Genomic DNA, 282,870 nt, shown 5'->3' on the forward strand with positions numbered 1-282,870 from the left:
CAAACCAAACCATTAACTACGACATAACCAAAGACAACGAACAGCACACCCTACCAGTCACGGATGCTGACAATCAACAAACCAAACCATTAACTACGACATAACCAAAGACAACGAACAGCACACCCTACCCAGTCACGGGATGCTGACAATCAACAAACCAAACCATTAACTACGACATAACCAAAGACAACGAACAGCACACCCTACCCAGTCACGGATGCTGACAATCAACAAACCAAACCATTAACTACGACATAACCAAAGACAACGAACAGCACACCCTACCCAGTCACGGGATGCTGACAATCAACAAACCAAACCATTAACTACGACATAACCAAAGACAACGAACAGCACACCCTACCCAGTCACGGAATGCTGACAATCAACAAACCAAACCATTAACTACGACATAACCAAAGACAACGAACAGCACACCCTACCCAGTCACGGAATGCTGACAATCAACAAACCAAACCATTAACTACGACATAACCAAAGACAACGAACAGCACACCCTACCCAGTCACGGAATGCTGACAATCAACAAACCAAACCATTAACTACGACATAACCAAAGACAACGAACAGCACACCCTACCCAGTCACGGAATGCTGACAATCAACAAACCAAACCATTAACTACGACATAACCAAAGACAACGAACAGCACACCCTACCCAGTCACGGAATGCTGACAATCAACAAACCAAACATTAACTACGACATAACCAAAGACAACGAACAGCACACCCTACCCAGTCACGGAATGCTGACAATCAACAAACCAAACCATTAACTACGACATAACCAAAGACAACGAACAGCACACCCTACCCAGTCACGGAATGCTGACAATCAACAAACCAAACCATTAACTACGACATAACCAAAGACAACGAACAGCACACCCTACCCAGTCACGGAATGCTGACAATCAACAAACCAAAGCATTAACTACGACATAACCAAAGACAACGAACAGCACACCCTACCCAGTCACGGAATGCTGACAATCAACAAACCAAACCATTAACTACGACATAACCAAAGACAACAAACAGCACACCCTACCCAGTCACGGGATGCTGACAATCAACAAACCAAGCATTAACTACGACATAACCAAAGACAACGAACAGCACACCCTACCCCAGTCACGGGATGCTGACAATCAACAAACCAAACCATTAACTACGACATAACCAAAGACAACGAACAGCACACCCTACCCAGTCACGGAATGCTGACAATCAACAAACCAAACCATTAACTACGACATAACCAAAGACAACGAACAGCACACCCTACCCAGTCACGGGGATGCTGACAATCAACAAACCAAACCATTAACTACGACATAACCAAAGACAACGAACAGCACACCCTACCCAGTCACGGAATGCTGACAATCAACAAACCAAACCATTAACTACGACATAACCAAAGACAACGAACAGCACACACCTACCCAGTCACGGGAATGCTGACAATCAACAAACCAAACCATTAACTACGACATAACCAAAGACAACGAACAGCACACCCTACCCAGTCACGGGATGCTGACAATCAACAAACCAAACCATTAACTACGACATAACCAAAGACAACGAACAGCACACCCTACCCAGTCACGGGATGCTGACAATCAACAAACCAAACCATTAACTACGACATAACCAAAGACAACGAACAGCACACCCTACCCAGTCACGGAATGCTGACAATCAACAAACCAAACCATTAACTACGACATAACCAAAGACAACGAACAGCACACCCTACCCAGTCACGGGATGCTGACAATCAACAAACCAAACCATTAACTACGACATAACCAAAGACAACGAACAGCACACCCTACCCAGTCACGGGATGCTGACAATCAACAAACCAAAGCGTTAACTACGACATAACCAAAGACAACGAACAGCACACCCTACCCAGTCACGGAATGCTGACAATCAACAAACCAAAGCATTAACTACGACATAACCAAAGACAACGAACAGCACACCCTACCCAGTCACGGAATGCTGACAATCAACAAACCAAACCATTAACTACGACATAACCAAAGACAACGAACAGCACACCCTACCCAGTCACGGAATGCTGACAATCAACAAACCAAACCATTAACTACGACATAACCAAAGACAACGAACAGCACACCCTACCCAGTCACGGGATGTGCTGGCAATCAACAAACCAAACCATTAACTACGACATAACCAAAGACAACGAACAGCACACCCTACCCAGTCACGGGATGCTGACAATCAACAAACCAAAGCATTAACTACGACATAACCAAAGACAACGAACAGCACACCCTACCCAGTCACGGAATGCTGACAATCAACAAACAAAGCATTAACTACGACATAACCAAAGACAACGAACAGCACACCCTACCCAGTCACGGGATGCTGACAATCAACAAACCAAAGCATTAACTACGACATAACCAAAGACAACGAACAGCACACCCTACCCAGTCACGGAATGCTGACAATCAACAAACCAAAGCATTAACTACGACATAACCAAAGACAACGAACAGCACACCCTACCCAGTCACGGAATGCTGACAATCAACAAACCAAAGCATTAACTACGACATAACCAAAGACAACGAACAGCACACCCTACCCAGTCACGGAATGCTGACAATCAACAAACCAAAGCATTAACTACGACATAACCAAAGACAACGAACAGCACACCCTACCCAGTCACGGAATGCTGACAATCAACAAACCAAACCATTAACTACGACATAACCAAAGACAACGAACAGCACACCCTACCCAGTCACGGAATGCTGACAATCAACAAACCAAACCATTAACTACGACATAACCAAAGACAACGAACAGCACACCCTACCCAGTCACGGAATGCTGACAATCAACAAACCAAACCATTAACTACGACATAACCAAAGACAACGAACAGCACACCCTACCCAGTCACGGAATGCTGACAATCAACAAACCAAACCATTAACTACGACATAACCAAAGACAACGAACAGCACACCCTACCCAGTCACGGAATGCTGACAATCAACAAACCAAACCATTAACTACGACATAACCAAAGACAACGAACAGCACACCCTACCCAGTCACGGGATGCTGACAATCAACAAACCAAACCATTAACTACGACATAACCAAAGACAACGAACAGCACACCCTACCCAGTCACGGAATGCTGACAATCAACAAACCAAACCATTAACTACGACATAACCAAAGACAACGAACAGCACACCCTACCCAGTCACGGGATGCTGACAATCAACAAACCAAACCATTAACTACGACATAACCAAAGACAACGAACAGCACACCCCTACCCAGTCACGGGAATGCTGACAATCAACAAACCAAACCATTAACTACGACATAACCAAAGACAACGAACAGCACACCCTACCCAGTCACGGGATGCTGACAATCAACAAACCAAACCATTAACTACGACATAACCAAAGACAACGAACAGCACACCCTACCCAGTCACGGAATGCTGACAATCAACAAACCAAACCATTAACTACGACATAACCAAAGACAACGAACAGCACACCCTACCCAGTCACGGGATGCTGACAATCAACAAACCAAACCATTAACTACGACATAACCAAAGACAACGAACAGCACACCCTACCCAGTCACGGAATGCTGACAATCAACAAACCAAACCATTAACTACGACATAACCAAAGACAACGAACAGCACACCCTACCCAGTCACGGAATGCTGACAATCAACAAACCAAACCATTAACTACGACATAACCAAAGACAACGAACAGCACACCCTACCCAGTCACGGGATGCTGACAATCAACAAACCAAACCATTAACTACGACATAACCAAAGACAACAAACAGCACACCCTACCCAGTCACGGGATGCTGACAATCAACAAACCAAACCATTAACTACGACATAACCAAAGACAACGAACAGCACACCCTACCCAGTCACGGGATGCTGACAATCAACAAACCAAACCATTAACTACGACATAACCAAAGACAACGAACAGCACACCCTACCCAGTCACGGAATGCTGACAATCAACAAACCAAACCATTAACTACGACATAACCAAAGACAACGAACAGCACACCCTACCCAGTCACGGAATGCTGACAATCAACAAACCAAACCATTAACTACGACATAACCAAAGACAACGAACAGCACACCCTACCCAGTCACGGAATGCTGACAATCAACAAACCAAACCATTAACTACGACATAACCAAAGACAACGAACAGCACACCCTACCCAGTCACGGAATGCTGACAATCAACAAACCAAACCATTAACTACGACATAACCAAAGACAACGAACAGCACACCCTACCCAGTCACGGAATGCTGACAATCAACAAACCAAAGCATTAACTACGACATAACCAAAGACAACGAACAGCACACCCTACCCAGTCACGGAATGCTGACAATCAACAAACCAAAGCATTAACTACGACATAACCAAAGACAACGAACAGCACACCCTACCCAGTCACGGAATGCTGACAATCAACAAACCAAACCATTAACTACGACATAACCAAAGACAACGAACAGCACACCCTACCCAGTCACGGGATGCTGACAATCAACAAACCAAAGCATTAACTACGACATAACCAAAGACAACGAACAGCACACCCTACCCAGTCACGGAATGCTGACAATCAACAAACAAACCATTAACTACGACATAACCAAAGACAACGAACAGCACACCCTACCCAGTCACGGGATGCTGACAATCAACAAACCAAACCATTAACTACGACATAACCAAAGACAACGAACAGCACACCCTACCAGTCACGGAATGCTGACAATCATCAAACCAAACCATTAACTACGACATAACCAAAGACAACGAACAGCACACCCTACCCAGTCACGGGATGCTGACAATCAACAAACAAACCATTAACTACGACATAACCAAAGACAACGAACAGCACACCCTACCCAGTCACGGAATGCTGACAATCAACAAACCAAACCATTAACTACGACATAACCAAAGACAACGAACAGCACACCCTACCCAGTCACGGGATGCTGACAATCAACAAACCAAACCATTAACTACGACATAACCAAAGACAACGAACAGCACACCCTACCCAGTCACGGAATGCTGACAATCAACAAACCAAACCATTAACTACGACATAACCAAAGACAACGAACAGCACACCCTACCCAGTCACGGAATGCTGACAATCAACAAACCAAAGCATTAACTACGACATAACCAAAGACAACGAACAGCACACCCTACCCAGTCACGGGATGCTGACAATCAACAAACCAAAGCATTAACTACGACATAACCAAAGACAACGAACAGCACACCCTACCCAGTCACGGAATGCTGACAATCAACAAACCAAAGCATTAACTACGACATAACCAAAGACAACGAACAGCACACCCTACCCAGTCACGGAATGCTGACAATCAACAAACCAAACCATTAACTACGACATAACCAAAGACAACGAACAGCACACCCTACCCAGTCACGGGATGCTGACAATCAACAAACCAAACCATTAACTACGACATAACCAAAGACAACGAACAGCACACCCTACCCAGTCACGGGATGCTGACAATCAACAAACCAAACCATTAACTACGACATAACCAAAGACAACGAACAGCACACCCTACCCAGTCACGGAATGCTGACAATCAACAAACCAAACCATTAACTACGACATAACCAAAGACAACGAACAGCACACCCTACCCAGTCACGGGATGCTGACAATCAACAAACCAAACCATTAACTACGACATAACCAAAGACAACGAACAGCACACCCTACCCAGTCACGGAATGCTGACAATCAACAAACCAAACCATTAACTACGACATAACCAAAGACAACGAACAGCACACCCTACCCAGTCACGGGATGCTGACAATCAACAAACCAAAGCATTAACTACGACATAACCAAAGACAACGAACAGCACACCCTACCCAGTCACGGGATGCTGACAATCAACAAACCAAACCATTAACTACGACATAACCAAAGACAACGAACAGCACACCCTACCCAGTCACGGGATGCTGACAATCAACAAACCAAACCATTAACTACGACATAACCAAAGACAACGAACAGCACACCCTACCAGTCACGGATGCTGACAATCAACAAACCAAACCATTAACTACGACATAACCAAAGACAACGAACAGCACACCCTACCAGTCACGGGATGCTGACAATCAACAAACCAAACCATTAACTACGACATAACCAAAGACAACGAACAGCACACCCTACCCAGTCACGGGATGCTGACAATCAACAAACCAAACCATTAACTACGACATAACCAAAGACAACGAACAGCACACCCTACCAGTCACGGAATGCTGACAATCAACAAACCAAACCATTAACTACGACATAACCAAAGACAACGAACAGCACAACCCTACCCAGTCACGGGATGCTGACAATCAACAAACCAAACCATTAACTACGACATAACCAAAGACAACGAACAGCACACCCTACCCAGTCACGGGATGCTGACAATCAACAAACCAAACATTAACTACGACATAACCAAAGACAACGAACAGCACACCCTACCCAGTCACGGATGCTGACAATCAACAAACCAAACCATTAACTACGACATAACCAAAGACAACGAACAGCACACCCTACCCAGTCACGGAATGCTGACAATCAACAAACCAAAGCATTAACTACGACATAACCAAAGACAACGAACAGCACACCCTACCCAGTCACGGGATGCTGACAATCAACAAACCAAACCATTAACTACGACATAACCAAAGACAACGAACAGCACACCCTACCAGTCACGGAATGCTGACAATCAACAAACCAAACCATTAACTACGACATAACCAAAGACAACGAACAGCACACCCTACCCAGTCACGGGATGCTGACAATCAACAAACCAAAGCATTAACTACGACATAACCAAAGACAACGAACAGCACACCCTACCAGTCACGGGATGCTGACAATCAACAAACCAAACCATTAACTACGACATAACCAAAGACAACGAACAGCACACCCTACCCAGTCACGGGATGCTGACAATCAACAAACCAAACCATTAACTACGACATAACCAAAGACAACGAACAGCACACCCTACCCAGTCACGGAATGCTGACAATCAACAAACCAAACCATTAACTACGACATAACCAAAGACAACGAACAGCACACCCTACCCAGTCACGGAATGCTGACAATCAACAAACCAAAGCATTAACTACGACATAACCAAAGACAACGAACAGCACACCCTACCCAGTCACGGGATGCTGACAATCAACAAACCAAACCATTAACTACGACATAACCAAAGACAACGAACAGCACACCCTACCCAGTCACGGGATGCTGACAATCAACAAACCAAACCATTAAATACGACATAACCAAAGACAACAAACAGCACACCCTACCCAGTCACGGGATGCTGACAATCAACAAACCAACCCATTAACTACGACATAACCAAAGACAACGAACAGCACACCCTACCCAGTCACGGGATGCTGACAATCAACAAACCAAACCATTAACTACGACATAACCAAAGACAACGAACAGCACACCCTACCCAGTCACGGGAATGCTGACAATCAACAAACCAAACCATTAACTACGACATAACCAAAGACAACGAACAGCACACCCTACCCAGTCACGGGATGCTGACAATCAACAAACCAAACCATTAACTACGACATAACCAAAGACAACGAACAGCACACCCTACCAGTCACGGAATGCTGACAATCAACAAACCAAACCATTAACTACGACATAACCAAAGACAACGAACAGCACACCCTACCCAGTCACGGGATGCTGACAATCAACAAACCACGCGTTAACTACGACATAACCAAAGACAACGAACAGCACACCCTACCCAGTCACGGATGCTGACAATCATCAACAAACCACATTAACTACGACATAACCAAGAACAACGACATAACCAAAGAACAACGAACAGCACACCCTACCCAGTCACGGGAATGCTGACAATCAACAAACCACAGCATTAACTACGACATAACCAAAGACAACGAACAGCACACCCTACCAGTCACGGAATGCTGACAATCAACAAACCAAAGCATTAACTACGACATAACCAAAGACAACGAACAGCACACCCTACCCAGTCACGGAATGCTGACAATCAACAAACCAACCCATTAACTACGACATAACCAAAGACAACGAACAGCACACCCTACCCAGTCACGGAATGCTGACAATCAACAAACCAAAGCATTAACTACGACATAACCAAAGACAACGAACAGCACACCCTACCAGTCACGGGATGCTGACAATCAACAAACCAAACCATTAACTACGACATAACCAAAGACAACGAACAGCACACCCTACCCAGTCACGGAATGCTGACAATCAACAAACCAAACCATTAACTACGACATAACCAAAGACAACGAACAGCACACCCTACCAGTCACGGAATGCTGACAATCAACAAACCAAACCATTAACTACGACATAACCAAAGACAACGAACAGCACACCCTACCCAGTCACGGGATGCTGACAATCAACAAACCAAAGCATTAACTACGACATAACCAAAGACAACGAACAGCACACCCTACCAGTCACGGGATGCTGACAATCAACAAACCAAAGCATTAACTACGACATAACCAAAGACACCGAACAGCACACCCTACCCAGTCACGGGATGCTGACAATCAACAAACCAAACCATTAACTACGACATAACCAAAGACAACGAACAGCACACCCTACCCAGTCACGGGATGCTGACAATCAACAAACCACAGCATTAACTGCGACATAAAAGATAGACATGAATCAATTCCTTTCTCAGTACTGTTAATAAGGTCTCACTTTCCATTTAACTTCTGTCATTTTAAATTATTATAAAATGACAGAAGTTTAATGGAAAGTGAGACCTTATTCACAGTACGGAGAAAGGAAAGGGGAAAAAGAAACATGCACCAAATGACATCAATGTTAACCTTTTTTTTATTAGATATAGTTGTCGTATATAAATATAAATTCGGTTCTTGTTTTATTAAATCATGTTCTGAAGTATTACCAGGGGTATGTGTTGATCTAATGGATACAAAAAGATATACTTCTTGCGAGATGGCTACTATTTTAGACTTAGGTTCGAGCTAAACGGTCACCCGATATAACTGTACTCATAATCTTACTATTAATCTTACTATAGTAAAAGTGGTTGACCGAACACACTAAACGTTTCAGTCATAATAGAACTCCCTTTTCTGTTTCGAAGTATATGCACAAGTCAAGAACTAGCACTGACCGGAATCAAATTAGTGACAAATGTCCACTTAACAAGTGTGGTGTTCTATGGTGTCAATCATGTGAATTGTGGTAGTCAGATTCCTTTATGACAGCTTGGTGAGTGTGATGTGATCAATCTATCGCTCAGATATCTAACACTGATATATGCATTAGCAACAATCATTCCGAGCAGGTAGCGGACGCAAAACCGAATGAAAAGTCGTTACTCTGTGACAGGATAATTTAAAACTGACAAAATGACCATACTAGAGTGTTCAAGCCTTCAGCAGTTTCCCCGGAGGCCTCCAAAGTGCAAATGCCGTAGTTCTAAATGGCTACGCCAGCATCGAATTCTGTCCATGATTGAATTGTACGGATCGGTATATTGTAGGAATGCTGTGCATGTTTGACTTTTTGGACCTGATAAGGATTATTAATCCGAAACCATTACTGACAAATAGACACGAAAAATCGAAGGCCAGGGGTTTACCAAAGAATTGTCCTTAGCTTTTCCTGCCTTCGTGTTGATTACATGGAGCAATAAAATCGATTTCACTGTGGAACAATAACAAAGTTGGAATATCGCCATGGTAAAAATATGTCAACTTGGCGTTTTATTGGTCAAAATACCATCAAAGTCGGTGACAGCCAAATCTTTCACCACACACTAACATTGAAAAAGTCATGTTTCGTTTATAAAAAAAAAACCTGATGTAAAACGGCGAGAATGAAATATATTTCAGGTTCCATATTCGCACTAAGCAGTAGCTTGTGGTAGATGATATATCAGAAAGAGAGTGATGCTGTAAAAATACTTAATCCTTCACAGATAACATTTTGAGAAAAATAAATAAATAAATAAATAAAATGGGATATAATAAAAAAACGCTTTTACGAAAGAAAGTAGTATTATACTATACATGAAAAATACCATAATATTTGGTTATATATCATGTTGATTGACCATCCTAGACTTCGCCCATGTCTGGATGGCTGCTCATCAGTAGATTTATAGCTGACGTGGATATCCACTCTGTATTTCAAGGTTTCCTGGTCTTAAGCAGTGGTCTACACTGATGATTTATTTCCCCAATGAGACGAGTCAGATCAGATAATAACAAAATTATGGATGGTTATGTCACTAGACGGATTCGCCGTGTCGAAAATGAAACATGTGCTATTCTGGACAATACATCAATCATTCTTTAGCGCTCTATAAGTTGACTTTTTACCGCAAGTATTTAAATATAAATCAATTTTTGTATCGATTGATATATTAGCCTGCTTGTCAGAGCACTAGAAAATGCATGTTATCTTCGTTATAACCGGGATCAAAAATGCATTTTTTCAATCAAGACATGTCATATTTAATAGGAAAAATGGTAAAATATATATCAAATTCCTCATAATGCTGATATTAATCTTAGTAATTCGAATTAAACGCCGACAGAGCATAAATGATATTCATCATTCGAACAATAATTTGTGTTTAATCGTGTATATATATGCCTAATTAACACAAAAAATAATATAAAATAATTTATTTTGCCTTTGGTGCATGCGCAATCAGTACTTCATTTCATATAGAATATAGTGCCACGGAATTTTTTCGGGATGCAATTATTTATTTTTCATATTTTTAACTTGAAGGAAAATTAGAAGCTCAAACTTTTCAATGGTGGTAATGGTGTAAAATAAGTAACTTTTGTAATAGAAGAAAAATACTAAATCGTCTGCTCCTGTTTTTGATAGTGAAAAAATACCATTTGTCAGCGGTGGATCATAATGCTGATATTAATCTTAGTAATTCGAATTAAACAGATAAGAAGACGAGAGAGTAATGAAAAGTATATGGAATAAATGTACCGGTAAAAATAACATAAATAAGAACTGTTTCTTTTTGTTTTTATATCGTGTAGAATAAATATAGGGAAATATGACATGTCTCTAGTTTTACTGACATAAATGATTTGCGTTTATTTATATGTATATAATTTGAAGTTTTGTTTCAAAGTTATGTATATGCCGTTCATGCTGCGATGAATGCATTTGTGCTTTAGAAATCTACCATTATATGTATAAAGCAGCAACTCCTGCTTACTTTAAAGTTTTATCCTATTGAGTCATACCTCCGCAGATGTAGATCAAGAAACCTCGACCTGTCTAGGTACACTGTGGTGAACAATCAACTCAAGTTCAAATGAGGAGCGATGTCAAGGACAAGGATAGAGGAGACACAAGGTCGAAACTTTAGCAGCACCATTTCCTTCTTGACTGGTGGGTACAATTTTAATTCTGATTACCATTTTCCACTATCTTTAAATGGTTACGGAATTGCAGCAAACATAATATAAAAAGTTACCAAGAAACTAAAAAAGGAAATTTATTAAGATATGATTTCTAATAATTTGCAGGTCTACGGTAACGGCCAGACATAAGACAGTTAACGTCTTTCAGTTGGCATTCATAGTCAATATGAATGTCAACTGGACAGAGGCAAATTCCATGAAGCGAGCTGGATTTGCCTTCCGCCAGTTGGCATTCATATTAGCTATGAATGCCAACCGAAAGACGTTTAATGATTATATTTACATTTGGTTATAATTTAATGTTGAAATACTAAGTGATTTTGCATCAATAATGAATTAATCATTCGTTATTGTAAAGGATGGAACAGTCATTTGAACAGCGGTAATCGCTGGAACGACAATTTTGACGTCACAATGATAATGACGCCATAATTAGCGATTGAAGGTCATAGTTTATATTACTGCCAACTGCGCTTAGTAAGATTACATAGTGGACTACAATGGAAATGTACATATAAAAAATATGATTGTGTTTGACAGGAAGAAAATAGATTTACATCACATAATGAACCTGTGTTTCTAAAGATGGCAATAGGCTATAGAAAGATGATTGCTTATCGATGTTTGTCGCTGTAAAATATTTTAAAAGTACAATAGTTAATTATGATGGAATGCAGCTATAAGTGTATTGATCGCTGGTTCTGATAGTGAAGACAGCAGAAGGACTGTCGCTCGTCTCTTACAGAGCAGCTGCAGGGCTTCTTCTAATCTTGTAATTACAAACCCACTAATCATGTTTGATACATTATATCGAATAGTCATACTGTTGGAGCATTATCCGATCGAGCGTAGCATGTGTATATACAAAATGTATTACCGCCTGACACATGCTCTTCTAGTACAGTATGTAGAAACATCATGTCATTGAGTTTAGCGTCCGCACCTTAATACAGGTTCTGAGATAATTTTCAATAAATAACGTCCAGTTCATCATCGATATTCCAGGGCTTCTGGGTTATCTCATAGTTAAACTAAAGGCTGCTCAGGAGACAAAATATGAACTAATCACAGGCCTGCAAAGACTTCCTTTGAAGACTAGAGATAGCGCGACAGCCAACTTCAAAGCCACTAAGTCAACCAAAGTGTACCGTTATTGGTTCTTCAAAGGACGAAATCATTTGCTATGTTCTGTTTATCTCCAGTTTTACTACAGGATAGTCCAGGGGTGGATATAACATCAGTAATAGCAACCCCCTGGAGTATCGTGGATGCGTCCAGTTAAAACTTGACACATAAAGTTGGATAGCATTTTAAAGGTTATTTCCCGCCATACCCTTTATAGTCTGGCCTACAGTTTCGTCTTAGGTCTGGCGACTACCTTAGATGACGTCCCATTCTGATACGTGCTCTCTGAAATAAGCACATTATATCTTCACTGTTGATTACTCTTCATTGTTCCCAAGATAGTAGCCGGCCATGATCTGGTCTAATGTCAGTCAGTCACAGCGCTACAGATTAATGAGTCGTGTCACCAGTTATATATACACCATCAATTCATTAGAGGTATCGACTTTCTTATCGTTGGAAACAGAAACGAAATGGTACAGTAGTTATGTTCCGATAATAACACTTTAAAAGTAGATATTTTGTATTGAGCACGAGCTACGATGATAGGGGAAGAGTGACCAAAAGTGTCTGGGCGAATAGGAAACTTGATTATCTCTCACAACCAGAGAGGAAAATCATTTGTATTCTCGTCATTATAATGCTGAATGTACACAACAAATGTAACAGCTCGCAAAACCAGTTCAGTGACAGTAGTTCAATCACCTGGAGATGAAGCGCAATGGGGTAACGGTAAACAACATAATTATACAGTCTCTTATTTATCATAATTAGTTATGGAACAGAAAAGCGAAATACTAAAGAAAATTCAGTTAACACCATTGACATAATAACATTATCACAATTATGATTGATCAATGGATTAACAGTTTCCAATGCCTAGCCGTCATTGTGTTTTACTGACCCAAGAATCTAAGTCTATGTCCAAATGAGTGATGCTAATGATTATCGGAGTTCTAGTGAACGATATTCAGTATCCAAGGATTCAATGTCCAGTTTGCAGACTGCCTGGAACAACATTTTGATCATAAACGTTTTTGTGCGTTTTTAGAGTTGATATTGTATCTGATAACTAAGGGCAACGTTGACACAGTGGTGAAGCAGTCTAACATTCAATAACTTAATAAATTTCTACCTGAATTTTGATCCTATTCAAGTTTTGCTGAATATCTTTTCATAATGCATAATGAGAATATATTCAGTACAATTTGCTTTTAAAAAATAATATGTTGAGTACAAAATATTTTATAGACAGACAGACAGGTAATTCCAGTTTGTTAATCGCTAGCTATCGTTCATCCTACTATTTAATGCTGGTAAAATATCAAATATTAGACAAAATAAACGTGTACAAACATCCTCGAGCATGAGAAGATAAACAATATAGACCAAACGTTCCTTGATAGAAACGGGCTCTGTTTATCAACATTATGGCTAGGTTACTTTAATCCATATCACATGCTTTGCCCTTCAACATTTGTAAATCAGGTTGAATGGACGATGTGAGAAAAAGCAGTTCATATATACGATTGTAGCGGGATTGGACTGAGTCGATCATCGGTGACCAGGTAGCGCAGTCGGTAGAGCACTCGGCTAGTGTTTGGAGGGTCCCGGGTTCGAATCCCGGTCTGGCCGCTACATTTTCTCCCCTTCTGTTACAGAATTGGCGCCCAACTAAATAACCCATGGTGGTGGTGTTTGGAAGGGTCTCGTATTTCTTAGCGCAGTCGGTAGAGCACTCGGCTAGTGTTTGGAGGGTCCCGGGTTCGAATCCCGGTCTGGCCGCTACATTGTCTCCTCTTCTGTTACACGATAATTGTATGTTTTATCTGTCTAGTTAGTAAGCTGTTAACTGGCAGGATCATTTCATAAATGAACTAGGTTCTAGGTGCAGAAAAGCTGGGATACCCAGACAAAATCTAACATGTTTTTGTCAAACAATTCTATATGACTGTCTGACAATTACTCACTGTGGGTTTAGCACTAGGAGCATAGAGATGAAAGGGTAGTGGTTAGATGTCAGAAATTACTCTCAGTCACTGCCACCACTAACTTATGAAAAATATATTTTGCTGTTGAGACGGCTTAGTTGTAATCTATCGCTGTTTTTGACAGTCTGTTGTGCTCTTGATTTCATGATTCGTCAGTGGTTTTCCAGACATCACCTGATCCAATCTCTCTAAAAGCCAATTTGCATTTGTTTACCTGGCGATGAATGTGTATCATTTTCTCCTATCTATTGCAGACACCGATTTCCGGGGGAATAGCGTCTGTCGTTAACACCGAGCTTTGAAATAATGCTGACATCGAAATGAGTTCGAATCAAATCACTATACATTACGGTTATTATCAGGAATTAGAGACCGATATGGTAGATACCTTCATACAAAATGTAACTAATTACACAACATCTGTCGTTAACACCGAGCTTTGAAAAAAGCAATGCTTCCAAACGAGACGAAACATTCTTTTGCTATAAATATCAGCTCAGGTAATCATAGCTTAAGCAAAGCGTCCCCACACCTCATTTCAGTGGAATATCAGTGTCTAAAAATTTATGGGTGTGAATGTCTATGTTTGAAATGATATAAATAATTATTTGAATACTTACAAATAATTTTTAAAATACAAAAGTTTTGAATTATTTGTAATTTTTGGAAATGTGGAGATATTTGTTGGTAGTTTAATACTCATTATAAATTGCGACTGCCTGTCTTTAGAAACGCAAGGGACGGTTTCAGAAACGAATGTTGAAAAAAACACCTAATTTTTTTTAAAAATCTCAAATGTACAATTATTAACTTGCATTGTCAGCTTTAATGTATTTATTTTCAGGATACGGTATTTTAAATGCATCTTGGATCTATCGCATTATTAAAAACATATTTCCTAATCAAGTGTGTTAGCCATGGCTAACAGTATTTGGTTCTGACCATGAACAACGTCGTGATGTACGGATCGTACAACTTCATACATTTATTGACGGAATCTCGCACGGTGTCTTGTAACGGCCCATATTGTGTGACGAATTAGCTTCACAAATTTACATAATTACGTTCACGCGTCAAATTTTATTACGAGAAAAGGCGAACGGAGAGGAGAGCTTGTCACGCCGTTATACCACATGTTTCCTGTGAAGCTGTAACAAAGTGGGTTGATTAGCTTATTGACCACAAACTTCAGTGTTTTCACAAAGACAAAGACACACTGGTCGTGTTCAAGCTGATCTGGTATTTCTTATTCCTATTATCTAAGTTATTGTAATATTTTTCAGGGGCGTAGCTAGAGTCTTTTACATGTGCAAGCCCAGGCGAGGTGTCTGGGGGCCGCCTAGGCCCCCAGCGGGTGCAGGGCAGCGCCCTGGTTAGGGGGTTCAGGGGGGCGAAGCCCCCGACGGAAAATCGTTTTAAGGAAATATTTAGCACCGAAAATGATATTTGATAATGCCTGGTATTGCTAAACTATATTTATTAAAATCAAAGGTATAGGACTGTTTTCTACCTGTACCTGATAATTATGTGTTAATGTTTAGTACTTAAAAAGTATATGAAAATCTCATGATAAGTCCTGCATGTATCTTGAGTGACTCTAATGGGATTTGATGATAGATTGACGGAACTTTCTTACGTTATGGAATTTGTTCATGTGTAAAAATCGAATTATACATATATATGTGAAAAAATGAATGAATATAAATACAGCGCCTCATATTATAAGGCATACAAGTCGCACTGATAGAAAAATACAGTATTTTGTCTTCTTAAAGTCTTTCTTGACGGGAAGTTTTAATTCTCTATACAATGTATCGCTCCAACAAGAGTATGTGTCAGTAGATTGTGCATTTACTAAATAGAATCTTTTCCGCTAAGCCAATCTTGCCGCTAAGCCTGCCTATATCATAAGTTTTTTTGTCTAATACATAGACTTTATATTTGGCAAAAATAAATAAAAAGCCTAATAATAATATAAGCAGGTTTTAGCGGACTATCTAAGTAGAATCTACTCTGTGTCACTATAATTTGCGAGGTGTCACTTTCGATATTTCATCTGTCGTCCTTTGACTTTGCGTGTCTTTCGTTTTAATATTGAACAAGCCATCTTGTGTCTTAGAAGATTCATATTAACGCATAACGTATATTTCAGTATTATTAATTTTAGATAAATCATCTACGTAAACGTTTAGGTTATTTTACTTTGATTTTAATTTACATTCAAGACTTTGACGGATCTACATAGATGTTTTAACTTTACAAGACAATGAGTAACCCATACTAGGATTTTTTATGTGCAAGCCCGGGCTTTTTTTTAAAGAGCAAGCTACGCCCCTGTTTTTACTGGCTGGCGACCGATTATCGTGAAGAATATTCGTGATGTGGAATAGTGCGGCATACCAAATGCGATTTTTAAACAGTTTTCGTTTAGACAGATGACGCATATCAAAATTAGACCATTACATGTGTAGGTTGATTTTGTTTTCTTGTTTCGTCATTTTCAAAATTAATCATCACCACAAGTCATTTTAGTATCTTAATATTTATTCAAAATACTAAACGTTTTAAGAAAATAAAGTTAGTCGTTAAATAGAATGTAAATTGGCGGCCTCTTCATTCTCCCCGTAATCATAATGTTACGATATGACTAGTCGCAAAGAAGACGCATTTTCTCTCATTTAAGTAGTTATGTAATATATTGATATTCATTTCAGTTTATTATTATGGGTTCAGTATTTGAATTATACTTAGATAATATGTTTTTAAACTGAAATGTGTAATCCGACATAAAGTAAAATGTTTATAGAAAAAAAAAGAAGAAAAAGTACCTCCTCCTAACGACAATGAGTCGCCAGCTAATATAAAAGGTGAAGAACACAGGAGTTTGAGCAATGACACATGGTTATTCTGTTTATAAATGTTATACGATCGATACACTTATATGACCGGACACATCTTGTTCCTTTGCGAAGTTCACACTTATTCATTCATTATTATGGTATATAGAGTGTTTTACATTTGAATTTGTTATTTACCATGTTTTGTAATTCGTGCGGTGTCGTATATACTTATGTTCTTGTGAAGTTTTTTGATAAAATTTCATATGATTCGTGCAATTTCTCTGCTGTCCTTTTGGAATTGTACGACCTATACGCGTGGTCCAAGATTAGCAAGATAGAAGGGAGCTAACTCGCTTTCACATATTTATTGATTATATACAGAGTTGTTGCCAACACATGTTGGCCTGTGGTGTTCATTTCAAATAAACTGGATTGTATATGCGCATATATAAATAATAAACCCGAAGGCATAGTGCATGGAACAAAATATTCTAGGATAAACGAAGATAAACATTTCAAGCACAAAACAGGTATCTGTTCCAGCTGATAACATCTTCTAAAAGGCGAATTCTATATAAAGTGAGTTTAAATATTGAAGTCCTTATTCAATATATAACTACAATTTTCCATGAAGAGGTTGATGGGTACGTTGACATATATTCACTACTCCCTTCGCATTGTACACAAAGTTCGCCTTTTCTGAGTAACGTTTCACCCTTTTCTTATATCACATTTTAGACTGATTTATTTCCGCGGTAGCCGAGTGGTAAAGAGTTCCAACAAATTACCACGAGCCCTCCATGTCCATCCACTAAGAAGCAATATACGTCCTTAAATTACCCCGTCTTTTAACATGACTTAAATCTAATATACAAAGTAACTAAGATTAATATATTTTCTTTGAACTGTCATCCAAAAGATGTTAAATGATGTCCTGGGATATACAATGTTAGCTGTGTTCATACATAATTGGCTCGCTCTGTTGATATTGCGAAATATAGTTGGTCTTCTTGAATGACTTAAGTAATTTGTTTCAATAATATAGCGCTAAAAAGTATGAACCAAACGACTAAAACTTCCTAAATGACGGGAATTTGACGAATGCATTGCCTTCTTGGTAATACAAAGATTAGCAAAATCTTATCCATCAAGGAGTTTTAACGTCGCGTGGACAAAAAATTTGGAGTTTAGGGAGGTAATTCATATAGTGAACTAGTAATGTGTTCTGGCAAATGGCATGCTTAGACGGAGGACGTTTAGCACCATTATGAAACAATAGACTGGTTGTTAACTCATGCTTCATGCTATGATTGTATAAGGTAGTTAATAATTTCTACATAACTCCGTCTATTTCTAGGATTTGTTTTACCAAGCTCGGCGTCCTTGTTTTTATCAACGCAGTGGTCAACAGCACGGAGTTGTTACTAACATGGAGCTGGCATATTTGGTGATCGGGATTTTTTCATTTGGTAATTATGAGAGCAACGAACACCAATTGAACAATGTCAAATTGAATGAATCGTGTTATAGGAATGTGTTGCATGGATTCCTTGTGAAGAGGCTGGAATTTCAATCAGGAATCACCCTATTGCACTCAGCATCCACTTCTCCTATAGCAAGCCAATAACATCAATGACTGAATAAAAAAGCTGATTGTCTCTCTTCTCTGTAATATCACGTGAAATTGATTTACTACGAAATATTTATTTCTACTCAGGATTGTTGATTATTACACTGTGAAGTCAAATATAGAATATAGATATATAAATATAGAACGTGGTTTTACAGAAATTTCAAAAAAGGGACTAAGACAACAGTCGTGCGTCACTCAAGAGTAAGCGTTGTCTATTTCAGCGACGTCACCCGGCATATTCTTATACATATGTATCATATAGACGTCGAGTACAGGATAAAAAGGATATGCTAAAGTGTATACTGTATATGCAGGGATGTAATAACCACGCAATGGAAAGATACCAATTGAAACCACAAATAAAAATCAGATAAAATCTAAAGTATTTGCTGTCTTTTTTATTTCGCTTCAATACACGAGAATCTTATTTCAATCTCTGACTGATGTAAACATATAGATTCGGTCGGTAATTTGAAAAGAAATTGAACTTAAACTTTAATTTACCAACCAAACTCACGATAAATGTCAATAATCCATTACCCTAGCTGTGACAGTATTTGATCATGAATAATAATGATATGATATCGAAATGCTACCAGCGACCTTTCACCATTTTCGGTTAATGATGTAGACAGTATCAATTTAGTATGATAGCAAGAAGTTCGTCAGATAATTTACGTTTAAACGTTTGTAATCATAAAATCTGACATTAAGTGTAATACAATTAGAGCTGAATCCGTAACATGTAATTACGATAATGGGCACATGAATTATTAACATTAAATTGAAAATGACATTGCTGTGGTGATGTACAAAGTATTAGATATTGACAATATATCGTGTAGGACAAACCGACTATGACAATAAACGATTTTAACAAGGAAATGTAGTGTTGATATCATTTCAATCTAGCTAACACTTAAGCACGTATTGTAAAATACATAAAATAGAAATTTCAATGATGATGTTTTATTTTAAAATTAATGACCATAAAAGTCTCGATAGCGATACACATGATAATGTAAACATTGAACCATGATATCTTGACGACAAAAGGATAGTGACATATATATTGAATATCAGAACAATTAGCAACGACTAAATGAAAAGTCATACTTTTTGTATGTTAAGGGCATTCAATCAGTTAACCGGATCCAGCGAAAAATAAACAATCAAGTCGGATAATTCACGAAGCTTTTATCATGTCAATAATTAATATTCCTTTAATGCATGCCATCGTGTATGTATCCCTCGGCCCTACTTTATTTTAATAATCTGTTAAGGAATTAAAAGTGTGGAACGAACCATCCTTCAAAAATGAATTGACATAGTGCATATTACTGATACATACAACAAGTGTTCAGCTTATCGGCCGTGACCTACAGTGTATTAACTGATGTCGCGACTCAGTAGCTACTGTGATAGGTGAGCGACGTCCCTTGCCTAACTACCCTAACCATATACGACTTGGTTACACGATTAGTTTTGATATCTTCCAAGAAACAACTAGGATTTCAAAATATAGGTACAAGCTTGGACATTTATTAATAAGACACATAAATGAAAATTCACAAATTGAGCAATATTTCACCATCTCCACAAGATTCTATTCCAGCTATTCATAAACTTCTTTAAAGTTATATTGCATGTTAATTCACTGTAAGATATATATCACTTACACATTTGATATTTGAACATTAACATGTAACTTGATGATTTAGCTCCCCAAAATCGTATGTCAGCTATAAGAGAGCCAAAATCTAGGGATCATATATTCTTGGTTTTTAATTAAGCGCCTTCAATCATTCCCATGTTAAGTGACTTCGTGTATGGTCGGTTTCCGAATCGTATCACGTAACAGACGTTTGACACGACCTGCAATTGGTGAGCCAGATAACTAGCGTAAGCGCACATGTGTTTGTTTACGTTTTCCTTTTGGCTAATATGAGCAAAATCATGCTGGTATATGTACACATAATGAGTATTTGAAACATCTTATTCACACATTGCCGTAAAATATTGTGTGTATCAAATATTGTAATGTGCGAGCATTATTTTCTTTGTAGATCCAGTCTGCTGAGGTCGACCGAAAGTTTTGTTTATGACATATTGTTGACATTTTCACCTGGTTTTACTTCGGGATTGTCGTGACAACGTTCGGAAGAGTTCGGAATGATTCGACATCTTTCGAGCCTATTTTACACGTGTACACGTTTAAAAGATTACATGTATTTACTTTTTACAATAAAAATACTTCCAAAGCTGAAACTTTATAAAATGTGGTAAAATTAGAAAGTTCAGACAGACCGACAAAAATATATATAATACTTAAACATTTTTCACTACGACAAAAAGAGCGAAAGCGACAAACCATACAGCTTAAATATAATCTAGACTTCGCTTCAATAAATAAATCTAACCAAATAACAACTTGCTAACATAACAGTAACAGTAACAGATGCATCTATAGAAAGTTTTCCAGCTTCGCAGTACTAAATAAATTCCTAAAATTAACATGAGTAATCCCATAAATCCATCCCCAAATATATAAATATATGTAACATGATACATAAATATTACAAGCTCAGAAACTGAGAAAATCACCTCATTGTCCATCGCTACACACCAACAACAACAAACACAACCGACCTCGGACACAGACGACGCAGACTGACTGGTTTAACTGGAAATGACTGGATCATTCGCTTGGTAATCTCTAACCAACATTAATAATCATATAAAACTTTGTTTATCAACTAAAACATCAATACACGTAATATAGCTCTTATAACTTACTTCCCTTTACATCACACGCTCAAAACATCGTCTGCAACAATCGGAAGTACTAATAATACAAAATACGAAACTAAGCTATCGGCTAGCTCTGCAGCTGTCCTAACAACAATGGCTACGCCCAGTAGCAGGAACTTATGTTTCATTACATCGATTTCTTGACATTTTTACACAATAAACATACCTCGTAAGTAATTAATTATCAAAATCAATAATCTTTTTTTATTTTGCTTTTGTTCCTTTTGCTTTTCTTGTTTTAAATAAAGTAATAGTTATCTAGAGTCAATAAAGAAGAAGAAATCAAGACAATGAGTTGCAAGAAAGCTGCAGTACCCCGCACTTAAAAAGTATAATACCAACTGGTGATCAGTATATATATATGGCTATATTCAGTGTCCACCAGGTCCTCTCCTACAACTTAACCAATTAATTATGTGAACATAGAGTTAAACTTGCATGTAATGAAATTGTTGGATCAGGTTAAAACGACATAATAAAGCCAACTTTATAAATGCAAACGCTCACCATGAGATATGTAGATAGCTATCTACATGAAAATTGAAAAAAAACCCATTTAACCGTATATATTTGCATTCTGAATGTTTCGTCACTATATGAAGCAACCAACTGACGAAAACAAACATTTGCCCATGAAAACACTATGAATACACTATGAATACAACGATTCTCGTGCATCGATCAGCTGATTTCAAACATTACGCCAGCTTAATATCAATTACAACATAGTCCCCACAATATGTTAAAGAATTTGTGCATCATTTTTTTTATAATACGTCAGGATATTGCTTTGGATGAATGAAACATCAAGTCCAACTCAACGGATCGCCAAGCTTTAAGCGCTATCGGATGGTTTTGGTCGTGATTACGGGTATTGTCGACTACGGTTCAGAGCTAGGCGGTCACGTGGTCTTGTGATGTCACAGTAGTCCGCGTAGTAACACTATCTTTTTACGAGTAAAGTCACAAAAAATAAGCATGACTATATCTAGAATTCGTGTTTTTATTTCAAACTTCTGCCATAATGATGCAAACACGGTGGGTATTTGAGTAAAAATAAAACGTGGACGGTTGCCAGTTATGTTATATTGGAGCAAGGATTTATAAGTTTCTCATATACATGTACGTCCTTGATTGGAGTAACAGTACCGAACTTACACCGGAATAATATGTATATCTATATTGCTGCCTTTGAAACTTTATCCATAACGTTAACTAAAAAGTAGAAATACATCAATGATATTTCTGATATATGTTTCTAAATAATAATATAAGTTCAGTTATAAATTCTTTATTTCAAAATTATACTAAATCCTTAAAATTATATATTCATTGCCGATCTTTTTTTTAATATCATACCGATGTTTGAATAGTATGATACACTGTATATGAACATTTATCGTATATTCCAAAAAGTAACCACATAACTTTTTGGAATATACGACACAATATGGCGACTAGGAAAATTTTAAAGCGCTCCACGGATATGTAGATAGCTTCTGCTATTCATTGCCGCTATGACAATTAGAAAAATACGTTCAATCCCTATATCGTCATTGTACCCAAATTGATACCAATACATCCATATTTCTATAATATGACATTTGTTACTTGGTGTGTTTCACTTTTTTTCTGTTTTGTTTTAATATAAACTTTATTTTATTCATTCAATTATAAGTCATATAATACAAAAACAATCAAATAAATATAACATGAAATGGATTCAGAAACAAGTGTTTACACTTATATCAATCCGTCTCCATAGAGATGAAAAGGGGAAAAGAAAAAAGAGAGACTGCCAATGTCATTGTTCACTTTAAAAAATACAACTGTGAAACATAAAATTCATAAAATGAATCATAAAATCAATCGAATCTCTTGGAGCCGATAATGAAATCAGAGAATTTTAGTCTATGTTTAATCATTGTTGCCAAAAAGTAATAGTTCTGTTGTAATAGGATGATTTAGGACAGCAATGCAACGATTACGAATATCGGAAAAAAAGCCTACAATGTAATAAAAAATATTCGTTATTATCATCAACTTGTCAGTAGGAGCAAAGCGGACTGTATAGTAGATTCCTACGGAAAAAAAAAACTTAAGTGAACTGCACTCCATCCTCAGTCTCGCATGGTGAATCTGACCCAATCTAATGCCGATAAGATAATATGGCGGGACTTGGATTTTTTTGTGCGTTTAAATGAGTTTGAAGTTTTGTTATTGAGGGATTGATTTTGATTTCATCAGGAAGTGCATTCCAAAGAATTATTACAGACAGCAGAAAGGATTTCATGAAAAGGCTTGTGCGACAGGAAGGTGGACGGAAGTTATTACCTAATCTAGTATTATGATCATGAATATTGTTGTTGCGCTGAGGAAGTATTCCTTGAAGATACTGTGGAAGGAGGCCATGAACTATTTTATGAAAGTGTATTATCTTGTGATATTTCGTCTTTCCTCTAGGGGAAGCCAGTCTGTCTCGAGATATAGTTTTACCCTACTACATGTAGTAAGTCTAGTTCCACCAGTAACTATCCGTGCTGCTTCTAATTGGAGATCTTCTAACATATCTGATTGAGTTATGGTAAGGTTGTCCCATATTATTATGTCGCCATATTAAAAAAATGGACTAATCAGAGAAAAATACAGAGACTGAAGGGATGCACGATCTAAAGTGAACTTTAATTTACGTAACATGTTTAGTTTGGATGAAATTTTCGATTTGAGGAAAATGTGTACTGTCCACCCACCATTTCCCTAAAGAAATAAACCAAGATGTTGATGTGAGGTAACAGCAGTACGTAAGGTATTATTCTAATAAAGGAGGATGAAGCGGGATATTATTCTTTTTAGATATTAATAAGGTTTCAGTTTTTGGATTGAATTTAACCAACCACTTAGTTTACCATTCATGATTTTTTCTTAGATCGTGATTCAGAATATCTGCAGTATTTCCAATTGTATCAACAACGACGTATAATGAGGTACCGTCTGCAAATAACTTTATATTAGCTCTTATGTCTTCCACAATATCATTTATGAATACCAAAAACAAAAGAATTGAACTAGGGTACTCCGGCTTTTACGTTTGACCAATTAGAAAACTTACTATTAATTACTACTCTTTGTTTACGATGAAGAAGATCATTGTTGAACCAATTAAGAAGAGACCCCCTTATGTTTTGTTTTGAAGCAGTGCATACAAATTTTATATTGATTCATTGTTTTTGTTATTGTAGAGCTTCATTTTTACTGTTAGAAAGATTAATAGCATATGTGGAAACTTTATCACATGATGTGTACCAAATATTGATACATAGCAGAAAAAAGGATAAATGTAAGAAAAATAAATATATATGGATTTTTGTGATTTTACTATATAAAGGGGATGTAGTAGCTTTTGTTTTACTGAATTATACTGAATACGGTAACACTTTAATGTAGAAATTGTACAAGTGTTTTCAAAACAGTACCTGTGGTAATTCAGTATCCCCGTAAGACCACGTATTGGCTTATGTCATATTTCAATGATTTAAATTAAAGGTAGGTTTTGCCCGACCAAATCAATACTTTTTTTTGTAAAACCCGATAAACGGAAGAAAACATGAAAAAAATATCAAAAATACATCAATTTAATTTCTTAATGCATATGAGATTGAATAAATGTGTCTTGAATACAAAATTAAAGGAAATCCTTGATTTAATTACGATGTCAGGCTGACAGAATAGTATGCAAATGAAGCTGCGATGGATTGTGTTGTCGAAGTTTTGTGAATGCGCGTTGTTTCGCATTAAAGTAAACAAAATGATTGAACGAAAGCGCGTGAGAAAAAATGTATCTGAAATGGCAACAAAGAGGAGGACATTATAATGGAATCGGTAGCACCCTAGGATATCTCTAGGGAATTAAATTCATAGATGGCATGTTTCAAGCAGAACTTGCCCGGATTCTGTTTGGACTCGTGTTGCACGTGGTGAGTTAAATATCAACACATATGCCAGCGCGCATACAGCGGTAGACTAACTAAATATATAGATTTTATGTACTAAGCTAGCGAGCGAGCGTATGTAAGTAACTTGAAGTGTTATAGATTGTATGATATGTATAGACAATCCATCGCACTTAGATTTGCTGCTTTTTTTCTTTCTTTTTTTACAAAACATACCGTAGCAACACTGTCACTTCTATCTGACATTTTGTTGCACGCTTCCGTTTGTTGATGCGGCCTCGATTTGGAAAAAATACGTCATGTTTTATGTAAAGCTTGATTTTGTTCTATTTTTAGAGGAGTATTTTCCTGGTCAAGCTAGGCAAATGACCACCCATATTGTTTGCTGTATGTGTCGAAAACGATCTGAAGATTATATTTATGTACAGGATAAATTTCATTTCCGTAGTCTTTATATTTCATTTGGCGTAACCTACCTTTAATTTTTCTGTGGCATTCATCTAAGCCTATATTGTTCCAATATGTTATATATATCAAAAAAACATTATCATTTTTTAATGATTGTAACAAAAATATTAATGTAAGAATTACAAGATACTAGTAACAGTTTCGCAAAAGTTAATATGGGGAAATAACGCTATGCAAAGAGCAATTTGCACTTGATTAAATAAAAAAAAAAATAAAATTCAACTATATTTTTTTCTATTTCTTTTGAGTATTTATATCTTAATTTTGAATATTTAATAAAAAAATGTCTTTGAGAAAGCCTTATGCGTAGAAAAAACACGATTATAGTACAACTAATGTTTGTCGCACGGCCACATTTCTAGGAATTCACACGTTTCCGACTTAATTAGACAATTCAAAGTTATGTTTCAGAGAAAATAGCAGAAATAGTTGCATAAAACAAAGCGTAATTATCAGTAAATGATGCATCTTTGGTGTCATCACTGAAAAATGAGACAAACTTTAATAAAAAATAATGTTTAAGCTATTTTCTCTATTAGGGTTTCAATTTGGGTACAATATCAATTTGGGTATAATGGCCTTAACGCTGCTCTTATGAAATATAAATGAAGTCATTGTTAGCTACTTTTAACGAGTGACAGACAAGAGGTTTTATGAGAACTTAACATCTAGGAATAGAACATCTATAATTGGTATACGAAATTTATAACCTATCCCCAGGGAAATCAGGAATGTGAGACAATATGGTATTCCGATGGTATCAAAGAGGATACACATGTAACAAGCAGTTCGCTAAACAGAATCTCAATGAAATCTTTAGGCGTGTTAGGCTTAACTTGTCAATGGGTGCAGCCACATTAAAAACTCGTGTATAATTCGTTTTGTCTAGATATGCCTGATTGCTTTCATGTATTACTTAAATTAATTTTTGACGCCACCTTTGGATCGTAGAGGCACAATTGATAATGTGTTGAAACGTCAATACTTGAATTGTGTGATTAGATTATTAAAATGATCGCTGTTTATTTATGGACTACTGTTTGTGTTAGGTGTTGGGTATATCCACTAAGTAATTCATACTTACTACATTGGAAAAGTCCACATGAATGGTTATAAAATGAGAATATTTGAATATTTGAATTCGAACAAAATCATAGTAAGGCAACAGTTACCAAAAGTTTACAATAACTTTTTTGTCTCAATTGTAATTTCTTCTAATTTTTTCTACAGGAACCAAAGTGTTGTAATAGAAGGAACAAATCGTAGTGTTTCAAAAAAACCCATTGTTTTCAATTATAATGTTTTGGTAGAAGAAACCATAGTGTGGTGTAATAGAAGGAAGTAACGTGTTGTAACAGAAGGAAGAATAATGCTGTAGTAGAAAGAAACATAGTGCTGGATTAGAAGGAAGCATAGTGCTGGATTAGAAGGAAGCATAGTGCTGGATTAGAAGGAAGCATAGTGCTGGATTAGAAAGAAGCATAGTGCTGGATTAGAAAGAAGCATAGTGCTGGATTAGAAAGAAGCATAGTGCTGGATTAGAAGGAAGCATAGTGCTGGATTAGAAAGAAGCATAGTGCTGGATTAGAAGGAAGCATAGTGCTCGAGTAGAATTAAGCATAGTGTTGAATTTGAAGGAAGCATAGTGCTGGATTAGAAGGAAGCTTAGTGTTGTAATAAAAGGAAGGATAGTTTTGTAATAGAAGGAAGCGTATCGTTGTAGTAAAATGAAGTGCTGGATTAGAAGGAAGCATAATGCTGAAGCATAGTGTTTTAAGGCTTGGAAACATAGTTTTGTAATAGAAGGACACAGCGTTGTAATAGAAGAAAACATAGTGTTGTTATAGAAGGAAGCATAGTGATTTGATAGGAAGGAAACAGATTTGTAATAGAAGAAAACATATTGTTGTGATAGAAGGAAGGATAATGTTTTAATAGAAGGAAGCTTAGTGTTGTAATAGAAGGAAGCATAGTGCTGGATTAGAAGGAAGCTTAGTGTTGTAATAAAAGGAAGTATAATGTTGTAATAGAAGGAAGCGTATCGTTGTATTAAAATGAAGCATAGTGCTGGATTATAAGGAAACAGTGTATTTAAGAAGGACGCATAGTGGTTTAAGGGAAGACGCACAGGAAAATAATTTTAATAGAAGGAAGTATAGTGTTTTAATAGATGGAAGCATTTCTTGTAAAAGAAGGAAGCATAGTGCTGGATTAGAAGGAAGCATAGCGCTAGAGCATAGTGTTTTGAGACAAGGAAACATAGTTGTATAATAGAAGGAAGCAGTGTTATAATAGAAGGAAACATAGTGTTGTAATAGAAGGAAACAAAGCGTATTGATATAAGGAAACAAAGTGTTTTAATAGAAGGAAGCATAGTGTTTTGATAGAAGAAAATATAGTATTTTAATAGAATGAAGCTAGTGTTTTAATAGAGGGAAGCGAAGTATTTTAATAGAAGGAATCATAGTGTTGTAATAGAAGGAAGCATAAGGAAACATAGTATTTTAATAGAAGGAAGCATAGTGTTTTTATAGAAGGAAGCATAGTGTTTTTATAGAAGGAAGCATAGTGTTTTAATAGAAAAAAATTGATTTAATTGCAAAACCTATAATTTTTCAATAGAAGGAACATAAGAGCTGTAATAGTATCTATTATTATGTAACCTAAGAGTGAGAAACCTCGATACATTCGGTATATAAGCATTGTTTGACACATGACTGGATGTTCTCCACCTCTGTTAATTGGTTGCTGGAGGTGATCATATAGACACAAATAACATGACACACTAGAGACAAATATATATTTCATATCCTATAAGAAACCTTGGTGGTAGACTGGTGTCTACTCTATTTAGTCGATTTATGAACACAAACATTATATATTGATATTTTTTCTAAAAATATACTAACACATGAGTGAATTTATGAACTAGAGTAAAAAACGGGTAGATCATGACAGCGTCGGAGGCAATATACAACAATAGAACCATTATGAATATTAAAACAGTAATGTCTTCAAGTTATATGATCCTTGGCCTAATAGATTAAGCTTTAGTTTGGCGCAGTATCGGAAGAAAATAAAGCTTTGTATGAAGTTGACAAATATGAATTAAAATGTCAATGATACCATTTAAATGATGAGTTACAAATACATTTGTCTATGTCACTCTAATGGATGAGGGCGACTTTACAATATCTATGACCAGCATACCTTCAGATTATGAAATGTTCTTTCACTTGTGCTCTTACATTGATATAACCTTTCTATTCCATTCTATCTACCCGAGGGTAGACATTCAACATTAATAGTTATTGCACGTGTAGTTCTCAATACAATATTTTGAAGTTTCTATATGATATGATTACCCTGGGGTGCTATGGCAACAGGCAATAAGTGTGCTTCTATAAATCTCTATCTACAATTTACTTCTTAAGGTTTGTAATTGGTTAAAGTTTGAAATTCCTATATTCTAACTGAATGATTACACAATGAATGGTTCTTCACTTTTATGATTATGAAGTCATCGATATGTTTGATACCGGTGTGACGTAGTACTCATATCATCTGTAATATGTAATTTAATATGATTATGATTATATGAACATTTCATCGCATTGTACCAAATGACCGAAACAGTGGTATTACTAACAATGTAAGTACGTCACACCGGTATCAAACACATCGTTACCACGTGTTATATTATTATTACAGACGATGTGAGTACTACTCCCACCGGTACAATGTATCAAAGATACCGTTACCACGTGACCTTATATTATTACAGACAATGAGAGTACTACGTCACACCGATATCAAACATATCGTTACCACCAGTATCAAACGTATCTGCTCTTATCTATCATTTAAAGCACATTGCCAAGTGCTCTTCAACAATGTTGGCGAGATTTTATTATGCTTTTTGTATCTATCAATACATGTTTTCAACTGTTATATTGTTATCATTAATTACAAAAATAGCGTGAATTGTTGAGTAACCGGTGTAACGAGGGTCCATTTTTCAACGTTTCACCGGACCGGACATCCCTTTAGCTGTAACACATGTGTACCATAAAGGTTCATCTCAATATAGATTATACATTGACAAAGTAAATAATGAATAATAAGTTTTTTTGTAACTTTTTGTGAGTGCGAAATAATTTCTATACCCAATAATCTCAATTTGTGTTACCTGTTTCTACAGTAATTCAATTCTCTATAAGTCATTTTAGATAAACAATATTTGCCGACATATTCAAATAAGAATAAGCCTGTACAAACAATTCTCACTATCCGAAAATACATATGTATTTTTATGTACGTAAATAATAAAATGTTCGCTGTCGAACTTTACGCTGACAGGTTCACGTCAATATGCCTTCAACTTGCAGCCGAATAAGTATCAATTGTCGAACCCGAGAGTTACATTTACCATAGCTATCCTAATAACAAAATGTAACACTGATCAAAGGACAATTATGAATTTTGAATTTACGAATTGGAAGACGTGTAAGATTCTGGCATGGTTTCAACAGAGTAAAACATATTCATATTTATAGCTATCAGAACGTTTATGCAATAGCCTGGGGTTGAATAACACGTCGTATTGTGGTAGAAAATACCTTTTATAGTTTGGCTGTAACGGATTACAAAGAATGCACCTCAAGGGCTCCGTATTTTATCTCGAAATGTCTTGTCACAGAATTACCGAGTTATAGTACATCATTGATAGTCAGGTCACACATACTCCACTTATTACCACTAACACTCTGCATTAGAATATGAACATCCGAACATTCTGATAGAGTATTACACCGGCACTCTATGTCACACTGCGTTCTCATACCAGTGGTAGTGTTTGATACAAGACTGCAGAATGTTATCTCCGAGTCCATATCACAGCTGACATCATAAGTAGGTCCAGAGGTACCAACCTAAGCAGAAATGGTGTAGGAAAAGTAAATATCCATGATACAGTCATAATCTCTTAATTTTGAGATGATTTGGAGGACACAAATCAACAAACCTTATTTTTTTTTTATAAAAGTTTATACAAATGAATGAACACTTGACAATGCTCGCAATCTACCATGAAATCTTTTTTAAATGGTCCATTTATTGACAAGAAACAAAGCGGAAACAAATGTTTGTAACACTTTCATGTTAGACATAACATACCTGAAGGCTTTTCTGGCCAACTCGAGCGCATTCGATGTTTTCTCCTGTTATGCTGATGATAAAGTTTTTTGATGCCACACCAAAGAAGATGAGTTGAGTAATTCTCAGCCAAAACAAAGAAGGGGAATCCTGGGGTAAGGGCAGGTCAAAACACGTGTCTAGATCCTGGTCCAAGGCATACGATATCTTCCGCAGTAACGTGTTGCTGTTGTCTTTTACAAATTTCATATAATAGGTCACTGTTAGAAATAATGACATAAATTTATTACCAAATTTACAGAATAACACAGCCAATAAGAAAACATATGTTCATGTGTTGGTAAAAACTTATATCCTTTTCTATTTCAACATCATTGAAATTGCGACATGGATGGGGTTTCCTATAACAAATCAGGAATCTTTATGCATTACAAATGTACCTGCAAAGTATCATTTTGACCATCATTCGATATAAGCCCACAATGTTTAGTGCATTTTCGGATGCATGTGTAAAAAAAGTTTTGATTTGGTAGGAACCACCAGTCAACTAATAATCAGATGCTTCAGCAGGTGATCCAATGGCGTTTTGCTTCATTTGGGAGATCAGTAAGCGATGTAAACAATAAATGCGTTCTCGAAATATGGGTAGATACTACCGCACAAGTAGACGTGAATAGTATACTATACAGACATACTTACACTCCACCCAGTCAGTGGTCACATTACATATCGCCGTACAAGGGGTCGGTGTGGAGAAATAAAAGTGGGAAATCACTTTGGGTGGGTTAATTTTGAAAGTATTGCTTCCGACTGCCCACTGCATATACAAATCAAAATTGGTAGAATAATACAATGCTGTTTGATAATTGTTTATTAGATTTGTTCTTACCTGAAAATTAACCTTCCTTCAAAAACATTTTACGCATGTAAATATTTTTTTACCACAGTAGAGAAAAAAAATCCTCAATCATAAACAGAAACACTTCCTACAAGTGTAGCATTAGAATGTGCCAGAATTCAAAAATGTAAGATAAAAACAAGAAACAAAGCCTACATTACCTCAACTTTCTCCTTATGGTAGAATGAACCGTTTTGACTATAATGATACCACAAGTTCCTTGGGTCGACACTAGCTATTTTCACAATCGCCATCAGGACTATGAAGTCAGGATAGTACTCCTGAAAATACGTCTAACGTTATCATTTATCCCTCTTGCTTTAGTTATTTCTTAATTTTTGTCAAGTAGAGAAATAAATAGCATGATATTAATGCAAAGATGATATTTTCTTTTACAACCAAATATGTATGTGGAGAAAGTCCACCATACAGAAACATTACAAAACACCTATTTATTTTACATAGATAAATCTTAAAAATAAAAAAATACTACATGTACTGACTGACTTCCAGTGAGTAAAGAAAATCATCATTAGTTTTGTATTATATATACATGTACGATTTGCCATGAAATACAGAAATGATTATCGTCTGGATTTACTGATTGCTTACGATTAATGGCTTTTGTAACGGTAATTCTCCTGTCCAGATAGTTTTGTTATTACTGAGGAGTCTGGCTACGAGCGGCATAGTGGAATCATTAATGTGCATGCTCTGGTCGATATATGTCGCCGTCATGTGCATGGTGACGTAATTCACGGTGAGCTTGTCAGATGTCGCAAAGTATATATTTGACAAGGGTGATAAGTCTACATACGCCTTTACAATCATTCCGTTGGTGTCTCTATATTGGAATAGAAAGTGATAGTATAAGCATGTATCTTCAAGTCATTGTTGTTTTCAATTAAGACAGATAATTACAGTTCCACGTGTTGATCACGTCTAGAACCATGATCAATATAAAGAACAAATTATCAACGATCCCACTACCTATCTATCAATCAATAATGCATTCATTTACTACTTTCCTAACTCACTCAATATCTGATCTCTCCTTAACTCAAACCCACCTTAAATCAACTAACTTAATCTATCCAACGCACAAACGCACGGATATTCACACGAATGCACTCACTCAAACCCACCCTTTTATCCATACCTAATTGTTGTCGTGTTGGATCTACCGACGATGTTTCGTCCTTTAAAAACTATTCCAAAGTTACACAGTTCAAATGACTGTCCCGTTGTGCCCGATACCATTGGTACTTCAGCAATAAGTCGGCCGTAGCGACGATTAAAATTAGTATGTAGGATGAAATCTACGTCACTGCTATGTGTGATAGACTTGCACTGATTGTAGAGCAGGATATTCAATGGCAGTCTTCCGTTACGATCCGGCACCTAAATCAACCAAAGATAGCACAATGATATTAAAGAAAAAATAATGCACCCCTTTATAAACGAATACCAATTTGCTATATCAACATCATTATCTATGATACATTGATGCGTCCTTAGCAAATGAGTTTTCAATGTCAACATAAGCGTTCATGCGATGTGCATAAGATGATATTTGAGGTCTAAAAGACCATCTGTACGAGCCAATGTCGACATTACATACACATCAGAGTATGCTGTAATAAAAAAAACCTGAACGATGTTGCTAACCTTCTACAATATCACAGACAGTTATTCTGATGACAGATGGATTTGAACATTGACAATAGCTATGATGTCAACCAGCATGTTCGTTAACCTTGTTTGGAGTATGCACTGGATACGAGAAAACATGCATATATATTAAAGAATGTGTTTCCTCTTAATAGTTATTCCTTGGTATAGTATTTATCAATACTTTGACAATACTTCTAGATTAAGCCCAGTGCGAGTTAAACCGAGTGAATGTTAAGCAAGTAAGACTTAATCTCTTTGAGAATTAAGTCCACTAAAAGTGAAGCATTTTAAGAGTTATGTCCACTCGTCGGTACGTACTGTGAAGATTTCTTGGTCTGAGATGTTAAAATAGAATTTAAATGACTGAGGTGACCCCAGGCCCGGATAGCTGACAGTAGCGGTCAGCTCGTGTGACGATCCTGCGGCCACCACATCAGGAGCAGCAAATACACTAATGCTGTATCCGTATATACCCGCAGTGACATCATCCTTCAACCCTATATTAGCCACAGTCAGACTCAGACCCGTTCCTTTTGTATATTTGGATCTAGCGACGCAGGGTAAGTTCGATCCAGCGGCCCCTACTTCTACGCCTGCTACAAACAACCCACTGCCACCATCTCCAGAATGTAACTTTGTGGAAGTGTCCACCGCATAAGTACCGACTGACTGACTTGGCACATACCAGGTTAACTTTACTGAACCTGTCGCACTCTTCGCTAACAGTGAGCGAGACTGAGTTGTCGTTACATTAATTGCAGCATTCTGAAATATATTTTGAATATAATATTAGACAAAAGCATGTCAATGTCATTCTAGCAACAAAATAAGTCGTATGTCAATATATATGTTATATGTATATCTATCAAGAAAAAAGTACGTGTCCATGTACAGTTGAATATATAAAAATAAAACTATACGACCTTCCTCTAGTACTATCGCCATTTCATGATGGCTCTTCAGGAATGTTTATAATATTCCTGAAGAGTCATCATGAAATGGCGAAAGTACTAGAGGAAGGTCGTATAGTTTTATTTGTTTTATATCGGAACTATTCAACATATTTAGATGTCAATATCACATTCACTAAATACAAAATGTCGGAATGTTGTAATAACAAAAGAAATACAATTCAAAACACTTTAATATTAATATTATATAAATATATAGATGTCAATATCACATTTACTAAATACAAAATGTCGGAATGTTGTAATAACAAAAGAAATACAATTCAAAACACTTTAAAAAGGCAAGATTATCTTAAAACTATAAATCAAACATATGTAAATTTTTTATACTTTGAGGTTTTTTTTTCAATTGAATTGCTTCTTCTGAATTTTATCAAGATAACTAGGAACTAGGTACGTCATTACTTTATGTGAAGATATCATAATGTTTCTGCAGAATTTATGACGTTAATATTAGAAAAAACTGACACAATAACAAAGGCCTGCTACCAAGAGAACATAACATCGTCAGAAGTAAGCATAGGATAATCAATGTGATGGAAGTGTTGTAAAGAAACAGTTTTCTTTCAGAACATTGTGTACTTATACAAATGAACATAATACCTACAGCTGTATCCATAGTTATGTGATGATTTTCTCAAATGTGGTTCAATGTCACAGGAATGTCGGAAGTGTTTATTTTACTGGCTTGATCAAAAGTGTATAGTCATTATATCTAATATAAGGATTACTGTTGATTCGTGAATTGGTGTGTAGGTAGTATATTTTGACAAAATATGCGAGGAAATTACACATATCAGTAATAGAAAAAGAGATCGGCAAGATTCGGTACATATTTCGGTTACCAACTAACCATACCATTAAGTTTATAAGTGTCTATAGCAGGCAGCTGTAAATTAGATCACGAAATATTTACTAATATCGGTAAATACTTACAGGAGCCTGGCCGACTATACTGAAGTTCTTTGTTGAAACTATTGCCACAGAGTCTACCTCCATGACTATACTGAAATCATAGCTATCCTTGATGGCTGCCGACGCCTTAATATATAGTTTAACTTCATAGTCGATCGCATTAGAAAGGGATGTCGCTGTGCTATTGTAATAACCTGTAGCATGAAAACATAAATATAATTATATACTACAATATGACAAAATGAAAGCATTTGTCATCTTGATAAAAGCAATAAGTTCTAATTATTAAAAAGGATTTAGTCATTATGTAGAGCGATATATATTTTTTCTTGAAAGTTAGAATAGATAAATACTGTTCAACTTGAGTTACCTGTAAACCGTATATTGCGCACTTCAAAAATTATTATTGCTTTTTTTTTTTTTATAAAACCTCAATAAATATATATAAATAATCACGTTTAGAAGATATAACTAAAGCATTACCTTTATTTGGTAAGAAACCGTAATCTACAGTAATCGAATCTAGTCCGCCGTAACATGCCGGTGGCCGGCCGTCTCCGAGAACGGTTGATGATACAATATCTACGTAGTGTTCGCCAACAGATTGTAGTCGTACCGAGGCGATTGATAAAGTTTTGTCGCCACTACTCATCTGTAGTCGGTAAGACGATAGCGGACTATATAACACCATCTGTAGTTGGAAGTTGAAAAAGGTTCTCGCTGAAACGTTAACATGGTCTGGGATGTCTGTAGATAAGTCGGATCCCATGGTGGCATTCTGTGATATTAGAGTCCATAACAGTACGAACTTCAGCATGTATCTTTTTTATGGTGTGAAAGGTATTAACTATTATTCAAGATAGAAATCAGTCCTATTAGTGATAATGATATACTTTAAGTATTTTGAAAATTGATTACAAATCTGAAGTCAAAATGTGTCGTTTTATTCAATTAATCCTATTGGCACTATAAAAACTGGTCTCATTCTTACCCCCACCGTGCATGCCTTTGACTGAAAGACCATAACGGTACCAACAATGTATGATTTGATCACATCTTGGATAATATTGAAATGTCTGCTAACCTTACTGCACAATTCTGATATTTCTCAACTGTTATACATTAAATGAAAACACAAGGGGTCGTCTGATCTGATAAAAGAATATTAACAAGTAAATACTATTAAGAATATGCTAGATTCCATGGAGTACCTTTAGGGTGATAATAACAAAAATCAGAGAGAATCATCTACAGTATTCGACCTGCACCTCTGATAATCCAGAAGAAGACATTTGTAATTTGTTTTCCAAAGTGGACATGTTAGTGTGTTAAAGCATTTTCACCAATCGCAATACCGGTATCTACTTGTTGATTTTGAAGACACTAATATGGACTCTGTTTGGTACAGTAGAACACCATAGAAAATGTTTAACTTACATGAAGTGGTAGTAGAATAAGTGTTAAAAAAACTTCCATGGAAACATCGTTTGAAACGAATGTTGCGGTCACGTCCCGTGTGGATCCATTAGAGACCCCTGTCACATCAGCCATCAAGTAGTCTACAGTTAGTTTCAGTAAGCAGTAAGAACATGGGTCGTCAGTGACAGGGCTTTCTGTAGTTGAAGGAGGATTTGTCGTGTCCGTTGTAAAGAAAGCCGATTGGTTATTGGAATCCGTTTTTAAAGTAGCTGATTGGTTATTTGCGTCCGTTGTTAAGGTAGCTGATTGGTTATTGGAGTCCGATGTTAAAGTAGCTGATTGGTTGTTTGCGTCCGACGTAAAGGTAGCTGATTGGTTATTTGCGTCCGTTGTTAAGGTAGCTGATTGGTTATTGGAGTCCGATGTTAAAGTAGCTGATTGGTTGTTTGCGTCCGACGTAAAGGTAGCTGATTGGTTATTTGCGTCCGTTGTTATGGTAGCTGATTGGTTATTGAAGTCCGATGTTAAAGTAGCTGATTGGTTGTTTGCGTCCGACGTAAAGGTAGCTGATTGGTTGTTTGCGTCCGACGTAAAGGTAGCTGATTGGTTGTTTGCGTCCGACGTAAAGGTAGCTGATTGGTTGCTAGAGTCTGTTGTATACGTCAGGTTCCTAAAAGCTGTTGTGGCTGATGTGGTTGTGAAGGGGTCCGTAGTATATTGTGAGTCTGAAGAATGCGTGAAATTTTCCGAGACCGTTGTGACATTGGAATGTATATCAACACCAGAGGTTGCCATAGTAACATTGGTCGTGGAATACATTGTAGAGGCGACTGTTGTTGAGACTAAATTTTGTAATTGAAGTGTACCATTACACTCAACGTCACCAAAACTGTATGCACCACTTCTGCTAAAATTCTGGAGCTAAACCAAGAAAAGAGTTACATGTATGTAGGTATTATCTACTTATGAAACAGATAAGTTGTACGTTAAATCGTCGTGTAGTATTCCATTTCTGCAATGAAATACAACACAAACCACTGTAAACCTAGATTATATAAAACTGAAAACACATAGATTATACATAAGTAAAATGTTTATATATGGGATTTTTATCATTCGCTTTGCTTCCTTTAATGTTTTATCACGATATCTATGTTGATCATGTCATTACGTATCATAACTCAGCAAAATTGATGACATTACTCTCAGGAATAAAATGACGTAGCGGCAAATGTGTGCTATCAAAATGCATAGCTGTTGACAACTTATTGGCAATGTCTGGTATTGTTAATTGTTACAAATTTAAAGTTTACACATGTGTACAGCCTCATGCTCACTCACCAGTCCAGCTCGTTCTGTCATAAATGGTATGTAGATCCCATTGGTCATCGTGATGGAATCATCCTGATACTCTAAGTGGACAGCTGATATGATCACGGACATATCAGAAGGTGTAGCGACAAGTAACGACGCTTCCGGTGTCAGTCCGCGTGGAATATATATATAATGGACAACAGTCTTTAATTTTCCAGGATGTATATTCATGTTGTCCTCTTCAGTACAAAAGATGTATTGTTTACAGGCCGACATCTCCTCTGTTAAGCAGTTTTCAGAGCTGAATGCTAGATACCCTATGAAAATAGACAATGACGATTCTTAGAATAACACAATCTTTCATGCTCTTTGGGGTGTGACAGGAAAACACGAGCCGGAGGGTAAGATATTTTGTCAAACACGTGACTTTTTCGAGTGTTTGTCAGCTTAAGAATCTTATCCCTAGTGTTGAGATCTCCTCTCTCGCCTCAAAGATGACGAATGATTCTTTTTCAACTTTTCCTGTGCACCACTTTGTTTCTCAACTAATGATTTGTCAGCAATACAAACAAGGATGACGTGACCGGATTGTCGTCGCCGCCGTCGTCGTTGAAACGCCGTTGTATTGCTGTTATAATATCATGCTTCTGTTATCGCAACGTTATGATACCGTTGTTGCGACGTCATGGTACTGTTGTCGTGACGTCATACAATCGTTGAAAACGTGCATAGATCGCGTGTAGCTTGTCTTTATCCTGGGATAAGTTTAATAGAATATTTCACTCCTTTGTGGTGAGACAGGAGAATCTCAACCCAAGGGATAAGATTCTGACTGAAGTTGTCAAACAAGAGGTTTTGCTGAATGTTTGACAGCTTCAGAATCTTATCCCTTCAGAGATCTTATCTTCTGTCAAATCCCAAAGAGGGTGAATAATTCTCTTACCCTATCTGAATACGTGCAAAGATCTCGTGTAGCTTGTCTTTACCCTGGGTTGAAAAAAATCTCTTGAATGACGAAACAGCTGTATTGAGACCATAACATAACTCACGAGTCCTAGTGAGACGAAATAGCTGTATTGAGGCTATAACATCACTCACGAGTCCTAGTAAGACGAAACAGCTGTATTGGGGCCCTAAAATCACCCGCGACTTTTAGTAAGTCCTTTATTCTATCGCTAATAGAAGTACGACAAAATTGTATGGTTCTCATCGGCGAGTTTTGAAATGGCAGTCAGCTCTCCAGAACAGAGTAGTTATTTTGTAAATTAACATATATCGTACGTTTCTAAATTCTAAAACAACTGTTATTCCTATTTAAATTATTCTGTCATCAGATTTTAACCTCTTTGAATACTTTACTCAATTGGATCAGATAGTATTTAATCATGTCCTAGATTATATGGTTAAGCAATCCCTACGTGAAATACTATACTATAATACGTTTACCTTAGTAAAGTTACTGAATGACTCCCTTTTAGACACTTAACTACAATTTTGCATTTTAATGTGTTATTTGTCTGATATTGGTAGTTTTTCTTATATCTTATTTATCATACAGTTTTTGTTGTCCTTCTAGAGCTCGCTAGGATTCCATACAGCTGTTCAATCTTTAAGACAATATCTAATGATTAATAATAATAAATGATAATATTCTAACAATAGCTTGTTCGTCCTTGGTTGGCTACATAATTTTATAGCATATCACTTTTGCTTATTATAACATTCATATTCCTACTCATGATGCCACGCATCTAATGAATAATTAACCTTGTTGAACAGGATATGATAATCAAGACTGATGCGTAAACAATACTCACAGCAGACAAAGATTATGTCTGTTGATCTAATACCTCATAGATAGCAGTCTGCATTATAATTAGACGATTTGGTAAATCATTGAACTTTTAATTGTTCATATTAAATTTACTTGTATGATATACATTATTATGAATCGCTGAATACTAATTACCATGGTTTGTATGAAAATCAAGAATTTCAAATCCGAAAATAGCCAGCTGTATTGTATTTTCTAATTTTGTATTTTCTAATATTCTAATTTCGAACTCGTTCCATTTCAATCATTAACACTTTTAATGCATCCAAGATTCATTGAACGTTAAAAGATTATCGTTTAATCAAGGACCAACCGATTACTTAAAACTAACCCTTAATTGAAATCCACTCAACTAAGGATATTAGTCTACAGGTTTGTACAAATCATAAGAAATAAATGAACGAATGGATGAAAACACACAACAGGTGAAAATTGACTTTTGTGCACTCTAACTAAAATATCAGCAAATTCACCTTAAAGTTATTTATGCTATAATTTTTATACTAACGAGTCAGGAAGAGATTTTCCTATGTTATGCACCATCAAAGATTATCAAAGTTTGGAGAATTATAACACTAACAATGCATAGGTTTTTATCTTATACAGACAAATAAGAGCTGAAAATTAATTAAAACAATTACGTCTCCAGTGCAGTAAAATGAGTACATAGGTCAGATCATGGAGCAAAGTTGTGGTCTACAATTCCAATTCACATTTTTGTTGTGTGCTTAGTAATTGTTTGAAGTAAGTTGTTTCTTCTGATAACGAATCAAGATATTTGATTTTGATTATCCCTTTAATTATTATATGTTTCATGTTTCAAGAAATGACAACCTCAACTAAAATCATATTGACATCGACATGTGTATTCGTATCAGGAAGATGCATAAAAGATGACAACAATCAAATGTATAGAAAGTGGAGAAATAAAGAAATGTTAAAGAAAACAGTTTGAAGTGAACCTTAACATAGATGCTACATAAACTAAACTAGTGTAGTGAAAACTGGCTATGTGATATGATAGTAAACTAATGCTGTATAAATGTGGTATCAACATTTACACAAATGAAAGAAATATGTGGTCTGGAGTAAGTTCATGTCAAGCATCCAAAACTTATTTTAGGTGAATTTTCAATTTTTCAAATTAAAACATCTTGTCTTACCTATTACCATTGTTTCATTTATTCTCCTGTTGACAAAATTGTCCATTTTTATTGGAATTTGACAATGTACAAAAATCAAAATTGCTTAAATAGGAAAAAAAATCTCTAAGGTCACGCTGCGATAGCTAATTTGACATGTGGTTGTCATACATTTCCAAGCAATATATATTTAGATTAAATCTACGTTTGATAATTGAACAGGAAGCTCTCATCCTACAGTAAAACCAGGACACATGACTATCATTAACTGATGACTTTTACGTCTCATTACTTCGAACATATTTATTCAAAAAATATATAATAACCCTTACGTACAAAACTATGAACTGTTAGGTCTTTTTTAAGAATTGAGCTAAACTATACTAATCTTATAAGACATTATGTACTTTATTGTTAATGAGAGTAACAAGAGATAGTAGTATATTATGTACAATGCTGAAGTCATAGTAAAGTGTAACAAGAGATAGTAGTATATTATTTACTATGCTGAAGTCATAGTAAAGTGTAACAAAAGATAGTAGCATATTATTTACTATGCTGAAGTCATAGTAAAGTGTAACAAGAGATAGTAGTATATTATTTACTATGCTGAAGTCATAGTAAAGTGTAACAAGAGATAGTAGTATATTATTTACTATGCTGAAGTCATAGTAAAGTGTAACAAGAGATTTAGATAGTAGTATCTTATTTACATGCTGCAGTCATAGTAAAGTGTAACAAGAGATAGTAGTATATTATTTACTATGCTGAAGTCATAGAACAGTGTAACAAGAGATAGTAGTATATTATTTACTATTCTGAAATTATAGTAAATTGTAACAAAAGATAGTAGTATATTATTTACTATGCTGAAGTCATAGTAAAGTGTAACAAGAGATAATAGTATAATTATTTACTATGCTGAAGTCATAGTAAAATGTAACAAGAGATTTAGATAGTAGTATATTATTTACTATTCTGAAATTATAGTAAATTGTAACAAGAGATAGTAGTATATTTTTACTATCTGAAGTCATAGTAAATGTAGTAGTATTATTATTTACTATGCTGAAGTCATAGTAAATGTAACAAGAGTAGTAGTATATTATTTACTATGCTGAAGTCATAGTAAAGTGTAACAAGATAGATAGTAGTATATTATTTACTATGCTGAAGTCATAGTAAAGTGTAACAAGAGATAGTAGTATATTATTTACTATGCTGAAGTCATAATAAAGTGTAACAAGAGATAGTAGTATATTATTTACTATGCTGAAGTCATAATAAAGTGTAACAAGAGATAGTAGTATATTATTTACTATGCTGAAGTCATAGTAAAGTGTAACAAGAGATAGTAGTATATTATTTACTATGCTGAAGTCATAGTAAAGTGTAACAAGAGATAGTAGTGTATTATGTACTATGCTGAAGTCATAGTAAAGTGTTTTACTTTTTGTATGAAAGGTCGGTAAGATTTTAGCTTAACGCTAAACCATCTAAGAAATATGACGACACGTCAAACGTTAGGAAGGAGAACCCAAAGATACGAATTTTGATCAACCTAACCAACAAAACATTGTTCTATCTTATTTTATTTCGATTTTTTTATATTATTTGCGTCCTCAAACAAAATTCCAAAATTCAAAGCCACATTATTATACTGTAATACGCTATTTAAACATTTTGTAATTGTAATATTTTATCATAAATGCTGTTAAATTAACAATATAAAAGACGAGTCATTGTCTGAATATATTATCGAAGTTAAATAAAAACTGTTTTTTTTTATCTTTTATCATAATTCAGATAATCATATTATTAAGTCTAGCACCAAATGCTATAAAAATGTATTAATTGAAGATAGGTGTTTTTCAAGATAATCTTATCATTAAGCCGCTATTTGTTTAATGATTTTATGCATTGCTTACCTCTCGTAAACAGAAGACAAGATATTAGTAAAATCCACACACATGACGAAGACATCGTGGGGGTATTTATCGAATCACCACTGTATCCGTCTATATGATTGTATATCTCCGTTATAAGTGTATACTCCCACCACACAGCATCAATTTACCTCAATACAAATTGCAAAGGCCTTTATAACGACATATACCTGTCGCTAATAACGGCTTACTGACTTAATATTTCACGTGTAAGGTATTTTACCTCTAAATTATTCACTCGCACACAAGAAGCTGGCTTCGTTGTTTACCTCCACTTGATCAATTATAGAAGGATATTTCATATGACAAAATACGGTAAGCAGTAAGTATTCTCCGCAGTATGCGAAATGAAATGATGTGTATAATCCTTTAAGTGTTTATGTTTCAAATAAACCAGCCGTGACTAATTTTATTGTCTCCTATCCCTAAAATGATCCGAATGTGGTAGAATAATACATAATAAATGTGCTATTCATTCAAAACAGCCGCAGTATGTCTAGGATTAGTTTATAATCAGTGTATATATCTCAAAATTGGTTCAATTTGCTTCTATTTCATTGTGCACTCACTGGTGAGCTTTTGTTGAATATGATATCTTATCATTACTATGATGGATTTCCATTGGTACATAGACAATCAGTTGTACCTGCTGCATCTCTACATTATTTCGGATATGCGTAAAAGCAGCCAATTTTAACACAAGAAGCGAAGGAAAACTATCTCCAAGATGACCGTAATATCAAAATACGATGGCCGTAATAATATCATAAAATACGATGACCGTAATATGACGTAAAAAATACCGTAGGATGACCGTAATACCCCACAGCGGCCCATAGCGATGTTCACGCCATGATGTATTTATCATCATTCAATACGACAGAGACAACGGAAAATGGTAATTGCGCCAAGAATTATCCATTTGTCCTCTTATCTGTTAAAACAATCATTTGTTATAATGATAATGTCGGATTAAAAGAAATCCGTGTCACTTGCACTCAAATTATCAAATAGAATACTTACAAATACCGCTATATTATCAGTTAGAGTGTATTTTGATTGATTGATATTCCAAATCGTATTTCCATACGTTTAAGTTAATTAAAATATTACATACAAAGTAAACATGTACATTGCATGTATGTACGCGATAACGATACCCAAACTAGTGTCACACAAATTAAACAAATGAAATGTATAGCCACCGAGGAGTTGATAGAATCATTTTTCAAATAAGATCATGCACCTATCAAGGTAAACACACTACTATAGCAACAATTTGAGTTGGTTTGATTAGTTTAACGTCCTATTAACAGCCAGGGTCATTTAAGGACGTGCCAGGTTTGCCAATTTGAGTAGCTCCAGACAAAATACATCACATATATTATCATCTAACTAATGTTCAAATCCACAAAAAAGTGATAAATTGTATAGGCTTAAACAGGGTCTAATATCGATCTTAGGTACACATGAGATTCATGTCAAGTCCCTGTGAAACTACATGTTTTAAGTAGAACCAGGTGATATGCTCGGAAGTTCTTAACATTACAACACACAATGAAGGGCAGTGTGAAAATGCATATTAATTTCATGTAAATGCATATAATTTACATGTATCTACTAATGTAAAGCTTCTTTGTGAAATAAAAGCTATATGTATATGATAGTATAACACATAATATGCACAAAGAGAATTGCATGTACATGTGCAATCTGGAAGCCAGTATATATATATTTTGAACGTACACGTATAATCTTTGACCATACATATGTACATGATTTTGTTTGTTTTATGTTTGATTGATGTAAAATGCTTTGCATATACATAAATATTTATTGTATTATTGGTAATTAAAAAATGATACCTCAGTCGTTCCCTGAGTAACAATTTTTGCTTGGACCTTCATTTTGATACAATAAAATATGTCTAATCATATTTTACTAAATCCAATGTTAATTATTTATACAATAAAGTCTATGAGAATAAACAATGTCATTACATGGACTTTTCTTGATGCTAATGTTTACTGGAATATTTAATGGAAAAGATGATGATTTATTTTAAAATTTTATTCTGGCTATGGGTATGAGATGATCATGATAACTGAGTAAAATATGTAATCCCTATGATGCCATGTTCTCTGTGAAAAGGAAAACTGTTCCAAATGAACAGAATAATAGTAATCAACAATATGCACTTACATTATTTTTATACATTCGTTTATGTATATTCAGATCTACATGTATCAAATTTAAGTCAATATCAGAGTAAAGTTTGAATATATCGGTTTAATAAGATAAAATTGACCGTACGTTATTGAACCATACGTAACTGTTTAGGTTAGCTTGGATAAGTTTTCTTATTTCAGCAAAACTTTCGTATTAAATTACGGTCATCCATAAAATATATCACGGTCATGACTAGTGTATTCTTTGATCTTTATATATTGTTCGGTATGTTTAAATTTCTTGAGAAAATATTAACGTGGTTGTTAATTCAAAACTACGATTAATTTTAATTAGAAAAATCCGTTAAATTCTTTATATGTATTTTCTACTTTGTGTGATCTTCCAATGTTTTAAAAAGCAATGTTGAGGCTATTTTCTCTCCTTCCCATGAGAGGAACATTATTTACTGCATACCTAATTGTTATCTCTTGTCGAGGTCTAACTTGTAGGCCTGAGGCCTCTCTGACCCATCACTTGATTTGTCCTTTCCGGTATTGGCAGCTGAGTTGGGGTGTAGCAACTTGGGGAGAATATATCTTTCTTTCTTTTCCAGACAATGTTTAGTCGGGATTTAAATTGATATAACGTCTCTGATTGGACCAAACTTTCAGGTAGCGAGTTTCAGTTGTTGATAACCTGTTGTGAGAAACTGTTTTTCCTTATATTCAGTCTGAATTGTTGTATTGATAGTTTTTGTTGTGGCCTGTTGTATTGTTTATGTTGATGTTGAATAATTTATCCTTTTGACATTTATCAATATTAGCCAGGATTCTACACACTTCAATGACGTCCGCACTATATCTTCTGTACTCTAGTGATGGTAAGCTAATATCAGTCAGTCGTGTTGTATAATTGTTGCTTCTGATGGATTTTGATTAACCTGGTTGCTCGTCTTTGCACATTTTCTATGGCAACTGTGTCCTTTATAGTGCTCACTGACCATGCCACAGAGGCGTACTATAGGTGCGGTCTAACAAATGCCTTGTACAAGTGGATGAAGATATCATTATTTATGTTTTTATAAAAGTTCTTTTTATCACTCTCAGTATTTTATTGGCTTTTTACTGTATATACTTAAATGAACTTAATTTCAATTTAAATCCATCTGATCTGATGACAGCACGCCTTTTCGAACATCAAAAAACATTACGTTAAAAAATTATGAAAAATTAAGTATTCGTACCTCAAACATACTTCCACTTCCGGTGTCGTGATTTTGTCATGGGGTTATATAGCACAGTAGTCATACAATATAACCACAAGCATTATGGGTGCACTGCAAAATACCACAGTACCTCAAGGATTCAATAACTGTGTTGGTTTTAACGATGTCATTTAAGATGTGTTTCAATTGAAAATCAAATCCATTTGTCAATAAATGACTAAGAAGCTTTTGCGATTACCATAAATAACCCACAACAAACCCAAAAATAAATGCATTAGAATATGTAGTATCTTCTATCTCTGTAGTAAGACAATTGCCTTAAAAGGCGAGGCTCTTAATGTCTAAAACGAACAATATCAAAATAAAAATCATAAAATCCCATTTTCGTTTGCCCCAGGGTTTTATACACAGGTAGCTGAACAATATCCAGTCTGTGAAAATTACAGAGTTGTCTCCCTTGCGGGTAGGTATCCGTTATGACGTATTTATCTTGTAAATAAAAGTCCCGTCGTTTCTGAAAATTATGACTTACACTCGACGCATACATATGACGTCACAATTGATACCTACTCGCAAGGGCAGATAATTCTGTAATATGCAAACATAGAATCGGACATATGAATGACTTACCATATATATAGTATCAACAAGGTGTAAAATCCGTACACCTTTTGGAAACATGATATATTGTGTTCATCGCAACCAAGGTAATGAGTGTTTCACTCAAAGATATATATCATTGATGATGTAGCAGGGTTCAGGAGTAGTACGTTAAACCTGCCTGTATCATTAGGCTTTTTTATTTAGTGGACTAGGTAAGAAGCTGCTTAAAGTTGTATTTCTTGTCATTTTCACCATCCTTCACCATCCCAAACTGTCATAAAACATACATTCTGTGAGTATGGATGCTTATAAAATCCCTAAAATCACCAATATATTATTGACATAGTGTAAATGTCGCATGAAACATCACACGTTTTAAAAGAACTGCCAGTCAACACCATGTTTCAAACTTTCTAGTAATATCGAATCAAAGTACTGAAAGTACTGCTCCGGTAAAATTTCTGGATGATAGGAGTTGATTCGAGTGTTAAAGATTGATAAGTCAATGGTTATATTATCAGTATAACTGCAAATTGGAAAATGATCCAAAGAAGACAGGACTTAAACAAAGGCTGAAAAACTAATACAACTATTTGTTTTTTATTTGGTCGTAATAATTTATCACATTGATTTATTTTCTCACATTTTGTACAGGTCCAGTTAATCTATATACACATAATGCATTTCAGTGCAGAACCTTCAATCAAAGAGGAAGTATTCATGTTGTCAAGTTTATATAAAGAAAAGTTTCAGCATTATGGTGACTTGTAATGTCAAATTAAATTAATTGTTTTTGTGAAAAAAAACTAAACAGGCATATATGTTAAGTGTAGGATCAGAGATTCTTCATCTATCAAGAAAAAACTTACTGGTTATATCATATAAAATCTCACATAATGTTTAAGCAATACCATACACGTATTTGACCTTTAATGACTAATATGAATGACATCAAGGATTTCCTTTTTAACAAAAATGTATCTAGCAAGTTTAAGAACACCATACTATCTATAACTACAAAAATTAATGGTTGTCAGACCGTGTAACATATATAACTAACGTATATTGTCATAAAGGATGACCATCATGCTTCATAACTTCACTAATACTTCTTTGGCAACATATCAGGGAGAGAGAGGGGAAAGAGAGGGAAAGAGAGAAAAAAAATCTGTCAGCTATCAGCCGGTTACTGGTATATACTTTATCAAGTTTCAAGTACATGAATGTATATCTATTAACTATAAAACTAAATAACCTGAGTTAATTAACTAAACGACATGTAAATGGCACGAAGGATAATTCTTGTCAAAAAATGTTAATATTTTTTCTGTATGTCTATCAAGTTTGTAGTACATCACAACATATATCCTAACAAACGGTAACGGCACGAGTTAACTAAATGACAGGTATTGTCATCAGTGTCCTTTTCTAGCGACAATTTGTAAATATCTTCTTACTACACATTATGGAAAGTTGTTCAGCAAAATTAGGAGCAAGGATAGGTCCAAAATTCGGATCACAAATTCACTCAGAAATTTTACTTTGACATGATAATTTACTTTGAAATTTGACTATTGGTTCCAAAGCTGTTTTTATAAGGCTTGGACATGATAATTTACTTTGAAATATGACTATTGGAAGCAAAACTGTTCTTATAAGGCTTGGTTCAAGAAAAACATAATTGTAGTATATGATTTAATGAAGGATAGTGACACGCTTTCTTTTTAATGTTTTGATGAATTGATACAAATCTATCAGATTAGTACTAATTTTGTGGAATATCACGGTTTTATTATCTGCTATAAGAGAACACCTGAATTAAGCTGACTCTGAAATATGTCAAATTTTATTCCTACTAACATTAAATATTTCATATTGATCTGTACAATGTAATGTAAAAATAAAATAACTCCTACCGGGAGGAGAAGATGGTAAGACTTAGTTCAGTCGAATCATTTGAAATGGGTTGATATTTCTAAAATTTCCTTTACAGTAACGAAAATTGTAAGCTTCAGTGTTTTCAATATATATTATAGCAGATTCACTCAGCAATTTTACTTTGACATGATAATCTACTTTGAAAAAAACAATGTGTTACAAACTATATAAATAAATTTACCTAGTACAGAATATTACGTACATGTATTACAATTTCAATTATATTTTAAACACCTCCGAATTTTTTCATTTAATTTGCATGAACCACCAAACGATAAGATTTCGTTATAAAATGACACTTAATAGAACAGCCAACTCTAGATCACTGCTTATTGTTTTGATGTGGTCATGACCAATGTATCACACCTTCACGCTTGGCTGCACACTGCTACAGATACGAAGAGATGTATATATGGGGGTTCACGTGGTTATCTATCCTATAATGTTTGAAATATTATTCTCGAAAACCCATATCCCTACCGCTCCGAATCGCTGTAAATGAAAATGTGTATGAGCAAGGGACGTCAGAAACATTATATAACATGTGTTGAGAATATGTATAACAGTATTTACATTAAAACCTATCTTTAATCTATTAAAACACCCAGTGGTCTGAGTAGAAGTAGTCTTAATAGCGAGGTGGTCTTGATTCTGAGGTGGACCAGGTTTCATCTATGATCAAGAACAGTAACTCTGTATCCTAGCTGACCGGTACGTAATACATGTACTGTATTTTTGTTTCAAAATTGAAATTTTATGAAAAATGTAATATACATGTATATATAAATGTATATTATATATATATTTTTTTATTTTTTTGTTCCATTTTTTGCATATAACACATTTACATATACATGTGACATCAACATAAACTTGACATGCCATATACATTACATTTCTGTAAAAAAAAAACCATAAGAAACATAACATAGCATGCTGAGTATGTAAATGTACATGTGGGAAAAAAACCAGTTTGATATGTTTTGGTTAAGATAAATTTGCAAAGTACTATATTTGATCAATTAGTTTTGTCGGCCATTAGAATCTTAATCATATCATATTTTAATGCATGCGTATCTAATCAAAACCAATAATTTACAAATATTTTTTAAAGTTTGACCAATTAGGAACATATAATGACTATACCATTTATTTCTAGAGCATAAACATATTTTTTCATTAAATAAAGTTAATGGGGTGTGCTTATTTAAATCTTAAACTAAATTTCACTGAGGTAATTGTTGACAATCTAAATGAAAATACTTTTTTCTAAACATTACTTTCTATCATGTTTTAATTATAATACAAATACATATCGTTAGTTTAATCAGAAATTTAGATAGTAATTAAATTATCTATGTCTTTGGTTTAATTATCACATAGATCACCTGAGGTAAATGAGAAACTGTGTTTTAAAATTGGTATTGATCTGTGTAAATTATTATTAGATATTTACGTAAATCGATTTAAATTATCCCGCCATGTGCAATGATTGATCAAATAATAACTTACGATCACAATCGGTAAAGTGTTTGAAAGAATACTGTGCAATAGTCAAGCGTATTTTAACTAATGCAAAACACCGATTGTTAGACATGTTTACCGCAACAAAATAGATGACACATCTATTGAAATGAGATGATTGACGTCCGGTACTTCATAAATGTCTGAAATAAGATCAATATATATCATACATTAAAGAATTTTAATTCCATTGGCGTTACACGTATGAGCAAGAACTGCCTAAATCGTTCGATCTCGCCACCAGAGCTATCGAAAGAACGTTGCATTACTTGTGGTTTCGATCACGTCAGCTGCCAGTCACAAGTATGCAAATGATGGCTATTAACACTCTCCTAGTACAGGTAGATAATCTGATAATTAGGTCGACGGAAACAAAAGACAGACTGATGTACCTGCGGGCAGTTGTTCACGGGTTGCTGCGTGCGGGAAGGTGAGGTGTGAAGTCACATGTGCCTGTGGTCATAATCAAAGGGTCAATTAGTGTTAATTAGTGGTCGTTGGGACTATGAAAACTGGTCGTAAAACGGAATAGCGGTGTGATCGTATTTCTGAAACGACCAATACAAAGAGAAAAAAATCGGGACTGAAAATAAGTAGCCGTAATAGCGGGATGTTCGTAATTTAGTATATATGCTATACATGTTTATGTTTGGAATAAACTTTTGGAAATAAAGACAAAATAAAATAATTTTTTCAAGCATGGTGAAATAACAACAAAAAAAAAAAAATGAAATAAAAAAAAAATAAAATTAAATTGATGTGCCGACGGTAAGGGTTAAACCCGGGCCGTCAGTTTAGAAAGCTCAGGACTTACCACGACATCACTTGTACCTGTAGATTTTTCTGTAAATAACATTTAGTTAATAATGAAATGCAGTTCACTATATTTTCTTATTTTCTTCGCAATCAACTTAAAATGATATTGATGCTGCTGAATAAGTTTATAAAATGATTCTAACCTAGTTTATATTGTATCTGGGTGCAAATTACTACTTTATGTACCACAAATGTGTGGTTATTCAGTTTATTCTTCACAACACCACCCAAGCCGGGGGTGGGGGGGGGGGGTGGGGGGGTGGGGGGTGGGGTTAAAAAGCAGCTAGTTCCGGAATTGCGATCACAATACCTGGTAAAACCAGTTTTACCGGTAAAAACTGAGTTGCATCACGTGATCGACATCGGCGATACGTCCCGTGTAGATCGGAACCTCCCGAGTTGTCTCACGTGGCCAACATCGGCATTACCCCGTCCAGATCGGAGTAGATCGGAATAGTTCGGAGACTTCCGATCTACCTTAAAACTCAATATTTAAACTTAATTGTTTAATAACTTTGCGGATGCACAGTCGGTAGATATGGATAATTTAAAATGTAGAGAGGCCGGAAAAATATATAGAACACTTTAAATACTTTTTCTATGCAAAAAAATACCGCAAATCACAGACCATACAACTTTAGTTATGTTAAGAAGACACATGAGAAAGTCGCATGTTCCATTAACTATTTATACCACAGGAAAATACATCCATGTATGGAGATACATATGTTGATAAATCTGTAGTTAACAGAAAAATAACATAAAGATTGTGAAAAGTCAAATTGTTCTGATGACTAATATTTTTATCTAATACAGTTTTTTTGGAAATAGAAGTTCATACCTTAGTTGAAAATGGAATTAAAGTGGTATGGTGGTGTGCTTGATTTTGAGGTATTATGAATGAAATATAGCTATTTGATATAAATTGTGATTTTACCGGAATTTCACTGTTTTGAAAAAATACACGACAAACTAAAGGAGTTCTTTGCAAATTGGTTGTCTGATAAGTATGAATATTGGCAAAATTGACAAAACCCAAAGTTTCCTCGAAGAAAATAAATGATTACAGTCAACTCATTATTTTTGCTCAAACAGCTGTATATATTACCCATATCCCATTATGTGTTAATATGAAAATATCTAATTTTTATAGTTTTTGACAAATTCAATTCGTCACAGAAAACAATCTAACGACTAACTTTTCTAAAATTTTGCAAATCAAAAGAAAAAAGTTGTTGTTTCTAAAACCGTCATAAAATTAGGGGATCAGTGTGCTTAGTTTTTATTGTCCTGTGGGAAAACTTTGTAATTTTCAGCATTTTTTTTATATTTTTAGCATTTCCTGTTAAAAAATTGAATCACTTTCTCAATGAAATGTGAAAATTAGAAACGAATGGGTTTTTCTTAATTTCACGCTTAAATGCTTATTATTGTGACAAGATGAGATCTTGTGTTTCTGTGTGTGTCCCGTTTAGTGGATATTATTTCGATCTGTATGAATTTCAGAACATCTTTGAATAATTATTAGTTAGAAGATTCAAGGAAACGTAATTCAACCATTGGTAAATATATACCTGCTATTTAATGCATCTAAATCGCCCGCTGTTTAGATAAACCATATGAGCTATCCAGCGAGAGAAAGCGTGATTATTTACAGGAAGTGTAAACCGGAAATGACGTAGTACGCAAGTTGTCGTGTGTGAGTACGTGTTATATGTGGGTAAATTTCCAGTATATTTATGGGATTTTCGTATTGAGAATTGATTGTACAGTCAAATCTGGATCTACTGTACTGACTCTAGAGAATCGTGTTGATGAAAATATTACTATTCAGTGGTTGATTTTATTTTTATTTTTTTTTATTCAGAAGGAATAGAAAATTACTTTTACATATTTTAATGCTGGAGATTGCTGGATTTATTGTAAATTATTGGTAGGAAATATTGTAATATAACCATAAGATAGCTACTGTTTGAATGTGTTGAAAATGGAACAGATCTTTAGGATTTTATTAGAACTATACTGTGTATTGTACTGTTGTATGTATTTCAAACATGTTTAAATTATCTTGCTTTATTTAACTCTTGGTTGTATTTGATTAGTAAACACAGTCTCGGTGACAGTGATTAGTTATTATGAGAATCTTGAAACCTCATACCTATGTAACAGACTGATTTGGGGCCACGGTGGTCGAGTGGTTAAAATGTCCCGACATATTACTACAAGCCCTCTACCTCTTGGTTGCGAGTTCGAATCCAATGTGGGGCAGTTGCAGGTACAGACCTCTGGCGGGTTGTTTTTCTCCGGGCGTGCCAGCTTTCCTCCACCATCAAACCTGGCACGCCCTTAAATGACCCTTGCTGTCTAATGGACGTAAAACCACCACAACAAAAAGAAAACAACTTAATTATCTCCTTTGGTAAGTTGCCATATATGATGATTAATATGTAATGCTGAGGTGTAATTGTATTGTAGTAGTCAATCGGGTTAATTAAAATAACTTGCCTATTCGTTCCCATTACCTTTGTGATATAATCGACGACTGTATATTATTAATAGCGCCAAATGTAATTGTCTTTTGATACGTGCTGCTGTAAAACATCTTATTTGACCGGGAATGACCTTGTATTATTTGATACTGGTAAGAACAATAGAAATAATTCTACTTCACATACCACCGCCATGATGTATTGTTTCTTACTGTGGACACTGCTTCTGATGAACATTACTGTTCACTTGAAAGGTAAGAAATATTACAAATACTTTATTGAACACTACGAATATTTCTGATGAGCCTATGGAGTCTTGTTATTTCCATGACAGCTGCGGAATAATTTTTTTCAGTACAAGATTTACGTCAAATTTCTTTTCAACTTTTACGATTGAAATTGAAACTCATCTGAAATAATCCTGAAATAGTCCCGACTACCGTAAATCCTGCGTGTTACCCGCACCGGAGTATACACCGCGGGAAGCAGAATCAAGCATTTCTATAATTTTGTAAAGTATATTCCAGATAACCCTCACCGGCAGATTGCCCGCGGGTTATACGTCGATGTAGTACTTGGAAGCACAGTACATATGCAGTACATTTGTATGTACTAATTATAGTACACGAGTCTATATGCTATAGTGATTTCATTTCGAAGGGGGTATATTCAAAGACATACAAAACTACCAATATCATATTTTCTGCTTGGAAATAGATTTTAAAGGTAAAAACTTTACAGTGCAAATGAAATTACATTGGCATAATAAGAGGGTAACTTGGGCTATTGTTTTGTATATGTGGTTTTCAAATTTGATTAATAGCTTCCGATTATAGCCCGCATCGGTAGATCTAGGTAGCCCGCATCGGTAGATAGCCCGGGTAGATAGCCCGCATCGGTAGATAGCCCGCAGTAGGCATCTTGTGATATAAAAACTCGTATAGTCTTTGGGTAATACGCAGGAAATTACGGTAAGTGTTGTTATTTTTCGGCACGACCAAAATTTTTAAACATTTTTTTCGAGTTCTTCGGGTATGATAGAGCTGAGATCCTGTATGAATGGAAAGGAACGAAAGATCAATAAGTATATTTTAATGTTTAATAATTGAAAGTATGTAAATGTAAACATATTTTGCTTACCATGCCATCGTCTTTGTTTTACAGGGTATCTAGTATTCAGCTCGGATAACTGTTTAAAAAAGGAGATGTCGAATTGTACAGAATATATCATTTGTACTGAAGAGGACAACATGGATATCTATTCAGGAAAAATAAAAACTGTTGTCCATGACTTATACATTCCACACGGACTTGCACCGGATGCGTCGTTACTTGTCGCTACACCTTCTGATATGTCCGTGATCATATCAGCTGTCCACTTGGAGTATCAGGATGATTCCATCACGATGACCAATAGGACATATATACGGGTTATGGAGGAGGGCCTAAGCATAGTAAGTGAGAATAAAATATTTGTTTCTTGAAAGGTAAGAATGTCTATATTACAAATACTTTATGCTTGTCTACCCGTGGGTAAATTCAAAACATTAACACTACATAATTTTGGATACTTTAGGCAATATCTATAAACCAGCAATTATACCTTAAGGTTCAGATTAAGTTTGAAATATGCTTTCATGAGCATTCTATGGAGTCTTGTAGAGAGAATTGGATTCAGGGCGAGGTCAATACAATATGGACAGTTTGTTATTTCCATGCACAACACAATAATGTTGTGCTGCGGAATAATACACAATTTTTTCAGTCACACGATTTACGTCGTAAATTTCTGTAATATGTAATTTAATATGATTATGATTTTGAACATTTCACTTTCTAAATACGATTGTCAAATAAAATCAAACACCTCGTTGAAATCAATGTTAGTACTAAGTCACATGAGTATAAAAAATTATCACGCGACCTAAAATTATTACAGACGATGTGAGTACTGAGTCACACCGGTATCAAACGTATCTGCTCTTATCTATCATTTAAAGCACATTGCCAAGTGCTCTTCAACAATGTTGGCGAGATTTTATTATGCTTTTTGTATCTATCAATACATGTTTCAACTGTTATATTGTTATCATTAATTACAAAAATAGCGTGCATTGTTGAGTAACCGGTGTAACGAGGGTCCACTTTTCAACGTTTCACTGGCACGGATATCTCTTTAGGTGTAACACATGTGTACCATAAAGGTTCATCTCAATATAGATTATACATTGACAAAGTAAATAATAAGTTTTTTGTAACTTTTTGTGTGTGCGAAATAATTTCTATACCCAATAATCTCAAGTTGTGTTACCTGTTTCTACAGTAATTCGATTCTGTATAAGTCAATTTAGATAAACAGTATTTGCCGACATATTCAAATAAGAATAAGCTTGTACAAACAATTCTCACTATCCGAAAATACATATGTATTTTTATGTACGTAAACAATAAAATGTTCGCTGTCGAACCTCACGCTGACAGGTTCACATCAATATGCCTTCCACTTGCCGCCAAATGTTACATTTACCATAGCTATCCTAATAACAAAATGTAACACTGATCAAAGGACAATTATGAATTTTGAATCGACGAATTGGAAGACGTGTAAGATTCTGGCATGGTTTCAACAGAGTAAAACATATTCATATTTATAACTATCAGAACGTTTATGCAATAGCCTGGGGTTGAATAACACGACGTATTGTGGTAGAAAATACCTTTTATGGTGTGGCTGTAAAGGATTTAAAAAAATGTACCTCAAGGGCTCCGTATTTTATCTCGAAATGTCTTGTCACAGAATTACCAAGTTATGGTACATCATTGATAGTAAGGTCACACATACTCCACTTATTACCACTAACACTCTGCATTAGAATATGAACATCCGAACATTCTGATAGAGTATTACACCGGCACTCTATGTCACACTGCGTTCTCATACCAGTGGTAGTGTTTGATACTAGACTGCAGAATGCTATCTCCGAGTCCATATCACAGCTGACATCATTAGTAGGTCCAGAGGTACCAACCTAAGCAGAAACGGCGTAGAAAAGTAAATATCCATGATACAGTCATAATATCTTAATTTTGAGATGATTTGGAGGACACAAATCAACAAACCTTATTTGTTTTATAAAAGTTTACACAAATGAATGAACACTTGACAATGCTCGCAATCTACCAGGGAAATCTTTTTAAATGGTCCATTTTGTTGACAAGAAACAAAGCGGAAACAAATGTTTGTATCACTTTCATGCTAGACATAACATACCTGAAGGCTTTTCTGGCCAACTCGAGCGCATTCGATGTTTTCTCCTGTTATGCTGATGATAAAGTTTTTTGATGCCACACCAAAGAAGCTGAGTTGAGTAATTCTCAGCCAAAACAAAGAAGGGGAATCCTGGGGTAAGGGCAGGTTAAAACACGTGTCTAGATCCTGGTCCAAGGCATACGATATCTTCCGCAGTAACGTGTTGCTGACGTCTTTTACAAATTTCATATAATAGGTCACTGTTAGAAATAATGACATAAATTCATTACCAAGTTTACAGCATAACACAGCCAGTAAGAAAACATATGTTCATGTGTTGGTAAAAACTTATATCCTTTTCTATTTCAACATCATTGAAATTGCGACATGGATGGGGTTTCCTATAACAAATCAAGAATCTTTATGCATTACAAATGTATCTGCAAAGTATTATTTTGACCATCATTCGATATAAGCCCACAATGTTTAGTGCATTTTCGGATGCATGTGTAAAAAGAGTTTTGATTTGGTAGGAACAACCAGTCAACTAATAATCAGATGCTTCAGCAGGTAATCCAATGGCGTTTTGCTTCATTTGGGCGATCAGTAAGCGATGTAAATAATAAATGCGTTCTCGAAATATGGGTAGAAACTACCGCACAAGTAGACGTGAATAGTATACTATACAGACATACTTACATTCCACCCAGTCAGTTGTCACATTACATATCGCCGTACAGGGGGTCGGTGTGGAGAAATAAAAGTGGGAAATCACTTTGGGTGGGTTAATTTTGAAAGTATTGCTTCCGACTGCCCACTGCATATACAAATTAAAATTGGTAGAATATTACAATGCTGTTTCATAATTGTTTATTAGATTTGTTCTTACCTGAAAATTCACCTTCCTTAAAAAACATTTTACGCATGTAATTTTTTTTACCACAGTAGAGAAAAAAATCCTCAATCATAAACAGAAACACTTCCTACAAGTGTAGCATTAGAATGTGCCAGGATAATAATTGGATGTAATGAGACGATAGAAAATACTTAAGATCTACCCTTTAAAGGTTCATTGTCTGTTGTATTTGACTCTTTGATAGATGTACGTCGGCGGAGGCGGCGTTTGATAGTGAGTAAGTGTCCAACAAATTTTACATTGTGATGCAAAGTGAGCACGTTAAATAAACGAAACGGAATACAAGAATTCAAAAATGTAAGATAAAAACAAGAAACAAAGCCTACATTACCTCAACTTTCTCCTTATGGTAGAATGAACCGTTTTGACTATAATGATACCACAAGTTCCTTGGGTCGACACTAGCTATTTTCACAATCGCCATCAGGACTATGAAGTCAGGATAGTACTCCTGAAAATACGTCTAACGTTATCATTTATCCCTCTTGTTTTTGTTATTTCTTAATTTTTGTCAAGTAGAGAAATAGATAGCATGATAATAATGCAAAGATGATATTTTCTTTTACAACCAAAGATGTCTGTGGAGAAAGTCCACAATACAGAAACATTACAAAACACCTATTTATTTTGCATAGATAAATCTTAGAAATATAAAAAAAAATACTACATGTACTGACTGACTTCCAGTGCGTAAAGAAAATCATCATTAGTTTTGTATTACATATACATGTAGGATTTGCCATGAAATACAGAAACGATTATCTTCTGGATTAACTGATTGCTTACGATTAATGGTTTTTGTAACGGCAATTCTCCTGTCCAAATAGTTTTGTTATTACTGATGAGTCTGGCTACGAGCGGCATAGTAGAATCATTAATGTGCATGCTCTGGTCGATATATGTCGCCGTCATGTGCATGGTGACGTAATTCACGGTGAGCTTGTCAAATGTCGCAAAGTATATATTTGACAAGGGTGCTAAGTCTACATACGCCTTAACAATCATTCCGTTGGTGTTTCTATATTGGAAAAGAAAGTGATATCATAAGCATGTGTCTTCAAGTCATTGTTGTTTTTAATTAAGACATATAATTACAGTTCCACGAGTTGATCACGTCTAGAACCATGATCAATATAAATAAAAAATTATCAGCGATCCTACTACCTATCCATCAATCAATAATGCATTCATTTACTACTTTCCTAACTCACTCAATATCTGATCTCTCCTTAACTCCAACCCACCAACTAACTTAATCTATCCAACGCACAAACGCACGGATATTCACACGAATGCACTCACTCAAACCCACCCTTTTATTCATACCTAATTGTTGTCGTGTTGGATCTCCCGACGATGTTTCGTCCTTTAAAAACTATTCCAAAGTTACACAGTTCAAATGACTGCCCCGTTGTGCCCGATACCATTGGTACTTCAGCAATAAGTCGGCCGTAGCGACGATTAAAACTAGTATGTAGGATGAAATCTACGTCACTGCTATGTGTGATAGACTGGCACTGATCGTAGAGCAGGATATTCAATGGCAGTCTTCCGTTACGATCCGGCACCTAAATCAACCAAAGATAGCACAATGATATTAAAGAAAAAATAATGCACCCCCTTAATAAACGAATACCAATTTGCTATATCAACATTATTATCTATGATACATTGATGCGTCCTTAGCAAATGAGTTTTTAATGTCAATATAAGCGTTCATGCGATGTGCATAAGATGCTATTTGAGGTCTAAAAGACCATCTGTCCGAGCCAATGTCGACATTACATACACATCAGAGTATGCTGTAATAAAAAAAACCTGAACGATGTTGCTAACCTTCTACAATATCACAGACAGTTATTCTGATGACAGATGGATTTGAACATTGACAATAGCTATGATGTCAACCAGCATGTTCGTTAACCTTGTTTGGAGTGTGCACTGGATACGAGAGAACATGCATATATATTAAAGAATGTGTTTCCTCTTAATAGTTATTCCTTGGTATAGTATTTAACAACACTTTGACAATACTTCTAGATTAAGCCCAGTGCGAGTTAAACCGAGTGAATGTTAAGCAAGTAAGACTTAATCTCTTTGAGAATTAAGTCCACTAAAAGTGAAGCATTTTAAGAGCTATGTCCACTCGTCGGTACGTACTGTGAAGATTTCTTGGTCTGAGATGTTAAAATAGAATTTAAATGACTGAGGTGACCCCAGGCCCGGATAGCTGACTGTAGCGGTCAGCTCGTGTGACGATCCTGCGGCCACCACATCAGGAGCAGCAATTACACTAATGCTGTATCCGTATATACCCGCAGTGACATCATCCTTCAACCCTATATTAGCCACAGTCAGACTCAGACCCGTTCCTTTTGTATGTTTGGATCTAGCGACGCAGGGTAAGTTCGATCCAGCGGCCCCTATTTGTACGCCTGCTACAAACAACCCGCTGCCACCATCTCCAGAATGTAACTTTGTGGAAGTGCCCACCGCATAAGTACCGACTGACTGACTTGGCACATACCAGGTTAACTTTACTGAACCTGTCGCACTCTTCGCTAACAGTGAGCGAGACTGAGTTGTCGTTACATTAATTGCAGCATTCTGAAATATATTTTGAATATAATATTATATAAAAGCATGTCAATGTCATTCTATCAGCAAAATAAGTCGTATGTCAATATATATATTATATAAATATATACCATAAAAAGTACGTGTCCATGTACAGTTAAATAGATAAAAAATAAAACTAAACGACCTTCCTCTAGTACTTTCGTCATTTCATGATGGCTCTTCAGGAATATTACTTTCGCCATTTCATGATGGCTCTTCAGGAATATTTATAACATTCCTGAAGAGCCATCATGAAATGGCGAAAGTACTAGAGGAAGGTCTTTGAGTTTTATTTGTTTTAAATCGGAACTATTCATAAGATTTACATGTCAATATCACATATTTGACTAAATACAAAATGCCGGAATGTTGTAATAACAAAAGAAATACAATTCAAAACACTTTAAAAAGACAAGATCATCTTAAAACTATAAATCAAACATATGTAAAATTTTTATACTTTGGATTTTTTTTTCAATTGAATTGCTGAATTTTTATCAAGATAACTTCTCATAAGAACTAGGTACGTCATTACTTTATGTAAAGATATCATAATGTTTCCGCAGAATTTATGACGTTATAATTATAAAAAAAATGACACAATAACAAAGGCCTGCTACCAAGAGAACATAACATCGTCAGAAGTAAGCATAGGATAATCAATGTGATGAAAGTGTTGTAAAGAAACAGTTTTCTTTCATAACATTGTGTACTTATACAAATGAACATAATACCTATCCATAGTTATGTGATGATTTTCTCAAATGTGGTTCAATGTCACAGGAATGTCGGTAGTGTTTATTTTACTGGCTTGATCAAAAGTGTATAGTCATTATATCTAATATAAGGATTACTGTTGATTCGTGAATTGGTGTGTAGGTAGTATATTTTGACAAAATATGCGAGGAAATTATACATATCAGGAATAGAAAAAGAGATCGACAAGGTTCGGCACATATTTCGGTTAACAACTAACCATACCATTAAGTTTATTAGTGTCTATAGCAGGCAGCTGTAAATTAGATCACAAAATATTTACTAATATCGGTAAATACTTACAGGAGCCTGGCCGACTATACTGAAGTTCTTTGTTGAGACTATTGCCACAGAGTCTACCTCCATGACTATACTGAAATCATAGCTATCCTTGATGGCTGCAGACGCCTTAATATATAGTTTAACTTCATAGTCGATCGCATTAGAAAGGGATGCCGCTGTGCTATTGTAATAACCTGTAGCATGAAAACATAAATATAAATATATACAACAACATGACGAAATAAAATCATTTGTCATCTTAATAAAAGTAATAAGTTTTAATTTTTGAAAAAAAGTCATTATGTAGTGCGATAAATATTTTTTCTTGAAAATTAGAATAGATAAATACTATTCAACTTGAGTTACCTGTAAACCGTATATTACGCACTTCAAAAATTATTATTGCTTTATTTTTTTTTGTAAAAACCTCAATAAATATATATACATAATCACGTTTAGCAGATATAAATAAAGCATTACCTTTATTTGGTAAGAAACCGTAATCTACGGTAATCGAATCTAGTCCGCCGTAACATGCTGGTGGCAGGCCGTCTCCGAGAACGGTTGATGATACAATATCTACGTAGTGTTCGCCAACAGATTGTAGTCGTACCGAGGCGATTGATAAAGTCTCGTCGCCACTACTCATCTGTAGTCGGTAAGACGATAAGGGACTATATAACACCATCTGTAGTTGGAAGTTGAAAAAGGTTCCCGCTGAAACGTTAACATGGTCTGGGATGTCTGTAGAGAAGTCGGATCCCATAGTGGCATTCTGTGATATAATAATCCATAACAGTACGAATTTCAGCATGTATCCTTTTTATGGTGTGAAATGTATTAACTATTATTCAAGATAGAAATCAGTCCTATTAGTGATAATGTTATATTCTTTAAAGCCATGTAAAGTATTTTGAAATTTGATCACAAATCTGAAGTCTAAAAGTGCCGTTTTATTTCATTAATCCTAATGGCACTATAAAAACTGGTCTCATTCTTATCCCCACCGTGCATGCCTTTGACTAAAAGACCTAATACATAAACTTGTTTGCTTATCCTACATCCAGATATCGATTGTGATAACATATGTTAATGTAACAAATAACATATTTTCTTAAACCATTTGACTTTATTTCGTTACGCATAACGGTACCAACAATGTATGATTTGATCACATCTTGGATAATATAGATAGGTCTGCTAACCTTACTGCACAATTCTCAACTGTTATAAATTTAATGAAAACACAAGGGGTCGTCTGATCTGATAAAAAGTTAACAAGTAAATACTATTCAGAATATGCTAGATTCCATGGAGTACCTTTAGGGAAATAATAAAAAAAATCAGTGGGAATCATCTACAGTATTCGACCTGCACCTCTGATAATCCAGAAGAAGACATTTGTAATGTGTTTTCCAATGTGGACATGTTAGTATGTTAAAGCATTTTCTCCAATCGCAATTCTGGTATCATATGTTTGACAAGTCTACTTGTTGATTTTGAAGACACTAACGCGGATTCTGTTTGGTACAGTAGAACACCATAGAAATTAAAAATGTTTAACTTACATGAAGTGGTAGTAGAACAAGTGTTAAAAAAACTTCCATGGAAACATCGTTTGAAACGAATGTTGCGGTCACGTCCCGTGTGGATCCATTAGAGATCCCTGTCACATCAGCCATCAAATAGTCTACAGTTAGTTTCAGTAAGCAGTAAGAACATGGGTCGTCAGTAACAGGGCCTTCTGTAGTTGAAGGAGGATTTGTCGTGTCCGTTGTAAAGAAAGCCGATTGGTTATTGGAGTCCGATGTTAAAGTACCTGATTGGTTATTTGCGTCCGTTGTTATGGTAGCTGATTGGTATTGGTTATTGGAGTCCATGTTAAAGTAGCTGATTGGTTATTTGCGTCCGTGTCGTTAATCCGATGTTAAAGTAGTGATTGGTTGTTTGCGTCCGTTGTTAAGGTAGCTGATTGGTTATTTGAGTCCGATGTTAAAGTAGCTGATTGGTTGTTTGCGTCCGACGTAAAGGTAGCTGATTGGTTGTTTGCGTCCGACGTAAAGGTAGCTGATTGGTTGTTTGCGTCCGACGTAAAGGTAGCTGATTGGTTGCTAGAGTCTGTTGTATACGTCAGGTTCCTAAAAGCTGTTGTGGCTGATGTGGTTGTGAAGGGGTCCGTAGTATATTGTGAGTCTGAAGAATGCGTGGAATTTTCCGAGACCGTTGTGACATTGGTCTGTATATCAACACCAGAGGTTGCCATAGTAACATTGGTCGTGGAATATAATGTAGAGGCGACTGTTGTTGAGACCAAATTTTGTAATTGAAGTGTACCATTACACTCAACGTCACCAAAACTGTATGCACCACTTCTGCTAAAATTCTGGAGCTAAACCAAGAAAAGAGTTACATGTATGTATTTATTATCTACTTATGAAACAGATAAGTTGTACGTTAAATCGTCGTGTGGTATTCCATTTCTGCAATGAAATACAACACAAAACACTGTAAACCTAGATTATCTAAAACTGAAAACTGTAGATTATACATAAGTAAAATGTTTATATATGGGATTTTTATCATTGGCTTTGCTTCCTTTGATGTTTTATCACAATATCTATGTTGGTCATGTCACTAGGTATCATAACTCAGCAAAATTGATGACATTACACTCAGGAATAAAATGACGTAGCGATCAAAATGCATAGCTGTTGACAACTTATTGGCAATGTGTGGTATTATTGATTGTTACAAATTATCAAGTTTACACATGTGTACAGCCTCATGCTCACTCACCAGTCCAGCTCGTTCTGCCATAAATGGTATGTAGGTCCCATTGGTCATCGTGATGGAATCATCCTGATACTCTAAGTGGACAGCTGATATGATCACGGACATATCAGAAGGTGTAGCGACAAGTAACGACGCTTCCGGTGTCAGTCCGCGTGGAATATATATATAATGGACAACAGTCTTTAATTTTCCAGGATATATATTCATGTTGTCCTCTTCAGTACAAAAGATATATTGTTTACAGGCCGACATCTCCTCTGTTAAGCAGTTTTCCGAGCTGAATGCTAGATACCCTATAAAAATAGACAATGACGATTCTTAGAATAACACAATCTTTCATGCTCTTTGGGGTGTGACAGGAAAACATCAGCCGGAGGGTAAGATATTTTGTCAAACACGTGACATTTTCGAGTGTTTGACAGCTTAAGAATCTTATCCCTAGTGTTGATATCTCCTCTCTCGCCTCAAAGATGACGAATGATTCTTTTTCTCCTTTTCCTGTGCACCACTTTGTTTCTCAACTAATGATTTGTCAGCAATACAAACAAGGATGACGTGACCGGATTTTCGTCGTCGCCGTTGTATTGCTGTTATAATATCATGCTTCTGTTATCGCAACGTTATGATACCGTTGTTGCGACGTCATGATACTGTTGCCGTGACGTCATACAATCGTTGAGAACGTGCATAGATCGCGTGTAGCTTGTCTTTATCCTGGGATAAGTTTGATAGAATATTTCACTCATTTGTGGTGAGACAGGAGAATCTCAACCTAAGGGATAAGATTCTGACTGGAGTTGTCAAATAAGATGGTTTGCCGAATGTTTGACGTATTCAGATTCTTATCCCTTCAGAGATCTTATCTCCTGTCAAATCCCAAAGAGGGTGAATAATTCTCTTACCCTATGTGAGTACGTGCAAAGATCTCGTGTAGCTTGTCTTTACCCTGGGTTGAAAAAAGCTCTTGAATGACGAAATAGCTGTATTGAGACCATAACATTACTCACGAGTCCTAGTGAGACGAAATAGCTGTATTGAGGCTCTAACATCACTCACGAGTCCTAGTAAGACGAAACAGCTGTATTGGGGCCCTAAAATCAACCGCGACTCCTAGTAAGTGTTTTATTCTATCGCTAAAAGAAGTACCACATAATTGTATGGTTCTCATCGGCGAGTTTTGAAATGGCAGTCAGCTCTCCAGAACAGAGTAGATATTTTGTAAATTAATATATATCGTACGTTTCTAAATTCTAAAACAACTGTTATTCCTATTTAAATTATTCTGTCATCAGATTTTAACCTCTTTGAATACTTTACTCAATTGGATCAGATAGTATTTAATCATGTCCTAGATTATATGGTTAAACAATCCCTACGTGAAATACTATACTATAATACGTTTACCTTAGTAAAGTTACTGAATGACTCCCTTTTAGACACTTAACTACAATTTTGCATTTTAATGTGTTATTTGTCTGATATTGGTAGTTTTTCTTATATCTTATTTATCATACAGTTTTTGTTGTCCTTCTAGAGCTCGCTAGGATTCCATACAGCTGTTCAATCTTTAAGACAATATCTAATGATTAATAATAATAAATGATAATATTCTAACAATAGCTTGTTCGTCCTTGGTTGGCTACATAATTTTATAGCATATCACTTTTGCTTATTATAACATGCATTTTCCTACTCATGATGCCACGTATCTAATGAATAATTAACCTTGTTCAACAGGATATGATAATGAAGACTGATGCGTAAACAATACTCACAGCAGACAAAGATTATGTCTGTTGATCTAATACCTCATAGACAGCCGTCTGCATTATAATTAGACGATTTGGTAAATCATTGAACTTTTAGTTGTTCATATTAAATCTACTTGTATGATATATATTATTATGAATCGCTGAATACTAATTACCATGGTTTGTATGAAAATCAATAATTTCAAATCCGAAAATAGCCAGCTGTATTGTATTTTCTAATTTTGTATTTTTCTAATATTCTAATTTCGAACTCGTTCCATTTCAATCATTAACACTTTTAATGCATCCAAGTTTCCTTGAACGTTAAAAGATTATCGTTTAATCAAGGACCAACCGATTACTTAAAACTAACCCTTAATTGAAATCCACTCAACTAAGGATATTAGTCTACATGTTTGTACAATTATAAGAAATAAATGAACGAATGGATGAAAACACACAACAGGTGAAAATTGACTTTTGTGCGCTCTAACTAAAATATCAGCAAATTCACCTTAAAGTTATATATGCTGTAATTTTTATACTAACGAGTCAGGGAGAGATTTTCCTATGTTATGCACCATCAAAGATTATCAAAGTTTGGAGAATTATAACACTAACAATGCATAGGTTTTTATCTTATACAGACAAATAAGAGCTGAAAATTAATTAAAACAATTACGTCTCCAGTGCAGTAAAATGAGTACATAGGTCAGATCATGGAGCAAAGTTGTGGTCTACAATTCGAATTCACATTTTTGCAGTGTGCTTAGTAATTGTGAAGTTGTTTCTTCTGATAACGAATCAAGATATTTGATTTTGATTATCCCTTTAATTATTATATGTTTCATGTTTCAAGAAATGACAACCTCAACTAAAATCATATTGACATCGACATGTGTATTCGTATCAGGAAGATGCATAAAAGATGACAACAATCAAATGTATAGAAAGTGGAGAAATAAAGAAATGTTAAAGAAAACAGTTTGAAGTGAACCTCAACATAGATGCTACATAAACTAAACTAGTGTAGTGAAAACTGACTATGTGATATGATAGTAAACTAATGCTGTATAAATGTGGTATCAACATTTACACAAACGAAAGAAATATGTGGTCTGGAATAAGTTCATGTCAAGCATCCAAAACTTATTTAGGTGAATTTTCAATTTTTTCAAATTAAATCATCTTGTCTTACCTATTACCATTGTTTCATTTATTCTCCTGTTGACAAAATTGTCCATTTTTATTAGAATTTGACAATGTACAAAAATCAAAATTGCTTAAACAGAAAAAAAGGTCACGCTGCGATAGCTAATTTGACATGTGGTTGTTAAACATTTCCAAGCAATATATATTTTAGATTAAATCTACGTTTGATAATTGAACAGGAAGCTCTCATCCTACAGTAAAACCAGGACACATGACTATCATTAACTGATGACTTTTACGTCTTATTACTTCAAACATATTTATTCAAAAAATATCTAATAACTCTTACGTACAAAACTACGAACTGTAAGGTCTTTTTTAAGAATTGAGCTAAACTATACTAATCTTATAAGATTATTATGTACTATGCTGAAGTCATAGTAAAGTGTAACAAGAGATAGTAGTATATTATTTACTATGCTGAAGTCATAGTAAAGTGTAACAAGAGATATTAGTATATTATTTACTATGCTGAAGTCATAGTAAAGTGTAACAAGAATAGTAGTATATTATTTACTATGCTGAAGTCATAGTAAAGTGTAACAAGAGATATAGTAGTATATTATTTACTATGCTGAAGTCATAGTAAAGTGTAACAAGAGATAGTAGTATATTATTTACTATGCTGAAGTCATAGTAAAGTGTAACAAGAGATAGTAGTATATTATTTACTATGCTGAAGTCATAGTAAAGTGTAACAAGAGATAGTAGTATATTATTTACTATGCTGAAGTCATAGTAAAGTGTAACAAGAGATAGTAGTATATTATTTACTATGCTGAAGTCATAGTAAAGTGTAACACGAGATAGTAGTATATTATTTACTATGCTGAAGTCATAGTAAAGTGTAACAAGAGATATAGTAGTATATTATTTACTATGCTGAAGTCATAGTAAAGTGTAACAAGATAGATAGTAGTATATTATTTACTATGCTGAAGTCATAAGTGTAACAAGAGAAGTAGTAACTGAAGTCATAGAAAGTGTAGATAGATATATATTATTTACTATGCTGAAGTCATAGTAAAGTGTAACAAGAGATTTATATAGTATATATTATTTACTATGCTGAAGTCATAGTAAAGTGTAACAAGAATATAGTAATATATTATTACTATTGAAGTCATAGTAAGTGTAACAAGAGATAGTAGTATATTATTTACTATGCTGAAGTCATAGTAAAGTGTAACAAGAGATAGTAGTAGTATATTATTTACTATGCTGAAGTCATAGTAAAGTGTAACAAGAGATAGTAGTATATTATTTACTATGCTGAAGTCATAGTAAAGTGTAACAAGAGAAGATAGTAGTATATTATTTACTATGCTGAAGTCATAGTAAAGTGTAACAAGAGATAGTAGTATATTATTTACTATGCTGAAGTCATAGTAAAGTGTAAAAAGATAGTAGTATATTATATTTACTATGCTGAAGTCATAGTAAAGTGTAACAAAGAGATAGTAGTATATTATTTACTATGCTGAAGTCATAGTAAAGTGTAACAAGAGATAGTAGTATATTATTTATATGCTGAAGTCATATTACTATGTAACAAGAATGTAATAGATAGTAGTATATTATTTACTATGCTGAAGTCATAGTAAAGTGTAACAAGAGATAGTAGTATAATATTATTTACTATGCTGAAGTCATAGTAAAGTGTAACAAGAGATCTAGATAGTAGTATATTATTTACTATTTTGAAGTCATAGTAAAGTGTAACAAGAGATAGTAGTATATTATTTACTATGCTGAAGTCATAGTAAAGTGTAACAAGAGATAGTAGTATATTATTTACTATGCTGAAGTCATAGTAAAGTGTAACAAGAGATATATATAGTATATTATTTACTATGCTGAAGTCATAGTAAAGTGTAACAAGAGATAGTAGTAGTATTATTATTTACTATGCTGAAGTCATAGTAAAGTGTAACAAGAGAGATAGTATATATTATTTACTATGCTGAAGTCATAGTAAAGTGTAACAAAGATAGTAGTAGTATATTATTTACTATGCTGAAGTCATAGTAAAGTGTAACAAGAGATAGTAGTATATTATTTACTATGCTGAAGTCATAGTAAAGTGTAACAAGATATAGTAGTATATTATTTACTATGCTGAAGTCATAGTAAAGTGTAACAAGAGTAGATAGTAGTATATTATTTACATGCTGAAGTCATAGTAATGTAACAAAAGTAGTATATATTATTTACTATGCTGAAGTCATAGTAAAGTGTAACAAGAATAGTAGTATATTATTTACTATGCTGAAGTCATAGTAAAGTGTAACAGTTAGTAGTAGTATATTATTTACTATGCTGAAGTCATAGTAAAGTGTAACAAAGATAGTAGTATATTATTTACTATGCTGAAGTCATAGTAAAGTGTAACAAGAGATAGTAGTATATTATTTACTATGCTGAAGTCATAGTAAAGTGTAACAAGAGATAGTAGTATATTATTTACTATGCTGAAGTCATAGTAAAGTGTAACAAGAGATATAGTAGATATTATTTACTATGCTGAAGTCATAGTAAATTGTAACAAAAGATAGTAGTATATTATTTACTATGCTGAAGCCATAGTTAAAGTGTAACAAAATAGATAGTAGTATATTATTTACTATGCTGCAGTCATAGTAAATGTAACAAAATATAGTAGTATATTATATTATATTAAGTGAAATCATAGTAATAGTAGGTAACAAGATATCTAGATAGTAGTATATTATTTACTATTATGAAATCATATTTAATTGTAACAAAAGATAGTAGTATATAATTTACTATTATGAAGTCATAGTTAAGTGTTACTTTCTTTTTCTATGAAAGGTCGGTAAGATTTTGGCTTAACGCTAAACTATCTATATATATAGCTAATAAATATGACGATACGTCAAACGTTAGGAGAAACCAAAGATACGAATTTTGAACAACCTAACCAACAAATCATACGCCGTATAACCATGTACACCAGAAAGTCATCTGTAGTTAATAGAACATTGTACTATCTTATTTCATTTCGATTTTTTTTATTATTTGGTCCTCATACAAAAATCCAAAATTCAAAGCCACATCATCATACTGTAATACGCTATTTAACCATTTTGTAATTGTTAATTTTTATCATAAATGTTGTTAAATTAACATTATTAAAGAACAGTCATTGTCTGAATAGGTTATCGAAGTTAAATAGAAACAGTTTTTATCTTTTATCATAATTCAGATTATTATATCATCGCAAGTCTAGCATCAAACTTCGAATGCTATAAAATATATAGATTGATAAAATATGTGCTTTTCAAGATAATCTTATCATTAAGCCGCTATTTGTTTAATAAGTTTATGCATTGCTTACCTCTCGTAAACAGAAGACAAGATATTAGCAAAATCCACACACATGACGAAGACATCGTGGGAGTATTTATCTAATCACCACTGTATCCGTCTATATGATTGTATATCTCCGTTATAAGTGTATACTCCCACCACACAGCATCAATTTACCTCAATACAAATTACAAAGGCCTCCATAACGATATATACCTGTCGATAATAACGGCTTACTGACTTTATATTTCACGCGTAAGGTATTTTACCTCTGAATTATTCACTCGCATACAATACATGTTAGCTGGCTTCGTTGTTTACCTCCATTTGATCAATTATAAGAGGATATTTCATATGACAAAATATGGTAAGCAGTAATTATTCTCTGCAGTATGCGAAATGAAATGATGGGTAAAAGCCTTTAAGTATTTATGTTTCAAATAAACCAGCCGTGACTAATTTTATTGTCTCCTATCGCCAAAATGATCCGAATGTGGTAGAATAATATATAATAAATGTGCTATTCATTCAAAACAGCCGCAGTATGTCAAGGATTAGTTTATAATCAGTGTATATATCTCAAAATTGGTTCAATTTGCTTCTATTTCATTGTGCACTCACTGGTGAGCTTTTGTTGAATATGATATCTTATCATTACTATGATGGATTTCCATTGGTACATAGACAATCAGTTGTACCTGCTGCATCTCTACATTATTTCGGATATGCGTAAAAGCAGCCAATTTTAACACAGGAAGCGAAGGAAAACTATCTCCAAGATGACCGTAATATCAAAATACGATGGCCGTAATATCAAAATACGATGACCGTAATATCAAAACACGATGACCTTAAGATCAAAATACGATGACCGTAATATCAAAATACGATTACCGTAACATCAAAACACGATGACCGTAATATCAAAATACGATTAACGTAACATCAAAACACGATTAACGTAATATTAACATTTTATGACAAATACCGTAGGATGACCGTAATACCCCACAGCGGCCCATAGCGATGTTCATATATTTATCATCATTCAATACGACAGAGACAACGGAAAATGGTAATTGCGCCAAGAATTGTCCATTTGTCCTCTTATCTGTTAAAACAATCATTTGTTATAATGATAATGTCGGATTAAAAGAAATCCGTGTCACTTGCAATCAAATTATCAAATAGAATACTTGCAAATACCGCTATATTATCAGTTAGAGTGTATTTTAATTGATTGATATTCCAAATCGTATTTCCATACGTTTAAGTTAATTAAAATATTACATACAAAGTAAACATGTACATTGCATGTATGTACGCGATAACAATACCCAAACTAGTGTCACGCAAATTAAACAAATGAAATGTATAGCCACCGATGAGTTGAAAGAATCATTTTTCTGGTAAGATCATGCACCTATCATGGTAAACACACTACTATAGCAACAATTTGAGTTGGTTTGATTAGTTTAACGTCCAGGGTCATTTAAGGACGTGCCAGGTTTGCCAATTATCAAATGAGTATATTATCATCTAACTAATGTTCAAATACACAAAAAAGTGATAAATTGTATAGGCTTAAACAGGGTCTAATATCGATGTTAAGTACACATGAGATTCATGTCAAGTCCCTGTGAAACTACATGTTCAAAGTAGATGTAGGTGATATGCTCGGAGGTTCTTAACATTTCAACACACAATGAAGGACAGTGTGAAAATGCATATTAATTTCATGTAAATGCATATAATTTACATGTATCTACTAATGTAAAGTTTCTTTGTGAAATAAAAGCTACATGTATATGATAGTATAGCACATAATATGCACAAAAAGAATTGCATGTACATGTGCAAACAAGTGGAAGCCAGTATATATTTATTTTGAACGTACACGTATAATCTTTGACCATACATATGTACATGATTTTGTTTGTTTTATGTTTGATTGATGTAAAATGCTTTGCATATACATAAATATTTATTGTATTATTGGTAGTTAAAAAATGATACCTTAGTCGTTCCCTGAGTAACAATTTTGCTGGGACCCTTCATTTTGATACAATAAAATATGTCTAATCATGTTTAACTAAATCCAATGTTAATCATTTATACTATAAAGTCTATGAGAATAAACAATGTCATTACATGGACTTTTCTTAATGCTAATGTTTACTGGAATATCTAAGGGAAAAGATGAGGATTTATTTTAAAATTTTATTCTGGCTATGGGTATGAGATGATCATGATAACTGAGTAAAATATGTAATCCCTATGATGCCATGTTCTCTGTGAAAAGGAAAACTGTTCCAAATGAAAGAATAATAGTAATCAACAATATGCACTTTTATACATTTGTTTATGTAGATCAGATCTACATGTATTAAATTTAAGTCAATATCAGAGTAAAGATTGAATATATCGGTTTAATAAGATAGAATTGACCGTGTGTTATTGAAACATACGTAACTGTTTAGGTGAACTTGGATAAGTTTTCTTATTTCAGCACAACTTTCGTATTAAATTACGGTCATCCATAAAATATATCACGGTCAGTCGGTTTTGAAAAAAACGTTAGATATTACGGTCATCTTCACGATATTTTTTAGAGCTTCCTGCGTTAAAATTAGTTGCTTTCACAAATATCCGAAATGATATCCAGATACAGCAGGTACAGATGATTACTGGGTACCAAAAGAATCCCTTAGTACTTATCATACAATAGCAAATTCAGTTAAAGCTGAAGCGAAGCGATTATCTTCTGCATCCATGTGTATGCACAGTGTATTTATCTGCATGACTAGTGTATTCTTTGATCTTTATATATTGTTCGGTATGTTTAAATTTCTTGAGAAAAATATTCACATGGTTGGAAATTCAAAACTACGATTGATTTTCACATTAAAGTAAAGAAAAATTCGTTAAATTATCTATATGTATTTTCTACTTTGTGTGATCTTCGAATGTTTTAAAAAGCAATGTTGAGGCTATTTTCTCTCCTTCCCATGAGAGGAACATTATTTGCTGCATACCTAATTGTTATCTCTTGTTGAGGTCTCACTTGTAGGCCTGAGGCCTCTCTGACCCATCACTTGGTTTGTCCTTTCCGGTATTGGCAGCTGAGTTGGAATGTAGCAACTTAGTGAGAATACATCTTTCTTTCTTTTCCAGGCAGTGTTTAGTCGTATTTTCGTATTGAGAATTGATTGTACAGTCAAATCTGGATCTACTGTACTGACTCTAGAGAATCGTGTTGATGAAAATATTACTATTCAGTGGTTATTTTTTTTTTTTTTTTTTTTTTTTTTTTTATTCAGAAGGAATAGAAAATCACTTTTACATTTTTTAATGCTGGAGATTGCTGGATTTATTGTAAATTATTGGTAGGAAATATTGTAATATAACCATAGGATAGCTACTGTTGGAATGTGTTGAAAATGGAACAGATCTTCAGGATTTTATTAGAACTCTACTGTGTATTGTACTGTTGAATCTCAAACATATTTAAATTATCTTGCTTTATTTAACTCTTGGTCGTATTTGATTAGTAATCACAGTCTCGGTGACAGTGATTAGTTATATTATGAGAATCTTGAAACCTCATACCTATGTAACAGACTTTTTTGGGGCCACGGTGGTCGAGTGGTTAAAATGTCCCGATATATTACTACAAGCCCTCTACCTCTTGGTCGCGAGTTCGAATCCAATGTGGAGCAGTTGCAGGTACAGACCGCTGGCGGGTTGTTTTTCTCCGGGAAGTCCAGCTTTCCTCCACCATCAAACCTGGCACGCCCTTAAATGACCCTTGCTGTCTAATGGACGTAAAACCACCACAACAAAAAGAAAACAACTTAATTATCTCCTTTGGTAAGTTGCCATATATGATGATTAATATGTAATGCTGAGGTGTAATTGTATTGTAGTAGTCAATCGGGTTAATTAAAATAACTTGCCTATTCGTTCCCATTACCTTTGTGATATAATCGACGACTGTATATTATTAATAGCGCCAAATGTAATTGTCTTTTGATACGTGCTGCTGTAAAACATCTTATTTGAACGGGAATGACCTTGTATTAGTTGATACTGGTAAGAACAATAGAAATAATTCTACTTCACATACCACCGCCATGATGTATTGTCTCTTACTGTGGACACTGCTTCTGATGAACATTACTGTTCACTTGAAAGGTAAGAAATATTACAAATACTTTATTGAACACTACGAATATTTCTGATGAGCCTATGGAGTCTTGTTATTTCCATGACAGCTGCGGAATAATTTTTTTCAGTACAAGATTTACGTCAAATTTCTTTTCAACTTTTACGATTGAAATTGAAACTCATCTGAAATAATCCTGAAATAGTCCCGACTACCGTAAATCCTGCGTGTTACCCGCACCGGAGTATAGACCGCGGGAAGCAGAATCAAGCATTTCTATAATTTTGTAAAGTGTATTCCAGATAACCCGCACCGGCAGATTGCCCGCGGGTTATACGTCGATGTAGTACTTGGAAGCACAGTACATATGCAGTACATTTGTATGTACTAATGATAGTACACGAGTCTATATGCTATAGGGATTTCATTTCGAAGGGGGTATAGATTTATTCAAAGACATACAAAATACCAATATCATAATTTCTGCTTGGAAATAGATTTTAAAGGTAAAAACTATACAGTTGAAATGAAATTACATTGGCATAATAAGAGGGTAACTTGGGCTATTGTTTTGTATATGTGGTTTTCAAATTTGATTAATAGCTTCCGATTATAGCCCGCATCGGTAGATCTAGGTAGCCCGCATCGGTAGATAGCCCGGGTAGATAGCCCGCATCGGTAGATAGCCCGCAGTAGGCATCTTGTGATATAAAAACTCGTATAGTCCGTGGGTAATACGCAGGAAATTACGGTAAGTGTTGTTATTTTTCTGCACGACCAAAATTTTTAAACATTTTTTTTTCGAGTTCCTCGGGTATGATAGAGCTGAGATCCTGTATGAATGGAAAGGAACGAAAGATCAAGAAGTATATTTTAATGTTTAATAATTGAAAGTATGTAAATGTAAACATATTTTGCTTACCATGCCATCGTCTTTGTTTTACAGGGTATCTAGTATTCAGCTCGGATAACTGTTTAACAAAGGAGATGTCGAATTGTACAGAATATATCATTTGTACTGAAGAGGACAACATGGATATCTATTCAGGGAAAATAAAAACTGTTGTCCATGACTTATACATTCCACACGGACTTACACCGGATGCGTCGTTACTTGTCGCTACACCTTCTGATATGTCCGTGATCATATCAGCTGTCCACTTGGAGTATCAGGATGATTCCATCACGATGACCAATGGGACATATATACGGGTTATGGAGGAGGGCCTTAACATTGTAAGTAAGAATAAAATATTTGTTTCGTGGTAACCCCTGCGAGACGTTGATGAATAATTCATGAACATTCATGAATAATTCTATGAATATTCCTCAATTGTTCATTCATAAATTCATGAAAGTTCATGAATCTCTTTTATGAATGAAATCATGAACATTTATGAACAACCCATACATGAAAATTCATAAAAAGTTCATGAACGTTCATAAATCTCTTTTATAAATGAAATCATGAACATTAATGAACAACCCATACATGGACATTCATAAACAGTTCATGAATATTTTAGGAATATTCATGAACTTAAAACAATCATGAATGATCATGAATGTTTATTCATTACAATTCATGAGTTATTCATAAACTACAACTCGCAGCAGTATGCACAAACAATTCAAGAATATTCATGGAACTTCATGAATTGAAACAATTTATGAATATTCATGAACTTGAGTCGTGTTCAGAAGTTTATTGAATGCAAGTTTGAGTAAGCGGAATCATGAACTCTACTTGGGTCCAGAATTGAAATTTTCTATCAAACCAATGACCATTCTATTGGGATCAATTCAATATTTGATGAAACAAATTCTTCAGAGGAGTATAACATGAAATCACCAATAGTTTACTGTGTTCATTATATTTTCATAGTGCCACAGATAAGTGCTAGCAAAATATGTTTTCAGTGATACGCAGCAATCAATTTCAAAATACATTCGAAGTAAATTAGTATATGACCAAAATAAGCCTATAGTTTTAAAGCATGATAGTTTATATGGGCAATTTAATTCAATAGCATTTGACAAAATTTCACAAACTAATATCAATGCATAATTACTATAGCAATATCAGTCTGCAACAATTTCATGTTAAAAAGAACTGAAATAAATAAAAACTTACTGAAAAGTGTTCATATGTGCTTAAAGAAATCCAGGAATGGAATTATTCTTTCACTCATGTGCCAAAACTTCCATTTTAAGATGAATATTGTTTCGCCTTCCACACGCCAGCAGATACAGCAGCCATTTTGGATTGTGACTGTTTTGGCGGGAAATGTATATAGAAGTCATTTGACTCATAAGGTCATGTGACAAGTCATATGACTTCAGTGGATATTCTTTAAAATTCTTCAAAATAATGAAATAGTATGTCAAGAATCATTCATTTTCATTCATTTTGAAGAATTTTAATGAATATCAGTCATGAATAAAACTTCATGGAAATTGTAGACCACAACTATTGTTCATAGTGTGACGGTGTGTACTCATTTCACTTCAATTACATATGTAAATCTAATGATTTTTGGCAGTACTGGCAAAAAAATTTCAGCTCTTATTTGTACCTGTAACATTAAAATATAAACATGTAAAGTACAGTAATTCTCAAAATGTTGGTAACTTTTGGTGAAGGATAACATACTAAGTTCGCGTCTTGATTCGTGAGTATGAAAAATACTGCACATATAACTTTAAAGAAAAATTTTCGTATTCTAAAATTATTTGTTAATTTCAGACAAATGGACATCTATGTAACACCCGGTATGTTTCTGAATTTAATGGATCACTGACTATACATTAACACACGTACTCGATTTCACGCTCTGAATAGGGGAACCCCCTACCTATACAAAACATAAGTTTGGGCTGGCTGCGTACAGATACATTTGCGCGTGTTTTTGCGGTGTTTGTTACACCTGTTGCTGGTGCTTTGATGATCAGGCTCTTCGAAAACTAACGATTGCTGAAAGATGGCAAGCAACAGTCGTGGTACAAGATGGTATATCGTACACGTGTATGGAACATTAGGTCTTGGCGAAGGATCCATTGGAGTGACGAAAGCCGTTGTTCACAGTGTCCCACAGACGAAACGGTTCCTGTTTATGCTGCTTTGTGGATTCAGGAAAGTCAATGAGACGAAGGGTTTAGATATTGTACCGGAAACGCGGATGCTACACTACATATTGACAAGTATATGGTCATTTAAACGTGTTCATGAGTTTTTGCGTTGGGTCAAGTTAAGGAATGAAGTACATGAAATGATCTTGTGAAAAAAAAGTCAGTGTTTTGAAAATGTTTTTTTCAGAGCATGGTTTTAAATCCATATAAGACATCCGTGTATTGTATATGCGTTTCCTTTTGATAATGTAAGACATCGTCATAGATATAAAATATAAAATATCATTGCATATCTATATGAATTTCCGTCTTTTTTTGTGCTTTTACATCAATTATAAAATCAGGTCCTTCAAAAAAGTGCTCCTTAGCTTTTGGCCAAGTGTATATATAGAAAGCGCGTTTTCATTCTTTGGCTGAAGCTAGCCACATACAATCAGAATTTTAAAGTGAATAGTCGGGCAAAGAAAACCAGTCTAAATGCGTTCATTGGCCTTCCAAAAGTTCTCACATATTAATACGATGGTCAAGTTCTGCTTATTTTCCAAGTTCTGACCATTAAAGTAAAGAAAAGTTGAAAGCATTGAAAGCGAGGCTTCGTGGAAATGTAACCACGGACATAGTGAGCCGGGAGGACGTTTTAGAATTTCCATACTTTAAATTAATTTCTTCGTACGCAGACAGATTTTGACGAGAGATTTTATTTTTCCATTTCATAAGAAATTATACTGGATACATTCACACCGTTTTTACCGACTTTAGCCATCCTTGCCCGACTGTTCACTTTAATGCTCTTCAATATTGAGGCAAGATCCGCCTAGGGATTGACGGAGATTATTGTACTGAATACCTTGGCTTGCCAAGTCGTATTGTTTTAAACAGGTTGAGTAATTTATTTAATCTAACCTATAAAAACAACAAATTACATCATTTTGACGTCGAATTAAATGTTAAAATAATGAAACTTTAAGAATGGAACTAAAGTGAACATAACACATATAATAATTTGAAAACAATGTGTCCAATTTCAATTTTTCTCTAAAAAAACATTTTGACACACTTATTTTACTGTCATATATATATTCTTTATTATTTGTTTACACCAATCTATGTATGAAGAAATAAAATATTTTCAAATAATACCCCGATCGTTCAATAAAACCTTGTTATATTGCACAGTTCGAAATTATTTTGTACGCTTCCATGGAAACGTTATATTGCACGGTTCGAGATGTTATAATGCATGGCTTTTGGAACACCTCGCCGTTGTTGTATAACCTTGTAGAAAACCTTCGGGGAATCGCGCGAAATGGTGAGCACGTCTTAGGCATTGCTCGCTTTGCTTGACAGTTGGTTTTATCAAATACAGGACGAACACGAAAAATTAGTTGCATTAAGTCTGCATATAGTTCTTAGAATTTAAAAGAATGTAATACGACATGAAAAGTGGAGTTACACCTTGAAGTATGTGGACTAGACGCCAATCTTCAATATGATTTGAAGCTTTTCCGTACGGTACGGTGGTGAAGATTTTGATCTGTGATTTTGGAATTGATTAAAAATAAACACAAAAAACTGGTGATTAATTGGTTATGTAATTAAACAAATATTTCATGGGTTACTGTGCTCTAGTTCATAATATTTACCCCTTGGTGATGGTAATCAAAAAATTTTCTATTGTACTCGGCCTTTGGCCTCATGCAATATAACATTGTTTTGATTACCATCACCTCGAATTAAATACTTTGAACTGGAGTACACTAACCCAGGGAATAATTGTATAATAAAGTATTACCTAAAAATTAACTAAGTGATTGTCGGTATAGTGTTGAGGGTACACGTGGACCGGCACAATTCAAATCTAATATTTCCCCTAAACATTTGATAATTGAAGAAGCTCAAAATCAGAGAAACACCGATTATTGTATCTTATCTATTACAGGTCTATAACTTTAGCAGGCAGGGCACGTACGTTTTCGGGAATATGAGCTGTAACGGAACACGCGTCTTGGTCAATGCTGCGATCACGAGTAGTTCTCTTTCAACTGGTTCACATCCCACAACCTCAGTCAATCCTGCAAGCACGACTAGTCCCCCTTCAACTGGTTCCTACTCCACCACCTCGGCCGATACTTCGATGAACATCAATGAAACAGACACATTGATGATCAATGATCCTTGTACTTTTTGCTGGATGAAATTTGCTGTTGACTACTTGATGGCTGATATTACGGGGGTCTCCGACACGTCCACACGGCCTGTGACAGCTACATTTGTCTCACAAAGCAGCACAATGGAAGTTTCGTCTACACTGGTGTTACGAACGATTAGCGTAAGTACAGATTCCATTATTTGGACATCTGTTGGTAATGATTGATAGTGATATAAGTTATTAAAAGTGTATTAGGGATAGTTTTATACTATGTTTTACGGCACATACTCCTTTCGGATCCTCCTCATACACTTGTAATTCGAATTTTATTACAACCAAACATTAAATTGGTTCATTTCCTGGAAAATAATGATTGTTAAATCATGTCTGTATATCAATCCAGTTCAAGAACAAACCCCACTTGGGTAATATAACCTATATTGATATAACCTATATTAATAAATAATAAATTCACCTATAACATAGAAATTGTACGTTATCATATAAATATCGGAGCATGGGCGTATATATTTTATAAAATAAATGAAATTAACATCACTACCGTCTTAGGGTAGTCTCCTAACCAACGGTCAACAAGCACTAAGTTGACTATGGCATATTCTTGTACGTTACCTGTCTTTGATACGTCACCATTAAAACTATGGAGGATGTAAACTAATGGATTCAAATAGTCTGTCCGGATATAACAGCTCGAACGATCCTGCCACGTACCCTTTACTCATCGTATCTACATACATAGATCCATAACAGACGTTGTTCACTTACTTTCCGTTCAACACTATTCGATGGATAACCTAATGTTATTGCTTAAAGAACTTGCTTATTTTAACTGCACGTGTACATATCTGTTGAAGTTATATGCGTTTTACATATTGCAGAATGCTTCTATGAAGTCAAACTTCTCTACCGATCTTCCAGACACGGTCAACGTTCCAAAGAATAAATTGACACACTTCAAAGTAAAGATGTCACTCCAAAGTCCCTTATCAACATACAAACTGAAGTTAAACACCTCAAGTCCAATACTTATGATAGTGTCTGTCCGCATAACGTTTATAGGCGAACATTACAGAGATATTCTATCCCCATCAATGAGAGAGGAAGCGATGTGTTCCGGGGGATGGCAATCGTACACCGTAGACTTAGGCTACCTACCCAATAAAGGTAAATATACACCTAAGTCTTTGGTAACCTATCCAGTAATGGTAAATATCCACCTAAGACTTTGGTTGCCTACCCATTAAAGGTAAATTTACACCTTAAACTTTGGTTACCTACCCATTAAAGGTAAATATACACCTTAGACTATTGTTACCTACCCGATAAAGGTAAATATACACCTAAGACTTTGGTTGCCTACCCAATAAAGGTAAATATACACCTAAGACTTTGGTTGCCTACACAGTAAAGATAAATATCCACCTAAGACTTTGGTTGCCTACACAGTAAAGGTAAATCTACACCTTAAACTTTGGTTACCTACCCATTAAAGGTAAATATACACCTTAGACTTTTGTTACCTACCCGATAAAGGTAAATATACACCTAAGACTTTGGTTGCCTACCCAATAAAGGTAAATATACACCTAAGACTTTGGTTGCCTACACAGTAAAGGTAAATATACACCTAAGACTTTGGTTGCCTACCCAATAAAGGTAAATATCCACCTAAGACTTTGGTTGCCTACACAGTAAAGGTAAATATACACCTTAGACTTTTGTTACCTACCCGATAAAGGTAAATATACACCTAAGACTTTGGTTGCCTACACAGTAAAGGTAAATATACACCTTAAACTTTGGTTGCCTACCCAATAAAGGTAAATATACACCTTAGACTTTGGTTGCCATGCACAGTAAAGGTAAATATACACCTTAAACTTTGGTTGCCTACCCAATAAAGGTAAATATACACCTAAGACTTTGGTTGCCTACCCAATAAAGGTAAATATACACCTTAAACTCTGGTTACCTACCCGATAAAGGTAAATATACACCTTGGACTCTGGCTACCTACCCGATAAAGGTAAATATACACCTTAGACTCTGGCTACCTACCCGATAAAGGTAAATATACACCTTAGACTCTGGCTACCTACCCAATAAAGGTTAATATACACCTTAGACTTTTGTTGCCTACACAGTAAAGGTAAATATACACCTAAGACTTTGGTTGCCTACACAGTAAAGGTAAATATACACCTTAAACTTTGGTTACCTACCCGATGAAGGTAAATATACACCTTGGACTTTGGTTGCCTACCCAATAAAGGTAAATATACACCTTAGACTTTGGTTGCCTACCCAATAAAGGTAAATATACACCTTAAACTCTGGTTACCTACCCGATAAAGGTAAATATACACCTTGGACTCTGGCTACCTACCCGATAAAGGTAAATATACACCTTAGACTCTGGCTACCTACCCAATAAAGGTTAATATATACCTTAGACTTTGGTTACTTGCCCCATTAAGATAAATATACACTTCAGACTCTAACTTCCTACACAATAAAGGTAAATGAACACCTAAGACTCTGGTTACCTACCCAATAAAGGTATAAAAATACCTTAAATTTTGGCTACCTACCAAACAAAGGTAAATATACACCTTAGACATTGGTTATCTACTCGATAAATATAAACATTTACCTTAAATTCTGGCATCTTACCCAATAAAGGTAAATATACACCGTAGACTTTGGCTACCTACCAAATAAAGTTAAATAAATACCTTAGACTCTGTCTACCTACCCAATAAAGGTAAAGATACATCTTAGACTTTTGTTACCTACCCAATAAAGGTAAATATACACCTTAAACTCTGGCTTTTTACCAAATAAAGGTAAATATATACCTTAGACTTTCGTTACATACCCAATAAAGGTAAATATACACGTTAGACTTTTGTGCCATACCCAATAAAAAAACATACATACACCTTAGACTTTGGCTACCTACCCAGCGCCGTATAAGCAGAATCTACGATATCGAAACGTTTGTTATTACATCTCTATTGTGACAGTATGGACAAATGTCAAATATTTGAAACAATGTCAGTCTTTAACAAAACACAAGAGTATAACCAAATAAGCACAATGAAATAATATTGTAAAGTGATAATCTCAAAATACCCTTGGGCAAGCGAAAGCCGAAGGTGGGTTCTTCTTCAACTGTATTAATAGTAATGCATTTTTTATTTATATAAAGTAACTAGTGAATCCCAAGTCTACCAAAAACGAATTTGCCCTCTGTTTCTAATGCAAATAAATATTAGTTTTAACATTACTATCTTTGTTTGAGCAATATTTCCGACTTTGGGCTTGTTATGCTACTCCCTGAATTAAATTTGATGCAGTGAGGCACTAATCATCCCATGAATGCTTAAATGTACCAAACATTTGTACAGTATATTCATTTAAAAGACCAATTTTCGCGGAGAAGGAAATTCGTTCATTTTGGTCAAAACACGAAAATTAAACTCCCATGAAAAGAACTGATTTCACAGTATTAGAAGATGAGTTTATATCGCTATGTACAGTCTACTGGTTTTAACACAGTATATAATTGTTTGGTTAATGATGCTCATGCAGATGCAATTTATTTACTCTTCCAATAATAACTTCTCCATTTAAATGAAATATATGAATGCTTGCTTTCTATTGTAGGATACGACAACAGTAACTCTTCAGCCGAAGCTGACATAGTAGAATTGGAAATCGTGTTGATGTTGCGACACGATGTCGTGGTAGGGGAGAGATACACTCTTGACTTGGACTTGGAAGTAGATTCACTGGTAGTGACGAATTCTACAAAGTATTTCAACGCGGTCTATGAAGCGCCTGTAAGTGTATAGTGTAGTCCTCTTTCCTTCGACCAAATCCCACACGAAGGAAAACAAAATTGTTTTTAATTTAATATTTGTGTTGAGAAGAATAGTACCCCTATGCTTCATCTCAACACAGACCAGGAGATAGGAGTTTCAGTATTCCAGTTTTCACTGTCGATGTCGTCATTATCTGTCAGGGGTAGGAGAAACATAATCAGACAAAGTTATATGAAATAGATAGGATATATCTCATGTATAATATCTGGGAGGTCAGTGCAATATTCTATTTTTCCCGATAACTCGACCTCAACACTGACCTTTTATCTCATCTTATTTGGATATTACTGATGTGTTGCGATAACACTTTTTCTTTAAAAAGTCATTAAAGCTCAAGTCCATTGCCTAATCCTTAAAAAAATATATTACTTGCAGACAAGTTAAGATTGATATTAAAATTCTTTGAATCATTAGAAATCTTATTTCTTTTCATTATTTTTACACCAGTTTTCTGTTGGCTTTCAGACATTTGTTTATAATAATGAAGTCATACATTAAAAATAATTTAGAACAATATCGTTACTGCTATATTGCTAATTCATTATGTTTCTGTAAATCGTGTAGGAAATCAGTTGTTCCTTGTCATATCAACATCAAAACGCTTTCCTCTCAGTGTTGAGACCCAGTCTATAAACCATTTATTTTACCTCGGCAAACTGTTTATCGAAATAGTCGTCTGGAAACTCCTCTGAAAAAGAGCTTAGACTGTTGACTGATGGTGTCTTCTTCTTTGACTTTATTCCTCCATAAATGAAGAGTTTATACAAAACTTTAAGACAAAGAATTATAAAAAGAAATATGGAAGTGATTACATAGATAACACATATTGGACGTCCTAAAACAGGGCGTTATTACAAGAAAATTGAGAGGGAAATATATAATAAAAGGAAAAAAGATTCAATATATCAACAAGGAAAATTTGGTTAATAAATACAATCTGCAGCTTTCACAGAAAAGCAACAACAATCGTAAGCAAATCTAAAAGAATACCCATCACCCGGTAACTGTTCCAGTTTATAATCAGGTATGTACCCTAAAAGGACACATATAATTTCGTGTCTCTCTTAATATTTAATTTTACGTATAATTCAACAGGATAATTTTTGACAATATTTGTAAAGAATTCATCACGCATATCAAATAGATCCTGATGTTTACAATCAAGTAAGCAATAGGCTAAAGCATCATGAGATATCATATCACATTTTAGCCCATAACAGCTGACAACATGGGCTGAAGAACCACATATTTGCTATTCTATGGCAAATATGAAATTGAAAAGAAAATAAGTGTTTCCAAAGAAACCAAAGAGACGACGGACGAAGTGATCCATGCACACATTTAAATCAACTAAAATCATAACAATTGCTAAGGCGCACACGTCATTTTGATTGTTCTTTCCAATAAATAGCATTTTAAAAACAATTACAAAGACTGTTTTGAAGGGAAAAACGTCTTCCAGAAACATATTCAAGTATTCTTCTAGACCGTACTTAAAATAGTAACCCAGATGTCGTTAATGACATTTTTAGTACTTTTATAAACACCGAGGTGTTTCTAGTACAGCCTTAGAAATAGCTGTTTTACAGCAGCTGAAGATCTCTGTTCGATGTATGCCTTCAAAGATGTAAGACCAAACATACCAAGTGCCATGTCCGATTGAGCTCTTAAAGGAAACACCTGAATGACTTTGGCAGAAAAAATGTTGAAATATTTCAAGCCGCGACCAATCTTTCGAACATATTGAAAACTATAACTAAGAACAAAATACATTGCACGGAACCAATGAGACGATTTATCGAATTGACGATTAAACCTCCATTAAAAACGATAAGCATGTGGTCATTTATAAAAATATTTTTATTAATCACTATTATTAAGACAACACGGATTAACTTTTTTTTAAATTCCAGTTATCATTGGCATTTAGTTGTGCTTTGTACATTTTCGCTACAATCCTAACCAGCTTGGACAACAGGCTTCTTAGAACCGGTTTCGATTAAGCAAATATAGTTCGTCTTATTTCGCAGAAATTTTAAAGCAATTTTACTTGATACGAAAACCGCCTTTTGTCTTTAGTATTAACTTTTGAATGTTTCGTAAATCTGAAACAAGTTGTTTTGACAGGACCATCAAAGCTTTTTTTCTCAATCGATGCTTTTATAGAAGTTTATATATATTGGCTCTTAGTTGAGAAAGGTGGAAAGTATTTCGAAATTTTCATATTTTTTTCGTTTCCATGTGTAATGCCTCATGCAATGTGATGGTTAAAAAGAGAACCAACGAAAGGATCCCTATTTCATATTCAATGGCCGTCACGATCCCCAGAGGTTTTCTTGTGTATATTTTATTTAGTTACGGTAAATCAATTAACATGTTACAAACGAATGAACAAAAAAAAAAAAAAAACAAAAAAACAAAAAAAAACCAAAAAAAAACCAAACAAACAATCAAAACAAACTATAAAGATTATTCTTTTAAAAATAATAAAATGTATAAGGTTTTGTATGTTTCATGATTTTGAAAAAAAAATCTTTCGATATAGTATGGGATAAAGGTCTTTGGAGCAAAATGTTAAAGAGTAGGATAAATGGGAAAAAAATTAACATAATTTTTAACATGTATCAAGGTATTAAGACATAGTGAAAATGTATCTTCCTTTTCATTTAGTCTATATCTCAACGATCAAGAGGAATTTATGGCCCAAAATAACTTTAATGGTCTAAATCATATTAGCACCAAATAACAAACTTATTATTTGAATATCTATTTAAAATTGTTTATTCTACTTTATGCTGACGATACCATGATTTTCTCGGTCTGTCCAGATGATTTGCAATTGCAGTTACATGTTTTTAGATATATATTGTAAACATTGTAAATTGAAAGTTAGAAAAACTAAATGTATGGTGTTAAGTAAAGGACGTAGCGATAACAGAAGTGATTTTTTTTATTAAATATTGAGGTGATAGAGAGTGTGGATTATTTTGCTTATTTAGGTTCGATTTTCAGTCGCACTGGTTCCTTTAATGAAGCAAAAAATATACATAGCATTAAAAAGGTCACAATTGCCATGAACCATGTTATCAAGAAAGGTAGACACCACAGAATATCATTCCAGTGTATATATGATCTGTTCGACAAAATTGTTAAACGAATTTTATTGTATGGTTGTGAAGTATGGGGGTTTATTAATCTCAAATTAATTGAACGTGTACATTTGAAATTTTGTAAATTATCACTTGTATTAAAAGCCAGTACTACTAGTTGTATGGTATACGGGGAGCTGGGTATATATTACCCCACTTGAAATTTCAGTTAACACAAGTTTAATGTTATATTGGTCACAGATGATCCATACTAAAAGTAGTGAATTTTATAGTATTTTATACAGTTTTCTTTGTTAGATTCATCATTTTGAAAATAAGCCAGTTACATATGTATGTTTTGGAAAATCATTACTTAACAAGTGCGAGATGAGTTACTTGTGGAATAATCAATTTATTTTTTATTATATTCCTTTATGGTTCAAATATGTCATCAAAATAAGATTACATGATCAGCACTTACATAACTGGGAGAGTGATGGGAATAACTCCTCTCAATCGATATGTTATAGAATTTTAAAAAACACCACAATTTCGTACAACTAACTATATATTTATTGTTGAAACAGGCTGATGGCAACAGATTGTATATTCTGAAAGAAAATGTTTACATTGTAATAGTCAGCAAATTAATGATGAATTATTTATTAGATTAGAATGTAGTACCTTATCCGCCCAAAGAACTATGTACATTGATCAATATTTTTGGCTACGATCAAATATTATAAATTTTAATGAACTAATAAACTCTACTATCATAAGATACTAAAGATATTATGTACATATGCGTTCTTTAGGATAATTAACAACATCATTTGTTCTTAGCTCACGTTATTCATATAAACAATGACTGTGGCATACTTTTATCGAATACTAATGATTGGATGTAATATTGTAAATATATATTTCTCTATGTATTTATATGAAAAAGATCAATAAAATGAATTTGAATTTGAAGAAAATTACGCATGTCAAAAAATATTCATTACATAACTCGATCCAACCATATTGAGAATTGTATAATTTCAGATAGAGGCTATAAATGTGACTGTCGCTCAGAGTAAACCATTGCTGCCAAAGAGCGGAAAGGGTACCGTGTATATTAACTGGTATGTGCCTCCATTTTCGGGTGGAAAGTACATTATCACCACCTCTTCACAGCGTCATTCGGGAGCTGGCGGTGACGGCCTACATGTAGAAGGGGTCAAGATAGGTAATGTCGGTTCGAACATGCCATGTGTATCAAAGTCACTACACTGGAAATCAAATAATGGTGATTCAAATTTTCAAAACCTCGGATTCAAAGATGGATATGGTGCAAACCGTTTTGGTTTTGTAGTCTACGTCATTGTACTGCCTGATATTGCTGCAGCAGGGTCATCCCACGAACTGACCGTGAACATTATCTACCGGGGGCCCGGGTCTCCTCAGACCTTCAAGCTGTATTATAATGTCACCAATCAGGAAATATTCACGGTAAGTACCATTCATTAGAGTCGTGCCTTGGCGTTGAGCTTTCGTTTTCTGTTTTGCCATTGTTACTTCCTATTAATAGTATTGTCATTTACGAAGTTGCCAGTTTTAGAAAATGGGTGAAATCCCGGAGGAAAACACCGGTCTATGGTCAGTATATGGCAACTTCCTCACATACCTCGAAGTTAAGGGTAAGTGTATGGTGATATGCCAGAATACCTTAAGGTATGTCAACTTATTTTTGTTTTGTGTAATGGGTATATCGAAATTCATGTCTAAATTTACACACAAAAATCGCAAAAATTCAAAATTTTTAATAAAACTTGTTTTTGAAACTAACACTCATAGATACATATATAGAAAAGGAAAAACAATGTAGTACGGGCTTTACTTTTTTAAAATAAAGTCTGAATGAGGAAACGTCTGGATTCGCACATGTATATCACCCTGTTCCCACAATGGGCGCCGCCATATTGTACAGTCCAGCAGCTATAGTTAGGTGGATAGAGCTGGAAACTAAGTGAGATCGGTGCAATGTCACATGGATAGTTCCATACGTTTTCAAAATAAATGTTCTTACACTCAAACTATGTCATTGTTTCAAAAATCAAAGCTTACTTTCATCCTTTTCTTTATTCCAATGCGTGAGCGCTCCATATTCTTTCAGACTACTTTCGGTTTAAAGTCACAGGGAATTACTACGCAGAAAAGCCACCGCTAAATTAAAGAGAAAATTGTATTATAATAATAAATTTAAAATGGCATTTTAAATATATCAAAAATATTTTGTAAAGTAATTTATTTTTTTATTTTCTTTCGTGTCAGTGACCTTTTTATCTCTAAAAATGTTCAACAGGAGAGTAGTTCCAAGATTGATGCTTCCCTCCTTTAATTTCTTCATTCATATGACTTTTGAAGACAAGAATTCATAGCAATACACATTTTAAAGTTTTAAAATAAAATCCTAGTACATTTATTGGCTTTTGAAAATGTTATTTATTGAAAAATTGGTTAAAATTACTTGCCAAAATTATTTTCCTATGTCGTAGGGAAAAACCGTGTTGAGAAATATATAATTTTTTTTTTACTTTTGTACAGCAAGGTTTCAACCAATGTAAAGATATCACTCCACTGAACATATTGAGCTATAAAATAATTACCATTACATCAGAAATGAATAACTTGTGATGTTTTTATTATTGGTCTCAAAATGACAATAACGGGACCTTAACCACACAGTTACATAATCTTATCAAACTATTACCTATAGAAATACAATCAGTGTTTTGGATTTTCTTCAGAAAAGTCGGTAGATATCAATTGAAGTAAAATACAGCGCAATCATTCCGACATTTATATCGAGTTATATGAAAAAATCCACATCTTTTGACTAGATTTCAGGTCAACATGTGTTTTGTTGGACTAGATGATCAAACTGTTTCGTGAACTGTCTTTATGCAAAATATGTTAGGTATCCCCGATTGGCCGTAAAACGGCTTAAAGTGATAAACCACTCGGCTAGAGAGAACTTCTCTTTAGCTCGATTGGTTGATCGCCAGTCTAGTAATCCAGATGTCCCTAGTTCGATCCATGACAGAGACATGCAGTGATTAAATTTATTATAAAATCCATCACCCTAATGCACTCGTCCTTTCAATTAAATTTCAAATAATGTTTATCATGAAAGTGAAATACTACTTTTCCTTGACTGATTTAGGCTCCAGATGGAAACGGAAGGCTACCATTGAATATCTACCTCTACGATCAATGTCGGTCAATCACACACAGCAGTGACATAGTATACATCCTACATACCGAGTTCCACCGTCAGTATGGCCGCCTGATCATTGAATTGCCACTAGCCTCGGACTCGACGAGACAGACCTTTGAACTTTGTAACTTTAGCATCAGAAGAGGTCATAACATAATGGGAAGATTCAACACAACCGTAATAAAGTAAGACACACCTCATTGTAGTCAGTAAGGGGGGAGGGACGCAGGGTGCTTGAAAACGACTGAGCGACATAGGTACCCTTTAGGTACGAGTTATTGTGATAGAGGAGAGGTCGGTATGTGATTGTAATGGAGTCAGTCTTTTCCCCAAAAAGCCCTTAGGCTTATAGGTACATAGCATCAAAGTGCCAAGGCCACTCATAGATGCTGTGAATGAAGAACTCAAACAAAGGAATAAAGAAATTGGTTTTGCATTTAAATATTGAATTTAGTATACTAAGTGTACAGTGTTAAATTAGGGAGTTAAACAAAATATATTTACGGTATATCGTATTTATTTTATGATATTTAAAGTTGATTCAAGAACAATAAGTTGAATAACTCATTTTCCTGAAGTAAATTTTATATCAAATATTTTAAATTATTTCTGAAATAACGATTTCAACACCAATAAAAAACCGGTCAGAATCTGAGTATCATTTTTTTATGATTCTTTATTAATCACTAAAATTATCAATTTTATCAATATCTCTTCAAACATTTAAGAATATTTTCGGAAAAAATCAGAAATACATGTATTACCATTTCCGGGTATGTTTTGGTTCCCTTTCTAAAAAAAATAACATAGGTTGCTTTGACGACTTTTGACTAATAAATCACAGCCAGATACTTTTGCCAAATAAAAGGTACATTATTTCGTTACGTATAACACTCAGATTTATTTTAAATTTACAAGAACGCTAGTCGGTAACATCAAAAAAACTTCATGTATTGCATCGGACTTAAGCAAGTCTTCGAAAGACGCAGTAACTGGATGGCGACATATTATCGTGATTTTTGCTTTGCCGACTTTTGAATAATAATAAATCATGGTCAGATATTTAAGCCAAATAAAAGTTTAAAAAAAAATTATTTGGTTACTTATAACACTCATTTTCTTTTTAAATAATAAGAACGATAACTTCAAGAAAACTAGATGCAATGCATCGGACTTTAGCAAATCTTCGTAAGGCTACCGTATATTACACGACAATATAAGTTCATTTGTCACCTTTAGTTGCTCGTACATATATAAATCTATATCATCATTATATTTTGTAAGTTTATGTTGATAAATTTTGTACTTTTTTCCTTTCAATATAACGCAGTTGTTGATAAACAAAAGGCACAACTCCCAGTGACCTATTAACTTTTACTGCGCAATGATATCACCAGATATAGTTCGTCAATGCAACCACATTAAAAAAAAATCTATAAACGTTATAAGAACTTTCTTTTGCAATTATCTTCCTAACAGTTCATTACATTAGTCTATCAGTAGCATGAATTACGTAAATTTGAAATAGACATACACAATCCAAAATCGACCGAAAGTCTGCCGCGGAGGAAGACATCGAAAAAGGCGTTGTTCGTGATTTTTGGGACCATACATGACGCGTAGGGATACATAAATCATAGAGTCCCAACTGAACACTTAATTCATACCGTCCATAGTGCATATGGATGTACAAATTTAATGTTTGTGGTTTTGAATACTAAGATTCGATTTTTTCATACTATCAAGTAATATGTAAAATGAACAAACAACATTTAATTTTCATCGCGTAGTGATTTTATTGTTTAGATGTGCACAGGCTCGCCGAGCGTACCTAAGAATGATGTTTCACAGCATCAATAATACATACGGTTAGATAAAGATTAATAGAGATAAGAGATGAAGATAATAGAGGAGAAGAGGTTGATATAAGGAAAGGAGCAACCAAACCTTTAATCATTTTCTTTCATAAAACATATTAACCAATCTTAATTTTGATTTTCATATTTGTAAACAGAGCTGCCGATGACATGATTGAGAAAGTGGTTGTTGACATTTCACCTTTAACCAACATCTATTTTGTAACGTATGATGGCATTACCATTAATTACATCACAATGGAGATGACAGTGACTTACATCGACCAAAGTTTACAAACAGAAGCTTCGTCAAATCCCTTCCTGGCTAGACTCATTAGCAACAATAAAACTATCTGGACGGGACAAGTACCAATGCTGAAACCTTCCATCGTGAGTTACCATAGCAATCTGTTATGAACAACATTGCCGAATTAATTTGTTTTTGTTTATATATTACAGAGTAGTTGCTCCTGAGGATAGGTATTTGTTCTTACGAAGTTATGTCATTGTTTTATGTGCTAAAATGATGTTATGCTCACTAACATTCATAAACAATTAATACCGTCCAGAGCAAATACAAATACTAAGCTGCAATGGTTACAATTGAGAATTTCACGTAATATTCTCTTTTTTTTTAAATAGGTCTATCTGATAATCCGCAAAGTATGTTCTGCTTTGCAGAAAGGGAGACAATCACTCATCTCTTGTTGGAGTGTACTGAAGTACAGAATTTTAAAGCTGATTTTGAAAAAAAATCTTGATATTCGTTCGATACCTTTCGCTATTAATAAAGAAACAATGTTTTTTGGAATATTCAACCACATTAGACTATATAACAGCATTGATAATGAAATTTAACTCTTTAATAAACATTACAAAAGTAGACGCTTACAATTTTCACTTAATGTTATGAGATTAGTCGATTCCATTTAAGATTACCATACTGTGCAGAAATATATAGAATATGGAAAAGGTCAGATTTATTTAGAGATATTTAATAATGGAGACAAAATGGTCAATCTTGTCTAAACCTTGGCTTTTAAAAGGGACAATTCGATCAGTTTAACAGTACATTAAAATTTGCGTATATATTAGAAACAAACAAGTTCTAATGGAAATTAGATTAGTTAGTTTTACTGTGCCTGAAAAGCCTACTGTAGTGAAATGTATGTGAAATATTCGAACTCGCTTGTTGTCCGCCGTTACACATTGCAGTCGGATGTCTTGTATGCCGAGCCCTGGCCCTTGCCAGTGTAGTAGAGACTTTTCTGTCTAGAATTACTCAAATCGCTCTTACAGTAGTATGTAATCATATTAGGTGCATGTTCATGTCTATGATTTCATTAACTCATCAGTGCACGTGGTATGGGTACAACATACACCTTATACATGCTTAATCGTATTGATCAACGATTTGGAATTTAAACGATATCAATCAAAATACCTAACGATGTCGTGAAATTTGAAAATATTTCATAATATATGTTTCAAAAGGAATATGAAACAATAAATTTATGTCATAATTTGCTTCGTGGTTATGTAACAGAATTAGCCTCATGGAATTGTCCCTTAAACATTGTTTATTTTTACTGCTACTTTATGATATGAATGTTCAATTATGGTTTTTTTTCATGCATGGATTTGAATAATATAATTTATACATATCTTGTAATTTAGCAAGTTACTATATAAAATTATGTACAAATAGTTAAAAGGGCATTCTGTCCTCCCTCCTTCTCCCCAGCCCTGTCCTTATATCTCTTTCTTCTCAAATCTCCTTCACCATTTTCTTCTCTTCCCTTCACCTCTTCTTCTATACTCTTCTCATCTGCCTTTTTTCCTTTTATCAAAAATAGGTAATGCTTTCTGTTCAAAACAACTTATTTGTGAATGTGAGGATGCATATTTAGGACATTATCTATATTGTTTATGTTTGATTGTTATATACCATTGCCATAAGATGTCTTTGAAAATAAAAGAAATATGAACATATATTATAAAAAGTAAAAACTTTATAACATTCCTTTAGTTTTATATAGAAAGCAGATGATGTACCGATAAAGCTAAAATAATCCGACAAAGTCCTGATTAAATGATGGAATCTGTATTGTTCGTGAATCCTTGAATACTTGAATTTTGTCCTAATAACCCAACGTTAAATTATGGCTCTATACGTAAGTGCAATTGTCATAAAAATGTATTAACAATAAAGTTTTAAAGGCTTTGACGGTTTCTACTTGCTTGTACAAACTATCAAAAATACAATAACTGGGCATTTATATATTTGATACTGTTTGCTTTTCCAGGAATATTATCCCAATTTTATAGTCTTGACGGCGATTGTAAAAATTCCAGACGTCAATCCTCCAAACCTGTGGTTTCACTATAGTCAGAATGGCTCAGACTACCAAACGGAAAAAATTGTAGTAAGCATGCTGGAACTTTTGTTGTTTTGTAATATTATATATAATATCAAATGTTATGTTACGAATACATTCGTACTCTAACATATATAACACCCTACACGAGATATGTCATTGACACGTACTTACCCACGAGAGGTATGCCATTGATACATCCATATCAAAGGAAGGTATGTCATTGACACATCCTCAACCTAGAGGAGGTATGTCATTGACACGACCTTACCCAGGGGAGATATGTCATTGACACATCCTTAACCTAGAGGAGGTATGTCATTGACACGGCTTTACCCAGGGGAGGTATGTCATTGACACATTCTCAAATTAGTGGAGGTATGTCATTGACACGTCGTTACCAAGGGGAGGTATGTCATTGACACATTCTTAACCTAGAGGAGGTATGTCATTGACACGTCCTTAACCTAGAGGAGGTATGTCATGGACACGTCCTTACCCAGGGGAGGTATGATATTGACACGTCCTTACCCAGGGTAGTAATGTTATTGACACATCCTTACCCAAGGGAGGTATGTCATTGACACATCCTTAACCTAGAGGAGGTATGTCAATGACACGTCCTTGCCCAGGGGGAGGTATGTCATTGACACGTACATAGGTACTAACCCAGGGGAAGGTATGTCATTGACACGTTCATACCCAGGGGAGGTATGTTATTGACACATCCTTACTCAGGGGAGGTATGTCATTGACACGTCTTTACCCAGGGGAGGTATGTCATTGACACATCCTTACTCAGGGGAGGTATGTCATTGACACATCCTTACCCAAGGAGAGGTAAGTCATTGACACATCCTTATCCAAAGAATTGTATTTCATTGACACATCATTACCTAGGGGAGGTATGTCGATGACACACGTCCTTGATCAGGGTTGATATTCCATTGACACGTCCATACCCAGGGGAGGTATGTCATTGACACGTCCTTATCCAGGGGAGTTATATCAGTAACACGGACTTACACTTGAGAGTTATGTCAGTAATATGTCCTTACCCAGGGAGGTATGTCAGTGACACATCCGTACCAATGGGGATGCCATTTAAAGACCATTTACCAACATGAACCTGTTCAAAGAGGAGGTTTGTTATAGCATTTTTAGTCCAAAAATGATACATGGTGTCATACTATTTCATTTAATGCTTTAAAACATATCATTGATAAAAAACGTATCTGTTTCCATTGTTTTATTCTAATTATGATACAAAATGTTTTAATGATTTTAAAGGATTTGTTTGACTTATAGAATATTTCCCTACCTAGATGGTGTGACAACAAAATCACAACCCGAGGGGTAATTCATGAACGTCCAATCCGAGGCTTGCCGAGGGCTGGGCATTCAGCAATACCCCAAGGGGTTGTGATTTTGTTGTCACACCCTCATAGGTAGGAAATGATTCTTTTTCTCCCTCATACAAAAGAAATAGAGGAGATAATAGCCCAAAAAGAAGCATTTTCACCGCGAGATGAACATGGTTTCATCGTCTGCACCTCAATATTGATGGCGTCATCGACAATGCATGCCACGGTCACAGCGCATGAAGGTATTTGTCTTCAGGTTCAAAAGGTTAGTGCGCGCAATCTGGCATACTCTAGGGGTTGACAAAGAAATCCCCCACGGTTAAAAACGGTGACAAATCAGTGAATGGTGGGAGAAATTCTCTTCTGTTCCTGACTTGTTTGAAGACAAAGCCTCATTATATATCTTAAATGTTTTTCCAATACGAGATAGTTTTATCATGTTGCTTGAAATGAGTCTTTTTGTGAGAAACAGGCATTGGATGAAGTGGATCGGATGCCAAAGTCTGATAATCCTGCGGTATCTGGTAATGATCGATATGTTAAGGCGAAATTAGAGTAAGAATCTTACAACCTTCGTTGTCACAAAGTTCATGAAGAAGTTCTGCATAAAACTGACTTGGGTACATTCAATACAACTATTTAAAATTAATGTCGACTGATTATCGAAACCATTTTTAATTCAGTGGCCAAGTGGTAGCAATTCTTACGTATTTGACTTCCCACAAGTGATCGCCTACTACTATTTCTCCACCACTCCATGCACATCGATATGTAATATTACTACAGAGTGGCTACCCTGTGAGTATGTTTCTGTGAACTAATGGATTTTTGTGGCGACTGAATATGGTATTTTTAACATACCTTAAAAACATAATATATCTTATTTCGGCGACTTAAATTCGCAATTTTCTTTTTTTGCTTTGATTATTTTGCAAAATTTCGTAAGCTATGAACTACGAAGACGTCGGTTCGTCATGCAACTAAATTAAATGTGTGTATGTTTCAGTAACAGATTATATGAATGTTGTCAAGGATTATAACAACACCATGTTGAAGAGGTTAACATACGCGCTGGACCGGAATATGGACACATGCTTTGTTTTGCCCTCACCTGTGGATTCCCCTCCAGTGTTGTGGCTGAGGATAACACAACTGGGATTTTTTAATGTGATCTCACAAAGATTTGTGGTCAGAATCACAGGGGAAGGTATTGGATGCGGACGAACTGGGCAGAGAACTCTCCAGGTAAGATTAAGCAATATGAATAAGGTAAACTAATTAATTAAACTAATTTAAAGTTATTTGTGCCGTAATTTTCATACTCACGAATCAAGATGAGCTTTTAATATGTTATTCATCACGAAAAATTACCAACTTTTTGAAAATTACAGTGCTTTCAATGCATAGGTTTAAATTTTTCATGTACAAATAAGAGCTGAAAATGATTTTTGGCAGTACTGCCAAAAATCATTTATTTACACCAATAGTGAAGTGAAATGAGTACATACGGTGAGACCATGAAGCCAAATCGTGGTCTACAATTTCATTTCACATTTTTACAATGTTTTTAGTAATTATAAAATGACTTCTGCAGGTATGTTTTCATTTAAACATATTTAAGGCATGAATGCAACAATTTTTCAGTACAAAATTTCTGTGTTATAACTAACGTTTATAAGTCATTTGAAGCCATTTGAATGATTTTTACAGCTTTATTCAGCACTTTTACACTTTAAAAAGGCTAAAAAAAAATTTCTGAAATACATGTAAGATTTCCCTTTTGATATCCATTTAAATTTGTCTTAAATTCTATCAATACAGAAAAAAAACCATTTTAGCTTCTTCGAATTTTATGGAGTCTATCAAATTCCTGCATCAATCCTACAACATGTTATGAAACATTAAAATACCGATTTATTACATAAAAAAAACATTAGAATCACGATTTATAAGATACAGCATTTAAATCACGATTGTTTCGATTAAAACGTTGAAATCACGATTTGTTAAATAAAAACATTTAGGTCACGATTTATTAGATAAAAATATCAAAATCACGATTTATTAGATAATAACATTGAACTCACGATTTATTAGATAGAAACACAAAAATTACGATTTATTAGATAAAACCTTAAAATCACAAATAATTAGATCAAACATTAAAATCACGTTTTTTAGATAAACATGAAAAACACGATTTAAAAAAAACCCATAAAATTAAAACCGCAGAAGGAGAATTTAAAAATGACCTAAATTCTATAAAAAAAAGAACAGATTAAATTTTATTAGCAACTCTTTACATCGGAATGATGGGACAGGGATGCTGCGGATATTCTTTTAGTTAATGTAGAGAACAAAATTTCAGATGCTCAAAGAACATGTATGGATAAAGAAATGAGCGAAGACGAAATATTTAAGATGATCAGTGAAATGAAAAAGAATTAATCCCCGGGTGAAGATGGGACTGTTTCAGAATTTTATCAGATTTACTGGCACATAATTAAAAAGAATTTATTGAACTAGTTTATGAAATATGTAATACAAATAAGTTATCAATATCACAAACATAAGAAATTCTAACGTTATTGTACAAAAAAAGTGAGCGTAAAGATATAAAAAAAATTGGCGACCACTAACGATGCTAAACGTTGACTATAAGATAATTGCAAAAACATTGGCCAACAGAATAAAGAAAGTTCTTCCATATATCATACATCCGGATCAAAAAGGTTTCGTTCATGGAAGAAACATTGCTAACGCGAATAGATTGATACAGGATGTATTTGAATATACTGATTTAGAGAATGAAGAAGGGTCTGTTATCTTTTTAGATCAACAAAAAACTTTCGATAGGGTTGAATGGGGATGGATAGACAAATGTCTCGAGCGATTTAATTTTGGAATAAATTTACGGGGTTGGGTACAAATGTTGTTAGTGGATGCGAAGACCTGTATGACAAATGGTTTTATCTCGGAATGTTTTGGCATTTTAAGATTTGCAAGGCAGGCTTGTCCAATCACACCAATTTTTAAGATTAATAGTTGTATGCACGTTTGGAAAGCGAGAAACCTGTCTATCTTCGGTAAAAATGTTATTATTAAATCACTTATTATATATTTAAGATTGGCCACGAATTAGGCGCTCGTGGAATACCTGATAACAACTTGAAGGAATTAAACACACTCATTTGGAATTTTTTGTGGAATGGGAAGGATATGGTTCCTAGAAAGGTGATGCGTTCTCCAAAGTGTATTGGAGGCATGGATGTTATGGATGTTAGTTTTTTTCACATTGAGTAAACAAATAAGTGTTCCACACTTTTAAGAGCTAGTGATGCAAGAAATATACAGAAACTTTTGAATCAATATTTATTTGGCAATCATATGATTGTCTTTAACAGAAAACCATTTTTCTTTAACTCCTTTTCAAGCAGTGCAATACATGCGATAGGTGATGTATGGGATTCCACACAGAAACAGTTTAAAAGTGATCAAGATATTTATGGGAAACTAAGAGATAAAAGAAACTGCATTTCAGAGTTATCAAGATTGAAGTCTGCAAAACCAATGAAATATTACGAATCTTACGCGAGGAAGATATCTTAAATGAGGAAAAATCTAATATTTTTTCTGGATTCTGAATTAAATATCATTGATCGAAATGATAAAATAATCGAATATAAAAATTTAAAACTCAAATCAGTAAGCATGAATAACGGGAATAATAGACCCGATGTTGAAATAAAATGGGAAAACCTTTATCAAATACAATTTCAATGGAAAGATATCTTGTTAAATTGTTTTAATATATTAACATGTCTTAAGATTAAAGAATTTCAATGGAAATGTATCCACCAACTTTTATATACAGAAAAGAAGATAATGAAATTCGGTAACTCAGATGGAAAATGTCTTTTCAGTAAGTCGAAAACGAAAATATACAACATTTATTCTTCAGTTGTGTTTATACAAAACGTATTTTGGATTATATGGACACCATATTGAAAAACGTTGTACCTGAATATACTTCAGGAACTCTAGATAAAGAAGAAATTGTGATTCTTGGTTATCCTGGTAAAAATAGACTTGCTTTATTAATAAACACTTTTATTTATATCATGAAATGGACAATATGGAAATGCAGAAATGACATTAAACACAACAACAGACTTCCAAACACAGAAATTACAAAAAAACAATTGAGGAAGCAACTTAAAAATGAGCTCTGGCTTTTTTTACAATTCTAAACAGAAAACAGTAGTAACTATTGACATTGTTTCCCAAATATGTGATAATATACCCTAGTAATGAATATTTGAATAAGTATGTCACATGTGTAGCCTGCTACATACACTATGTGCAGTGGACTTTCGTTAGCAGGCTTGCATCTTAAGGAAAGTTTTGTAATAAACTTTGTATAATTATGTCATGTGTAGCCTGCTACATGCACTATGTGCAGTGGACTCTTGTTTTTAGCAGGCATGCATGCTAAAGGAAATTGTGAAATAAATTAACACATTTCAGTGTTATCATGCAGTCATAAAACATTAAAATCACGTTTTTTTTAGATAGAAACATTGAAATCACGACTTATTTGATGAAAACATTGAAATAACGGTTGATTAGAAAAACAACAACATTAAATCACCATTTATTCGATAAACAATCAAAATCATGATTTATTAGATAAAACATTAAAATCACGATTTTTTAAAGATAAAAACATTGAAACCACGATTTATTCGATAAAATATTAAAATCACGATTTTTTTAAATAAAAACATTGAAATCATGATTTATTAGATAAAGACATTAAAATTACGATTTATTAGAAAAAAAACATTAAAATTACGATTAATTAGATAAAAATTAAAATCAAGATTTATAATATAAAACATTAAAATCAAGATTTTTAGATAAAAACATTGAAATCATGATTTAATAAGATAAAAACATCAACAACACGATTTATTAGTCAAGATTTATTGACTAAAATATTAAAATCACAATGATAAAGGTAAGACATTAAAAATCGCGATGATTTAACTAAAACATTGAAAGCCTGATGTGTTAGATAAAAAAATACAATTATAATATATTAGATAACGCCGTCTTTGAATTTCTCTACAGGTTTTTACTTCGGGGCCTGCATACAACACTCAATGCAACATCGACTCTGAAGTGGTGTTTTGTAGCATCTTGTCAAACAATACCATTGGTGTTAGAACTCAGTGTCACATAAAATGTGAATGTGACATGTTGTCACAATGCTCGGATGTTCATGTTGTGATGAAAAGTTTGATCAATGATGACTGGAAAATGTGCGAATTCAGTGTCACTGACGCTTGAAAATCTTGAAAACTCGACGTCATTCTGTTCTTATTTATTACTTGGTCTAATAACTGTTATACAACAATTAGACAGAGAGCAGACAAGAGGAAATGTATACACAGAGTTTTTGTGTGGCAAGTTCTAAATCAGACTATGCTTGTTTTGTTTGGTTTAGTTCCTATAAACTTCAACATGTGATTTACCTGTTCCAGAAAAGTCGGATAACCACGACCGTAGGATTAGCACAAGAAAGCTTGGACAACTCAACACGTGTGGTTGATATTGTAACTGATTTATATTATTGAATCTTGACATTTAAACCCCACTCTGGTGTAAGAGAGATAACTTGCCACTAAATTTTATTCGAGCTGTGGTGTAAGGGAGGGTATGGTGGCATATTTCTGCCATCGAGTTAGTTTAGATCAAACTACGTTAACTCGACTTAACAAGTAGCTATATCGGCAAGTGACTAATTGGATAGTTTTGTCGACCAGTCGAGTTATGAGACATGACATGTTGAGATAGTTATGTCGGTAAGATGAGTTTTAATACGTCAAATCCACATAATTATACTGGAAAGCACTATCGCGACTGACTATCGCGGATCTCGTCGTAATAATGTCAATTTTCCAGGATATAAGTCGACTTTCGATGATACAAGTCACCTTGCCGACATAAATATCTCAACAAGTCATGGTATAACTCGACTTACCGACATAATTACCTCGACAAAGATGCGTTACATAGATCGACCTAAAATACCACTATGGCAGCAATATGCCACCATAGAAGTTACATGTAAATCGTGTGTGATCCTAAAATAATTTATAACCGACACGCTTAAAATGAATGTATGGCTATAACGTACTGATGCTTATTCCCCATCAAGGTTCCTAAATATATCTGTATATAACGACTTATGCTTATAACCAAGTAATTCCGTTGTTCTCCGATGTTCGATATAACCGTGTTTTACTGTATTGCGATAAAGTGAGTTTGTATGGTACATATTGTCTGTATGTTAAATGATGTGACGCGTGGTATAAAATGACTCCGTGTAAACTCTGACATTTGATACGTTTGAATTTGTTTAGTTTTTAACGAATTAAAAATTAAATCAAAATTAACCTGAAGAGATCTCGTGGAGTATAATTTCTCTCGAATTTTCAAATCATGGGAGATATTAACTAAAACCGGTCTTTTTTGAGTCACATAAACATTTAGTTATATTTTCTTCATTTCTGCTTGAAAGAGTGTGCGTATAAAATAACAAATTATTAGTACTGCTTATAAGTAAATATGTTTTAATTTTTGAGTATGTAGCGTTATGTTATTGCCTCATTACATAAATATTTGATATGATTGAACGTTAAAAATTGTAATGGAGTGAATCCTTGACAAGGTAGAGAGGCAAAAGAAACTAGGAAACAACATTTACTGCACACTACCATTTGTAATCGGGTTTTTGTTTTGTACTAAAATGATAAAATAAAATTGTCATTTGGATACTAATTGAAGTTAAATCGTTTATATAGTTCTACATGTTTAATAAATACCAAAATACATATGAAATGAAAGGTTATAGTTTTCTTCAATAATACTTTGGTCACATTGATTGGTCGATATCCGGGGATTGGGGGTAATCGGGAGTACACCACTGGTTTTGGCCACTTTTCCGACATCGGACAACACAGGTTAAATATATATTGCCACATGTCATTTACATAAAAAGGAGGCCGTGCGGTTATCGCACGGCACCTGTTTCGATAGAGAATTTACATCTCTATTTACATCTAATGCTAATCGGCTGATTATCATATGATATCCGGTCGATAACCGGCCTATTCACCGGACATCGTAGGAATATCGCCCGAGTATCTTACGGACAAACGATAGCTATATATAGTTTAACCAGTCCCGGCCGAATGTTGGGCGGTGTGATTGTCGGTTGATTTCCGCTCGGATATCGGACGATACTAAAGGATATGTGAAGGATATGTGTCCGGTTATGAAAATCCACGGGACACCGGAGACAATTTAGTTTCCAGTTATATTTTTCGGGCACTTCCAGGATGCTGCCCAAGAGCCTTGGCCACCGGCCGGCCATATCTGGTGTCTAGCCGCGGCCAAAATATCTACAAATCGTGCCGGGAGTACATCCTAAGCCTAATCGGGTTGTAAATGAGTAGATACGGTCAGATCATGAACCAAAGTTGTGATCTACAATTTTAATTAACATTTTTGCAGTATTTTTGTTAGTAAATGTAAAGTTATTTCTGCTGATATCTAAATATTTGGTTTTGATTATCCTTACATGATACATTCCATGTTTCAAGAAATAACAACTAAAAGTATACTTTAAACAGTGATATCAACATGGGTATTCGTATCAGAAAGATGTACACAAGATAACAACAATAAACTGTATAGAAAATGTTGATACAAATAGGAAATGGTAAATAAAACAAAAACTTTCAAATACTAGTTCTCCAGAGGGAGAATATAATTTTTATATAAACATTAAAAAGAATAAAAGTCCCTTCCACAAATTTTCGGCCTCTTGGCCATCTTCACGTACAAAGAAACACAATAAAAGCTAGATGAAATCCATCTTGAACGTTTTGATATCAGTTTGAAGTGAACCTCATCATAGATTCTACATAAACTAAAACTAGTGTGGTGAAAACAGACTACGTGATGTGATAGTAAACTAATGCTTAATAATGTGATATCAACATCTACACAAATCACATAAATATGTGGTCTGGAATTAGTTCATGTCAAGCACCAAAAACTTATTTAAGGTGAATTTTCAAGCTTTTCAAATGAGGCGTATTCCGAATATATTATCTTGTCTTACCTATTACATTCTCGTGTTGACTATTGTTGTCCTCTTTGATTGGACAATGTACAAAACATAAAATCGGCAAAATAATAAAACACGCTGCAGAGCCAATTCGCTATGTGAATTGTCATAATATCTTCAAGCATTATATATTTAGATGAAAAAAACTTACATTTGATATTGGAACAGTAAATTCTAATCCGATGATTAAAACAAGACACATGGCTATCATTAACTGAATAACTTCGAATACATTTATTCAAACATTCCTGCAATAACTCTTACGTATAAAACTATAAACTTTAGGGTCTTTTAAAATAATTGTGCTCAGCTATAAATATGTTGTAAGACAACATGTATTTATATGTTAACGAGATAGGTAGTATAGTATGAACTATGCTGAAGTTATAGTACGGTGTTAATTTTTATATGAAAAAGGGTTACATTGTTGCTTTAATGCTAGAGTAGTTAATCAATATAAAAAAAACGTGCACTGTGAGGAGAGCGAAACCAAAGATTCGAACTTCGAACAACCTCAACCAATCACACGAACAACCTAAACAACCAATCGCACGAAAAACCTAACTATCCAATCGCACGACCAACCTAACCAACCAATCACACGAACAACCTTATCAACCAATCACACGACCAACCTAACTAACCAATCACATGACCAACCTAACCAACCAATCAAACGACCAATCTAACCAACACCAATCACACGACCAACCTAACCAACCAATCACACGAACAACAAAAACAACCAATCACACGACCAACCTAACCAACCAATCACACGAACAACCTAACCAACCAATCACACGACCAACCTAACCAACCAATCACACGACCAACCTAACCAATCAATCACACGAACAACCAATCACACGAACAACCAACCAACCAATCACACACAACCAACCAACCAATCACACGACCAACCTAACCAACCAATCACACGAACAACCTAACCAACCAATCACACGACCAACCTAACCAACCAATCACACGAACAACCTAACCAACCAATCACACGAACAACCTAACCAACCAATCACACGAACAACCTAACCAACCACACACACGAACAACCTAACAACCAATCACACGACCAACCTAACCAACCAATCACAACAACCTAACCAACCAATCAACGACCAAAAACCAACCAATCACACGAACAACCTAACCAACCAATCACAACGAACAACAACCAACCAATCACACGACCAACCTAACCAACCAATCACACGAACAACTAACCAACCAATCACACGAACAACCTAACCAACCAATCACACGACAACCTAACCAACATCACAAAACCATCCAACAACAACAACCAATCACACGACCAACCTAACCAACCAATCACAAACACACAACACCAACCAATCAATCACACGAACAACCTAACCAACCAATCACACGAACAACCAAACCAACCAATCACACGACCAACCTAACCAACCAATCACACGACCAACCTAACCAACCAATCACACGAACAACCTAACCAACCAATCACACGACCAACCTAACCAACCAATCACACGACCAACCTAACCAACCAATCACACGAACAACCTAACCAACCAATCACACGACCAACCTAACCAACCAATCACACGAACAACCAAACCAACCAATCACACGAACAACCAAACCAACCAATCACACGACCAACCTAACCAACCAATCACACGACCAACCTAACCAACCAATCACACGAACCCAAAACAACACCAATCACACGACCAACCTAACCAACCAACACACACCAACCAAACAACAATCACACGACAACCAAACAACCAATCACACGACCACCTAACCAACCAATCACACGAACAACCAACCAACCAATCACACGACCAACCTAACCAACCAATCACACGACCAACCTAACCAACCAATCACACGACCAACCTAACCAACCAATCACACGACCAACCTAACCAACCAATCACACGACCAACCTAACAACCAATCACACGACCAACCTAACAACCAATCACACGACCAACCTAACACCAACCAATCACACGAACAACCTTAACCAACCAATCACACGACCAACCTAACAACCAATCACACGACCAACCTAACTAACCAATCACACGACCAACCTAACAACCAATCACAGACCAATCAACCAATCACGACACAACCTAACCAACCAACAATCACACGACCAACCTAACCAACCAATCACACGACCAACCTAACCAACCAATCACACGAACCAACCAAACAACCACACACGACCAACCTAACCAACCAATCACACACAACCAACCTAACCAACCAATCACACGAACAACCAACAACCAATCACACGAACAACCAAACCAACCAATCACACGACCAGCCTTATCAACCAATCACACGAACAACCTAACCAACCAATCACACGACCAGCCTAACCAACCAATCACACGAACAACCAAACCAACCAATCACACGACCACCTAATCAACCAATCACACGAACAACCTAACCAACCAATCACACGACCAACCTAACCAACCAATCACACGAACAACCTAACCAACCAATCACACGACAAACCTAACCAACCAATCACACGACCAACCTAACCAACCAATCACACGAACAACAAACCAACCAATCACACACGAACAACCTAACCAACCAATCACACGAACAACAACCAATCACAGACAACCTCCACCAATCACACGAACAACCTAACCAACCAATCACAGAACAACCTAACCAACCAATCACAAACAACCTACCAACCAATCACACGACCAACCTAACCAACCAATCACACGAACAACCTAACCAACCAATCACACGACCAACCTAACCAACCAATCACATGACCAACCTAACCAACCAATCACACGAACAACCTAACCAAACCAATCACACGACCAACCTAACCAACCAATCACACGAACCAACCAAACCAACCAAATCACACGACCAACCTAACCAACCAATCACACGAACAACCTAACCAACCAATCACACGAACAACCTCAACCAATCACACGACCAACCTAACCAAAAACCAATCACACGACAACCTAACCAACCAATCACACGACCAACCTAACCAACCAATCACACGACAAAACCTAACCACCAATCACACGAACAACCTAACCAACCAATCACACGACCAACCTAACCAACCAATCACACGACAACCTAACCAACCAATCACACGAACAACCTAACAACACACGAACAACCTAACCAACCAATCACACGACCAACCTAACAACCAATCACACGACCAACCTACCAACCAATCACACGACAACCTAACCAACCAATCACACGACCAACCTAACCAACCAATCACACGACCAACCTAACCAACCAATCACATGAACAACCTAATCAACCAATCACACGAACAACCTAACCAACCAATCACACGACCAACCTACACAATCAACCAATCACAGACCAACCTAACTAACCAATCACATGACCAACCTAACCAACCAATCACACGAACAACCTTACCAACCAATCACACGAACAACCTAACCAACCAATCACACGACCAGCCTTACCAACCAATCACACGAACAACCAAACCAACCAAACACACACGACCAGCCTATCAACCAATCACACGACAACCTAACCTAACCAACCAAACAACCTCAACAATCCACGACAACCTCATAACCAACCAATCAACACACACAACAACCAAACCAACCAATCACACGACCACCTTATCAACCAATCACACGAACAACCTAACCAACCAATCACACGACCAACCTTATCAACCAATCACACGAACAACCAAACCAACCAATCACACGATCAGCCTTATCAACCAATCACACGAACAACCTAACCAACCAATCACACGACCAGCCTTATCAACCAATCACACGAACAACCAAACCAACCAGTCGCACGCCGTATAACCTGATCCTGCTTAAATTCATCTTAGTAGAACAGTATGTATAATATACTATCTTATTTTATTTTGTAATGATTTTTTTTTCTATTTTCGTCCTCTAAAAAAATTCAAAATTATAAAAGTATCAAATGCTATTTTTGAAACTATGTTATAATTGTAAATTGGTCGTAAATGTTGTATACTTGATCATATGCAAGATGAGTTATTGTCTGAATATGTTATCAAAATAAAATAAAGTTTGTTTTTATCTTTTTTTTTAAATTTACAATATAATATTACCGTAAGTATACATTATACTATTTTATCACATAACCGGCCCGTCCAGCCATGACATTCGGCCATGTCATAAATATCATAAGACACATATGTAATAACTCTATTATAACGTCACATATAGATTTGACCTCATAATATATATATATGACGTCGCATGATTGTTTTAGTAGACGGAAACGTCACATCCGAGCCGGATTTTACTGTTATATATATATAGACGAAATTCAAAGTTTGACTTATTATATTTCCATTAATAAAATAGAATCTTACACTTGTGACTATGTGATGTAAACTTTATCAAACTCGTTAAATAAGTTAATATGCCACTCGCCAAAAGGCTCGTGACATATCAAATGATTGAACTCGTTTGATAAATTCCATATCACATAGTCATCCATGTAAAATCCTCTATATCGTAAGTATATCATCAAACTCCGAATACTATACAAATTATAAATTGATATAAATGGTTTCCTTACAAGATTTTTTTCCATACAACAACTATTTGTTAAGGATTGTATGCATTGGTTACATGTATCTCTCGTAAACAGTAGAAAAGATATTAGCAAAGTCCAGACATGATGAAGACATCGTTGAGTTATTTAACGAATCACAACTGTACTCAGACGTGTCTACATGATTGTGTATCTCTGTTATAAGTGCCCCTCAGTCATACTCCTACCACACAGCATCAATTTACCCCAATACAAATTACGTAGGGTATTTTACCTCTGAATTATTCACGCACATACAATTAGTTGGCTTAGTTGTTTACCTCCATTTGATCACTTGTAAGAGGATTTTTTGAAATGACAAAATAAGATAAGCAGTAATTATTCCCAGCAGTATGCGAAATGAAATGATGGGCATCAGCCAAAAGTATTGATGTATCAAATAAACCAGACGTGACAAATTTTATTGTCCACTATAATCCGGATATGGTAGAATAACACATAATTAAGGTGTTGTTCATTCAAAACATCAGCAGTTTATACAGTTTATATAATTATATATATCGAATTTGGTGTCTGTTTATCTACATGGCCATTGTATCTTTATATATTGTTCGGTATGTTTAAAGGTAGGCTTCGCCTAACCAAATACGTTTTTGTAAAACCCGATAAACGAAAGTAGGCCATGGGCTAGGAGGGTCCCACATGCACCCCCCCCCCAAAACCTCCGAACCAATATTTTTTCTGAACCCTTATGACCTACTGATCACAAATCCAAATGTTAACATTGCATAAGTTGGGATGAACTTCCGGTTATGACGGCATCAAGATGGCCGCCATTTAGAATTTCACTAAAAATTGAAAAATAGTCATAACATTAACATTTTTCAACCGAAGTAGACAAATGAGGTATCAAAATGACCACAATAGAACAACAAATACATATCAGGACCAAAAAATCCAATATATGTAGTGATTTCTACGCAGAAAATGAAAAAATCGGATTTAAAGCTCAAAAATGGTGATTTTTCAGCAATTTTTTGCTATTTTGTTTGACGCAGCAAATTTGTTTCCCAACAACAATCTATTATTTCTAATAAGTTTTTTTACCACTTACCAATCAGTTTCAACAACAACAACAACAAAAACCAATGTTAACATTGTATAGGTTCCGGTTATGACGTCATCAAGATGGCCACCATCTCGAATTTCACTAAAAATGAAGAATAGTCATAACACTAATATTTTTCAATTAAAGTAGGCAAATGTGGTATCAAAATGACCACAATAGAAAGACAAATACATATCAGGACCACATAATCCAAAATGTGTAGTGATTTGTACGGAAGAAATAAAAAATAAGCTTTTAAGCTCAAAAATGGTGATTTTTCAGCAAATTTTTCATAGTTGGCTTGACGCAGCAGAAATGTTTCCCAACAACAAATTATTACTCGTAATCAGTTATATAAACTCCTATCAATCATTAAAAACAAAAACAACAACAAAAATATATAGAAATGCAAAAAAAAAAGAATTATTGTTATACCCTCAATTTTGTAGATGAGCAGCGTCTCAAAAATAACACAACACCTACTGATAGCGTAACAAATGTAACCTAAGCTAAGCCTGTGTTTCCGTTAATATCATTAACAGTTCCCAAAGTTTCAAACATTGAAAATGAGCACATTCATTATTTATTTCCTATGCATAGCATAAGCAAAATGTCAGATGGTTACTAAAATGTCACTAATATGTCTTTACCTGGTTCTCAATGATAACCATTATCATTGTGCATGCTTTCTCGCCTCACTGACCTATCCACTGAAGAGACTCGGCATATCTGGTAGCTGGTACATGCAGTCCAAATCAGAGTACTCGAGATATCAGTATCCAATTCGTCGAAATCCAGATCAACGTCTTCGATGTCGATGAGCTCATGTGACACTGCATTACCAGTGTTGTTCTAGCCTTTTATGACCCATCCATGGCCAGAGTTCATATAAAAAAAACAGGTTCAGGGATGTGGGATCTCTTTCAGATTCTAACATATCGTACGTATATGCTATTTCAGACTTCTCCGGCATAATGGAAATTACACCAGATGCACATTCTTCCAATGGTGAAATTGGTTCTCCTTAGCACATAACTCCATAATTCGTATGAAGTACTATTCATCAATCTTGTGGACCCTCGTGCAACCATAAATGGCACAGGTGATATCATCGAGGTTATTAATGAGGGTATAAATGTTAATTGTTTTTCATTGGTCTGACTTTTGCCACTCTCTTAAAGGTGCTGGTTGTGTCACATCTGGTGTATGCGCAAAGAGACCATTGAAGATTTTCCAGTAAAAAGTTATCTAAAGTGCTTTCCAGACTTGGCAAAGAGTGAAACTTCACTGCAGACCTCATTTATGACCTCAAAGAATCCACCTATCCACCTGTGCCACCTATGGTCACTGAGGTTCACAAGAATGAGGAATTGTGCTTCATACGAATTAAGGAGAACCAACTCAACCCTCCGCAGAATGTTGATCTGGTGTCTTTTCCATCATACCGGGGAAGTCTGGAACATCATATACAATATATGAATCTAGGTGAAACTAGGTTGGAAACAGGAAGAGCTCCCACATTCCTGAAGCCGATGTTTCAGATCTGAACTCTGACCATGGACAGTTGACAAGTTTGAACCACGATGGTAACCCTGTAATGTAATGTCACATCAGGTCACCGAGGTCTGGCGAGAAAGCACGCACAACGAAAATAATTAGCATTAAGAACTAGTGAAAGAAATATGTGACACTGTAGTAACCATCTTATATTTCCTTGCGTTATACACAGGAAATAAACAATTGATGTGCTCATTCTAAAAGACACAATATGTTTCGAAAAGTGTCATGGTATTTACGGAACTTTAATTTGATACCCTATAGCTATTAGTTAGCGTTTTGCTGTAATAATTTAGTTTGAGAGGCTACTAGTCTACAAAATTTCGAACATGAAAATGGATTATTTTGAAGTCCCACTTAGATATTCAGCCAACTTTAAATTCAAATTTGTTAAGATATAAATCGTCAATAGCCAATGTTATATTCAGGAAATTCCAAGACACCAGGAAACTGTAGTGTTAGCGGTTTGGAAAAAAATAACAATCATTTGCCGCATCCGGTGATGTTTTGTAAACCAAATGATGGTATAACAATTCTCTTTTGTATTTCTATATATTCTATCTATATATGAAAAAATGCTAAACAATTACCATTTTTGAGCTTAAAATATTTTTTCCTGCGTTCAAATCACTACATATATTGGATTATTTGGTCCTGACATGTATTTGTTGTTCTATTGTGGTCATTTTGATACCTCATTGTCTACTTCAGTTGAAAAATGTCAATGTTATGACTATTTTTCATTTTTCAGTGAAATTCGAGATGGTGGCCATCTTGATGACGTCATAACCGGAACTTATACGATGTTAACATTGGTTTTGGTTGTTTTTGATATCTCATTTGTACAGAAGAAGGGGACGACATGAATATATATCCAGGAAAAATAAAAACTGTTGTCCATGACTTATACATTCCGCATGGACTTACACCGGAAGCGTCGTTACTTGTCGCTACACCTTCTGTTATGTCCGTGATCATATCAGCTGTCCACTTGGAGTATCAGGATGATTCCATCACGATGACCAATAGGACATATATACGGCTTATGGAGGAGAGCTTAAACATAGTAAGTAAGGATAACACATTCATTTGATGGCATATGTTTAACGTAAACTTCTACAACGAAAAAGAGATTAACCGTTGTATTTTGTATAATATAAAGTAATTGTTTTTGTTTTACGTTCATTACGAATATGATATGTTTCAACGAACTGAACCTGTAATTGTTTCTAAATTGATGTTCAAATGGTTCATATTTCAATTTTTGTACATGAAAAACCACCCTTCGTATGAAGTAATGCGCCTAATAAATAATAGGCCTAAATCTAAATAATTGCTGTTTAAAAAAAGTGCAAATATCAAAGACAGATTTCTTCAATTTTAATTATATTTACACGAACTCTCTTTATGCAATTTACGAGTTTCTTTTTTGACAAGGGTGGAGGGGGAAGGGTTTGCAGGCTCAAGCATTAGGCATATTCTACACATTTGATAGGTTTAGTTATGCTTTGATTGGGTATATCGGATCAATTTCTCTCCTTTTACCGTTTTATTGACCCATTTTTATCGATCGAGTCGAGCAACATAGCGGTACCGAAGTCCGAAGGACAATAAAATGTGCCATGTCCATGTGTGACGTGCGTCGTTATGGCTATATCAGAACGCCTCCGGTACAATCAAATGATGAACCAATTTAATAGACAGATTTCTTAAAGAGTGTTAATTTACCTTTGAATCAGTTGTATATGTCAAGGTTAAAGGCTATATAAATTATCAAAACAATGCCGATCCGGTCCCATCACGTCACGACGACTCTCCATTTTGAATCGAAGCGGGAGACAACCGTATTACACAGTCTAGACATTATCCTCCCGCGGCTTTGGCGGACAAATTTTGCAATAGTTTCTAAATCGATCGTAAAAGTTTTATGTTTCACCTGGATTACGCTGATAAGATTATAGTTTCTAAATAAATGTATTGGAAATTGTAAAATGGCATTGTAGACTCGCGAAACTTTTTAATTAAAAACTTATTAATAATTAAATACGATTGAAGTCAAATATTAGTATTGAATCTTGTTTTGGCAGAAGTGATGAATTGGGTTCCTTCTAAAACAATTTTAACATTAACTCTTCAATCAATGTATTTAAAGAGGAATTAAAGACATCACCCCACGAAATCGACCAAAGTGGAGCAGTTCAATTCATCACCCTATGGAATCGATCGTAGCAAAATTCAATTCTTAAAACACCTTGATATTTTGAGAAAAAAATTATCTGATGTGATATTGCTTCCTTTCTCTTCATTATCAATAGTCTTGAAGAAGGGATGTGGAAACGATTCTCGTAAATAATCTATAACATCTTCACTCCAATGATCATAATCGAATTTGTGAAGCTCAATGGTTACAAAAAATACCATCATACAAATTGACAGCTTTGCTTTTATTCAGTTGATTTTCAACGAAATCGAACCATGATTTTTCAGGATAGAACATTTTAGAGCCATAAAACTAAGATTGTCATTGGCAAGAATGTTATCATAATTATAATAAAGTTAATTCTCTTTTTTAAATTAATTATACATTTTCCTGCTATTATATAACATTGATGCCATTGTGTTTTATCTTGGAATAAATACCAATCCAAATTATATTCAGCATTAATATAAGGTTGATGGTATTATAAATATTGTTGTTTTTTAAATTAAAAAAAAATCATTAATTTATATCTCCAAGCAACAAATGCTCATAAAAATGATTATTTAATTAAAATAAGTATAAATGACGGTCAATCATATATGCTTGAAGAGCTAAGAGATTTGTCATAATCCAAGCGTCTGCTTGAAAACATCAAGTTGTCTCCCTAACCATGAAACTGCATTTATACATTCTTAAGTAACAAAAAAAATGAACTTCTAAGATAGAAAAAAAAACACTTCAAGTTTTAAAGAATAGTTTTCGTATTATGACTTTTTAGTACATGTATTTGTCATTTTTATCATCTGCTAACAGAAATATGTATTGGTTGTTAGGGTATTCTATGGAAATGATGAGTCTTACTGATTAACGTCGTGTTTTTCCTGTCCGCTGCTGACAGACATGGCAAGTGTCAATGGTCACTTTATTTTAGGCATAAAATTCGCCATTGGTTTCAAGGAGAGCATTGTATTGAATCCTCTTAGCTAACGAAATGGCGATTGCATGGGTTGAGTAATATATTTATAATCACACATCAGAACCATAAAAATCATACCAATTCAAGTGAGCATAGAACATAGTGATTTGAAAACAATTTGTCGAATTTCAATCCTTCTTTTGGTCATGCAGAAAACAACATTCTGACACAATTGTCTTACTATTATATATATATATAATCCTACCTAAAAACTTCTAAGTAACTGTCGGCATAGTGTTTAAGTTACCCCATTTCTAGATAAGTCTTTCCCAATAATGCAAAACGTGGAACGGTACTATTCAAGTCTAATATTTAATCTAAAATTTGAGAATTTTGTTAAAAGTTGAAAATCTAGGACACAAACAATATTATGCTTAATTTATTCACTACAGGTTTGTAACTTTAGCAGGCAGGGCACGTACGTTTTCGGGAATATGAGCTGTAACGGAACACGCGTCTTGGTCAATGCTGCGAGCACGAGTAGTTCTCTTTCAACTGGTTCACATCCCATTACGTCAAACAATGCTGCAAGTACAACTACTCCCCCTTCAACTGGTTCCTACTCCACCACCTCGGCCAATACTTCAGCGAACATCAATGAAACAGACTCAGTGATGACGAATTATCCTTGTACGTTTTGCTTGGTAAAACTTGTTGTTGAATACTTGATGGCTAATATAGCAGGGGTCTCCGATACGTCCACAAGGTCTGTGGCCGCAACCTTGGTCTCAGAAAACACAACAATGGAAGTTTCGTCCACACTAGTGTTACGACCGATCATCGTAAGTACAACATCTGTTGGTAATGATTGACCATAAAATAAATAAAGCTATGAACGGTATAATTGGGATTAGTTTCCTATATCGTGTACATTTACATCCTAAAGGTACACTACATCCTCCTTCCTAATGCTCACTCACATTAGGGTACGTCCATATAGATAAAAGTCAGTTCATGAGTGATTATAGTTTATATAATTTTTGTTTTCTCACTGTAATAATAAATTGGGTCATCCCCTGGAAAACTAAGAATCAATTCAATCCAGCATATCATTCCAGCTCAGGGACAAACCCCAGTCGGATGATGATAGTTACTAAGTTATACTATTGTCGATCTCAGTAGGCTTGTGTCTACAACACATGCATCGGTACAGTATCATATAAATATCTGGGTATGGACTGAAATATCTTTGAAATAACGTAACGTCACTACAGTGTAAAGGGAGTTTCCGATCTAACGGTCAACAAGCACCTAATTGACTATGATATAGGCCTATCATTGATATGTCAACTTTAAACAGTGGAATAAGTGAGGTAATGGATAGCTGTCCAGCTCGAATAACCCTGTCACTTACCCTTTACCCGCCTTGCCTACATACATTGATCCTTCATCCCCGTAATTTCCGTCAACTGTCATCACTGTTTAAGACTATTAAATCAAACCCCTTTCATAATTTCTAATTAAGCACCGTCTATGTTTCTCCACTAGCAGATATAATGAATGAAATATTTCCTTTCAACAGTCATATATTACATATTAGTAAACGGGACGGTTTTGTGACAGCAAAATTTATTTGTTTATAACCTTTAACGTTTTATTGAATAAAATGTGACCGGTATCCCTGCTGTCGAAAAAATATTGTGTCGAGGTGTTTGCATTATCTGAGCTAGTTTGACAATATTTAATAGGTTAAGAAGATGCATTGCTTTTATGTCATAATTTCAGCCGATTTTCATCTTGAAGCGGGCGTTTTTTCATTGTTTTTGTGTGCCCGATATCACTTCCGGTGACGTAGGTTGTCCCCATTGACACATAACACACTACTGAACACACCGTTGCATAACTTCATTTTATTGTTTAAAACTGGCTTATTATGGTAACTTAGCGCTTGCACATCTGTTTAAATAATATGTATTTTACACATTGCAGAATGCTTCTATGAATTCAAACTTCTCTACCGATATTGCTGACTCGGTCAACTTTCCAAAGAATAATTTGGCACACTTCAAAGTAAAGATGTCACTCCGAAGTCCGTTATCGACATACAGACTGAAGTTAATCACCTAATACTTATGATAGTGTCTGTTCGCATAACGTTTATTATTATACCTCACTTTCATTTAGAATGTTCTGATTGGATTAAACTTGATCACATGACATTGAATAAGTTAGATGTTTCCCCCGGAATTGGAAGGCGAGGGAAATAACCCCCGAGGGAAATAACTCCCGAGGGAAATAACCCCAGGGAAATAACCCGTTGGAAGCTCCACACGTGACCGGAAGTTGACGTCATCTGCAACGTCAACCAACAATGGCAACGGTGTTGTTTATTTTTTTTTTGTAGCCCAACGAATTTAACAACGTTGTTGTTGGGAAATATCTTCATGGGTTCTTTTAACAGAGATTTCTTTTAATTTTGTTCGGTATAATAAAATAATTATGTCCCTATGTGTCGGGATACATCTAGAATTGTCTCCCTGAAAAGAGTTATTTTCTCTCGGGCTTCGCCCTCGAGAAAATAACTCTTTCCAGGGAGACAATTCTAGATGTATCCCTCCACAGAGGGCCATAATTGTATATTGGCGAACATTACAGAGATATCCTATCCCCATCATTGAGAGAGGAAGCGATGTGTTCCGGGGGATGACAAACGTACACCTTAGACTTAGGCTACCTACCCAATGAAGGTAAATATACACCTTGGACTCTGGTTACCTACCCAATAAAGGTAAATATACACCTTGGACTCTGGTTACCTACCCAATAAAGGTAAATATATATCTAAGACTTTGGTTACCTAAACAATAAAGGTAAATATACACCTTACAATTTGGTTACCTACTCAATAAAGGTAAATATACACCTTAGACTCTGGCTACCTACCTAATAAAAGTAAATATACACCCTAGACTCTGGTGACATACTCTGCCGTTTTAGCAGAATCTATGATATCGAAACGTTTAGTATGTATATCTGTATGGTTACAGTATAACATATGTCAACTGCCATTCTTTATCAAAACACGATGACTATAATCCAACCAAATACAGTAAAATGATACTTTAACAATAAGCATTTCAAATAACTTTTCGGTATCCCAAAGCAGAAAGTTGGTTCATCTATTTTTAATAGATTCATTTTTTATCTTTTAAAATACTAGCGAATCCCATATAAAACGAACACAAATGTGCCCTCTGGTTCTAATGCAAATAAATGATATTAATTTGTTGCATTTTGAACGTTTTTACACTATCAGAAAATAAGATATGATGCATATGATATTTAGAAATAACCATTATATCGCTATGTACAATTTAATGACTTGCAAACATTATCAATTGTTTGGCGGCTGAAGATTAATATAATATACGCATTATCTTTTCTTCTAATAATTACTTGTTTTCTATTTGTTTTTTAAGAATATGACAACAGTGGCTCTTCAGCCGAAGCTGACATAGTAGAATTTGAAATCGTGTTGATGTTGCGATACGATGTCGTGGTAGGGGAGAGATACACTCTTGACTTGGACTTGGAAGTAGATTCACTGGTAGTGACGAATTCTACAAAGTATTTCAACGCGGTCTATGAAGCGCCTGTAAGTGCATAGTGTAGTCCTTTTTCCTTCGAAAGCATGTAAAGTGACCAAATTCAAGCCGAAGGAAAATATGTTATGCACATTAATATTTGTTGTGAGAAGAATATTATTTCTATCCATCACATCAACACAGACCTGGATGTAGGGGTTGAGACAATTTTCATACCGTTACCAATAGTTGCAGCTTCAGTATTCCAGTTTTCACTGTCGATGGTGTCATTTTCTGTTGGTCGTAGGAGAAAATAAATCAGGCAAAGTTATATCAAATAGATAGGATATCTCTCATGGATGATTTCTTAGAGGTGTTATATTTTATTTATTTTTTTCCCGATAACTGGTCTTCAACGCTGACCTTTTATCTTAACTTATTTAGGTATTATTTGACGTACTCATTTATAGCGATAACACTTTATATTTATAGATCATTCAATTCATCCTAACCCTTGTAACAATGTACACACGAACTTATATGCGGACAAGTTTAGCTTGATAATAACTACCTTTGCATTATTGGAAATCTGATCTTATTGTTATTTTTACACCAGTTTGCTGTTGATTTTAAGACATCTGTTTTTAATAACGAAGTCATAAATTGAAAACAAAATTGCTAATTCATTATGTTTTTGAACTAAACAGGTACGTATCAGTTGTCATGCCATATACACAGTCAAAACTCTTCCCCTCTGTGGTGGGACCTATCTTATTAAATGTTTCATTTGACCTTGGCAAACATTTCATCGAAATACCTGTATACTATAGTACTTTGAAAACCGATATAGAAACAACAGATTGAATAAATTGCTATTTTGGGTTTACACAATTATTAATTAATTACTATTATGAAGAAACCACAGTTTGACCTTGCTGGCGATGCGGTGGTGCTGTCACAACCGATATTGCAAGCTTGTTCCATGTCCTTACTGCCTATGGGAAGAATGAGTGTTGGTAAGTCTGCGGTCTTGATGGTGGTTGGACAAAACGATGGTCGTGTCTTCTGCTCCTTATAATTGATGTGGCGGTCAGCACGTAAGGTGTTAGTTAGATGTCTATAAAGCCATGAATGATCTTCTACAACATTACCTGTTGGACCTTGATTCTTAGCTACTGCAAACGTGCCAGTCAAGCGACGTCTGGAACACTGCAGTGTCTGCTGAAGTCATCCATGATGTACCGGGCTGCTTTACGCTGGACCTGTTCTAATTTATCAATATTGGATTGAGTATGCGGGTTCCAGATGACTGATCCATACTCACTGATGGGACGCACTAGGGTGGTATAACAGACAGCCCTCAGCTTTATTGGAATTTTTTCAGGGTCCTCTGCACGAAAGCATTCGTGGAACTGGCTTTCTTACAGATAGCTTCAATATTTTTATTCCAGGAGAGGTTGTTTTGGATGTTGATTATTCAATACTTGGCCGTCCGGACTGTCTGCAAGTCTCGATCATGGATGGAGTAGATTTAGATCAATGAATCCCTCTTCCTGGTTAGCCGGATAGCTTCACATTTCTCTGTGATAAAACTCATTTGCGATATTTTTCTTCCAATCCTGCAGTCTGTCATGGTCTTGTTGAAGTTGGGCAGAGTCGTTACGACTCATGTTAGTTCTGTACAACAAACAGTAATCTGTGAACAGACGAGGAGTAGACGTTATACAAGAAGGTAGGTCGTCGGTGAAGACCAGGAATAGTAATGGCCCGGGGACAGTTCCTTGAGGATCTCCCAATGTTACTGTGGGTGTAGTTGACTGTTGGCCAACAAAAACTACATGTACCTTCTGGGTTCTGTCTGTCAGGAAGCTTCTGATCAAGTTGAACGTGTTTCCAAAGATTACATAGTAGTGGAGTTTAAACAGAAGCCTTTGATGTGAGACTTTCTCGAAAGTCTTCGAGAAGTTTACATGTCATCTTATTTGGGTATTCTTTGTCGATTTGGTCACTTTTGTTTTGTTTCCGCGTGTAATACCCCATGCAAAGTAATAAAGTTATTAAAAAAAGAAAACCATCAAAAATAGTCCTATTTCATATACATGTACTATGAGCGCCATGATCCCCCCGAAATTTCTTGTATATATTTATTTAGGTAACGATAAGTCAAATAACATGTAATAAATGAATGAACAAAATAAACACTCATCAGGTATCAGGTAAGATACGCATGTCAAAACATTTCATTACATAACTCGAGTTAGCCATATTAAGAATGATATAATTTCAGATAGAGGCTATAAATGTGACTGTCGCCTGATATAGCTGTGTCAGGGTCATCCCATAAACTGACCGTGAACATTATCTACCGGGGGCCCGGGTCTCCTCAGACCTCCAAGCTGTATTATAATGTCACCAATTACGAAATATTCACGGTAAGTACCATTCATTAGAGTCGTGCCTTGGCGTTGAGCGTTTTTTATTATTTCTGTTTTGACCTTGTTACTTCCTAATAACATTGTTATCATTTAAGAAGTTGCCAGTGTTAGAAAATGGGTAAAATCCCGGAGGTAAAACCACCGACCTTTGGTCAGTATATGGCAACTGCCGCACGTGAACTTCTACTTCTACACAATTACGTAGAGGGTTAGGCCTAGTGGTGATAAAACACCTTATCCATACGCACACATGGTCTTATCAAATTATTAATCATAGAAAAATTAGTGATATGGACATTATTTAGAAAGGTATGTGGATATTAATTTGCAGAGAAAAAAAAAACCATTTCGACCTATGTATATATCGAGTTACGTGAAATAACCCCCATGTGTATGTAACATTATACATTTGTTGACTGGGTTTGAGGTCAACATGTGTCTATTTTTAACAAAAGGACAAAATTTTTGCCTGATCTATCTTTATACAAGCCGAAATATACCGCGCGGCTAGAGATAACTTCTCTTTAGCTCGATTGATTGAGCGTCAGTCTAGTAATCCAAATGTCCCTAGTTTGATTCCTAGAAGAGACGGTGATTGAATTGAATATAAAATTCATCACCATGGTATACCCGTCCTTTCAACTAAATTTCAAATAATGTTTATTATGAAAGTAAGATACTGTTTTTCCTTGGCTGATTTAGGCGCCGGATGAAAACGGAAGGCTACCATTGAACATCTACCTCTACGATCAATGTCGGTCAATCACACACAGCAGTGACATAGTATACATCCTACATACCGAGTTCCGCCGTCAGTATTGCCGCCTGATCATTGAAGTGCCACTAGCCTCGGACTCGACGGGACAGACCTTTGAACTTTGTAACTTTAGCATCAGAAGAGGTCATAACATAATAGGAAGATTCAACACAACCATAATAAAGTAAGATATACCTCATTGTAGTCAGTGAGGGGGGAGGGACGCAGGGTGGTTGATCAACATCAAGAAGGGGCTATCACTTTGGGCCGTTTTTACAGCCAATCAGTGATAAGCAAAATATTTTACATAAACATACATTAGGGTAAGCTGCATATTGTATGCTGTTCAGAATATCCGATTTTTTTCTGTGCTCATGGTTATTTCAGAGGTCAAAAGTCAAAGAGTAAAAATTCACATTTTCATTGTTTAAGTCCTAATTGATTAGATATGAGAAAAGAGGTACAATATTTGGCAGATTTTGTCTGTTAAAGTTATTTTGCTGTTAATTTCACTGTAGCAATATGTAACTTACACATTTGATATTTAAACATTGACATGTAACTTGATGATTTAGCTCCCCAAAAGCATTTATCGGCCTATAAGAGAGCCTAAATCTAGGAATCATATATTCCTTGTTTTGAATAAAGCGCCTTGAATCACCGCCATGTTCAGTGACTTCGGGTTTTGTCGGATTCCGAATCGTATCACGTGACTGCCGGTCGACATGACTTGCACATGGTGAGCAAGGTGTTTACGTTTCCCTTCTTGCTAATATGAGCAAACCATGCTAGTATTTGTCCACAAATTGAGTATTTGAAACATCCAGTTTACACATTGCTGTAAAATATTGTGTGTATCAAATAATGCAATGTGCGAGCATTATTTTCTTTGTAGATCCAGTCTGCTGAGGTCGACCTCATGTTTTGTTGATGAAAAATTGTTGACATTTTCTCTTGATTTCACAACTCTCGTTTTAATTCAAGATTGTCGCACGATGTCCAGAAGAGTTCGGAATGGTTCGGCATCTTTCGAGCTTATTTTTCACGTGTACACGTTAAAACCATTTTTTTTACTTTTATAATAAAAAATACTTCCAGTGCTGCGACTTTATTAAAAGTAATAAAATTAGAAAGTCTAAAACTCAGACAGACGAAAAAATATGTATAACACTTAAACAGCTATCATTATGACAAAAAGAGCGAAAGTTATAGACCATACAACTTTAATATTGGGTTTGTTAAGTTCAGTTCAGAAAACCGATGAAAAAGTAGTGACAGTGACATAGTTAAGCAATTACATGTATTCTATTTTAGCATTAAAAACTTGAATATTTTTTGCTGAAAATTAAGATTTTGCGCCGATTTGATACCTTGAAATTGATGTTGAGTACTGCAAAAATGATCATGACATGAACTGCTTAAGATGATTACATCATAGGGTCACATTGGCTAGGTCACGTGCATACATTAGGTCATATTCAATGAATGGTATCATCTATCCACTAATCATATGCTGTTTTCCAATGTTTAGAGCACGATTTAAATTATTTTGACTTATTTTACCTGCTTAGTTTCAAGCAATGCCTTCACTGAGGTAGGATGTTAGAATTATGCCTGCTGTCCCACTGCATGAGCGTGAAAGGCGACTAAATTTGGAATTCTAATTTCACGGTTATTGAGATGTAAATATTTAAATTTTTCAACTATTTCAAAGCTTTAAACTAATGTTTAGCACTTGTTTTCTATTTTATCAGATCTACTTTATTACATCCAAACGTCATATTTGCTGGGTGAAAATAGCAAATATGACCTAGATGAAAATAGTTTACATTTTCATTCATTCCACAGCTTTAGAGTGACGTTTAGAGCTTAATTTAAGTTCTATAATGATCTGGTTTTAAGATGGCAGCTTAGGGTCATATGAGCTGGGTGACGGCGATGAATTAGATCATATTAAATGAAAGGTTCTGTAAATTATGTATCTTCTGAATTTTCTATATATAAAGCAAGTGTTTAAGCTATTTAAGTTTTTTTAATAATATAATCTCAAGAATCCAGAAAATGACCCAGCAAATATGACGTTTGGATGTAATTGTCTAAAGTAGATCTGACAAAATTCAAATCAAGTGCTAAATATTACTTTAAAGCTTTGAAATAGTTGAAAAATTGAAATATTTTCATCTCAATAACCGTGAAATTAGGATTCCAAATTTAGTCGCCTTTCACGCTCATGCAGTGGGGAAGCAGGCATAATTCTAATACCCTTACTCAGTGAAGGCGTTGCTTGATATCGAGCTTATAAAACAAGTCTAAATAATTTAAAATTCCTAACATGGGAAAACAGCATATACTTAGTGGACAGATGATACCATTAATTCAATATGACCTAATTCATGCGCGTGACCTAGCCAATGTGACCCTAGGATGCAATCATCTTATATAATAAGCGGGTTATGTCATGATCCTTATGCAGTACTTAACATCAATTTTAAGCTATCGAATCGGCGAAAAATCTTAGGTTTCTGCAAAAATATAGGGTTTTAATGCTGTAATAGAATAAATGCTAAACTAGGTCACTGTGACCTACTTTTTGAACTTTTTATCAGTTTTCTGAACTGAACTTCACAAACCCAATATTTACAGGCAAAATCTGCTATAAATGATCTCTATTCTAGTATTTAATTAATTAGGATTTAAACAATGAAAAATGTGAATTGTCACCATTTGACCTTTGACCTCTGAAATTACCATGAACGCAGAAAAACGGATATTCTGAATAGCATACAGTATGCAGCTGACCCTAATGTATCTTCATGCACATTATTTTGCTTATCACTGAGTGGCCGTAAAACGGCCCAAAGTGATACCCTTTCTCTAATGTTTATGCTTGTAAAACAGAGCTGCCGATGACATGATTGAGAAAGTGGTTGTTGACATTTCACCTTTGAACAACATCTGGTTTATAACGTATGATGGCATTACCATTAATTACATCACAATGGAGATGACAGTGACTTACATCGACCAAAGTATGCAAACAGAAGCTTCGTCAGATCCCTTCCTGGCTAGACTCATTAGCAACAATAAAACTATCTGGACGGGACAAGTAGCAATGCTGAAAACTTCCATCGTGAGTTACCATAACAATCTGTTATGAAATAGAAACAACATTGACGAATTAATCTGTATTTATTAATATATATTGCAGATTTATCTGCTCCTGAGGATAGGTATTAGTTCTTACGTCATTGTTTTGTGTGCTAAAATGATGTTATGCTCAATAACATTCATAAACAATTAATACCTTCCAGAGCAAATATTCTGCAACAAACAGATACAGAATACTTCGTTGCTTTCGTTCAATAACTAAATATACCTCTTTGTTCTTACTATGTTATCTACAATTTCGACAAACACATGAAGCATAAGCACATTAAATATTTCTAAATGAGGATGTAGAAATGCTTTCATAGCTCCTGTCTCTGTAGTGGTGCGACACCTAATCTTATTCCAACGTGTATTGTCGCTGATGTTCGCAACGTACACTCATCTACATCACAACATTTTAAATCTAAGCAGAGAAATGATGATATACTAATTCTATTAAAACTTTAAAAAGACACGTAGAATCATGTACAAAAAATAAAAGGACATTCTGTCCTCCTCCTCCTACCAAGCCCTGTCCTTATATCTCCTTCTTCTCAAATCTCCTTCACCAATTTCTTTTCTTCCCTGCATCTCTTCTTCATTATTCCTTCTCTCATCCGCCTTTTTTTCTTTTATCAAAAATAGGCTATGCTTTCTGTTCAAAACAACGTATTTGTGAATGTGTGGATGCATGTTTAGGACACTATCTATATTGTTAATGTTTAATTATTATATAAAATTGCCATGAAATGTCTTTGAAAATAAAAGAAATACAAAAAGACATTATAAAAAGGAATAATATTTTTTCATTCATTTTGTTCTATATAGAAGGCATAGGATGTACCTATCATGCTAAAATAATTTGACATAACCCTGCTTAAATGATAACCTGTATTGTTTGTGAATCCTTGAATTTTATTTTCACAGGGGGGATGGGTAATGAATACATGAGTTTTATTCTAATAACCCAACTTTATATTATGGCTTTATAATAAAGTACAATTGTCATAAAAAACGTTTTAACTATAAAATTTTAAAGGCTTTGACGGTTTTCCTTGCCTGTACAAACTATCAAAAATACGATAGATGGGCATTTAAATATTTGATTCTGTTTACTTTTCCAGGAGTATTACCAAAAATTTATAGTCTTGACGGCGATTGTTAAGATTCCAGACGTCAATCCTCAAAACCTGTGGTTTCACTATAGTCAGAATGGCTCAAACTACCAAACGGAAAAAATTGTTGTAAGTATGCTGGAATTTCTGTTGTTTAGTACTATATCAACTGTTATGTTACGAATACATTCGTACTCTTACATATATGACAACCTACAATAGATATGCCATTAATACATCCATACCCAGGGGAGGTATGTCAATGAAACGTCCATACCCAGGGGAGGTATGTCAATGAAACGTCCATACCCAGGGGGGTGTCAATGACACGTCCATACCCAGGGGAGGTATGTCAATGACACGTCCAAACCCAGGACAGGTATGTCAATGACACGTCCTTACCCAGGAGATGTATGTCAATGACACGTCCATACCCAGGGGAGGTATGTTAATGACACGTCCTTACCCAGGAGATGTATGTCAATGACACGTCCATACCCAGGAGAGGTATGTCTATGAAGCGTCCATACCCAGGGGAGGTATGTCAATGACGCGTCCTTACCCAGGGAAGTTATGTCAATGACACGTCCATACCCCTGGGAGGTATGTCAATGACACGTCCTCGCCCAAGGGGAGGTATGTCAATGACACGTCCATACCAAGGGAAGGTATGTCAATGACACGTCCATACCCAGGGAAGGTATGTCAATGACACGTCCATACCCAGGGAAGTTATGTCAATGACACCTCCATACCCCTGGGAGGTATGTCAATGAAACGTCCTCGCCCAAGGGGAGGTATGTCAATGACACGTCCATACCAAAGGAAGGTATGTCAATGACACGTCCATACCCAGGGGAGGTTTGTCAATGAAACGTCCATACTCAGGGAAGGTATGTCAATGACACATCCTTACCCAGGGGAGGAATGTCAATGACACGTCCATACCCAGGAGAGGAATGTCAATGATACGTTCATACCCAGGAGAGGTATGTCAATGAAACGTCCTTACCCAGGGAAGGTATGTCAATGACACGTCCATACCCAGGGAAGGTATGTCAATGACACGTCCATACCCAGGGAAGGTATGTCAATGAAACGTCCATACCCAGGGAAGGTATGTCAATGACACCTCCATACCCAGGGAAGTTATGTCAATGACACGTCCATACCAACGGGAGGAATGCAATGACACGTCCATACCCAGGGAAGTTATGTCAATGACACGTCCATACCCCTGGGAGGTATGTCAATGACACGTCCTCGCCCAAGGGGAGGTATGTCAATGACACGTCCATACCAAAGGAAGGTATGTCAATGACACGTCCATACCCAGGGGAGGTTTGTCAATGAAACGTCCATACTCAGGGAAGGTATGTCAATGACACATCCTTACCCAGGGGAGAAATGTCAATGACACGTCCATACCCAGGAGAGGAATGTCAATGATACGTTCATACCCAGGAGAGGTATATCAATGAAACGTCCTTACCCAGGGAAGGTATGTCAATGACACGTCCATACCCAGGGAAGGTATGTCAATGACACGTCCATACCCAGGGAAGGTATGTCAATGAAACGTCCATACCCAGGGAAGGTATGTCAATGACACGTCCATACCCACGGGAGGAATGCAATGACACGTCCATACCCAGGGGAAGTATGTCAATGACACGTCCATACCCTAGGGAGGAATGCAATGACACGTCCATACCCAGGGAAGGTATATCAATGAGACGTCTATACCCAGGGAAGGTATGTCAATGAGACGTCTATACCCAGGGAAGGTATGTCAATGAAACGTCCATACCCAGGGAAGGTATGTCAATGACACGTCCTTACCCAGGGAAGGTATGTCAATGACACGTCCATACCCAGGGGAGGTATGTCAATGACACGTCCATACCCAGGGGAGGTATGTCAATGACACGTCCATACCCAGAAGAGGTATGTCAATGACACGTCTATACCCAGGGGAGGTATGTCATTGAAACGTCCATACCTAGGGAGGTATGTCAATGAAACGTCTAATGTCAATGACACGTCCTTACCAAGGGGAGGTATGTCAATGACACGTCCATACCCAGGGGAGGTATGTCAATGACACGTCCATACCCAGGGGAGGTATGTCAATGACACATCCTTACCCAGGGGAGGTATGTCATTGACACGTCTATACCCGGGGGAGGTATGTCAATGACACGTCCTTAGCCAGGGGAGTTATATCATTGACCCGTCTATACCCAGGGGAGGTATGTCAATGAAATGTCTATACCCAGAGGAAGTATGTCATTGACACGTCTTTACCCAGGGGAGGTATGTCAATGAAACGTCTATACCCAGGGAAGGTATGTCATTGACACGTCTATACCAAGGGGAGGTATGTCAATGAAACGTCCATATCCAGGGAGGTATGTCAATGACACGTCCATACCCAGGGGAGGTTTGTCAATGAAACGTCCATACTCAGGGAAGGTATGTCAATGACACATCCTTACCCAGGGGAGGAATGTCAATGACACGTCCATACCCAGGAGAGGAATGTCAATGAAACGTCTATACCCAGAGGAAGTATGTCATTGACACGTTTTTACCCAGGGGAGGTATGTCAATGAAACGTCTATACCCAGGGAAGGTATGTCATTGACACGTCTATACCAAGGGGAGGTATGTCAATGACACGTCCATACCCAGGGGAGGAATGTCAATGACACGTCCATACCTAGGGGAGGTATGTCAATGAAACGTCCATACACAGGGGAGGTATATCAATGAAACGTCCACACCCAGGGAAGGTATGTCCATGACACGTCCTTACCCAGGGAAGGTATGTCAATGACACGTCCATACTCAGGGGAGGTATGTCAATGACACGTCCATACCCAGGGGAGGTATGTCAATGACACGTCCATACCCAGAAGAGGTATGTCATCAACACGTCTATACCCAGGGGAGGTATGTCATTGAAACGTCCATACCTAGGGAGGTATGTCAATGAAACGTCTAATGTCAATGACACGTCCTTACCAAGGGGAGGTATGTCAATGACACGTCCATACCCAGGGAAGTTATGTCAATGACACCTCCATACCCCTGGGAGGTATGTCAATGACACGTCCTCGCCCAAGGGGAGGTATGTCAATGACACGTCCATACCAAAGGAAGGTATGTCAATGACACGTCCATACCCAGGGGAGGTTTGTCAATGAAACGTCCATACTCAGGGAAGGTATGTCAATGACACATCCTTACCCAGGGGAGGAATGTCAATGACACGTCCATACCCAGGAGAGGAATGTCAATGATACGTTCATACCCAGGGGAGGTATGTCAATGAAACGTCCTTACCCAGGGAAGGTATGTCAATGACACGTCCATACTCAGGGGAGGTATGTCAATGACACGTCCATACCCAGGGGAGGTATGTCAATGACACGTCCATACCCAGAAGAGGTATGTCAATGGCACGTCTATACCCAGGGGAGGTATGTCATTGAAACGTCCATACCTAGGGAGGTATGTCAATGAAACGTCTAATGTCAATGACACGTCCTTACCAAGGGGAGGTATGTCAATGACACGTCCTTACCCAGGGGAGGTATGTCAATGACACGTCCATACCCAGGGGAGGTATGTCAATGACACATCCTTACCCAGGGGAGGTATGTCATTGACGCGTCTATACCCGGGGGAGGTATGTCAATGACACGTCCTTAGCCAGGGGAGGTATATCATTGACCCGTCTATACCCAGGGGAGGTATGTCAATGAAACGTCTATACCCAGAGGAAGTATGTCATAGACACGTCTTTACCCAGGGGAGGTATGTCAATGAAACGTCTATACCCAGGGAAGGTATGTCATTGACACGTCTATTCCAAGGGGAGGTATGTCAATCACACGTCCATACCCAGGGAGGTATGTCAATGACACGTCCATACCCGGAGGAGGTATGTCACTGAAACGTCTATACCCAGGGAAGGTATGTCAATGACACGTCCATACCTAGGGGAGGTATGTCAATGAAACGTCCATACACAGGGGAGGTATATCAATGAAACGTCCATACACAGGGGAGGTATATCAATGAAACGTCCATACCCAGGGGAGGTATATCAATGAAACGTCCATACACAGGGGAGGTATATCAATGAAACGTCCATACACAGGGGAGGTATATCAATGAAACGTCCATACCCAGGGGAGGTATGTCAATGAAACGTCCATACCCAGGGAGGTATGTCAATCACACGTCCATACCCAGGGGAGGTATGTCACTGAAACGTCTATACCCAGGGGAGGTATGTCAATGACACGTCCATACCCAGGGGAGGTATGTCAATGAAACGTCCTTACTCAGGGGAGGTATGTCAGTGTCAAGACCATACCCAGGAGAGGCATGTCAATGACATGTCCATACCCAGGTGAGGTATGTCAAAGAAATGTCCTTACCCAGGGGAGGTATGTCAATCACACGTCTATACCTCCCAGGAGAGGTATGTCAATCACGCGTCCATACCCAGGGGAGGTATTCAAATGATGGGGAGATATGTTATAGACACATCCTTAGCCAGGGAGGGTGTGTCATTGACACGTTCTTACTCAGTGGAGGTATACCAGAAACATGATCTTACCCAGGGGAGGTATGTCAGTGACATATCCGTACCCAGTCGAACATTCGAATGCCATAAGAAGACCAATTACCACCATCGAAATGTCTAAAGAGGAGGGTTGATGGTTGTTTGGTCCCGAAGTGATAGATAGATGTTTTGTTCTAATTATTATACAAAATGTTTTAATGATTTAAAAGGATTTGTGTGACGTTCTTTTCTCTTACTGACTTGTCTGAAGACATTATGTATCTTACATATCTTTCCAATACCGAGATAGTTTTATCAGGTTGCTTGAAATGAGTCTTCGTTGAAGTAACCGGTATTGAATAACAGGGATCGGTCGCCACAGTCTGACAATCCTGCCATATTTGGTAATGATCGATATGTTTAGGCGAAACTAAAGTTAGAATCTGACAACTCTCGTTGTCACAAAGTTCATGAAGAAGTTCTGCCGAAAACTGACTTGGGAAGCATTCAATTCAACTATAAAAAAATAAAGATAGCGATTGCTTATCGTATTCATTTTTAATTCAGTGGCCGAGTGGTAGCAATTCTTACGTATTTGACTTCCCACAAGTGATCACCTACTACTATTTCTCCACCACTTCATGCACATCGATATGTAATATTACTACAGAGTGGCTACCCTGTGAGTATGTTTCTGTATACAAACTGATTTAATTTTGCGTTTTTATGCCATAACACTTTTTATGGTGACTTCAATTAACATTTTCTGAATTAGTAGCATTGCCTTGATTATTATTATTTTCTTTGCTAATTTTAATCTCCCGCAAAATGTATAAAAATATATATCGCACAAAATAGTTTGTTTGTAGTACTAAAATATTCATAAATACCATATTATTTACAAATTACTCCATCTAAAATGTGTCACATTATCAAATGACGAATCTTGTTTGGGACTTATCCAAGCAATCGATATTTATATTTTCTATTAAATATTTTCATAATCTTGTAACTGACATAAACTTTAATTGTTTTATTATTCTTTATTCACTTGATACTACTTCTAATGATATCTTCTAGGAAAACCGATTATGGTAAACAAAACAATGAAGACGTCGGTCCGTCATACATCTAAATTAAATGTGTATGTGTTTCAGTAACAGATTATATGAATGTTGTCAAGGATTATAACAACACTCTGTTGAGGAGGCTAATATACACGTTGGACCGAAATCTGGACACATGCTTTGTTTTAGCTTCACCCATGGATTCCCCTCCAGTGTTGTGGTTGAGGATAACACAACTGGGATTTTTTAATGTGATCTCACAACGATTTGTGGTCAGTATCACAGGGGAAGGTATTGGATGCGGACGAACTGGACAGAGAAGTCTCCAGGTAATGTTAATGGACACAAATGAGGTGTACTAATAAAATGTTTTTTAAATAGGCCCAAAATCTTGCTGAATTAGGATTGCCCTCTTGATAACTATTTCAAATTTGTTTTTTAAGTTCTCTAAATGTAACCTTTCAGCTTCTTCTTCTATCATGCAACAAACATTAAAATCACAATTCATTTAATAAACAATATAAATAACGGTTAATTAGATTAAATATTTAAAAAAAAAAATTTAGATAAAACAATAAAATCGAATGGCTTAGATAAAAAAATAAAATAATCTTTTAAACATTAAAATCAAGATAACGGCGTCTTTGAATTTCTCTACAGGTTTTTACTTCGGGGCCTGCATACAACACTCAATGCAACATCGACTCTGAAGTGGTGTTTTGTAGCATCTTGTCAAACAATACCATTGGTGTTAGAACTCAGTGTCACATACAATGTGAATGTGACATGTTGTCACAATGCTCGGATATTCATGTTGTGATGAAAAGTTTGAACAATGATGACTGGAAAATGTGCGAACTCAGTGTCACTGACGCATGAAAATGTTAAAAACTCGACGTCATTCTGTTTTTATTTATTACTTGGTCTAATAACTGTGTAGATATAATATAAATACGATATGAATACAGCATTAAACAGAATGCACACAAAAGGAAATGAATACAGGGAGTTCTTGTGTGGCAAGTTCTAATACAGGCTTTGACTTTTTTGTTTGGTTAAGTTTCTATTAATTTATGATTTACCTGTACCAGAAAAGTCGGACAACCACGACCGTATGATTTACCTGTACCAGAAAAGTCGGACAACCACGACCGTATGATTAGTACAAGATAAATGAGACAACTCAACACCTGTGGTAAATATTGTAGCTGATTCATATTATTGAATCTTATGATTTAAACCCCACTGTGGTGTAAGGGAGATAACTTGCCACTAAACGAGGTGTAGTGTAAAGGAGGTACAATAGTCTTTGAAATACAAATGCGTTATGATACAGTAAGTCTGTAAAAATGGTGATTTATGTGAATTGTTGGCGTGGTATATAATGACTTAGTATAAGCTTTTACATTTGATACGTTAATATAATAAGATTTGTTAGGCCAAGAGCTAAGAGGGTCCCACATGCACCCCTCCCCCACCACACCTCCGAACCAATATTTATCCGAACCCTAATGACCCACTGATCACAAATCAAAATGTTAACATTGCATAAATTGGGATGAACTTCCGGTTATGACGTCATCAAGTTGGCCGCCATCTCGAATTTGACTTAGAACACTGACATTTTTCAACCAACCTAATTAGACAAATGATGAATTAAAATGACAAGTATAGAACAACAAATACATATCAGGACCACATAAAGCAATATATGTAGTGATTTCTAATAACGATGATATTTTTCAACCGAAGCAGACAAATGAGGTATCAAAATGACCACAGTTTTAGCAATTTTTGTTTATATTTGGCTTGACGCAACAAAAAGTGTTTCCCAACAACTAACTTTTATTCGTAATCAGTTATTTGACCTTTTTATTATTCAGTAAAAACAATAACAACAACAAAAATATATAGAGATGTTTAAGAGAATTATTTTTATGCCACTATTTGGTTTACAAAACATCACCGGGTGCGTATAATTGGCATATGATTGCTATTATTTCCAAACCGCTGACACTAAAGCTTCCTGGTGTTTTAGAATTTCCTGAATATAACATTGGCGATTTATATCTGAATTTGGATTTAAAGTTGGATGAGTATCTTAGTGGGACTCAAAATTCCCTAACATAACCGATTTCATGTTCAAAATTTTGTAAACTAGTAGCATCCCAAAATGAATTATTACAGCACAACGCCAACTAATAGGGTATAAAATTAAAACTTAGATAAGCCAGTGTTTCCGTTTTTATCATGACAGTTTCCGGAAGGTTTTGTGTCTTTTAGAATTAGCACATCCATTTGATTATTTCCTGTATATAACGTAACGGAATGTCAGATGGTTACTACAATAATACATGTTTCTTTCACTGGTTCTCAATTATATTCAATATCATTGTGCGTGCTTTCTCGCCAGAGTGTGGTCTTGATTCCGATGAGCTGATGAGCTGATGTGACATTACATTACCGGTTTACAACCGTGGTTCTAACTTGTCAACCGTCCATGGCCAGAGTTAACATCGGGAACATCGGGTTCATGGATCTGGGAGCTCTTCCTGTGTCCAACCCGGTGATTCACATATCGTTTATGATGTTCAAGGCTTCTCCGGCATGGCGGAAAAGACACCAAATCCATATTCTTCAAACTGCTGAGTTTATTCTCCTAAATTCGTATGACGCACAATTCCTAAATCGTGTGAACCCTTAGCGACCAAAGATGGCACAGGTGAATGCTTTGTGGTTATAGATGAGGTCTGCAGTGAAGTCTCACTCTTTGCCAACAGCATGTTCTATTTAACAGAAAGATCTGGTTACTGACATTCCGCTAAATGGTACGCGACGTTTCGCCAGAACGAACCGGTTCGTCTGTCACATCTTGTTTGAGGGTTCCAAGTTGGAACCAATGTGGCCGCCAGTGAAAGATGTTCAGTTTTGTCCTATTAAAAACACTGCATATATATGCATGTTCTAAATTTACTTAATGGTTTCTCCGCACTGCTGGCTCCTGTTTACTAAACCCAGCAAATGTAATTTTATATGTTTTGCAGAAATTGCTACTGAACTTATCATATGTTACATTCGGAGACAATGAGTTTTCATCAGCAAACATAACGAAAATGACTGAGTAAATATTAGCATTAAAATATGAAGCATAACACATTCAATAGCATTTATTTATTACTTGTATAATACCATGTTGTTGTACGCCATGTTGGATTTTGCGTACTGGAACGTGAATGTACCATTTAACGAACCCGTTCCAAGTTGGCAAATCCGGAACGTTCCTCTAAATGGAACACGCGGCAGGTTTGGAAACACTATAGAAAAGCTTTTATGGATAGTCTTCAATGGGTCCCCCCATACACCAGATGTGACACAACCAGCACCTTTAAGGGAATGGGAAAACTCTCCAGAAAACTCAATAGTTCGTTGCAAGTGCTTTTCAGGCTTGGCGAAGAGTAAAACATTTAATATTAACAACCTCGAGTATAACCTTTGCCACCAATGGTCGCACGAGTGTTCACAAGGTTTTTGAATGGTGTTTTAAACGAATTATGGAGCTGTATGCTAGGGATAACCAATTCCACCATTCGAATAATGTGGATCTGGTGTAATTTCTATTATGCCGGGGGAAGTTTGAAACAGCATATACGATATGTTATAATCTGGAAGAGCTCCCATATCCGTGAACCAGTTGTTCCTGATATGAAATCTGCCCATGGATGGGTCATGAAAGATGACAGACTAGAACCACACTGGTAATGTACTGTCACATCAACTCGCCGATATCGAAAACGATACTCTGGCTTTCGACGATTTGGAAATTGATATATCGATTACACTGTTTCGAACTGCATGTACCAGCTACCAGACATGCCGAGTCACTTCAGTGGATAGAGCAGTGAGAGGAGAAAGCACGCACAATGGTGATACTTATCATTGATAATCTTTGAAAGAAGCACGAGACACTATAGTGACCATCTGACATTCTGCTTATGCTATTCATAGGAAATAAACAATGGATGTACTCATTTTCAAAGACACTAAAGTTTTAGAAACTATTAATGATATTAACGGAAACACAGGGTTAGGTTACATATGTTACGCTATCAGTAGGTGTTGTGCTATAATAATTATTTTTGAGACGCTGCAAGTCTACATAATTTCAAGCATGAAAATGGATTATGTTATGAAATTTTAAAGTTAAGAAACTGTGACTTGTCCCACCTAGATATTCTGTCAACATTTCATTCATTTTATCTTCTTATAAATCGCCAATAGTCAATGTTCTATCTAAAGACATCATAATACATCACGAAACTGTAGTGTCAGAGGTTTGGAGTTCGAAAAATAATAATCATATGCCCAGTATACAAACCAGGTGATATTTTGGTACCAAATGATGGTATATCAATAATTCTCTCTTTTTTATTTGATTATTTGATCCTGATGTGTTTTTGTTGTTCTATTATGGTCATTTTGGAACCTATACATCGATTGAAAAATTTCACATTTTACTCAAATTCGAGATGGCGGCCATCTTGATGACGTTATCACCGGAAGTTCAACGCAACTTATGCAATGTTTACGTTTTGATTTGCGATCAGTGGGTCATAAGGGTTCAGAAAAACATTGGTTCGGAGGTTTTGGGGAGAACGAATGTGGGACCCTCCTAGCCCATGGCCTATGTATCTGTGTTGGTTAAGTACCAGTCATCGTCACTGGAAATCATTTAAGAATTTGTTTAATTTTTAACGAAATAAAAATTACATTTGAGTCAACTTGAATTGATCAAATGTTTGATCTTATCATTTCATTTCTCGTAGAGTTGAAATTATATGCTTTCTCTCGAATATCCAAATTATGAAAGATATTAACAAAAACGAGTCATTTCTTGTGCCATAAAAACGTGTAGTGATATTTTCTTCACTTCTGCTTGAAAAGGTGTGCATATAAAATCACAATTAGAATTGATTTGTACTGCTCATAAGCAGATAATATATGTTTTAATGTTTGATGATGAAGCGCTATGTTATTAATTCAGACATTGGCTCAAATGTAAAATATTGAGAAGCATTAAAGCAAGGAAACAACCGTTTACTGCACACTTCTATTTGTAATCCAAATTTGATGTTACTAACATAATATGAAATTGTCACATTTGAAATAATTTGCTTTGTCATTTTTGTCGGTGATGTTTTCGAGATGAACGTAAGTACTTTAAGTGATTTGATTTTAAAGAACGATGATAGTAGTGTGAAGTGAGTAACTTTTGTTACTGAAGAAACCTAATATCTCGTCTGGTCCATTTAAATAGATACAAAATTACAATTTGTTGCAAAAATTACAAAAGGTGTAACACGTTTTATATTATTCAAACACTTTATTTGTAAATACAATATACATGCTTATTATCGACTTACGTGTCGCAATGTATATTTTCTGACGTTTGTCTCAAAAAAATCTTTGAAGATCAGTGTCAATTGATTTGCAATGTCAGTGTTGTCTGATAAGAAAATGTATCTAAAATTAGAACTGGTTCAACCCGGACACTGTTCATGTATCACGCTATTGCCACCAGCAAACACTTATATACCGACACACGAATGTCTAATTAAAAATGACTTCTTTCTTTATGTCGAATTCAGGAAAGCGCAACGAATATTTAATTATTCTTATGTAAAATACCTCTCGATTTATCATGCGTTGTTTATTCACACAAGTTCTAGTAATTATCTCTAAATTTATCCTGCGTTGTATATTGTTAGTTCACACATATTCCAGTATACATCTCTAGATTTATCATACGTTGTTTATTTTAAGTTCACACAAGTTCTAGTAAGTAAACATCTCTTAATCTATCCTGTGTTGTTTATTGTAATTTCACACATATTCCAGTATACATCTCTAGATTTATCACGCACTGTTCATTATAAGTTCACACATGTTCCAGTAAACAACTTTAGATTTATCCTGCGTTGTTTTTTGTAAGTTCACACATAATCCAGTAAACATCTCTAGATTTATTATGCGTTGTTCATTGTAAGTCCACAAATAATCCAGTAAACATCTCTAGATTTATGATGCGTTGCTCATTGAAAGTTCACACATGTTCCAGTAATCATTGTCCACACTCTGCATGAGTATATGAACGTCCGTACATTCTGAAAGCGTGGTACATGTGCATTGTATGGTGCATTGGGTCTTGGTAGCCACTATAGTATTTGACACAAGCTCGCAAAACACCATGTCTGACTTTATACTACATTTAGAGTTGTGGGTAGGCCCTGATGTTCCTATCTGAAAACGAAATTTGAAATCATGTATATGAGAAATGTTTAACAAATGATATTCAATTCTCTTAGTATATTAAGATGATACTGACGGAGTAGAAAGACGAAAAATGTTTCTAATTGATCAGAATGACAACAAAAGAAAGCTCGAGATTTTACATGGCTTTTAACACTGCCCAAACTAGGGATCGAACTCGGGACATCTGCCACACTACTAGTCGAACGCTTACGTAATCGAGCTATTTAAAGCTATATAAGAGAAAGTATTCACCAGGGATGCAGATATAGGCATGTAAATTATAGTCTCGAGCGTATAATCTCAGCTTGTAGATTTTTACTATTTTGTCTAAAGCATGTGATGTTCATGTTTTACCTGCAGACTTTTCTGTCCTACACGTCCACAATCGATACCTTGCCCTGTGATGTTGACCACAAACTTCAGACTTGTCACGCCGAACAGACTCAGTTTTGTAATTCTCAGCCACAGCATAGAAGGTGAATTCCCGGGTAATGGTAAATCCAAGCACGTATCCAAATCTTGGTCTAAAGCATAAGGTATTCTCCTCAACAATGAATTGTCCTTGTCCTTTACAACCGTCAAGTAATGGCTTACTGAAACAGGAAGAATTTAGCTTGATTCTTCTTTGATTCTAAAATGGCACACCGAAACCATTCTTGGAAATGAGACCTGTCGATATTAATGCTCTCAATAGATATGACATTTTATGGATATATAAACCTTTAAACTGACTAGGCTCTCCCGATCTTTGTATTCTGATTAATAATTTCGCCTTTTTGAGACGTATGAAACCTATTGATTCGTGAACTTATTAACGATATGTAGTACTTACAAGGTAGAAACACAGCGGTAAGACACGCCCGAACGCAGGCATCGGCGACGAAGTAAAAGTGGTTGATGACCAAAGGAAATCCAAAATCATGTCATTAGCAGTCCACTGAATCAACAAAATCATGTCTATAAGCAGTCCACTGAATCAACAAAACCGGGTCTATTAGCAGTCCACTGAATCAACTAAATCATATCTATTAGCAGTCCACTGAATAAACAAAACCATGTCTATTAGCAGTCCACTGAATCAACAAAATCATGTCTATTAGCAGTCCACTGGATAAACAAAATCATGTCTATTAGCAGTCCACTGGATAAACAAAATCATGTCTATTAGCAGGCCACTGAATCAACAAAATCTTGTCTATTAGCAGTCCACTGGATAAACAAAATCATGTCTATTTGCGGCCCACTGAATAAACAAAATCATATCTATTAGCAGTCCACTGGATAAACAAATGTATATTAGCAGTCCACTTAATAAATAAAATCAGGTCTATTAGCAGTCCACTTGATAAACAACATCACGTCTATTACCAGTCCACTGGATAAACAAAATCATGTCTATTTTCAGTCCACTGGATAAACAGTACATCATGTACATGTATGTTAGTGTCCCACTAAATCAACATAATTTTAAGTAAATAGATATTTTATAGCGTTAAGTATAATCTTACTATGACGCTTTTTGCACCAGAATACCTGCACTATATATACAATATACTAGGATTGCGCTCAATGTATTTTGTATATGTTTTATATCGCCAATTATATTGATGATTACGTCAATTCAGCGTTGCACTATCTAATTAGTGTTATGCTTCTAATTGATGACTGCAATAATCCAGAAAATAAAAAGGATTAAAAATAACCTAATGCGGTTATTTATCACTGATTAATTGCTTCTGAACGAAAACGGTACTACAAATGAATATTCGATAATGATAATAGTGCAGATGTCACTGCTGCTTTGTTACTTACCTCCGAAGTACTTACCGTCAGTTCAAGTTTTTTCTCTATTTTGTATCAACCTCAAATACGGACATTCACAATATGATGTCAAGAGTACTCAACACATGTAAAAAAAGAGATGATATGTAGAAAAATCAGACTTACCTGTAATGCTTTCCTGTAGAAATAAGTACCATTTATACTGTAGTAGATCAAATTTGTCTGTGAAACAGTAGTGGTGGTCTCAACAGCTGTCACCACAATAAAATCTTCATAATATTTCTGAAAAATATTCCACAGAAAAAAAGATGTCCTTTTAATATATATGTGAATATTCGCTTTGCACTAGAACATTTGGAATCATCATCGATTCTCCGTTTAGAGAAAATGCCAATTACTTACGATTGATCGTTCAAGCAAAACAAATACAACGATTTAGATATACCGAAACAATGTGGTCAAGCACAATTAGTCCCACCTTCGGGTAATTGTCACGTCATATTTTGAGGTGAATTGGCGTCACAATTCTTGTAAGGTGGGGCTAATCGACGGTAAATTGCATTTTATCAACGTTGTATTGGTACAGCTTCTCAAAACCGTATTGACATCATGTCTAGATATACTTACTATTGCCGGTTTCTCCAAATCGATATGCGTGCTCCCTATAACGTTACCATTGCTTGTCATATGTATGTAGAACGGTTGTGTCTCACCAGTCATACCCATGGAAGTGTTCACGAACGCCACAGCCATATATACAAACACGTAATCTATGCCTCCAGTATCGTGGACATTGCTATCATCGAGATGAAGATTTTCCAATGATGAAAAGGTTATGATTACTCTTTCAATAGTCTCGTTATCTCCCCTATAGTTTAAAAGAAAATTAAAGAATTATAAAAAAAATGCAAATATTCAATCATTTGTCTTCGTTTTATTATTTAAACCATTGTAATCTTGAAGGCTGAACATATAGGAGAGAAATTTCGAAAAACAATAATTATCATTTAAATAAATCATCCATATTATAGTGAAATGTATCAATGTGCTAACGGGAATTTCTACTGTGATACAACGTCCCTATTACAAACCCAGACCATAGGATGAACGACAGGTAGAACAGAATAATGACTTAAAAACCCACCGTGAATCCTAACGTTGTTATCATGTTATGTCAATTGTGTAAACTATTTATCTTTTATAGTTTCATTTTGTAATATCGCTCCTTACCTGATAATCGTTGTGTTGGTCCTGACAAAAATATTATATCCTACTGTCACTTCACTTACAGCACAGATAGCGAATATTTCTCCCGAAGATAATATCAACTCGAAACTGCCGTAACTGGATCCTAAGGTAGTCTTTAATTCGTACCTAAACGTTTGTACGTGTGTTACAGAGCATGAACGCAAGAAGCCGCTCGATATCGGAGATGTCTACAACATAAATTAACAATTTCAGTATTAAACCCATGCAAGCTAGTATCAAATCGTCGGACTATGAGCTTCAAAATTAATGAGCACAAATATCGGATACTGTTAGTAGCGTAATTAGGAAGTGCTGATCATGTACAAACCAGGACGTGAATACTAAGTTCCTCACTAATGTTGGACACATTTTTTCATTCGGGGGGGTGGATAAACATATCGAGTTGCCATGCGCTTGCAGAAAAAAAGTAAAATTTCCCAAACAAACTTTGTAGATGACGTACACATGTAGATGACAGATTCCGAAATTAGCCTATCACTCACTGAATTCGAGAAAAAATAACACAAATGGACTCGTTTGAACAGGAGTTAAACTCCGATAATTTCGACGATTTAGCGATGTATTTAAACAAGAGATCTCAGAGGGATCTAAGCGCCCACCAAAGAATGATCTATGTCTTACAATGGAAAGAGGGAAACTCAAGATGGTTACCTGTGGCTATCTTGTTCACAGATCGGTACCAAAATTCAATATGCACGCACAACTAATGTGCTAGAGGAACCTGCACATGAAATTCGAGACAGATCCCTTTAGTACTTTCTGAGATATAGCAGTAACAATCTTCAATTATCAAAATCCAAGAATGCAACATGTCGGCCATCTGAGTGCCCGATCGGTCCCAAAATGCAATATGCACAACTAGGGACCTAGGGGAACCTGCACATGTAATTTGAGGCTGATCCCTCAGTACTTTCCATGAAATAGTGGTAACAAACTCAATTATCAAAATCCAAGATAGCGGCCTGTATGTCATCTTGTTCACCGATCGGTCCTAACATGCAATATGCACAACTAGGGCCCAAGGGGAACCTGCAAATGAAATTTGAAACAGCTCCCTTCAGTACTTTTGAGAACTAGCGGGAACAAACTTCAACTACCAAAATTCAAGATGGGGCCTGTCGGCCTGAAAGATCCCTTCAGTACTTTCTTTAAAATAATGTATTTAGGCTGTTCAAAATGTAAATGATAATCTATTTGCCGGATTTTCGGTCTATTTAAGCTCATCAGCATCAGCTTCTAGGCCACCTTGAATTCTCTTTTTTGAATTATATATCTTGGTTGTGCATATTAAGGGCTATTGGACTTGACTATGTCACTTGTAAATGGGTATATGCAGAATATCTGAAAGAAGACTTTTAACTTAAGTATTCCAATTATTAGCACAACATATGTCTGAAATCAAGTAAAGAACACAATGGTGTTGTCAAAAAATATCTATTCCAATTTAATTTCAAACTTAATTAAAATCAAATTCCAGAAGTGTACGAAATAAGACACCACTATATGTTATGGTCTAAAATATCAATAATTACATGTATCCTATCATATCTTCAATCTATGCGTATTTACCTTTAGAATATGATGATAACACCATATACTAAAATAACAGACCTAAACTTGAGCCGAATATCGGTCAAAAAAACCTTCACGAGGCAGACATGTTGTTTCCATAAGAATAGTTCGTATGAGGCCATTTAGGGTAAGTTGCGTGATGAAATTATAACAAATAATAATAATCCTACTTACTTTGATTTGTAAAAAAAAAAGTAGGCAAACTGGAAATGGCTGCCCAATATATCATCACAAAAGTAATATTATGTGTTATCGGTAAACTCATATCGGGTTGACATTTGATGCTAAAATAATGTCAAGTATAAATAGATAAAGCACGGCAAATAAACATATTGCTGTGATTAGTCGTTTTATTGGACATTTCCTTTCGAAGACTATGCCGTGGCTTAGTATTTTTAATGACATAAACGGCAAGATGGCGAGAGGAAAGTGAAAGTAAAAAGCATGCCGACGACAGACACGTAATTGTGAATGCCGTCATGTGTTGATTGCAAGGTATTTACGTTATTTGTTATCGGGAAAATGTCATCTTTTGAGATGGCAAAAGATTTGTTCGAGATAGGCATAGTTTCTGTTGTATTAGGTTTTTACTTCCAGCCACGTGGTCCGTCCCACATTGCTTGTATGGTCAGCAAATGTGTCCAAAAATCAAACTAACTTGTAGCTTGCATAGGCGAAAAAGTAAACAAAACTCGGTAAACACATGTAACCACAATAACACTGAACATATATGGAAGGGTTTTTATTTACAAATATGCATTATCATGATGAGTTTCAAACAGTTACAGCGACAAAAGTTAGAATTTTGTTGTTACAAAGTTATTGTTTTCATAAATGTCGAGTTTCAACGTTTATATATGTATTTTAAACGAAGTGAGGAAAATATTAGAACATTCCGTGCAGTTAATAGCTTGTTTGACAAATTACGTTTCAACACCTCCAAAATGGCGATAGTGTCGTCCAATAGCCCCTAAAAATATTAACAGTCCATCTATAAAATTATTTGCACATTTATAGCCATATATTACGGGTATGTAATGTACAATATATATTGTCACATTGTCACTTGTGCCGGATTAATAAACTCGAGTTAGCTTATTATTATTATATTGGAGCACTGGTTACTTCATTTCTACCTTCAGTTGCTACATCATACTTATATATATACATCGTGTAATTGCACTTACTATGCTATTGAGTTTGGTAAATTGGCGTCAGTATTTATCATGGATACGAATCTCCAATCTTTGAGGAGTTATCTTCGCACCGTTTATATTGTATTTTCCATATTCCAAAGATACTTACTGTATATATCTGGTAATTTAAAAAAATATACTACTACATTTATATTCTGGACGTATAGAAATACAATTTTGTTCATGTATATCATGGAGAGATCGTATTTTAGCTGTAAATTTGTGTAGGGCTTATTTTAGTAAGAAAACATGCCAAATTATTTAAATTGTCATTTAGATGTTTTTCAAAATAAAATTTCAACACAAGTGAATAGAAATCCGAATAAAGCCCGTCCACAAATATCCACGTATATCATCGTATTCGATGCACTCGACTGGGTACATATACACGTGACATAGCTGTCCTAAACGAGTGACAACTACATGTACCAAGGACACACACGTGTCGATGTACATGAAAAAATTGTGTATATTGAAATGTTTTATTAGCTCGTATTGGACATATTTTGGTATCTACATTATAGCTGGCAACACAATTATGTATTACTTCATTGAAACCTTGTCAGGTGAGTGCAGTGTTTATTTTCAATGTGACATTATTATTTGCAATATCAGAGCATGTTTATCTGAGACCAGGTATGTTTAGAATGACGTACGTGTGTCAAGTGTCGTGCTTTTTATAGGAGGTTGGCCAGTGAAGGTTACTAAGCAGCGCAAAAGAAAAATGGCTGCCACTTCCTTATATACGGCTCTGTTATAACTGGGGGATATCTCAAAAACAATTTTCTAAAAAAAAATGATTATATATATATTTATAAAAAATTTAAATGCATGTTTTTTTTAACTAACATCGTCAGGATTAAGTATTAGCTTTTAATGAAGATTAATAAACATTTGTGGAACCACAGTCTATGTATGTGGAAAAATGAGTGTCAAACGTTAAAACAGTTGAACTGCTCACCGTTTACTCGAAACTACCTTCGCTCATGGACGCACTTGTTTTGTGTACCATCGGCCGGTTGTCGAACATAAACGTGTACATGTAAAGGTTATTGCATGGCTTTCGAGTAATAAGGAATTTATTACTTCCGAGCGAAGCGAGGGGGTAATAAGTCCCAAGTGATGAGAAACCATGCAATAACTGACTTACTGCATGCTTCTTAACCTCGAACAAAAAGATAGACTGATTGAAAAATTACACATTTTTCCATCCCTATACCCCAACTCTCCCATTGTTCTCTGTTTTGATTTACCTGTAATTATGCTTGTGGACACATTTCAGTATTAGAGGTTCTTAACTCAATCACATTTTTCCATCCCTATACCCCCACTCTCCCATTGTTCTCTGTTTTGATTTACCTGTAATTATGCTTGTGAACACATTTCAGTATTAGAGGTTCTTAACTCAATCTTATATATCAGTTTGTCATTGTCCGTCGTAAGAAGCACAAGGAGTTTTGCCTTGTGCGGAGAAAAAATTTTTGACTCTGCAAAATGCTGCATCAAATTGTTCTATGGAGATGTGTACCGTATGAAACAATAGGATTTTTATCAAGCTCTGTTCAGCGATTGCAAGAAAAATAAGTAAATGAATAAAAGAAATTGTCAAAAACTTTAAATATAAGTATTTTTTCTTAAAATTAATTCAATCTGCGCTTTTCAAATGCATCATTTGTTGATATAAAGGTTCATGAGGATTCAGTCCCATTTATGGTCAAGTAATCCTGATTGGCCATGAAAGTAGGTTGTTGTGGAGTCAACTGTGGTATCAAGTTATTTATTGGCCACACTTTTCCTTTGTGAGAGTTTGGAAGTATGCAGTAATACCTCTTAATGATAATGAACAATGGGAGAGTGGGGTATAGGGATGGAAAGGTGTGTATTTTTTCAATCAACCTGTCTCTTTGTTCGAGGTTAAGAAGTATGCAGTAAGTCAGTTATTGCATGATTTCTCGTCACTCGGGACTTATAACCCCCTCGCTTCGCTCGGGAGTAATAAATCACTTATTACTCGAAAGCCATGCAATAACCTTTACTCACTGCATACTTCTAACCTCTCACAAAGGAAAAGTGTAGCCAATAAATGTCTTACCACAGTTGAGTCCACAATAACCATTTTTCATGGCCAATCAGGATTACTTGACCATGAATGGGGATATTTCCCCCATTCATGGCCAATCAGGGTTATTACATGACCATGAAAGGGCTGGACATGTGTGCAGTCAACCATGGTAACAAATGCTGTAAAAGAGGGGAGATAATCATTACTCAACTTGTTCTAATGATTAAATAAATCAATAGACTTACTAACCAATGCTGACAAGATTTTTTTTTTAAATACAATGCAATACGAAAATCACATTTATCTAAATGTACACCAAAAAGCTCCATTACTTATTATTTCTATTAATTATTATATGATAGCAACTTCGTATTGTAAGGAAAAGTTTAGCTCCTCATGAACCTTTATATCAACAAATGATATATATGCGTTTTATCAATTGAAAGCAGAGATAGAATTAATTTCAAATAAAATTTACTTATATTTAAAGTTTTCGACAATTTCTTTTTTCATTTACTTATTTTTCTTGCAATCGCTGAACAGAGTTTGATAATAATCCAATTGTTTCATACTGCACATATCTCATAAAACCATTTTGATGCAGCATTTTGCAAAATCAAAGTTTTTATCTCTACACATGACAAATCTCCCTGTGCTCCTTACGATGGAAAATTACAAACTGATGTTTTCACATTGAGCAAAGAACCTCTAATACTGAAAAGTGCTCACAAGAATAATAGGTACAGGTAAATCAAAACAGAGAACAATGGGAGAGTGGGGGTATAGGGATAGAAAGGTGTGTTGTTTCAATCAACCTGTTTTTGTTCGAGGTTAAGAAGCATGCAGTAAGTCAGTTATTGCATGATTTTTTGTCACTCGGGACTTATTACTCGAAAGCCGTGCAATAACATTTACTTTTTATGTATGGGAATCAACCCGTTATATTTTAAGAATTCTTTACTTATTGATTATTAATGTAACTATCCCCATTAGAAAGACACCAAGTGAAGTACGTTTCATAAGCAATCCTAATGTTCATCTTAGCAGAGTTTTGTGAAAGCATATTGGGATTTTAAAAATGAGGAAATAGTTGATTTGTGGATATGTTGGGTGGTATACACGTGAGACTTGTTTACATTATAGTCAGCGTACCTGTACTATGGAATTTGGACAAACCGGTCCGACTTTACATTGACATGAATTCGACATTCTTTGACACCTGCACTGCATGCTTCGCGAGTTCCTACACTTAACTACGTCACTTCCGTAGCTTTGCTTTCTTCTGAACTCTCCAATATGTTCCGGAGAGAGGCCGAAAAGTGTCCATTATGTGGAAGAATGGATTGACTGAGGTGCGAAGCACCGAGTTCAATCCATTCCCTCACATAATGGACACTTTTGAGGCTTCTCTCTAACTTAAAACATACACAGTTTGACAAGTTTTCATTTTCGGGTACCTGTCCATGCTTTTCATACCTTGCATGCGTTCATGCATAGCATGTACAGGTATCCTCAGTACTCTTTCTTACTTATTGGACAGTTTGTGAACTGTCTACTAATTATATAACTGCCCATGCTTTTCTTACTTTGCGTGCGTTCATGCATAGCATGTACAGGTAAGCAATATCAGTTTCAATAAAAAATGTTGTCAGACGAAGAGGATATGTTTTTGACTCAGTCCACATTGTTCTTGATTTAGAAGTAGCAACTTCGCTGAGGAAAACACAATGCCTAATTTCAATGTAAAATCAGATATTATCTCCGATATAAGTGATGAAGAAGAAATGTAGAAAGTTACGTAAGAAGTTGAAGAAAATACAAGATTTACAAAGCCATTAAAGGAATCAGTTTTAGACAACTTGATGAAAATGAAACTTTCAAAGAAAACAGGATAAATCAAGATGGGCCCTTAACGTCTTCGCAACCTGGCAAACAGAAAAAGAAAAGGCAGCTTCTGTAAACAAAGATATGCAAAATTTCAAAGGAAACATACTGGATATGTCCAATGAGTCTCTAAATAAAGCCTTGGAGTTATTCGTAGCTGAAGTGAGAAACAAAAATGGTATGGAATATAGACCTAATACACTATATGAACTAGTTACTGCTTTGCATCAGCTTCCTGTCACAAAGTTTCAAGATTTACAGGGAGCTTAATATTACAACCAAGGATATGTGTCTAACATTGAAATTCTGAAGGGATTCTGTGTATAAGAATATGGATTATACTGAGGTTATGACATATACAAATATGGGTTGTTCCTTCATATTAAATTGTTGAATTCATTTTTGTGTTGGGTATTTTTATTCCATCCACTGCTATGTCTCTTGTCACTAACTGTGCATTATGTGACCTAAACTATCCAATAAGTTGTTACTTATTGGACAGTTCAGTTCACTTAATGGATAGTTAGTGATTATCACAGTACTTTCATTCAGATATTGGACTAACTACACAAAGGATGATATCACAACTATGTTTTAATTATAAGATCATTACATTACTGGATGTCTGTGCGAGCGGACCACCTAGAGCACCTTCCATATATAGCAATCTTATCCCATCAAGGACAATCTTTCGCATTCGTGGTCGGTGAATTCGATTGGATGTTTGTCTTGTCTATTGTAGGTCTTTAATTTAAACGATGACAATTGACAGAAATAAACACCAAAAGAGACACAAAGTGAAAAACAACACATTCGAAAACATTCAAAAGAAACAAAATGAATTAAATCTATCTAGTTAAGAATTTTATTTACGAAAGCTTAGAATATTCAAGTATTGAAAATTAGAGTATATATTAGAGTCTAAAATATATTATGAATTACTTACTTTGTCCGTTTAGTGCTACATATATATAAACAGAACTATATTCATAAACTTCAATATTTGATCAAATAGTCGAGTAGAATTCGACATTTATGTCAGTGTAAAATACGTACCATATACCTTTCGTTGTCGGAAATGTTGAAATAGAAGTTAAAATACTGTGCTGACTTGGGCCCATCGTAAATGATGCCAACTGATAGTTCAAAACTGGAATTCTCTTCGACTCTGTCGGACACGGCTACTACCAAAACGTTAAAGTTGAAAGAGTCTTGGATGTCATCATTGTATGCGATATTGACTATCTGTACAGCACCTGATTCGCCTTTCCAATGTAATGTCTTGTTTATACACGGTATGTTATCTCCACCACCGCCGCCTCGTATCCCCAATACCACCAGTCCATTGTCGACACCCTCTCCGGAATATAGACGTATCGACGTACTGATTTTGAAAGTTTTCATCAATAACTTTGGAACATGAAGGGTCATCATTGCAGTACCTTTTCCATTTTTAGATAATATCTGGCCACTTTGATTCGTGGTGATAACGATATTCTGTAGCTGAAACATCACAGTACACCATATGGATGTTTAAAAGACATCTCATTGACTTTGGAAATAAAAAAGCGTATTCTTTTTATGTCCACATACAGAAAAAAGATCATTCAAACAATATGAAAACACGCTTTTCTTTGGCCAGTCACAGATGACAGTATAAAATATCACCTAACTGCTGCGTATCTACAATAATTTTATTGTTTCAAGGTGTTCGTAAATCGCTTCGTAATCCCGCATTATCTGAATCTGTAATTTAAAAAAGGGTACACACAGTACATGTTTCTGTCCTATTTTGTTCACAAGTTTTAGTGAACCGTCGCGACTGTACAGAATGTAAGCAAACTCTCTTTTCATATTCAACCTATTTGGGATCAGACACTTCTGATTAATCATGCAAATATAAGACCCAAGCAGGCTTGTGATTGTTCAGGTTTTTTCTCCTGAACTGGTTTTAGTCTTACATTGACATCGATGATAATAGTGGATCGAGTAGTAATGATCATAATTACCAATTACAAAACAAAAATATGATGCTCTAACCAAGTCAATTATCTAGACACTAACACAATGGAGTTTCTTAGATATACTAATGAGAAAAACCTCATTGACAAATCAATTTTTTAAGTAATTTTAATATTTTATAATCTGTTCAGGTGTCAAGAGACAAAAATATAACGTCGATACTTACAGAGATTTCACTGACTGCCGTGAAATTTTGTGTAGCCCTCATAGAACCCACTTGGTTTTCCAGTAAGAAGATATTGAGGCCGAACAATTCTCCCTCAGGTGCACTTTGTGCCAGCATTAAACTAACTTCTACGTCAATGGTATTGGCCAAATCCTCACCAGATGTTCCTTCAGTGAATTTATAAAGGCCGTGCATACATTAACATATCGTCAATTGTAATCAGCTCAAGGTTGTTGGGTTGATTTGATTTAAGTTTACGTATAATGAAGTGTATGAAGTGTGTGGGTGTTTTAGGAGGCTGCAGTATGTTCGTATATGCTCGAATATGTTGCCAGGGACACAAAACAAGCTCATTCCACCCGATCATATTGTACTGACAATGGACAAATCAGTCGTCCCACTCCCATTATGCTAAACACTTATTAAATAATTTATAATCATGCATTGGCACTGCATGTACAATTATAACGCTCTGTGGTTAAGTTGTCTAGACATATAACCATAAGCCTTTGAGTGTGCAAATCCCATGTTGGGTAGTTGCCTAGTACTGGTTGCTGAGACGATTGCTTTTCTACGAATACTCCGGCTTTTTTCCACCACCTCAACCTAACACTTCCTCAAACGACATAGGCTGTTAATAGGACGTTCCATCAATCAAAACCAAAATCAATTCAAAAGTGTAGTCGGTAATGCTTGGTTCACACTATTACCGGCAACCACGGCAGCTACAGGGAACATAGTGTAAACCTAGCATAACACTCATCCAAGAGACAAGACGTGAGAAAAGTATTTCACTTTATTTTCGGTAAGTCTTTGTGTAGGACAGACAATTAGGAATCGTTCAGAGCCTACGTATGCATGTATATCAACCAGCTAAATGCTCATGACATGGAATCTCATTTAAACGAAAATAGTTCGCGAGTGACAATTACTCAAAACATTTTTTTCACTTTTAATCAATTTGCGCTTAATGTTCTGATTTAATCATAGTTTTGATTTAATCATAGTTCATTGCGATATTTCATATACAATGGCACTGGGCACAAGATTTCCAACTTATATGAAGCTTTAATATGTTATATATATGACATCTTATATGAATTTAAAAGATAAATCATATACACATGCAGTACATTCCCTTTTGAAGTGTTTTAAAGTTAAATATTACAGACTTATCTACCTTTTGGGGATATGTCTAATAATACTGTGACGTCATTATTTCATAAAGGAAACTTGCTTCGTTTTCTCTAAAAAAAAGATGTTAAACAGATAAATTCACAATCAATAGCTTCCCGCAAGGCCAGATAACTCTTTAATTTCCAATAAGGAATTGATGACAATGATAAAATACGATATTAAAAGCAGTGGTTAAGCAGTCTTACCTTTACTTGGTAGGTAGCCGAAGTCTAAAATTACAAATTGATCACCCCCATGACATAGAGTACTACTGGAGTTCAATTCAGTTTTTGTAGATAAAATGTCTTTGTAATTCTCTCCAGCTCTAAGACCTCTAGCTGAAGCTATTCTGAGCAGTGGATCATAGCTAGCCAACTCCAGTAGATAGGAGGATAGAGGGTTTGGTAGCATCAACTCAACAACAAGCCGTTTTATACTGTTCACGGGGAATTCCTGATCATGAGCAAGGATGGAAAACGATGATTCCAATGAAGTAATCTGTAATTAGAGATTTATAAACAAAAGTCTTAAAAGAGAAATATTTTTTTTTGTAAACCAAAATAAAAAATGAAAAGAATGTCGATGGTATAGAATAAACGTCGGCAAATGCAGAAATAAGTTTGAATTCAGGAATAAACGTGATGCGGAAAATGATATCAATGTCCAGTTACATGAACATTCCTTAACTTGAAATTCCCCTTCGCAAAGCATAACTAACAGAAGTTAAGAAAACATATTTTAAAAGTTACGGAACCGTTTACGTTAAGGGATTCCTTAAGTTTAAGGAAGGTTCATGAAACTGGGTACAGATTTGAATTGTCGCAAAACAGCATATGCACATGCATGTATATCATAGTTACATGGAATTGTACATCCCCGGTCCCAAGTGATCGTCGCACTGTCGCTTACTTGTTGATATTGTGACGAACACCTGTAACCGAGGATAGGAAATGCACAACTATCGAAATTAGGCCGTGAGCTAGGAGAGTCCCACATGCACCGCGAACCAATATTTTTTCTGAACCCTTATGATGACCCGTTGATCACAAATAAAAATGTTAATATTGGATATGCGGGGAAGAATTTCCGGTTATGACGTCATAAAGCTGATCGCCATCTCGAATTTCACTACAAAATAGTCATAACATAGACATTTTCCCGCCGGATTGGACAAATATTTATCAAAATGACCACACAATAACAAATACATTTCTATATTACAGGACCAAATAATCTATTATATGTAGAGATTTACATGTAGTGAATGAAAAAAATCGGATTCTGAGCTAAAAAATCGTTGTTTTTTTTCTATTTTTTTATTTGACCTGACACAGCAAAAAGGTTTCAAAACAGGGAACTATTATTCCGATTCTTACCTTGAATCAGTCAGCACAAAACGAAAAATAAACACTTCTTTTCTTTCACTTTTTCACAGAGATAAACTAAAAAAGAAGTCTAAAAAGTCTATTTTTGTATTTTTATATTTATTTCTGGTAATGGCAAGAACAATATTTTCTCTAAGACTTACGTGTATAGGGAATAACACGAGAGATGAGGAGATCATCAGCGACTCGTCTTCTGTCACAAGTGTTGCAGTTACGTCACGAGTGGCGTTGTTTTGGATTCCTGTTACATCTGCCATCAGGTAATCAACAGATATCGTCACTAAACAGTGGGCACAGGCTTTGTCAGTGGCATTTGAAGCTACACCATCACACGGCACATTACCGAAATAGAAGACACCTTCATTGCTAAACTGGGCAACCTTTGATAAAGTCGAAATAAACATATTTTCAGAATGAAAGGCAAGGCGATGACAGGTTACATGTCTTTTTTTATCTCATATGTATGCATGTTTCACAATGGAAAAATAATGTAATAAATTCGATAGAATTTGATTATCGTTATGTTCACACACCCCTTATTGGCATCTCATTGGTAAATTCCCACATCTAACGATTCCGATTGGCTTTCAACTATAACTTTGGCCTTTAAATTGCATTTAAAATAGGTAATATTTTACGTAAAGTATAAACAGAACATAATAAATATTCTGTATTTGAGTACGTACTATGTTTATGGCGGACAGATATGATGATGCGATATGTGGCGTTTACCTTCCCTGAATATGACGCAAAATAATATGACGTAACTAATATATGGGATAAACAGGTTCTCCAACCCGTGACTGTTGTCAATCTGATTTCTCGTTAGGTTTATAAACATAATAAGAAACAGTCACACGTTGGGGAACCTAATTTTATGTAATATTAAGCATAACCATATTCAAATGGTCTGTATATTTTGGTTTTAATGTTTTAATATATATATAATTTATGAACATTTTTCTGATTGTTTATTGGCACGGCGATTAAAAAAATGATCACTTTTGAGTATGACACAAAGAAAAACTGTCCTGTTTTATAAAGGATCTAGAAAATTAGGATAGAAGTATAATCATAACGTTTATCACAACATGTATCGCCTATTCATTTTCAAAGCATTACTTTACAAGTTAATGCTTGATTACACCATCACGTGTTGACATAATACGGATCTGAAACTAAACTAAGAACAATACCATAAAAACTGACGTTGATCTTGATACTTCAGTGTAGTAATGAAACCATGCATTTAAGACAAATCGACGTACATATCTTTCAGATTTCGTCCAGCACATGTCGACTTTGAAATCTATCAAAATGTCATTAGTATAATGCAACTTGCTGGCATTATAAACCAAAACAAGTCCCCATTCAAGTAAGTACCTTACTTATCGCGGATGCTTCATACAGGACACAACTACAAGACATTAGGAGTTGAGTCCATGAACTTTCCATATTTCTATTAAATGCTTTGATGGTTAATTACTTACAGGTCCAACTTTCGTCATAATCGGCTGGTAGTTTCCTGTGGTGACTGCTATCATATTGGCATCTAAATGTGTGACAGACATATCTCTAGGTGTGGTGAGGAGCACCGACGTGTTCCCGATAAGTCCTTGTAAAACGTAGAACTCGTACAGTAGAGTTTTCACCATCCCAGGATGTAAAGCCATATCAACATCACCGGTACATATCTTGAACTGGGAACAATACGCGGTACCGTTTACTACACAATGGGTAGAACCCATAACCCTGTCCACTGTAAGGAAATTAAAAACATTTATATCCACGATCTGTGTTGAATACAGTTGAATTAATTGTCATATGTCCTGGGGATAATGGCATACCTGGTTGGACAGGTCTCCTTAAAGCTGACAATGCAAGTTAAACAGTTTTTAATTGAGTTTTAAAAAAAATATCAGCTTAAACAGTTTTTAATTGAGTTTTAAAAAAAATATCAGCTCACATGTATATCAAGAATCCTTTATGAGACAACCCCCTATCGAGGTCAGCCATTTTTGTTTTTCGCTCTGTCTGTATGCGGTTCACCGGATAGCGCGTGAATCGACACACGTCGGCTCAGTTTATACACGTACATGCACACACATTTCAGTGGACAGGCATAACGACAGTAAGAAAATCTGACTGCATTTTCCACGTTCATAATGAAATATTGGTATGTTAATATATCATTTCGTGTTTGAAATTGTGTTTTCCATGTCGAAAATTTATTTAAGAATATATTGGTATTAAATATAAACATATTAATCCATGTTTGACGGAATACTTTTGTAGAGGCAGGTGTACCTCTTCCAATTGAGCCATTGGTTCCCTTGTCCTTTTATAGTATATAGTACACATATATACACAGCAGACTTTCTCACAACCTACGTTACAAGTCCCTGTGGTAACACACCTAGCAGTTGTCCACTGTGTATCACTTAATGTTACGTAAAGAAAACACTTACCTATTAAGGTATTTAACCTATTAACAACAAGGGCGATGGAATACTGACAGAACAATAAATTAGCTTCAGTGTTAGGCAACATATTATAAACCTAAAATCACTGGAAGTTATTATGAAACCGAAAGTGAACTAAAGATAACGTAGCATAGCAGACACAATAATCGGAATAAGGGGGATATAGGAGCTATTAAATTTACTCTTGTCATTGCAAAAAAAAAACTAAATTCTGGATATCCACGTCAAAATCTACGTTGTGCTACCCATGAGAATAATAATTATGGGTCGTACACTTCATATGGCGACAAACAACATATCGTTAAGTATCGGTGCAATGGAGTCCGCCATGATGGATTCGGAACAGCCGATAACCCAATGTTAGTGAACTTCAAATTTATCGTAATCGGTACACATTATGAAACTGAAAATCGGCATCAACATAATTCGGATATAAGAAAAAAAGTGCCAGATTGGGGATCACATGTCATCAAATTAGAATGTGCAAACCATGTATGCAAGTGTCTTCGCTCAAATCTAAAAAAACTTGATGTCAAACCTTTTCATAAAGGGAACGGAAAGCTCTCTAAAGCCACCAGGATAAGGATTGTGCCATCTGTGAGATGTGCCATCAGAATGCGCTCATCAATGGAAGATAAATAAAAGGCTGAGATGTTGCTTCGCAATGATATCATCAATGTAGTGCACCATGTGTATGGAAACCATTCCAATTGCAGTTCTGACTTTTGTAAAGCCAAGACAGCTGATCATCTAAATTCCATTGATCCACTACCATCAGATGATAAATGTAACACAGACCTCCTTGAGGAGCAAGCCAGTCAGTGGACAAAAGGAGCATCCATAAAGGAGCAGGAAAATTCCCGCCTCAGCTACTTTTTAAAACAAGATCTGAAACAGTGCGATAATCTTTTGACAGATGTATCTATTCTATTAGGTAGGGTAGCTGAAAAAAGTGTGCATTCGCTAGGAAAGTTTACGACCAACTTAGCAGAATGCTGGATGCATGTAAGGACCAAGTTCGATGGGGGTAAAATCTTCAACTTGTTAAATAGAGATGGCTGGCACACCAGGTGTTATGAAGGTAGTTTAAGTTAGTAAAGAAAAAACCTAGTAGTACTCTTCGCAGATGGAGCAGAAAAAGAAGTATCAGTAGAACTAATTCATCAAAGGCAGCACGCAAAGAATATGGGCCAGAGGCAACGGATGTTGACCTTGATTTAACCGCAGAGGAGCTCCATATATAACAAGAAAAGTTTTTGTCACAACATATCGACATATGTGATGCTATGTTCAAAGAAATTGACACAGAGACCAGATACCAATCCAAGTCCACCATATGGGTAAAGGAGCGAAAGATGCGTTTAATATCATCACACTTTAGACAGGTCGTGAAACAAAATTCTTCAATTAATATACAGCCATTAGTTCGACAAATACTTTACTCAAAATTCCACGGCAATACACATACCAACATAGGCTTGAGTGAGGAAAAAGGAAACTATGACCGAATATCTTAGGCACCAAGATGAGAACATCGTAATTAAAAAATCTGGCCTTGTCATTGAGTCTACTTACAAATTTCTTACCTGCAGTCCAGATGGTATAGTCATGGAAAATAACAACAAAATTGAACTTATCGAAATTAAAAATCTCCTTTACAACAAACCTCTTGATCTGACTACAGCTGCCAAGTTAAATCATTCCGCTAATTTGTGTTTACAATTTCACTCCGGCTCCCAAACATTAACATTGAAACGAAATCATGTATTTTATTACCAATGTCAGGGGCTACTTTACATCTGCAAACTCCCATAGTTAGATTTTATTGTACGAACACAACATCTATACCAGTTACATGTAGAAGGAATTGCTATAGACAAGGTGTTGTGGGAGAACTGGATGTTACCCAAGTTGGAGGCATTTTATACTAAAGCCATGCTGCCTGAGTTGGCTTCTCCACGCAAAAATAAAACTCAAGGGATACGTGAACCTGGTACATGAGTAGGCGAAGTAGTTACTAAGTGGTCTTCGGATTGGAAACCATGTTTAATAAGTGAATATGAATGTTGAAGAATTTATTGTCGTTTGTTTGTTAATGTACATGTATTATGTGTATCTTTCATAGAAAAATGCATGTTATTCCTGTCACCAATACACACCGTATTTGACCCAATAAGCGCCTAAGTCCCTATCAGCACCCCTTCCCTTTTTGATGTCTCATTTACATAATTTAAAAATCTCGGGTACTTTTTGGGTCGAATACGGTAATTCAAATTTTAGTTGAAGGAAAAAGGTGGGTCAATTCGCTTATTTTTAACGTCACCATTGCAGTATATGCCAGAACTCTCTGCTCCAAACAAAAGGTAAACAGAAATCCAACAGAAAGACTGAGAATTCAGATTGTATCTCCGAGGTCAGTGATGACAGGCTAATTGTAACATAAAAAGGTAAGTATTCAATAGGATTGTAGTAAAAGACCATGAAAAGATTTCATTTTCAATTTAAATGGGTTTTTTTTTACAAAAAGTTGGAACCTCGCATTCTTTGTCCGAGTATGGAAAGTAATACAATGAAGTTTTTTCTCATTTACAGAAACAGATGCAAACAGACAAAGTTTGTTGGCAGATCTATTTCTCACCAATGGATAGTCGATGAACAAGGTACAACCAGCTGGTACAAAGGGTCTGTGTTGTCACTTGTAAAGGTAACAAAATCTTGATTTATTTAATTATTTATTTTTGTAAGAAGAAATTAATGTTTTCTGACAAGTTAAAAAGTATACATTTGAGATTAAAAAAAAATGTAAATTTGTTTTTCAATATTTTTTTTTTTTTCAAAATTTGTTTCTGAGACAACCCCTTGCGTTTCTAAGGACGGGCAGTCGCCATTTTGTTTTAACTCTGCTTGGATATATCACCGGGTACCGACCCCTATATAAAGCGCGTGAAACACACACACGTGACGCGTGCCCTGAAACGATATATATATATACCGTGACGACACGTAAAACTCTTCACTTCACACACTAGTCCGCTAAACCTGCCTATATTATTAGGTTTGGTGTTTTTTTTTTTGCCTAATATATAGTCAGCTCGCGGTACCTCTTAAAAATGTGAAATCGTAGGCTAAATTTGGCCTACGCTACGTCAGCGGCATATTTCTAATATATCGTCCACGCAATGCCCGGAAAACGTACACATACCTATATATTGGGATCTTATGTACTCCACTGTCCCCATGGTACATCCCATTTATGAAATTAAACAACTCTGCACAATGAAATACTTCCGAGACCCTTCTATTTCACACATTTGTAATAGCCGCCGTATACGCATTTAGTAGAGCAAACGACAGCCAATCAACTTCGCTTCCGGTTTTATTTTTAAAAAAACCACGTGTAGTTGGCAGATAAATAAAATGCTAGCCAGTTAGAGTTTTATAGTGAAATTATGGTCGACATACACGACATGATGTCAAGTATTAAAATTGAACACGACTACTGCTGGTGTACATGTAGCATATACACGGTAGAATTTTGTTTTTGAACTATATATAGATCTATACAGTTAAATTAAAAGTAATGAATGAATTCATACCTTCTTTCCACGTGCGAGATGCATTCTGATTAAAACGTAAACAAACTCGGATATTCTGATAGCAGATAACATTGTCAAACTAAAAATAAACAATGCACTCACCTGACAAGGTTTCATTGAAGTAATATTGTAAGCTAGATCCCAATATATGTCAAAAAACGAGCTAATAAAACACTGCAATATACGTTAAATATTACACGCACATGTACACGTGTGTGCCTTCCGTAGTTTATATATGGAAGCGTCACTTGTTCGGGACTGGTGGTCACGTGCACGTGGTCAGTTGAGTACATCGGGTATGTGGACGGATTATTATTAGGATTTCTATTCATTTGTGTGGAAAGTTAAATTTGTGAAACATCTAAATGACAGCTTAAAAGAGTTGACGTTTGCTTGATAAAACAAGCCATATGCATATTTACAGGTAAGGGGTTTTGTTTATGTATTAGTAGGTGATACACAGTGGACAATTTCTAGGTGTTTATGTACATGACTGAGCGCACGTGTGTCGATTCACGCGTTTTCTATAGGGGTCGGTAGGCGTCACGTATCCAAGCAGAGTTCAAACAAAATGGCGTCTGTCCGTCCATAGAAACGCAAGGGGCTGTCTCAGAAATAAATTTTGAAAAAAAAATCTTCTTTTTCGTTTTAATCTCAAATGTACATTTTGTAACTTGCATTGTCAGCTTTAAGGTATATGGGGTTTGTTTGGCAACAAATTACGTCAACTCTTCTAAGACGAAAATGACCGGACAAAATGGCGTCTGTCCGTCCATAGAAACGCAAGGGGCTGTCTCAGAAATAAATTTTGAAAAAAAAAATCTTTAAAAAAATCTTTTTTTTTCATCTCAAATGTACATTTTGTAACTTGCATTGTCAGCTTTAAGGTATATGGGGTTTGTTTGGCAACAAATTACGTCAACTCTTCTAAGCTGTCATATACATGTTTGCCAAAATAAGATTTCCACATAAGTGAATAGAAATCCAAATGATAAAAAGTCCACATCTCTCCTCGCATATTATCGTAACCGATGTACTCGACTGGCCATATGCACGTACCTGTCCCGAACAAGCAACAACTACCAAGGACACACACGTGTTGGTGTACGTGTAAAACCTAGTGTATATTGAAGTGTTTCATTAATTCGTTTTGGATATATTTTGGGATTTAGCTGACAACACATTCATGTATTATTTCGGTGAACCCTTGTTAGGTGAGTGCAGTATTTATTTTAAGTTTGACATTGTTATTTGCGATATCGGGGCATATGTATCCGAGACAAGCTATGCTTTGAATGTCGCACGTGTGTCAAGTTTCGTGCTCTATATAGAGGGTTGGCACATGAAGGTAACTAAGCAGAGCAAAAAGAAAAATGGCTGCAAATTCCTTGATACGATACTGTCATAACTCGGGAATGTCTCAGAAACAATTTTTGAAAAAAAAATCATTATTCTTTTTTTATAATTTCAAATGCATGTTTTTTAACTTGCATTGTCAGCTTTAATACTACTTAATAGACACCAAACGGTAAATGTATATGATTACTACAGAGTTAGTCGACAACAATAAAGCAAAGAATTATGAATATTAATATCATAAGTAAAATGAATTGACAATATAATTTCAGTACAATATTATTACATATGACAGTGATCTAGCGAAATTTTGTAATCAAGAGTCTCGAATAATATAATAGATCGAAAGTACATAAATGTTCTGTTAAGCACGTTTTCCTTATGAAATATTCCCTAAGGAGTTACGAATGATTCAACCATCTAAATTATAAATATGAATGAGAACATAGGACCTTTCTGGTTTACTACGTGTATTTCCAGTTCCAGAAAGCTATCACTGTCTGTATCAGTGCTGACTACTTACGTCCAACATCTCACAAAGGAAAAAGTGTGTCTTATAAAACCCATGCTACTACATCCGAGTCCATACATAATCCCATTTTATGGTCAATCAGGATTACTTGACTATGAAAGGGGTTGGACATATATATTAAGGTTTTTGCATGGCTTTTGAGTAATAAGGGACTTTTCGTTCGGGTGTAATAAGTCCTGAGTGACGAGAAATCATACAATAACTGAATTACTGCATGCTCCCTTACCTAAAACACAAAGGGGAGTTGTTAGAAACATATTCACCTTTCCATCGCTATACCTCATTCTCCTATTACTGCATGCTTCCAACCTCTCAAAAAGGAAAAGTGTGGCCAATAAATCACTTACAGAAAAAAGACATTGCAATAAGGAAATCCCATTTATTTGAATAAGCATAAAAAATCTTCAAATTATTCATGTTGCAATCGATTAATTAATAATTATCATATGATAGCTAAAAATCAACTTCAAAGTATTGTAAGGAAAAGTTTTAACTCATCAGTAACCTTTACAAGCAAATGACACTTTAGAGTTATACATATGGAATTGATTTTAAATACAATTTACTTACAATTAATGTTTCAAATAATTTCTCTTTTTTTCATTTAATACCTCTTTTTCTTCCAACTATTGTTTAGAGTTTGATAATAACCCAATTGTTTCATACTGTACATGTTCCCTAAAATATTTTTGTTTTAATCTCTGCACATGGCAAAATCCTTGTGTTCCTTGCGATGGATTATGACAAACTGATGTATTAACATTGGTCAAAGAACTCCTTATACTGCAAAGTACTCACAAGCATAATAGGTACAGGTAAATCAAACAGAGAACAATGGGAGGGTCACGGGTATACGGATAGAAGGTTGTGAGTTTTTAATCACCTGTCTTTTTGTTCGAGGTTAGTCAAATTTGGAATGATTTTTCGTCACATCGGACTTATTAACCCTTCACTTCACTCGGGTGTGATAAATTCCTTAATACACTTAAGCCATGCAATAACCTTTATTTGTCTGTCTGATGAACCTTAAAATTAAGCAAGAACCTCTGGTAACGAAAAGTACTCACAAGCAGGTAAATCAGACAATGGGAAAACAATGGGAGAGTGGGGTACAGGATTGGAAAGGTGTGTATTTTTCAATCAACCCGTTTTCTTGTTCGAGGTTAAGAAGCATGCACTAAGCCTGTTATTACATGATTTTGCATTTTCTATACATGTAACACATACAAATATGTCTTCTCTATATAAACCATTGTAAACTTAACCCCTTACCAGGAAAAAATCTTTAGATCCCAGAGCCATGAAATTCACAATTTTTGTACAGGGTCTTGAGACCCTTCAATCTGTGTAGACTATCTGATCCCATTAAGTTTTAGCCTATTTGACCCCTTTTGGACCCCACCGCTCAGGTCTCTAAGTGTCATGCAGTCACGGAATTTTTTTCAATAGGATTCAGAGGTCATCTCATACTGATAATCATGATAATATGTCCTATTACAAATGACCAAATAATGCTCAAAATTATATTTTCTGTATATACACTATATGAAACTTTGAGAAGTCGAAAATGGCAAAAACGCACGACGCACGACGACGGACAAAAGGCGATTGCAATACTGTAGGTATGACCTAAAAAACCTATCATCATTGGCATATTGGTATGTAAATTTATCGCCCATTATTATTATATCAATTTTAAAGTTTATGAATAAACTGAATTCTATAGTGATGCAGAATTCTTTTTACATATCAATTATATCGACGCTTTATACGCCGATATAGCATACTGGATAGAAATACTCTATAACGTAACCAATATCTTTTCCTAAATATATAAACATTCAGTTGTATATAAAACATTATTTGTGAAAGGTATTTTTATATTATATATCATTATAATACTGTAAAATGACTTATTCAGGAAGGTCAACAATAGTACATTATTATTACAAAACTTACCCCAAAAACTTAATACGCATCCTATTAAAAATATCTGCAACAAAGGCGAACCCATCTTCACGTGTCTTGTCCGTTATAGTTATGAACATTGGAATGTGTAATTATACACGGAAGAAGAATGACGTGCCATATGACCTTGAACTAATGCCATGATTCTGTGATATATGGCTACGATAAATCTATAATTAATATCCTAATGACGTTCATTTTTTTTATTTCGTGATTCATCACAGTAATAACATAGTTTTTATTCTAAGTAGATTAATATCGAAATGCCTTATTTATTGAACTAGAACTAGAACGAATCAATAGTAAAGAGTACAACGACAAAACTATTTCCTAATACAAAAATCCATGTTTTTATAAATAATCCAAAGGAATGGCCATATTTTTTTCCGAACTATAGTCCACATTATTGGATAAAACGCGTATGATAAGTTATGGTTACTTAAGAGTTCATTATATTTTAAAATCTAATTATAATTGCCAGCCTATTATTATGAATTATTTCCCAATATTGGCGAAGCAATAGTACATTAATTTCACTCTCTTTTACAGACAGTTATTTAGTGCTCTTCTAATTGCTAATGACTTGGCTAGCCGCAAAATAATTCAGAAAGTAATAAAACATAAAAACATAAAAAGGTATACTGTAAGAGGTGAAACAAAACAAAAAAAACCTATGTATTGATATATTTATGAAGCACATTGCAATTTTTGTTTTATTCTGATTAACCTTCTCAAGTTATCTATACAGTATACAAAATGAGTGTGTGATTAATGCATATACGATTGTCGCCCTATATCCGTTTTCACGTATACGTTTTTTGTTAGTTTAACGTCATATTAACAGCAAGGGTCATGTAAGGACGTGCCAGGGTTTTTTTTTTGGAGAAAAGACGAAGTATCCGAAGGAAAGCCAGCGATCAGTGGTAAATACCTGGTAACTGCCCCACATTGGATTCGAATTCGCGACCCAGAGGTGGAGGGCTTGTTGTAATATGGTAAAATGATTTTATTTTTCCCGTCAATAGGGCTTCGGGGGTTGAGTCCAACGAGGCTCCTCACAAAACAAATAAAGAAGCATCTTCACTAATACAGGCAATACATAATCCTTGGACTCACAGCTTCATAAATGGATTATTTTTAAATAATTTGAATCATCTAGTACGATAATAGCATTTGAAGACATGAAATACTTTATGAAAAAAGCTCTTTTATGATTTTTTATACAATAATTGAAAATATATCGAACAAAACGTTTGAAACTAAAGGAGGGGTATCACTTTGGCCCGTTTTACGGCCACTCAGTGATAAGCAAAATATTTTGCATGAAGATACCTTAGGGTCAGCGTTATGTTGTATGCTATTCAGAATATTCGATTTGTTCTGCGCTCATGGTAATTTTAGAGGTCAGAGGTCAAAGGGTGAATATTCACATTTTCATTGTTTAAGTCCTTATTTGATAAATCTTAGAATAGAAATAACTTTTTGCAGATTTTGCCTGTAAATATTGGGTTTGCACAGTTCAGTTCAGATAAATTCAAAAAATAGGTCACAGTGACCTAGTTAGGCATTTATTTTATTTTAGCATTAAAAACATTATTAGTTTTGCTAAAATCTAAACAATATTCAGAAAATTTATAGCTTTAAATTGATGTTTAGTACTGTTTAAGGATCTTGGCATGATCTGCTTAAGATGATTACATCCTTGGGTCACATTGTCTAGGTCACGTGCATAAATTTAGTCATACTCAATTAATAGTATCATCTGTCCAAAAACATATGCTGTTTTCCCATGTTTCAAGTATGAATTAAAATCATTTAGTCTTGTGTTATGAGCTTAATTTCAAGCAACGCCTTCTTTCAGGTAGGATGTTAGAATTATGCCTGCTGCCCCACTGCATAATTGTGAAAGGCGACTAAATTTGGAATCATAATTTCATGGTTACCTAGATGAAAATAGTTTACATTTTCAATTAATCCATAGCTTCAGAGTTACGTTTAGAGCTTTATTAAAGCTCTGTAATAATCTGGTTAAGTTGATGGAGGATTAGGGTCATACGAGCTGGGTGACGGGAATTAGTTAGGTCATATTCAATGAAAGATATATTCTGTCAATTACGTATCTTCTGGATTTTCTAAATATAAAGTGTTTAAGCTATTAAAGTTTGTTTTATGGGATAATCTCAAGCAACAAATGCATTGCAAGCATTTTGTTAGAACTGAGCCTGCTGCTCCATTGCATGATCGTAAAAGGCGACTAAATATGGAACCTATATCTAGTGGCTTAAGCAAACAATATCATGTAATTAACATCAAGTGTTCACCATAAAAGAGTATTGTATTATTATTATTAACTGGGTTGTAGTGACAGGAAAGTTTTCATGAGAAATTTTTGAATAAGGTACATGTAGCCACTAGAATTGAGATTCCAGATTTAGTTACATTTTCCGATCATGCAATGATGCAGCAGGCACAATGCTAACATCATATTTGCAATGTAAGTGTTGCTTAATATTTTCTCTTCCAACAAACTTAATTAGCTTAAACACTTGCTTTAAACATGGAAAATCCAGATGAGCTATACTTGAATGACAGACAATAACATTCATTGAATGTGACCTAATTTAAACACGTGACCTTGCAAATGTGATCCTTGGATGTAATAATCTAAAGCAGATCTTGACAAAATACAAATCAAATGCTAACCATTACTTTAAAGCTTTGAAATGGTTGAAAAATTAAAATATTTTCATCCCAATAACTAAATTAATATTCCAAATTTAGTCGCCTTTCACATTCCTGCAGTTGGGCAGAACGCATAATTCTAACATCCTACCTCAGAGAAGGTGTTGCTTGAAATTAAGCTAATAAAACTAGTCGAAATAATTAAAATCCTACTTTAAACATTGGAAATCAACACATGCTTAGTGGGCAGATGATACAATTCAGTAAATATGACCTGATTTATGCACGTGACCTAGCCAATATGACCCTATGATGTAATTATCTTAAGCAGGTCATATCAAGATTCTTATGCAGTACTAGACATCAATTTCAAGCTATCAAATCTCTGAAAACTCCTCGTTTTATAAATAATAAAAATTATAACGTTTTTAATGCTGAAATAGAATAAATGCTTAACTAGGTCACTGTGACCTATTTTTTTAATTTTTCATCATTTGTCTGAACTGAACTTTAAAACCCAATATTACGGACAAAATTTGCAAAAAAATGTTATCTCTACTCTAATATTTATTCAATTAGGACTAAAGCAATGAACATGTGAATATTCATTCTTTGACCTCTGAATTTACCATAAGCGCAGACCAAATAGGATATTCTGACTAGAATACAATATGCAGTTGACCCTAATGTACCTTCATGCAATTGATACCCCTTCTTTGAAAAAAATACTAATATCCACCTTTCGTTCATTGCACATGATAATATTCCTCCTTTTAAAAATTGTGCAACACTTTAAGTAACATTAACTACATGATGATTCCCATTCTCCCTTTTTCATAAAATCCAAGCAAGATCAAACGATGCCAGTCTATAACATTTCTATTTTCAACACTAGTAAAAAAAAGCTTCTTAAGAAAATCTTTTAAGAACACTTACAATCTAAAAACAAATGCCGTAAAGTTTCCGTTGTTAGTTTACAGACAGAACATACATCCGTATCCGACAGTCCATATAGCCACTAAAGAGTATATGCATCGAGTACCCTTTAGTCAGCTCTATATGCAATGTGGCGTTGTTTGTGCCCTCATGGTCACCTACAATAGCTTGGCAATTATTATATAAAATGTAATTAGTTATATAAATGCAAAGAATATTATGTATTCTTACATGTGTACTTGCTATAGAGTTTGTATCAAGTCAATGTTAATTTTATGTCGTTTTAAGAAAACGGCCATTTCAATCAAAATCTGATGTTTTGGTTATTTTTCCTATTGTACTATTGCATAGCTTGCTGCTGGTCTGCCTTACTCTATTCATGCAACATAAATACTTCATCCTGATAATTTAGAGCATGGATTATACTAAAGATGCGTTCGACCTGTTCTTCTGGAAATCTATTTCCCCAAAACCAATGGGGACAACCTACGTCACCGGAAGTGATATCGGACACACAAAAACAATGAACAAACGCCCGCTTCAAGATGAAAATCGGCTGAAATTATGACATAAAAGCGATGCATCGTCTAAACCTATCGTGCATCAAAGACAATATATTGGTATATTGTTAGAGACTCTACGAAGGTATTAAATATCGTCAAACTAGCTCCGATAATGCTACCACCTCAACACATTATTTTTCTACAGCTGGGATATCGGTCACATTTTATTTAATAAAACATTAAAAGTTGTAAATAAATAAATGTTGCTGTCATAATACCGTCCCTTTTACTAATATGTAATATATCGCTGTTGAATAAAATCATTCATTATATCTGCTAGTGGAGAAACATAGACGGTGCTTAATTATAAATCATGAAAGTGATATCGGTCGCACTTAGAACTTTAGGGGTAACGGTCACATCCAAAATTACGAAAACTGAATATTACAGTATTGTAGATGTAGTCGTTATTTACGCAGTCATGCAACTCCAGTATTGAATTTATCTGATCTTGAAAGACGACTTTTTAACCCACCATCAGCAAATGGTAGGCAAACTAAAAAAATAGCCTTTCCACCATTACTCGTCATCCGTCTGTCTTGTGTTTCTGTAATTTCTCTGAAAGTACTGCAGGGATTTCTATGTAGATCCAGCTATGTATAACATATTTCGGTATCAATCCGAAATCGATTTATTTCGATACCGTTACATGTATTTACCAGAGACCCAAATACCGGTATTCTATCGGCGAAAGTCTTTCACACCAGAAGCTCAGTGATAAGTTTTAGATAGCGGTCCAGGTAACAAAACAGTTGTTTTATGCCTTTTCAGTCAGCAGTCAAAACTCTTTCCCTCGATGTTGGGACCAACCTTATAAACAGTTCACTGGGTGGGTTCCAACACCTCGGGTAAGAGTTTTGACTTTTGACTGAAAAGGCATGAAACAACTGTATAATAATGATGTTTGATTAAATAGGGAAAACAACGCTGCAATATTTCAGCAATCTTTGCGAAGCGACACACCATTTCAAAAACTTTGGATGTGACCGTTACTCTGTGAACAACATCCTTTTCAAAAACAACGAAACGCCAACTTGATTATACAGGTACGTCACTTTTGTAGCGGATAAAATAACGATAGCTACTACTTGAAATATAAGGTATTATCAGTATATAACAGTAAAGTTAAACAAAATTACACTTGACATATCTTCGGTGAATAAATTGTGACCAATGACCACGCTGTGGAAAACAAAGACGGACGGATGAAGAGCAATAGACGAAAGGCGATTTCAATAGCTCGCTAACCATTTGCTGATAGTAGGTTAATAGTCGACTTTCAAGATCAGATAAATTCAATAAAAGTATTTTGGCGGCTTATCCACTGGAGTTGAATGCTGCATAAATAATGAGTATAATGCTGCAATATTCAGTTTTCGTAGCTTTGGATTTGACTGTAACCCACAAAGTTCTAAGTGTGACCGATATCACTTTCATAATTTCTAATAAAGACCGTCTATGTTTCTCCACTAGGAGATATAATGAATGAAATATTTTCTTTCAACAGTCATTCATTTATATTACATATTAGTAAACGGGGCAGTTTTGTGACAGAAAAAAAATATTTTAAATAGTTACAGTTTTTTGGGAACATATTGGTCAAAAGATGAAAGAATTGTATCAGTGAGAATATCATTCATGTTATTAATATCACCTTGTACGCGTGGATTCCATTATTAAAACAATTTATATGCAAATCCATGCTCATTATCGACGTACGTGTTGCAGTTACTTGTATTTTGTATTTATCGCCCTGGCTCCGATTTCTCGATACACAAGTACAGATGTAGGTCAAAACTGATGTTTTTTCGTGATGTTTCCGAGATATCGAGGAGATCACTTTTAAAAGCCTTCCTGTTCTGTTATGAAGTTATGTATAACACTTCTATCTGCATTACCACTAGACGTAGTCTATTTGTACATATTACTATGTATATGTTAGCTGCACAAAGGAACCTTGTAGTTCAGTACCAATTGACAGAAAGTAACCATTTGCATTGAGTTAAATTAGCATTTAAATACCTCCCTTTATGTTGAATTTAAGAAAGCACATCCAATATTGAATCGAAACAAGACAAAGATGGAAAAATTAGTTAATCATGTTTATTAACGAGAAATATCCATACAATGTGTATTTGTGACTAGTGTTATTTATGTTATTTAAACTTATTTTAACTAGAATGTACAGGTTAACCAATCTAAAATTCTACAATTTATGGAAATTGATTAGACCACAGCAATGTTTTGACAGGACCCTGGACACTTAGAGACTACCGTCTGTATGCAAATACAATATGGCACATCAGCGCCACCCAGGTAACACGGGTTGGTCTCAAAGTACTTTCGAGTGGGAGTGAGAAACAACAACCCATATTTTTATTCCTATATATTTCCTGCCCCAAGGGTAAATTATATAAATATATTTTTCCACGGTGGACAAAACTCCATGATGGTAACATCAATAAAGTCGCTATTGCGTCCCTACCTGTTTAGGTAGTGTTCAACTTTATCTCCTTCTCTCCACGGTAACATGAGTGAGAACTAACACTAGGCCTAGGTTGCTGTCATGGGTATCACTAATTCGAGTCTGCATGTCCAGGATTCCGCCACATAAGACGGTCTATACAGACTCACCCAAAAACATCACAGGGTGGTGTTCATCTCCCCCTCAATTGTTTGCGTCCAACTTGGCAACACCCGAACTATACATGTTTGGAAAGTTTCTTATCCCCCAGTAAGTAATTTAAGAAGATACCATTGCTCTCTACAGATAAGTGCGCACATCATGTATAGAGACAGTTCCTTTACCAAAATTGAAGGATGGCGATTGACAGGTCCATTCTCTTGAAGAATAGAAGTTTTTTTATCCTTTTGTTAACTATTTCCTCTAAACCTCAATTCGAACCTGGCTCTTTGCCCCATGCCAATAGCATCTAGGTAAGATATCGGACCATACTATAGTACAAAGGGGGATTAGTGCTCTCAACCTTAGGATAGTGCATTTGATGTCATTAATGAGCTCACAACCCTTTACAGTTACTAAGTCGTTTGAACCTAGGTGTAAGACAAGATACTATTGATGTTTTTGTTTGGTGTTTTTTTTCAATTTTTCGATGTCACATTCATATGTCATACACAATTTTAATTACAATAAAAAGAGCTTTATCTATAAAGAGTGAGCTTATTTGTACACAAGAGGTCTGCATTATTTACATGAAAGATATAGCAATGTAAGCAAAAATGATTGAAAAACAAAACACGGTCTTAGTTAGCAATATGGTTAAAGGAGAACACTTATCATTTACGGTAATTTATTGACACTATTTACTAAGTAAATCTAAAATATGAAATAAAAGAAGTTTTTTTATGAATATCAATATATGTAAAGAAACAACATTCAAAAGACTTACAGGAAAAAATATATATATATTACATAGTACCAATATTATCAATGTAATTCCATCCATGCATAACCAGTTATAATATATTGTAATATTGGAGTTTAATAGAAAAACAATGAAGAGCAACTTTATTTTAATGACATTGCCTTATTAGTTACGACATCATAAACTAATGCCAATTTCATTACTTTAATAATTACTCTAAAAGTCTATCAATAAAGTTTCACTTTTGATTTATAGTAATTTGTTTCTTTTTTGAATAAGTGTGTAACCCATACATTTCTACATTTCTATAATGAAAAATATGTGTTTTCTAATCTCTAATTGTAGGGATTTTTTTTCAATTTACACATGTATATATAATCTTTTATCATTAGGAATAAAAAAAATTGATCACATTTTCATATTTATTGTCCAAAATTCCAAGAAACATAATAATTGGAGTCCTAGGCACTTCTAAGTGATATTTTGTTCTTAAAAGGTATAAAAAAAGATGATAAAAATGATTGTACATGACAGCATTCCCAAAACAGGTGCATTAAAGTTTCTCTTCACTCTTCGCAAAACGTGCACCTTTCCGTCTCGCTCATTTTGATTTGCATTAATTTGTTATTTGCATATACTATTCTATGAAGAAGTTTAAATTGAAAATTTTGCAATATTGTGTCATCTGTAATATATCTTGGAATAAGGTAAAATTTAGACCAAGACTCTTTGGGAATATTGACATGTAACATGTTCTGCCAGGAATCTTGACTCTTTTTTGGTACTTCTGTAACTTTTGTCAGTAAACATTTATAAAAAAAATTGTAACCTTTTCATGACTTTTTAAGTATTGAATATGTTTAAATGGTTTCATGTCCAGTGGTGTATTATTTTGGTACAAAATATGTTTCCAAGATCTCGGTATTGCATTCAAAATTCCATAAAATTCAATAAAATTAATATTCAAATTAAATTTCATACAAAAGTTATTGTATGACAGAAATTCATTATTTTCAACAAGGTCTCCAATAAAATATACACATTTTTCATACCATTGTTTATATAATATTACATTATTATCAATTTTTATGTAATTATTATATCAGATCGGCTGAGATGCAACTTTGCCAGGGGTTGTGGGGAGTTCATCACCAGACAGATCTGCCCAAATGTTTATAATCTCTTTCCAGAAAATGTTTAGGGAATTTGAAATTCTTAAAAGACCTTCTCTCTTCATTTTGAATTTCAATTCTATCCAGAAACAGTGTTTTCCAAGGGGAGAAATTCAATGGATCAAGTAATTTTTTTATCCAACACATTTTTAAAGCATGACAAAAAGACACAATATGTGGTACTCGAAGACCTCCTTCATCATAATCGCCATACATAACAGTACGCTTTATTTTATCAGTTTTTTCATTCCATAAAAATTCAAAAAAGCATTTTTGTAATTCACTGATAATTTCTTTGGGAGTATCTGGTAAGAGAGTAAAAGTTTGAATAAAAACGGGTAATGCTAATGATTTTATAATAGTTACCCTCCCTATATACGTGAGTTTTCTGAATGACCAATCATGTAAAAGTTTTTTAACAGCTTTTAACTTTTGTCTAAAATTATCTTCAAAAATATTTACAGACTGAAGGTTATAAGATTTACAGACTGAAGGTTATAAGATATACCTAGTAGTTTGAATTTACCTGAATGGTTCCAACTCAAATTCCTTTCTCCAAATTGCTTGTGTTTTTCAACATTTATTTTAAGACCAGAAATATTACCAAAATCATTCAAAATTTCAAGTAGACAATTTAAGGAGTTTGGATCTTCAGATAAAGTAAAAGACGTGTCATCTGCAAATTGGTTTATCAAGTATTCTGAGTTATCTATTTTGATACCATTAATGTTCGGATTCATTTTAATTGCTGAACTTAAAATTTCAACACATATGATGAAAATATATGGACTAATAGGGTCACCTTGTCTAACTCCACGGCAAACATTAAAAAAATTGGAACAATGCCCATTATTCAATACACAACATGAATTATTATTATAGAAATATTTTATCCATTTTATAAAAGATTGACCAAACCCATAAAAGTTAAGTGTTTTAAAAATAAAGTTAAACTCTAAAGAATCAAAGACATTTTCAAAATCAATTAGTAACAATAAACCTGGAATATTGTCCTTCTCTGTATTTTCTATTATATCATATATTAGTCGTGGACATTCGCCAATATACCTATCTTTGAGGAAGCCCTTTTGTGTTTCACTTATGATACTGTCTAAAACTGTTTTAATTCTATTCGAAATAACTGAGGAAGCTATTTTATAATCTACATTTAGTAAAGTTATCGGCCTCCAATTTTTTACATATAATTTAGATTTACCTTCTTTTGGAATACATGTAATCAGACCTTGGCGTTGTGATATAGAAAGAAAGTACTCCCTCATCATAAGCTTGATTAAGAGAATTCATTTTAAAAAAACTGTTGATATCAGCCCAAAAGAATTTGTAAAATTCAACAGTAAATCCATCTATTCCAGGTGACTTATTGTTATTCATTTCTTTTAGTGATTTCAGACATTCCTAGTAATCTATTTTCCCCTCTAATTTACTACTTTGTTCATTGGTTAATTTATTTATGAAATGATTTTCATCATCAAGAAATGTTTCATTAACAGTATTATTACTGACATATGAACTGGAATATAGTGTTTGATAAAAATTTTTTTGCTCTTCTAAGATATCTTGTATGTTTTTAATTTCCTCACCTGTTTCTATATTTAGCTTTGGGATTAACTTTTCTTGATAATGCCTTTTTTCTAAATTGCAAAAAAAACTGGAACTTCTCTCACCTTCAATTTTCCATCTTGACTTTGCTCTCAGTATAATGCCCTTAATTTTGTTTTCTCTTAACAATTTCAACTCATTTTCTATTTCTTCAATTTCATTTAGGTTCCTATTTTCCTCTTGATGTAATTTTCCTAATTTTAACTCTAGTTCATTTTCTAATTTATCCCTTTAACGCTTTTTGAATGTTGAGTAGGCAACAGTTTTTCCTCTAATCATTAATTTTAAAGTTTCCCAAAATAGTTGATCACTTATCGATAAAGATACATTGTTAATGTTTTCTTCTTCAAGATTAATAGCATATTGTTCGACAGTATCCCTAATACAATTTTTGACAAGATTTACATATTCAATATCATTTAGTAAACTGTTATTGAACTTCCATGTTCCTTTTCCTTTAGGCTGGTCAATGAATTTTATGAATAAAGAAATTGGCGAAGAAAAGATAACCCGATGTCCCTCATGTATTTTAACAAGTCTTGGGTCTACCTGGATGTTTCTCTATCAGCATGGTCATATGTGCGCTAGTCCAAGCATGTATATTCAAACTAGTTTTTGACTCGAGGTGCTTCGGTAGCACTAACCTCCCCCCTTTTATTACTATGTCACCCCGCCTGGTCCATCTCCCTTGACAAGTCCCTGGCTGACTTTAACAATTACCCCAAATTGAAGAATTCCCCTGCCTTTAATTTTAGGGGAATATGTCACCTATTCCGTCAAAGACACTTAATACTGGTACCGACAAATCAACAAACTCATCACACGTGACCCACTCCACCTGAAGCTCATTATCATTAAGCTCACCGGCACCCGTATCACCTGCCGGATTAAACCCGACCCTGCCTTGTGTTTGACTGCTTATTTTTTCCTCCACGGTGACCTGATCTTCGTGGACGTTAACGTTGTTAGAAACTTCGTCACCACGTATCCCCTCGTTCAAATTATTGGTAATGGTAGGGTCGGCCGGTGTCCGTCTTAGACGCTTCCCTGGGGGCGCGGGCCGACGTTCCCGACCTTGTATTAGGTGCTTGATACTAGATTAGTTTTTCTGTTGTAATAAATTGACGTTCCTGCTACAGCATTGCCGCCCTGACTGAGTCACTGGGACGCATACATCTGGGTCACTAAATATCAAGAGAGCTATGTCGCTTGAATGGGAAGTATTGCACTTAGGGAGTTATCACCCTTGGATAAGAAGAAGAATAATGATGTTTTAAATAAACATTTATCACTCAAGGTTGATAAATGCAATTGCATTATTGTGGAACAAAATACTCATATTCCAGTAAACATCTCTAGATTTATACTGCGATGTTTATTGTAAGTTCTCATATTTTCCAGTAAACATTTCTAGATTTATCCTGGGTTTCTTTATTGTAAGTCCACACATAATTCAGTAAACATTTCTAGATTTATCCTGCAATGTTTATTGTAAGTTCTCAATAATCCAGTAAACATCTCTAGATTTATCATGCGTTGTTCATAGTAAGTTCACACATATTCCAGTAATCATTGTCCACACTCTGCATGAGTATATGAACGTCCGTACATTCTGACAGCGTAGTACATGTGCATTGTATGGTGCATTTGGTCTTGGTAGCCACAATGGTAGTTGACACGAGATTACAAAACACCATGTCTGACTTCATTCTACATTTAGCGTTGTGGGTAGGCCCTGATGTTCCTATCTGAAAAAAGATTTGATAATATGTATATGAGAAATGTCCAACAAATGATATTTAATCCTCTTTGCATATTAAGATGATACTATACTGACGGAGTTAAAAGAAGAAAAGTGTCTCTTATTGGTCAGAATGAAAATTAAAAGAAAAATTGTATATCGATATTAACCCTGCCCAACTACGGATGGAACTCAGGACATCTGGCTTATTAGTCTAACGCTCATGTAATTGTAAAAAAAGGCATCTCTCTGCAAGGTCCATTGGAGTAATTTACCGCGCAAATATTCTTTTTGTGTGTGTGTGAAGCATGTGATGTTCATGTTTTACCTGCAGACTTTTCTGCCCTACACGTCCACATTCGATACCTTGCCCTGTGATGTTGACCACAAACTTCAGACTTGTCACGCCGAACAGACTCAGTTTTGTAATTCTCAGCCACAGCATAGAAGGGAAATCCCCGGGTGATGGTAAATCCAAGCACGTATCCAAATCATGGTCTAAAGCATAAGGTATTCTCCAACATTCTTCAACAATGAATTTTCCTTGTCCTTTACAACCGTCAAGTAATGGCTTACTGAAAAAGGAAGAATATAGCTTGATTCTTCTTTGATTCTAAAATGGTACACCGAAACCATTCTTGGACATGAGACCTGTCGATATTAATGTTCTTTCTCTCACTAGATATTGGTGACAATCTATGGATATTGATCATGAAAAGTAGCTATATGTAAGCCTTTAAACTGACTAGGCTCTGCCAATCTTTGTATATTAATTTATAATGGCGCCTTTTTTAGCAGAATGTAACCTATTGTTTCTTGAAGTTATTGATGGAATATAATACTTACAAGGTAGATACAAAGCGGTAATACACGTCCTAACGCAGGCATCAGCGACGAAGTAAAAGTGGTTGATGACCAAAGGAAATCTAAAATCATGTCTATTAGCAGTCCACTGGATAAACAAAATCATGTCTATTAGCAGTCCACTGAATCAACAAAATCAGGTATGTTAGCAGTTCACTGGATAAACAAAATCAGGTCTATTAGCAGTCCACTGCATCAACAAAATCAGGTATATTAGCAATCCACTGGATAAACAAAACCATGTCTATTAGCAGTGCACTGAATAAACAAAATCGATTCAATGAGCGGTCCACTGAATCAACAAAAACATTTCGAAATGTAGCTCTCTGAATACAAAAACATGTATGTTAGTAGCTCCTTGAATCAACAATATCTTGTCTATTAGCGGCCCACTTAGTCAACAAATTCATGTCTTTTACCGGCCAACTGTATCAACAAAATCGTGTTTAGCAGCGGTCCACTGAATCAACAAAATCATGTCTATTAGCGGTCCACTGTCAAAATCAGCAAATTCATGGATATTAGCTGTCAACTGAATAAAAAAATCATGTGCATAAGCGGCCCGCTGAATCAACAAAATCATGGATAATAGCAGTCCGCTAAATCAGCAAAGTTATGTCTTTTACTGGTCCAATTGAATCTACAACATCGTGTCTTTTATCAGCCTACTGTATCAACAAAATCATGTCTATTAGCGGTCCACTAAATCAGCAAATACATGGATATTAGCAGCCAACTGAATCATCTAAATGGTGTCTATTAGCGGCCCACTGAATCAACAAATTCCATTCTATTAGCGACCCACTAAACCAATAAAATAATGTCGATTAGCAGCTCACTGAATCAACAAAAACATGTCTACCAGCGGCTCACTGAATCAACAAAATCATGGCTACGAGGAGGCCAATGAACCAACAAAATTGTGTGTTTTACCGGCCTACTGAATTACCAAAATCATGTCTATGAGTGGCCAACTGAATTTTTAAAAAAAACCAACACATATATTAGCGGCCCACTGAATCAATAAAATCATGTCTTTTAGCAGCCCACTGATTCAACAAAACCATCGATATTAAAGTTCCCTAAATCAGCAAAGTTATTGATATTACAGGCCCACTGAATCAACAAAACTCTATTTATTAACGGTCAACTGAATCAGCATAATCATGTGTATTAGCGGTTCATTGAATCAACAAAATCGATCCTATTATTAACCCCCTGAATCAATAAAATCATGTCTTTAACTGGCCCACTGAATCAACAAAATCATGTCTATGAGCGACCCACCAAAAAGATTCATGTCTATTAGTGACCTGCTGAATCAACAAAATCATGTCTTTTACTGGTCAACTGATTCAACAATATCATGTCTATTACATGTGCACTTAATCAACAAAATCATTTCTCGTATCCACCCACTGATTCAACAAAATCATGTCTGTAAACGGCCGTTTGAATCAACAAAATCATGTTTATTACAAGTGCACTGAATCAACAAAATCATGTCTATTAGCGGCCCACTGAATCAACAAAATCACGTCTATTAGCGCTCCACTGCATCAACAAAACCTTGTCTATTTGCGGCCCACTGAATCAACAAAATCATGTATATTTGTGGCCCACTGAATCAACAAAATCATGTCTTTTTGCGGCCCACTGAATCAACAAAATCATGTCTATCAGCGGCCCACTGAATCAACAAAATCATGTCTATTTGAGAACCACTGAATCAACAAAATCATGTATATGAACGGCCGTTTGAATCAACAAAATCATGTCTATTAACGGCCCACTGAATCAACAAAATCATGTCTATTAGCGGCCCACTGAATCAACAAAATCATGTCTATTAGCGGCCCACTGAATCAACAAAATTATGTCTATTTGCGGGCCACTGAATCAACAAAATCATGTCTATTAGCGGCCCACTGAATCAACAAAATCATGTCTATTATACTGGTACTGAATCAACAAAATCATGTCTGTTAGCGGCCCACTGAATCAACAAAATCATGTCTGTTAGCGCTCCACTGAATCAACAAAATCATGTCTGTTAGCGGCCCACTGAATCAACAAAAACATGTCTATTTGAGGCCCACTGAATCAACAAAAACGGCCGTTTGAATCAACAAAATCATGTCTATAAGCGGCCGTTTGAATCAACAAAATCATGGCTATTAGCGGCCCACTGAATCAACAAAATCATGTCTATTAGCGGCCCCAGGAATTCAGACTTTATCAAACTATTGGTGTAACAGTATGACCATTGTTGCTGCTGCTTTGTTACCAAAGGTTTTTTTCTCTATATTTCATTAACTACAAGACTGATAAGTCACAATTTGACAATATGAAGTCCTTGGTGAGCAATAAATGAAAAAAAAATAATATTATATTCTGTATAATTATCAGACCTACCTCTAATGATTTCCTGTAGAAGTATGTACCATTTAAGCTGCAGTAGATCCAGATCGTTTGTGAAGCAGTGATATTTGTCTTAACAGATGTCACGACAATAAAATTTTCATAATAGTTCTGAAAAAGATTTCACAGGAAAAGATGGGGTATTTATATGTAAATATTTAATATGTAATATTTATATGTATAGAAAATTTGGTATCGTTATTGATTCTGCGTTTAGAGAAAATTCCAATTATTTCGATTGACAATTATTGATTTAGAGATACCGAAAACTGTCCCACCTTCCGGTATTTGTGACGTGATATTTTGAAGTCACAATTCTTGGAAGGTGGAACTAAGGACGGTAAATTGTACTTTATCAACGTTGTTATGGTACATTATCTCAAAAACCCCGTATTTGTATCATGTCTAGATATACTTACCATTGCTGGTTTCTCCAAATCAATAGATGTGTTCCCTATAACGTTACCATTGCTGGTCATGTTTGTGTAGAACGGTTGTGTCTCACCAGTCATACCCATGGAAGTGTTCACAAACGCCACGACCATATATACCGACACGGAGTTTATGCCTCCGAAATCGCTGTAAATACCTTCTTCTAAATTAAGATTTTGTAGTGATGAAAAGGTTAGAATTACTCTTTCAATAGCCTGGTTATCTCTCCTACAGTTTAAACGGAAAAAAAGAATTAAAAGATATTGTAAGAAAGATGGCATTGAATAAGATAAATAGAAATTCAATCATGAAAGTTGAATATAAAGGGCAGATATTTAATATATCTGTTAATAATTATTTAAACGCAGCATTCATATGTATAAAAGCGAAATCAATGTCCTAACAGTAACTGTGATATAACGTCTATACTACAAAACCTATACTAGAGGATGGACACGAGGTAGAATATAAAAATTGTATTTGCTCGTGACTGACACTATATAACCTTGCTAACCAAAAATGGGATTAATGAAATCGTACATGTAATTCTCCTATAACGCCCGTTAGTGTAGTGATATATGTATTACATGTATTGTGACGTCGTTTGGAACAACGTCATAACGTAATGACGCAATACACATTTTTCTGCGTATTTGAGTGCTACCGGAATGGGGGGAAAACCCAATTGTTCTATGTTATTCACAATAATATTTGTAGTTATGATTTTAGAATGTTGAATATCGTAAAGAAAGAACATATTTATTGAAATGTTGGAAGTGTACTAATGCATTTATGTTTATGTCCATAGACTTATTTTTTACCGCGAATGACGTGTGGGGTACTTATGATGTCGGAAGTACTTATGACGTCACAAGAAGACACTCCACTGACGGGGGCAGTGGAGAAATTGATTTGGTAATATCAACTACAGTGTACATTACAGGTTGGCTTAAAAATAACAGAAAACGGAAATATAAGCATTAAATTGTCTTCTTCTTGGGGAATTTATGGTCCTATAATTCTCCCGAGATTGCAGATAAATTAATTATCACGCGATAATGCACGTTATTTAATTTGTCTGCATTCCTGGGAGAATTATAGGACCATAAATGCCCCAAGAAGGCAATTTAATACTTGAATAATGTAACTTGAAAACACACAATAAACTTTTTTCATAATCTATGTTAATCAATTTTGTGTTTATTATTATTTTTTCACTTCTCTGCGTGTTCAACCCTAACATCTCTACGTAATTAAATGACAGCAAGCTCTGTTTACTCAGAGAAAATGACACAACAAGGGATTGGCGGAAAATGGCTCATCCTCATCTTTGGATGGCCGAATATTTATTAAAAGTTATTTTAAGGTTATTTATCACTTTTAACTTGTATTTTCTGTGAGTAAAGGTGCGGTCTATAAATTAAGCGCGGCGGAAAATGGCTCATCCTGATCTTTGGATGGCCGAATATTTATTGAAAGTTATTTTAAGGTTATTTAACGCTTTTAACTTGTATTTTCTGTGAGTAAAGGTGCGGCCTATAAATTAAGCGCCCACCTATGAACAAGCTAACAAGCATACAAATAAGATGTCCATATGACGAACGCACATCAATATACACATGAAAATAGTGTAAAATAGCGTCTTATCAACATTAAAACACACATATAGACATCCACAGTTTATATATATATAGACATCAAAAGTTTATATTATATGGCAAACAAAATTAAATATCAACAGTTTGCATAATCCACATCTCAGGAAGTTAGTTGCATGAAATTACAGTATATGGGTTGAGGTGGGAGGGTTAAAAATGTTTTCTGTGATCTATATGTAGAAGTTTTCTGCAACGGCTGGAGGAATTAAAGATGGCGGTCAGCTGAAAATTTGATCTGGCCCCTATGGGGTTTACACTCGGAAAAAGGGGTCATCGATCACGTGATGTCGCTTAGCCAATGAAATCGCATTCTGATAAATAAAGCCGGGAAATTTAAATCCAGTATCTGCGCTTGCGAAAAAAAAGTTGTCTATTGCTAGACTTTTATTTTTTCACTTCTCAGCGTGTTCAACCCTAACATCTCTACATAATTAAATAACAGCAAGCTCTGTTTACTCAGAGAAAATGACACAACAAGGGATTGGCGGAAAATGGCTCATCCTCATCTTTGGATGGCCGAATATTTATTAAAAGTTATTTTAAGGTTATTTAACACTTTTAACTTGTATTTTCTGTGAGTAAAGGTGCGGCCTATAAATTAAGCGCCACAAGACACCATAAAAGAGAACCGTTATGATGACGACGCCATCCTTGCTGGCCTTGTACTCTCAAATAAAACTTACTGCCCTAATAACAATAAACATTATTTAAAAGAATAACAGGTGAACAGACCAAATAACAAATAATAACTAAATTGGCACTCGGTTATAATGTACATTTGGTAAAGCAAAAGTCAAGTTGCTCATAAAAGAAAAACAATCCTTGAAAACCTTTCAATGGGGAGGGCGTACCGCCACTACCCTGGCAATGAATGATTACAAAAAACCTGCAAATAATTAAACATTAAATATCAATGAAATAAAAAAGAATGAGAATCAAAAGAATGTCTCTGAATTCCAAATGGAGGGCGTACCGCCACTGATCCAAGTGAAATCAATAAGTCCATAAAAAACAGAATCTCACAATATACTTCTAGTTACATACATGTATATGTACATATAAAGAAAGAGCAAATCATGGAGGGCGTACCGCCACTATTCCATAGTTAAGAAAATTCATCTAACTATAAATGTACTGCTAAAAAAATTTAAACAACTGTATGTTAACACAGATAAAACTATTCAAGAACCATTTATATCTGACAGAGCAGGTGAGCGGATATATTTCTTAAATGCATCAGTTTTCCAACGTCCTAAAGTGCGTGGTTGTGAATCAGAGAAATTGCATGTCGAACTAGCATGACTGGCTCCTCCAATGCGAAAGGAGTGACCTTTGTATCTAGAAGCATCTAAACCACAGGTCAAAAGGCAATCATGAACTAAAGATTCGAATCTTCTCCGAGAAAGGGGATTCGAAAGTTTGTCTATAAAAAGACAACCACTACTAGCGCCACGTTGCTTAACGTAAGCATGCAGGGCTTGTACCGGACAGAAAGGATGTTGAGGTAGAGCAACAATAGGAACCGAATGGGGTTGTTGACTAATGTTGTGTTTGAAGTTTTTGAAAACCAGATGAACTTTGACAGCCTGATCATTCTTCACTTCAAACGACACATCCTCTAACTGTAATACTCTTTCAGATTGTGGTTTGGTAAAAGCTAACAACTCCCCAATCCGGGCTAAAGCATAAAATGCTGTTGTGAATATAGTCCGGAACGTCAGTTGTCATAACTACATGTAACCATATGTGGCAAACACCGGCATAGACGATGTAAAATTGGTTGTGTGATGGGTAAGCGAGTATCAAAAGAAGGAGCTAATCGAGCTACACCGTGAACTGCTTTGCGAACTAAGAAAACCTTAGTTGGGTCGTACATATTATTGACCTTGTGTACAAAAGCTTTCTTTAATGTACCGCTTCTCAGGGCCTTGCTTCGGCATATATGCCATATTCTGCTTCGGTAGAGGTGTAAACCCAGAGCGGCTTATACTATATTGAAGTTGGTAGATCTTGTGAGTCTCTGGCTCAGAATTTTTGAATGTTTACAATATTAAATGAATTTTGCCCTGCCTTTGGCCGGCTTCATCAGAATAAGATTACTTGTGAGTCTCTGGCTCAGAATTTTTGAATGTTTGAATAATAAATGAATTTTACCCTGCCTTTGGCCGGCTTCATCAGAATGGATTACTTGTGAGTCTGACTCAATTTGCCTTATATTAACTCTTGAATTTTGCCTTGCCTTTGGCCGGCTACTTGATATCTATATTACATTACATAATAGACATTATTGGTTGAAATCATATCTTATTTAATAATAGTATTTGTGAGTCTCGAGTTTATGATCAGCATTGAAGATCAGCCTACAATATCATTTTACCCTGCCTTTGTCTCATATTATTGCAACATTTCTTTTCAAATTTTAGAGATTTGTTGTCAGTGTATGGATATTTACCATTGCATTACATGTTGGGGTGTTCATCTGTTTAGTGCTCCTGTATCTTGTAAATAAGAAAATAAAGGTTAAAAAAATTCTTTATTTTCTAGAACATGCCACCCAAAAAGCGCCGGACGGCAGCTACAAATAATGTTTATGCGCCAGAACCGCAACAACAACAGGCCAACACAGCTTCTGTGCCGGAGGCCGATTCAAGGGATGTGTCCCAGGAACCTAAAAGGGGGACAACCTCTATAAATGAAGACCGGTTAAAGGCCCTGATGAAAGAGGCCTTTAAAGCAGGCTTACAGGAGGCAAGGAAACAAAACGGGACAATGTCAACTGGTGGTATTGCTGCTAATGCACAGTCCGTCAGTTGCATGCCACAAGACGTAGGAGCTCCACCCATGACCTCAAATACCCCAGCCACCTCTAATCATAGTGCGAGTGCTGTCACCGTGGAGGACTCTGTAGGTAGGTTAGATTCCATAGTCCTTCCTGCCAATCAACTCGTCAGCATGACAGCTAGTTCTGATGAACTGACTGGTTTTTCAGCCGGGGCTCAGATAACCACCCCACAAGTGGATCTGGTTGATCCAAAAGTTCAACAAAACATCCTAATGGGCAAGTTTGTGGACATAAGTTTAATAACAGAGAAGAACACTGACTCTTTACAGATGGTACTGTCTACAGATGACAGTGGGAATACAAACATTCAGTGGGTACACAAAGACACAACCAACAAACCCCTAACCATCGAAGAATGGACGACGAAGTTCTCCATTTATATTGCCGTTTATTGTTTAAATGATCAGGCAGCATATCCTCAGCTCCTCAAGTACCAATCAATGATACGCAACTTAGCATCAAAACTAGCTGATTGGCAATTTTATGACACCAATTTTCGGCGTCTCCGCGCAAACGCTTATTACTCCCTCCGTTGGGACATGCTTCCTCTCGAGCTATGGAATGAAGCTCTCTCCCGTCGTCCGACCTCGGGATCATCGACAAATTCCAAACCGGGAATATGTCACAAATTTGCTCGCGGCGAGTATTGTGCTGGTTGTCGCTACTCACATAAATGTGGCATTTGTAATACCAAACATCCGGTAACGCAATGCCCAGTTATGACACATTCCCATCTACATATACAGACAACCCCGCGTTTTCGGCAAACTTTTAGTCCCCGTCAAAACACCTCCAACCAGCCAAGATTTTCCCCCGCGGTAGTGGTTTTGGACCCCAACGCCCTCTATATTACTACCACTATTAATGTCAAAGCACTGGTGGTACTTGAGGAGTATGACAAGGATAAAGCCATGTTTTTAATCAATGGTTTCTGAAAAGGTTTTGAAATTCACTTTGATGGCAGTCCCATGGGCCACACTTTCAATAATTTAAAATCTGCTATTGATATACCCGAGGTGGTTGATAAGAAGTTAAAGAAAGAATTAGAGGCAGGCAGAATTGCTGGCCCTTTTGTAGAGCCCCCTTTTCCTAATATGCATATAAGTCCTCTAGGTGTAGTTCCAAAGAAGATAGAAGGTCAATTTCGTTTAATTCACCACCTCAGTTATCCCAATGGTAGTTCAGTGAATGATGGGATACCTGAAGAATATTCATAAGTACAATATCATAATATTCAAGATGCTATTTCATTTATTAAACATCTAGCAAATGCATTTTTGGCCAAAACTGATATAGAGTCCGCATTTCAGCATTGCAATGCATCAGCCATAGTTCATGTTTTGGATGATTTTTTATTTATCGAATCTTCCCTTTCCCAATGTGTTCAAAGTCTCCAAAATTTTACTAAATTATGTTCAGAGATAGGAGAACCCCTGGCTCCAGATAAAACTTTTGGCCCGGACCAGGTCATGCCGTTTCTTGGCATTACATGAGATACAATATTACAAGAAGCTAGATTGCCATTAGACAAATTAGATGACTGTAAAAATCTATGTAGAGCATTCCAGAACAAAAAGAAAAAAAAAAGTTATTTTCTTTTTGTTCTGGAATACTCTACATAGATTCTTACAGTCATCTAATTTGTCTAATGCCAATCTAGCTTCTTGTAATATTGTATCTCATGTAATGCCAAGAAACGGCATGACCTGGTCAGGGCCAAAAGTTTTATCTGGAGCCAGGGGTACTCTTATCTCTAAACATAATTTAGTAAAATTTTGGAGACTTTGAACACATTGGGAAAGGGAAGATTCGATAAATAAAAAATCATCCAAAACATGAACTATGGCTGATGCTTTGCAATGCTGATATGCCGCCCATTCATTTGCCGTACTGAATGCCTCAAATATTCTACAACTTTCAGCAAGTCCCATGGGAAGATACTTATCATAATAAAATTGATTTTTCCATTTAAAACCGAGTAGGTGCCGCTGACTTGGATGAATTGGAATTATCCGAAATGCGGACTCTATATCAGTTTTGGCCAAAAATGCATTTGCTAGATGTTTAATAAATGAAATAGCATCTTGAATATTATGATATTGTACTGATGAATATTCTTCAGGTATCCCATCATTCACTGAACTATCATTGGGATAACTGAGGTGGTGAATTAAACGAAATTGACCTTCTATCTTCTTTGGAACTACACCTAGAGGACTTATATGCATATTAGGAAAAGGGGGCTCTACAAAAGGGCCAGCAATTCTGCCTGCCTCTAATTCTTTCTTTAACTTCTTATCAACCACCTCGGGTATATCAATAGCAGATTTTAAATTATTGAAAGTGTGGTCCATGGGACAGCCATCAAAGTGAATTTCAAAACCTTTTGAGAAATCATTGATTAAAAACATGGCTTTATCCTTGTCATACTCCTCAAGTACCAGTGCTAATGCTTTGACATTAATAGGGGCAGTAATATCGAGGGCGTTGGGGTCCAAAACCACTACCGCGGGGGAAAATCTTGGCTGGTTGGAGGTGTATTGACGGGGACTAAAAGTTTGCCGAAATCGCGGGGTTGTCTGTATATGTGGACGGGAATGTGCCATAACTGGGCATTGCGTTACCGGATGTTTGGTATTACAAATGCCACATTTATGTGAGTAGCGACAACCAGCACAATACTCGCCGCGGGCAAATTTGTGACATATTCCTGGTTTGGAATTTTACGATTATCCCGAGGTCGGACGACGGGAGAGAGCTTCATTCCATAGCTCGAGATGAAGCATGTCCCAACGGAGGGAGTAATAAGCGTTTGCGCGGAGACGCCGAAAATTGGTGTCATAAAATTGCCAATCAGCTGGTTTTGATGCTAAATTACGTATCATTGATTGGCACTTGAGGAGCTGAGGATATGTTGCCTGATCATTTAAACAATAAACGGCAATATAAATGGAGAACTTCCTCGTCCATTCTTCGATGGTTAGGGGTTTGTTGGTTGTGTCTTTGTGTACCCACTGAATGTTTGTATTCCCACTGTCATCTGTAGACAGTACCATCTGTAAAGAGTCAGTGTTCTTCTCTGTTATTAAACTAATATCCACAAACATGCCCATTAGGATGTTTTGTTGAACTTTTGGATCAACCAGATCCACTTGTGGGGTGGTTATCTGAGCCCCGGCTGAAAAACCAGTCAGTTCATCAGAACTAGCTGTCATACTGACGAGTTGATTGGCAGGAAGGACTATGGAATCTAACCCACCTACAGAGTCCTCCACGGTGACAGCACTCGCACTATGATTAGAGGTGGCTGGGGTATTTGAGGTCATGGGTGGAGGTCCTACGTCTTGTGGCATGCAACTGACGGACTGTGCATTAGCAGCAATACCGCCAGTTGACATTGTCCCGTTTTGTTTCCTTGCCTCCTGTAAGCCTGCTTTAAAGGCCTCCTTCATCAGGGCCTTTAACCGGTCTTCATTTATAGAGGTTGTCCCCCTTTCAGGTTCCTGGGACACATCCCTTGAATCGGCCTCCTGCACAGAAGCTGTGTTGGCCTGTTGTTGTTGCGGCTCTGGCGCATGAACATTATTTGTAGCTGCCGTCCGGCGCTTCTTGGGTGGCATGTTCTAGAAAATAAAGATTTTTTTACCTTTACTTTCTTATTTACAAGATACAGGAGCACTAAACAGATGTACACCCCAACATGTAATGCAATGGTAAATATCCATACACTGACAACAAATCTCTAAAATTTGAAAAGAAACGTTGCAATAATATGAGACAAAGGCAGGGTAAAATGATATTGTAGGCTGATCTTAAATGCTGATCATAAACTCGAGACTCACAAATACTATTACAGTATTAAATAAGATATGATTTCAACCAATAATGTCTATTATGTAATTTAATATAGATATCAAGTAGCCGGCCAAAGGCAAGGCAAAATTCAAGAATTAATGTAAGGCAAATTGAGTCAGACTCACAAGCAATCCATTCTGATGAAGCCGGCCAAAGGCAGGGCAAAATTCATTTAATAATGTAAACATTCAAACATTCTGAGCCAGAGACTCACAAGTAATCTTATTCTGATGTAGTCGGCCAAAGGCAGGACAAAATTCGTTTAATATTGTAAACATTCAAAAATTCTGAGCCAGAGACTCACAAGATCTACCAACTTCAATATAGTACAAGCCGCTCTGGGTTTACACCTCTACCGAAGCAGAATATGGCATATATGCCGAAGCAAGGCCCTGAGAAGCGGTACATTAAAGAAAGCAACTATTCTTTTTTGTACACAGTTTAAAAGTATTTTGTAATGTAGTCAACAATAGATATATACATATATATTGAATTACTAACTATTGCTATTCAGTTGCTCCAAGAATACTATAACAGACTCGAAAAGAATTAAATTTAAATAATAGAATAGAATATAATAGAATAACTGAAAAGCAAAACTTGGAAATGAACAGAAAGAAATTCAATTGATGAAAGGCTATTTAAAAAATTGGTGTCTGAATTGAAATGACAGTCTTAGCATAATAAAGCTATTGTGAAAGGGGGGACAACTCGTATCAATACGCATGAACAACGACAACTGAAAGTCTAATCTGAGCTGAGGGCAAAAATTACACAACTTTTAATTGATCGAAAGTAAGGTTTTTGATCCCGAAGGTGAACACCGTCAGTGTGTAAAGGAGGAAATACATTCCAAATAGACCGTCTATGGTCCCAAAGAATAGCCCGAGGTATACACAAACGTTCTGCTAGGAGAGAATTAACCTGAGAAACACGGTCATTGTAAACTTCTACAGAGACATCCCCTTTACGAGGTCGAGGCTCGGAAAAATAACTTACAAACTGCAACCTTTCTAACACCACATATGTGTAAGAGCCAATCTACAAATGCACACAACTCCCGAACAACCGACTCTGGGTCTGCCGAAGGACTACTCAAATCATTGCCCCCGCACTGTAAACAACCCAAGTCAAAATGTGACTCGCGATATCGGCGTGAAAATTCTCTTACGATTCGATTGATACTACCGCCAGGAAGCCCAGTAAATCTAACTGAATCATACTGAAATCCTAGATTCGACCGAGATGGTAGCTCGTTTACATAACGTGAAAGCCGATATATAAAGCTATGGCCCAACACTTAAACATTCCTACGAGACGCCATTACGCTGTCAGACATGGTTCATTGGAACACGTGTTTGACCCAATCATGTAAACAAAGCGCATATATCTCAAGCGAATTCACTCACCAGGAATCCAATGTGTCCTGTACGTAGAAAAAACAGATGATTGAAAATGTTTTCTGTGATCTATATGTAGAAGTTTTCTGCAACGGCTGGAGGAATTAAAGATGGCGGTCAGCTGAAAATTTGATCTGGCCCCTATGGGGTTTACACTCGGAAAAAGGGGTCATCGATCACGTGATGTCGCTTAGCCAATGAAATCGCATTCTGATAAATAAAGCCGGAAAATTTAAATTCAGTATCTGCGCTTGTGAAAAAATTTTTTATTGCTAGACTTTTCATTTTTTTATTACGTTTTGTATTGTTAAACCCCTACAAAAAATTCTAATATAAACCCTATTGACAAAAATGCCAATAAATGAAATGTCCCATCGAGTTATCCAAAGAACTGTTCAAATCGACTGTTAAAATGTGTTGTTGGACCGGAGTGACATCACATCTACTATTCGTGACGTGAGTCAATGAGGTATAACAAAACAGTCATCGACTGATTTTCGGGCAACAGATGATTTGTTGGACCCTAACACAAACTCACACAGTTTGTCTTCGGATTCAACAAATCATCTGTTGCCCTCAAACCCAGTCACCAACTCTATAATATCGTTCCCTACCTGATAATCGTTGTGTTGGTCCTGCCAAAAACATTATATCCTACTGCAACTTCACTTACAGCACAGATAGTGAATATTTCTCCCGAAGAGAATATCACCTCGAAACTGCCGTAACTGGATCCTTTGATGGTAACGATTTCGTACCTAAACAATTGTACGTGTGTTACAGAACACTTCAGATAGAAGTTGGTCTTTATCGGAGATGTCTGCAACATAAATCAAAAGTTTCAGTTTTAAACCTATACAAGCTATTATCAAAACTTCGGAACTTCAAAATTAATGAGCACATTTATCGGATGCTGCTAGTGATTTCTAAAGCTAATTTGAAATAAATGTGGAAAATGCACATAAATAAACATCAAAAGAGACACAGGGTGAAAAACAATACATTAGAAAACAATCAAAAGAAAAAATATTGTCACAATGTGTAAAATCTTCCTTATCAAGTAACTTCTATGTAATATAACGTGGGAAAACCTACCCTGGATATATCTATCTAATTAAGAATTATATTTACGAAAGCTTGGAATATTAAGATATTGAAAACAATAGTCAAGAGCATTTTATGAATACCTTATATCAGTTTAATGCTGCAGATGTATAAACAGAACTTTATGTTACAAACATCAATATCTGATCAAGTGAATTCAAAATAGCCGAATGGAATTCGACATTTACGCCAGTTTGAAATACGCACCATATACCTTTCTTTGTCGGAAATGTTGAAATAGAAGTTAAACATCTGTGCTGACTGAGGTCCATCATAAGTAATTTTAGCTGATAGTTCAAAACTGGAATTCGCTTCGACTCTGTCGGGCACGGCTACTACTAATACGATAAAGCTGAAAGAGTCTTGAATGTCATCATTGTATGCAATATTGACTATCTGTGCAGAAGCTGAATCGCCTTTCCAATGTAATGTCTTGTTTATACACGGTATGTTATCTCCACCACCGCCGCCTCGTATCCCCAATACCACCAGTCCATTGTCGACACCCTCTCCGGAATACAGGCGTATCGACGTACTGATTTTGAAAGTTTTCATCAATAACTTTGGAACATGAAGGGTCATCGTTGCAGAACCTTTTCCATTTTTAGATAATATCTGGTCACTTTGACTCGTGGTGATTACGATATTCTGTAGCTGAAACATCACAGTACACCATATGGATGTTTTAAAGACATCTCATTAATTTGAGAAATAAAAATGCGTATTCTTTTTATGTCCATATATATATATATATATAAGTGGAATCAAGATCATTCAGACTATCTGAAAACAAGCTTTTGTTTGGCCAGTCACAGATGACATTACAAATTATCACTTCTGATTATATAACGTTTATTATTTATTCATGTTGTACTTAAATCGCTTAGTAATCTCCATCATTTTTAATCAGTTATTTTAGAAAAGGTTACACACAGTAGTTGTCTCTATCCTGTTTTGTTCATGAATTTTAAGTGAACCGTCTCCCTTCCACTTTCGTAGAAATGGTTCAGTTCTTAGGATGACAGGAGTAAACTCCCCTACTCCTATACGAACAAGTCTCAAAACCTATTTGGAACCGGACACTTCTTATTATTCATGCAAATATTTGCCCAAAATGCGCCTGTGATCTTTTAACTCCTGAACAGGGTTTGGTCTTAAATTGAAGCAGATGATAATAATGAATTGAGTAGTAATGATCATAATTACCAATTACAAAACAAAAATATGATGCTCTAACCGAAAGTCAATTATCATGATACTAACACAATGGAGTTTCTTAGAGATACTAATGAGAAAAACCTCATTGACAAATCAAATAATTTTAATATTCTATAATCTGTTCATGTGTCAAGAGACAAAAGTGAAATATAACGTCGATACTTACAGAGATTTCACTGCCTGCCGTGAAATTTTGTGTAGCCCTCATAGATCCCATTTGGTTTTCCAGTAAGAAGATATTGAAGCCGAACACTTCTCCCTCAGGTGCACTTTGTGCCAGCATTAAACTAACTTCTACGTCAATGGTATTGGCCAAATCCTCACCAGATGTTCCTACAGTGAATTTATAAAGGCCGTGCATACATTAACATATCGTCAATTGTAATCAGCTTAAGGTTGTTGGGTTGATTCGATTTACGTCTAATTAACAACCAGGGTGCGCTATACGTGTATGAAATGTGTCGGTGTGTTTTGGGAGGCTGTGGTCTGTTCGTATATGGTCGAATATAGTGCCAGGGAGACAAAGCAAGCACGTTCCACCCGATCAAATTGCATTGACAATAGGCAAATCAGTCGTCCCACACCCATTATGCTGAACACAAATTAAATCATATATAATCATGCATTGGATACAGCATGTACAATTATAACGCTCTGTGGTTAAGTTGTCTAGGCATATTACCATAAGCCTTTGAGTGTGCAAATCCCATGTTGGGTACTTGCCTAGTACTGATAGCTGAGACGATGGTTGTTCTCCGGTTACTCCGGCTTTCCACCACCTCCTCGACCTACATGTGTAGCACTTCCTCAAATGACCTTGGCTGTTAATAGGACGTTCCACCAATCAAAACCAAAATCAAAACCAAAAGGATAATCGGTAATGCTAGATTTACACTATTCCCGGCGACCACAGCAGTCACAGGGAACATAGTGTAAACCTAGCATAACACTCATCCAAGAGACAAGACTCGAGTCTTTAAGTAGAACAAACAATTATAAATCCTTCAGAGCCTACGTATGCATGTATATCAACCAGCTAAATGTTCATGATATGGAATCTTGTTTAAAATAAAATAATTCGCGAGCGACAATTACTCAAAACATTCCATTTTTACTTTTAATTAATTTGCGCTGTATCTTCAAAGATTTAGCCCTTAGGTTTTGATTTAAACATATTTTATTGCGATATTTTACATACAATGGCATTGGGCACAAGTTTTCCAACTTATATGAAGCTTTAATCTGTTATATATATTACATCTCATATGAATTTAAAAGATAAATCATTTACACGTCCAGTATGTTCTCTTTTGAAGTGTTTTAAAGTCAAATATTACAGATTTATCTCATGTATCTAATAATGATTAAAATAATTTTGACGTCATTATTTCATGAAAGAAACTCGCTTGGTTTTCTCAAACAAAGAGATGTTAAACAGAAAACTTCACAATCAATAGCTACCCGAAAGACCAGATAACTCTTTAATATCCAATAAGCAAATGATTACAGTATTTAGTACAATATTAAAAAAGCAGTGGTTGAGCAGTCTTACCTTTACTTGGTAGGTAGCCGAAGTCTAAAATTACTAATTGATCACCCCCATAACATAGAGTACTACTGGAGTTCAATTCAGTTTTTGTAGATAAAATGTCTTTGTAATTCTCTCCAGCACTAAGACCTCTAACTGAAGCTATTCTGAGCAGTGGATCATAGCTAGCCAACTCCAGTAGATAGGAGGATAGAGGGTTTGGTAACATCAACTCAACAACAAGCCGTTTTATACTGTTCACGGCGAATTCCTGATCATGAGCAAGGATGGAAAACGATGATTCCAATGAAGTATTCTGTAATGAGAGATTTATAAACAAAAGTCTTGAAAACGAAATAAACTTGAAAAAAACAATAAGAATGTCGATGGTATAGAATAAAAGTCGACAGATGGAGAAATAAGTTTGAATTCAGGAATAAACGTGATGCGAACAATGATATCAGGGTCCAGTTACATGAACATTCCTTAACTTTAAGGAATTCCTTAGCTTGAAATTCCCCAGCATAACTAACAGAAGTTAAGGAAAAAATATTTTGAAAGTTACGGAGCCGTCCTTAAAATGTGTAATGCTTTCCTATTGAGGATGCACGTAAAGGGATTTCTTAAATTTAAGGAAGGTTCACGAATCTGGGTCAACATTTGAACAGTCCAAAAACAGCAAATGCACATGTACATCATAGTTACATGGAATTGTATATCCCCGGTCCCAAGTGTTCGTCGCACTGTCGCTTACATGTTGATATATTGCGACGAACACCTGTGACCGAGGATGTGAAATATACAACTATCTCAATTAGGCCGTGAGCTAGGAGGGTCCCAAATGCACCCCGAACCATTTTTTTTTCTGAAACCTTATGATGACCCGCTGATCACAAATCAAAATGTTAATATTGGATATGTGGGGATGAAGTTCCGGTTATAACGTCATCAATTTGAAATAAGAAATAGTTATTACAACGACATTTCTGACTCTTAATCCGTCAGTACAAAACAACAACAACAATAACAACAACAAAACTGCTTTTTTCGACTCTTTCACAGGGATTAACTGAAAAAGAAAACACATTTTGTATTTTCATATTGATTTCTCGCACCAGTAAGACAAATGTTTCTTTAACACTTACGTGTATAGGGAATAACACGAGAGTTGCGGAGATCATCAGCGACTCGTCTTCTGTCACAAATGTTGCAGTGACGTCACGAGTGGCGTTATTTTGGATTCCTGTTACATCCGCCATCAGGTAATCAACAGATATCGACACTAAACAGTGGGCACAGGCTTCGTCAGTGGCATTAGAAGCTACACCATCACACGTCACATTACCGAAAAAGTACACAGCTTCAATGCTAAACTGGGCAACCTTTGATAAAGACAACGGAGTAGTGATAGTTCAAGCAGAAATAAACAACATTTCCAGAATGAAAGGCAAGGCGATGACAGGTTATATATCTTCTTATATGTAACTAAATATAGCATTGTTCTACCAAAATGTTGAAATGGTCGGTTCTTTTGAAGTTAAAAATGCATGAGTTGTTGAGTGCCGAGTACGATGCATGAAACAACTGAGAAAATTAGGATAGCATGAACAATCAGGAACGTTTATTACGACACGTTTAATCAAACGAGTCAACAGAATACTGTTTTAAACTAGCAATTTCATATTATGAGTGTGCAGGTTTTGAACAATGCCATTAAAGCTGACGTTGATTTTGACGTTTGAATATAGAAATGATCACATGCATTAAAGACGAAATGACATACAGACAACTTCTTTGAGAATACCTCAAGCATATCTCGACTTTAAAATCTATCAAAATTCCATAAGTATAGTGCAACATGCTCGCCAAAATAAGTCCCGACTCAAATAAGTTCCTTACGTGTCATGGATGCTTCATCCAAGACATTAGGAGTTGAGTCCTTGCACTTTCCATGTTTCAACAATAATGCTTTGATGGTTAATTACTTACAGGTCCAACTTTCGTCATAATCGGTTGATAGTTTCCTGTGGTCACTTCTATAAGTAAGGAGTCGTCCTGATGTACAATATGAGCATCTAACTGTGTGACAGACATATCTCTAGGTGTGGTGAGGACCACCGACGTGTTCCCGATAAGTCCTTGTGAAACGTAGACCTCGTACAGTAGAGTTTTCACCATCCCAGGATGTATAGCCATATCAGTTTCACCGGTACATATCTTGTACTGGGAACAATTTGAGTTACCATTTACTACACAATGAGTAGAACCCATAACCCGGTCCACTGAAAGGAAATAAAAAAAACTTTATATCCACGATCTGTGTTGAATACAGTAAAACGCAATTAGAAAGAAACCCAAGGGACCTAGAAATTCAATTTCTTATACGAACGGTAATAACTGTCGTTTCAAATTCCGTAAGGATATATTTTGTTAAATTACGTCGTTAGATAAAACAAAACAAAAAAGACATTTTGTTTTAAAAGAAAAATTGCTGTTATTATTTTTTCTCGAAAACTCCATTAGTCTTTCCAGTCTACAACTGATTATATGACTTACATTCACGTAAACTAGCAAATCGCTATGTGGACATTTAAGTGCAAAAGAGCATGTAAACGGTCACAAGAATAAGTTACTTATGATAAAAAAATAATACATTTGTAGTTAATGTAAAATTCGTAGTACATATCGTTATGTTACTGATACTATGACGAGCTGACATCGATGATTGGTTCTCAGTTCGTTATTCATGAAATTCCGTATAATCAGAGTTAAATATATTCGAATTTTACTGTATTTTTTGTGCTTCTCTATTTACCTTAATATTTTTTTTACATGTATATCCCATCAACATTTTTTATATTGATAGTCTTTGGGTCTCAAATAGAATTCCTTGACAAGCATTATAAAATGCGATGCAAAAGTAACGAACTAAACCTTCTAAACTAGCAAAGAATATTGTGATATATGTAGCTGTAGGTCATTTTTTAAAGTGTTTTGAATTTAAGCCAAACTTGGTAATGTCAAAGTCAACCCTGGAAATCGTTCGAATTATGCGAGTTCTAGAGTTAATTTTACATTTCGAATCACACAACATTTTTAGAAAAAAATATCAAGTTTGCCTTCATTAGATTGCTACATCAAAAAAGTCAAAATTGGAAATCGATACAATGTTATATATAATTATATGTATATAACGATCATCGGTATATAATCGACAAACTGGCAGATGTATATATCACTATCCTGAACTCATCGGATATTGTCGCTGAAATAAGGTAATATTTACTACCGGATTAGTCCGGATGATAAACTGTTACATATATACTGTTGTATATGTATTTTCCTGAGGAGTTACGGATGAATCAACATTCTAAATTTATAAATATAAATGAGAACGTAGGATCTTTCTGCTTGACTACAAGTGCGTGTAATTCCAGTACTGAAAATTATCACTGTCCGTTTCCACATTATACTTACTACATACGTCCAATCTTTTACAAAGGAAAAGTGTGTCCAATTAATATCTTGTAACTACCGTTGAGTCCACACAAAATCCCCCTTCGTGGCTATTCGGGATTACATGACAATAACAGGACTGAATACACACACACCCCACTCCACTTTCGTGGTCAATCAAGAATGCAAGATAATAAAAGAGATTGATCTCACTTTCATGACTTTTCAAGATTACGTGATCATGAAAGGGGCTGATAATGTATTTAAAGGTTATTGTATGGCTTCCGAATAATAAGGGATATTTACTACATCCGAGTGACGAGAAATCATACAATAACCGACTAACTGCATGCTTCTTAACCTCATACAGGTTGATTGGAAAATACACACCTTTCCATCCCTATGCCCCACTCTCACATTGTTCTCTGTTTTGATTTAACTGTACTTATTATGCTTCTGGGCACCTTTCAGTATTAGGGGCTCTTTGCTCAGAGTCAATATAACAGTTTGTCATTGTCAATTGTAAAGAGCACAAGGAGTTTTGCCATGTGTAGAAATAAAAAAAAACACTTTGACTCTGCAAAATGCTGCATCAAAATATTTTAGGGGATATGTACAATGTGAAACAATTGGGTTATTAAGCTCTGTTCAGCCAACGATTGCAAACTAATTAGTAAATGGAAAAAAAAGAAATTGTCAGAACTCCTGGTAACGAAAAGCATTCCCAAGCAAATACATATACATTAAACAGAGAACAGGAGTGTGGGTAACAGGGATGAAAAGCAGTCATTTTACAATCAAACCATTTTTTGTTCGAAGTTAAAAAACATACAGTAGTTATTGTGTGATTTCTCGTCACTCGGGCCTCAATACTACCTCGCTCGGGTATAATAAATCCTTTATTATTCGAAAGTCATGCAATAAACTTTACTTATTTACAGCTCAAGGAATCAATATCATATGTAAGTTATAATTGGGGAAATAACAATGGCGTCCAATCTCTTTTCAAGCATTGGTATACATTTATGGAATAGAAACTTAACAATAAATAACGTATATGAAATACTAATAAGAGGTATTGACGGTCACCTGAGTGCTGATACAGAAAGCGCATTGAAAAGTCGATTCAAATATCCCCATCTGCGAATTTATTACCCCTTATTTTTCTCTCTCTTTTTGGGTTTTAACTGTAAAAGCATTTTTGAATTAAAACAAACTTTAAAGTTGAACCTTCATACAGAAATTTAATTTATTTGACGGACCGACGATGGACTCCCTCGGTATGGCATAAGCTCACCTTGGTCCTTCTGACTAGGTGACATAACAAAACTTCATCATCATTGGTATAATGGTATATATGTCTATCGTCCATTAGTATTATATTTATTTTAAAGTTGATAAATAAACTGAATTACATAGTGATGCAGATCTTTTTATATGTCAATTATATTGAAGCTTCACATAACCTGATATAGCATACATTGTGTTGGCTTGAAATACTGCATCACGTAACTAATATAAACATTCAGTTTTATTTAGACATGATTTGTGAAATGGTTTTTTTATATTATAAGTACATACATAATATTTTACGATGGCTCCGAACGGACATGAACGAAATTTACAATGTACATATATTGTTTGAACAACAAAATCCCTTTTTAAGCAACACTAGTTCGCTCAGAGGCGATAACATTTCGTTCACACGCAATAATAATATTTCCATGTCCGTTCTAGCCACCTTAATTTTTTAATATAATTGATATATTAAAATAGTGTCTCGGAACCATAATCATGTTATATCTTCCAGCATATATATTTAATTTGATATTTGGAATGAATGAAACTTAAATGAAAAATATACAAATTATCTTATCAACAGAAACAAACATGGCCAAACATACGTCAGCGGAATTTAATTTCTAATTTCAAATAGATATAAATCAATTTGTTTTATTATTGATAATGAATTAAAGCATTGATACTCCTGCAAATCTTACAAGATCAACGTTCGTAAATGTACTTAAATAAATGACTAAAGTTAGGTTTACAAGCCATGCATTGTAGAGAATTATTTTTCATCGTAAAACTTACCCAAAAACCATATTACGCATCCTATCAAGAATATCCGCAACAAAGGCGAACCCATCTTCACATGTCTTTCCCTTTAGTTTCTGAATAGTAAACGGTAACTTTACACGGTAGAGCAATGAAATGTCATATGACCTTGAACCGATTTCATGGTTTTGTGAACTGGTGGTATATGGTTACGATGAATCTATAATTAATATCCTAATGACGTCCTTTTTTTTTTTTTTTTTTGTTTCGTGATACATCACAGTAATAACAAAGTTTTTCATTCTTGGTAGATTAATATCGAAATGCCTTGGTATTTATTGAACTAGAAAAAATCAATAATAAATGGTACAAAAAGAACACCATTTCATACTACAAACATGTTTTAATAAATAATCTCAAAGAATAACCATAAATTCGTCAACCTACATTGATGGATAGGCAAATCATGATCAGTTATGGGTACTACACTATCGATTTCATTATATATTAAAATCAAATTATTATCGTCAGTTTATTATCATAAATTATTTCTCAATACTGGCAAAGTAATAGTACATGATTCTGTTCATTTTGTGAAACGGTCACTTGCCTAGCCACAACCTATTCAGAACGTCTACAACAGCGAGTGTCATTGGGCGACAGACACATGACAGGAAGTCATCCCGGTAACAAGTTCCGTTTCGGAGTCGCAGAGACACGTACATCACTCATACATCGCAATAATAAAATCACACAATGAAAATGCACACATCCATAAAACGGAAAAGTATAACCATATAAAGTGTATATATGCAATAAAGTAATGACGTTTATGAATAATGTTAAGTAGAATCATACATTTGTAAAACGATAAGATTAAATCAAATAAAGATGAAATCAAATAATATAACGATAAATGAAAAATATAAAATGATAATACCAAATAATTATTTTATTTGTATTCATAATAAATCCTACTTTCTGATTGACAGAAACCTTTTCTTCATACAACTATGAAGAAAAAATCCGAGAACGGCGCGAAAACCCGACGTCACAATAAGATAGACGTTCACGTTGCGTATTTACAGAACTATATATTGGAGAGATTGGCAACTCCGCCATTTTTACGATCGGCATATGTACCTCTGTGTGTCCTTAGGGGTTTTAAGATAAACACTTAAATAGTTAAATACAGCAGAATAATTTCGATATGCTATGAAAGTTCAGTAATTTTCAGATGGTTTGTGTACGATTTTGAAAGAAAAAATAATATTTAAACTTATAATAAAACAAAATGCACTTCCGGTTTTGAATGTCTGATTTTCGAAAAGACATGTAAAATTTATTGACTTTCATGATTTCAAAATTCTGTTATATAACATCAATTGAGAAAAGTGGTCACATCAAACCATGATATAATTTGTAAACTTTGTGTTGGTGCAAAAGTATCATGTTTAAAAGAATACACTTAAAAGTAGGTCCCGCTGCCTGTTATCAAAGACAAAGGAGTTTCAAATCTCTATGTATATATGTTTCTGGTATTGATCTAGAAAAAAAACAATAGGAAAATCAATGTAATCGTACGTTTAAACGTATTTTATGTTGTCGAGTAGTCTGAAAAACAATAAACTATAAGCATTGGTGTAACGATTTTTTAACTTCATCAGGTTGTGAAATAAATTTTGTTTTCAAACTCTCGTGAGAATCCGCTACCCAGATTTACATAGTTTGCAAACAAAATTTCTTTCATACCCCGACGAATTTAAAATAAAATGACATTAATGCTTAAATAAAAATAATGATAGATGTAAATCACTTATATATGTAACAAAAATCAAATAATAATCGATTGATATAACAAATGATACAACTGTATAATACAAGCAAATTCGTGGAATGTCTGTCCCCCGCTTTCGTTGATCACAGGGCCATAAATCAGCCAAATATGGTCCAATCAAAATCCCAGCAATTTTGGCCAAGGCTCCGAGACATTTCAACATGTTACCTTGTTTCGATAAATTACAGTAATATTTGCGAGAGTTGTTGAACGGAAACAGCCGAAAATGGTTTTTTTCATTATTTAAAGGGTCATTACTCCGCCGAATAAGGTCCTATGATAAAAAATATTTGAAAAACCCGGTATTTTTTTTTCGAGAGTTATTGAATGGGAACAGACGAAAAAGGCGTTTTCCGTTAATCAAAGGCCCATAACTCATCCAAATAGGGTCCAATCAAAGTCCCGATTAAACTTTGCCAAGGCCCTGAAACACTCAACCATGTTAACAACAAAGAAAATCTGGATGTTATTTGCAAGAATTATTAAACGGAAACATTCGAAAATGTCGTTTTTCGTTATCCAAGGACCATAACTCCGTCAAGCGTTAAAGACAGACAGACAGACAGATGGACGGACGGACGAAAAGACCCAAATTAATACCCCCGTTCCGGTGAAAGTTGTAGATAATAATCAAATCACAAATTCGCATATTATGTTTGAACCATATGAGACAGCTATGGCGTTCCATAGTATAACCTGGATCTACCTTTGTTTTACCTTTGAATTTCACCTGTGCTGCTGTACTTATTACACAAGGGTATCATTTATGTATAGGATGCAAATTTAGTCGCCTTTTGCTGGGCAGCATATGTAAAGGATCAACAACGCGTAGAACAGAACGGGAAAATGCTGGAAGTAGGGATAATTAATTGAAAAGCAAGTGATCAATTGATGTCAATTTGTATATACATGTATAACGTTCGTTAATGCCTTTGGGATAGCGGGCCTGTAGATAGTTAATCCAGAATCTCTCTCTCTCTCGATCGACGCTTGGTTTGTGTCCAGTAGGAGCAGTGCTCAATTGCAATCACCTGCATGTCTTTCCAACTATGGATGGGCAAGTTGAAATGTCTGGCAACCGGATTGTCAGGTTTGTTCTGTTTGATAGACCAGCGGTGATTGTTGATTCTGACGTTAAGTGGATCTCCGGTTTCCTCAACTATTGCATTGTGCATTTCCTACACGAGAGGAGGTAGATGACATTGCTGGATTTGCACGTCAGGTTCTGTCGGATGCTGTATGCTTTGTTGTCGATAGCACATTATGTTTTTGACAAACATATATATACATACATATAACTATATTAAAATACGTGTACATATAAATGATAACAAGAGGATCAATGTAGTTCAATTAAAATTGATTTCTTGAATACTTACGGATCGAGCGGTTGAGGTACATTCGCATAGAAACTTTAGTAGCAATTATAAGAAAATCTAAATTCATCATTTTTACAAAATTAGTTTATGGAAATATATAATCATACAGTGTTTGATAATTCTACTGAAATATATATTGCAGTTAAACGAAATTTTTTAAAATCAGCAAAACGCTGAAACATTTACCACAATGACAGAAAACTTAATGATTATCATTGTTCTTCAGTTATAGTGTATTATAATATAACATTCGCATTCTCTCGAACAATTTGCAATCTGCAGAAGTCTATCTGCTGTAGAAATGATGAGTTTTTTTAGAGTGTGATAAAGGTGATATATGTATATATATATACATGACAAAAGTAAATATAAAATCCAATTAAGTTTGCGGGTTGCGGTTGTCGCATTTAAAACAAAAGATATCGCAATTAATCCAAATGTTACATTCTGACTAAAAAGTGTGTATAATTTAATAATATCCCATACTTAGAAATTATTTCATGGATAATATTTTAACGGCAATTTGGATCATTCGAAAAACAATGAGAAATTATCATCGTCGATAAAAAAAAGCTGGATTTTTTCGGTGTTTTATCTATATTTGACTTTCTTGTCACTGTAGAATTTGAATTTCGGGATATCGGTATACAACTTTATAAGATATAACTATAATATAATTAATGAGATACATATATATTGTTACATGGATCCTTTTATACAGTTGAACAGCATCTTGATGACATATTCTCTGTATAGCTACATGAGTACACATGCCAACAATACAGGCATTATTGTCTTGATTGGGTTCTCTTAATAACGATAAATGTAGAAGTTGTTATGATAATGATAATGGAATGTGTGTATCAATCTTGTGAAATAATTTGCAGCTTACAGGTAACAGTACCATGACAAAAATGTTATGTAATATCGCGTATTTGATTTAACCCATTCTTGAAATTGCAACAGTTTATAAAAAAAATAGCTTCCTCTTTTTCAGACACTTCTCCTGAAACTTGGATGCAATTTTGTTCTTCATTCTTAATTTAATGGTGAAATTTATAAAAATGTAATTTAAAATATTTGTTTGAAAAAAAATATGTACAGCACTGTCAAAATGCATGAAATAGATAGAGTGCTATACTATATCATATTGATATCTCTCTATTTCCCAACTTTTGAAAAACTACATTCGTGTAAGTAGCTGAGGTAAACGAACACGAGTACGAACAGGTGAAATTAATATGGAACTATAATTGGATTTGCATTGTTCTCGTATATCAACACTTTTCTTAATTCTCTAAAATGTGGGCATTTGGAGAACAACCTCCCTCCTAAACACTCCTTCCAACTGACACCGCAAAAGACAGGTTTGTTGACACAGCTGAATGTTGCGGTTTTGTTATATAGCCCGAAAGGTTGTCGATGGTGTTCTAATAAACGGTATTTGGTAGTAACAGCAATGTTGTGTCGGTCTCTCTCGACGACCTCACTTTGCCAGTGCCTGGAAGCCATGTCCAGGGTAAACATATAATGGTTACCCTCCAGGGTTATCATAAAATGGTTACCCTTCAGGGTAAACATAAAATGGTTACCATCAAGGGTTATCACAAAATGGTTACCATCCAGGGTTATCATAAAATGGTTACCCCCCCAGGGTTATCATAAAATGGTTACCCTCCAGGGTTATCATAACATGGTTACCCTCCATGATTATCATAAAATGGTTAACTTCCAGGGTAAACATAAAATAGTTACCCCCATGGTTATCATAAAATGGTTACCTTCCAGTGTTATCATAAAATGGTTACCCTCCAGGGTTATCATAAATTGTTACCCTCCATGGTTATCATAAAATAGATACCTTCCATGGTTATCATAAAATGGTTCCCTCTAGGGTTATCATAAAATGGTTCCCTTCCATGGTAAACATAAAATTGTTACCCTCCAAGGTTATCATAAAATTGTTACCTTCCAGGGTTATCATAAATTGGTTACCTTCCAGGGTAAACATAAAATGGTTACCCTCCAGGGTTATCATAAAATGATTACCCTCCTGGGTTATCATAAAATGGATACCCTCCAGGGTTATCATAAAATGGTTACCCTCCAAGGTAAACATAAAATGGTTACCCTCCAGGGTTATCATAAAATTGTTACCCGCCTGCTGTGTGTCCAAACAACATCCAGTCCTTGGTAGTGGAAAACCATATTTTACAGCTACTTCATTCGGCGCTCATTGTCAATGCAGTGCCGTAGACCATTATCCTTTCTTCCTAAGAAGAAATTGATGAGCTGCCCACTCAGGGGAGCAAATGGGATACCCTTTCTGCAATATTTGGCTCACGTGATCTTCCTCTTTTAAAATCCTTATGGCCTCTCATTCTGTGCCGGACAGGTGAAGGTCCCCGATATCAATACGATGCTTTATATCCCAATTGAAACAAGAGGCCCAGAGGGCCTTTATCGCTCACCTGGTTTGTAATGCCAAGTAATATTCTGAATACAGGTTCATTGTTTCTTTTCTGAAGGAATTATAATATTAACCTCTAAATCCCCTATTAGGCCCACCCCTCCTGCCCCCAGGGGGTCAGAGCCAAAATTTACACAAGTTCTGTTTCCCCTTCCTCCAAGGATGTTTATGGCTAAATTTGGTCACAATCCAAGCAAAACTCTAGGACAAGTAGCGATTTAAAGGATTTGCCTCTAATTTCCCTATTGGGCCCCACCCGTCCTGCCCTGGGGGGCCAGAGCCAAAATTTATACAAGTTCTGTTCCCCTTCCCCCAAGGATGTTTGCGGCCAAATTTGGTTACATTCCATTCAGGACTCTATGACTAGTAGCGATTTAAAGGATTTACCTCTATTTCCCCTATTGGCCCCGCCCCTCCTGCCCCCGGGGGACCAGAGCCAAAATTCACACAAGTTCTGTTCCCCTTCCCCCAAGGATTTTCGTGGCCAAATTTGGTTACATTCCATGCAGAACTCTATGGCTAGTAGCGATTTAAAGGATTTACCTCTATTTCCCCTATTGGGCCCCGCCCCTCCTGCCCCCGGGGGACCAGAGCCAAAATTTATACAAGTTCTGTTCCTCTTCACACAAGGATGTTTGTGGCCAAATTTGGTTACAATCCATTCAGAACTCTATGACTAGTAGCGATTTAAAGGATTTACCTCTAATTCCCTATTGGGCCCCGCCCCTCCTGCCCCCGGGGGGTCAGAGCCAAAATTTATACAAGTTCTGTTCTCCTTCCCCCAAGGATGTTTGTGGCCAAATTTGGTTATAATCCATTCAGAACTCTATGACTAGTAGCGATTTATAGGATTTACCTCTATTTCCCATATTGGGCCCCGCCCCTCCTGCCCCCGGGGGGTCAGAGCCAAAATTTATACAAGTTCTGTTCCCCCTCCCCCAAGGATGTTTGTGGCCAAATTTGGTTACAATCCATGCAGAACTCTATGACTAGTAGCGATTTAAAGGAAATGTTGACGGACAGACGGACGGACGGACGGACGACGGACGCCGCGCCATGACATAAGCTCACCGGCCCTTCGGGCCAGGTGAGCTAAAAAACAGGACACTCTTGGAGAAAACTAAAATTAACCCAGATTAACATTTTAATACCCTGCATGGATATCAATTGATATGAACTTTATCTACTTAATGCTCAGTACCACCATCCAGTAAACTCATTGCTTCTACTTCGATCTGTCGATTGTCAAACAGACAGTACCTCACTTTCGTTCATAAGGATACTGGCCATCACCACTTCGACACCGACCTCCTGGTCTCTCTTTTATGCGATGAATGTTTCGTAGAATAAAACAATAGCATACTTGGTTAGCTGTCCGAACCACACCAGTTGGCGGCAACAACCCTTTCATATTCTTGGCAGGTTGAATACTTCAATGAGACCTTCCGGAGGAGCTCCTCTTGCAATAACTGGTAAAAATAACAGTCTCTGAATTAAAAACACATTTTGAACTTCAAGTTCTACCGCTGAGATTTAGTTTACCTGAAATGATTATGACATGGTCCCGACAATGTGTTGTTATATTTTGCATCGATCCGTCATCCAAGATGATCGGAATCTTAAAAACACATTTTGAACTTCTTCTCAAGTTCTACCAGTGCGATTTAGCTGAAAATGTCCTAAAATTATCCTGTCATGATGCAGACAAAGTGTTGTTATTTTGCGGGTTTTAGCCTTAAAGACCTTGTTATCAAGATCTAGAGTTATTGTATAGGTAGACAAACCTATGTATACGTTGTCTTTTTTCAGAAAATCGATAACCAAGATAACGGCATCCCTGACATCTGCCACAACGAAAGTAGCCTTGGCGTTTATTGACCCTCTTCCTACATGTATGCCCTCGACGATTCTAGCTGGAAGTTTAGAATGTTTCCCGACTGCCATGTAGTCATTACAGCTAGGCCCAACGGACTAAAACACTAATAACGTACATTTAAGCTGCGGTAATAAGTGTCGATTACCGTATCACCTCAGTACCACCTATGTTAATTGGTAAATAGAGGGTCTTCGCAGGCATGTTCTGTCATATCTATGGCAGGAAGATGACTACCTTCACTCGTAAATCCGTAAATGGCCAATCTATGTCGCTTTGGGTTGAGAAACGATGTACTGCCTCAACCCTTTGAAGTACCTGACGGTTTCGATTGTGTCGACTTTGACCTCTGCAGAGACCCCAACCGTTCATTAAGTCCCCTTAGCTGCCTGCATTCCCTCCTGGTCCTGGTCTCCCATATTCAAAGCACGTCCCATCTCTGACTGGTGGTACGACTGGTGTTTGCCTAGCTGTAAACCGAGAACGACTCTCCCTATGGACTGCGTAGGAAAGCCTATGGATCTCTAGCTTCATATCAGACAATGCGTTCAGCAGTCTCTATACTCTGGTTAGTAATTGCAGCTTTTACCACATCGTTAAAGCATCATAATATGTGACTGGGGACTTGTCCATAACGGTTCCCATGTGAATTAGGAAACCCATTCATGGCCAGCTCTTGGGTCCGCTTAGCAAACTACTCTAAGCTTCATGGAGGGTATGAAGGAGGCCTTGCAATTGCCTCCTAACAATGTGATTCTTTTTACCTAATCTCTCCTGCATTTGCTGTAAGTCTGGACTAAAGCGGGACGGGAATTGAAGTATTTTAAAAGTTTGTCATGAAAGCTCTCAATGAAACGATCAATCCTCTGTTGATGTCCCCAACCATATCAAAATTTTTTACTACAACAGAAATGTCACAGCATTTTTTACTTGAAATTTAAAGATAGTTTTTTTATAATGTTCAAATAATTCTTACATTTATTTAGTTTCGCAATGTGTATTCTTACTTTGTTGACTTTTTTAACTTCAAAACATTTTACCTGTTTCATTTCGTCACGGTTTCCAGTAAATAAAAAAATTGGCGGCGTATTTGTTGTGTTTGGCTTGGACTTTACCACTAATAGTTCTGGAAACATTATAATCGACAGGTTTGTGAATTGAATGTTGATCATAGCTGTCAGACAATACTGTTACATATTATCAGCCTAAAAGTGGCCTATTTCGATCACATCGGGGCTTGCAACACTATCCGCAACGGCAAGGAATTCCTACCCTGTCGGGAACGGAGTGAAGGCACGACATGTTTATTCGGTCTAGGTAAGTACAAACAAACACATTTGATATTGCAATTAAACAACAATGAATATCGAACGCTTGATATGATATCACTGTGGAGTTTTTAACTAAAGCTAATTAAAACGATTTAACACGTTCATTGATAAATTGGCTTGAATTGGAAATCTAGTGGCCGTTCAAAATGCCTGTCGGAACCAAACGATACAATGCAATATTAAGGTAAGACGGTAAATATAGGGACTAAAGTATATTTCTGGTGATTCTATGGAAGCATAAAGTAGAGTAGGGTATCGATATTTACCAGAAAGATATTGTTATCCGTAAATACTACCTATACTTGTAGTTTGAAATTAGTCACGACAATAACGGACTACAATGTATGGAAATATAATAGCTCTAAGTACACCTTTTTCATACCGTCCTCGCCGTGATTAGGATGAGTATAATAGACGTCCAAACGTACTTTACTGGGGACAGAAATACGACGGAATTTACAACATAAACAAAAGATAATACACATTAATTACCCAAAACTATTTATTTGAATCAAATACACATCACAAAATATCCAAACAAGTTATAATTATTACGAAATAAATACGATATTTAATTTTAATAATTACAAATGACTGTAAAGTTGTTAATATATTCACGCGCCAAATATTTTGCGATTTTGACTTCTTTCGAGAAAAAAAATATTAATCACCAAAAACAAATTGAATTTGGTTCAAAGAGTATTATGCAAAATTTACTTAAAGTCGAATTTTTCATTGATTAAATGTTCATGTCTTTTATAGATAAAAAATATCCTCCTTGTGAACATTAACGACTATACAGTAGCATACAATACTCTATAAAGTTGTACAATATTGAACCGAATCTAACTATTTCATTGTACCATTTCAGAAAACATTAACCGTTTAATTGTGCAAATTTAATTTCTCCATGTAACTATTTAATTGCACGAGTTTCAATCAAATCATACTTTTAATCATACCAATTCACCATGATTATCAATACATTCTTATGCACCAAATATCTCAAATTATGTTTTTTTAAATTTATTATACAATGTTAATGAAGCAATTTGATTCTCAAATTATGCACTGAAAGCGAACTATATTGTTTACCTCAAACTTTACAAAGGAATGTTCGAAGCTAATTTTAAATTATCTTTAGTTATGTACATAACGATATATTGAAGAATGTACCAATTGAGCCAAATCTGGATATAATCATGTATTATTCAAAATTGTCAATCTTTATCGCAGCTGGACTTTCTTCTAAAAATAAGCATGTCATAAAGCATATACAATGTACCACGGATATTTGGAGAATGCTGTAATAACAGTTCAAACAATAGGGTGAACCAACTTAGTTACTGGTGACTTGATTTCGCGTTTTCATTTGAAAGACACAAATGCTTAATCGCAAAAGAAAATAAATTTGTTCACAGTAGTTTGGTGACATAAAACAAAATATTACTGAACATGTAACCAACTTCTAAATCCATTTAGAATTTTCACAAAATCAATACCGTTGAAATTCCAAATCATATATTAAGTTAAAACAAACACAATAAACAACTACCAATTTGATATAAAGGCCAGTTCTAATGGAACTTTGAATAGGTAAGGTCCTCCACCTAATAAGGTAAACATACTACATGTACTGTAAGGGTGATGTGAGTAGTTCTAGACACATGTTGCTTTACTCCACGTGCACTGGCGCGGGCTACGGAGTGCCATACAAGACATCGCACCACTATTTTATAATTGCCGACAATAGATGAGTTCACACATTTCACACGCAGTTACCACAGTGGACAGTGGCATATCACATTATTAAATGCAAACTTTTCCAAGTTCCATAATTTTTTTATTACTGCTCTGTTTAACTATTGTTTAGAAAAAAATCAAAACTAATTATCAAATTTATCTAATCAATGCAATATTATCAAACTATTGTTTTTCTAAGCTTTTTCTTAATTATTCAGAACGCTGTTGTGTGGGCATGTAATTTTTTTCTCTCATTTTCCAATAGGTAAATATAATTATTAAGAAGGTTTATTATTAATAAACTACTTTCATTTTGGTAACAATATGAGAAAACTGTCCCATCGATATTATATCAAAACTGGGCAAATATGATAGACATTGGCCTAATAATAGGACCAATATGGAATTGGCTGATTAATAGCCCTATAGGACAAGAGTGTTTGTTATTATTATTGTTATTTTCCTATCAAGGTTGTTCATCCGCATCTGTTTAAAATGCCCCCTTAACAACTTACTTTCTTGAATTAAAATTATTCTGCCTTAAATAATAATACATTTATGTTGGTTTTCTGGTTATAAAATGCAAACATGTACCTTAATGCTTACATAATTCTAAATAATAAATCACTGTTCATCTATTTAAAAATAAATATCAACAAAAAGAGTAATCAAACAAATCAGTTTTTTGTCTTGATGGACATTTGTTATATCACAAACAAACAAAAATAATAATGAAAATATTCAATAACATTTTGTTCATAAAATTTAGGAAAATGCTTCATTTAAAAAGAATACTATTAACTGAAAATTATATTTTTCATTTCTGTATCATCTTATTAAATAAAAATTATATTTTTCATTTCTGTATCATCTTGTTTGGACAAAGTGCAAGATCAAGAAATAACTAAAGAATTCAATAAATCAAGATATTAATAAAAGAATCAATATTATTCAAGAGCAAATTTGCTTTAAAATGTATTAAGCATCCATGAAAATTCACCTGGTTAAAATAAAATCTTAGCCTAAAATTACTCTTTTATTTTCAATTTGGACTGGAGAAAGCCCTATAGTGGCTGAATATTTATTCCAAAGAAATGATTTTTTATTTTACTTTGAATTTGTTTTGGTCTTTTATTTCAGATTATTAATATACTAGCTTTATACCGTTTTTCATCTCATTATATTCAATAATTAACTAGAACAAGTAAAACATAAACATTAATAAACAAATGTAAACATGAAATTTTATACTAAATGGATATTGAATTAATGCAAAATACAGAATCAACTATGAAAAAATCCCACTGCATGCATTATACTTTTTGGCGAAATTGGCAATGTATGAAACAATTTTCTGTAAATCAACTTTCATTCACGTGTGATTTACTTTCGCAAATTTCGCGATCCAAGAAAATTATGAAAATTTATCTCCACTAATCAACATCTACATCACCTATATTGATATGGACTGTCGTTCATTTAAATCCGCGAATATTTATCTTCACGAACTCGTTTTAAAGTGGAAATCGTGAGTTTAATAGCCGCGAAAGACAGTTGCCTTTACAGTATTGATAATATTTTATGTATTTATACTTTGTAAACTTATGATATATTGATCTTTTGATTTACCAACAGAAAATGTTAAATTAATCACTTTCATATATCAACTGAACATGCATTATTATTTTCAAATTTATGGCACAGATATTCTAGGGCACATCCATTTAAGTTAAAACTTTGGACATTACTTTATGTTTGGTTTCTTTGATTAGTGTAATGTCATTAAAGGACATGGGGTTTAAATAGTGGAGGAAACCCAGATAATCCAGAGAAAAATCACCAACCAGTGGTCAGTACCAAATAACTGCCCCACATTTGTTAGACCGAATATACGTACCCAGCCTACTATACCTTTCGGCCGACGACACCATTTTCTGTCAAAAAGTCTTTTGAGCTACAATATTGCAGCTAAGAATTTGTGTGAAAGTGTAGTACTTAATGTGATAGTATATAAGCATTTAAGCACGGAAGTATCAAAACATGTTGGAGGAACGTTTGCATTAAGTCATATACACTGGTACTGGGAAATTTCATCTTGGGATTTATGAATGAATGAAAATGATAATTACGAATATGGGGAGACAAGTCTTATAAAGATATAGACACAACACTGTAGCTTACATAATTTCTCTTTGGAGACTGGTTGCTTGGCAGTATACATAGCATCACCATAGTAACACTAGCTCATCGTTGGATAGCATTGCCATCATCGATATACAAAGAGATGTCAACATTCTTGATGACATTACACTACAAATGCATGTTGTGTTAGACTGTGTCTCAATACCCACATTCAACTTCCTGTATGTATGGTACTTGTATCAAAGTGTAATAACAAATTAACTATGAAACATCGTCATATATGAAATAATAGAGCACAATTAATGGGAACAATTATAAAGCCATCGGTTACAATTAAATCACAATCACAAAGCCACAGGTACAATTAAATCACCATGACAAAATCACCGTTTACAATTAAATTACCATGACAAAATCACCGGTTACAATTAAATCACCATGACAAAACCACTGGCTACAATTAAATCATCATTACAAAATCACCGGTTACAATTTAGTCACCATGAAAAAATTACCGCTTACAATTAAATCACCATGACAAAACCACTGGTTACAATTAAATCACCATGACAAAAGCACTGGGTACCACTGGTTGCAATCAAATCACCAGGGGAAAAATCACTTGGACAAATTAAATGACCAAATAACCAATATCATTTTAGTTGAAGATTACCCAAGTATTGTGATTTTTAATCATTGATGTTTTTATCATCAAGGCTTGGTCAAGGCCATCTTTCTAAATTACAGCAAAGTCTCTAACATCGAGAGTCTCAACTGAATATGAATGATTCATTCGGCAATTTGTACAAATTACCAAACTGATAAAGCGGTATGTCCTAACTGTGTAGAGTTGTCATACATCTCTACATCTGTTTTAAATAAATAGTGAAAGTGCGCCATAACGTCGTTCTTCTTCTCACACTTCGCTAAATATCCTTGCAAAACATTACATTGTGTATAACGTTAACGTTCCATGAACTCGCCCCTGGCCAATTTTGTATATAGCTAACACCTCTATATTGGACTTGGTATAAAAACTATCCGTCTATATAGGATCCAAGTTTAGATCTACAATCAAACTTCTATATATAGATTCTGTTACCAGGTTTAGATCTGCAATCCATCTTCTATATGTAGATCATGTTACCAGGTTTAGATCTACAATCCATCTTCTATATGTAGATCATGTTACTTGTTACTAGGTTTAGCTCTACAATCAATGCAATCTCTTTACTCCCTAAGGCAGTTAGCTAAGAATTTCAAAAACAAAAACTCCTCTTCAGAGTAACAGGGTGAAATTCAGTGTCATTTGTATCTGAAGTTAAAGTGGAGGATGTGTGTTTCACTTTTACATCAAACAAATATAGTTGCTAACATAAAGTATTCCATTAAATGGCACCCTTGATGCCATGTGTTAGTATTTCATGTTTTCATTTTCATTGACCTGTTGCCAATATCATGTTAACATAAAATATTCCATTTAATGGCACCCTTGATGCCATGTGTTAGTATTTCATGTTTTCATTTTCATTGACCTGTTGCCAATATCATGTTAACATAAAATATTCCATTTAATGGCACCCTTGATGCCATGTGTTAGTATTTCATGTTTTCATTTTCATTGACCTGTTGCCAATATCATGTTAACATAAAATATTCCATTTAATGGCACCCTTGATGCCATGTGTTAGTATTTCATGTTTTCATTTTCATTGACCTGTTGCCAATATCATGTTGACATTTTAAATGTCATATATCTATTGGCATACTCCATGTCATATTGACACACTCAATATCATGATTATATTTTAAATGTCATGTCTATTTACTCAACGCCATATGAACTGTTGAACTATGAACATATGTTATAATGGCATACCGATACGCAATATCATGTTAACATTTAAATGTGATGTTGATATATTCTCGATATTTACCTCCACAAACAAATGTAATATAATATTGAACGGCATCATGGGTCATGACATCATTTTTCACCCACACAAATCGATCATTACGAACCAAATAGGAACTCAAATGCGACATAATGGGACATGGGTGATTGCAAAGGGGTTCTTCACAAAACCTATACATTTAAAATTCAAATGAGGTGAATAATAAATTCTATAAAAGTCATTTGAGGTTATGTGATATATGAGTTAGTAAGGAGTTTAATAAAAAAAAATGCAAAAGATTTTGTTTCTTATATAACAATGTGGCACCACACACTGGTTATATCATAGTTACATGGGAATCAATATGATAGCAATGTCATATGACATGTGGCTATACAGACCAATTATGTGATGAATTGTATCCTAAGACATAAATTTCCTATGAATGAAATTACTTTGCTAATAACATTGTGTACATATGACTACCTGTAACAAAGCCACCACACAGCATCTAAAATTAACGCCTGTCCGTCTGCCCGTGACCGGCACCTTTATAGTAGGGCAGACAAATTTTGTCATGTAGATGGTCCTTTGACCGGCAAAATTTTGGTCTATATAGAGTACTAAAGATATGAACAAAACCAAACTAGCAATAGCATTGCAGAAGGTTGAAGATCAAATTGTACAAAACAAAATTATGTAATTATGATACTCTGGTTTTCAGTCAACTTTGTTGAGAGCGCACGATACTAAAACAGACATGTGGATATTTAATTACAAGGATGAAGTGTAAGGACCTGTAACGTTTAGGGTCAATCGGTCATTAGGACCAGCTGGAAAAATCTTTTAAGAGAGAACATTACCACCACATTTTTCAATTTCAGATGTTGTATATCATTAACAAAATTTCAACAACAAAAAGGAATTCCAAGAAAAACCAAAAAGCGATCCAAGATCTTACAACCGAAATGTGATAATAAGGGAAAGTATGAGCTGTATCTCAATCAACATTCCCAAATTTTCAATATCCAACAAATTAGTCTAAAGTGATTAAATCACCGAATAGGAACTCTTTTTATTCTACTGGAGCACACAGCCTTCATCCTTTTTCTTCTGCTGTGGAGTCACATGCTCTGACTGCTTTGCCAGATTTGAAGCATATTCGTGGGCCCTGCGTTTCCGCTCCAGCTGGTCTTCAACCACATACTGGTGTTGCAATATCTCATCCTGCCTTCTGCGACTTTCCCTGCCATCGTCAGGAAAAGACTGAATTCTGCTACGATGATCTGCATAAGAAGTAGGATATTGTAAGGGATCGATATTTGCTGAAGTGGCTGAGGCTTCTGAGCTAGACGCGGATGGATACAAGATAGGCTGATCTGGTGCGACTGAAACAGGTGAAACCGGAACTGGTTGCCTATATGTTTTATGTATAGGAGCTTGTGATGCAGATGGTTGAGGAGCTGGTGTTGCTGATGGAGTCATAGTCACAGCTGTAGTAGTAGTGGCGATTATCCTTGGGGTATGGGAAGTTGCTGGTCTAGCTCTGGTGCTTCCTGTTTCAAAGCCGAAAGTACTCTTTTCTCGGTATGCTATCAGGTATTCAGGATAGGCCTGGCTTCTTTCAAATATGATATACATACTGGGATTAGCTTCATTGTCCACACATGAGTCATACAACGTGTGGGTCTGGCCTGGCCTTTCCGGGGGTCGCTTGTAAGAGCTTTGACCTTTCGTGTATTGTCCAACTAGGACCTTTGCTCGAAACATGTATCTTTCTTGATTTTTGCCAGGTCTTGTGTAGTTGTTACTGTATTTGCTTGTTTCTGCAAAATAGGAACCTTGTCCATACATTGTAGCATTCTTACCGCTCGTGCGGAAGTCAAAGTTGTTTGTGCAGATTCCTCGGCATGTGTCCATGGTATCAGTTCCATGGAAGAGAAACTTTTCATTTACCTCATGGCTCTGTCCATCCAACTGAAGTTCTTTCTTCATGTTCTTCTTTCTCCTATTAAAATCAAAACATGATTTGCTTGTCATTACTTTAGTCTATCAATGCTTAACTTTTGAGCAAAGACAAATTATAAATCTTAATGCCCGCGTCACACTCCTGATATTTATATCCGATGGCCATACGAATATGAAATTTTCAATTTCGGGTGAAAATCGTCCCGAAGGAGGTCTAAGCCGATGACTTCACCGAAGTGATAGCCGATGAAAATACGATGCCTAAAGAAGGCTACATGATTGTACTCGAATGAAACACGAGGTCAACGCGAATATATGTTTTTATGAGGATGTAGATACGAAGGCTGAAAGAAGGACACACGAATGCTGAGCAAAGGCTACACGATGGCTATACGACGTCGTGTTGCAAATACGATGCGCGAACGAAGGCAACACGAACCCCCCGTCCTAGACAATATAGATAATAAAAGCAAACATTTCAAGAAATGCAATAAAATATCGTTAAAGCTCAAACAAATATATTGTTTTAAGCACATATTAATTATTCTATTAAATCAAATTGGCAATTAAACCATAATGTTGTAGAATTTGTAGAAGAAATATTTTGACATGTTCAAGTTTTACATGCCATAATTGGGCGAAAATTATGATATGTTTTTTCTTCAGTAATTTTTGAAAACTATAACTTTTGAAAAAATCATTCACAATCATACAAAGGCATGGGGAAACATGTGTGATGCTTCATAAACATTTGCAACAACACAGAATTTATGCACTGTAATAATTTTTTATTTTTATGCTTTATCATTTTTTGTGATATATGTTTAGATGAAGTCACGTTATAATTATTAATATCACTGTAAAATGTGAAATGAAATTGTAGACCACAACTTGGCTTTGATAAAGAGTATTCATTTCATTGCATTTTAGACCTGAATATCATGATTTTTGGCAGTACTACCAAAATTCATTAAAATGAAAAACTATGCATTGTAAGTATTGTAATAATCGAAATATTGATAACTTTCAGTGGTGAATAACAATAAAATCTCTTCTTGATTCGTGAACATGCAAATTACGACACACACATAACTTTAAGTGTTATAGTTTCAATGTATGTGTAATCTTGAATCAGTGTAGGGACGCTATATATATACATTGTATTTTCAAAAACTCAAAATAAATCAATAATGAAACAAGTTCTGTGCCTTCAATGGTTTTTCATCTTGCTCTCAATGCTGAAATAATAGAAGAAATATAGCTGTCTGCTTTTTTATGTTTATTACCATCATAACATATCATCTCTGCTGTTACCAAGGATGACTGAGAAAAATACTCTGGTGAGTTTCATACAAGTGTTTATATGAGCGACTGAAATTACGTTGTCTTCGTCAGCACCGTAGTTCTATCGTGGTGCCATCGCACTAGGATACAATGTCTTCAAGACGGTCTTGCTGGGCTTCACGTAGTCGTGTGGCCTTCTTAAGACCATCGGATAACTTCGTGTTGCCTTCGTATTGCATTCGTAATTATAAATGTGCCTATTGTCGCCGATGATTACACGATTGTAATACCCCCTTCACACTGGATGAAGACCGCGCTACGACCTAGAAAATCAGTAAGATCGTGGCTGATCGTTACAACGTCGTGGCGAGGTCTTTAGTGGCGTATTAGCAACGTAGGTAGGTCGTCATTGCGCGCGAAAGAGCTTGGTTGAGCGTGGTTGTGTTACAACAATTTTGAACATGCTCAAAATTTACGTAGCGAGGTCGTAGTGTTTAAGGGTCGTAGTGAGATCGTATCAAGGTCGTAGACGGAGCGTAGTTGCAGCGGGTGCAACGTAGTAGAAACAAAGGATTCGCGTGTCTTGGTCGTCAAAACTATGATGCAACATTCCCTACGCTGGTCTGGCGTTTGAACTACGATCGCTTGACGCTTGCACTACGATGGCTACGCTCTAACTACGATATCGTTAAGTCTGAGCTATGCGTCTACTACGGAAAGTCCCGCTCCGCTCTTACTACGATCAAGAGGACCATGGCACATAATCACGACGAGGCCCCCACGACCGTTTAACGTTGTCATCACATCTATATAAATACAGATTTCACAACCACCCTTCATTTATCGCCTGACCTTCGTTAAAGTTACATAAAACAGTAATTATATGAGGGAAAAACAGAGGAAGTAGTTTTCTCATTATTCTTCCCCTTCTCCGCAGCGAAAGGGCTATTGCCATCCTAACTTGAAATTACTTTGCTGCCATTGCAAAGTGCATCAAAGCTTGATTTTCATTTTTATGGTGTTTCTACCTCAAAAACAAGAATTAAACTGACAGAGGATGCCCAAAAAAATCGTATATACATGTACATATGTATAGTAAACGTCGGTCGGTCTTTATAAAGTCGTGGAAATAACGTAGCGCAAACGGGATACTCATGGAAGCAGCGGAATACTAGTGTGATGAGATCTTCTAGAGCGTAGCTGCATCCTGGCCCAGTCGTTAAATATCGTACAGGCAGCATGGTTTGTCGTAATCTATTCGTACGAAGAAGGTAACGTTGACGTAAATAATGTGGTGCAAAGCTATTTTTATGCGCGGTAGTGGCGTATTAGTGTCGTTATAACAGTCACACTGAAGATGGTTTTCAAAAAGTTTCAAGATCTCGGTACGATCTTAATGGTCATGGAGGTCGTGGAGAGCGTAGTAGAGTCTTAATCCAGTTTGAAGGGGCCTTATAAGACGAAGAAGACATGAATTGCCAGGATGTCATCGCGATTGCCTTATGAAGGGCAAGATGAACACACGAATATAATTCAACACGAAAATTAACCTACGTATGGTGTTCGGGCAATTTTTTACATGCCAAATATTTTCGCGTCACTCACGAAGTTACTGCCGAAACATGAGAAAGATCCCCGGTGATCTTAAGATGGCTTAAGATGGCCTCGCGAATGGCCCGATGCGCTCACGATCAGTGCCGAATTTGGGAATTTTCTTTTTCGTGTGACCATCCTGTGTCAACTTCGGGACAGTGTGGCGCCAGCATAAATGGCAGACTGCTCAAAGTTGATAGTTATATCAACCAAATAGTTTGGGGTTTACTCTGCTTAAGAACTGCAGTAAAGCACTAACTGCCTAACAGCTCTTGCATGAAATTAAAGGTATTCCATATGGTTCTTTGCCCCTATAAATACAATGGGGACAACCTACGTCACCGGAAGTGATATCGGGCACACAAAAACAATGGAAAAACGCCCGCTTCAAGATGAAAATCGGCTGAAATTATGACATAAAAGCAATGCATCTTCTAAATCTATCGTGCGTCAAAGACAGTGTATTGTTAGAGACTCTGGGAAATTATTAGATATCGTCAAACTAGCTCAGATTATGCAAACACCTCGACACAATATTTTTCGACAACAGGGATATCGGTCACATTTTAATCACTAAAACGTTATAAATTGCAAATAAATAAATTTTGCTGCCACAAAGCTGTCCCGTTTACTAATATGTATTATATGACTGTTGAAAGAAAATATTTCATTCATTATATCTGATAGTGGAGAATCATATACGATGATTAATTAGAAATTATGAAAGTGATATCGGTCACACTTAGAACTTTAGGGGTAACGGTCACATCCAAAGTTACGAAAACTGTGGATAAGACGCCAAAATACTTTTGTTGAATTTATCTGATCTTGGTAGACGATATTTTAACCCCCTATCAGCAAATGGTAAAGCGAGCTATTGAAATCGCTTTTCGTCTATTGCTCTCCATTCGTCCGTCTTTCTTTCCACTGCGTGGATATTGGTCACATTTTATTCACCGAAAATATGTCAAGATTTTGAAATGGTTTTGTCGCTTCGCAAAGATTGCTGAAATATTGCAGCGTTGTTTTCCCTAACTAATCATTCAGGTAAAGAGAAAATACTACCGAGATACATGATACATCATTAACTATTATCGTAACTAATTTTTTTCTGAATACTTTGGTTATTCGTAAACTGTATATTGTTTCGTTTTTGTCTATACATGTATTTGTACACACCCTTTGTTCTTGCATTGTCTTTGCGTGGAATGTTTGCTGAAGCAAAGTACAACTGAGGCAACCCTTACCAAGCAGACAAACTACAGTTGGTAGTAGACTAAAGGTTACACATTGTGCACACGGTGTGAACTACGAGTGGACACGGAGTGCACGAGGTTTAGACTACAGGTAGACACGGAGTGCACGAGGTTTAGACTACAGGTAGACACGGAGTGCACGAGGTTTAGACTACAGGTAGACACGGAGTGCACGAGGTTTAGACTACAGGTAGACACGGAGTGCACAAGATTTAGACTACAGGTAGACACGGAGTGCACTACGTGTGAACACGGTGTCCACTACAGGTGGACATCGTGTCCAGGTAAAATGTCCACTACATCCAGACCACAGACAGACTAGATGATGTGCCACAGAAATATGAGAAAATATGTATTGATTCTGCAGTCTATATGGACTTTGACAGATAGAAATAGTTATTGCGATCAGAAACATAATATTTATTGCAACATAAAAATTGCCGTTAATTACTGGAAATCATTCGTACTGTAATGTTTATTTGAATAGATACATATAAAGTAAAATGTATCAATATATATTATCATACAATTTAATTTATAAATAAGGACGTTAATTATAGACTTTATAAAAGCAAATGAACTGCGTACGGTAAACCACATATACTGGTTATGTCTTATCAATGGATAGTTCCCAGTAAAAACTATTTTTCTTAGCTAGTGATAAGTAGTTTAAAGATGAAATTCTTTTTCGTACGCATAAAGTGATGAACCTTGCGTGGAGTAAGATTTTTAGTATAAGCAAATCGTCGCCAAAGAGATATTTTGATCGGCAAGTTATTTTGATTAAAAAGAATATATTGATGGGCATAATAAAAGCAAGGACATATAAACATAAACAAATTAAATTCTTCATAAAATGTTTAACTATGTATACATGTATGGAATATAGTTTTCTAAACGGCAAGGTGCGCGAAATAGTTTGTATAATACGTATACATTTGCTACATGGAACCTGGCGCGTTGCAAAGCATTGGAAAAATGAGAAATCATCCATAGACGTTAAAAATCGGCATTAGAAATTACACTTTATTACACTCAACCGATTGAGGAACCTGTAAGTACTGGCTTTTTTTTTATTGTCGGGCATGTGACTGCTCGTGAGCATCAACACTGTTCAAAGGACCGATCGCTAAAATGTAGGTCACATGTCTGATAACAAATCAAACAGACAGAATCAAAATAAATCCAACTTCTACCCATTTAAACTGTAGATTCATAGTTGTTGATTAGATTATGAATTTGTCATAATTATTTTAATTCTAAAAACCTCGATAATTTGACAATATCCTATTCTGACCTTCTTTTACAAACCGCGTGAGTTATATGATAACAATATATATATTAATGTATGATCCATACATGTAGTATATTGTTCACTTAAATTTGCCTGCTCGAAAGGTAGACCCCTAGGCTAGGACTGCAGTTGCCATGGTCACTTGGACTTCATACTGTTCCATCAACCACACGGGTATGATAATCTAAATTACCTAACATTGGCCAGAGTGGGGCCAGGGGCCTGGGGCCTTCTTTGGGCACCCTTCAATATGTTCAGTCAAGTGTATCACAGACTAACAACACCTGTATACATGTAGTACCTTATCCAACCCCAGGAGGTCCATTTATAGCATGCTGTACTTAGGTGGCAGCCTCTCTACATACATACATTGTACTCATCACACAAATACGTACAGTTATACAACGATGCTAGTCAATAGGGATATGTGTTTTAACTGGTAGTGCATTTTAATTTATTTATTTGTTAATGAAGCTTTATATATTAAAATTAAAAATAATCTAAATACCAAGTGTATAGTAACTAAAACATTTATTTCAAGATTATTGGAATATCATATTCCATCCAATATCTTTTCATTAATTTAATTCTTTCTACACTGGCTTTTTACATATATCAGAAACCTGATTATCATGACTATGTAGATAAAATACCATATTACAATGTTGAATAAGTACCTAATCTACATTAATTTTGATTATAATATATACATGTATTATTGGTAAATTCAAGGTTGTGACAGACATGCATGATTTACGCATTGTACAGCTACCGTCAGCTCCACTTCACGGCTGCCTGTCATGACAATAATTGAGGTGTATTCAGCATCACTTACTATATGTTTTGCCAGCTAGTTTTTACCCCTCATACCTCATCCCAATCTACCCCCACCACCCCCCCCCCCCCCCCCCCCCCCGGGAACCGGTGTACATGTTTACCCAGGCTCTACAACAAGCATGTACATGTATCTAATAAGAATATGTGCTTATGTGCTTCAAACTCATGAACCTATATGATTTTTAAACGGTAAAGTATATTTGTTTGTCTTAACAAACTTCCATAGAAACAATTCTATAATCACATATTATATAAAGATACTGCCCCCATTCTCATAAAGCCGTGCAAACACAGAAGGTAACGATTCTGCCCCCTGGCCATCTATCGATGGTCACCTTGAGGCACCTGTATAGCTGGATACTGTGGCTTACCTGTATGTTTGACAAGTTATAATTATTGGACCATGACGCAATATACGATCAAGATAACTTGCGGGGTTGGGATCATAAACTTATTGTGTGTACCGGTAATTAAGAATCAAAACAAGCTGAATTGGGTACTTGTAGGTAGACTAGCCACCAATTAGTAGAGGACGTCATATAGTTTGAAGTGGATTTAATTCTGCATGATCTTTTAAAGACGTTCAGTTTTTAATAAAGAATATGTAATTAAGCTATTTTCACGTACAATACTTTTAGAACTTAAAATAGCAAGAAAAATATTATGAAAGTGTATATATTTTAATGAAAGACGATCTACAAGGGTATCGCTAGACAACTGATTGATAGGCACCAAATCTTTTTGTTTAAAAGTTATGTATTACCCGGTATATGATTGTATTACTGATAGCTTATTATAAAAGAAAAAGTGTCTCAAAAGCACATTTGGACTGGTTTTTGCTGCAATTCAAAGTTGTTTTTGACTTGTGAAAATGCTTGATGTAAATGATATATATATATATATATATATATATTTAATGCAATTTACCCATAAAACATTTACTTTTGAAAACGTAATATAGACAATTTAAGATAAGAAATGGAAACTACTGATATAAAATTAAATAGACATATACTTAATGAATATAAATTAATCTTTATTACTTTTGCAGTGAAAAGGTTTTATTCATGTATACTAAAAAAATATTGTATTATATAGTTATATATACTGTACATTAAATTGTAGATGTTGTAATTAAAAAAAATAAACACTTAAAAATTATAATTATGTATTATTTCAAATTGAAGAACTTATTCTTCCCCGATCCCTAACTGTAACACATCACCTTGTCTGTCTAGGTCTCAATGTACCTGGACACGATGTCCACCTGTAGTGGACACCGTGTTCACACGTAGTGCACTCCGTGTCTACCTGTAGTCTAAATCTTGTGCACTCCGTGTCTACCTGTAGTCTAAATCTTGTGCACTCCGTGTCTACCTGTAGTCTAAACCTCGTGCACTCCGTGTCTACCTGTAGTCTAAACGTAGTGCACTCCGTGTGCACAAGGGTGTAACCTTTAGTCTACTACCAACTGTACATCTCCATGGAGTACGTTTCTGTGTTAAAGTAATTATAATCTAAAAACTTCGCAGTGACAATATACAAGAAACTACATAAAACTTAAAGATGTAAAGGCATCCGATGTAAACAAAAGGAAAAACACACTGATCTATAAGCTACAGAAATACGTGAATACATGATAGACAGGGTCACTGAGGGTTTTTAGCTGTTTAGCTGATAGCGTTAGCACAGTTCTACATGTCAGTTCACTAACAATTTCTCCACAGATTTAACACACAGTAACGATTGAAAATGTACTTAAAATATATCTTAAAAACAATAGCACAAATGATCATATGCAAACAAATTAATAAAACAAATCAAATGCGCTTGGTAAGTATACATATAAGGGTTGCAGTGAAAAAGTAATTATATGTATATGAATGCTTTAAAGCATCGTGGTCGTCAAATAATTTCAAAATAGCCAAATATTCATTATTTTGTGATCTTATCTGTCTCAAAATGAGCATTAATAAATACAATCCTATGTTAAAAATGATTATCAAAATATCTATATCGAACAAGTTATTTGTTAATTGTATGTTTACATGGTAACGACTACCGCGTTTTCCCATTGGTGCATTATGCACAATAAGAGAGAGAGATATATGTAGTACTTATAAAATTCCAGAAAGGTTCATTAAGTATTAAGCTCACATGTTGAATTTGAACCATAGCAACAAGTCCATCTATTAGAATCAAGAAAGATGACTTTCTAAACATCTAAACATGAAATTTAAAAAAGAGCCTTTATACTCTCTGGCAAATACATGTAGCGGTATCGAAATAAATCGATTTCGGATTGATTCCGAAATCTGTTATACATAACTGGATTATGAAACCCCTCCAGTACTTTCAGAGAAATAACAGATATAAAAGACGGACGGATGACGAGCAATGAGGGGAAGGCTATTTTTATAGCTTGCCAACCATTTGCTGATGGTGGGTTAGAAAAATCAATTAAATAAAAGTATTTTGGCGGGGTATCCATTGGAGTTGCATGAATGCGTAAAATAACGACTACATGTACAATGCTGTAATATTCAGTTTTCGTAACTTTGGATGTGACCGTTACCTCTAAAATTCTAAGTGTGACCGATATCACTTTTATAATTTCTAATTTAGCACCGTCTATGTTTCTCCACTAGCAGATGTAATGAATGAAATATTTTCTTTCAACAGTCATATATTACATATTAGTAAACGGGACGGTTTTGTGACAGTAAATTTTATTTATTAACTTTTAACGTTTTATTGAATAAAATATGACCGATATCCCTGCTGTCGAAAAATATTGTGTTGAGGTGTTTGCATTATCTGAGCTAGTTTGACGATATTTAATAGCTTCATGGAATCTCTAACAATACACTGTCTTTGATGCACGATAGATTTAGAAGATGCGTTGCTTTTATGTCATAATTTCAGCCGATTTTTATCTTGAAGCGGGCGTTTTTTCATTGTTTTTGTGTGTCCAATATCACTTCCGGTGACGTAGGTTGTCCCCATTGAAATATGCAAGACTATATGAAATAAATTTGTTCTGTGTTCAGCAATGGGTAAAACATGCATCCTCTGGTTGAAAAGACTGAAATAACCCCATCATAGTATATATATGTCTCGGAGGCAACATACATCCTAGCATTACATTATAGTAAAGATTAATGTTACTATTGTCGTGAGGACGTTAAAGTAAGAATTTAAAACTTCTTGGGAAAATACAGGTGTTTACCCCATATCTACGACTGTATTAATGGTTTATCTCATGCAATACACTCATGTTATCTGAGACTATATATTACAAAGTTACCTATACAATACAAACTTGTGATGTCACGGTCAAAAACATTACTGTTCGCTCAGTAAAATGTTAACAACATTTTCAGAAAAAAGACTGTTGCTACCAAAGAAACAAACAATGGAATTTGTATGAAAATTGACGAGCAGTCACGTTTTTCTTCAAACTTCTTTCAAAATGGTGGGATATCATTATTGTAAAGTTGCAAACAAAGTTATGAGAGAAAACACTCTTTAATATGTGGATATGAAGGATAGGAATAGTTTTGAGATCCTAAGCGAGCCTTGGGTTTTACAACATTATGAGATTCTCATGTAGGATATCCCTATCGTCTATATACCCAATTACCCATATACATTATGTATGTTTAATCATTTCAAAAAGAAAGATCACTAATTCTTTTGCGGGAATTAAAACGTCTTTCACAGCTTATGACTCTTTCCCTGAAATCAGAATGCTATGATATTAGAAATATAAGGAAGTCATCTGAGCTATTTTTTCAGTTTCTGGTAATTTCTTATACACAGGCTGTCAGTCCATTTCCCAGTATAATAGAGATATGCATATCGTACCTTAGGGACAGTGTCACTGAAGAGAGTAAGAGAGAGTTGATTTATTCCTTACTACAACAATTTGATTCACCCAATTGTGAAATTTAAACATCATTGAGTAAAAAGCAATGACAAATTAAAGTTTAAACCTTAGTTACACTTACACTTCATAGTCCTGATAGAGTTTCCAGTTCTGCACCCTGTAGATGTACAGAATGTCAAAGCGGGTGTTGTCCAGTGTCTCAAAGAACTTCTCCCGAAGTGTCTTAAACTCAGGCGTCACTCGGTCCAACTCCACCAGTTCAAATCCATGAGAAAGATCCCATGGTACAAAGTTTGGGGGTTTACTGATCGGGTCCACCACTTCCAGACCGACTGGGCTGAAACCGGAGGAAATAAAATAAAACAAGAAGCTCATAAGCATTAACGGTCACCTGAGTTCGGAGATAAATGAAACAAAGACATATATACATGTACACTGTATACTGGCCCTTGAAATCAGTCAGTGATTTTATAGATTTTACTTTTTATTCTACGAAGAGTATTTGCTTCCATCAAACCTGTAAACTTAAAAAAAGATTTTTTGAAATTAAGATCATTAGATTTTGACACTGTTAAGCCCCACCCCTCTGTTCCGCAAGTGGGTCTGCAAGGACCGATATGGATATTAAAACGCTACATTCCAGGCAAATAATTCTAATCAAGTTTAACTCATTAACTATGAAAATAGAGCAAATAATGTTCATTAATGGTTTTTTCCTATTTAAACTAAATAAACGTGATTCCCCCTCCCACCAGAGGGGAAACGTGATACCCCAGGGTCTCATAATTCACTTTTTTTATAAACACCTTAAGACCTTTCAATCTACAAAGAGTATTTGATTCTACCATTTCCACAATTTTAGAAGAAAACTTATGAAGTTTTAGCCTATTTGACCACATTTGGACCCGCCCTTCAGCCCCCAGTGGGTCGACCAGGACCAATATGGATATGATGTTAAAATGCTATCTCAGGCTAATCATTCTAACCAAGTTTTCAATGAAAATTGAACAAAAAATCCTCATAAATGTGGTTTTCCTTTATAAACTATAGTAAACTTTACCCTCTTCCCAGGGAGAAACACAATACCAGGGGACATATCATTCACAATTTTTGTAAAGGACCTTTTTAAGACCTTTCCATCTATGAAAAGTATTTCATTCTACCATTTCCTGAATTTCAAAAGATGATTTCTTAAGTTTTAGCATATTTGACCCCTTTTCGCCCCACCCATAAGGCCCCTGGGTGTCAGTCATAGGAAATTTGTTAATATGATTCAACGGCCATCTCATGCTGATAATTCTGACAACATTTGACTCATTTCCTATTACAAATGACCAAAATAATGCTCAAAAATGTGTTTTATCTACATTAACTATAGTAAACTTAACCCCCTCCCCAGGGGGAAACGTTCACCCGTTTGGGGTAAGACAGGAGAATTTCGACCTGAGGGGTAATATTTTGAAGTTGTCAAACATGAGGCTATAAGTGAAAGATATGTTAATAATCAAACATGGGTATATCAGGTGGACAAGGATATCTCGAGTGTAATGGTTTGGTTTGTCAACTCTCAGGACCTCATGAAGGCCAAACAAAATGTTACACTCACACTCTCACTGTCCACTTGACATACCCCATTCTCTGTGCCAGGGTTTCACAAAATGTAATGCCTTTCTTGTTTACACAAGTTTGACAGTCTTTGGGACAATTAAGAGTACCTTTAAAGGCCCACTACCTTTCCGGAGAAAAAAATAAAGGTTTCTTAAAAACATTATTATCATAAGAAAATACATATCGATGGCCTTAGATGAGGTAACAACACCAAACATATGCAAGATTTCCTGCGTAATATATGATAACTGTGGAGATTCATGTCGCTGTTTTGCCGTCTGGTGCAGTGACAGTCAACTACCGCGCGGTGTTTAGGTCAACGACGGGAATCATAAGACGACCCGCGTTAAAAAAATTAACATACTATTTACTTTAATTAAATTGTTCAGAAGATGATGATCAGTGTAGTATTAACGGTAAGTTAATAACTTTTGCGACTCTACCAAAGTATCGATCTCGTTTTACATTCCCATTTTAAAAATTAAAAGCCGTTTCGGAAAGGTAGTGGGCCTTTAAGGAGTGTTAATTGATGATGTCAATGAAAACTGGAAACAGCTAGGTGGAACACATAACCCCAACAAGAGGCCCAAAGGGCCTTAACGGTCATCTGACTACCTTGGCAATAGTAAAATTAATTTCATATGGTGTCACTTTGTCAGGACCATGTCAGGATCATTTTCCATTTCCTTGAACAAATTTTATTTCAAACAAGAGGCCCAAATGCCTTAACATGTAGGAATTTAATTAGATATAGTGTCATAGTAGCCTTCTTCAATTTGGGATCAACCAGAGATGTAACAATCCATGTCAGGATCATCTCAGGCAGGTTTCAGCCAAATCACACAAGCAGAAGTTGAGAAGAAGTTCAAAATGTGTTTTCAAGATGGCGGCCATCTTGGATTTCGGATCGACCCGAAAATATCAACACTTTGTCGGGACCATGTCAGGATCATTTCATGCAAGTTTCAGCCAAATCGCACCGATAGAACTTGAAAAGAAGTTCAAATGTGTTTTCAAGATGGCGGCTGTGGCGGCCATCTTGGATTTTGGATCGACCTAAAAATAACAACACTTTGTCGGGACCATGTCAGGATCATTTCATGCAAGTTTCAGCCAAATCGTACTAGTAGAACTTGAGAAGAAGTTCAAAATGTGTTTTCAAGATGGTGGCTGTGGCGGCCATCTTGGATTTGAGATCGACCCAAAAAATAACAACACTTTGTCGGGACTATGTCAGGATCACTTCATGCAAGTATCAGCGAAATCGTACTAGTAGAACTTGAGAAGAAGTTCAAAATGTGTTTTCAAGATGGCGGCTGTGGCCACCATCTTGGATTTCGGATTGACCAGAAAAATAACAACACTTTGTCGAGACCATGTCAGGATCATTTCATGCAAGTTTCAGCCAAATAGCACAGATAGAACTTGAGAAGAAGTTCAAAATGTTTTTTCAAGATGGCGGCTGTGGCGGCCATCTTGGATTTCGAATCGATCCGAAAAATACCAACACTTTATAGGGACCATGTCAGGATCATTCCATGCAAGTTTCGGCCAAATCGCACTGGTAGAACTTGAGAAGAAGTTCAAAATGTGTTTTCAAGATGGCGGCTGTGGCGGCCATCTTGGATTTCAGATCGACACGAAAAATAACAACACTTTGTCGGGACCATGTCAGGATCATTTCATGCAAGTTTCAGCCGAATCGCACCAGCAGAACTTGAGAAGAAGTTCAAAATGTGTTTTCAAGATGGCGGCTGTGGCGGCCATCTTGGATTTCGGATCGACCCGAAAAATAACAACACTTTGTCGGGACCATGTCAGGATTATTTCATGCAAGTTTCAGCCAAATGGCACTGGTAGAACTTGAGAAGAAGTTCAAAATGTTAAAAGTTAACGCACGGCGGGCGGCCCACGGAGCACAGCACACGGCGCACGGCGGACGACGACGGACGAAACATGACGACTATAGGTCATCCTGACCCTTCGGGTCAGATGACCTAAAAATGAGAGTAAGTGAGAGAATGTCATAAACCACATAATCATTACAATCAAGGCTCTATCTAGTTCCATCAATGGTCGTTATTTTTAAGGAACTAAATGCCAGACACCTTTTACCACTAAGCCACAATTTCTCAAAGGTCGAGAGCTAGGGATAAAATGTCAAACACCTTAATCACTAACCAGCAATGACCCAGAAGTGGAAAGCTAGTGGTAGAATATTTTCAGGAGCCACTTCACTACAAAGTACAGATAATATTAATATACAGGTCATGAAATATATATATGTTGATCATATGGACGATATACACTCAAAGTTAAATGAATGATATCTTAACAAATTTCTTATTTTACTTCCATCTGATAATTTATTCATTTGGTTCTTACTATTTTTTGTTTTTGATGTCCTCCATGGACACAAATAATGGACGACGACAGAGATCCCTTGTCTTCTTTGTCTCCAGATTCACCTGACGGAATGTTCTGAAGTCAATCCTGTATTTGAATCGATAATCTTCCCTGGTAAACAAGTATGTTGTCTGTCCATACTTATACTTCCTTTCAAGGGTTATCTGGAAGTTTTTCTGAAATAATAATTAGAAATATGAGAAACAGTCAACAAATGCTCTTGAAATTTACGTTACATGTATACATGACCAGGTGAGTTTCATAACATGTTTTGCAGTATACACTGAATTAGCGCCCAGGGCATTTAAATAATTGTAACAAAGGGGGCGCTTATTAGAGAACCAAAATGTAAGCTGTAAACAAAAATTCAATCATATTTTAAATCTTTCTGTACTCATGGTACATTAATCTGTAAACATGCATAATTGCATATGCCTTTTATCCTTTGAATGCTAATGTAAGAGGCATCACATGTTGCAAAACATTGTTAAACTAGGAGATGACTATATAGGGCGAGGGTCGCTAATTACGGTGAACTTAATTACTGCTAAGCCTCAACAACAGATAATCCTGTAACAAGAGATTCCAGAAGGATCTTGGCGCCCACCAAAGAATGATCTATTTCTGACAATGGAAAGAGGGATCTTTTCCCTGCTTTTCAAACTTTTTCAAACACACTACATATAAAATTTTAGACAGATCGCTATAGTACTTTCTAAGAAATAGTGGTAACAAACTACAACAATGAAATCTAAGATGGCTGCCGGTTGGCCATCTTGTTTACCGATCAGTCCCGAAAGGCATTATGGATCAGTCCTTAAAGGTACTATGCACAACTAGGGTACAAGGGGAAACTATGCATGGAATTTGAGAAAGATCCCTTCAGTACTTTCTGAGAAATAGCGATAACAAACTTTAACTATCAAAATCCAAGATGGCCGTCGGTCGGTCATCTTGTATACCGATCGGTCCAAAAATACAATATGCACAACTAGTGTCCTATGGGAACCTATATATGAAATTTGAGAAAGATCCCTTCAGCACTTTTTGAGAAATAGCGGTAACAAACTTTAACTATCAAAATCCAAGATGGCCTCCTGTCGGCCATTTTGTTCACCGATCGGTCCCAAAATGCATCATGCACAACAAGGGCCCTAGGGGAACCTATATATGAAATTTGAGAAAGATCCCTTCAGTACTTTTTGAGAAATAGCGGTAACAAACTTTAACTATCAAAATCCAAGATGGCCTCCTGTCTGCCATCTTGTTCACCGATCGGTCCCAAAATACAATATGCACAACTAGGGTCCTAGGGGAACCTATATATGAAATTTGAGAAAGATCCCTTCAGCACTTTTTGAGAAATAGCGGTAACAAACTTTAACTATCAAAATCCAAGATGGCCGCCTGTCGGCCATCTTGTTCACCGATCGGTCCCAAAATGCAATATGCACAACTAGGGTCCTAGAGGAACCTACATATGAAATTTGAGAAAAATCCCTTCTGTACTTTCTGAGAAATAGTGGTAACAAGAATTGTTAAAGGACGGACGGACGGACGGAAGGACGGACGGCGACGGACCACGGACGAAAAGTGAATTGAATAGCCAAAAATCAAAGATAAAAACACAACATGAAACTCACAGTTTCAAACAGTTGCCATTGGTTGGTGTCATCCTTCCAGAACCACCTCCACTGTGTGGTAAACGCTGGTTTTTTATCCTTGACCTCCACATAGGATTGTGTGGACAGACGTCGTACAGGAAGGCTCTGAGGATCGTCCAGCAGAACACCATCTTGTTCATACACCACGCCCCTCATACCCCTAGCATCACTAACACATACATGGACCATATAGGCAGCATGGTTATCAATCAAAATCTGAAACAAACACAATAATGAACAGAAAAAATCCAACTGTTTTGGAACATTTCTAAGATATTTTGATGAATACTTCAAGTCAATATATGTTGGGTTTTTTTTTAAATTAGATTGGAAAGTCCCCTATATTTGTATCTGTAGAAGATGCATATTAGAAAGGCCAATAAACCTAAATCGCTCACCTGCTAGTACATGTAGGTAATTATGGTGACTAATTCAGTCCCAAAAAGAGTCGATGATTTCTTCATGTTTGACTGTGGTAAACTTTAAATGATTGATGCTCATTTCACTTTATTAAACACATTTGTAGTCCTTCATTCCAGCAAGCTACTGACCCATTATCATGTATCTAGACTTTTAGTTATCGATGTTTAAGGACTTTAGCCTATTTGACCCCTGTGACTTTTAATGAAGATCAAGGGCATTAATTTGAAGAAATTTAACCTTCTCCCCAGCATGCTATATCCCCAATATCAAGTCTCTGGATTACTTGGTATTTTATAATAAGAGTGTTTTTAAAGGGAAATGTTGACGTTGCAATGACAACAAGGATACTGGGCGGTACACCAACTAAGGCATCAGCTCACTTTTCCTTTGCACAGGTGAGCTAAAAATAGGTAAGACTATATCCCTTTATTCTACCCACACCTACCCTTGGCCACAGCCCATAAAAAGGGAAATAAATAAGTAAGTTTTGAACAGAAAGTTTTCAGGTACCTTACCTCAGCATCAATGACCTCAAGATTTTTGCAGAAACCTTCCTCAATTTCCTCACTGAACTCAGGTCGGAAATTTGTCCAGATGTCATCATGTTTGATCTGCCAGATGTACGAAGCCATGCCAACATCTGTAGTGTAATGGTGATGGCCTCTCGGACACCTACCTGGGCAGTTGTTCTCCATGTATTTCACACAGAGAGGGATATCCATAGCTGCATCATCCAACCAAGTTTTAGGAGCCTCAACTATGGCCTCTGGCTTACTTGGTTTTGATTTCCTTTTGGTTCTCCCTTTGGATGATTTTGATTTCTCTGGTTCTTTTGAAGGAGACTCTGATTTCTCTGGTTCTTTTGAAGGAGGTTCCTCCATTGCTTCTGATTCTACAGAAGAACCTATGTCACAAATTTGTACTTGATTCATATTGAATGAAAGAACATCATCATCCTCATCAGGATTTCGAGATTTGAATCTGTTGGCCCTGGAACTAGCTTTCTTGATTTCTGGGTCCTTTTTCAAAGCTGCAATTTCATCTGCAATACTTTTCAGCTCTTCTCCCGAAGCCTCTGTTTCCTCTGTTGTCTCATCACCAGCTGCTTCCAATGACCGGTCAACTAATATTACTTTCTTCAGTAGTAACTCAGCCTTTCCATTAATCCAGGTAAAATGCTCCAAGGCCTTCAAGACCCACTTGTTGTGTTCAGTTTCGAAAGAATGACCAAGGGGGCAGTCTTCAGCGTTCTTCTTGCATTTTCCACGCAAACTAAGACTGCAGATGTGCAGTTTTGGGCAGTCTTCTCCAACTGAGCATGAAGTAGTCTTCAAAAATTCTGAGCAAATCCTTGGGTATCTGTTTCCAAGTATTATAACCATTTCCTTATCGGAGAACTCCAGAAGACCAAGTTTCTTCTTGTGTTCCAAATTATTGGCATCTCTGAAACTGTGAGAGAAGCGACATGACTCGGCAAATGAACAATGTCCGCTGATGTAATTTTTACATATATGGAAATGCTCACAGTCTGTCTTAGAACAACTCTTCATACGTCCAAAAAGCCAGTTGTAGCCAAGGCATATGGTCACATCGCGATAGAAAGCTGATATGTATAGAATCTTCCCATTCTTTTCAAACAATTTGAATCTTCGCTTGTGAAATCGAAACCATTTTTGAACGTCAAGGTCGGAAGGGATTAGATCACATTCCCTAACAAAGTCATCAAATTTGATGAACCCACCAAAGCTCTTAACAAGATAGCTGAAGATCTGATTTTCATCAACCCTATCATCTTCGTACGTTTGAACCTCCTCATTTAAAGATTTACTCCGAGACTTTTTTCGTCTTGGTCTTCTTCTCTTCTTTGTGTTATCAAAGTCATTGATCCTCTCCATGGAAAGGTCCTGACTCCCAAAGACAATACTTCTTGAAGCCTCACTCCCAGAAATACTATCAGTTTCATCACTGTCACTATCGGAGTTGGTCTCCTCGTCCTCTTCATTATTATTTATGCCATCATCATTTTGCCCACCATGTCTGCCTCGATCTCTACCTTTACCTCGTCTGTTACCTTGACCTTGGCCTCTGCTGTGACCGTGCCCTCTGTTGGCACTAGGTGGTCGCCCAGAAGGGTTGCTGTCAGTGTTACTGACATCCACCATACTGCTGTGGTGCCCTCTATTTCCACCTCTACCTCCTCTGGGACCATGGCCTCCACCACGACCACGGTTACCACTCAGAACATCCGTACTACCAAATCTCCTGTTCATTCCTCCCCTCCTTGTTGACGGGTCAGGAGTGCTTTTGATACTGCTATCACTATCCTCATCAGAGTTTTGGTTTTTTGCTGCCCCACGCTTCCCTCTACGATTCCCTCTTTGGTTCTGTCCTGTATATGAGGATTGGAATTCTTCATTATCTTTTGGGTTTTGAGCGCAGGCCCCTGGACTGGAAAAACCTTGGATTCCTTTAGCATTTTCTGACAGACCCTTCAGGTAATCTAGATTGCTTTTAAGATAGTTCTGATCAGTGTGAACTTCTGGCATCGGTTTATTTCTGCCTGTAAATTCAGAAAAGAATAAAAAGTTTTCATTTAACATGAAATGTCTGTCATTGACTCTAAATAATGAAGTAGTGATATGACGCAACAGGAGGGGAAGCAACAAGAAAGATATGCTTATCACTATTACAATTTTTATTATCAATCAGTAAATGTATGTGATTTTATCAATTGAACTTAATAAGTATGTTACCGACTAATGTATCACATTTATAATATGTAACGGGGAAGAAACAGAATCATTATATACATAGAATTGTAGATTTCCCGTTTATAGGCATGTGTGGCTTGCTGCTAGTATATGTTAGTTTAAACACATCAGTTTTGTATAAATATATAATCTTTAAACAATACATCAAGGTTTGATAAGGCCATTTTGCTAAAGCAGTTTGCCAAATTGATCTTCATATTTATAAACAAGAGGTCAAATTGGCCTGTACTTGCCAACCTTAACCACCACAATTTAAAAATTTTAAATTCAAAAGTTATCAAAGTTATAAAAGATAAAAGAAAATCATTGTGTTCTTTTTCTTTAGAAAAACAAAAGATAACTGAGTAAAGACACAGAACTGTGTCGTCCTATTCCGTCTTTGCATATTACAGAGTTAGCTCCCTTGCGGGTAGGTATCGATTGTTACGTCATTATTTTGTGAGCGCAATTCACATCGTTTTCTCCGAAACGTATGACGTTACGCTCACAAACACATTACGTCACAATCAATACCTACCCGCAAGTGCAGATAACTCTGCAATATGCAAATTCGGAATACACTGGCCCCACTCTATAGATCATTTAACAGGAATCATCAAACTATTCCATCAGTCCATTCCTATGATCTTAATCAAACAAACATGGTAGCCTGTAATAGACTTCTGGCCAAACATTTGCAATTGGTTCTAGGTCTCGATTTTTTGTACAGTTTTGTGTAGTTCATCCCTAATACCCATGAATTTCAAAATAAAAAGTTCATTGACCTCTGAACAAACCATCAGGTCTTTTAATCATGGAAGTATGAGGACCATATACATTTACCTTGCGTGTATTTAAAGTTGTCTGCATTCTGCTGGGATCTGTTGGGGAAAGGATGAATATGTCTAGGAGGAGTCATTGGAGCGGAAAACAGGGATGGGATAGGATTATCTCCTCCTCTTTTTACGCCATTGTTTGAAAATCGGGGCCCCTGAGGGGGAGTCTGGAGTAGGCCTCCACCAGGTGGGGGTTGCATAAACTGTGGTGGTGGATAGTTGGGAGGTCCACAATAATTGGGAGGTCCAACATAATTAGGAGGTCCACCATAATTAGGAGGTTCACTACAATTAGGAGGTCCACTACCTCTATTTCCTCCTCTGGTCCTCCCACCTCTAGCTGAACCATGATCTCTCTGGTTATGAGGTCGATCCTAGATCATAAATAAACACAATTTAAATTACTATAACATTTATTGCACGTAAGAATGTCAAAGCAATAATAGTAGAAATAGTTAGCTGGAAAATAACAATTATATTTCATTATATGTTCTCCTCCAACATATGCAGCAACTATCAGAGATTTTAGATAAGTTAAAAAATACATTGAGAACAGGATTTTCTCGCTCAATAATATTTAGGACAGGACTTTCTCGCTCAATAACATTTAGGACAGAACTTTCTCTCTCAATAACATTTAGGACAGGACTTTCTCGCTCAATAACATTTAGGACAGGACTTTCTCGCTCAATAACATTTAGGACAGGACTTTCTCGCTAAATAATATTTAGGACAGGATTTTCTCGCTCAATAACATTTAGGACAGGACGTTTTTGCTCAATAACATTTATAGGATAGGACGTTTTTGCTCAGTATCGTTTCAGGCAAATTTTGATCACCTCTATCCTACTGGTGGAATTTTTTGAAAAGTGAAAAGTTTACAGATGCCAAGGAAGCACAATGTACACAACTTATATTGATCGTTCTGATCAGATGACCAGATAAATTACATAATATATATATATACACTTAAACTAAAACATTAAATAAGCTAGCAAGCGTAGGATTGAAATGGATATACATATGAAGAAAAAATACAAACATTAAGACAGTCCTCATTCTCTATTTACGCAAATCGATAACTTACACTTCCATATGATAGAAACATTATTTCAATACATTCTCTGAATATTGATATACTAATAAAAATCTTAACAACAAATAAACAACAACTGGTGATCATGTAGGTAGGTTTTGTTGTTATACTCCTATACAATCGTTTCTATATAAACTTTTTTGACAAAACTTTCAATAAATGAACTGTTCTGTCGAGCGGTCCAAAGAACTATTAAATTCGACTGTTAAAATGTGCTTTTGGACCAGATCTCGAGTGAGGCCACACCTACATTTCGTGACATCAATGCAATGTTTAGGGTCAATGGATATAACAAAACAATTATCGACTGGGTTTTCAGACAACAGATTATTTGCTGGACCCTCAAACAAACTGTTTGTCTTCGGACCCTCAAACGAACAGTTTGTCTTCGGGTCCAACAAATCATCTGTTGCCCTCAATCCCAGTCAACAACTGTAAGCTGTAACCCTTTCATTACCAGAGGGCTTGACATATTACATCTTTATACATTGGTATATATTTTTGTTCAAGGAAGGAAAGGTATTTGACAAATTGCAGTTCAAGCTATCCAGGGTTTTGTTACATGTACATAGATTACATAGGGGCACGGTTGGGACCATGCAGTCAGTTTAAAGAATAAAGGTATAAAAGAAATGAGAGTTTGAGTTAGAGGGGTTATACAGAAATTGTTATTGATAAACTTTCAATCTTAATTTTGGAAAATTTATGTAGTGGGTCCTTCAACTCCAAACCAGAATTAATGTTTACTATAGGCACATATGTGGGATACGATTGGATATGGTAGGACAAAATGTGATAGGGATTAAGGGACCATTAATAGAATCTTTCACCCCTTTTGGGGTGAGACAGGAGAATCTCAACCCCAGGTGTAAGATTCCTAAGTTGCCAAACACGAGGCTCTGCCGAGTGTTTGAGAGCTTAAGAATCTTATCCCCAGGGTTGAGATCTCCTGTCTCACCCCAAAGAGGGTGAATGATTCTTTTTCTCTTACCCCGTGCACCACTTTGTGTCTCTAATAAACGTATCACTTATGCAAGCGAGGATGACGTGACCTCAATGAGTCGCCGTCTTTGTCATCTTTGTGACTTCATTTTATTGTTGTCGTGACGTTATAATACTATTATCGTGACGTCATGATACTGTTGTCCTGACATCATACCATTGTTGGGCACGTGAAAAGATCTTGTGTAGTTTGTCTTTACTCTAGGGTGAGATAGAAAAATCTCACACCGGTAAAACTGTGGATATCCCTGTCTGGGGTAAAAGTAAAAGTGAATCTCACCTTACTTTGATGACCTTGATGACCTTGATGACCTGAATGACCTTGAGCTGAGGTTTCCTCCTTGCCTTGTGAAGGTTTTTTGAAAGCATTTATTTGTGAGCAAAGATATTTACTTTTATAACTCCCTCCTTCCTTTTTTGTGAATTTCAAGTTTTTTATGATATTGATGGCATCAGAGGTCTTGAGCGAAGCAAGGCTAGTTATAGCCCAGTCCTCTAACTCTTCACTGGTAAATTTCTCTACAACATATCAAAAGAATTTGAAAGTCCTTCAATCTTGTAAATTCACCATTTGTTTTCTATCAAACAAATAGCAATATTATAATATAATATATATTGATCTTCAAGAAAATAAAATGACTCAAGCTGTTTTAAAGATTGAAAACTAGAATTCTGTCAGTGGAGTCTTGGCTGAATTCAGAATACATGTATTTCGCTGTTATCAGTTCAACTTATTACTGTCTGATGTACAAATAAAGTCGTGCAGTCTGTAACATTAATTTTTTTTTTCGCTGCTAGTCATTTGGACTAGTAAATACCCAAAAATGACTAGTCTGGCTATTTAATCACTAGTCCAAATTAAATAGACAGCAATTTTGCTTCAGCACTTTAGTCATAAACAGCTTACGATTTTTGACCAGTCTGGATGCATTTGTAAATGCAAACTCTCACAAAATGATGCATCCAGATTTAAATAATTGCATACAGAATGTGCTCTTAAAATGTTTTGAAAATGCAACTGACCATCGCTTTAGTAAATAGGCCATTTCATACCCATTTTAATTTGAGTGGGCCCGGGAGAGCCACTAGTCCAATCGGACTAGTTCATTACAATTTGCACTAGTCCTGCTGTAAAACAAATAACTAGTCGTTGGCATTGGACAAGTGCTTAAAGTGTACACGGAATGGTTTGGTATATAAGGCTTGATAAATGCGTCATTGGATAAAATTTAGAATGGAGAAAGTGCGAGTTTCATAGCGATTACGGTATTAGAGAAAATGCGACTTTTCTCTAGAACACACCTGAAGCTCCAAGCCATTGACCCCGATTCGGGACCCCTGACCTGTGACATCACGAGGACAACGGGACGTACTCTACTCGCATAAGATAGAGTGGCAATTTTCGTAAACTCGCAGACTGGTCTTAATCAAACTTTAGCCATGGTTTATTTTTTGCCAATGTAACAGAATATTCTGATCTACTAGAGTTACTTGCGTTTGGTTACCAGCAAGTTTTACTCGATATTGGTGAATAGAACCCTATACAACAATTGTTTTTCTTGTCCAGCATGAACCCATTCATCACATAAGACAACATTTCATTATTACTAACTTCATAATTACAAAGTATTCATAATATTTAAAACTGATCAATGAATTAATTATTTGTACTAATCAAGGAACTTGATTGTAATTAAGGGAGGTAAATTTGGTAGAAATAGATCTATTTGTTTAGTATACATGAATGTAAATATCCAGGTATAGGCCTATTGCACTATGTTTATGTTGCAGTTCATAAGTTTTTGGCATTCTATTTTATAATGACCATTACCGTAAATTGGGATATTTTGGATGTGGTCATATTTTGGCTTATTTGGTGTTTGGCATGAAAGCGCCAAAATTCAACACCAAAATTTGGCTATGTAATTATTTGTTTGTACACATAACGATCAATACATCTACATGCCATTCATTAGGTATGTGAACACGTATTCTCGGGTAAATTACTCGATCTGTATGTTATATAAACATGCATTCGAGTTATGTGCTGTCAACCAGAAAAACCAACTTGTAAACATGTATATACATAATCTGTAATCATATATAATCATGACTAATAAACACTTCTTTTGAGGATAAATATTTAAAAGGCTTCAAAACTAATGGAGTCAGTTTTCATTGTTGCAGAATATAGACAAAGTAAATCTTCAGGGTTTTTTGCTTTTCTCTTTTGATCAAAACAATTATGCGCAAAAATTTTGCATGGCATAGGAAACGCCGAATTTAAACGCACCAAAATTTATCCACCCTATATTGATACAAAAACGCCAAATTTTCCTGATGCCGAAATGTTCCAATTTACAGTATTACATTTTCAATTAATTTTTCAATACCTTATCCTATGGGTGAAATGACCTTCCATATTTGATCAAATAACCATCCAGTGCATTTAGAAAATTGAAACAATTTGCATCGCTCACCTGGTTTGTAATGCAAAGTAATGTTCTGAATACAGGTTCATTGTTCTTTCCTGAAGGAAATTGAATATTTACCTCTACTTTCCCTATTGGGCACCATCTCTCCAGTCAAAATTAATACAAACTCTGTTCCTCTTCACCCAAGGATGTTTCTGGCCAAATTTGGTTTCAATCCATGCAGAACACTAGGACTAATAGCGATTTATAGGATTTACCCCTATTTCCCCTATGGGGCCACACCCCTCCTGCCCTCGGGGGGGTCAGAGCCAAAATTTATACAAACTCTGTTCACCTTCCCCCAAGGATGTTTCTGGCCAAATTTGGTTAGAATCCACGTCAACGAAATGTTGACGGACGGACGGACGGAAGGACGATGGATGGACGGACGGACGCCACACCATGACATAAACTCACCGGCTCTTCGGGCCAGGTGAACTGAAAATGAAAATATGCTAATAGGACGAAATTGATGCAAATCTATACAGTTTTGTGTAGTTTTGGTCTTTATTTATGCCTGAGCAATTGAAATCAAGGCTTTAAAAAGGGGGAGGGGCACTTATGAGACATGGGTGCTTATTGCGTTGAATACAGTATTGGTTTTATTCCATTCTTTATTATTCTTCTGCATCCAAAGTCGGTCAAAGATCCAGCATATCACAGGCCCAAAATCAGGTCTCTAGGCCTCTTAGTTATTCACAAAAAGTTATTTCAAGATTTTAGCCTATTTGACCCCTGTGACCTTGGATGAAGGTCAAGGTCATTCATTTGAACAAACTTGGTAGCCCTTCATCCCAGCATGCTGTAGGCCCAATATGAGTATCCTAGGCCTTTCGGTTCTTGAGAAGAAGTCGTTTAAAGATTTTAGCCTATTTCACCCATGTGACCTTGAATGAAGGTCAAGGTCAATCAATTAAACAACCTTGGTAGCCCTTCATCCCAGTATGCTGCAGGCCCAATATGAGTATCCTGGGCCTTACAGTTCTTGAGAAGAAGTCGTTAAATATCTTAGCCTTTATGACCCTTGTGACCTTGAATGAAGGTCATGGTCTTTCATTTGAACAAACTTTGTTGCCCTTTATCCTAGCATGCTGCAGGCCAATATGAGTATCCTAACTATCCTGGGTCTTTCGGTTCTTTTTGACCACTGAGACCTTGAATGAAGATCAAGGTCATTCATTTGAACAAACCTGATAGCTATTTATCCCAGCATGTCAAAGGCCCAATATCCGGTCTCTTAACCTCTAAAGTATTCACAAGAAGTTGTTTAAAGGATTTTAGCCTATTTGAACCCTGTGACCTTGAATGAAGGTCAAGGTCATTCATTTGAGCAAACTTGGTAGCCCTTCATCCCAGCATGCTACAGGCCCAATAACTGTGCTCTGGGCCTTTCGGTTATTGAGAAGCAGTCGTTTGAATGAAAAGTTTACGCACGCCAGACGGCGTACAACGATGGACGGTGCATGATGACAATAGGTCATCCTGACCCTTCGGCTCAGATGACCTAAAAATACACCAAACAACTATGTAACATGTTTTCTGCAAAACATCAACTTCAGGTTAGAAATGAGGATAAAAGATCTAAAGCGCAATTTTTTGAATTTTTTTTCTTTTCAAGTTCTGGAAGGCATAGAAACATTATTGGGCATGTAACATGCTGAGCAAAAAGGCTACATTGTACTATATTTGTTTATATGAATGACCTTGACCTACATTCAAGGTCACAAGGATCGAAAAACCTAAACTTCTTTTGAATTAGGTCTAGATATATCTAATATTGGACCTGTTGTATGCTAAGATAAATCAAGTGCTATATATATGTACTTAGTTGGTTACTGGTTAGTATGAATGACATTTGACCTGCATTGAGGTCACAAGGGCCAAAAAACGCTTTAAGCAAAATCTTGTCAAGTGCTGAAAGGCCTTGAGGCCTGATATAATATACTGGGCCTGTACTGCCTTGTAGCATGCTGATATAAAAATCTATCAGGTTTGTTGATATGAATAACCTTGACCTACATTTAAGGTCACAGGGGCCAAAAATTTTAATTCTTCTAACAACTTCATAAGAAGTTCTAGAAGGCCTAGAGACCTAATATTAGGGCTTCAGCATTCTGATATAAAAGGCAACCTAGTTTGTTATATGAATGAGTGCTCTTGACAGCTAGGGGCCAAAATACCTTAAACCTTTTAACCTCTCGTCAAATTTTAGAAAGTCTACAAACCTGATAATGGACCTGTAGAATATGCTGAGGCATTAAGTAAAGGGCTACCAAGTTTGTTTAATATGAATAACCTTGATCATAATTCCTTGTTGGTGAAAAGCCTGTCAAATGACAATTCCTAGTTCTTACATACATTTTTCTTTATCTTGCAATATATTTCTAATTTGAAAATCTCATTATCCATCGGAAGAAAGTCGCTTTAAGCATGCACCTTGACAGGATAATTGGGTCCAACATAACGACAGTTTTCGGACTAGCATTAATCATAAAATTATTGCACAAAATTAATAAATCAATTTGCAAAAAAAAAAAATAAAAGAAAGAATTAAGCCTTATACATGGTTTTTATATTTTTACTTTGTATCTAAATCAAGGTAATTAAGTGAAATTGAGGCTTCAAAAATAGAGGATGGAGTAGCTGCTATAATATGGGTTGAATACAGTATTATAGTGTACAAATGTACACCAACTTCGCTAGCCAAGGGTATTAGTTCGATTCTCTTTCTACTACCATTGGCATATCTCACTTCAGAACGGGTGGTCCTGCATTGCGCCACATGCTGGATCGCCGCAGTTGCGCCCCTTCCATTTACTTAATAAGCAACCAATTAAAAAGCTCGTATCATTGTTGTATGGTTGAAAAAATGCATGTGTGTTGTTTGCGACAGATTCAAAATACAGATATTTAAATCTCTGAAAATACCAAAGATGAACATGTGTGTGAGTCATTTGTTTATTAGTAAGTTCGGACACCAGTTTTTGTGTTTCATGCAGAAGTTCTGCAATGTCCAATTTTGTAACGAGATCGCAGTATATTTTTTAATTGTTTAATTTGTGAAACATAAACCACGCACATACTTTCCAATCTGTTTGGAGAGCAATGTCTCCAAGATGTTCATTTAGCTGGTATAAAATTGATTAAATAGATAGTAATATAACTTTGCTAGGAGTTGATGTTGACAGGCATGACATGCCTGATGCCTCATTATACAAATGTAGGTCACTATACTATCGCTTCAGTTCAGTTTTGTTGATATTTTAAAGCTGCGTTTTCTTTGGTCGCCTGAACCTAGCCGCATCCAATCAGAGTTTGAAAGCAAAAACACCTGTTCTGAAGTGAGATATGCCAAGGGTAGTAGGAAGAGAATCGTACTTAATACCCTTGGCTAGCGAAGTTCTTCTTCTTCTTTGGCTTATTACCATCCGTCAATAGTGACGATTTTAGGTGAGTGATCGGCTCAGTGGCGTGGGGGAAGGGGTTATATACAGTGCATTTAGTTGAGTGTACACAAGCATCGATTTGTTCGTCAGACATGTATACTAATCAGAGTCTAATCTAGGTAAAAATTTAATTAAGTGAATTTTGTACGAAGATACACTTACTGCTTGATACTATGGTTGTTGAAAGCTTCTGATCAATTCCATGTTTCTTCAGCCGATGGAAAAATTGCACATCTGGGTTATCTCCCATGACTATTTCTCTTTCAGCCTTCCACCGTTTATGACCTGGCTATAAGTAATTATCAGCTATTTCATATCTGAAATCTAAAATATTTATAGAATAATGTCAGTAAAAGAGCTGATACATGTACACCTATACGTTAACAGTAACAACAAGGACATAGTCATTCAGATCCCCCGCCAATGGAGATATCAAAGCTGAAGTAAGATTGATTGTGGAGACTTATGTGTATGAAAAAAACCAGGAAAAAGGAAGTTGAGCTAAAGAAAGATAGTGTATAATTCAAGTAGAGCGGGGCTGCAATTGTTGAATCAGGTATACAGCCTTGACATTTATATTAGACTATATACACAAAGATGGGTGGGGTTTTGCAAAGTAACATTTACCATTTACCATGATATTTTCAGCAATGTTTCCATGGTAACGGAAAAAGTGCAAAAAATGAAAACCTAAAAATAGCAAAAGGTACAACTAGACCATAAAAAGAATGTGTCTATGAAGTTTCGTGGAAATATCTCTGCTGGTTTTAGAGTTATGCTCCGGAAATGAACCTGCTACAAAAATATGATATTTTCAGCAATGTTTCCATGGTTACAGAAAAAAGCACGAAAAGTGAAAACCTAAAAATAGCAAAAGGCACTACTAGACCATAAGAACAATGTATCTATGAAGTTTCATGGAAATATCTCTGCTGGTTTTAGAGTTGTGCTCCGGAAACGATTCTTACGCAAAAATCTGCCATTTTCAGCAATGTTTCCATGGTTACAGAAAAAAGTACAAAAAGTGAAAACCTTAAAATAGCAAAAGGCACTACTAGACCATAAGACTAATGTGCCTATGGAGTTCCGTGCATATATCTCAATCAGTTTTCCAGTTATGCTGCGGAAACGAACCTGGTACAAAAATATGATATTTTCAGCAATGTTTCCATGGTTACGGAAAAAGTGCAAAAAATGAAAACCTAAAAATAGTAAAAGGCACCACTAGACCATAAGAACAATGTGTCTATGAAGTTTCATGGAAATATCTCTGCTGGTTTTAGAGTTGTGCTCCGGAAACTATTCTTGCACAAAAATCTGCCATTTTCAGCAATGTTTCCATAGCAAAAGGCACTACTAGACCAATGTGTCTATGAAGTTTCGTGGAAATATCTCTTCTGGTTTTAGAGTTATGCTCCGGAAACGAACCTGGTACAAAATATGATATTTTCAGCAATGTTTCCATGGTTACGGAAAAAATGCAGACAATGAAAACCTAAAAATAGCAAAAGGCACTACTAGACCATAAGACCAATGTGTGTATGAAGTTTCGTGGAAATATTTCTACTGGTTTTAGAGTTATGCTCCGGAAACCATTCGTACGGACGGACGGACGGACGGATGGACGGACGGACGGACGGAACCCATTTGTATATCCCCCGCCAACTTCGTTGGGCGGGGGATAATAACGCACATGCAGCACCAACTACATGTAGAAAGTTGTATCAATGTATTGTATCAACTAACATTTTGCAGTAATTCTAACAAAAAGGGTACCCCAAATTTCCTCAACCCTCAATGTCAAAACAAGAGCCAGAAGAGGGAAAGCATTTCATTTGTACTGTACCTGTATATACATGTATGACAGTCTAAAGTCGAACAAACAAGTGGGGATAACTAGAATTTCCTTTATCAGTATTTCTGAAAATCTACTTTCACTTTTGGTTTTATTTCTGTGTGATTCAGTTTCGATATCGTATCCGACTGAAATACGATTTAAATATATTTGTTTGTCGTTGAATTATTTTATTGTAAGATAACACACCAATATCTTATGCATTTGAAGAAATAAAACTATATACCTACCACATTTTCAATCGCTCCTGCCCTATTGCACATGATCTGGTGCAAGAAATTCTGCGAAATGATGACGTCATACATGTATGCACTTGCAATCGGATCCCCTCGGAGAAATTTCCGGTAATCTTCGGAAATATATTTCCGAAGGTTCACGGAAATTACTCCGAGATGTCGCGATTGATGCACTTGTAGACGGAAAATCCCGAATGTGCCCGATTGCTAGATCGTTACCTAAATCAGTTTTCACAATAGATAATCAGCTCCACCACCGACAGTGCCTTTTGGACATTTTCTTAATTATAGATCTAATTAACACACACAAAAAAAGAAATTATCTAGATGTAAAATAATTAGTTTTGCTGTTTTAATGAAGTGCATGTATATCAGTGTCATCGATTTGTTTTATAAATTATGTTTATTCATTTTCCAGAGGTGGGCATTAAACTAAAAACGTTTAAAACCCCGTTATGATCGATCGCCAGACAGTATATAGCCACTTGCACGCGTACATCAATGATTTCTTATCTACATGTACGTCCTTGCGCACATATATGTACATGTATACATGTATATATTCAATGTTAATTTGAGCAAACATAATGTTGTAGCTTACAAAAATGCAAAGTCATGTGAAGTTTGATTGACAGCTGGCGACAACAGTAATATAAACAATAAATTCCAGTGTTTCATTTCCGTATATATGTATATGTTTCTAGATATAAATACATGTATATATATGGGTCAATGAAATAATATCAACAGCTATTTTCCATATAACACCGGATCCTTATAGACATATATGTATGTCTGTAGGATACGAATTACTAAATTTTATCCAAAGACGCATTTATCTAGCCTTAAATACCAAACCATTCCGTGTACACTTTAAGTAGTAAATATACGACAAAGAAGTAATTCTAACAGTGTTAGAATTACTTCTTTGCCCTATATATATATAGTTATATATGTAAGATGCGCAAGTATGTGAAATTATTAAAATAGTATGTAAATCTGTCATGCTTAATTATTTGCTCTGTCTCGGAAGATAAAACAAGAGAGTATCGAAAATGAAATAGGATGCAGAAAGTGTGCTCTCTCGAACTTTAATTATTCATTTGATTAATAGTGGTCTTCATATCTTGATGTACAAATGTACTATTGTAATGTCACAGATCTAGAGAGTGTCTTTTAATATTACAGTCACTTTACTCAAGGATTTATAAGTGATTTATAATTTATAAGATGATATTAAAGTAACAGCATTTCTAAATAATGTACATGTAGCTAGGTTACTGAGATTGTTACAAATGATGGAGTTACCTCCTCACGGGACTGAAGAACGAGGTTCATTTGACGACATTGATATTTGGATAAGTAGTAATGAACAACAACTCAAATGAAATAGTTCTAACTGGTCCCTAAATGTCTGATCACAGGTGTTGGGTTAACTTGATGCAACTTGATTAGAAAAATTCATTCCATTTGTACATTTTAATTCCTTAAAATTCAAGACCTATAAAGTTGTCCGGGGGAGGATAATCACACATGGTCTATGTTACTAAGAGCGACGCCCAACTTCAGAGTCACGACAGAAAGCATTGTTGTTGTTATCTTATTTTAAATCTTTTCCCATCTTGAAATTTCGAAATATCGTCTGAATCGTAATTCCGAAATTTATAAGTTAGTGAATGTTTCTGGTGTAGATATCATAAATGTTTGTGCAATGAAAACTTGACATATTTTTCGGATGTCTGTATTACTGAATCGTGTGGTAAAAGTATGATCAATTTCGACAAGTTCCTATATACAAGTCTTATGTACGATATCTGGTTAACTAGAGACGGGATGTTTTAATACTTTTTCTATCTTATTATAGGCTTAGTTCAATATCCAATGTCAATATTGTCAGGAGCAATTATCTCGTGTTCATAGGCGATTTTTTATTCTTTTTTTTTTTGAAACAAAATGCGAATCGTGAGTTAATGATTGAATGTTTTAGCCATAATTTGTTATTTCGTACAAAATGGGTTTTTTTTTTCTCTCTCTCTGTTTCGATTTGATAAAAATGTCTCTTTTATTTTTTAAAATAAAAATGTAGAAGAGGAAAACAAAACGTATGGTGGCAGCGGTGGGATTCGAACCCACGCCTCCGAAGAGACTGGTGCCTTAAACCAGCGCCTTAGACCGCTCGGCCACGCTACCTCATTACAAGCGGGCGGTTAAATGATTGACAGTATCGTTTAATAGGTCATATTGGGCACAGCCAGCAGGTGCTCGATGTTTTCAGCAGGATGAGTTTGTCAACTTCTACTTTATTGACTGTGTTGCAAGTCTCCGATACGGGTAAGTGTAACATATAATATTCAAATTAGTTGTTTAAATATAGCAGACATCTGTTCGTACTTACTTAGACACACGTAAAGTGCTATACACAACATATTATACAGCTCTGTAGACTCGGTAATATCCACAGGGACCTGAGAATCAGTAACAGGAACTACAAATGTAGTATTGGACTTAGATGTAGCTTGTCGTTAAAACGCCATTTCTGACGTGCTAGCGCAACTTAGTGGTTTACAATAAATAGTTTAAAAAGCGATAAAATTACATATATACATGCTTTTAATCCAGACCACAAAATCGTATGTAATAATGAGTAAGACTCGGGGAAAGGTCTTACCTTACACACGTTTTCTCAGCCTACACTTCTCAACGAAAAACAACAATACATACTAAAAAGCACGCACGATGCACTTGACTATATGAATCACTGCTTATTCAATGCACATGCAGTCTACATGGAAATTAAAATAGTAACACAGGGTCATGGAATTTAGGACATATGTTATTGCATTGTATGATATTGCTTGGTTCAAGGTACATGTATGATGGAAAGATTTTTTTGTGAAGCTATTAATTTTCCAATAACATAGAATTCTATTACTTTAATGTTTTTCACTAAAATAATTCTGTAATCAGATTGGTTACTAAATATAAGTACCTTACTCCATAAAAAAATATTCTATAAATGCATGCATTTTTTAAAAAAATGTCATTATGACTGGAAATCTAATACATATAGTTTATCTTATATGTAAGAAAATAAGTTATCAATCTGTACCTCTTTTTTCAACAGTCTTCCCCACAGGTGGTTTTGCTCATAGTTTGGGCCTAGAGACAGCCGTAAGGCAGAGAATATTGAAGACACCAGGTATTATCTTATGCAGGTTTCTTAATATGTTTATAAACATGTAGCAAATCATACATAACATACAAATATTATTGATAATGGAGCTTTAAATGTCCCATGGTACATTTTGTATGTAAATGTATAGTAGGTTGCTTATACATGTAAGAAGGAGACAAAGGCCATGAAGTCACCATTACATGTAGTTATGCTGTGTTAGTTATTAATTATGTAAGTACATACTACATATACAGGATGTATAATCATTGCAATGAACAAGCTATAGGTGTATTCCATATGCTAAATCAGCCTGTAAAAACATATGATGAAGCAATTAAAAATGTTTTACCTGGCATTTTTTTCAAAATAATTTAAGTTACATTCTGAACCTTAACCGAAAGGCTTTTAATATTAAAATGCAGATAAAATTTGTCTTTAATTCCAGAAGAACTCAATGATTACATATTGTGTACCTTGGAAAACTCAGGTAAGTGTATATTAATGTATGTACCCTTGATCTACCTTTGGTTCAGTTAGCTGTCAATGAATAACAATATATTTACTAGAGTATATTAACCTATAAAAGTCAACCTCACTGTATAGATAAAGGTATGCACAGTGATCATTTAATTATTTATCATACTTCTGTTCCTTTCCCATGTATTGTTTGTACTTGTGTCATTTAAACTTTACATAGCAACTTTTATTTTACAGGATCATTTTGTCTGCCATTTGTTAGAGAAGCTCATGATGCATGCTGGGACAAAGATAAAATCCTAGATTTAGACAACTTGTGTGAAGTCTGTACTACAAACCATGTGGCTAAAAGAGCGAGTGTCCGACAGGTGAGTGTGAACCACCAACCAGTGGCTAATAGAGCAAGTGTCTGACAGGTGAGTGTGTACTACCAACCAGTGGCTAATAGAGCAAGTGTCCGACAGGTGAGTGTGAACCACCAACCAGTGGCTAATAGAGCGAGTGTCCGACAGGTGAGTGTGTGCTACCAACCAGTGGCTAATAGAGTGAGTGTCTGACATGTGAGTATGTTCTACCAACCAGTGGCTAATAGAGTGAGTGTCTGACATGTGAGAATGTACTACGAACCAGTGGCTAATAGAGCAAGTGTCCGACAGGTGAGTGTGAACCACCAACCAGTGGCTAATAGAGCGAGTGTCCGACAGGTGAGTGTGTACAAACAACCAGTGACTAATAGAGGGAGTGTCCGACAGGTGAGTGTGTACAACTAACCAGTGACTAATAGAGGGAGTGTCCGACAGGTGAGTGTGAACCACCAACCAGTGGCTAATAGAGCAAGTGTCTGACAGGTGAGTGTGTACTAACAACCAGTGAATAATAGAGTGAGTGTCCAACAGGTAAGTGTTTACTACCAACCAGTGGCTAATAGAGTGAGTGTCCGACAGGTGAGTGTGTACTACCAACCAGTGACTAATAGAGTGAGTGTCTGACATTTGAGTATGTACTACCAACCAATGGCTAATAGAGTGAGTGTTTGACAGGTGAGTGTGTACTACCAACCAGTGGCTAATAGAGTGAGTGTCCAACAGGTGAGTGTGTACTACCAACCAGTGACTAATAGAGTGAGTGTCTGACAGGTGAGTGTGTACTACCAACCAGTGACTAATGGATGATTACTACAACCATGGCTAATAGAGTGAGTGTTTGACAGGTGAGTGTGTACTACCAACCAGTGGCTAATAGAGTGAGTGTCCAACAGGTGAGTGTGTACTACCAACCAGTGACTAATGGATAGAGTGAAGTGTCTGACAGATGAGTGTGTACAAACAACCAGTGACTAATAGAGCGAGTGTCCAACAGGTGAGTGTGTTCTACCAACCAGTGACTAATAGAGTGAGTGTTTGACAGGTGAGTGTGTACTACCAACCAGTGACTAATAGAGTGAGTGTTTGACAGGTGAGTATGTACTACCAACCAGTGGCTCATAGAGCGAGTGTCCAACAGGTGAGTGTGTACTACCAACCAGTGGCTAATAGAGTGAGTGTCCAACAGGTGAGTGTGTACTACCAACCAGTGACTAATAGAGTGAGTGTCTGACAGGTGAGTGTGTACTACCAACCAGTGGCTAATAGAGTGAGTGTTTGACAGGTAAGTGTGTACTACCAACCAGTGACTAATAGAGTGAGTTTCCAACAGGTGAGTGTGTACTTACAACCAGTGACTAATAGAGCGAGTGTCTGACAGGTGAGTGTGTATCAACAACCAGTGACTAATAGAGTGAGTGTCTGACAGGTGAGTGTGAACCACCAACCAGTAGCTAATAGAGCGAGTGTCTGACAGGTGAGTGTGTACTACCAACCAGTGGCTAATAGAGTGAGTGTCCAACAGGTAAGTGTGTTCTACCAACCAGTGACTAATAGAGTGAGTGTTTGACATGTGAGTGTGTACTACCAACCAGTTAATAATAGAGTGAGTGTTTGACAGGTAAGTGTGTACTACCAACCAGTGACTAATAGAGTGAGTGTCTGACAGGTGAGTGTGTATCAACAACCAGTGACTAATAGAGTGAGTGTCTGACAGGTGAGTGTGAACCACCAACCAGTGACTAATAGAGCGAGTGTCTGACAGGTGAGTGTGTACTACCAACCAGTGGCTAATAGAGTGAGTGTCCAACAGGTGAGTGTGTACTACCAACCAGTGACTAATAGAGTGAGTGTCCAACAGGTGAGTGTGTACAACCAACCAGTGACTAATAGAGTGAGTGTCCGACAGGTGAGTGTGTACAACCAACCAGTGACTAATAGAGCGAGTGTCCAACAGGTGAGTGTGTTCTACCAACCAGTGACTAATAGAGTGAGTGTTTGACAGGTGAGTGTGTACTACCAACCAGTGACTAATAGAGTGAGTGTTTGACAGGTGAGTGTTTACTACCAACCAGTGACTAATAGAGTGAGTGTCTGACATTTGAGTATGTACTACCAACCAGTGGCTAATAGAGTGAGTGTTTGACAGGTGAGTGTGTACTACCAACCAGTGGCTAATAGAGTGAGTGTCCAACAGGTGAGTGTGTACTACCAACCAGTGACTAATAGCGTGATTGTCTGACATTTGAGTATGTACTACCAACCAGTGGCTAATAGAGTGAGTGTTTGACAGGTGAGTGTGTACTACCAACCAGTGAATAATAGAGGTAGTGTCCAACAGGTGAGTGTGTACTACCAACCAGTGAATAATAGAGTGAGTGTCCAACAGGTAAGTGTGTTCTACCAACCAGTGACTAATAGAGTGAGTGTTTGACAGGTGAGTGTGTACAACCAACCAGTGGCTAATAGAGTGAGTGTCCAACAGGTGAGTGTGTTCTACCAACCAGTGACTAATAGAGTGAGTGTCTGACATGTGAGTGTGTACTACCAACCAGTGACTAATAGAGTGAGTGTCTGACAGGTGAGTGTGTACTACCAACCAGTGGCTAATAGAGTGAGTGTTTGACAGGTGAGTGTGTACTAACAACCAGTGACTAATAGAGTGAGTGTCTGACATGTGAGTATGTACTACCAACCAGTGACTTATAGAGTGAGTGTCTGACAGGTTGCTCTATCAACAGCCAGGGTCGTTGGACGTGCCAGGTTTGTTGGTGAAGGAAAGCCAGAGTACCCAGAGAAAAAAAACAGTACCTGGCAACTGCCCCACTTAATTAAGACATACATATGGCAAGCCAATTAAACATTTATTGATGGAGCTAGGTCTATCCCTTATTTAATTGAATTATATTAGATATCTTATATAATGATATAAGATATCTTTTATATATGAGATATCTTATAAAATCTATAAGATATCTAATATTTAGTATATAAGATATCTTATATAACATATAAGATATCTTATATAGCATATAAGATATCTCATTAAGGATATAATATATCTCATATATTATATAATACATCTTATATACTTTATAAGATATCTTATATAGTATATAAGATATCTCATATAGAAATTATATAAGATATCTTATATATGTATAGAAGATATCTCATATAGTATATAAGATATCTTATTTAACTTTCTTTATAAGATATCTTATATCATATATAAGATATCTTAATTAATGAATAAGATATCTTATATAATTGAAATCTAGTTGCTCTATAAGATATCTTATATAAAATGAGATTTAGTAGCATTTTAAACAGAAACTAATTTCTCCCTTGAGCATCATTCAGAGCACTTCGGAACACATCTTAGAATCGTTCGAAATGACAGTGATGGCATTGAAAGGGAGAATCAACCACTGTTTGGTTGTATTCAACGCTGTATTGAAAACACAGAAGCAGTTAATTCCCATCACTCTAGTTGTCAATTCGAACATGGCGACAATAAATATATTGGCTATAATATTAATGGTGACCTATCTATACATGCATACTTTTGTCTGGTTCAACCAAACGCTTGATACTGGTGAGCATGCGAAGCCAACAAGAGTCTGGCTGAACGAGTAGTAGCATAATGAACAGCGATATAAGATATCTTATATATTATAGGATTAATTAAAAAATATATATAAGATAACTTATATATTATAGGATAAATTAAAAAATATATATAAGATATCTTATATAATATATGAGATATCTCAAATACTGTAGGAGATATCTTATATCTCAATCAAGATATCTTATATATATGCAGTGAAATTAAGGTATCGACATTGCTCTTTGAATAAATGTCATGTTGGCTTGCCATACATACAAACTTGTGATGATCAAACCAAGAAGCATCCAAAACCATAGACTCCACAATACCAGTTTCTAGAATATCAGAACTGAATTAACCAATAAAGTTGGGTTTGGTAATTTTTTCCTCCAAGCTTTGTCTAAATAAAATTGCAGCCAAAAGTTTCAATCAATCAAGGGGATATTATATGGTGTTAAAACTGAGAAAGTAAAAACTGTAAGGGTCTTATTGTCAGTCTACTGCACGTTACCTTCACTTTTGGAACTTGTCAAGGCCAAGGTCAAGCTTTTAGATTTATTCCTCTCAAAACCTGACCAGTAACTAAGGTGATATATTTAACTTGAGGTATGTACCAGTACAAATGGTACTCTCAATGGAACATGTAAAGACATTCTGATACCATTTTATATATAAAATTTGATAATTATTTCTGTTTGAAAGTTACATATCAGTGAATCAAATAAAAGATGGTAGTGTAGATTTCTCTATTCATTAGTTAATAACTTTGCTTGACCTCTTGACCTCATCAGGGGCGGTCCCTACTGGACACCAGTAGCCAGGCGTTCCGTGTAGAACAGATCCTGGAGATAAAGGGATCTCTAGAGTACTGTCACCATCCAGTGGTGTTTGGCTGTGTATGTGGAGCAATGGGTATAGATCTACTCACCACACTCACTACCTACCTCTTCAATTGTCTACGCACTGTCATCGCAGCCGCCGTGAGATTGGACCAAATTGGGGCTATCCAGGTAATAATGTTAGTGACCAGATATGTCACTATTTATCCTTTGAATCAGGCCTGAATTGTTTGCAAGTCAAACATCTCCATCTCAGGTTAAAGAGCTAGCAACTGATGATAGGCCGGTGGTTTTTCCTCGAGATAGTGTGGCTTCCTCAAAACCTACCAACCACTTAAATTACACTGATTAAGGAAATTTAAGGTTTGATTAAAATTCAATTCAAGCAGAATTGTTCATTTTCACCCAATACATAATTGTTCTTTTTTAACTACTGTCAAAAGATTCATTCAAGAGTTTCATCATATTTGACCTAATTGCCTTTAATTATAGTAGATCAAGGTCATTTATTTGGACAAACCTGAATGCCATGTAAGCCCTGCACACTACAGTATCAGCTTTATATAGGCCTGTCATATGATAGCTATAAACTAAAAGGAGACATGAATAATAATATCTGTAATGGATCTTATTCATTTCAGGCACAAGTTGTACAAACTGAATTCCAGTCAAGAATTTCAGAAATCCTTGAGAGGTAAATTTAAAATTAAAAAAACATTTGTTAACTTTTAATTACTTCAAACTATCTTATTCAAGTTAAGCTTGTATGTTTCCCTTGGAAATAAAACCTTGTTAAAGTTGGTGGAACCATATGGTGAACTTGGTAAACATGATAATCATGGTAATCATCAGGTAGTCATGATAAACATGGTAATCGTAATATAAATAGAGATTAAAAAGTGTATCTTGAATACATAAGATACATGTAATATACAATAAAGTGCAACCAGGACCTTGAAAACACTGAATTAAACAGGGTTTCTGGGCTATATACTTTATCATGTAAATTCAATAAGGGGGTTTCGAGATCCCAAAACGATGTGGGACTTAATAACCATGCTTTCTAGTATTATTATCATCAGTGTATAATGATAGACAATCGATCAAGGGGAGGTAACTTGATGTAAAAGATTTGGAAATCAGTTTGCGAAACATAAAGATATGTTGTTAAAGACATTAAAGGATTAATTGTTAAACTGATTTTGAAAATTATATATTTTGATAAAAATGCATGTCTTTATGACAAGAAAACCATTAAAATTTATAAGAAATGGGGGATTTATTTTCTTTTGTTGTCAATGTCACAATGGGGTGGGAAATGTGGGGTAATGACCCCACTTTTGGCGGGAACATATATATGAAGGAATCGATTACAATCAGTTGTTAAATTGAATTCATTGACGATGAAGGGAGAGAAAAAAATATGAGTATTGAAAAAAAATTAGCAACTGTTGCGAGAATAAACAATATTACTTTGTGTGAAATTGCCGGTAAATTGTTCTTTGCCCACATTGTTTTGGGATCTCACAACCCCAATATTAAAAGCACAATTTTGTTGAGGTTGATTTAGCTTTTATATGAATCACTCAGTAGCTTTCTACTTCTACAGGCACACAAGTCGCAGTACTGATGAGGCCTGCCTACTCTACCCTCTGGTGGATGTCTTCCAGAACACACATGATACAATGTTCTCTAAACTCTTCTACAGCTAGCTTTATCACTTAAAACACAGGTGTTCAGTTTGGTGGATTCTTCTTGAAAAATCATGAGAATATTCATGCATGAAATAACAAGCCATGTGATAAAAACGATAATCTGTCGTCATGCTGATTTCTAGTAAAAGCAAAGTTTATTCAAACATATATTATGCATTGGCGAATAAAATTTTGGTGAAAATACATTGCAAAATTGAAAAATACTCAGATGTTTTATAGGAATATGTAAAATGTTGATGCAAATACAAGGAGTTGAAAAAAAGAGATAAAGAAGGAAAAAATCAGGACCACAGAATTTTATGCAAATAAACGAAATAATTGAATGACCATTACGCGATTATATATGAAACCGTTAATGCTAAACTAACAATGTGTTTCTACTTTTTTTATTTCTATATGTTTACCGGACACTGAGAATTTAATGCTATTCAATATATATATATATATATACATTTATGCCAAATTCTATATTCATTTACATAATATATATGATTTTGAGCAAAAAGACTGAAAAAAACTCATTTCTTGTTCCATTCCAGATACTTTTATATATATATAATATGTATGTGTGTATGTACTAATGCATTGTACATGTATATTAGATTTTCTTTAATTAATAGACTACATGAATGTATTTTGAATTTTGATAAAAGTTATTAAAATGTTACAAAACACTTTAAATCGATTTCAGTGTGTATATACATGTACAGTTCCTCTGGTACATGATGAAAATACTTGTAGCGCTAATTCATCTGGCCTTTATTTTTCAAATCATAATAACCTAATTCACATCCAGTTTAGCTAATAGAGTGACATCGTTGATATGCAAGGGGTTACTACTACTGTTGTTATGTCGACCAATGGACTATGTTGTGGCAAAATTGAAGGTTCAAAGATCTGTGTGTGACAACAGTTGACATGACATTTGGGCTCTCTCTAATCTTCATTGAAAGTCTCTGAATAGACATGTGATTGTTTTATTTCTCCTGAACTGCCTTCAGATCTACAATGACATAATCCAGAATAGTTTATGAATAGTGATATCAACCCTTGGAACATCAAAGATGATAGAGTGCGTGAAAGCTACATATATATATAGTTTGTTCAAGAGAATCACCTTTGACTTCATCCAAGGTCACTGATAATCAAATATTAGTACTTTTGCTATGTTGATGCAGACTATTGAACCTTTTTTGAAGTATCGGTAGCTCTCTAGATCTCTGTAGCTCCAACATGATAGTCGTCCGGAGCAGGTTCATAGAACACGGGACCTTTAAATAAAACCGGGATCACATATTGTTCTGTATGATGGAGAAAATGAGTGATGACTGAAGACAAAAGTCTGATATTACTATTTATTGACAACATAAACAGCTCGTTGTGGTGAAACTTCACGGATTGTGTGAAGTAACGTATGATATGGTACCAAGCATATATGTGTAACAAGTTCAGATACAACAATAACCTATTATTTCTATAACAAGGCTTCATCTCCTTCAATTCACATTAGTCACAGTTAGCACTGAAGCTGTCCAAAAACATTTTATTGAAATAAAGAGACTTTCTAGAGTGCAGTGAATTTTAACTTAGTTCATGCAAAAATATATAGGTGTTCATAGCTTCAATCAAAACATTAAATGTTAGTAAGAATTTCCATCATTTCAGTGTAAAGAAATACTCAGGGCTTATCAAATTTACTAGCAAATGTCACATTTACATGTTTGATAAATTTATGCGCCATGTGTGATATAATTGTTTCTGTGATATTAGTGATCTATATATATAGAATACTGGTACACATATTATGCTTTTACAGATTCTCGTCAATATTTATTGGAAACGCACATATTCAAGTGAACAGTTAACTTACACTATCCAGAATAACTGGTAATATTAAATGGACATTTGCGTACTGTAAGTATAAACTAACGTATATATCCTTGAAATACAGTAACCAACATATTACTTACAGTTAACTGTTGTCCCCTTTATCACACATACCGGTATACTGGTTTATTGACCTTGTTGACACTAGGAAACGCTTGCCATTTTTATTTCCAATTGGAATGCATTGTTTTACTAATGATTTAATTTCCATACACACAGGGGAGATAATTACATATAGGGTGTGCAAAATATCCTGTACCTTAAGGGGAGAGAATTGCATGGTGAAGGACGGTCCTATTTTATACAGACAAACATTAAAATAATGGAAGCACCAGGTATATTAATTTTTCAGATCTTTATCCAGGTATAATAGAACATGCTTTATAAAGCAAAAACATAAACATTCATAAATATCAATTAGAATTGATAATAATAATAATTTCATCTTAATCAAATAATTAAATAAACCTTTTAGTGTATCTAAAGAGAAGCTGCCTTTTAATTTAGTTAAAGGCGATAAAATATTGATAGTCAACAACCTAATGCAGCAAGTTATGATAAAAAAAAAACCAATTAGTCACTAATTAACATGCATTATCATTTAACTTCACCGGTAAGTTTCTATTTACTTACTTTTGCTACTTTAATCATTTTCTTTGGGTTAAGATGCACAATTTTAATGATAAAAAGGAAAATGTTTTAAATCCCGGGGCCACCCCCAAATGGTTAGCTCTGTGTTTTTTCTACTGCTTTTTATATACAAAAGATAATGATTATTGCCCCAGACTATACAGTTAGATACCATGACAATTAAATGGATTAATGTTACTGTAAATAATTGCCTTATAATGTATATTTCAGTGGATGTTTCTCAGTCCAAATAAAAGTTAAATTTAAACAGCTAGACAATGTGACTCCAGACAAAAAAATTATAGGTTCTGAAATGAAGGGAAGTAACTCTGATTGATACACACTTAATGCTAAATCAGCTTTGTTTACCTGATAATTATCTTAATACTGATCGTTAGAGTTTTTTGTGAATGCAATTCACTCATAAAGCTTTGATGTATGCACTGAATTTCAAATGCACAATTCGGTATTGACAATTCAGTTTAATTATACAACTGTGAAAGCATATACAATAGTGCGTTTACATCAATTAAGTTAAAAAACAATGTACATGTACATTGTATATACATAAGTTAACTTTCTCTGTATCTATGAAAACCCGATTAATAAGCTCCAAGGGCACCTGTTCTTAGTTTCACATTCATACAAGCTCTATTGCGATAAAGACAAAACATATTGCATAATAATAAATGCATATTGGTTTATAATATAAGATAAAGGAAATTTACATCTATTAATAATAATTAATAACACTTTTTCCAGAACTGTCTGTGTGATAAGTGAGGGGCACTTGTATCCAGATGGCTGGTATAAATCAGCGTTTTTCTAGGATTCTCTTAACAAGACACTCTCTGATGCCCGCCACTCATCACACAGTGTTGACTTTGGAGACGTCATAACACAAAGTAATAAACAACATAAAAGGAAAGGGAAGGTAACAGATGAAAATTATGTTCTAGATAATTAGTGTTGGGATAACGTAAATTAAGTTACAATATTGGAGACGAGTATGAAAATATGGAATATGGGTACATGTAAATCTAAAACTACCCTAAAAATATTTATTCCTTTCGTAGTATTTAATCAAATCAAGAAATTCTACAGAAATGAAAATATTATTTTCTTTTTTCAAATTAATAAATTCAGTAATTTTATCCAAAAAAAAAGAGAGAGAAAAATTAATGGAAATTTTGCCAAAAATATATGCAGCTATAACAAGAAGAAATATACTTGTGAACCTGCATATTTGACATAATTTGTATGGTAAGCATATAATGACAATTTGGGCATTCACAATTATTGAATTGTTTTATACAATGTACAATTCCAAAAACAGAAGATTTGATTTTTCATAATAAATGATTAAGCACAAAAATTTTGGCACAAAGTGCAAGAATATTATTACAACTGAACAATGTATGTATAGAGTAGCTTTTATGTGCCAATACACAGCATTATGCAGAGTACTTCAAGTTATAACAAAAATAATGTAAATGCGTCTAACAACAGCTTGATACATTTCTTACATATGTAAGTATCTATCTCCATCTCAGACTCTCCAAAATAAACAAGCTGAAAAGGGTTAGGAAAATTAGCACTAACAGGCAAAAATAAATGATGTTAAGCATACAATAACAAAAGCCAAGTGAATGGTATAAAATATAAAACAAAATGCTTAAAAACAGGATGGTGTGGGAAATTCAAGTACATGACCTTTTCATCCATATATTCACTTAAATATCTTGAAGATTGGTGTAAAAAATGTTTACCTTTCAGTCTCACATAAATTTTCCATATCATACAATATAAGATGCACAAATCTTTAAAGATGCTCCACCGCTGACAGAGCATAAATGATACCCATCATTTGAGCAATAATTGGTGTTTAATTGTGTATAAATATATGTTTCATTAACACAAAAAATAATATAAAATAACTTGTTTTGCTTTCGGAGCATGCGAAATCAGTACTGCATTCCGTATAGGACATAGTACCACAGAATTTTTTCGAGATGCAATTAATTATTTTTGATATTTTTATCTTGAAGTAAAATTAGAAGTTCAAACTTTTCAATGGTGGTAAAGCAGTGGAGCATCTTTAACTAATTCAAATATCATGATACATGTATTTTGAGTACATTATGAAGAAATAGATTAGCATCAAATTAAAGACAGCATGTCTGAAGAAATTAAAACTGTGTATGTTAACTTTGTTCTTGGTTTTATGTAACAAATAGAATCTTTTACTTGACATGTACAAATATGTGTGGCTGCTTAAACAGGAAAAGAAACGATGCAATCTTATGTAATAATTGTAGATATTTGCATAACAAACATTTAAATCAACTGTGAAGAATAATTATCAAAATTAATTATTTCCATGATTATATATTTTCATTAATGATATAACCATATTTCATTAAATTGTTCTGAAAAAAACCCACCTGCGCTGACGTTTCAGTAAATCTTCAATTTTTTAAATGTCTAAACCATAAGTATTTGTTCAATCAACTTCAGCATGAGTAAATTGTAATATTAGTTATCTACAACCTCAAATATTCCTTTGTCCGTATAATTATATACTTTAAACCAAGTCATTTTCAAAGTGAAACACTTTCTCGTGTTACTATGCATGTGATCTAATCTATGTAGCATTATTTGATTTTTGCAAAATCAATCACCCAAAAAAGCATGAAATTATTTACACAATTGAAAATAAGTTGGTTTCCATCATTCTTAAAATTCTACAATCAAAGCATTGACTTCAGTTCTTTCCAAATGAAAATAAAATTCTTTGTGATAGACGAGTATATTACACTTATGCCGTCAAAAGACCTTACAGTAGTGACAAACAGTAGCCCAGTCCCACAGAGATATACAGATGAAATCCAGCAGAACTCTAACATCAAAAAGACCTACATTTACACAAAGTCACTTCGACATGCACCTTCAGTTTTTGTCTGATTTATCTTTTAACCACATGCAGGTCACTAGATGGTCACTCAGTCTATCATTTAAAGCTCGGTGGTCATCTTTGTGGTCATGTTCTGTATACGCTTGGCATTGCAGTTCTTACAGAGTATGTGTTCATCCAATGGATAACAGCCGCGACCTTCTGCTTCCGAGGACAGTAGCAGACCGCAGTCCTACAAACAAAAGAATAGTGTAATACATAGAAAGTAACCCAAACTCGTATAAACAAGGAATTAAAATAAAGATTTACCTATACTCAAAGGCAGAAAGACAACAAATTAAATCTCACAGCGATAACACTGGACATGAAAACTCCTGTCCATAGTGACTACTTACCTCACAGCTATAACACTGGACATGAAAACTCCAGTCCATAGTGACTACTTACCTCACAGCGATAACACTGGACATGAAAACTCCTGTCCATAGTGACTACTTACCTCACAGCGATAACACTGGACATGAAAACTCCAGTCCATAGTGACTACTTACCTCACAGTAATAACACTGGACATGAAAACTCCTGTCCATAGTGACTACTTACCTCACAGCGATAACACTGGACATGAAAACTCCTGTCCATAGTGACTACTTACCTCACAGCGATAACACTAGACATGAAAACTCCAGTCCATGGCGACTACTTACATCACAGCCATAACACTGGACATGAAAACTCCAGTCCATAGTGACTACTTACCTCACAGTAATAACACTGGACATGAAAACTCCTGTCCATAGTGACTACTTACCTCACAGCGATAACACTGGACATGAAAACTCCTGTCCATAGTGACTACTTACCTCACAGCGATAACACTGGACATGAAAACTCCAGTCCATAGTGACTACTTACCTCACAGCGATAACACTGGACATGAAAACTCCTGTCCATAGTGACTACTTACCTCACAGCCATAACACTGGACATGAAAACTCCAGTCCATAGTGACTACTTACCTCACAGCGATAACACTGGACATGAAAACTCCTGTCCATAGTGACTACTTACCTCACAGCGATAACACTGGACATGAAAACTCCTGTCCATAGTGACTACTTACCTCACAGCGATAACACTGGACATGAAAACTCCTGTCCATAGTGACTACTTACCTCACAGCATAACACTGGACATGAAAACTCCTGTCCATAGTGACTACTTACCTCACAGCGATAACACTGGACATGAAAACTCCTGTCCATAGTGACTACTTACCTACAGCTCCATAGTGACTACTTACCTCACAGATAACACTGGACATGAAAACTCCTGTCCATAGTGACTACTTACCTCACAGCGATAACACTGGACATGAAAACTCCTGTCCATAGTGACTACTTACCTCACAGCGATAACACTGGACATGAAAACTCCAGTCCATAGTGACTACTTACCTCACAGCGATAACACTGGACATGAAAACTCCAGTCCATAGTGCATAACACTCATAGTGACTACTTACCTCACAGCGATAACACTGGACATGAAAACTCCTGTCCATAGTGACTACTTACCTCACAGCGATAACACTGGACATGAAAACTCCTGTCCATAGTGACTACTTACCTCACAGCGATAACACTGGACATGAAAACTCCTGTCCATAGTGACTACTTACCTCACAGCGATAACACTGGACATGAAAACTCCAGTCCATAGTGACTACTTACCTCACAGCGATAACACTGGACATGAAAACTCCAGTCCATAGTGACTACTTACCTCACAGCGATAACACTGGACATGAAAACTCCAGTCCATAGTGACTACTTACCTCACAGCGATAACACTGGACATGAAAACTCCTGTCCATAGTGACTACTTACCTCACAGCGATAACACTGGACATGAAAACTCCTGTCCATAGTGACTACTTACCTCACAGCGATAACACTGGACATGAAAACTCCTGTCCATAGTGACTACTTACCTCACAGCGATAACACTGGACATGAAAACTCCAGTCCATAGTGACTACTTACCTCACAGCGATAACACTGGACATGAAAACTCCAGTCCATAGTGACTACTTACCTCACAGCGATAACACTGGACATGAAAACTCCGTCCATAGTGACTACTTACCTCACAGCGATAACACTGGACATGAAAACTCCTGTCCATAGTGACTACTTACCTCACAGCGATAACACTGGCATGAAAACTCCAGTCCATAGTGACTACTTACCTCACAGCGATAACACTGGACATGAAAACTCCAGTCCATAGTGACTACTTACCTCACAGTGATAACACTGGACATGAAAACTCCAGTTCATAGTGACTACTTACCTCACACGATAACACTGGACATGAAAACTCCTGTCCATAGTGACTACTTACCTCACAGTAATAACACTGGACATGAAAACTCCTGTCCATAGTGACTACTTACCTCACAGCGATAACACTGGACATGAAAACTCCTGTCCATAGTGACTACTTACCTCACAGTAATAACACTGGACATGAAAACTCCAGTCCATAGTGACTACTTACCTCACAGCGATAACACTGGACATGAAAACTCCAGTTCATAGTGACTACTTACCTCACAGTGATAACACTGGACATGAAAACTCCAGTCCATAGTGACTACTTACCTCACAGCGATAACACTGGACATGAAAACTCCTGTCCATACTGACTACTTACCTCACAGCCATAACACTGGACATGAAAACTCCAGTCCATAGTGACTACTTACCTCACAGCGATAACACTGGACATGAAAACTCCAGTCCATAGTGACTACTTACCTCACAGCGATAACACTGGACATGAAAACTCCAGTCCATAGTGACTACTTACCTCACAGCGATAACACTGGACATGAAAACTCCAGTTCCATAGTGACTACTTACCTCACAGCGATAACACTGGACATGAAAACTCCAGTCCATAGTGACTACTTACCTCACAGCGATAACACTGGACATGAAAACTCCAGTCCATAGTGACTACTTACCTCACAGCGATAACACTGGACATGAAAACTCCAGTCCATAGTGACTACTTACCTCACAGCGATAACACTGGACATGAAAACTCCAGTCCATAGTGACTACTTACCTCACAGCGATAACACTGGACATGAAAACTCCAGTCCATAGTGACTACTTACCTCACAGCGATAACACTGGACATGAAAACTCCAGTCCATAGTGACTACTTACCTCACAGCGATAACACTGGACATGAAAACTCCAGTCCATAGTGACTACTTACCTCTCAGCGATAACACTGGACATGAAAACTCCTGTCCATAGTGACTACTTACCTCACAGCGATAACACTGGACATGAAAACTCCTGTCCATAGCGACTACTCTAACTGTTTCTTCAAGCCCCATATCTGGCATAATAGGCAGCTGACAGACACAGCAGCGAGGGGCAAATTTCCTGGAAAAAGCAATATATTTGATAGGGATATATTTTTCATTAGTTAAGTATGGTGTTGCCATATTAATGCAGTTCAAGACCAGAGATACAAGATTTAGGAGTTCTGTATTATATCAGGGATGAAATGTCAGAGATGTTTCAGGGATACCTTTTATTACAAGGTTTAAATACAAAGTTACATGTATTTGTCAGAGGTAACCTACATCTATATTGAAGTATGAACTTACTTGTGGAAGTCCTCTATGCAGTGAATTTGGTTGGTTGCGTCCACAGTAAATGGTATTCCATCTAGACTTTTCCCACATACAACACACGTAAAACAGCCAGGGTGATAAGGTTTACCTGTAGCTCGCAGCAACTGTAACATCATTGTTATAATGGTTACAATGGCAACATCATAGGTAAAACAGCCAGGACGATAGGTTAACTTGTACCTAGCTAAGGCAGCAACTTGTTACTTTTGAATCAAAATTTGCTACCATATGACAAAACATGATTCAAACATTTTTTTTCTTATTAATAGTCTGAATCAAATAGTTAAGATTTAGAAATGGAGGTCTGAATCAAATAGTTAAGATTTAGAAATGGAGGAAAGCAAGATTACTCAGAAAATAACCATGGACCTAATGTCAGTACCTGGCAACGGTCTCTCCCTAAGGTTTGGGGGGGGGGAAGGGGTGTTGACTGGGGAGAGAGGTGTTGAGTGGGGAGGGGGTGTTGAGTGGGGAGGGGGTGTTGAGTGGGGAGGGGGTGTTGAGTGGGGAGGGATGTTAACTGGGGTGAGGGGTGTTGACTAGTGGTTATGTGTTGGAACACTTTAACCACTTCACCACTGAGGCCTCTACTAAACTGACTGAGGATACTTACACGATCTGTTATCGGCTTGGAACAAACAGAACATCTTTCTAGTGTATTCTGAAATAAACAAATATTCAACATATTCAATGATTTGAAAGTTATTTTTCTGAAGTAACAGTAAACTATTGAAAAACCTACATCACATTAGTTCTTTCATTGTCATCAGTAGGATTAACTAACTCACTAAGTAACAGGTTCACTACTCACCAAGTAGCAGGTTTCACTACTCACCAAGTAACAGGTTTACAATCTCACCAAGAAACATGTTCACTACTCACTAAGTAACAGATTTACAATCTCACCAAGTAAACGGTTAACTAACTCACCAAGTAACAGGTTAACTAACTCACCAAGTAACAGGTTTACAATCTCACCAAGTAACAGGTTTACAATCTCACCAAGTAACAGGTTAACTATCTCACCAAGTAACATGTTCACTACTCACCAAGTAACAGGTTTCACTACTCACCAAGTAACAGGTTTACAATCTCACCAAGAAACATGTTCACTACTCACTAAGTAACAGATTTACAATCTCAACAAGTAAACAGTTAACTAACTCACCAAGTAACAGGTTAACTAACTCACCAAGTAACAGGTTTACAATCTCACCAAGTAACAGGTTTACAATCTCACCAAGTAACAGGTTAACTATCTCACCAAGTAACAGGTTTCACTACTCACCAAGTAACAGGTTTACAATCTCACCAAGAAACATGTTCACTACTCACAAGTAACAGTTTACATCTCACCAAGTAATGGTTAACTACTCACAAGTAACAGGTTACTAACTCACCAAGTAACAGGTTAACTACTCACCAAGTAACAGGTTTACATCTCACAGTAACAGTTTACAATCTCACCAAGTAACAGGTTTACAATCTCACCAAGTAACAGGTTACAATCTCACCAGTAACAGTTACTATCTCACCAAGTAACATGTTCACTACTCACCAAGTAACAGGTTACTATCTCACCAAGTACAAGGTTTACAATCTCACCAAGTAACAGGTTTACAATCTCACCAAGTAACAGGTTAACAATCTCAACAAGTAAACAGTTAACTAACTCACCAAGTAACAGGTCTACTATCTCACCAAGTAACAGGTTAACTATCTCACCAAGTAACAGGTTTCACTACTCACCAAGTAACAGGTTAACTATTTCATCAAGTAACAGGTTTCACTACTCACCAAGTAACAGGTTTCACAGTAAGGTTTACTGTCCATGGAATAAAAGGATTTTCCCCTCAACATAATACCTGTCAATCATAAAACAATCAATATTAGTTTGATAAAAAAAAACAATTCATTAATATTACATGTGTCGTAATATTATGAATTAACAGTCAACAGTTAACAGTTAGGGAGTCAACAATAGACCATCTCCAAGATGGTACAGGAAGCAACATGATGGGGTGAAAATAGGATATTTGTCCCTACAATTACTTGGCAGGAGTGATGAATCAAGTTTTTTACAAAACAACAACAGCATCCCAAAGACCTGTCAAGGGAATATGCATGTAATTCGCTACAACCAAGACATGTAAAATAGGGGAGATAACTCCATAAAGATACTGATCACTACAATCAAGACATGTAAAATAGGGGAGACAACTCCACATAGATGCTCACATGTAAGATAGGGGAAATAACTCCACAAACATACTGATCACTACAACCAAGACATGTAAAATAGGGGACATAACTCCATAAAGATACTGATCAATACAACCAAGATAATGTAAAATAGAGACATAACTCCACATAGACACTCGCATGTAAAATAGGGGAGACAACTCCACATAAATACTCACATGTAAAATAGGGGAGATAACTTTATAAATATACTTATCACTACAACCAAGACATGTAAAATAGGGGAGATAACTCCATAAAGATACTGATCACTACAACCAACATATGTAAAATAGGGGACATAACTCCACATAGATACTCACATGTAAAATAGGGGAGACAACTCCACATAGATACTCACATGTAAAATAGGGGAGACAACTCCACATTTATTTATTTACCACAACCAAGACATGTATCAAAGTGCCATGGCCACTCATAGATGCTGTGAATGAAGGACTCAAACAAGAAATAAAGAAATTGGTTTTTCATTCATAAGTTTGCAGTGTTGAATTTCAGAGTTTAACAAGGAGCCGCAAAGCTTGGCATTATCCCCCGCGCCCAGTTGTGTATGAAAGCTCAAACATAAAATAAATGAAGCTCATTGTAACTAAGAGTTTAAATCTTGATATTGTCATCCATGTAGGTTTAACTATTTGAACAGAGCTTAGTATTGTCCTTGAATAAATTCATACAACAATATATCCGCTCTCCAGTAACATGACATTTAAAAGAATAAAAGAACACAGAATTGATGTAACATGTTTAAGTAATATGAATATGATATTTTAGGAAAACTTTAATAATATGGTATTTTTTAATAAGTTTCCATGGTAACAGAAAAAGTATTGAAAATGGAAGGTTCCCATTAGAAAAAGGCACAACTAGAGCACTAGCCTAACATGTACAGAAAGTTTCGTGTAGCCAAATTGAACGGTTTTCGAGTTATAGCCCGGAATAGAAAGGAAACTTTAATAATATGGTATTTTTTAATAAGTTTCCATGGTAACAGAAAAAGTATCGAAAATGAAAGGTTCCCATTAGAAAAAGGCACAACTAGAGCACTAGCCTAACATGTACAGAAAGTTTCGTGTAGCCAAGTTGAACGGTTTTCGAGTTATAGCCCGGAATAGAAAGGAAACTTTAATAATAAAGTATCTTTTAATAAGTTTCCATGGTAACAGAAAAAGTATTGAAAATGGAAGGTTCCCATTAGAAAAAGGCACAACTAGAGCACTAGCCTAACATGTACAGAAAGTTTCGTGTAGCCAAGTTGAACGGTTTTCGAGTTATAGCCCGGAATAGAAAGGAAACTTTAATAATAAAGTATCTTTTAATAAGTTTCCATGGTAACAGAAAAAGTATTGAAAATGGAAGGTTCCCATTAGAAAAAGGCACAACTAGAGCACTAGCCTAACATGTACAGAAAGTTTCGTGTAGCCAAGTTGAACGGTTTTCGAGTTATAGCCCGGAATAGAAAGGAAACTTTAATAATATGGTATTTTTGAATAAGTTTCCATGGTAACAGAAAAAGTATCGAAAATGAAAGGTTCCCATTAGCAAAAGGCACAACTAGAGCACTAGCCTAACATGTACAGAAAGTTTCGTGTAGCCAAGTTGAACGGTTTAGGAGTTATAGCCCGGAAACGATACTCGGACGGACGGACGGACGCACGCACGGACGGACGGACGGACGGACAGAGCCCAAATCAATATCCCCCGCAAACGCGTTTCGCGGGGGATAATAAAAAACATTTACGATATACCGTATTTATTTTATGATATTTGAAGCTTTTCAAGAACAATAAGTTGAATAACTTATTATCCTGAAATAACTGTAAAAAATTTTATTTCTATTTATTTTTGAAATAACTATTTCAACACCAATGAAACCGTTCAGAATCTGAGTATAATTTTTTTATAATTCTTTATTAATTGCTAAATTATCAATTTTGTCAATGTCTCTTCAAAGACAAAAAAATAATAAGTAAACATTTTCGTATCTTAATATCCACTTAACATTGAAGAATATTTTCGGAAAAATATAACATTAGAAATATTACCCTTTCCGGATATGTTTTGGTTCCTTTTTAGAAAACTAACATGGTTTGCTTTGACGACTTTTGACTAATAAATCATGGCCAGATACTTTTGCCAAAGAAAAGGTACATTATTTCATTACGTATTTCACTCGGATTTCTTTTAAATTCACAAAACTTCATGTAATGTATCGGACTTTACCAAGTCTTCGTAAGCCTAACGATAACGTTAACAGTAACTGGTTGGCGAGATATTATCGTGCAGAACATTTATCGTGAGTTTTGCTTTGCCGACTTTTGACTTATAATTAAACATGTCCATATACGTTTGTCAAGTAAAGGGTACATTATTTGGTTACTTATAAAAGTCAAATTTCTTTTGAATTCATAAGAACGCTATCATCAAGAAAACTTCCTGCAATACATCGGACTTTAGCAAGTCTTCATAAGGCTAGGCCTACCGTACATTACACGACAACATAAGTTCATTTGTTACTTTAAGTTGCTCGTACATAAATAGATCTATATTATCATTATATTTCGTAAGTTTATGTTGATAGATTTGGTACTTTTTCCCTTTCAATATACCGCAGTTGTCAATAAACAAAAGACAGAACTCCCAGTGACACATCAAGGGAGGAGGCACGTACTCAAAACTATTAACTTTTACTGCGCAATAATATCTCAGATATAGTTCGTCAATACAACCAACACAAAAGAACTTTATAAGCATTATAAGAACTTTCTTTTGCAGTTACATTCCTAACACTTGGTTACAATAATCGGTCATTAGCATGAATTAGGTAAAATTTAAATAAACATATACAATCCAAAATCCACCGAAAGTCTGTCGCGGAGGAAGACAGCAAAGAATGCGTTGTTCGTGATTTTCGGGAGACCAGTGTTCTCGGAGTAATACAAATATCATAGAGTCCCAACTGAACACTTAAAACACTTCATCCATGGTGTAAACGTATGTACAAATTCTATGTCTGTGGTTTTGAATATTGGGGTTTTATTTTTTCATACCATCAAGTATTACGTGAAATGAACAAAACAACTTTTAATTTTCATCGCGGAGTGGATTCATTGTTTTGATGTGCACAGGCTCTCCGAGCGTACCTAAGAATGCTGTTTCACAGCATCAAAAATAGGGGATATAACTCCACATATTATGTATACTTACCACAACCAAGACATGTAAAACAGGCGATGTGGTAGACCTGGTCGTTGGTTGTACAGGCGTTGTTCTCACCCATCACCTTCTTACTACATCTACTGCACATCCCTGTAACATAATTCAAACGAAATCATGTTTATAATTATCATTATTTTAAAGATATCAGGCCCAGAGAGTTTGTATCATCATCTCTACACACCTGTTATATCAAATACAGAAAACTGCCGTTAACAATTATTTTACAGACATACATGTAGAGAGTTCAAGAGAGACCAGTTATTTACCAAATTGTACTTCTCTGTTGTGCCACACATAGCAAGCATTGAATTTAAGACAATTACAAATACCTTGTTATTTCAATACAAAGTATTATAGTGGCCAGGGTCTGTAGGAGTATTAATTCCAAGTACATTACCTAAAGTAGCTGATACAAATATAAAGGGAGGTAATTACAGGCTAAGACTATTATTGAACACAATGAAGTAACCATCTATCTTAAAAATTATCATCACTGTCATCATATATCTTCATGGACAAGAGGCCTGCATCGCCTTATCATTACACCACACTGTATTCCATAAACAGTCATTTAACAGATTAGACAATCAGATGATTTAATATCAAACGAAAAAAAAAACCTCAAGAGATTTGAGTTATGTGAAATAGCTTATCCAATAGGCTAGTCTTACCAAAGTAATCAGGTTCCTTTGTAGATTCCATATTAGCCATTAACAAATTGGTCAAAGCATCCACCTCAGCTTCTTTGCCACTAGATGGTTGTGTAGGACTTACAGGTGAACTCTTACCAGCTGGGACCTGAGGGCCAGGCAGTGGGCGGTCCTCTTCTCCACCAAGCTGTTAGCAACAAAAATGTTTACTGTTTCATCATGTTAAGAACTCTATAGAATATTATGAACTTTCACCTCAATCTTTTCAAAATTTGACATCCTACATGCCAATTAAAATAAAACTTAAATGAATGCAATGAATTTTTTTTTTCAATTATTAGAATCATTTGAGAATCAAAATAACATATAATCTAAAAATCAAGATAAAGGAGACAATCTCATTATGCCTTCCTCACAGGGATACATCATGTCAATATATGCACTACTGAGGCAGTGCCAAGGGAGAGATATTTTGGATAACAGAGAAATGAAAGAAAACCTAAATCAAATGACTCTAATAACAATGCAATACCAAAATGACATGTACAAAGTATAATTTACTGTCCAAAATTACAACAATCGGGTGATTGCGATGTCATATTTTGACACTATTTTTGTAACACCCCAATCAATAAAAAGATGGAACTAATGGACAATTTATTATACCGGCGTCATCTATGTATCTGGAAAACCCCAAATTGAGGCATAATTTTTTTTCCTGCTTGAACAATCAATATATGTATTTGGTATCTATCTATGTTTATCACACAGTGTTAAAGCAAAACTGGAAATTGTTATCAAAATATGGAAGCATTAGATGTGATACTGCTGCTACTACGCTATACCTGATGATAGGATGGTGTAAATCCCTCTGAGCTTGTACTTATGGGTCTTGCGTAGATAGCTGGTTCCTGCTGCTGTGAGGGCGCCACCGGGGAATAGCCTGGCAAGTTGGCATAGTTACTCGAGCTATAGGGCGATGTGCGGCCAGCCGGGGAGGAGGATCTAAGCGAGTATGGCTGTGGGGATTGCTTACCCCCCTGATAACCTTGGTTGTACTCAGTTTCTCTGTTTGGAGGGCTATAAGATGAAGTATTATACGCAGGAGAGGATGTTCGTCCTGATGACCGTTCTGGTGATTGTGGAGCATATCTTGGTGCGACCTGACTGCCGTATCTAGGAGAAGTCTGGCCACTGTATCCAGGGGATGAAGATGTGACAGAGCTGTACCCTGTATTTCCAGGTGAGGTTCCACTGCTGTATCCTATATTAGCCGGAGACTGACGCCCATATAGATTCGACTGGCTCTGGGGGATCTGAGGAGGGGGTGGTAAGTAATCTTCTTGGCCGTCATAATCCTTCACCATGTCAGGAGGGGGCGGAGGAGGAAGGTAGCCCTGGGGGTCATCTGAGTAGGCTGTTTGTGGTGGGGGAGGGGGAGGGAAATCATCATCGGCTGGATTAAACTGTCGGTATGTGCTGGCTCCTAAAACAAACGAAACATTTCATAAAACTTCAAGAAACCTAACATTAAAGTTGAGAATAATAAAACAGAGATCAATCAGAGTATTAATAGTATATTGACAGGGTTTTCCTGTGGTTGCTAGGGAAAAGATAACTATGTCTTTTACCAGGGAAGGGAAAAGACAGCTCACACATGCTAGACAATGAATTAACGTCATCAATAGATGCGGCCTCCATTGTCAGCGAAGTGACCGAGACATTTCTATGATGACATCCGTTATGGAATTGTTTCTAAATCTGCATTTTCATAATGTTTCATGAAAACATGGGAGAACTAGAAAATAAATATGTCTGTTAGACATTAAGTGCTCGCTAAATACTTCCTAACCTTAATTTCAGCTAAGAAATCATCCTCTGCAACAGGTGTATGTAGCACTTTAGCTCATTATCCTTGGGACTATTGCAAGGAGATGGTTTACGCCCTTTGTGCATTGTAATAAATACTTTCTTTTACTTCATCAGAATTTAAATGTGAAATTACTTTGAAGTTCTTTGTTACATAAAAGTGTGTTTATTATCATATCAATATTGATACGATACACTTGTTTCGCCAGAAACATATAAACATGGAGATTGGAAAGTCCTTCTTTGTCTTTGTTGACAGGCAGAGGGACCTCCGGTTTATAGGCATTTTGCCTTGGCTAACTACTTTTAAGTGTATTCTTTTAAACATGATATTTTTGCATCAACACAAAGTTTAAACATTATATCTTGGTTTGATGTGATCAGTTTTCCCGATTGATGTTATTTAATATGATTTTTAAAAGCACGAAAATAAGCAATATTTTACCTGGTTTTTCAAAAATCAGGCATTCAAAACCGGAAGTGTGTTTTGTTTTATTAATAAATAAGTTGAAATATTATTTTTTCTATCCCAAATCGTACTCAAACCATCTGAAAATTACTGAACTTTTACAATATATCAGTTATTCTTTTATATTCAACTATTTAAGAATTTATCTAAAAAACCCTAAGCACATACAGAGGTACATCTGCCAATCGTAAAATTGGAGGAGTTGCCAATCTCTATGTATATATGTTTCTAGTTTCGCTGTTCAAAATAGCCATCCGCTAGAACACCGTGCAGTCTCTGTGCATGTGGTGACTTACCTGTGTCATGCTTGAACGCCTTTCTGGGGTACATTAGATCTAGAGCTCAAACACTCAGACTGATATTATATAATGTGTTTTTTTATTCTGTTTCTCTATAATGAAAAGCTGTGTAATTTTATAAATATAAATTAGAACTGCAGCAAATTCGGTCTATGGTCACAGGTTTTAGTAAGTGATAGTGCAACGTACACCTTTGACCTAGGAAGATGTGAAATAAATTAAATATGTGGCCGGTACTAAAAGTTATCCATTTCGTCACTTTCTTTTATTGACTATATAAACCTGAATTTCATTGTATTGTTCCGGAAGTTTCAAAAGTCGATCAGATGCTTAGAATATTGTGACCGATGCAAGAGTTTGTATGATACGCCACTTGATGTTTACACAATACAAATGCGTTTAGCACTGTGTTATGCCATTGTTGTTAATTTATAGTAGATTATCCCTGACAAGTATATCTTAATATATGTTTTTGAAAGTTTGGTGTCTCTAAATCATGGGGAAATCTATTAAACGCTATAAGACACTGTTTTCCAGTATGGCGTGCGCAGTTGGAATCTGCACATAGCGGATGTACACAGACTCTACACCCGACAAGGAAAATATTAGTAAGAGTACACTCGCACTAAAAAGAATCAAACATGGATCTATAAAGTGGATAGGGATATCTCAACCCTCGTGAAAGATATTTGCCGTCAACCCTTGGCAATTTAAGCCTCGGATTGACCAGCCAAAATTTCTCAATCAGATTGAGATATCCCTGTCCACTCGACAGACCCATGTTAGATTTTATTCATCAATACTGGGATCTGCTAAGTTAATACAATACAGTGACATATCTTTATATTATCAGACTAAAATTTTAGTTAGAAATATCAGCACATTTTCACTCATGATGCATTAAAACACTTATTATTCAATGGTTTCAACATAAAACCATCATGCTTTGTGTTTACGCCGTCCCCATTTCTTTTTTAAGCACTAACCCTGAATTCTAACACTGAATTCTCCCTTTCACATTATAATTTGAAAGCAAAATACCTGGTGGCCGGTATGGAGCTGGAGCATCATTGTTCCTGCGTGGTTTGGGAGCCACAGCGGGAGGCATCTTCCTTGTAGCAGACTGGTCATACAGCCCCATCTGTCCAAAGTTATACTCAAGTTCTTGGTGCATTCTGTTAGCCTGAAAAAATATAATAAAACATATTTGTGATACTTGTATATCATCAATGTTGCATATCCTAATTGAGAATTCTCTTACAGGCACATGTACAGTACTGTTGGAAGTTGAAAGGTTTTTTTTAGTATCAGCTGATCAACCAACAGGATTCCAAAGCATGCAATTATTCATACATATAAACATCTGTAGATATATATTTAAACCCATGAGAGACATAAAAGTAATGTCCAAAGCTGTCAAATGACGACTTTCAGACCTCAAAAATCAGGTCTTTACTTCCTCTGACTTGACTGACGAATTGATAATAAGAGTGACTGATTTAACGGCAAAAATGGAGACACACATACACTTCACAAAGTATATAGATACGGAACACAAAAATAACTGAGCAGGATCGTATCTAATTCAAACTTAGGCAATTAACTTTTGTTCTCATTCTCTCTCTTTTATTTGGTGGGGGTGTTGTTGGTGTTGGTGGTGGTGGGAGGGGGTACAATGTAACAAGGAAGGAGGAGGAAAGAGTATTGTTAACTTCTAATTTACAGTTATCTTGGATTGATTTTAATACAGTATTATCTTAACTACATTATGTAGGTCTTCATTTGTAAGTTTACTTCAAAAGTATGGACATTATATAGTTTTATCAAACACAAGTACCATTCCAATAACACTGTATAAAACACAAACCAATTAACTAACTTCTACGTTCAACTCATGGTATCATGCAATTAGATATAGCTTTGTGAAGTTATAGTGTGCCAAGGGAATGAAATGGGTGCCAATTGAATGCATAGTCAATTAGGAGTAGTTGTGGGGATACAGGTGTCCGATTTCTACAGACAGTCGAATGTTACATAAAAATCTGATATCGCAGTAAATTGGTCAGATTTCCACATCTCTTAATAAAACTTCTTTGAGCCATTTAGACAAAATGTACCTATATAAATAACGATAAAGCTTTCTAATTTTATAACATTTTCACTTGAAAGGTTAACTGGTGAGGTCATAAAACTGTCAGAGGAAATATAAATATATTTATTTGTGGAGACAGTTATTGCCTTTTTTTAAACAGTTGATTTTGTGGGGAATCTATCATTAGGTGTTTTATTTGCATTTTTATTTGAAATCTGTAAATCAATTACTGTAAGACATATGCATGATAGCATGTACAAACAGTGTAACACTAATCATAATGTCATTTTGAATTAAGTCCTCTTCATACCTCTGCACGTGCAGATATCTCCTCTATACATTTGGGTTTTTATTTTAAAGTTTGAGGTGGATTTAGATCAATTTGTGCCATTTTGAGAGAAAAAATACATCTTAATACGGGAGTTTCGAGATCCCAAAACGACGTAGGTTTCGTAACGTCATAATAAACTGGAAGGTGGGACTAATCAACGGTAAATTGTACTTTACCCATGTTGTTTTGGGATCTTTAAACCCTCGTATTACCAATATATACAGCAATATACCCTATAATCTGGATCTTACGCCCAAATCATGTTGATTTGTGATATATATATATATCAAGATGATATCATAGGCTGAGCAGCCAGCTAGAAATTTGGAGGTCAGTAGTTCAAACCCTGGTGCATTTATTATACCTGCTAGGCTGCTCCCCTTACATAAGATGTCTGACAGTGACCAAACTTTATTTATTGTGAGGTGAATACATGATATTACTCAACCATGGGTTTTGTGAGTGATATTTCCTTATAATAGTTCTGGGTCGGGCTGATTGCTGGCGACCAGGAAGCTCGGTATAAATCGATCGATAGAGCATCCTGGTGTGAAGTGCCCGTGCATTATTTCGTTAGTCTTTATATACATATAGCATCCATTGTTGGTAGTTAACCTTTGTGATTTTTCCAAGCTATAACTAATTGATATCAGAAATGAGGGTCACAACATCTAGACCCTCCGTGACTTCTAATGACCATATATTTTGTATTACATGTGTACAGACCATCTACATGCATAATGAACATGTTTTTATATATCTTAAGGACACGAGCAGAATCAGTGTGGCACATGATCGTATTACAGTCAAAGTGCCTCAGTTCGGAGGCAGCTAGATACACATTTTAGTAGTCTATAGCATTACAAACCCTCAAGTAGAACTCACTAACATACTTCACTATCAAGTTATCAACACAATGCTAAGCATCCACATAAATCTATGTATCCCATTGTATGTTTGTGGGTTACCTCACAAAAGTTAATGAAGCAGGGCATCTCATTCAACTGCTGTAGGTATAAGGTATATCAAAACACAGGATTCAATCAAAGGTACACTGTGTATGTTGAGGTATATTAAAACTTAATTGAAGTTTTATAAGCATACTCAGACATTTTAAAACTTTAAGATGATATGAACAATAACTTAGATACAAAAATGCTGTCACTAATGCATGAATTTATATTTTGTGTGCATGAATAAAATATTATATTACATACCAGTATACACATGTAAAAGTTGAGTGTACTGTGCATGATCAAAACACAAAAAAATTGTAGGGGGAACCAGAAGTGAATTTTATTAATCTGTCACTAAAAATAAATATTCAAATTAAATCACTATAAGTAGTCCGCATGTAGCTGTAATCTGCCAATAGCGAGGTTGACACCTTTGTGTATGGATATAAGTGTGATTCGACATATATGACATGACATATTGCTCACAGTGAATCTACTTCTTACTAGTAAATTTCTTACTCTATCAAGGTTATGGATTTTATAAGTTTAACGTCCTATTAACAGCCAGGATCATGTAAGGATGTGCCAGGTTTGTTGGTCGAGGAAAGCCAGAATACCCAGAGAAAAACCACCTACCAGCGGTCAGTACCTGGCAACTGCCACACATGGGATTTGAACTCATGACCCAGAGGTTGAGGGCTTAGACCCTTTGGCTTTACACGCTAGTGTAGAGGGATTGGACTTGGTCGATCATCGGTGACCAGGTAGCTCAGTCGGTAGAACACTCGGCTAGGGTTCGGAGGGTCCCCGGTTTCGAATCCCAGTCTGGCCGCTGCATTTGACTTTCTCCTCTCCTAGTTGTTGCAGAATTGGTGCCAAACTAAATAACCCACGGTGGTGGTGTTTGGATGGGTCTCGTACATGTACATGTATGTCTTTGAGGGCAAAGACTTCGAGAAAGGAGGGAGGAATGTAGCGGGATTGGACTTGGTCGATCATCAGTGACCAGGTAGCTCAGTCAGAAGATCACTTGGCTAGTGTTCGGACGGTTCCGGGTTCGAATCCCGGTTTGGCTATAGACAGGTGAAAACCTTGCCTGTTGCAGTTATATATACAATTTGTATATTGGTTTCGTGACATGAATATAAAAATTCAAGTGGAAGCTTATATATGGGTGATATCTTAATTTAGCTTTAAGGTTAATGAAGAAATTAATTACATCAGAATGATTTCTGAACACAGGCTTCTGGCCTTCTGGGGCCTCTCTATTTCCCTACTGATGAATAAACATGGAATTTCAATATCACTCATGGCCACAGCTCCTTCGTTTAAAGGTGTAGACATATAATAGATATATAATTGTATACACACACCTGCGTCAGCCAGCATAGCCCTGGTACAATATCAATACACCCATCCCATCATAACACATGCACATGGGCTGTACACAACGTGTGTCTCTAAATGATTCACTCCCGATTTCATGAAACGAAAATTCAAACTTTAGTCTAAGTATTTCGAATGTGCCAATACTTACAGTGTTACTGGGGAGGGGTACTGGCAGAGGCGGGGGTTCGTCCTCTCCAAACAAAAACAACTAGGCTTAAATGTCACTGTGGCTGTGTACTGTCACTTTCCCCGATGCAAACAAATTCCTTTTATGGCAGGGAAGGATGTGTGACGTCAGATCCGGTCAATCACGTCTGCGGATGTTTCCGAAGTGCCTTCTCTTGTAATGCTGTTTTCCAATTGAGTTTATACGTAAGCCTCTAACGTATCAAGGATGTCAATTAATATCTGTACACATACCCACTTCAGGAATTTTAAGAATTCGGTCCGCCCCCATTTTGCAGGTGCCCGTCCAATACGAGTTACCTCCCCTACATCGATCTCTGCCATAGCGCAACTTTTAGCTACAGTACTAGTGCTTAGATAAAATCCAAAGCTCGTGGCTAAATGAAATCTTGAGGATTTTTTATATGAAAATGTCTCCTTCGCGTAAAAATCATAGAATTTTTATTTAAAAGCGTTTTTAAATATTACAAAAAAGCAAAACGAAAATGATGAAATGTGATAGATGTCAAAGCAATTTCTGCATTGGATGCATAGACTTTGACACACGCAAATACGAAATCCTATCAACATCGGACTCCATGTGGTCTTGTTCACCTTGTAGCTATAGGGTGACAGTGGAAAAAAGTCTATTGACAGATAGGAAGATCGAAGAAAAATGTCGAGAAATAATGGAAGAATGTGAACAGAGGATATCAGAGCTGGAAAGATTGATAAATGTGAAATATAAAACTGATATAACAGATATCAAAGCTTGGATACAGGATCTAGTTAAGATACAGGTGAAAACAAAGGAACACAGCTAAATACGGATGTGATCGTGTCAGAAATGAGGGGCAGGAAAGAACGGAAAAATAACATCGTCCTATTTGGAATGCATGAGCAATCTCATTGAACACGACGGAAGAAAACGAATGGAGGCCGATACAGCGATAGTAGAAGACATGTTGAATGTATTTGATCACAACTGAAATGAACAAGTGAAAAGTATTAGGAAAGTTATTAGACTCTGTACTAAGACATCAGAAGCGAACGGCACTAGCTAGTCGGCCGGTTCTTGTGTGTCTAGCTAGCTATAGACTGCCCAGATACGAAGAAAACAGTTTTTCAGAAACATAAAAAAACTGAAGGACCATCATAAGTTTTCCACTGTACAGATACGAAATAATCTAACTAAATGCGAAAGAGAAAGAAAAAGACAGCTGAGTAAAGAAGCAAAATCATTGGAAACAGAAGACTATATCTATCGTTTTCGGGGACCACCATGGAATAGGAAAATCATACGCTTTCCTACAATAATAACTAATTGAAGAACAAGGAACTTTTCATATGTTGTTTTCGGACACAATATCAGAATAGGATAATTTAAAAAAAAAAACTTTTAAAATTATTAGATCAAATTCTGTTAGAGTGATTTAGATATGAATATAGAGTCAAATGCTTGCCCGCGTTCATTATTTACTTCTTACCATTTTTTTTACATGAACAAGATGTCTGCATTGATAAGATTTTTTTAGAAAAAAAAATGCTTCATTCTACAAGTACAACTTTGTAACTTTGATATTTACGTTTTGTTTGAGTGGATGTGTACAATGAGCATTGTTACCCTTATAGTTTACCTACAGTGAATAAAGTGTTATACAATGTATATTTGTACCAGAAACATTTACTGTGTACATTGTATAAAAATTATTACGAATACATTGTATTTCATCGTCAGAAAAAAAGTTACACGTATCATTAGTTGTGTCTTTAAAACATGGAAATGACAAGTTTGATTTTTTTAATCTCTTCCCTTTTCCTATTTTTCAAAGGACTCCGCCGCTAGCAAATGGTATTTTTACTCTATCAAAACAGGAGCAGACAAATAAGTATTTTTCTTCAGTTACAGAAGTTACATTACCACCATGGAATAGTTTGAGCTTCCAATTTTACTTCAAGATAAAACTATTAAAACTAATTAATTTCTTCCCCGAATAAATTTCGTGGCACTACTTGTATGTCCTATATGGAATGACGTACTGATTGCGCATGCACAGAAGCAAACTAAATTATTTTTTGTTATTATTTGTGTTGATAAGAAACATATACACTATTAATACACCAATTATTGTTCAAATGAGGAGTTAATGCTCTGTCGGCGATGGAGCATCTTCAATCATAATAATCGTCATTATATGATGAGACTTTTTTCGTCTTCTTTTTTTTTGTCCGTGTCCCCCAGTTATGGTGAATAATTACCTCATTTTCCACGTAATCAGTTTCAGTTCTTGATTAGTCCCCAGAGTCTCCATATTTTATCTTAACTTTCTATGGATATTTGTTCTCACGGACATTTTTTGGAATTTGCGTTTAACTAGCAGTCAAACGTTTTTTTCCCAGCTATGACGAAGATTTGATTTTGTGTGCCCTGGGTGGGGCGAAATTTACTTTCGAGTTAATCACCTGAAATCTTCTTATAAGACGACCAGTCACGCAAGTCAATCAAATCAAAATGTATTCCGTAATATGGCAAACCTATTGGAAACATTAATTACAGAAATTTCACTCAACTCTCTATAAGTAGTATTAAGAAAAATACAGTTTTTAAAACATTCTAATAATTTCATTCAGTGTTCGTGAAAAATACGTTCATATTCATAATATAAATTACATTGCATCCTCGCAAACCCTCACTATCATATCAAGGTTATCTTCCATATGAGCTCGAATGATAATTGTTTACACAGATTGTGATACAATACTAACATAGTACAGCTACTCAACAATTATGTTCCGAGACGGGATCGTACATAGTTTCTTGGCCTCAAATATAAATTTTGCTAATTTACGAAGATCACGTTTGTTTTTACGGTGGTTGATTTGCGCAATTTCGATCGTCTTTTCGCCCCGAAAAGGCGAAAATAAACAATTTCTGTATCAAGTGTTTTCGAGGCGAAAAGACGAAAAATAAAACACTGAAAGACGAAATTGTCGCACGCTAATTCGCGCCTTGAATTTCGCCCCGAAAAAGACGAAAAATAACAAACCTGAAATTTCGGTGCGAAAAGAGAAATTAAAGGTTTGTTATTTTTCATCTTTTCGGAGGAAAAGAGAAATTTAAGGTTTGTAATTCTCGTCTTTTCGGGGCGAAAAGACGAAATGGCACCAACATCCACCGTATATTATCGTTACAATCGATTACGCCAACAGAAATGTCTATATTTCCCTCTTATAGTACGACAACAACATGTAATACAGATACAAATAAAGCGGTATCCATCTTCTGCATCTAAAATGCAAGTAAGACAAAAAAAATTCTCTCGAAAAATTATTATACCTGCATGTTTCGGTGGTCAAATTATGAGCAGGTAGACGGAATTTAGATGGAATGATTCTACTTGGTCAGATAGTGTCATATAGTAAAATTATTTACTATGTGCTTATATATAATAATACATGCTTATGATTATACAAATAATGCTCTACTAAAGAAACGTAAGTTACGACTTGTAGTGAAACTTGCGAAAATGTCGGAAGTTATATATGTATACGTTCTTTTAGCAAACTCGCTCCTGTACTACAAAACCTATATACAAACAACGTCCAATGCACATTTTACATTATATATCATAATGGTTTATATAATTAAGAAGATATACAAATTAGGAAGATATTATCATGTACACAATCTAAACATTTGTCTCTTCAATTTGCATACTAACTTTTAAATTTATTTATTCGTGGGAATTCTGTAGGTTCTGTAGTATATAATTAAGAAAAATCTTTGTGCTTTATAATTGAGTTTCGCTAGGTACAAATATTCATTATCATTTCAAATCAGAAACTTTAGAATCACAACGACATGGATAACCTGTAAACTCTATGCGACTTGTATGTTATCCATCCATATGGATAACTTGCAAACTCTTTGCGACTTTTATGTTATCTAAATGGATCACTTGTAAACTCTGTGATATTTTTATGTTATCCAGATGGTCTAGAGTTGAACATTTAACTTTTTTTTCATAGTACATGATATCTTTCAATATCTCATAAGTCCAGCATCAATTGAAAGCGTCAGGCTGGTAATGATATTCTTAGTAAAAACCTTTATACACGTGATGGTATGAATGTCATGGAATAGTACTATCTAAAGTGTATGTCTAAGATCATCTGTCCTAAGTTGGCAGGTTTTTCACTACTTGTTAAGTCGATGTTTAGACATGTTCACATTGTCTGTATTGCCACATCCAAAGGGAAGGCATTCCAGGTTTCCACTATTCTGTTGGCGAAAATATTCTTTTCTGTGTTGGGACGAAAGGGTTTCTTGAAAAGATTTTTTATCGCCGGTGTTTTACTTCGTTTTTAACACAAATGACAGGCTCTGAATACGATCTAATACAATAAATAATGGACGTAGGTTGCGAGCCTTTTTCACATCTTTGGCATCGACAACATCTTTGGGTCGACTGTTTCATTTGTCAATTACACGAAAACTAAAATGCTGTTCCTTATCTCTAATCGACATAGTTTCTTTTTAAACATTTTCTTTTCTCTTGTTTTGCTTACATCCATTTGGAATACATATTGTGTTACATTTGATTCGATGATGTTGAATTGTTGGTAGATTTAATCGTTGGAGTATTTCTGGGTAAGTTAGACTATTAAATCCTAGTATCGACTTCGTTGCTCTCCGTTGGACGTTCTCCACTAAATTGATACACTTAAAGCGTATTCTACGTGAGGTTTGACAAGTGCTTTAAAAAGCAATTTTAACATTTTTTCGTCCATAAACGTAAATGTTTTTTCTTATGAGTCCTATGATACTTTTGGCTTTATTTACTCCGTTTTCAATGTGCACTGCATAGTTTAAATCTGAATCAACCGCTACACGGATACCCTTTTCTTATATTTTCCATATTTTCCAATTGCATTTAATGATCTGTCCCATTCCTGTAGAATTTTTTTCTGTGTTATGGGTCTTTGCAATAGTGGGAACTCTTTTATATTTTATAGTGCTATCACACCGAAACATACCACCAGAAACACCGTGCAACACGCCCCACACGGTCACATACTGGCAACAAGCAAACCAGTCGTCCCCCTCCCTTTATACTGGAGTAAAACTACCACTTCTTTAGACAAAGGTGTGTGAATCGGCCTGTGGACTGAGACTTTTCCTCATCGGTACAAACGCCCAAGTAATGGCCAAAGGTGAGGCGGTGCCAAGGAGATGTGAGGAATGACAAAGTCAGTAAGGAAGAAAACATCCCAAGTTGTCGCCTTTTACGATAACGCAATGGACAGCGGGTAAAATTTGAACGTCCTATATCTGGCGAGATTGGTGGTTATTTGTGACATAATAAATGTTGACTACTTTATATCCTGTTGCCACAGTTAAACAAACAGTATAATCATCCCAATCCGGTTGTATTAGCTCAACTCTGACGTGCTTTCTTGA

At 35.6% G+C, this 282,870-nt stretch overlaps 11 protein-coding genes, 1 non-coding gene and 1 pseudogene across 15 annotated transcripts; 5 read left to right on the forward strand and 8 right to left on the reverse strand.

Moving 5' to 3' along the window:
• Nucleotides 1–30,955: 30,955 nt before the first annotated feature.
• Nucleotides 30,956–39,181, reverse strand: LOC138320581 (serine-rich adhesin for platelets-like). Its single transcript, XM_069263695.1, has 11 exons — nt 38,933–39,181; nt 37,610–38,512; nt 36,656–36,950; nt 36,194–36,366; nt 34,605–35,051; nt 33,772–34,013; nt 33,225–33,456; nt 32,774–32,893; nt 32,414–32,531; nt 31,736–31,974; nt 30,956–31,491 (listed from the first exon to the last, which is right to left on the reverse strand). The coding sequence occupies exons 1-11, from the start codon at nt 39,179–39,181 to the stop codon at nt 31,270–31,272; spliced, it is 3,240 nt and encodes a 1,079-aa protein (XP_069119796.1). The 3' UTR covers nt 30,956–31,269.
• A 17,326-nt stretch (nt 39,182–56,507) lies between these two features.
• LOC138310228 (uncharacterized) lies at nt 56,508–60,331 on the reverse strand. The gene is made up of 6 exons (XM_069251349.1): nt 60,084–60,331; nt 59,544–59,775; nt 59,089–59,208; nt 58,541–58,658; nt 57,863–58,101; nt 56,508–57,620 (listed from the first exon to the last, which is right to left on the reverse strand). Exons 1-6 carry the CDS (start codon nt 60,182–60,184, stop codon nt 57,399–57,401), a joined length of 1,032 nt encoding a protein of 343 aa, XP_069107450.1. The 5' UTR covers nt 60,185–60,331; the 3' UTR covers nt 56,508–57,398.
• A 4,010-nt stretch (nt 60,332–64,341) lies between these two features.
• On the reverse strand, nt 64,342–65,414 carry LOC138320648 (uncharacterized). The gene is made up of 2 exons (XM_069263819.1): nt 65,211–65,414; nt 64,342–64,803 (listed from the first exon to the last, which is right to left on the reverse strand). Exons 1-2 carry the CDS (start codon nt 65,412–65,414, stop codon nt 64,342–64,344), a joined length of 666 nt encoding a protein of 221 aa, XP_069119920.1.
• An 11,082-nt stretch (nt 65,415–76,496) lies between these two features.
• LOC138322618 (uncharacterized) lies at nt 76,497–103,591 on the forward strand. Its single transcript, XM_069266604.1, has 11 exons — nt 76,497–76,901; nt 80,734–81,123; nt 81,843–82,128; nt 84,634–84,809; nt 88,988–89,434; nt 91,149–91,387; nt 93,217–93,448; nt 95,365–95,484; nt 97,484–97,598; nt 97,807–98,045; nt 101,934–103,591. The coding sequence occupies exons 1-11, from the start codon at nt 76,653–76,655 to the stop codon at nt 102,150–102,152; spliced, it is 2,712 nt and encodes a 903-aa protein (XP_069122705.1). The 5' UTR covers nt 76,497–76,652; the 3' UTR covers nt 102,153–103,591.
• A 4,756-nt stretch (nt 103,592–108,347) lies between these two features.
• On the forward strand, nt 108,348–108,908 carry LOC138320725 (salivary glue protein Sgs-3-like). Its single transcript, XM_069263935.1, has one exon. It carries the CDS (start codon nt 108,348–108,350, stop codon nt 108,906–108,908), a length of 561 nt encoding a protein of 186 aa, XP_069120036.1.
• Nucleotides 108,909–113,138: 4,230 nt separating this feature from the next.
• Nucleotides 113,139–119,083, forward strand: LOC138320799 (uncharacterized; annotated as a pseudogene).
• An 827-nt stretch (nt 119,084–119,910) lies between these two features.
• LOC138320868 (uncharacterized) lies at nt 119,911–133,072 on the forward strand. The gene is made up of 8 exons (XM_069264185.1): nt 119,911–120,016; nt 121,308–121,432; nt 122,138–122,376; nt 125,091–125,322; nt 126,464–126,583; nt 131,601–131,715; nt 132,191–132,429; nt 132,761–133,072. The coding sequence occupies exons 1-8, from the start codon at nt 119,911–119,913 to the stop codon at nt 132,977–132,979; spliced, it is 1,395 nt and encodes a 464-aa protein (XP_069120286.1). The 3' UTR covers nt 132,980–133,072.
• Nucleotides 133,073–138,861: 5,789 nt separating this feature from the next.
• LOC138320944 (uncharacterized) lies at nt 138,862–175,403 on the reverse strand. Its single transcript, XM_069264310.1, has 13 exons — nt 175,287–175,403; nt 174,827–174,965; nt 174,082–174,291; nt 154,414–154,682; nt 153,067–153,303; nt 151,745–152,036; nt 150,363–150,529; nt 149,231–149,677; nt 141,422–141,627; nt 140,819–141,059; nt 140,357–140,473; nt 139,242–139,346; nt 138,862–139,002 (listed from the first exon to the last, which is right to left on the reverse strand). Exons 1-13 carry the CDS (start codon nt 175,401–175,403, stop codon nt 139,000–139,002), a joined length of 2,550 nt encoding a protein of 849 aa, XP_069120411.1. The 3' UTR covers nt 138,862–138,999.
• LOC138322626 (uncharacterized) lies at nt 169,150–182,922 on the reverse strand. Its single transcript, XM_069266616.1, has 6 exons — nt 182,786–182,922; nt 178,663–178,903; nt 178,238–178,354; nt 175,805–175,910; nt 175,287–175,533; nt 169,150–174,965 (listed from the first exon to the last, which is right to left on the reverse strand). The coding sequence occupies exons 1-5, from the start codon at nt 182,791–182,793 to the stop codon at nt 175,457–175,459; spliced, it is 549 nt and encodes a 182-aa protein (XP_069122717.1). The 5' UTR covers nt 182,794–182,922; the 3' UTR covers nt 169,150–174,965; nt 175,287–175,456.
• A 24,246-nt stretch (nt 182,923–207,168) lies between these two features.
• LOC138322634 (uncharacterized) lies at nt 207,169–244,470 on the reverse strand. 3 transcript variants are annotated; one of them, XM_069266645.1, is made up of 9 exons: nt 244,376–244,470; nt 242,453–242,614; nt 236,651–236,889; nt 234,580–234,646; nt 231,202–233,246; nt 230,243–230,479; nt 228,579–228,775; nt 224,707–224,922; nt 207,169–214,472 (listed from the first exon to the last, which is right to left on the reverse strand). In XM_069266645.1, the coding sequence occupies exons 2-9, from the start codon at nt 242,538–242,540 to the stop codon at nt 213,545–213,547; spliced, it is 4,017 nt and encodes a 1,338-aa protein (XP_069122746.1). In that variant the 5' UTR covers nt 242,541–242,614; nt 244,376–244,470; the 3' UTR covers nt 207,169–213,544. The 3 variants fall into 3 exon arrangements, with proteins under 3 accessions (XP_069122746.1, XP_069122729.1, XP_069122737.1); XM_069266628.1 differs by having other exon boundaries at nt 234,280–234,646; XM_069266636.1 differs by lacking the exon at nt 244,376–244,470 and adding an exon at nt 244,137–244,219 and having other exon boundaries at nt 234,280–234,646.
• A 2,019-nt stretch (nt 244,471–246,489) lies between these two features.
• Nucleotides 246,490–246,571, reverse strand: Trnal-aag (transfer RNA leucine (anticodon AAG)). The gene has a single exon. It is a non-coding gene; the product is annotated as a tRNA-Leu (tRNA).
• On the forward strand, nt 246,563–256,829 carry LOC138322663 (uncharacterized). Its single transcript, XM_069266678.1, has 7 exons — nt 246,563–246,712; nt 247,506–247,580; nt 248,002–248,043; nt 248,271–248,401; nt 252,800–253,018; nt 253,489–253,541; nt 254,457–256,829. The coding sequence occupies exons 1-7, from the start codon at nt 246,661–246,663 to the stop codon at nt 254,557–254,559; spliced, it is 675 nt and encodes a 224-aa protein (XP_069122779.1). The 5' UTR covers nt 246,563–246,660; the 3' UTR covers nt 254,560–256,829.
• Nucleotides 255,904–277,699, reverse strand: LOC138322653 (lipoma-preferred partner homolog). 2 transcript variants are annotated; one of them, XM_069266657.1, is made up of 10 exons: nt 277,393–277,699; nt 273,518–273,659; nt 270,685–271,325; nt 269,861–270,026; nt 269,178–269,279; nt 265,509–265,576; nt 264,325–264,372; nt 263,685–263,815; nt 263,337–263,457; nt 255,904–260,225 (listed from the first exon to the last, which is right to left on the reverse strand). In XM_069266657.1, the coding sequence occupies exons 2-10, from the start codon at nt 273,648–273,650 to the stop codon at nt 260,094–260,096; spliced, it is 1,542 nt and encodes a 513-aa protein (XP_069122758.1). In that variant the 5' UTR covers nt 273,651–273,659; nt 277,393–277,699; the 3' UTR covers nt 255,904–260,093. The 2 variants fall into 2 exon arrangements, with proteins under 2 accessions (XP_069122758.1, XP_069122766.1); XM_069266665.1 differs by lacking the exon at nt 277,393–277,699 and adding an exon at nt 276,492–276,979.
• Between the last annotated feature and the right edge of the window lie 5,171 nt (nt 277,700–282,870).

This window comes from Argopecten irradians, chromosome 1 (genome assembly GCF_041381155.1).
Source record: "Argopecten irradians isolate NY chromosome 1, Ai_NY, whole genome shotgun sequence".
NCBI classification, from domain to species: domain Eukaryota; kingdom Metazoa; phylum Mollusca; class Bivalvia; order Pectinida; family Pectinidae; genus Argopecten; species Argopecten irradians.

Excerpts from the sequence above, each read along its gene's own strand:
- LOC138320581 (XM_069263695.1), bottom strand. The coding sequence starts at position 39,181 with ATGTCGGCCTGTAAACAATACATCTTTTGTACTGAAGAGGACAACATG. Across the intron at positions 35,052-36,193 it reads GTATAGTCGGCCAGGCTCCT|AATGCTGCAATTAATGTAAC; the intron begins GTAAGTATTTAC and ends AATATATTTCAG. Across the intron at positions 32,532-32,773 it reads ACCATAAGGAGAAAGTTGAG|TGGGCAGTCGGAAGCAATAC; the intron begins GTAATGTAGGCT and ends TTGTATATGCAG.
- LOC138310228 (XM_069251349.1), bottom strand. The coding sequence starts at position 60,184 with ATGGTATCGGGCACAACGGGGCAGTCATTTGAACTGTGTAACTTTGGA. Across the intron at positions 58,102-58,540 it reads GACAACTGACTGGGTGGAAT|TGACCTATTATATGAAATTT; the intron begins GTAAGTATGTCT and ends TATTTCTAACAG. Across the intron at positions 57,621-57,862 it reads TTGGCCAGAAAAGCCTTCAG|GTTGGTACCTCTGGACCTAC; the intron begins GTATGTTATGTC and ends GTTTCTGCTTAG.
- LOC138320648 (XM_069263819.1), bottom strand. The coding sequence starts at position 65,414 with ATGAATATATATCCTGGAAAATTAAAGACTGTTGTCCATTATATATAT. Across the intron at positions 64,804-65,210 it reads TGGCAGAACGAGCTGGACTG|CTCCAGAATTTTAGCAGAAG; the intron begins GTGAGTGAGCAT and ends TTCTTGGTTTAG.
- LOC138322618 (XM_069266604.1), top strand. The coding sequence starts at position 76,653 with ATGTCGAATTGTACAGAATATATCATTTGTACTGAAGAGGACAACATG. Across the intron at positions 76,902-80,733 it reads TGGAGGAGGGCCTTAACATT|GTCTATAACTTTAGCAGGCA; the intron begins GTAAGTAAGAAT and ends TATCTATTACAG. Across the intron at positions 91,388-93,216 it reads TTCAACACAACCGTAATAAA|AGCTGCCGATGACATGATTG; the intron begins GTAAGACACACC and ends ATTTGTAAACAG.
- LOC138320725 (XM_069263935.1), top strand. The coding sequence starts at position 108,348 with ATGAACAACCTAATCAACCAATCACACGAACAACCTAACCAACCAATC.
- LOC138320868 (XM_069264185.1), top strand. The coding sequence starts at position 119,911 with ATGAAGAAACCACAGTTTGACCTTGCTGGCGATGCGGTGGTGCTGTCA. Across the intron at positions 121,433-122,137 it reads CCAATTACGAAATATTCACG|GCGCCGGATGAAAACGGAAG; the intron begins GTAAGTACCATT and ends TGGCTGATTTAG. Across the intron at positions 126,584-131,600 it reads ACCAAACGGAAAAAATTGTT|TGGCCGAGTGGTAGCAATTC; the intron begins GTAAGTATGCTG and ends TTTTTAATTCAG.
- LOC138320944 (XM_069264310.1), bottom strand. The coding sequence starts at position 175,403 with ATGCTGTGGCTGAGAATTACAAAACTGAGTCTGTTCGGCGTGACAAGT. Across the intron at positions 174,966-175,286 it reads TAGGGCAGAAAAGTCTGCAG|ATAGGAACATCAGGGCCTAC; the intron begins GTAAAACATGAA and ends ATCTTTTTTCAG. Across the intron at positions 141,628-149,230 it reads CCGACAACGAAAGGTATATG|ACATCTCCGATATCGAGCGG; the intron begins GTACGTATTTTA and ends TTTATGTTGTAG.
- LOC138322626 (XM_069266616.1), bottom strand. Across the intron at positions 175,911-178,237 it reads TCTACAGGAAATCATTAGAG|TGGACTGCTAATAGACATGA; the intron begins GTAGGTCTGATA and ends TTGTTTATCCAG. Across the intron at positions 175,534-175,804 it reads TACCGCTTTGTATCTACCTT|TAAGCCATTACTTGACGGTT; the intron begins GTAAGTATTATA and ends TTCCTTTTTCAG.
- LOC138322634 (XM_069266628.1), bottom strand. The coding sequence starts at position 242,540 with ATGGGAGATAACCCAGATGTGCAATTTTTCCATCGGCTGAAGAAACAT. Across the intron at positions 233,247-234,279 it reads CAACTTTAAATACACGCAAG|GCAGAAATAAACCGATGCCA; the intron begins GTAAATGTATAT and ends CTGAATTTACAG. Across the intron at positions 224,923-228,578 it reads GACATCAAAAACAAAAAATA|CCCAGTCGGTCTGGAAGTGG; the intron begins GTAAGAACCAAA and ends CTCCGGTTTCAG.
- LOC138322663 (XM_069266678.1), top strand. The coding sequence starts at position 246,661 with ATGAGTTTGTCAACTTCTACTTTATTGACTGTGTTGCAAGTCTCCGAT. Across the intron at positions 246,713-247,505 it reads GTTGCAAGTCTCCGATACGG|TCTTCCCCACAGGTGGTTTT; the intron begins GTAAGTGTAACA and ends TTTTTTCAACAG. Across the intron at positions 253,019-253,488 it reads ACCAAATTGGGGCTATCCAG|GCACAAGTTGTACAAACTGA; the intron begins GTAATAATGTTA and ends TATTCATTTCAG.
- LOC138322653 (XM_069266657.1), bottom strand. The coding sequence starts at position 273,650 with ATGCACCAAGAACTTGAGTATAACTTTGGACAGATGGGGCTGTATGAC. Across the intron at positions 264,373-265,508 it reads ACTGTGAAACCTGTTACTTG|AATACACTAGAAAGATGTTC; the intron begins GTGAGTAGTGAA and ends TGTTTATTTCAG. Across the intron at positions 263,816-264,324 it reads CCAAGCCGATAACAGATCGT|TTGCTGCGAGCTACAGGTAA; the intron begins GTAAGTATCCTC and ends ATGATGTTACAG.